Source organism: Cervus canadensis, chromosome 13 (assembly GCF_019320065.1).
Source record: "Cervus canadensis isolate Bull #8, Minnesota chromosome 13, ASM1932006v1, whole genome shotgun sequence".
Taxonomy (NCBI): domain Eukaryota; kingdom Metazoa; phylum Chordata; class Mammalia; order Artiodactyla; family Cervidae; genus Cervus; species Cervus canadensis.
In genome coordinates, this window is record NC_057398.1 from 23,475,142 (window position 1) to 23,763,499 (window position 288,358).

General features: G+C 43.5%; 6 protein-coding genes across 20 annotated transcripts in view; 3 read left to right on the forward strand and 3 right to left on the reverse strand.

Moving 5' to 3' along the window:
* Positions 1 to 1,292: 1,292 nt before the first annotated feature.
* KIAA0040 (KIAA0040 ortholog) lies at positions 1,293 to 41,231 on the forward strand. Of its 5 annotated transcripts, XM_043485189.1 has the most exons (5): positions 1,293 to 1,756; positions 9,876 to 9,929; positions 19,272 to 19,351; positions 37,389 to 37,518; positions 37,764 to 41,231. In XM_043485189.1, exon 5 carries the CDS (start codon positions 37,896 to 37,898, stop codon positions 38,193 to 38,195), a length of 300 nt encoding a protein of 99 aa, XP_043341124.1. In that variant the 5' UTR covers positions 1,293 to 1,756; positions 9,876 to 9,929; positions 19,272 to 19,351; positions 37,389 to 37,518; positions 37,764 to 37,895; the 3' UTR covers positions 38,196 to 41,231. The 5 variants fall into 5 exon arrangements, with proteins under 5 accessions (XP_043341124.1, XP_043341122.1, XP_043341123.1 ...); XM_043485187.1 differs by lacking the exon at positions 37,389 to 37,518; XM_043485188.1 differs by lacking the exon at positions 9,876 to 9,929.
* Positions 41,232 to 51,673: 10,442 nt separating this feature from the next.
* Positions 51,674 to 132,261, reverse strand: TNN (tenascin N). Of its 5 annotated transcripts, XM_043486159.1 has the most exons (20): positions 132,106 to 132,261; positions 120,415 to 120,852; positions 118,595 to 118,969; positions 117,178 to 117,441; positions 112,526 to 112,711; positions 111,133 to 111,222; positions 91,196 to 91,459; positions 86,965 to 87,228; positions 86,044 to 86,307; positions 82,733 to 82,996; positions 80,749 to 81,012; positions 79,057 to 79,320; positions 74,702 to 74,965; positions 71,858 to 71,988; positions 70,721 to 70,853; positions 69,689 to 69,840; positions 63,937 to 64,033; positions 62,851 to 63,018; positions 55,614 to 55,777; positions 51,674 to 52,856 (listed from the first exon to the last, which is right to left on the reverse strand). In XM_043486159.1, the coding sequence occupies exons 2-20, from the start codon at positions 120,815 to 120,817 to the stop codon at positions 52,716 to 52,718; spliced, it is 4,152 nt and encodes a 1,383-aa protein (XP_043342094.1). In that variant the 5' UTR covers positions 120,818 to 120,852; positions 132,106 to 132,261; the 3' UTR covers positions 51,674 to 52,715. The 5 variants fall into 5 exon arrangements, with proteins under 5 accessions (XP_043342094.1, XP_043342097.1, XP_043342096.1 ...); XM_043486162.1 differs by lacking the exon at positions 86,044 to 86,307; XM_043486161.1 differs by lacking the exon at positions 80,749 to 81,012.
* A 42,688-nt stretch (positions 132,262 to 174,949) lies between these two features.
* On the forward strand, positions 174,950 to 191,278 carry MRPS14 (mitochondrial ribosomal protein S14). The gene is made up of 3 exons (XM_043485897.1): positions 174,950 to 175,091; positions 189,299 to 189,457; positions 190,923 to 191,278. Exons 1-3 carry the CDS (start codon positions 175,047 to 175,049, stop codon positions 191,103 to 191,105), a joined length of 387 nt encoding a protein of 128 aa, XP_043341832.1. The 5' UTR covers positions 174,950 to 175,046; the 3' UTR covers positions 191,106 to 191,278.
* A 7,152-nt stretch (positions 191,279 to 198,430) lies between these two features.
* Positions 198,431 to 209,606, reverse strand: LOC122451792 (calcyclin binding protein). Its single transcript, XM_043484716.1, has 6 exons — positions 209,468 to 209,606; positions 205,153 to 205,372; positions 202,176 to 202,272; positions 201,845 to 201,944; positions 200,475 to 200,572; positions 198,431 to 198,997 (listed from the first exon to the last, which is right to left on the reverse strand). The coding sequence occupies exons 1-6, from the start codon at positions 209,486 to 209,488 to the stop codon at positions 198,841 to 198,843; spliced, it is 693 nt and encodes a 230-aa protein (XP_043340651.1). The 5' UTR covers positions 209,489 to 209,606; the 3' UTR covers positions 198,431 to 198,840.
* Positions 209,425 to 215,356, forward strand: LOC122451794. The gene is made up of 2 exons (XM_043484717.1): positions 209,425 to 210,417; positions 214,281 to 215,356. Exon 1 carries the CDS (start codon positions 209,449 to 209,451, stop codon positions 209,776 to 209,778), a length of 330 nt encoding a protein of 109 aa, XP_043340652.1. The 5' UTR covers positions 209,425 to 209,448; the 3' UTR covers positions 209,779 to 210,417; positions 214,281 to 215,356.
* The window catches only part of RABGAP1L (RAB GTPase activating protein 1 like), a 669,536-nt gene continuing 596,102 nt past the window's right edge, over positions 214,925 to 288,358 (reverse strand). For 4 of the 7 annotated variants that reach the window (XM_043484703.1, XM_043484704.1, XM_043484711.1 and 1 more), the window contains 7 exons: positions 251,038 to 251,130; positions 240,224 to 240,334; positions 229,806 to 229,910; positions 227,420 to 227,503; positions 223,980 to 224,051; positions 221,469 to 221,666; positions 214,925 to 220,032 (listed from right to left, as the gene is read on the reverse strand). In XM_043484703.1, the coding sequence (XP_043340638.1) occupies positions 219,880 to 220,032; positions 221,469 to 221,666; positions 223,980 to 224,051; positions 227,420 to 227,503; positions 229,806 to 229,910; positions 240,224 to 240,334; positions 251,038 to 251,130 (816 nt within the window). In that variant the 3' untranslated portion in view covers positions 214,925 to 219,879. Of the gene's footprint in view, positions 220,033 to 221,468; positions 221,667 to 223,979; positions 224,052 to 227,419; positions 227,504 to 229,805; positions 229,911 to 240,223; positions 240,335 to 244,543; positions 250,007 to 250,544; positions 250,854 to 251,037; positions 251,131 to 288,358 lie in introns of those variants that run through there. The other 3 variants (XM_043484705.1, XM_043484714.1, XM_043484713.1) reach the window with 2 other exon arrangements.

Here is a 288,358-nt window from a genome sequence, read left to right on the forward strand (position 1 = left end):
CCCATTCCTTGCTCAGGGCCCTGTTAGACTCTGGCTTTCAGCTCAAGAGTGTCAGAGGAACCAGATCTATTAATACATAGGTAGACAGCTATAGGCTCAGTGAGGTTACAGAGTGAGTGTTTCCCACCTTGGTTAGCACGTCTGCTAAGAGAAGCTCCTCATCCTGACCCTTCTAAGCAATCTCTCCAGCCCAATCATCCAATCTCTGCTGGCCCTACCTGACCACCTGTCAGCCCACCTGCTTCTGGAATCCACCTTCCCCCTCTTCTTGTTCAAATCCAGACTGAGTTTTCTCCACCTGTGTTTCTGGCAAGGAGGTCTTATCTAATTTCCTTCCACTGGAGGAAAACTTTTCTTTCTCTCTCTTTGCTTAATGATCCTTGGCATTTCTGATGGGAGCACTGGGTTTTCTCTTTGGTCTTCCAACTCAGAGCCATTTGGTTTCTCCAGCGCTAACAGAAACAGATCTCTTATTCCTCCGTGGAAACAGCTGGCAGCACTAGTCATGTTTAACACCCACCCGCAGAGGACAAAGGACACCGGCACTCAAGCACAGGAGGTGGAGGGCAAGACACGGCTCAGCACCCGGCACTTGGGCACCTGGCAGAAAGAGTCAAGAGGGCAGCAGCTCAGGTCCATGACATGGAAGGACCCTTGGACACTCCAGGGCCAGGCTTCCCACACACACAGCACCTGGGAAACACTGAGCTCCCTGCCCTGAGTCATCAGAAACTTTGGGTCTGGAGTCCTTCCCACGCGGTGGGCAGCTCTTTCATTTTCTAGCTTCCCAGGTGCTGGACACCTGACCCACTAGATCCAAAGAAAGAGTGGATGAGGGCAATACTGAGGAGAGGGGAAGCAACTCTGAAACCTCTGTGAAGGCATTTCCCCCTCCATCTCTGCTTCTGACAGCTCCTACAGGAGCACACACTTTCTCATCGCCTTCAGCGAACAGTGCAAAGCCTTCTCCATGGTGTTGCGTGCGCCCCACCAAACACACAGCCCTGATCAGGTGAGCCCTGCACTGCCCTCTGTCCAGTGAAGGCACGAGAACCATCACCCAGTCTGCCCCCATGGGCTCCCTCTCCAACACCTCCCGCCGCCTCTCCAAGAAGGCTGCTCCATTAGGAAGGGCTGGGCTGTTTTCACTTAAGCCCACTTTCCCTCCCGGAGAGGTCTCAGGTCTCTGGGAACTTTGTTGCGTCCCTGAAAGCACTGAGGGACTGGTTGGCTCCGCAGGCAGGCAGGGGAGCGGCTGTGTCCTGCAGGAGGCGTGTTCCGGGACACGACACGCAAGGGCGGGGCGGGGACGGGGTAGCCGGCGGGAAGCCCTGGCAGGAGGGTGCGTCCCGGCCCGTGTGCGCCCAAGGCCAAGGGCACCCCGTTCTCCGCGGGCCCGGGCCCGGGGTGGAGAGTGTGGGCCGAGCCCAAGACGCGCGAGGGGCAACGAGTCTGATTCAGGAAGTCGAGCCTCTGACATCAGGGGCAGGACGACGAAGTGGAGTGAAACCTCAAAAATGCGAAGCCTGCGCCCGCGGGAGGGCAGGGGACATAGAGGGCGCCTTTCTCGCCACCGGCGGCAGGTACGCGCGGCGCAGGGCGGCCCCCGCTGACCCGCCCCTCCGGGCCAGGACCGCGCGGAACCGGCAGGGGCTTCCGAGGAGACACCCGGCACCTCGGCCGCCTTCGCTGGGGCGGCACCCGGCGGATCCCCGGGCGACCGCGCCTGCAGGAAGGCCTCCGGTGGGACTCAAAGGTGAGTCTCAAGAGTTTGTGTGGTTGTCTGTGTGCGTGTGTGTTTAAATACATTTTAAGGTGCCTTCCGTTGGTAAGGGGACTTCCCACTCCCTCTTGCCTCTAGAAGGATGAGTCCAACCCCAGAGATCAGTGAAATCTGAAGATCGTTTCCAAACAGCCTCTTGCCCCTCACTTCCAGCGTTCCCCCCGCTTTGCAAGGATTCTCAGCAGCCTTACATCTGCTTCTGGGCTAAGTCCACATGGGTTCCCAGCCGCGTCTGGGGTGGAGTTCTCAGACTCTAGTTGACAACAGCTGCCGGCAGGAGCGGCTTGAAAGGGACAGAGGGACATTCAGTTTGCTGTAGGAACAAGTCAAGACCTGAGACCCTCCAAAAAGCATTCCAGGCTCCAAGGTTTCTAAATTGTTCTAGGCAAGCCGAATTTTCAAAAGGGGTCTAAGAAACTGGCCACAAGGAAAAAACGGCCTGGAGCCAGGGCTGGAATGGGAGCCTTTCTGCTATTTCCTGAGCCTCAGGGGATTTGCTGTGACCCAGACTTCTGCCTAACTTCTCTGCCTCTCTCAAGGGTCCCACTCCTACTTCCCTCCCCCCACGTGACGGTAGAATGGAGGACACAATGAGACCTGTTTCCCTAGTGTTTTGAATAACTTCACAGGAATACATTATGTAATAGAGTTAAATAAACTATAGACATTAGCTTGTGGGAGCACCAGTCTTGCCCAACCGAAAGGGAAACCGAAGCAGACAGGCACGGCTTTAATTTCTCAGAGAACACTGGCAGTCCACTTGCTGCAAGAATTCTGTTGAATGAGGAAGGGTGTTACCCTTGAGCGTCTGAGAAGCACTTTTCTCCCAAAGCTGTTGCATTTAATTCACTCAACTCAAGTGCATAAGAACCTGAAGGTAATCTGAAGGGACCCTCATTCTGAAGTCCCGCTGGGTAAGGGAAGAGCCTTGATTTATATGGAGCAGGACTTGAGGATGGCACTGATGCTAGGCTGTTCCTAACCTCGGTACAAATGGTTTCCAAGTTCCGCCTAGAGAATTCAGCAAGGATGTCACCGTCAACCTCCTGGCCTGATGTGTCTACCTGTTGCCCAGTGCCAGGCTGGGGAGGCAGATGTATTGAAAAATCTGATCAAGTCTTTCATTTTATCTGAGATTCTGGCTCCCCATCCCCAGTCCGGATATAATTTTAAGAAAAAAATGCATTGAAAGCCAAATGTTTCTCCAGCCTTCAAACTTTGTTAACATTTAACCCATGGAATGGGCTTCCCTGGTGGCTCATGCATGTGTGTATGTACATGCTAAGTTGCTTTGACTCTTTACAACCCCATGGACTGTAGCCCACCAGGCTCCTGGAGTGGGTTGCCATTTCCTACTGCAGGGGATCTTCCTAACCCAGAGATCGAACCTGCATCTCTCACGTCTCACGTCTCCTTGTTAGGTGGGTTCTTTACCGTTAGCGCCACCCAGGAAGCCCCTCCCTGGTAGCCCAGTGGTGAAGAATGCACTTGCCAATGCGGGAGACAGGGGTTCACTCCCTGAGTCAGGAAGATCCCCTGGAGAAGGAAATGGCAACCCACCCCAGTATTCTCAACTGGGAAATCCCATGGACAGAGGAGCCTGGCAGGCTATAGTCCATGGGGTCGCAGAAGAGTTGGACATGACTTAGAGACTAAACAACAACAAACCTGTGGAATAGAGAAAGGATGTTTTCCACCCTGTCCCCTGAATACTAACTGGGGAACTGCAGGTAATGCAGATTACACTACTATGCAAGGAATGATGAGCTCTTTCCTGTGGCAGTGGGAATTCATTTTTTAAGCAGGGAAAGAGTATGGTCAGATCTGTGTTTGGAGAGAGAACTAATGGCCAGATGGAAGCCGGGTTGGAGAGATAAGGAACAGAGATCAGGAGGACCTCAGCTAAGAGAACAGCAGAGGGAACTGAGAAAAGGGGTTTGGACTTTTGGTAATTTAGGAAGTAGAGTCAGAGGTACCTGGAGACCAAGTGAATGTGGCTTAGGAGGAATGAATGGAATGGAGGATTATAAGGTGTTGAGCTGGGGATGGGAAGATGCATTGTGATGCTTGTAATGAAAACCACATGAACTGGAGGAGGAGTGGACTTAGGAAGCAGAGTTTGGGAGAAAACGATGAACACTTCAGACACATTTAAGTTGGGTGTACTCAGGAGATGCCTGGGTGGAGATATATGAGAGGTAGTGGGTACACAGGTCTGGAACCCAAGGAGACGTGGAGGTTGCTCCAGTGCGACTATCTCAGATGCTGTGCAGAAAAGCAGTGTTGAAGGAAACTAAAGAGGACTGTATTACACTGTCAATGAGATCGCTTGACCCTGAAGGGTCTTGGATTGGTCAGTAATGGCCTACAGATCTTATTTTCATATCACATACTGACTTCCATATGACTCCCATGAGACGCCCATGGTTTCCCCCAGCTGTCTTGCAGGATGATACCTAAAATGTTGGTGAGAACCCTGGGTTAACGACACACAGGTGGTGAGGATGCATTTAACCAATAAGCAAATCCCCAGGAATTACTCCCCAACATGAGAAGTGAATACTTTAGTTGAATTGTAAGATCTGCAGATCTCCCCAGAACTCATACCCCAAGTCAAGGCATGGCATCTGTGTGGGAGAGTCCTACCTTCATTAAAACAAGAAGGACAACTTCCTCAGATGAATTCTAAACCTCTGTAGAGTGGTCCTTTAGGTCTGGCTGCCAATGCCCAGATCAGGATTTTATGTGACCTGGTAGGGAAGAAAAAATCACCTTGAACTTGGAACTAGACAGACATGGGTTCAATTCTTGCCTTGACCACTTATTAGCTGCCCTTGCACAAGTCTTTGAATCTCTCAGCTTCATTTCCTTTACATTTAAAATGGGGATAATTATGTCTCACCAGGGCAATGGTTAGAATCAGAATCAAATTGAAAAAGAAAGTACATTTAATGTGCTATATAAATTGTACAGTTCTATAAAAATGTAAGGGGGTTTTATTATTATTACTAATCTTTCCCCTTGAAGTCACCAAATCAGATGGGCCATGTAAGTGTAGGATTTGGGCAGCATCGTAGGTCCAGACGTGCAGCTTTTTAACTGCATATAATATTTGAAGGCTGTAATTATAGACGTCTCCTTCCGTCAGAGCAATGACGGGTATCTGCTTCGCTTTTTACTCCTTACTTAATGTGATCAAAGATCAAAGAAGTGAATGGTCTCCTAAAGCGAATGCAGATTGTATACTGACCAGGAGCTCCTGGGAGCTCACAGGGATAAAGCAGCCAGGATTCCACTTACTAAGCCACAGACCAACCCCATTTGCAGCTGAGGCCACCCAAAGGGGACACTTTTTTTTCTGTAATCCTCATCAGTGTGCTAGTTGAACCAGCAGTAGTCCTGAATCCGAGCATCTTTCAATGGCTTAGATGTCTCTGTGGTTTTCCTGTCTCCCAGCCAGAAAAGCCTAACATATTCCAACCTAGTGAAGCTCAAGTTTTAGGCCAACATTAGAACTTTCAAATAAACAGACTTCTGATAGGGGCTGGTTGTTGAATGAAGAAAAGGAAGTAACCACAGACTCAGAGACTTCAAATGGAAAAACACTTTAGAGATGAGCCAGCCCCTCCCCCTCACTTCACAGATGAGCAAACTAAGGCTCAGAGAGGGAAGTGTGTGCTGGGGTCAACAGCTGGTTAATGGGGGAACCAATATCCAAGTCCTCGAACAGCGAACACTCCCTGGGGTTTCTACCACCTGGACCTTCTGTGCCTCACACACGGGGGCACAGGCAGGCACTGAGAGGCTGGCAGAGGGGAGAAGTGGAAAGACTGTATTTAAAGGCTGCATCTTCCCCACAGTGGCCCCTGGGGGGTAACCCAGGGGGTAACCAGGAGCAGCCCCTCCTTTAAGGGACTTCTCAGGTGGTGCTAGTGGTAACAAACCCACCTGCCAATGCAGGTTAGACATAAGAGATGCGGGTTTAATCCCTGGGTCAGGAAGACCCCCTGGAGGAGAGCATGGCACCCCACTCCAGCATTCTTGCCTGGGTCTCACAGAGTTGGACATCTGAAGCGACCTAGCGCGCGTGCGCACACACACACACACACACACACACTCCTCTATGGCAGTCTCTCTGCCACACCCAAGCCTTCTGCTTCATCAGTGTCAAGCCTCAAACTGTTCTTAATTCCCAGAGAGTCCCTTGAGAAGGGATACAATACTAGCTGCCTTAATGAACTAAAATCTGGTTTTCTGGGGGTTTGTTTTGTTTTGTTTTCTTAACCTTTTTTTTAAATTAGAGGATAACTGCTTTGCAACGTTGTGTTGGGTTCTGCCATACGACAATGCAAATCAGCCCTAAGTGTATATCCCCTCCTTCTTGAGCCTCTGTCCCACCCACCCCACCCCATCCCTCACACAGGTCCCAGGTTGAGCTCCCTGTGTTACATAGCAGTTTCCTGGATCTGTTTTACACATGGTAGTGTATATATGTCAGTGTTACTCTCAATGCATCCCACCCTCTCCTTCCCCCACTGTGTCCACAAGTCTGTTCTCTACGTCTGTATCTCTATCCTTGCCCTGTAAATAGGCCCATCAGTACCATTTTTCTAGATTCCATATACATGCCTTAATAGACGATATTTGTTTTTTTCTTTCTGACTTACTTCACTCTGTATAACAGACTCTAAGTTCATCCACCTCAATTCAACTGACTCACATTCACTCCTTTTTATGTCTGAGTAATATTCCATTGTATATATGTACAACAGCTTCATTATCCCTTCCTCTGTTGATGAACATCTAGGTTCCTTCCATGTCCTGGCTATTATATATAGTGCTCCAATAAACATTGGGGTACATATGTCTTTTTGAATTACTAAAACCTATTTATTAGTGTTTCATGAAACTTGTCATGAAGACTATTTCCAGACAAGTGGGTCTGGAAATACACATGGGTATTTCATTTTTGGGTCATCATTACACGTCAAAATGATAGTCAACTCACTGTTCAGTGGAAAGGCTGTAAGTGAATCACAGGAACTCATGAGACTCATCACAGGCACAGAAGAGACACAACAGTGGCAGACAGACTTTCTCCCTCTCTAAGCACTGGGAGGAAAATCTGCAGCACAGTTTTGGATAGACAATGCCCAGGGCTACCGAGCAGCTCAGGTTTCTGACATGTCCCCCGCATCAGCCTGAGCCATCTGAACAGAGCACCACCTGGGGATGTGCGTGGGAGACCAGGCGAGCGTAGCTGAGCTCCCAAACAAACTCCACCCAAACACAGGATTCCTTTCTGAGGGTAACTCCCAAGGGACTGTGGCAGTTCCGACCCGAATCCTGGCCCTGGGAAGAGGCTTCCTCCCACGCTTGTAAGCAAACTGCTCCATGGAATTTGTTGCTAAGAAATGAAAGGAAACCTAATCACAGCCATGTTTCTTGATCAGACCTGAAGATTTGTAAGTCATTGCAGACTCTCAACCGTCTCTCTCTTTTTAACAAAGAGCAAGCCTTGCTCTCAACTGTCTGTAACTCGTTCCTCTTGGGATGTTTTTCAGCAGACTTTTATTCGTCTTAAATATGACCCTGATTTCAAGCTGGATAACCTTAAGGAAAGCCCATCCACAACTTCGTTTAGTTTTCCAGGCAAGGTAGAAAAGACAATTGGCAGGAGAGAGGGGGAAAATTTAATAGCAATAAGGATATAAAATCGCTCAGTCGTGTCCAATTCTTTGTGACCACGTGGACTATACAGTTCATGGAATTCTCCAGGCCAGAATACTGGAGTGGGGAGCCTTTCCCTTCTCCAGGGGATCTTCCCAACCCAGGGATTGAACTCAGGTTTCCCACATTGCACCAGCAGATTTTTCACCAGCTGAGTCACCAGGGAAGCCCTCAGCAACATGGATAGTTGTACATAATAATATTAATACTTTTAGTCTTCTATTGTCCTTTTCAGGACAAAAGTTGGGGGTACATAGGTTTAGAGATGGGTGTGGAGGCAAGGGTTTGGGGGCGGAGAAATAGGCAGGGGAAACTGGGACATTCAATTAGCTTTAGCGTCATGGGAGCAGAATGGCATGCAGTGCACATGCTGGGTCTTAACCTAAATGAGATGTGACTGTGGCCACCTTAAATAAGAAAAGAGGAAAGCTGCACATGAGCCTGGAGCCTCTGAGATCCTGAGGCTGCGTCTTTTCAAAATTTCTAATCCTAGGTCCCTCTGCAACTCCACCAAAGGGTCAAAGCACCAGCTTTCAAAAGCCCCTCTGCTGTAAAGACTCCACAGCAGCTCAGGGCCCCAGGAGCCTCTCAGGCACACTGGCCCAAAATCCCCCAGGAACTAACGCTGGGGTCACAGTGACTTAGGTCTGCAGTGTGCATGCTAGGCTCTCCATAGCTATTGGTTGAATCATGGTGCTAAGACTTTGAGGCACACAAAAGTGACAGCCGCTGCTCCCTCCCACCACCCCCACCAGGCTGCTCTACCAGCACATCCAGCATTTCATGGTTGTTTCTGTTCTGCTGAGGAGAAGCAGTGGGGCTGGAAGAGAACATGCCACTGTCAGGGCCAGCCCTGCAGACGCACCCCATCTGTCAGGCTCCTTTCTGATTCCTGACTGATGGCTCCCACCCACCCCTCCCTCACTCCACCTTCCAGTCTGACCTGAAACATCTCCTGCCCAAGGCCCACAGTCTGCCCAGCAGCAGTTGCCAGCGCAGTGATGGCCATGGCCTAGATGAAAACCTCCAGACTCATTACGTGGGTGACCCACCCTATCCCATAATGAGGCCTCCCAGGGAGAGGGGAGCACACAGACGCAGCACACCACCCAGACATGACCTGCTTGCTCAGAGTGCTCCTGGTTTCCAGAAGAGAAACTCAGACCCTTCCCTGCAGGATGTTTGGCCCAACGCCTTCTCTGGCTCAAGAGAAAAGCAATGATGTGCCGGGTGCCTTAGGACACTCACTGCTTTCCAACTACTGTGTTCGTGTAGTTTTGCATGGAGATATTATTGACCCCTCTAAAGAAAGAGCTGATTTTTACTGTGTTTTCAGTGGATAGATGGCACAGGTTTCCACAGCGAGGTGTGGAAAGAATATCTGAGATGTTCAGATAGAAATACTGCATTTCCCCCACCCTGTCTGGGACAAGAGGAAGGGACCCAGTCACAGGGCATGTGACACATGGGGAAGAAGGTCTGATGCTCCTGACTGACATTTTCCAGGAATGTTTTAAAAATAAATATTATTCATTCAAGAAGGAATACTTCAACCACTGAGGTATGTGGTCATTCAGTATTTGGTACTGGAGGGAATGAATAAATACACACTAAAAAGATAATCAAATCAACAATGTTATACTTCTTAAAACTTAATAATGGAAACTGTACCATTGTTTTCCATTTATCATCTATCAGCTTTCAAGAAATTTTGTATTATCTCCTCCCATATTTTTTATGGAAGTGAAATTCACATTACAGAAAATTAATCATTTTAATGTGAACAATTCAGTGGCATTTAGTACATTCACAAAAGGGATTGATTGAAAGTTTTAGTTGCTCAGTCGTGTCTGACTCTTGTGATCCCATGGACTGTAGCCCAGCAGGCTCCACTGTCCATGGAATTTTCCTGGCAAGAATACTGAAGTAGGTTGCCATTTCCTTCTCCAGGGGATCTTCCTGACCCAGGGATTGAACCTGGGTCTCCTGCATTGCTGGAGGATTCTTTACCATCTGAGCCACAAGGGAAGCCCATAGTACATTCACAATGTTGTATAAATAGTATCACCACCTCTAGTTCTAAAATATTTTCATCATTGCAAAATAAACCCCCAGATCCATTAAGCAGTTACCCCTTATTGTTCCCTTTTCCCAGCTCCAGGCAATCTGCATTTATGGATTTATCTATTCTGATATTTCCTATAAATGTATGCCCTTTTGTATCTGGCTTCTTTCATTTAGCTTAATGCTTTCAAGGTTCATTCACGTTTTAGCCTTTACTGGTGTTTCGTGCTTTTTGTGGCTGAATAATTATTCATTCTGTGATTTACTATAATTTGTTTAACTGTTCATCTGTTGATAGATGCTTGGGTTGTTTCTACCTTTTGGCTATTGTGAACAGTGCTGTTATGAACATGTAAGTACAAAGATTTGTTTGAGTACCTATTTTCAATTGTTCTGGGTAGATACCTAGGAGTAGAATTTTTAGATCATAGGGTAACTCTATGTGTAACTTTTTGAGGAACCATCAAACTGTATTCTCCAACATTTTAATCAGCAGATGTAAGTTCACTTCCTTTCTTGAGGATAAGAGGCATATGAAGTGACATGCTTTCCCACGCCTGGTCCCTTATTTGTTGTCTTTGAGCTTATCCTTTAAGGAAAGATACTAAACTCTGCTTCTTGTTGTCCTAGAGATGTGGAGTTATTTGGATGCTTGAGATAGAAAATATTTGGGGGACTTCCCTGGTGGTGCAGTGAATAAGAATCCACCTGCCAATGCAAGAGACGTAGGTACGATTCCAAGTCCAGGAAGATCCCACATGCCGCAGAGCAGCTAAGCCTGTGCACCACAACTCCTGAGCCTGTGCTCTAGGGCCCACGCACTGCAACTGCTGAGCCCACACACACAACTGTAGCGGTCTGTACATTCTAGGGCCCATGAGCCACAGCTAATGAGCCGCTGTGCCACAAGTACTGAAGCCCATATGCCCAGAGCCTGTGCTCTGCAACAGGAGAAACTGCTGCAGTGAGAAGCCTGTGCACCACAGCTAGAGGGTAGCCCCCACTCTCTGCAACTAGAGAAAGCCCACACGCAGCAGTGAAAACCCAGCAGAGTCAAAAAATAAATAAATGATAAATAAAGAAAATATTTGGGTAAACTACAAATCCTTCTTGGTGCAGTTAAGTAGTAGGCAATAGGTAACACCAGCAGTATTTCTGGAGGACTGTTGATGTGCCACGCATTGCATTAAGAAAGTCATACCCTTGCTCTCATTTAACCCTCGTAGTTCAACTATGATACCTATCTGCCATAGGAGGAAAACTGAAGTCTCTACCAAGAGTTAAGTTCTCTTCCTCTGGCTCCAAAGTGTTATTGATAAGCCTCTCCTACAAAGAAACTGCAACTGCCACCAATGATGAATCAGAAGCTGTTCTGTTACGGTCCACTTTGGCAGATGGATAAAGACACAGTTATAATAGTGTGACCAGTGCTTTTATAGGTGTGACAATAGTGAAGAAGTACACTTAGCCCAGCTCTTAGGTGACAGACTTACCAGAGGAGACAAAATCTAAGTTCCTGTTATTATTTCATTTATAAATAAATGAGCTTTTGTGCCACTTAGTGAGGCTGGACCCTCCCCCATCCTCCTTTGGCACCACCAGGTCATCATTCCTTGTGCCCAGTGTCTGGCATGCAGTAGCTGCTCATTAAACATACGTTAATAAACACATGTCTATCCTAAAGGAGATCAGTCCTGGGTGTTCATTGGACAAACTGATGCTGAAGCTGAAACTCCAATACTTTGGCCACCTCATACAAAGAGTTGACTCATTGGAAAAGACCCTGATGCTGGGAGGGCATGGGGGCAGGAGGAGAAGGGGACGACAGAGGATAAGATGGCTGGATGGCATCACTGACTCGATGGGCATGAGTCTGAGTAAACTCCAGGAGTTGGTGATGGACAGGGAGGCCTGGCGTGCTGCAACTCATGGGGTCGCAGAGTCGGACACGACTGAGCGACTGAACTGAACTGAACTGAATAAACACATGTGCTTCTGCAGATGGAACTTCCAGGCCCTGTCATACTGCTACAGGACTGCAATGCCTGAGACTCAACTCCTTTGCTTTCCTAAAACAGCTGGGGCGTCCCTGGTGGCTCAGTGGTAAAGAATCCACCTGCCCATGCAGAAGACACGGCTTCCATCCCCAGTATGGAAAGATGCCACATTCTGCAGGGCAACTAAGCCTGTGAACCACAACTACTTAGCCTGAGCTCTAGAGCCTGTGCTCCACGACATGAGAAGCCACCACAGTGAGAAGCCCACACACCGCCACCAGAGAGCGGTCCCCACTTGCCACAACTAGAGAACAGGCTGAGCAGCAACGAAGACCCAGTACAGCCAAAAATAAATAAATAAATAAGCAGCTGTGGCCCAGGTATGAGGGAAAGGAAATGAGGAAAGGCCTAGAACAACTTTGTTCTCTCAGTCTGAAAACATGAGGAGACAAGAGAAGGCAGGGAGCGGGGTGGGGAGAGGGGTGAGGCTGTGAAGATACCTCCCCTTGCCCAGGTGAGGAGTCTGTAGAAGTGCCTGGGGTCCTGGAGCAGACACGGAATGAACTGCTAAACCACTTTTCCGAAACTCTAAGTTCTCCACTTCATCTCAGGGTTGAGTTGTTGCATCAAGACTTCCAAGCTCATGGCTATCCCATATCTGAGGCAGTTCACCTCGGCCTGCAGGGACAAGAAGCAGCAGCCTGGTGGAAAGATCTCGATTCTCCCCAGGGGATAATTCTCACTCCTCTTTCCCAGGGGTTTTCGGTGAGATTCGGCCATCACTTACCTTCCCTGGTTCACATTCAGCTCCTCTCTACAAAAAGAGAGCCCTGCTGGCCTTGCTTTAGAAGGCAGAAGCTGTCCCAGCCTGGCTCTGGCTGCACCTTACTTATGCTGGGTCGCGCTGGGTCTTCGTTGGTGTACGGGCTTTCTCTTGTGGTGGTGAGAAGAGGCTATTCTTCATTGCAGTGTGTGAACTTCTCATTGCTGTGGCTTCTTTTGCTGTGGAGCCTGGGCTCCAAGTGCACAGACTTCAGTAGTTGCAGCTCATAGGCTCTAGGGCATGGGCTCAGTAGTTGTGATGCATGGGCTTAGTTGCCCTGGACCAGATCTTCCCAGACTAGGGATCGATCCTGTGTCCCCTGCACTGGCAGGCAGATTTCTTAACCACTGGACCACCAGGAAGTCCCTCTGGCTTCATTTTTTTCTCATCACATTTCTTAAGTGTCTTTGTGTCTGCTGGACACTATCCTGGAGGCCGTGGGGGAATTTAAAAACCAAAACCAGGCACAGGTCCCACCTGCAGAGGCCTACTGCCTATTCCTAGGAAGCTGCCCAGCCCAGCCGCAGTCATGCCCCCTCATCTAGAGGTGGAAGAAACAGCCTTCCCCACCACCCCCGCCACCGGAATTAGAGCCTGTCCTGGGATCTCTGCTTGCAGGTGCCACCGTTTCTTTGCCCACCACCCAGGCTCTGGACTGTGCCACTCGTGGCATCCCCAACATCTGCTTCACCCTGCTTGGCTGGTTCTCCAGGCTCTGACCAACTTACCTAAGTCATAAGCTGCTACTCTGGGTACCTAACCCCAACTGTGAAAGCAAGGCCTTCTTGTTCTGCACAGGCCCCAGTCCTGGTCCCCTCCACTGCTGTAGCCCTACCCTGTTATAGCACCTGGGACCTGGCCATGCAGAGGCCACTGCAAAGCTTGTGGAGATATAAGGGCTCAGGTTCCCAGGGATGACTGTGGGCACCCTGACCTGGAGGAGGTAACACACAGCCCCTCACAGACACTCTCAACTCTCCCATCCCATAACCACTCAGTCGGTTCACTAACCAATGGACAAGCATTTATTAAGCATCTACTATTTGCCAACACTGAAGTAGGCATGGGGGGATTCCTAGAGGAGAAAGCTCTCAAATAGTCTACAATCAAGTGGAAAAGCAGATACGAACAGCATCTGTACCACAAGTATACAATAGGAAGACTACATAAGTATCCCACAGTATCTTACATGCATTGTCAGGGAGGTAGGTAGGAGAGATGGACAGAAACGTTCAATTGTGATGATCTCTTTGTAACCGTGATTCCAGAAAAAGTCCCCAGGTCACTAAATTATCCTTTCTCTTACCCTGTCTGCTGAGGGCTGTTCAGTACACATAGGTCAGAGTTTGCTCTAGTTTTATAGGCCAGAGCCTTCCTCGTGGGCTCTGCCTGGGACACCCAAAGGCATCTTGCCATACTACACATGGGAGTCATCAATCACTGTGGTCCCTACTGCATCCTTGAACTCCCCACTGCTGGATTACAGCAGGGGTCACAAGCTCAACACCCATGGGGCCTGACAGATAAAACTAACATGTATGGAATGTGGGCCAGGTGCTGCCTTAACCACATGACAAAGATGATTCAACTCATCTGATTTCCATAACAATTCAATGGCAGAGGGTCTATTCTGATTATTATTTTATAGCTGAGGGACAGAGGGGTAGAGAGACTATCCTAGGTTGGACAGCTAGTGAATGGAGGAGGGCAAGCAGCCTTTGACCCAAGCTAGTCCACCTGAGAGAGTAACACAGGTAGTGTGGGAATCCCTACAGGACTCGCTGGAAGCTGTGCCTCAACCAACCTCTTTTCACTGATCACATCTACCTTACAGGCTTCCAGCTTGCAGCCTGTGATTTCGAGTTGCCCTTCTTACACAAAAAACTCATTTGGTTTCCACCAACCTTGGGATAAATGTTAATAGTACTATTACATGGGTAGGCTAACTGAGTGTCTGTGTGTGTGTGTGTGTGTGTGTGTGTGTGTGTGAAAGAGTTGTTGTTGTTTAATTGCTCAGTCGTGTCCAACTCTTCGACCCCATGGACTGTAGCCCAACAGGCTCCATGGGATTTCCCAGCAAGAATAATGGAGTGGGTTGCCATTTGGAGCAATCTCTTTGATCTTGGGCCAGTTGGAACTGGCTTTGGTTACCCTCATGGCCCCAGATTGGAATTCGGGATTATCACACATTTAAGAATATACAAAGGAATAAAGCATGTTTGGAGTTGAGAGGGAAGGAGGCAGAAAACTGACTAGCCACTCAGATTTTCTCACGCAATAATCTGCTTTCACGGTTAAACATGAAAAACAACCCCTGGGTAGGTCCTTGGCCCAGGGCATCATCTTGTTACTCCTGCTCTGTCCTTGGACATTCAAGTCAGAATAAGGAAGGAGGTGAGGAGGGAGAGCAAGTCTCCCAGTAGCATCTCTTCTCAGGCCACAGCCTTTAGGAACCCTCACCTTGGGCCAAGCTGTTGCCTGGAATACCATGGATTAGAGCAGCTGGCTGGGAGAGTGAGCTGTTTGTTGCCATGGTAACAATGGCAGATTCAAACTCTCCAGATCTGGGCCCGGTGCCTGGGCCACCTTGATTGGCTTCTTTCTCTGAGCCAGCTGTGCTTTCTTGAACAGCCTGGAATCCCTTCATTCTCATCCTCACTGCATTTAATCATCCCATTCTCCCGGCAGGTGCCATTTCAAATCCCACCCTCCTCGAAGCCTTGCCTAGATTCCCTCATTGGAATGAACAGCTTCCTTCGTGCTGCTCCCATAACCATTTGCTTGCATTTCCCTTGGGACATGTAACTAGTCATGCTTCACTGTTCCCCTGTGCTCATCCATTTCCCAAGCGAAAAATAAATCCCTTGATTCACAGTCTGTGTCTTTAGTTTGGAATCCCTTACCCAGGTGGCTGGCAGCAAGTTTCACATCTTGTTAGGCAGCATTAGCTGGGAGAGCCTTACAGAAAAGAAGCTCCTTGTGCGCACAGTAGGTTCTCAACGGAAGTGCATTGTATTGAACTGTGTGTTGTAGAGAGGGGAAAGGGCAGTTCCTTGGCCTCCTTGGACTCAATTGTGTCAACAACCCAGGCTCAGGGAAGGAAGAAAAAAGCCAGCCAAAGGAGTTCCTCTTTCTGAGGAAAAAAAACAAGAACTTTTTGCAGTAATACCAGTGAGGTACCGAGACACTGAATGCAACACACACTCTCGCTACTCAATTGACTTGGCGTCTGAGAATTACCAAATGGAATGTTAGCAATTCATGACAGCAAAATGTGTCAGGAACACAGCCAACCGGGGCTTTCCAAAAGCATGGCAATAGCCTCACTCTCATGTGATATAATTATAATATTCAATATGGCACCCTGTGAGGCAAAGGCCCATATCCATTTGAGGCCAGCGATCTTTGGAAGGCAGGTCTCACTGCTGTCATTTCTGTTTCTTGGCACTGACAGCCTCACTGGAGATTCAAAAGTATCCAGTCACGGAAAGAGGCCTGCAGAGTGTGCCTGCAGTCTGGAATGCCCCCTGGCTATCTGGCATCTGAGCACATTCTGAGCCCAGGCTGAATGAATTCTCCAAACCCAGAATACTGAAATTCCAATTGGTAGATTTTTTTTTCTTTTCCTGAGTATCTTCTGTGTGGCCACAATGCTGGGTACGAACCCATAAACCAGTGTGGCATAGTGGAATGAGCCCTGGATATTTAGGGGCAGAAGAGCTGCCACATCTGCCATGATTGGCTGTGAGACCTTGGGCAACTCATTGCAGTGAACCTCAGTTTCCTCATCTATAAATATGGTCATTCACTAATTCAACAAGTATTTTCCAAGAACAAAACAGGTGCAAATATTTTCCAAGAACAAACATGTCCCATCAAATATTTTTCCAAGAACAGAACAGGTGGGAGTACATTCTGTCTAGAAAGGAAGCAAGATGATTAAATAAACAGTGACTCTAAAGTGGGTCATAGGCTGTGGTGACGGTATAGAGACAGTGTCGGGGTACAGGACAGAGGCTCTAATGAGGTCGTGGAAGGTTTCCCAAGGGGGTGCTATTTTAGCTGAGACTAAATGCATAGAGACCAGGAGATTGCAGAGTACTGGTTGAGGTGGGATTGGGGGAGAGTTGGGGGCATTTGAGATAAAGAAGCTCTCGAGGCCCCAAAGCAGGAAGGACCACATATCTCAGGGAGTCTGAGAAATGGAGGGTTTTATAAACTGGAAGACTGACTGGTTGCCATTGTTGGTTCCTCTCCTGTAGCTTTTTGGGAGTTAATACAATAAGGAGAGTATCACGCTGGGAAATGGAAAAACTAGAACCTGGTCTGCCCTTGGCCACTGACCAGCTTAGCAATTTTAAACAAATTTTGAACACCCATTTCTGTTCTTTAGTTTATTCATCTGTGAAATAGGGCAAGAAATCCCTTCCCTTCTCACATTACAGTGGATTTAATGAAGAAATGTTTGCAGAAGAGAAGCTGTTAAAAAATTAAAATGAGTTATAAGTGCAGGGTCTTTGCTAGTACTTTCCCCAGTCATAAATAAATTCAAACCCATTCAGGCATCAGTTTTAAGACTGGAGAAGTGATTGCACCATGGTTACCGCCTCCCTTCCCAAGGGATCAGGAAATAAATCACAGTTTCTTTCTGATTGGTTTGGTGATATTTCATTTCAGTTCATAATCGGATTTTGTCTAAGGGAGAAAGTACGCTATTAATAAAAGTGTTTTGTTTTTTTTTTAATTGTAATATTTGTGATTACCAAGCCTGGCTGGTTAGGTCAGACTACCCATGAGCCCTGGAGAAGGCAATGGCATCCCACTCCAGTACTCTTGCCTGGAAAATTCCATGGACGGAGGAGCCTGGTAGACTGCAGTCCATGGGTCGCTAAGAGTCAGACACAACTGAGCAACTTCCCTTTCACTTTTCACTTTCATGCATTGGAGAAGGAAATGGCAACCCACTCCAGTGTTCTTGCCTGGAAAATCCCAGGGATGGCAGAGCCTGGTGGGCTGCCGTCTATGGGGTTACACAGAGTCGGACATAGTTGAAGCAACTTAGCAGCAGCAGCAGTCCATGAGCCCAGGGTGGCCCTTAATCCTGCTCTGGCCAAGGCATACTTTGAATTACCAGAGGGATCAGGTAAGAGAATGAAACATTGACACTGCTGCATCTCTCCTGCTCACCAACATTCAGGACTTTGTTGTTACACCAAACCTATGCTGAGCCTTCCAAGCCCCCTGAAATCTCACCCACCTTCCTCAGGAGGTTTCTTCACTGCCTTCCCAGTCCCAAACTCTGTACGTGCTGGCCTCTGGACCCCAGCTCTTGCTTTCCCATCTTATTCAGCTCAGCCTAGCTTCCCTTCTCTCACTTAAAGTCCAACCCTCGATGTGATCACGCCCAGTATAGGAGCCCCGCACAACCTCCATCTCCTCCAGGTTGCCTCTCCCTTAAAACCTAAGCCAACAGCCATCACTCTCCTTTCTAACTGTGCATGCATTTTGGCACTTCCTGATATTTATCTTAGCCTTTAATAGCTTGTATTATTTTTGAAAACTAAACTGTAAAGCACATTATCAGTTTATAAAGACTCTCATGCATATTTAACTTGACTTTCACAACAACACTGGATGGTGAGTGGAGTCAGTGGAGTTATTACCTTCCCATCTGAGAGATGGGGAACCTGAGGCTTGGGGTTCAGGGACCTGCACTGTCGCCGGGCAGGACTTACCGTGTTCTAAGTCTCATGAAGAAACTCTTCTAACTCTGCTCATTGTTATGTGGCAGCCTGGATGGGAGGGGAGTTTGGGAGAGAATAGAGACATGTGTATGTATGTCTGAGTCGCTGTGCTATTCACCTGAAACGATCACAGCTGTTAATTGGCTATACCCCAATACAAAATAAAAAGGTTTTTTTTTAAAAAAAGAAATCCTAGGCTGGGAACCAGATCATACAGTTCTCTTTTCCCCCTCAGCACCATGTTGATCACACAGCAGATACTTAACTAACATTTCTTAGAATGAAATCCATATGCAACTACCAGAAAAATAATTGGAATGGCATATTTCATTGATGCAAATCATCACTATTAGTACTATTAGCCTCCTCATGGATCAACAACAGGATGCTTGAGAATTGTTTTTATTTTAGTGACCCAGTAAACAACTTCGGGGAGGCTCTCACATGTTCTATACAAACCTCCCTAACCCGCGCCCCCGCCACCGGCGGTCAGTCAGAGGGCAGCCACCCCTGCAGTTTCTGCTCCTTCTGCTCACACCAAGCAGCCTGGCCCCACCGACTCTTGCTTCCTGCAAAGGATGGAATGTGCTTATCAGAACCTGCCTGGCAGGGTGGACATGCTTGACCAGCCCTTGGAAATCTGGGGTCATTTGGGCACACAGAGGATCCAGGCTGCCTAGCACCGTGGCACTGCGAGGGGAAAGAGGAGCCTCACTGGTTGGGGTAGGGTCGGGATGGGGTCCACCCATCCACCCATTCGGGGTTGGAGGCAGGAAGACCTCCCAGCATGGCAGCCAGTTTTCCAAGAACCTCAGGCCACTGTGATGACCTGGCAGAACTGAGGGATGATGGCTGCTGCCCTGTCCCTACATCGGCCCGGAGTAACGCCAGTCGTGACTCTTAAGAACTTGTGCAGTTCCTGACAGCCGAGGTGCACATTCACACGCCCTGCTGCTCTGACACAAGGACCAGGCAGGTGCCCACTTCCAGTTGGTGGTTGACTTTGGAAAGTGCCTGCGTACAGTCAGGCCTTCAGAACTGTATCAGTAGCCTGCCTCCCTCCCAGCCCCATGCCCGCTGCCCTTCTGCAGTGGTGAACCATGCTATCACTTTCTTGTGTCTCTTCCCAGATTTCCCCCATTTGGGAGATAAAGAAATTGAGGCCCCAAGTGACTGAATGAGCTTCCTGAGGACGCACGTTAAGTCACAGGTAAGAATTTGAACTGGCTTCTCATACCACCACGAACTTCCCCTATGTTCCCAAGCTATCTTTTAGCCAAGAATTCAGCTTGTATGAAAATCTTCAAGAGTATAAACAAATAAAACCACATATTATTCAAAGCCAGGCCTGGGGATCTGGAGCCTCATAGACTGTCTACTGAGGAGCAGAGCTGCCTACCCCTCTCAGGGCACTCACTTCCAGGCCCTTCTCTGGCTGCTCCAAGCCAACTCCCATCTCTGGGACCCTCTCCTGCCTTCCAGCTAGCAGGGGCAGGACTACACATCATGACCATTTTGCCCTATCAAAATGCTCTCACTCAATGTCCTATTTCTTCAAGATACTGATACTTTGAGGGTTGGTCTGATAAAATAAATATACATACATACATTGGGCTGATAAAATATACATACATACATACATACATACGTAGGGCTGCTAAGGAAAGATAAAGCTTAAGGCTGGTGTAGAGCCAGGTCAGAGTCAGAGTTCTCTGGCGTCTCCCACCATCTCCCCCACCTCCCATTGACCCCATATGCTTTCCAGAGTGTCTTCCATAATATTTTGAGGTCTCCAGGCAAGGATGGAGCAGAGGTGGTGGCTAGGGAGGACAGGATAGGGCTGAGGGAAGAGTGTGTGTGTGTGTGTGTGTGTGTGTGTGTGTGTGTGTGTGTGTGTGTGTGTGTGTGTGTGTGTGTGCGTGCGTGCGTGCGTGCGTGCGTGCGTGCGTGTGTGAAAGAGGGTACTGAGGCAAAAAAGGGGGTGTTACTTGCCTGGGTGGGTGCTCCATCAATGTTTTAGCACATTCATATATGTCTTCTACGTTCACCAACAGTCACTTATCAAAATGGTAAAAATACATCTATATCCACACTCGATGTTGGGGGTACAGATGTAAATGCATACAGACAGGAAGTGAAGATTCATCCAGCAGTAACATCGACTCCTCCGCACTACATGCCCTCTGTGGCCCAAAGTCTGACGAACCCGAACTGTTTCCACACTGTGCATTCCACAGGGGTGAGTTAAGACTGGAAGGAGAATATTTCTGCTCACTCCCTCTATGACTTGGCCTTTACATTTTAAGCCTTAATATTACAGTAAGGTAGCTTTCAGCTTTTAATTGCCCTGAACTTTTGTTAACATTAAATGAAGGGAGGAAATGGAAAGGAAAATAAAATTGTATCTGTATTGCTTCTGAGTTGCATAATTGTATATTTTTGCCACCCCATTAGTTTTCAACTATTCCAGCCTCTAAACCTCTCCCCCGCCACCACTGAGGAAAATAAATAAGTCAGTCATTCAGCTATTGCTGCAAAGTTTGCCAGACTCTGAGTTCTCTAATATTAAAGAGAGTGATGCAACTTTAAATTCAGAGTCTATTTTTTAATTACCACCTGTGGGAGACCCTGAATCACACAAGTGCTTTGCTGTCTTCTTGCTTTTTCTAAAAACATTCCTTCCCTCTAAGCAGATATGACGTTAAACATCAGTTATTGGAGTCAGCCACAGACTGTGTCCCCTTTATTTGGGGACCAGAGAAGGCACTGCCCCTCCCCAACCGCTTCTAACTCCAAGATGACCTCAGAGCCTCAGCTCACACTTTCCAAAAATAAAACTGTACCTCGGCACTTTACCACACCCAGCAAGATTGGCTCCAAAATTTTTTACCAAATAGTTTGGAAGAGTGAAAATAAGAGCAGTATAACCCAGGTATGTCACTGTAACCATGGCTACAGGTTTTATTAGCACTAATACGAGGATGTGGTCAGATTGGATATATACAGACGGCAAACACAAGCCTGAGTGGTGTCAGAGTGTGTGCCCATAAATTCTCCAAATTGGAAACGTGGCCCTTAATGACTATGATTCATAAAGGACCTGGGGCAGGCAGGGGTGAGGATGGAGGGAAGGTGAGGGCGTTGAGGGAGGAGAAGGTTTAGGTTGGAGGGCTGCATCAAGAAGGGAGTCAGTAACTAAAATTACTTCTAATTTTAGCTGTAATTCAACTTTTGAATACAATCCTCTAACATGCCCCTACCTTGCATTTAGACTATGTTCTTTGATGTACCTTGTCGTTAGTTCAAAAGTCTTGACAGATATCTGAGATGGCTAATAGCTGTAGTTCTCAGATGAAAAGGGGGCTCAGAAAGCTTAACTGATTTGCCCAAGGTCAGAAGCTTGGAGGACAAGTGAACCCAGAACTAGAACTGGTTCCTCTTAATATTCTTTCCACCGCACCCGTCTGCCAGCCTTTATATTCTGCTTGGGACATTTGGATATGTATTCATTCCTCTTGCAAACATCCCTCATCCTTATCATTTGTTTAATTAGCCAGAAACCAAGATCAATCCATCAAACTGGAGGTGACAGCTGGAAAGTAAGGCTTGCCTTTTGTCCTCATCTCTTTTTCAAGCCCCCTGCCTGGCTTCCAGCTATACAGATGACAGCACAAAGAATAGGCACTGTAGTCCCTATTCCAGAGGGAGTGTGTGGTATTGGGATTACAAAGTTTAATATGCCTCCAGGGACCAGGTAGGTGTCAGGACCGGGTGAAGCCAGCAGAGTGGGACTGGGGTACAGGTTAGGGGAACATCGGTCCTTCTAATGCTCCAGCAGATATGGGAGGTTAGTGTAGCCCAATTTTAGGACTCACTAAAGAATGAGAATTGTATATGAAATCAGAGGAGGAAAAAATAAAGTAAAATAGAAGTGCCTAAGGATTGGATATAGCTCCTGGGCTGTCAGTGAGCACTCTAGGGAGTTTTATGAGTTTAGGTCCCCAGCATCAACGGTCATGTGTGACGTATTGCACTTCTCTTATATTTCTGGTCCTATTAAAATGTGAGCCCCTTAGGGTCACAGGAGGTGTCTTAGTTCATCAAGGGTGTGTCCACAGAGTGTGGCACACATGCCAGGCTTTCAAATACTTGACAAGTGAATGATTGGTGAATACCCCTTCATCCTAGAAGAGAGGGTCCAGAGACTGAAGTCCTCAGCATCTGGAGAATGGCAGTTCTAGAGCATAACATTTACAGCAGGGTCTTCTGCACTTTAGTAGCTCCTTTGTTGTTCAGTTGCTCGGTCATGTCCAGCTCTTTGTGACCCCATGAACTACAAGTTTTGTCTGTTCACAGGAAAAGTGATCAAACTGCACACCAGACTTCCCTGTCCTTCACCATCTCCTGGAGTTTGCTCAAACTCATGTCCATTGAGTCCGTGATGCCATCCAACCATCTCATCCTCTTTTGCCCCCTTTCCCTCTCACCCTCAGTTTTTCCCAGTATCAGGGTCTTTTCCAGTGAGTCAGCTCTTCCCATCAGGTGGCCAAAGTACTGGAACATCAGCTTCAGCATCAGTCCTTCCAATGAATATTCAGGGTTGATTACCTTTAGGGTTGACTGGTTTGATCTCCTTGAAGTCCAAGGGACTCTCAAGAGTCTACTCCAGCAACACAGTTCAAAAGCATCAGTTCTTCAGCGATCAGCCTTTTTATGGTCCAGCTCTCACATCCATACATAACTACATGTCGTCTGGCTAACACGAAGCGGTTGGAGGGCATGTCCCTGCTAGTCAGGGCCTGACAAAACGTGCTCCATTGGAGAAGGGTATGGCAAACCACTTCAGTATTATTGCCTCAAGAACCCCATGAACACAGTGAAAAGTAGCTCCATGGCCTTGGGCAAATTAGTCTCTGATAGCCTCGGTTTCCTTATCTGTATAATGGGGATTTAAAAGACTCACCTCCTGCATTCTTGAACGAGGTCATGTCTGTTGAGCCTTGATTACACACACAGAGTTGGACATTTAGTAAGAACACAACCAATGGTGGCTTTTGGATTCAACAGATCATTCTCTGTTCCTGTGAAAGGTGATAAGACATTATGCCAACCCTCTGTTTTTGAGGCTTTGGCCTCTGAGGTCTCTGTGTTAAAAGAGGATAGTCAAAGGAAAACAAGTGAGCATTCTAGCTGAAATGAAGAGGAGAAAGTTGATCGTGATGGACAAGACAAGGTAGCCCTAAGAAACTAGATCCTGGATGTCAGGAGGGCCGAGAGAGGGGTGGCAGCTGAGAATGAATGGAAATAAAATTAATGAGAGAGCAGGGGAAAGGCAAATGAGTCTGCCATGATTCGTAGGATCAGCTAACTCACTTCTTAAACCAGTTCACAGTAAAAGTGATCAAACCCTGCAAAAACTATGAATTCTGTAATGAATGGCTGCTTTTACCTTTCATGCAATGAGTAGTATAATAAATAGATGGCTATATGGCTTTCAAGGCAATTTTAAGGCACCCACTGTGTGAAGTGTACTTAGGCAACATGCTCTACACACATTATCTTTATACATATCATTCATTCACTCACTCATTCATTCATTCATCCATTCAACAAATACTGCCAGCCCACTTTCTGCTAGGCACTCTGTGGGGTATAAGGAGTAAAAAAATGTAGTACAGTGGAAAAACACCTCGCCTTCTGAGAAATGTGCTAATAGCTAATATCTGTGTTTACAGAAGAGAAAACCTAAACTCAAAGTGCTTAAGTGGATGTTGCCCAGACTCCAAGCCAGTGTTAGTGAGGAGAAGAAAACTCAAGTTTCCTTGATGATCTAGGGACATAAATATGAGGAAGTTTATAACTTGCTAACAAGCTGGGGATATTATACTCAATCATATTTAGTACTGTTGGAACTTTCAGAGTATCAGAGAGACACGATTTTTAGTGTTTATTCCTAAGAGTGACTGAAAATGACTAATTATTGTCAGAGTCTATGACATGCATCCTTGGGAGACAATGTAATTAAGGAAGGGAAGAGAGAAAGGAAAGGAAGAGAGAGGGAGAAAGAGTAAAGGAGAATAAAGTGGCTAGAGATTTTAGGCCATCCATAACAGAAAGTCAAAGAAAGCCCAGATGAAAACCCTTTTAAACTCTTTTCATTGTCCTTAAATTATTATCTGATTATTTTCCTTGCTTCATCTTTGAGCAGAGAGAAGGTGTCTTTTTCCTCTGCTCTATTTCCTAGCATAGCTTAATTAATACTTGATTGATTGAAAGATCGACTCATTTGAACCTGGAGTGAAATGGAGCTTTTTAATTTTCTTTTCTGCTGAACCTGAAATAGAGCATATAGTAATTAGGGAAGGATCCCTTGTTATCAGAAAGTCACAGCCACGATGAGCAATTTGTAACCGAGCAAAAGGAAGGTAGATGATTATTTGGGACCTGATAAAGCCTACTCCCCACTCCCTACTGCTTTCAGTGATATGGGAGTTTCTTGATCTTTATTTCCTCCTTGAAAGAGTTTCTTGGCTAGGGATCTGTCTGGACAGTGGGCTAAATGGTGGGTAATTGTCATCAGAGTCTGACCACAGATGTGACTGATGGCCTCTTTTCTATGCCTTTCATTACCCTGGCTCTCACCCCCCAAAACCTGGATTGACTAATTTACATTTTTTTAAAGATCTCTTGAGTTAATCAGCATTTCATTTATTCATTCATTCATTCAGGGACATGTTCAACTCTGGGCATCTAAACAGAATAAAACAGGCAAGGACCCAGTTCTCACTGAACTCGTTTAGCAGAGCAGGCAGACAGTCCATAAATGCATACGCCACAGTGACAAGAGCAATGCATGTGAATGAGAAATTTTAGAGTAGGAAGAACTACTAGGGCTGTAAGACAGGATGGTGTGGTAGAGATTCACCGGGGGCTTGGCTTCTCCGATGACTTGGTTAAGCAAGGCTTCCTGTTGAGCTAACATCTGAGGTTACAGTAAGTAGAAATGCCTTTGTGTGGAGCTTCTGCATGTTATGAAGTGGTCGATCACACTAAGATCTCAGAGAAGATGTACTGAAGGGATTAACAAGTTCCTGCAGGGTGGACAACTCTGAAGTAGGTGTGTCCAGGGCATGGTGAGTGAGGAGGTGGGTACAGGACAAGATTAGAGACGGAGGCAGGGCCAGCTGATGGAGGCATGTCTGGGGTACGGCAAGGAGTTTCGATTTGACTCCACAGGCATTGGGAAGCCATGGTGGGTGGGGGCAATGTGATCTGGCTCATGTGGGGAGAAGAGGCCATAAACAGGGAAGAGTAGAACCAGAGAGAATGGTTAGGAAGCTGAGCAGTAAGGGGTGATGGTGACCTAGCCATGACGTGGCGAGACGTGGACACATGTAGGATATATTTTAGAGAGAGAGGCCATGGGAGTGCTGAGGGGTGGGAGTGCTGTGCAGTCAGGGGGCGTACCTGAGTCTCCTGGGCCTACTGTGATGAAGCACCACAGGCTGGGCACTTTAAACAGCCCAAGTGAGTTGCCTCACGGTTCTGGGGGCTAGAAATCTGAGATCAAGGTGTTGGCAGGGCTGGGTCCTTCTGAAAGCCATGAAGAGAGGATCTGTTCCAGGCCCCTCTCCTTGGCTTGTCAATGGCCAGCTTCTCTCAGTGCTCCTTCACGCTGTCTTCCCTCTATGCAAGTTGACCTCTGTGTCCAAATTTCCCCTTTTCATAAGGAAACCAGTCATATTGGATTATAGACCCAATTTATGCCAGTATGATTCATCTTAACTAATTTATTGATATATCTCCAAAAATGCTGTGTCCAGTTAAGGTCATATTTTGAAATAGTGGTTAGGTCTTCAACATAGACATATACTATATATGTGTGTGTGTATATAATTTTTTGTGCTGTTCTGTCTTTTAATTTTTCAAAGAAGACAAGTAATTACAATATAATCAGACAAGGGCTGTGATGGTAGGTCATTAGAGTAGTAGGTAGTGGAGTCTGGAAGGACAAGGAGTTCCCCTGTGAATGTACCGAGGGGAGAGGTGAGAAGCCACGCCAGGCAGGTGGATCAGAGCACATGGCAGCGCAAGACAGCAGGATGCTTGGGAGAACCTGAGGGAATGTGGCAATAGGGGTGGTGGGGGAGACGAGGCTGGGATGGGAGCAGGAACTACCAGCTCACAAGCGCTTTGTTCCCCTTGCTAAGGAGTCAGGATGATGGTACAAGTGACGAAGAGCCAAAGGCGGACTGAGCAGGGGGGCATGACCCCACTCTAATTTTAGGAGATGAGCTGAAGAAAGGAAAAACTAGAGACTGGTCTGAGGGCTCGGACAAATGCGATGACAAGGCAGGTGAAGAGGAGGGCGCCTCTGCTCCTCCAGATCCTTTCTCTGCTCCTCCACCCTCTGCCTTCTATGCTCATGCCACCAGAACTCCCTGGTCACCTTTGGTGCTCCCAGGCTCCAATTCCCTCCTAGACTGTGCAAAGCTCTTCCCCATGTCCAGGCCTTCACCCTGCTGTTCCCACCTGTACACAGGTAGACCCTTGTCATCCCTCAGACCTCAGCTCAAAGTCACCTCCTCAGAGGCCATGCTGACTGTGTCCTTTATAGCATCAATAGCATCTCTTGGTTTCCGTGTTTGTGTACCTGTTTACTGTCCACCTTCTCTCTGCAGAAAACAAGTCACTTTACCATATCTGCATCATTCCTGACTACATCGGCGTGCAGTGCCTAGGGCAGTGTTGACACATACTAGGAATGCAGAAGGAAGAAGGGGGGGCAACAGAAAGACAGTCTGGTTTGGGGGAAGGACAGAGGCTCATGTCACACTCTGCCCAGGGATATGAGGTCCCCAGAGATGGTATCCCCATCCTCATATTCTGTATTTTAATTCTGAATTGGTTGCTTTGAAAAAGAATGATGAATGGAATGGAGTTAAGAGCCCCCTTACTACAGGAAAACTAGAGGAAGGAGGAAAAAATGCCTTTCATTTTTTATTTTTTTTTTAGGTTCTATTTTTTTTTCTTTTTTTTCTTTTATTTTTTTTTAATTAGTTGGAGGCTAATTACTTCACAACATTTCAGTGGGTTTTGTCATACATTGACATGAATCAGCCATGGAGTTACATGTATTCCCCATCCCGAACCCCCCTCCCACCTCCCTCTCCACCTGATCCCTCTGGGTCTTCCCAGTGCACCAGGCCCGAGCACTTGTCTCATGCATCCCACCTGGGCTGGTGATCTGTTTCACCATAGATAATATACATGCTGTTTTTTTGAAACATCCCACCCTCACCTTCTCCCACAGAATTCAAAAGTCTGTTCTGTGTCTGTGTCAAAAGTTCTGTTCTGTTCTGTGTCAAAAGTTCTGTACTTCTGTGTCTCATTTTCTGTTTTGCATATAGGGTTATCATTACCATCTTTCTAAATTCCATATATATGTGTTAGTATGCTGTAATGTTCTTTATCTTTCTGGCTTACTTCACTCTATATAATGGGCTCCAGTTTCAACCATCTCATTAGAACTGATTCAAATGAATTCTTTTTAACAGCTGGGTAATATTCCATGGTGTATATGTACCACAGCTTCCTTATCCATTCGTCTGCTGATGGGCATCTAGGTTGCTTCCATGTCCTGGCTATTATAAACGAAAAAATGCCTTTTAAAGGAGAGCTCAAAAAGGGTGGCACCCAGGCAAGTAGAGATTGGGTATGAGGCTCACACACTCTCCCATGAAAGGGTAGCTTTCAAATAATAACACAGTAAGAGGACATAATGGGACTTCCCTGGTGGTTTGGTGGTAAAGAATCTACCTGCCAATGCAGGAGATGTGGATTTCATCTCTGGGTCGGGAAGATCTCCTAGAGAAGGAAATGGCAACCCACTCCTGTATTCTTGCCTGGAGAATCCCAGGGACAGAGAAGCCTGGTGGGCTACAGTCACTATCGTCGCAAAGGAGTCAAACACAACTTAGTGACTAAACAACAACAATAGCAACAAAGAATCAAAGTCATGGCTCCAGAACCACTCCAAACTCTAAAAAGGTAAACAAAATGAGCATCAGCTGAGGAGTCAGGGGTGTTTCTTCCGCTGGCCTATTCATTTGGGGTCAGATAATAAGGGCACTCGTGTCTGTTGCCAGGCGTGGTACCAAGAGGTTTTACATTTACTGACTCACTTGTTTTCACAACAGCCTATTATTATCAGCTTCATTTTACTATGAAGAAAGTGAGCCCCAGAGAGAGAGGCTGAGTAACCTGCCCAATGGGATAGACAGTGAGTAGCAGTCAGGATTCCAACCGAGGCTACTTGGTCCCGTAACCTGCACTCTCGAGCACTTAGCTAAATCCCTCTTGGGTAGAAGCTGCACTACAAGAGAACTGTTAAATGGGTCACATATTTGTTATAATCATTACCAATGTTAGCTTTTTGTTACCTGTATGAGTCAGGATGGGTTAATTGCTATAGCAAATAATTCTTAAATCTCAGTGGCTTCTCCGCACAAAGGTTTCTTTCTCTTCCACTGTTCGCTGTAGTCAGCAAGGTGCTCTGCTAGCAGCCATTCAGGAACATCTCCCACCTCTTCTGTCCCAGGGGCCCTGGAGTCCTTCCCTGGGCCCTGTGCGCTGGCCAGCCAGTGAGCAAGCAGAGAGATACTGTGAAGGACCTCAAGAGAGACTTCAGGACCCAGGTCCACACTCTCTTGTCCAGAACTCAGTCACACATCCCCAGAGGTGTCAGGGGGCTGAGAGGCATAGGCTGTCCTGAGCCCAGGATGAGGACATGATGTCCGTCTTGTCAACTGCTGTCTCAGTCTTACCTGTAAGGACCTCTGTACGGGATACCTGACTGGGGTGGGGGGTCATGCTGGGAGTCAGAAGACATTGGTTCTGGTCCTGACCTTACCAATTGTCAACTGTCTGACCTCCAGCAAGACACAGCCTCTTCGAGCCCAGATTCCTCTTCACTAAAGTGAAGGAACTCAACCACATGACCCATCTCTGGATTCTTCCGACTCAGGATGTCTGTCTGACAAAGCATCACTTCATTATTTTTAATAACCATAGTGCCTTAATCATTTCTGTATTGATGACCTATTTGTGCTTTTGTTCAAAATTGCAACCATAACATTGATTCTGAAGGAAAATACTATCAATTTTCCTCTAGTACTCAATATCCATTTCCACACCATATATGCATACTCTGCAGGGCGGAGGAAGAGGCTCCAACCTGGACTAGTTACTTAAAGCAATTAATTAAATTGGGGGAAATACAGATCTCTATTTCATCATGCCTTGAGCCAGGTTTAAGTCATAAATTCACATTCCACTAGCAGATTATTTTCTGGGATCTGACACTTTTTGTACAAAACAGTACTTACATCTATTAGAGGGCATCTGAGCATGCCAGGTTAGCAAGGTGAGAACCGTGAAGAAAATATATACCCAGAGCGGCAGAGCTAATAACTGCTGACTGAGATTCTAGCCGTGCCCTCACTACCAGAGAGCCTTGGTTTCTGAAGTGTGTGATGTTGTCATAACCAAAGGGATTCTACAAGGACTGCAGGGTGGATCTGAGAGCTGGGCAAGGTTTGGGCAGGCAGAGTGCAGAGCCCTGGGGCTGAATAAGATGCTTTACACCCCCAGGAGAGATGGTGAGAGTCTTAGAGCCTGTTGGATGGGATTCCTATTTTAGAAAAAAAAAAAAAAAAAATATATATATATATATAGCAGAGTTGGATACCAGAGAGGAGACTAGGGTTAGAAGACGAGGAGCAGAGCACAGCCCAGAGACAGTCCTCATGTTCCTCGGCCTGACAGTTCCACTACTGCATCGGCTGAAGAACGCCCAAGTCAGGCCACGTGTCCCGCCCGCCATCACCACCCTCAGCCTCGTCCGGGTGTCATTTCCCCTGATCAGTTATAATCATCTCCTCCTGCTCCCATTCTCGACAATCTGTTCTCTCACCCCATTGACAGTGTTCTTTATAAAACACAGGTCTAGCCTATTCCCTCCTTGCTTGAAACTCCATGGCCCTTTCGCACACACCAGCCACCGACACGGCTTAGCCAGCCCAACGGGTGCAGGGCCACCTGGCTCAAGGGCTTCCCATCACCCCCCATCACCCTCCACACACACTGCTGCTACATCCAGCCACACTGTCCTTTCAAGTCCTTTTCAGGAAAAGCAACGGGTCCAACTGTTCATCTGCAAAACCAAAGCACAGTGAGTGAACACATTATTTCCTGTGTTTCCAGACCTTGGGGAGGGGGGACACTTTATCGAGTGTTAACAATTGAACTCGTTGCTTGAAATTTAGAGGCACTTCATCTGAAAAGGTATTGGAGAGTTGAAGATAAACACACCACACATATTACTTGACAGTGCTTTAGATAAGTTTAGTCTAAGTTTTGAGACTTCTCAGACACCTTGACCACATGATTGTTGTGGTTTTCTTGTCACTCAGACCTTAGCAAAGCCATCCTTGCTCAGCGCCTGCCCCAGCCTCCCTGATGGGCATCACTCATTTTCTCAGCATCCCAGACTTCTCCTTTGTAGCACTTTCTATGTTACACTTGCACACCAGTCTTCGGGCTTCTTTGCTTCCCGCATTGGACTTTGAGGGAAGTCCAATGAGAGGGACAAGGACTGATCCTGCCTATTTCCTGGATACCCAGGACTCAGCCCAGTTACTGGCATGTAGTAGGTGCTACCTAAGTAGTCACAGAAGGGAGGGGCAGATGCCATCCTGACTGTCATTTCCTTTGCATCTCTTTCCCTCAATCCCCTCCAGGCCAGCAGGCTTACTCCTTCCCCAGTGCTTCTCTCATGCCTTAACACAGAGCTTGACCACAGGACTCATCACGTTGTGCTTCTGCTATTTCTGTTTCTCCTCCTTACAAGACAGGAAGGAGGTCAGGGTCTGAGTGCACAGGGTCAGACACAGTGGGTGTTCCGTGAATGTCTATTACATTGAACTTTGACCTCTAAAATCACTAAGTACGGTGACTACAGCCAGGAAATAAAAGACATTTGCTCCTTGGAAGAAAAGCTATGACCAACCTAGACAGCATATTCAAAAGCAGACATCACTTTACCAACAAAGGTCCATCTAGTCAAAGCAATGGTTTTTCCTGTGGTCATGTATGGATGTGAGAGTTGGACTATAAAGAAAACTGAGTCCCGAAGAATTGATATTTTTGAACTGTGGTGTGGAAGAAGACTCTTGAGAGTCCCTTGGATAGCAAGGAGATCCAACCAGTCCATCCTAAAGGTTATCAACCCTGAATGTTCATTGGAAGGACTGATGCTGAAGCTGAAACTCCAATACTTTGGCCACCTGATGGGAAGAGCTGATTCACTGGAAAAGACCCTGATGCTGGGAAAGATTGAGGGCAAGAAGAGAAGGCAGCGACAGAGGATAAGATGGTTGGATGGCATCACTGACTCAATGGACATGAGCAAACTCAGGGAGAGAGTGAAGGACAGGGAAGCCTGGCTTGCTGCAGTCCATGGGGTTGCAAAGAGTCGGATGTGAGTTGGTGAATGAACAACAATGATGACCTCTAGGAAAGCAGCTCTGGCCCAGGTGCCCTGACTACACAAGAGCAAGAAGTGACACCCAAAGAGGTTGCCCATAGCAGGCCTCAGGTCTGCTGCATATGAAGATGAACCTCTTCCCCACCTCTCCTTGCCCACAATCCATCCATTCTCTCATTCAGCATATAGCTCCTGAGAGTATAGAAAAGGGTCATCAGCTCAGCCTGCTCATTCAGCAGTTTTTGAACCTGATAACTGTCCAGAAACACTTGGGTTGTTTGTTACAAACAAATTTCTGGGCATTTCTTAGACCTACTGAATCAGAGTCTCCAGGAGTGTAATTCGGGCACTTGCATCTTTAACCCCCTTGATGATTCTCAGCCAGCCATCGTGGCCAGAGTCAGAGACTGGAGAGGAGACTAGGGCTGCCCTCCTGAGATCCTGCTGTCACCTGAGATCCATGGGTGAGGACATAACGCAAACACAGTGATCACTGCAACACAAGGTATGGGCTCAATGAAACATGCGAGGAAAGGCCCAAGGCAAGGTCTCTGCCCCTTTGCCCCCAAGTTACAATGATGAGATGGCCCCCACACATACTCAGGAGTCTGCAGCTGCAGCAGGGGAATCTTTTAAGGTTCTGAGACAGACCTGACCCTCCTGCTTCACCCTACCTGTTATAAGACGGCCAATGGAAAGCACTCTGGAGAAGGTCTCAGGGATTTTAGTTGGATGCCATTATGATCCTTATCATTAACATTTCTAGAAAGCATTTGCTACTCAACAGACCCTATTCTCCAGCTTTACATGTATTATTTCACCTAATAGAAATAACAAGAGGCTGGTGCAAAGGAGAATGCCCTGCCCCTTTCTTGGGGAGTTCCAGAAGAAACAGAAGTCTGTGGGCCAGCCTTGGACATGACTCTGGAGCAGCTCTTGGATGGCAGGGATGGACCAGTCATCCCTGTGGCAGGAGCCATCCCTGTACATTTCCAGGGGTTCTGAAGTCTGAGGAGAGGCTGGGGCCTGCAGGGGACTAGGTGCTCTCCCCAGGCCTCATTTTATGAGCTCAACAGTCCTCCAGACACTACCAGATATTCCCCAATGACCAGTCTCCATTCCTGTTGCTGAAAGCCAGAGTCTAGAATTACAGCCACAGAACTGCTGACCAGCCCTAAGCAGGGAGGTCACTGTAACGCCCTTTTCATTTGAATGGAGTAGGGGTCCATGGTTCTTTGGCCATGAAGATTGGGCTAGAGGTGAGAGACGGGGAAGAAAAATCTCAGGGCTAGAATTAGTCCATTGTTATCTGGAGTTCACTCACTACTTTGTAGATTATGTTTCATAGTGTTGTACAGTTTACAAAATGCATTAAACACATTGAGCTCTTAATCTTCACAACCCATTACAAGGGAAGCTTATTAACTGCATTTTGTAGCTAGTGTTTGGTAACTGGCCAAGGTCACAAGAGTTAACCCAGGACTCAAACCCCCAGGTCTTCTGGCTCCAGGATCTCTGTTCTCCACCAATACCTCACATGCAGGCAGACAGAAGCTTGTGGGAAGAATGAATGAATGACTCTCTCCCAGCTAAATACTAAGGAGGATATAGAGATGAATACTACTTGGTTTCAGGAAAACTGAAAGGAACTTGTCCCCTCTTCTCTCTCCTCACACCCACCCCCACAACCACAATCAAGTTTGGTTAGCACCTATTGTCGGTTTTACAAGAAGAGATGAATTATTTTTCAGTGTCAGCAACACTTGAGAGCTGACAAAAGGATGGGGTCCCCCAGAGGGCGTTTCTAGGCCTAAGTGTGGCTCCTTTTGCAAAAACATTCCACAGAAGCTCTGACTTTTTTAATTCATACCACCAAGGAGATATTTGATTGTTTCCTGGAAATGCTAATAATGCAAAGCTCATAAATACTAATGAAATGCTATAGATTAGCAGAGTTCAGCAAGTAACCTGAGGGGTGGGGGTTGCCTAGAAGAGAATTCTTAGGTTAAAAAATATAAAGAATACCTTTTAATCGAATGTTCCCCAGACAGGGTTCCCGAGTGTTAATGAATATTCTCTTTGGCCATATGGAGAGAAGACTCAAATAAGTACCTTTAGGAATCCAGGAGCTAATTATTGACTTCGCTTTTGCTTGAAAAGAAATCTGTTTATTCACATGGCTATTTTAGGTGCCATGGGATGGATAAGTTTGAGCCAAAGTTGGGAGGGGTGGGAGGACCTGGAATGTTGAAATAAAGACATAATTCAAAGGCATGCTCTTATTTCATCCAACTAAGCAACCTAAACTCGAATCTGCTGCTGCTGCTTATCTATTGACATGATCCCTCGATGATAGTAAGTCCCGTGGAATGTATGAGGCTCCATGATATCAAAAACTATATCTTTGTCATTCATTCCTGACCTCAATACCAAACAGTTTGTGGTACATATCAGGTGCTCAATAAATGTTTGCTAAATGGCTGAAGTGCTCTCTTAAAACATCTTCCAGAGCTTTCCAGACCCTCTTATCTTTCCCTGAAGGGCAGCTCTGATCACAACATCTTCCTATTATGTGCTCAGTCATGTCTGACTCTTTGTGACTGCAAGGGCCATAGCCCACCAGGGCTGGGATTCTGGCTGAAGCCCGCCAGGGCTCTGACCATGGGATTCTCCAGGCAAGAGTACTGGAGTGGGTTGCCATTTCCTTCTCCAGGGGTTCTTCCCAACCCAGAGATCGAACTGGTATCTCTTGCATCTCCTAAAATTGGCAGGAGGATTCTTTACCACTGGCGTCACCTGGGAAGCCCGTTATGGAGCCCCTCCCCGCAAAGAAACACACTCTGTGAAGGTCCTCTCTAACCTGGCCACAGCCTACAGTCCTTCACTCTCCCACCCTGAGTTCCAAGCTCGTCAGAAGGTCCCCTAGTCTCCTACTGATGTTCTAGAAGTTTCTCTGCCTGGGATCTTTGACATCTTTTTCACACGTCTGTCAAGAGCCTACTTGTCTCTCAAGGGCAAGTGGCTCTACTTTCATGAATACTGTCCTACTGTTCTCCAGGAGCTCCACAACCTTCTCTCTCTGACCGAACCCAGAGTGCGCCCTGATTCACATAGGCTCCCCACAGAGACCAGCACATGAAAGCTTGTCAGTAAGTGTGGTCTGCTGCTGTCTAATTTGAATCACAGAATTGCAGTGCAAGGAGCCTTTGGTTCTCAAAACCGTATGTGCAGGAAGGATCAGCTTAGAGAAAGGCACCCAAAGTCTTCCTACGACAGAAGAGAAAAATCCCTCTGGGCCAAAAAAACAGGGCCATACAAGGCTGAGGTCAAAGCAAAGATTATGGCAAAAGGAGGAGAGTCCAGAGGAGAGTGAGGGGTGTGAGGAGGAATAGGTGGGGGGCTGGCCCCGCTGAGGGGTCTGGAGAGACCAAGCATGGTTTTCCTCTGTAAAGAACCTGGGCACTTGTTGGCGTGTGGGCAGATCCATGGCATGTGATGTTTCAGACGCTGGAGGGGCTCAGGCAAAGCCTCCAGCGAGGACACATAACTTCTCAGGGCGCTCGTCTTTGTTGCACGTTGAGTTTAAGTTCAGATGCCAGTATGCTTTCTATAAACCTCCCCTTGGGCAGGACTGGATTTTTATCATATGTATCTTCATGCATCTGTGAGGTATCTGACAATGGGAAATAAATCTCTTTGTAGTCTCTTTCTACAGCAGACCGGGATAAATGTTTCAGTCGATCTGGGGGATGGCAGAGGATTCTATAAACCCTGGGCTACTTGCCAAAAATGGGTTAATTCCACATGAAGAAATCGGAGGCCCAGAGCAACACTATGAATGGCTCAGCCCCTGGGGATCTGGAGCCAAGCTTCGCAGAATCCTCAGGGCCAGCTCTGCTACTCACACACTGTGTGACCTGTGCCTGCATCTCTTTAGCTGTAGGATGGGAAGAATAACTGTACCTACTGCATAAGCTTGTGATAAAGTCCAAATGAGTCAACAGGCGCAAGGTACTTAGAACAGTGCCCAGCATGTAATAAGTGCCATCTTTTAAAAAATAATTATTTAATATGTATATATTTACTCGGCTGTATCAGGTCTTATTGCACCATGTGGGATCTTTCGTTGTAGTGCGTGGACTCAAGAGTGTGTGGACTCCAGAGTGCATGGGTTTAGTTGCCCTGCAGCATATGGTATCTTAAGGTTCCCAGACCAGGGATTAAAGTCATGTCCCCTGCATTGCAAGATGGATTCTTAACCACTGGACCACCAGGGGAGTCCCAAGAGTGCCACCTTATAGCATGATGTCAGGCTCCTTGGGCCCAATGGCACAGAAGCAGGTGCCAATTTATATGACTACATAAACTGTATAATTGATGTTATGAAGGGGTGGGGCTACATGCCTGCAGACCAGGATGGAGATCCTGGGTGGGGCTTGAATGGACACGTGGGCACTGGGTACCTGGGACACCAAGAGTGCATGTTGTCCAAGGAATTAGACCTCCAAGCACAACTGCTGGGACAGCGTGTGTAACACACCACCCAGATGTGTAACACACGCACTTATGCTCCAGTGCAGGACAACCCAATGAAGCCTGAATTTCAGAATGACTCTGGACCTAGGTCCCCCCTAGTGCGTCCCTCCACTCACGATGCACCATCCTGTTCCTCACTTAAAAGATATAATTCACATGAAGGTGGCTTAGAAAAATATCGAGTAAAATATAAAGTAACGTTACTATCCTTAGTTCTTCTGCTTGCCCGGCAGCCTTGGGTGAGTGCTGGACCCATTGTTCAGACGTCTGGGTGTTCATCACAGCTTTGTGTGTGATGAGAAACACACATGTGCTTGTGTGTCACCTCACCGACCGGTCACCTCACCACTCTGGGCCTCAGATTCTGCATCTTTAAATGAGACAGCTGGTCAGGATGATTTCTAAGCTCTCCAGCCTGAAAATCAATGACTTTTCGATCTTCGGCTCCTGGACAATGTTTAGTGCCAAGAGATCTCTTAAATTCCTTTGACTCATGCCTGTCCTCTGAGTCTTGTTTAGACCCAAGAAACTGTGGATTCCAGAACTGAAGGTGCCTCTAAGATCTTACACTTGGGAGCTGAGGCCTGAGATATATGTGGTGAGTTGGAGAAGGTACCATAGGAAGAGGGATCACTCTGGACAAGCAAGCAGAACTGCCCAGCTGCAAGCTTGGGCTCAGGATAGGAGGAGAGAGGCAGCCAGGGACCCCCTCCCAGTTTCCAGGCACCATCACCGATCAGCCTGCAAAACTCTTTTCACTGCAAAGAGAGGGAACAGGCCGGGGAGGAGACTTGGGAATACTTGGTTGGAGGACAGGGAGAAGAGACAAGGGTAATGAGAGAGAGAAAGGTAGAAACAGAAAGACCTGTTTTCCCAGCCACAGCACGATGAGTCCTTGCCAGGTCTGAAAGTGGAATGTAAGGAGGGAGGAGTCACGGGGCCAGGAAGAAAGCATGAAGGGACCCTGAGAAAAGCAGGAGTGAAACAGGATGGGGACTGATGACCTCTTAGCCTGGGGAGGCCCAGGGCCCCCATGACAGCCAGCAAGGCTTGGACATTCCATCTTGTGCTTAAGCTTTCATTAGTGTTAAAAATGACAAGTTGTGTTCATGGAAGGTCAGATATGGAGCTGTCCTGTGGCGAGTGTGTGTTCATCATTTATCAGGTAGGCTGAAATGAAGAAAGGTGGAGAACTACTCCTGTAGAGGGTCCGGAGAGCCAACCCCCTAACCAGAACACTGTGGGATGCACACACTGATTTATCTAACCATCATGGAGGACTACCTACGTGCCAGGTCTGACATCTTATTAACTGTCATATCCTAAGCCCCATATAGTGTGTACATAGCGAGAATTAGTTAATACATAACTGACTAAATGCATGCATTTATCTTGTTTATTGAGTCTCAATACAATTTCAGTGAACTCTGGAACTCTTTGATTTCCTCCCATTTCCTGAGCCTAAAATCAATGATGTTATTAAAAATTATAGACCGTCCCCTCCTCATCTCTCTTAAATGATCTGCTGTTCTCTCTTTAGGTGCTATCTGTGATCTACCCAAACCCAGAGCTGGAAGAGGACTAAGTTCAAAGTGGACAAGCCTGCATCTTCTCACATCCTGCCCTTGTGGGTGAGCTAAGGGGCTCCTCTGGCCCAGTCTAGCCAGGCACCATGGAGAAAATCAGCATGTTCTTCAGTGCCATCTGGGACATCATCTCCACCAAACACCAGGAGGGCCTCTTCAACAGCATCTGCCTAGGCATCCTCCTGGGGCTGCCCCTCCTGGTGATCATCACCTTCCTCTTCATCTGCTGTCACTGCTGCTGGAACCGGCCAGCTGCACATGGCCGACAGCCAGAGCAAACCAAGGGGAAGAAGAAGAAGAAAAAGAAGGCGGCTGAAGAAGACCTCTGGATCTCTGCCCAGCCCAAGCTTCTCCAGATGGAAAAGAGGCCATCCCTGCCTGTTTAGCTAGGCAGAGGGCAGCGGTGTCCTGCCTTGGGAGCTCAGCTGCCTTCCAACCACACCCAACATGGGGAGCAGAAATCCCTGCAGTGATGCACTCATGTTCACAGAGGAACTACCCAACCAAGGAGCAACCCTCAGACTAAGTGTCCCCCGGGGCAGGCCTTCCCAGGGAGCACGTGGACAAGTCTTGGGCGCTTTCTCAGCATCTATGTGTCCAATAGCAATGCTCTTTACTGCAGACTCAGGCATGCCTTCCACCCATCTCTGGCACATTCCGTATGCAAAAGCACAAGGAACATTTATTCATACTTCTTGACATATCTCCCAAATGCACACATGCACAATACCACAGGTACCCAGGCAAGTATATTCTGTTCATCAACTGGTCACTGAATGTCTACTTTGCACAAGTCCCTAAAGGAGGCAGTTCATTGTCTGCTCTTGGAAAAACATCTCATAGGAAGGCCTGGCAGATCCAGGCCCACATGCACAATTATATAACAAGAGAGGCCTATGTGCTGTCAGTGCCATACACCACTCAGGTTAGAGACGAATGCTCTTCTGTTCCTGTCCCTACATAACCTTTTACTGGAAATCTTCATATCTGGACACTCCAGCCATCTGGTATACCCCCATTGCCATATATTGATACAGACACACCAAGTTCCTGTGCTTCTGGCCTCTCACCTGGGAGGAAAAGTTGAAAAATCAAAAGCTATCATCTTACAACTCATCACCACTGATGGGTGTTTAATGGCATCCAAGACTTCTCTTTGAGATGCTACCCCCAGCAAGCCTTCCTTCTCCAAGCAAGAACAAATGGCTTCTGGCCATCTTCATGGCCAGGTTTATGCTGTCCACTTCAGTGGACTGCCATTGTGTACCTGTGCAATGTAAGTTTCACAGATGGAAATGGGATGCTACCCCTGAGCTAGGGCTCTCCTATGAACCCAGAGGTTTTCAGCAGGGAAGAAATTAAGACAATCACTGGTACAGTATCACAGAGGGCACACTGGAAACAATTACTTAAGGGTATCATGGAGGCATGGCATGTTGCAGATGGGGTGCAGAAGTTACAGAGGTTAAATGAAAGTAGGACAAAGCTATTTAGAGATTTATTAATATTTATCTTGAAGCTCAGGCTAGTGCTTTGCACACAGTTGGTACTCACAACTGTCTGTGGATGCTGTCAGATACGTGATGCTATTAAGGGTAAACTTGTAATACCTCACCAAGTCCCCAAGTGACCTTCTCTTCCAAGTGAGCCCATTAATTGCTGCAACAGGTGGAAGTTGGGTATTTAATTCTGAATAAGGAGGATGCATGCAGGGCCAAGGTTTGGGTTGACAAGTGTGCCCTGAGATCCATAAGGACATGTAAGCTGGGTCCATGGTTAGCTGAGCAGAGCATCTCCCCATATTCTGGGCTGAGTCTGGGAGGCTGAATTAATCCACTCACAGGGTGAACTGGGTGGTGTGTTGATTGTCTGTGACCATAGCACAAAGATGGATAATTCCCCACGTGGGAGCAGGTTGTGCTGTCAAAGTTCATTTGCACATCTGCAGGGTAGCTCTCTTGAAATATTTTCCGACTGAAGCTGTTCTAAATGATGGTGAAATTGCAATTTCATTAATAATATAGCTAAGCTATGATATTTATAGAAGCAAAAGCTAAATTCTCTAACATTGTTTCATGGAAAATATCCTCTGCTCACTTGGGGCAGCTGGTAGACACCCGCCTTTCAGGCAAAGTGCAGGTCTAGTCCTGTGGAGGTAAGGTGCCTGCTGGCAACTGTTGCACCAAGATCTTCTAACGGAATACCCTGTTAAACATATTGCAGGCCTGCTTTTATTTTAAAACCAGCCCTGTTCCCCCTTCTTGCCCTAAATGGGCCTAAATACCCCAGGCACTCAGGCCCCTCAGGCATCAACCTCTTTGACCAGAGAAAGAAGCACCCTCTGATGCTCTGTCCCCTTGTCCTGGAACATCTGGCCATCCCCTTTACCTCCCAGAATGACTTCTCATCTCCCCACACCTCCCACTGCCCAGCAGGCTGAGTTGCTTATTCTGTCTCCAACTCTCAGCAACCCCTCAAATGGGGGACTTGGGGGAGATGTAGAGGCTGACGGCTGAAACTGGTGTCAGATACAATCTAGGAGAGCCGATCGCTGGGATCACAGAACCACACAAGTACCATAGTTGTCATGGCAACCAGCTGCTAGCCTGAATTAAGACAGCAGTCTGTCGTCATCACCCACGATAAGGCCTCTATCTCCAGGTGCAGTGCCCCACCATCTCCTATCTGAATGTATCTGCTCCACCTCCAGGTGTGAACACCCAGAAACACACTTCTCGGTTGCTTCCATAACCCAGGTTTGGAAAGCCAAATGCTTGAAAGAGGCATCTCTTCTTTCCCATCCAGCCTCCTCAACAACCTTCACTGGAGTACCCAGAACAGTGCCCAGTGAGTGAGAGGCCCTCAGACTTTGCTGAATAAGTGTGTGTGTCAAAGAAGCAAAAAGCAATTATTGGAGTCCACTGCCTTTCCTTCCCACTTCATTGTCATCCTCCTCTGTTTTCTTCTCCCATTCCCCTCTCTGTCTCGAGGCACCACCCTGGCTCCATCCCTCTCTATCTTCACTCCTCCTTCCCACCCTCTGTCCCAGAACCACCACTGGCAGCCAGGGGTCCCTTAGGACTGGAGCCACCTTGTGGGGGTGGGAATAGGCTAACAGAGGACAAAAGGGATGGCAAAGAAGAGGCCTCCTAAACCAGCCCAGGCCTGGAGGAGGAGCCCCCAGGCCCAGGACTTCTGAACAATCAGAAGAGGTCTTTCTCCCAAGTGTTCAATGGATTCGCTTTGGGTTTCTTGGGGGGCGGCGGGAGGAGGGGAAGATATACAGAAAGGGCAGTCACTTTTTCAAGAAGAATATAAATGGTCCACGTTGTATAGCATTTGTCAGTGTCTTTTTTTTTCCTGGAAAATTTAAATGCACCAAGAGAAGATTTTATTTAAATAAAATACTTTGAAACTAAAAAGCCATGTGTAACCTCCTTACTTATGGAAATCAGTTAGTTATTTTCTTGACATTAGAGACTACCCTCTCCCAGAGTTCAACCAGAATGATGGATGGGGTGACTCCTTCTGGGACGCCAAAGGCCCAGCCATCCCCGGGCACTATCTTCCCTCTACCAGCAGAGTCAGAGGTCCGAGGAAGAGGGGTGAACTCACACCCCACTGCCTGCAGAGCAGACACCTTGGAAACTAGGCACCCTCAGAGATGCCAGATGCAGAAAAACACACTCATGTTCCTTGGCAACACTTAGAGAACTTTCCCATCAATGAGGTCAATCAATGTCCTCTTAAAGGTAAAAGGGGAAAATAGCAAAAACTAAGTAAAAATAGACTCCTGAGTTAAATCTGGTGCTGGGAAGAGGAGAGATCAAAAGTTTCTACAGTAGCAGCAAGGGAGATAGATAGGTAGGTATCTATAGATAGGTAGATAAATAGATCATAGTAGGTAGACTTTATACATAAAGAGATAGACAGACATGTGTATGAATGAATAAATGTGTATCTTTTTTTCGAGTTGGCCATAGCCTTGCATTGGTTAAGAAATGCAATGAGGACTTCCCTGGTGGTACAGTGGATAAGAATCCACTTGCCAATGCAGGGGGCACAGGTTCGATCCCCGGTCCAGGAAGATTCCACATGCCAAGGAGCAACTAAGGCCATGCACCACAACTATTGAAGTCTGCGTGCCCCAACTACTGAGCCCATGTACTACAACTACTGAAGCTCACAGGCCTAGAGCCCGTGCTCCACAACAAGAGAAGCCACTGCAGTGAGAGGACTGTGCACCGCAACTAGAGAGTAGCCCTTGCTCTCCGTAACTAGAGAAAGCGGATGCGCAGCTACGAAGACCCAGTGCAACAAAAAATTAACACATAAGATGTGATTAACATTTTAAAAAATGTAACGAGTTAAATGTTCCTGATTCCTCCCTTGATGATGCTAAGCCATCATTAGTACAAAAACCATCTAGAGCAGCGCTATCCAACAGAACTAGGAATAATGAAAATGTCCACTCCCTGCCCAATATAGTACCATTAGCAGTATACAGCTATTTAAATTAATTAAAATTAAATAAAGCTAAAGGTCCAGTAGCTGACTTACATCAGCCACATTTCAGTTGCTCAACAGCTGCCCACAGCTGGTGGCCACCATCCTGGAGAACGTGGGCCTAAAAGCTTGTAGGGGGAGCAGTCAGACACACCAGCAAAACACCATGCTAACTGCACTTCAAGGGCCAGGGCAGGCCTGCATTCATCTTCCCCAAGGCAGGCTGATATCCCTATGAAAAGTGAATGTGTAAGTCACTCAGTCATATCCAACTCTCTGTGGCCCCATGGACTATAGCCTGCCAGGCTCCTCTGTCCATGGGACTTTGTTGTCATTCAGTCGCTCAGTTGTGTCCAACTCTTTGCGATTTTAAAATCGTGGGACTTTACAGGCAAGAATACTGCAGTGGGGAGCCATTCCCTTCTCCAGGGGAACTTCCCGACCCAGGGATCGAACCCAGGTCTCCCACATTGCAGGAATCAATGTGCCTGAATCTCAGATGGCAGAATCTTTACCATCTGAGCCACCAGGGGAGATATTCCTCTAGTTGCAGTCTATTCCTGGGTTTCCTTCCCCATCACACATATTCTACGACCAACTGAGGACAGAGATTCTTCACTCACCTCTCTCTTCTTTCCTCCAGGATTTTGAAAACTTTCCACCATCATGGAGGGAATGTTGCCCAGACCGCATCTGGGGGAGCAGGGGTGGGGGGGGGCGCTGCTGCACCCCTGGGTGGATGCCAGAGCTCAATACCATCAGCTCCACCTGTCCAGGCTCAGCCCTGATGTTTGGGATATGAATGGACATGTGCACAACGCTGTGAACATTCTCAACTCACCAGAACACTCTTCATTGGCCCCTTGCCCTCTGCCCTTAGTACAATTCCTAAATTCAAAGTCACAGGATTACAAGACTGAAAAGAAGAATGCCTTTATCACCACTTGCAGTCTCTGCCAGAGGTTCAAAGGGATGTTTTGAAATACCTGTGACATTTCATTCAGGAATGGCCATGTATGCAGGTATCTATTAATAACTCCCTCTGGAGGCTATCTGTTCCATTTACATTTTTGACTCTAGGATGTGCCAAGCACAGCAGGTGGCCACAATATGAAGGCATTTGGAGGGGCTCACAGCCTGGCTGTGGGAACAGACAAGCAAAGAGACCATTCTGGTACAGTTGGTCACTGCTTTCAAAGAGGGAAGTTTCAAAGCTCATGTCAAGTCAGGTTTGGGGCAGGGGTCACCCAGAAGCTGTCACCCGGAAGAGAGCTAGCTGTAGAGGAGGAAACAGGAAAAAGAGGGCACTGTTTGTATCACCTAAAGCCTGAAGGTTTAGCCTGGTGAGGACCACCGTAAGTGTGGGAGGCAAGGACTGGGTTGTCCCGATTCCGAAGCTAACTCCAGCTCCCACAGTTGTATAATATACATGCAAGACTTAATCTCTGAGTAGAATTAATGCCAGTCAGTATCTATATCAGAGGGATGAGAGGATTAAATGAGATAATGCATACAAACCGTTTAGCACGGAGCCTGGCTTATTGTAAGTGCTCAGTAAATGTTCCTTATTATTAAGGACAGAAGAAAGATCATGAGAGACTTGTGTCCTAGAAGTCAAAGGAAAAGAGACATTCGAGAAGAAAGCCAGAGTCCGCGGAGTCAAATGGTGCAGACAGGTCAAAGGAGATAGGAATTGAAAATAATGGACATTTTCTGTTCCTGTTGGTGTAATAAGTCCCCTCTTTTCACCACATACTGCACTGCTTACAGTATTATCAATACTCCTCGAATTAAGGGCTCCCAATTTATAGGATGTGACCGGTGAACTCCTTAAGGACCTATCCTTCCTGGCGTCAAGCCCCTCTGCCCACAACTAAGCCACCCTAGGGTGACAGCGCCCCTGGTGGCCAGATCAGGAGAGAGTTTGCGTCAACGTGTTTTTCACCTTACAACAGTGCTTCTTTTAGAACATCAATCCAGCTATGTTGCTGATCCTCAGATGAAGTGTGCTAAAGATTCACTGGGTTTCATGGGACAATCACAATGCCACACTCATTTTCTAGATAAGGGATTTTCACAATCTTAATTGCTGTTACAAACTTATTTCTGTGAAGTCTTCCAGACTTTACATCACTGCCTAAGAAAGCTCCCCTAACCACTTAAGTCTTCCCCATCACAAGATCAGACTACACTCTTCCTACCTCCCCAGTTCTCCATTCCATTCTCACCTATATTAGAGTTAGTCTTTATGAGGCCAGAATTGTAACTTATTCAACATGTATCTCCAATACCTAGAGTGGAGATACACTTAGTGCATACTAGATGCTTCATAAATGCACTGATTAAGGGAAAAAAGAAAAAGAATCACTTGGGTTTTTTTTTTTTTTTTTACAAGTGCAGATCCCCACTTCCTCTTTGCCCTTCCGCTGGATTTATTATATCTTGGACCAGATTAGACAACCTGCTCTTCTAACAAGCACACTAGGTAGATGATAGCGGTCTCTGAACCATACCTTGAGAAATATTATCTAGATATTCAGAAACCAAAAGTATTTTATAGTCAAACAAGTTTTCAAAGTGCTACATACCATGTCTTTCCCACTCTTTCTTGGAATCTGCAAGTATCATATTAAAAGCTCTAATGGGTACTAGAATAAAGAAAGGGGTGTGACTCTGCTGAACTCAGAGTTTTCTCAAGCTTATTCGACCATGAAACCTCATCTTTTAGCACATCTGGAGGAGCAAGGGTTCCAAGGAACACCATTTGGGAAACGCTGCTCTGGGGCTGTGCATACCCCCATGCTTCATCTGCTGGTCTTCTACTGCTAACACCTCAATTCATATCATCCCCAAGGAAACCTTTTGTGAAATGTAGACAGATTCTCCTTTCCTTCTACTTAACCTTTCTTTCTCACTCTGCCCTTTCTCTTTCTTCCATCTGTGAGCAAGCCATAATAATCCTATTGGTGCCTATTCACAGCAAATATACCTTAGCGTTGGCTAGAGATACAACTTTATAAAAGAACCCGCCTGCCAATGCAGAAGACAAAAGAGATGCGAGTTCGATCCTGGGTCAGGAGGATCCTCTGGACGAGGAAATGGCAAACCACTCCAGCATCTTGCCTGGAGAATCCCATGAACAGAGGAGCCTGACACTATAGTTCATGGGGTTGCAGATAGTCGGACATGACTGAAGCAACTTGGCACACACCTTTATCAGGAAAAAAAAATCCCAAAACTTTGAGTGACATTATGGAGACGGAAGCTGCAAGGCCTCTATCCTACCAGAGTGCTTTCTATCTCATAAAGGCACTTCCATTACCTCATCTGACTTTTGCAGCAACTGACGTTGTGAGGAAATCATCCCCATTTTATAAAAGATGAAAGTGAGAGGCAGAGAAAGTGAGCAACTTGCCCAAACCTGGACTGGAAACCAGAACCCTCAGACTCCTGTCCTAGGGCCCCTGGGGCACACAGGGCAATGCGGCCCAGTCCACTGATCCGGGCTCCTGAGACTGTTAACTAGCAACAGCACCCCCTAGAGGTCAAAAACTCCAATAACGACTCCAATAACGACTCCAATAAAGGGCTCTGCCCACACGTCTTTAGACACTCTGTAGTATTCTTGCCTTGGAGAAGGAAATGGCAACCCACTCCAGTGTTCTTGCCTGGAGAATCCCAGGGACAGAGGAGCCTGGTGGGCTGCTGTCTCTGGGGTCGCACAGAGTCGGACACGACTGAAGCGACTTAGCAGTAGCAGCAGCAGCAGCATTCTTGCCTGAAGAACCCCACGGACAGAGGAGCCTGGTAGGCTACAGTCCATGGGGTTGCAAAGAGTCTCCTTCAGGTGGTCCACCGTGCAGTGTGAACCCTGAGAGTTCTGTATTTTTTTTTTTTTTAATCCAAGTGCCTGACTTAACCTTGGATTGCAGAAGCACCCACTTCAAAGACCACTATGCGGGATAAACCCACTGCAAACACACACAACTAGATGAAGACCTCGGCCGCCTCCCCTCACCGTGGCACCTTTGTTTCAGAGATCCTGGGTGATTTCAGTAATCAACTACTTGGGCCACTTTTTTTTTTTTTCTTTTCCTGCACTTTAAATTCACCAGGAAAGACTGATCCCTCAAAATCTTAGGCCCCCACCATGGACCCCAATAAAAGCAGAACCCTAAGCTCACTCTCTCTCTTGAGCTGTTTTCTCTCTCCCCCACAACCTCACTATGCAGCCCCAGGCATGAAGTGTAATTGCCAGGTCTTGTAAGAAATAAACCTTTATTTTTTCAAAGTTTCCTAATAGTTATTGCTGAAGGGTGTTTTAAGATAAGAATCACAAAAGCCAGTCCAACCAAAACATTGGTTATTGATAGGTTGAGACCAGCACAGAACACACAGCCAGCCTCACTGGCCTCCTTATCCTTCTCTCATCAAAACTAATTTTCTTCAGTTGCCAAAATAAGTAATTGTTTCATTCCATTTTTTTTTTTTCCTTTTTAAATTTAAATTGCAATACTACAATACCTTTGTTTTCTACTTCGGTCATTTAAAGTGCACTGCAATCTGTATTATAGAATGAACAGGCTTTTCTGGGCTAACCTGAGAACCTTTGTATACCATTGGAATCAGATCTCAACCCATTTCCCATTTCCCCCGTAGAAACGAACACAAGGCCTATTGGGAAGTGGATCAGCTGTGCTTTAGGAACAGCCTAAAACCCCTTCCGGGGCGCCCCCCATCCCCTTGCCGGACCACCAGCCCAGTAGACCAGGTTGGGGGAGACAGTCCCGAGCTCACCAGGCAATCTCTTCAAAAGGGCTCCAGGGGCTTCTAACATGCAACTGGGGCTGAGAACCGCGGCTAAGACGAAAAAGGGGGTGGCAGTGGATTACAGTTACTCAATTACCTGTTTTGTGCGGCAACACTGGCTGCGCAACCACCAAGCGATGGCTGGAAGGTGAGTCGTACCCCACAGGCTGACTCTCCAGATGAATTTACCCGGGAAGGAAGAAACGTGAGGACCCCCAGAACTTCCCTCGCTGTAGGAGAGGAAAGGCGCCAAGTTGAGGCTAGAGGTTCCCGGTAGGACCACACTGCCATCTGCTGGCCTGGCCGGGAACAGCGAGCCCCTGAGCCGGGCCGCGGGCTCCAAACGTATTGATTGATCCGCACTCTTTATTGACAGAAACCTCCGGAACCTCTTCGCTGCCCGGGTGAAGGGCTTAAGAGTATGACCTGGAAATATTTTTAGCGGAAGACTTTCTCCTGTAAATGGCTAGCCGAGAGCATTTCATTATTTATACTTGCTTTTTCACTGCCATGCTGTACCCCCACCCGGGACACTCCACCTGTCCACAGCCTCCCTCTCTTCACACAACACACCTGGTCTTTTCCTTCAGGGCATCCCTTTGATCATAATACCTTGTCTTCTTTCTTTCTTTCTCCCTAGTTCCTTCAGCGTTTTCAGCTTTAATGATCCTTGAATCCCTGAGAATTCCAAGTTAAAAAGCAGATTTTTTTTTTAATTTTTGGTCACACAGCTTGTGGAATCAACCAAGGATTGAACCCAGGTCCTCAGCAATGAAGCACAGAGCCCTAAGCACTGGACTGCCAGGGAATTCCCCAAAACAGAACTCTGGCCTTCATGTGACAAACATAAACGTTGGGCCCCTCTTCCCAGAGGAAGCTACTGTCAAGAACAACCAGTTTTAAACTCTGCCATGAAAGGAGCCCTCTCCTCATTTACCACCCATCCCCCTCAGATCCTGTTAATCCTTCCTTCTATCAATATTACTGATCTGTGCTCTTCTGTTTCCCACCATTTCTGCCTCAAGCCAAGGAAGTCAGTGCCTGCACGCTTAGTCGCTTCAGTCATGTCCAACTCTTTGCTACTCCATGGACTATAACCCACCAGGCTCCTCTGTCCATGGGGATTCTCCAGGCAAGAATACTGGAGTGGGTTGCCATGCCCTTTTCCAGGGAATCTTCTCAACCCAGGGATTGAAACTGCATCTCTTATGTCTCCTGCATTGAAGGCAGATTCTTTACCACTGAGCCCCGTAGGAAGCCCATACCCATCGCCTATTGCAATAACCCTTCACTGTCTGTGACTCTCTACTTCCTTCCACGCCTCCTTCCATTCTCCAACTTCCCTAACGCCCCCAACTTCCTTCCACGCCTCCTTCCATTCTCTATGCTGTCACCAGACTGATGCTTCCAAAATACAAGTCTCACTACAAGTGTCCCTCCAAGGTTTAAACACCCTCAGTGTTCTCCACTGCCCCTCCCAAACTTTTTCATCTTAGCTGTGGTTCTCAGCCCCCTTGCATGTTAGAAGCCCCTGAAGCTTTAGAAAGCACAGCTGCGCAGGACTCAGCTGAGACCCATTGAAGCGGCATCTCTGGGGGTGAAGTAGGGCCTGGTTACGTGACAGCTCCAGCTGATTCTGATGATCAGTGACAGCTGGGACCACGGTGCCAGCTGAGACCACCGTGCTCGCATGGCTGAGAGGAGTTCCTGCCCGTCCCTCCAGTATGGCTCCCCACCCCACCAAGAAACCATCTTCCTCCCTGAAACACACCACACTCCGTCCGATCTCATTTTTGCCATCAGGTAACCTCGTCCTGAGGTGCCCTGCCTGCCCCCAGCCTTTCACCTGTCCCTGGCGAATCCAGATTTGTTCTTCCAGATGCGATGCTGACACCACACCCGCAACACTTTCTGGGGCACCCAGCTCTGCTCACAGCACTCTCTCCGTCGCACTGCCCACTATGTGTCCCCACAGCTGTCCCCACCACCCTGCGGGCAGAGTCTGTGTTCTGCTGATCACTCAGGGCTTTGCTAGCATCTCCCATGGAACAGGAAACCGCTCAGAGACTTTATCAACTGTTTGTGATACTCCGTCCTCACTTTTACCCTGGTGCCTGGCTATGGCCCTGTCCCTTCTATGACAGCTTTTGTTTGTTGCTATTCTTCAGTTGCTCAGTCGTGTCCAAGTCTTTGCGACCCCATGGATTGCAGCACGCCAGGCTCCCTGTCCTGCACTATCTCCCGGAGTTTGTTCAAACTCATGTCCGCTGAGTCGATGATGCCATCCAACCATCTCATCCTCTGTCACCCCTTTCTCCTGCTTTCCATCTTGCCCAGCATCAGGGTCTTTTCCAATGAGTTAGCTCTTTGCATCAAGTGGCCAAAGTATTACAGTTTCATCTTCAGCATCAGTCCTTCCAATGAATATTCAGGGTTGATTTTCTTTAGGATTATTTGATTTGTCCTAACCAGTAAGAATCGTCCCTGAAGCTTCAAAACGCTGATGGCTCATAATCTGACTCTAAGAAAAGTGTCTGACCCTCGAAAATGCAGGTCTACCCAGAAATCTATTCTGGGGCCTATCCTATATTCAGCTACCAGAGCAGGAGCTCCCAGAGTTGGTCACATTAAAATGAGGTTAGGCACAGAGGTTTAGGTCTGGAATGTTCTCCTCAGTCAGACAAACATCTTTGAAAATGAGCTCCCTGCCCCTACCCCCACCGACTTCCTTCCCTGCCCCAGTGGAATCCTTGAGGAGTCAACTGAGGTTTTCTCTGCCTTGTCCTTTCAGGGCAGCAAGAACCCTACAGGTGAAAGAATGCAAGAAACAGCACCAGTTTCCCACAAGTTCTCTGGCTACCATGTCAGATGCCTCCTGAGCAAATAGCCCAGCAGCGAGTGGCCCCCTTTGCCAGAGCTACAGTCATCCGTCCATCAGCAGCCCCAACCCAGAGCTGCCGAGTCAGAGAGGCGGGGGCCCAGCAGTCCTCTTCCCCAGGAGCATCTGAGAAGCCTGATTCAATGTGGGAAGACCACCCACCAGGCACTCCACCCACGCTGTGAATCATCCTGGGGTTTGATCCAATTTGCAGAGGTGGCTTTCCTTTTCCAAAAAGGCTGCACCCACTGGGGTGAGCACAGGGGTCCTGAGTCACCGAGGTGGAGACTCTACCTGCAAACAGGAGATGAGAGGCCTTGGAATTTACAGGCTGTGCAAAGGGACCTTTAAAACCGACAAGGAAATTAGCTCCTGCTCTGGCCCTAAGGTGTGGTGTTGGAGAAGACTCTTGAGAGTCCCTTGGACTGCAAGGAGATCCAACCAGTCCATCCTAAAGGAGATCAGTCCTGGGTGTTTATTGGAAGGACTGATTTTGAAGCTGAAACTTCACTACTTTGGCCACCTGATGCAAAGAGCTAACTCATTTGAAAAGACCCTGATGCTGGGAAAGATTGAGAGCCGGAGGAGAAGCAGATGACAGAGGATGAGATGGTTGGATGGCATCACTGACTCAAAGGACATGGGTTTGGGTGGACTCCAGGAGTTGGTGATGGACAGGGAGGCCTGGCGTGCTACAGTTCATGGGGTCGCAAAGAGTCGGACATGACTGAGCGACTGAACTGAACTGAACTGGCCCTAAGGAAGCTGGATCAAGGCTAAAGACATCTAGTCAGTTTCTACAAATATCTGCTCCTCACAGAGGCTTGTGGAGTCCCCCAGTATTGCCACCAATCTCCACCTCCATCTCTTGATCCTACCTTAATTTTCTTTCATGGCACTTATCACTTCTGGGAATTGTATGGATATCTGTTGTTTATTAATCATCAGCCTCAACCAACAGAATATCAGCACAAGGACAGGAATCTTGCATTTGGCTCACTTCTGGAGTAGCAGGACTTACAGTAGACCAGCATGTAGTAGGGCTTAATCAGTATTTGTTGAATGAATGAAGGAATGAATGCATGACAGCACACACACTCCAGCAGGGCAAGAACGGGCTCGCTCACCTCTGTGAGCTCACCTCACACTGCCTGGTAAGCAGGCAGAGCCTTGAAGTCTCCTTGAATCAATGAACAAGGTGCAAGCTTGTTTTTAAACCCTCAGCCCCAACACCTACACAGTACTTCATCCAGACTGCCCTTTATCAGACTGAGCAGTTACCAGGGCATTGCTCAGTGCATGTGTAAATGGAGCCAAGGGGATGCTGAAAATTTTAAACGTTGACAAACACTATTCCAAAAGGATGGCTTGGCGTTTGGCCAGAGGTTAAAACCTGGAGAACCCGAGGTAATAAAGGACTCCCAATCCTGAAGGAGGATTGCAGCTTGTAGGGCATTTGTCTTCCTCCTCACTCACTCACTTCTCCTGCTTCCAAATACCATTATTTACCATCACAACAGTAAGAGGTCACAGCCAACCAAATTCCATTATAACGCTCAAATTGTACCTTTGCTTGCACTTAGGTTAAATTTAGAATTCAAGTGCACTTACGTGGGGAAAATAACACACAGCAGATTTTTTTTAATCAGTGGTTTATTTTTTTTTTTTTTCTTGAATAGGAATTTGACTTTTTTCAATGGTTACTGACTTTGCTACAGAAAAACCTTCCAAAGTGATAGGAAAATAAGACAAAAGGATCTGACCTTGCCAAGTGTCCATTCAGACAATAAGCATCTGGTACTGAGCACTTTCAGAAAACCCAGGGGTCCAACAGAATAGGTGGTAGGGGAGAGGGGAGGAGGCTGAGGACTTGATGTTATGAAGGAGTGACAAAGAAGAGTCTTTGGGAGGATCCAATTACCAAGAGAGTCAAACTATTCAAGGTTGAAATAAGTGAGAATTTATTCACAACATATGCAGATCTACAAAAGTGATTATGCAGATGGCTGGTAGGGGGCACTTCAAAATAGCAGTAATATGGAAGCTGGAGTTTCCAGCATGCCAGATACCAGTCAGAACTTAGCAATATTCGACTCTCTCTTTGTCTCTTCTAGTTCCCTTGAATAACATCAACAATTTTTTAAAAAGGGGAAGATTTATGCCTTTTCCCCCCAAAATCCAGTGGTAATGGAAGGTAAGTTTCAGGCTACTATCAGCCCCTTGTCATCAAAGAGAAACCCCTCTTTGGTACCTCTTTTTAGACAGAAGATTTGTATTAATAGAACTATGTGTGTATACATATATATATATATATACGTACACCAATTTTGAGATTTCCAATTAGTGAAGTACTAGATGATTCTTCACTTTTTTTTCCCCCAACCCCATATATTTGTTACTGAAGCTAGAACAGTAAACCTTGCAGCTTCAGTCCTGTCTCTCCCATACACACTGTGCAGCTACTTTTGTATGGATTTTCAGGCCCCGATATACGTGGGCAAAATGCAGGTGATAGGGAAGTAAGCTGCATGGCTGAGAGCTGGCTGACATGCTTTGTCCTGCAGGTTATCCAGCCATCTCAGAAGCCAGGGGCCATGAGCCTTCTTCAAACCTCCGTTAGTCAGTCATCACTACCCACCCCACCCCACGCTTACACAGATGGCCCCAACCCTGGGCTGGTCTCCTCTTGTGCCATACGTGCACAAATGGGCCGTTAGAACGTTCTTGAATTTTCTCCCAGCATTCGTTTCTTTCTGCCCAGAACATGCTCCCCGCTGTAGCCGTGAGGTCGGATCTTCAACTCCACAAAAGGAATGGAGAATTCATGTCCCTTCCATGGCTCCCAGTTCACCCCCTATGTTAAATAAAGAAATAAGCCAATGAACAAGCAAGCCAACATCAAGAAGAGGCACTCGGGAGAGGGGAGTGGGTTACCTCACCACAGAGTGCTTCTCTACCAGAGAAACCACTCCCTCCCTACTTTGCGGTTGTTTAGTCGCTCAGTCATGTCCAACTCTCTCACAACCCCATGGACTGCAGTCCACCAGGCTCCTCTCTCCACAGGGTTTCCCAGGCAAGGATACTGGAGTGGGTTGCCATCTCCATCTCCAGGGGATCTTCCCAACCCATGGATCGAACCCAAGCCTCCTGCATTGGCAGGTGGGTTCTTTACTGCTGTGCCACCTGTGAAGCCCACACCTCTCTGCACAAGGGACAGAAAAGGAGACTGGGGTACTTATAAAGGAAGCGAGAGAGGAATCTGGGAGTGTGTGCCCTCTGCTGGGCAGCTGAGGTTAAACAGGCTGAGGACTGGGAAGCCCCCTGGGGTTGGAGGATGGGGGTGTGAGCCCAGCAGGCGGGTGAAGCCAGAGTAGCTGCAAAGACAACACAGGGTCAACCTGGTCAGCAGTGATTAAATTCACAGTGATTTGCCTCACTCTTTTCCTTTACAAAAAATTAAAGACAAAAATAAACACATTAATTGGCCAATTGTGTAAAATCATTTTCAATTTACACTGTACAGATATTAGCTCTGGGGTAACGAATAGCCTGCTGAAAACTAAATTTCGCTTTATGACTTTTGACTGGTGAGCACAATAATATTTAATTCACTTAATAACCTTGCAACCTGGCCAATAAAGAGCCCAAGTGACCAATTTTATGTATTTTAATTTCTGAGGTAAATAATAAACAAGAAGCTAAATGCTGTGCAGACTGTGAAAAGCACATTAACCAGATGAATGTCTTTTATTAGCAAATATGGGGATGGTTTAGGGCACATTGGCTGCTTATTTCAAATATCTGATCTCTGATCACAGCTTCCCTGAGTCAGTCCACATGCAGCCTCCAGGATTCATGGGCCCACCCTCCTTGGCTCCCCTGAGTGCAAATTTCTTCTTCCCTTTGAAAAATAATGTAAGGATGGGGAGTCCCTACTGCCTGGTTAGGACCAACAGAATCAGAATATACCTGGACTTTAGATGTATTAATATTTATAGTCATTTTGCTATAAGGTGAGTTCTGGGGAGAGGTGGCTTCCTGAAGGCTAGGATCAAGACCCAGGGTAGGAAATTAGAAACCCAAGGAGGGGAAATTTCATAGAGTGGGATGAATTAATGATGAGTAGGAACAAAGATGCAATTTTCAAGAAGCTGTGAGGGAGCAAACAGGAGATGCCTAGTAGCTGGCGAGGAGTCAAGATGATGTTCTCGGGGCATGAGAGTTCGAGAAATCACTGGTATGAAAGTTTTAGAGCAAGGGAGGGGTGACGAGCCTGTGTTCACACTCCTGAAGTGGAGAAACTGGTTTAGCACAACGCTCTGAGCAGACTTTGGGTGGCTCTAGGATGAAGTGGATCCAAGGGTGTGTGTGTATGCTAAGTCAGTTCAGTCATTTTCGACTCTATGCGACCCTATGAGTCTTACCTAAAGCAGAAAACTGTGCCCCATGATCAAAGGACAGAGAAAAATAGCTCTGGTGTAACTGGAAGGACTTCCCCGGTGACTCAGATGGTAAAGAATCCACCTGCAATGCAGGAGATCCGGGTTCAACTCCTGGGTCGGGAAGATCCCCTGGGCGAAGGGAATGGCTACCCCCTCTAGTATTCTTGCACGGAGGATTCCATGGACAGAGGAGCCTGGGATCGTGAAGAGTCAGACACAACCGAGCGACTAACACTTAGAATTTTCACTTTTAACTGGAAGAACAACTGGATAGAATTCTGATGTGTCTGTTATGGATAAAATGTTTGTGCCCCTCCCAACACCCAAAAATGTATACATTGAAGCCCTAACCACCAATGTGATGGTATTCACAAGTGGAGGCTTCGGGAGGTAATTAGGGTTAGATGACATCACCCATGGTAGGATCAGTGCTCTTCCAAGAGAAGGACAGACCAGATCTTGCAAGGGAGCAGGCAAGCGGGCTCTGCCTCTGCTGAGTGAGGACATAGTGAAAAGGCGGCCATCCACAAGCCAGAAAGACCTCCCATCAGAAACTGAATCTGCTGGGAACCTGGACTTCCATCCCCCAGAACCATGAGAAATGAATGCCTGCTATTTAAGCCACCCTGTCTCTATTCTTCTCTTACAGCAGTTCAGGCTGATGAAGAGAGTGTCCACATGTGAATCTGTAAAGTAGGATGATGTGTGACGCATACCATCCCTGTTAAGCAGTGGGCGGCCTGAGTCCTCCCTACACTGAGGAAGGCCGCAGCACTGGTGGGAATGTAGAGAGGGGCAGGCTGCTGCAGATGGGCAGAGAGGACCCAGGCCACGGAGCCTGGAGAAGGAGCCCTACTGCCCTGACTGTTGGCCTCAGAAGGAGAGGGGCAGCCACACCAGCTGGAGGGTGTCACTCCGGGAACACAATATGGGTGGAGCTAGTGGTAAGGAACCTGCCTGCCAATGCAGGAGACGAAAGAGATGCGGGTTTGATCCCTGGGTTAGGAAGATCCCCTGGAGAAGGAAATAGCAACCCACTCCAGTGTTCTTACCTGGAGAATTTCATGGACAGAGGAGCCTGGTGGGCCCCCGGGGGTTGCAAAGAGTCAGACACGACTGAGCGACTAACACTTTCACTGGGACAAAAAAGATGTTCACCTGCCACCCACCTCACTATGCTTGGTCTCCCCGTATCTGCCATTGGGGTTGGCCAAGTGGCAGTTCTTGTACCACCAGCCGCCGTGATGCGTCAGGGCACAGTTGCTGAGGGCGATGTCGTTGTCTCGGTCAAAGGTTGTAAACTTCCATCCGTTGTGGTAACTGAGCGCGTCCCCTGCGGGCAGAGGTGACAGAAGTGGGTGGGATCCTCCTCTGGCCTGAGAGATTACTCGGGAGGAAAACCTCCGGGCACGAAAATGCCAGGGGTGCAGTTGGTTATGCCACAAAGAGTCACGCCTTTCTCAAAATCGCCAAGATGAGCACACGATACGAATGAACAGGTTCTCTTTCCTCGCTTGTCACCCAAACTTCAGGCCTGTTTTTCCAATAACTTGAATAGTATTCCACTTAGCGGCTTCACAGTAAAATATCCAAACATCTAAAACCGAACTCCTCGACATTCCTCATAGTACCAGACCAACCTCACACAACTGACCCCCGTCCCACGCCACTGTCTCTGCTTCAGCATCCCCCACATTGGTCCAGACTGGGCACTCCTGAGTCACCTTTGAAAATCCTGTTGCCCCCGCCCCCCACCATGATCCAGCCCTTCCTTCTGCAGATCACTCCAATATACCCTTGTCCCCCACGTCTGCCACCCTGGGCTCTTCTCACCTCTCCAGGCCTGTGTCAACACAACAGGCTTCCCAGTTCTTCCGAAGCTTAATAAGTATCCTTTTTCATCATTTCAGATCTACTTCCTCCCAAGTGGAGTGAATTACTCCTCCTGGCTTTGCAGGCTTGTATCTTGGCTGTATCTTCTGTACAACCTCATAGCCTGCTGTCTGTCCCCAAAGGCGCTGAATGTGTAGGGGGGACGAGTCCATCATCCATGCCTCTGCTTACCTGCTTCTCTCTACCCTTCATCAGTCCAAGTCCTCAGCACTCCTCGAAGGCCAGCTCAATCCCACTCCTGAGGAACAGTCTCCTTCTTAATCCTCCCATGCGCCCACTTAACACACACACACCTGAACTTCGAGAGCCCTTCTGGGCACACAGATACAATTAAGTGCTCATTACAAACTGTCTAGAAACCTGCCTTAATTACTTGACTTGTGTTCTACTATTTCCCCATCACATTTGTCATCCTTTTACAAGTTTACTTTTTAATTCAGCTCATAAACGGCAATAAGGGCTCATATAAATCCCAAGCTTAATCAAGTCTGTTCCTATGATAACAATACTTCCATGTAATCTGATCTCCGAGTTACGGATCACCTCCACATGTGCATTCTCATCTGATGCCCCTGACAAGCCTACAGGGTGGGTCAGGCAGCTCTTAGTCCCATGAGGAAGGAAACTCACAGAGTTTGTTCTAGGGACTTGCCACAGTCTCTCAGTCCACTGGCAGCAGAGCCAGGACTCAAAGTTCCAACCTCAGACCCCAAGCCCGGCGTTCTTTCTGAGCCACCAATTCACCTGCGGTTTGCTTGTTTCAATAGCAGGCTTTGATTATGCCAACAAGAATGAGCTATCTCTGACTATCTATAACAGTGGTTCTCAAAGTTCGGTCCCTGGGCCAGCAGCATCTGCATCACCTGGGAACTTGTTAGAAATGCACGTTCTCAGGCCCACCCCAGTCCTACAGAACCAGAAACTCCAGGGTGGTACCCTGCAGTCTGTGCTTTGACAAGCCCTTCAGATGCCAGCTGAAGCTTGAGAACTTTTGTCCTGCAACCTCATTCATTCATTCATTCATTCAGGAAACATCAGGTACACCTGCCATGGCCCAGGCTCTGGGAATGCAAGCAGTGGTCCTTGCCCTTAGTTGCGGGTAGCTGGGGATAGATACATAAAGAGTTGACAAAACATGGTGGAAAGGGAAGGTCTCAGTTTGTCTTTCTCATTTGGGAGCTCAGACGGTGGCCCTTTCATGTCCACCTTGTTGTTGTTGTTTAGTCGCTAAGTCGTGTCCAACTCTTTTGCAACCCCATGGACAATATGTAGCCGGCCAGGCTCCTCTGTCCATGGGATTCTCCAGGCAAGAGTATTGGAATGGGCTGCCATTTCCTTCCCCAGGGGATCCTCCCAACCCAGGGATCAAACCCATGTCTCTTGCTCTGGTAGGTGGATTCAGTGGGCCACCCGGGGAGCCCTCATGTCCACCTTTGTTGTTGTCCAGTCACTGAGTTGTGTCCATCACTTTGTGAGCACATGGACTGCAGCACATCAGGCTTCCCTGTCCTTCACCATCTCCCGGAGCTTGCTCAAACTCATGTCCATTGAGTTGGTGATGCCATCCAACCATCTCATCCTGTTGTCCCCTTCTCTTCCTCCCTTCAATCATTCCCCTCATCACAGTCTTTTCTGAGACCCAGCAAAACCTCTTCCCCCATTAATTTTCTCCAGTGAAAGAAGAGCAAACTGTCACTTCATTCACAGACATTTCTTCATCTCCTTAGATTTTCTGCAGATAGTTCCCTACAGTTCAAAATACCACACAATGGCTCCCTTAGTAACAATTTTAATGAGCACAGTTTATCTAACTTGCAAGTAAGTTCAAAGAGCTGTTTTCTAAGCACCTGTGCAGAGGCTGTTTCTTAAAGATCTCCTTGTGGCTATCTAACCTTGGGCGCTGGGATAAAGAAAGGTGAAGCAGGTTGTGGTCTGAGTGTGAGACTTCCCCCCACCTCCAATCCATGATGGATTATCTACCTTCTGGCTTCAGAGACCAAAGGCACACTAATGCTCCAAGTGTAGATAGCGAGTACTCTCATAAATCAAAAACTAACTTTTCTTTGGTCATCAGGCCCTGCCCAAGACAGTGTTCTGATGTATTAAGCTTATCTCCTCAAGGAAAATAGAGCAGAAAAGTCAATGGTGGTTATACTCTCTCTCCCTCTCTGGAAGTTTTAGGAGAAAACATTGATGAGAGACAAATGCCCCACTTCTAGTGTAATGGCCTTGGGTGGGAGAGTCAGTGGCAAGCCCGTAAGAGGTCTGAACCCAAGCCCAGGTGGGGCTGCTGACTGGTCAGCACCCATCTCATCAAAATATCTCTTGAGGGGAGGGAAGGGGGTCCCTAGTGGGTCCAGTGGTTAAGAATCCACCTGCCATTGCAAGGGACACAGGTTTGATCCTTGGTCCGGAAAGCCCCCACATGCTGCAGGGCAACTAAGCCTGTGTGCCACAACTACTGAGCCCATGATCCAGAACCCATGCTCTGCAACTCCTGAAGCCCTAGAGCCCATGCTCCACAATGAGAGAAGCCACCGCAATGAGAAGCCTGTGTACCACAACTAAAGAGTAGCCCCCAGGCGCCACAACTAGAGAAAGCCCATGCACAGCAATGAAGATCCAGTACAGCCAAAAATAAATAAAAATAAAATATTTAAAATATAAATATATACATATATAAATCACTCTGGGACCAACTCCCCTCTGCTCGTACCTCCTGAGATAGGAAAGATGAGCCAGGCAGCTAAGCCATGTCAGGCCAGAAGAAGCTGTTAACATCACATCCCCTGTGAATGACACACAGGCACAGGATCATGTGTCTGGACCTTGAACCTCTTCCACTCTGAGACCAAGAACAGGCCCATGAAAGTGTGATTTGTGTCACCTCCAGCTTTCCCTTTTGTTCATGTGTTCAACGATCCTTTCCTTCTTTAAGTGCCAGTACTTAAAAATTCACTTCAAAGCTAAGAAGGCACTGGCCTTTGGGATGGAACAATTTTTCACTGTGGGTATTTGGCAACCCTGGCCCCAGCCGACTGAATGCTGGTGGAGTTCCTCGTCACATTTCTCAGTGTCCGTAGGGGGTGAACCATCCCTTCTTGAGCAGTTCTAAGTCTCTGAAATCAGCTGCAAGTGGCTAGTTAGCCCGCAGAAATCCTTCTGCACCACCCTGAATGTCTGCCTATTTATGTTTTCAATATAATCTCCAAGTTAATGAACAGCAGCATCCTGAAGGTAGAGCTCACACAATGTCCTACCTGTCTCACTCCAAGAATCAGAAAGTCAATTGGCCTGGCATTACCTTGCTGGAATTTCCCTTAAGGAGGAATAATGTGCTGGCTTTTTTACATTAATTTTTATTGGGGTATAGCTGCTTTACGATGTTGTTTTAGCTTCAACTGAGCAGCAAAGTGAATCAGCAACACATATGCTTCAGTCAAGTCAACTCTTTGAGACCCTGTGGGCTGTAGCCCGCCAGGCTCCTCCGTCCATGGGATTCTCCAGGCAAGAATACTGGAGTGGGCTGCCATTTCCTTCTCCAGGGGATCTTCCCAACCCAGGAATCGAACCCGCGTCTCTTATGTCTCCTGCACTGGCAGGCAGGCTCTTTACCACTAGTGCCTCCTGGGAAGCCCGATTTAGCACAATGGCTGCTTTATAAGGTTGTTAGTTTCTCCTGTATAGCAAAGTGAATAGGCTCCACACACACATATATCTGAGTAGGGTTCCCTGAGCTCCACAGCAGGCTTTCCTTAGTTATTTATTTTATACATAGTATCAACAGTGTGAATATGTCCATTCCAATCTCCCAGTTCATCCCAGTCCAATCTCCCCCCCGCTTTGGTGTCCATATATCTGTTCTCTACATCTGTGTCTCTATCTCTATTTTGCAGCTTCTTGATTTGACTTCAGTAGAAGCAAAAGTTGAGGGCCCGCCTGGACAGTCTGAGTAGGAAAAGAATCTAAAACCTTCCTTATCCACCAGAGCTGTACATCTCTAGTTCCAAAAAGAGTGACAACAGGGTTAAAAGCTGCGGAGAGCAGGCCCATGCCTGGAGATATCAAAATGTTCGCTTTCTATCTGAATGCCATGTCCTCTGAACAGTACCTCATCATCTAGGACATAAGTAGCCAGAAGCTTGCTAAATTTCAAAATCCTCCTTGGGGACCAATCAGCACATATAAGGAAAGCTCAAACTCCACTAACCCCACCAGCATAATTCAGAATTTAAGAGTAAGAATGATAGTACACAGGGGAAGATTAGACCACTGCCTAAATGCTGCATGAATTCCAAGTCTCCCAAGGCTTCCTATTAAAAAATACATCCTCCACTGACCAGCACTTGTTGGCCTGCACAACCTTAGAATGGGAATTAGCCCCTAATCACAGTTAAAATGCAAATATAGTCCCCGGGAGGAGAATCACAGTAATTCACAAAGATGTTGACTCCTTTTCACTCATTTTCCCATTAGCATCAGGTCATTTACTGGATTAGGATAGACCTCAGAGAAGGGACATTTGAATACTAGAGGGAGGGGGACTAGGTAGCCTGGGAGGGTAGGCTTGAGTGAGGTCCCCAGCAGAAGGCCCATGAGGGCAGCGGGTTTCAGGGAGAGGTGTGGGCCCACGTGCCGGAGGGAACCAGCCCAATCCCATATCTTACCTGTAGAAGGTGCCACGAGTGGAGTCTCTGAAGACTGGGCTTTTTCAGCCTGAGAAAGGAAGGCTGACTGATCACTGTGGTCAGGACTGAACAGGGTATTGGGAAGAAAAGGGATGGCCAGATATTTAACTATGTGGGCTGAGATAGAACAGGAGGAGGCCCGAGGGGTCTGATGAAATAAAGTTCATATTTTCTGGCAAGATACAGGGCCCATTTGCACCTTGTCCTTCTCCCTTAGTGTGTACCATGCATCTGTATTAACCAGACCTCTTTAGGAAATGATACTCCCTCTTAACATCCTCAAGGAGCCATCATGAATCATGACCTGTGATCCAATACCTTGTATGTGGTGTGGATCTGGACTGTGTAAACTGTCAATGATACATCATTTGACGGACTTATAACCCTCTATCTCAAACACTTATCTAACTGGGCTCTGACCTCTAACAGGAGAGACAGTCCTCTGAATTTTCTGAAAGACTGCCACCCGGGTTATAATCCTCAGGTTGGCTGGAATAAAACTTCCATGTCTTTCTTGTTTTTCACTGACAGGTCTAAGAGAGACTGCAGTGTGCACACCCTTTCCACCTCTGGCTGTAATGCAATCTGATCAGCTACAGTTGGTGAAAGAGGGTGGGAGCCAGTGCACTTACTCCTACGAAAGGGTGTCTTGAAATCCCTCTCATTCGATTAATATCCTTAGAAACCACTAAATGCCCATCTGTGTTTCCCAATTGTATTTTAACTGGCTTTTTTCTATGCCTGACTTCCATGTTTTTTATATCAACCCTGAATATTCACTGGAAGGACTCATGCTGAAGCCGAAGCTTTGGCCACTTGATGCGAAAAGCCGACTCATTGGAAAAGACCCTGATGCTGGGAAAGACTGAGGGCAGGAGGAGAAGGGGACAACAGAGGATGAGATGGTTGGATGGCATCATCAACTCAATAGACATGAGTTTGAGCAAACTCTGGGAGGTAGTAAAGGACAGGGAGCCTGGTGTGACGCAGTCACTGGGGTCCCAAAGAGTTGGAAACGACTGAGCAACTATCACACACACACACATTCCTACATAGCCCCAACAAAGTCAAAAACACGCTAAGTCAAACACTAGACTTACTTGCTAGGGTTTAAAGATGATAAATACAGGTTTAAAGTATAATATTAAAACAAAAACCACGCCTTGCATCTTAAAGAAAATGTTCAGTGTCATAATTCCAGTATTTCATCAGCTGCTTAATTTTGTTCTTTTCCTTTCAAGACTTAACACACCACCAACTGGCTTAAATCCAGTGAGACGCTAATTGAGGCTACCGTTCCCCTCCTTTCAGCTGAACTATTAATTTCTGTGTTGCCATAGTTGTGTGGAGTTAATGAGACTGATTCTTCTTATTGTGTGAATCAGCACTTCCATTCTTCTGTCTTTATTTATGGCAAAGTACCACAATAAATTTAAATAACACACACACACACAGGCACTGCTGTGAAAGAGTGGCAGCCACACTACTGAAGCCGAATGAGAGGTGAGCAGACACCATGAAATCTCTCGGATTGTAGGTTCATCAGCTAATGTACAACAGCCTGATCTGGGGCAGTAGAAGAGGAAGGATTTTACTGGTGGAGGATCAGTGTGTAACATAGAGAAGTCCTGATTTTATGATGGTCAAAGATTGCTTTGACGATTCTGTTTTACCCCCTACAGGGAGCGGGGCCTCAACTGTTCACTGAGGACAATTCACCTTCGTGAAACAATATTCCATCCCCCAGGTCCACGGCAGGTGGCCGACCCATCCTCAAGATGCACCAGGCAGGAGACCCCAGCAGGAAAGACACATTTTGTCTTACCTGCTGTGCCTCTGTATTTCCCGACTGTGAGCCTGTACCGCTCCTTGCTGGAGGCCACCTGGAAGGAGTCGTACACGGCATAGGCAGATTCGTTGGCAGTCTGTAAGTCCACTCTCACCTCATAGCGGGTGGGCGTGCCCATGGTGAGGTTGTGTAGCTTGTCAAGTCCTAAGAACAAGGAATGGAATTCTGGTAACCAATCACCCTGTGTGTGTGAGCACCCACTGTTTGCATCTGAGACTTTCAGTCCCCCAAATGTGTCTTGGCCTTTTCCTCCTGTGATAATGGGGTGGGGGTGCGGGGGTCTTCCCTATACCATCTCTTATGGCAGGCTTGTTTTCTCAACCCATTATGTCTTTGGCACAGTCATGCTTCTGAGCATGGAAACCATGCCCTCTGGGAGGGAGTGGGGGTGGGGGTGGGTAATCATGGGATGAATCTACCCCCACTGATTTCTTCTCTCTCAAGCAGGAGCAGTCCTACTTATCATCCACTTATCTCACCAAGTGGGAGAGGAGATCAACCACTGACTCCAAGGTCACTGATGGGATTTTTGAACCAAGCAAACCACAAAACTCATCTACTCTATCAGATACTGCATATCCACATGATGAGTTTAATTCTTCATTTCCCAACTGGTGCTTCTGGCTATTTCATTCTCCACAAACATCTGCTCCAGAAGAGAGCAGAAGGAAAAGGGAGAAAGCAATGCCACAACGGCTGGCATTCCTCATAGAATTCCAGGGAAACTGTGTGACCACCCAACGAGAGCCCAGAATCCCAATCAATCAATAACTGTTCTCCCTCTGTGGCTTCAGAGAAGTTCATGCTGCAGGTGGATTGTGTGGAGCTCAGATGCAGCATAAAGCCCACGTGTGACAGTCCCACCCTCCCACACACCCAGCGCACACCAGAACCTTCCCAGTGACCCAGCCCCACCAACACCCTGGTGGGCGGCTTCCTCAGTGCCCGCATCACCTGGAGCTCTTCCTGAATGCGAGGAGCTCCCTCAAGCTGCCTGATCAGCTTCTTAGGGAGAAATCTCCCCTCCACACCCCAGCCTTCAGGGATGCTCAAAGATCATACCAAGCCAGAACTCCTTCATGGGGTCCCCGAAGCCTTCCACGTAGGTCCGCCAGCGCTTGAAGAAATCCAGTTGCCCAGTGTTCCGCCTCTGGAAGACCTGAAGAGGGAGACGGGCGTTTCTACCCGACACATGTGGACAGACATGGCTGATGAGAGAGAACAGCATGGCACGCTGAGGGCTGCCCTGAAGATGGACAGAAGCAGCCAGGAGGTGAAACTGACAGAGGTGGTGATGGACTGAAGTGGAACTGGGAGAGAGGAGGACGTCAAGACTGCCTTTCAAGTTCTGGGCTCCCAGTGCTAATGGCAATTCACTCTGCCAATTGCTAAGAAAGGGGCTCTGAGAGAGGACAGTTTCCATGGGGGCAACATCGCTCATTTGGGGAGCTGGTGAGTGTGAGTGGCTTCTGAGGTATCCTGGTGAATGAAGGTGCCATAGGAGCTGCTGAATGTCAGGGCCAGAGCTCTCAGGAGGGGGCCTGGCTGGACTTAGAAGGTGAGCTTGTGTCTGAGATAGTGCTGGCGCTCACCAAGTCCAATTTCGCTCTCCTCTTCTCCAGGACACAAAGAGACTTTTTGTTGTAGCCTTTCTTGCAGTTAAGTTGGAACCATGTGACTTGTTCCGGCTACAGGACTGAAAGCGGGAGCACAGGGTGTGGGGTGGGGGTCTCCCCACTCTCTCCCCCACTGCCCCGGGCCAAGGTGCCATGGTGAAGGCCACCTGTCAGCAGGGCAGAACCATGAGCTGGAATCAGTCTGGATCCCTGAGTCACCACTTAGGAGTGACTGTGCACACGGGAGAGAAAAAAACCTTTTATGGGTTAAATCATTGGAATTAGGTACTAGTTTGCTACCACAGCTTAGCCCATTCCATCCTAACTAACATGGAAAGCCATCAGGACACAGAGAGGGAGATGAAGCCATTGGAAGGATGAGACCAAATCAGGAACTGAAAGGAGCAAGCGGCCTAGAATGAAACCTTGTGGATCCCAAGATATAAGAGCCACACACCGCAAGATGAGTTCATGAAGGAGAAAGAGGAGCAGCTGGTGATGTGAAGGACAACTGGGAAAATGTGGAATCAGAAAGGCCACCAGAGAAAGGTGTGTCCGATGCTGTCAAGTGCTGGTGAGAAGTCAGGGAACGTGAGGCCCAAACCGCCCACAGACTCTGGTGACACGGAAGCCCCGATGACTTGAGCGAAGGCTGTGCTAGTGAGTGATGAGGGCAGAAAGCCAACTGGTTCCAGCTCCAGAGTGATTGAGAAGGGACAACATGGAGACACGGTTGGGGCTGTTTCATGAGAGTATGGGCTGCTTTCTTTTCAAAAATCCCTCCATCTGGGGAAGGGAGGCAGTTCTGGCCAGAATCAGTGGATTCTTTTCTATGCTGCTGCTGCTGCTAAGTCATGTCAGTTGTGTCCAACTCTGTGTGACCCCATAGACAGCAGCCCACCAGGCTCCCGTCCCTGGGATTCTCCAGGCAAGAATACTGGAGTGGGCTGCCATTTCCTTCTGCAGTGCATGAAAGGGAAAAGTGAAAGTGAAGTCGCTCAGTCGTGTCCAACTCTTCGCGACCCCATGGACCATAGCCTACCAGGCTCCTCCGTCCATGGGATTTTCCAGGCAAGAGTACTGGAGTGGGGTGCCATTGCCTTCTCCTCTTTGCTATGAAGTAAACCTAAAAAGCAGCTAAAGGCTAGACACACCTATGTATGCTTTTGCACTTCTAATTCCTCCTGGCCTTGGCAGCCATGCTAGACACCATCCTAGCTAACCCCACACATGAGTCTGGAACTCCCTAAGAAGGGGGTGGCATCTTCCTCTCCACCTACTGTCCTTTGTGCTCCTTCAAAAGCAGAAGCCCCAACACAAAATCCAATCCCCCTCTTTTCCACCATGCTTCACACCACGTGCCTTGAGGTCAACCACTTCATCTGGAATTTGGTGAGGTAGACCTCCTAATATTTGAGCATTCTTGACACATTTTTCTCTGGGAAGAGACAGGGAGGGAGGAGAGAGTGGGTTGCCCACAATAGTGCCCAGAGCTCACCGCCAACTCCTGAAGCATCAGTCTCTGGCTGCTGGCCCGGGAGGCACTGAATGAAGGGTGGGGGTCCTGGCAGGGGTTGGTGACTCAGTCATTTCTGTTCCTGAGCATCAGTCGACTTGTTGTCCAACAGGGTTGGAAGTGGGAAGGAGGGGTCTACCCCAGAGGTACTAGGAGGACTCATGAGACAGGGTGTGTGAAAGGGTAGAGAGCTGTGAGCAGAACTTAGGGATGGTCACAGTGAACAACTGCACTAACACTCACTAAGACTGTTGTTCCCTTTCCCCTCTTCTTACGTGTCCATCTTGTAAAAACATCACCTTCCTTTCCTGGCTTCCTTGATTTCTTTATTCACTTACTGATCTATGTAACAAGTGTTCGTTGAGCACTTTTAAAGGCTGACTCCAGGGCAAGAATATACAATGCCATTTTACAGATGAGAAAGTGTAGAAAAACAAATAGAGTCATGCAGCCAACTATTCAGTGGCTGATGCAAAGATAAAACACTGCCTCATCTTTCCCTGAGGAAGCCTGAAAACATCAGTTGTGTGGAGTCTAGTGTTTAAAAAGCATGCCTTAAGATTCTGAGGCTGTTCATTTCCTATCACGGCACCTGGGACTCCTCCTGGATCATGAGCAATGAAATCCTAGGACATCACCATTTGATTCCATACACACTGCATCAAATTCTATTCCCACTAAAGTAGTTAGTTCCCGTGTAAGGTCAGGCTCAAATCTGATCCCACCCTCCTAGGACAGAGGCTTTACAAAGGCATTCGTTCTCTATCTCCAATCAATCAACATACTGCCAAAGCATTTTTTTGTTTGTTTCTTTGTTTATTTTACTAATGCTTCAGCATGGCTAGGGAAATTGAAAAAAAAAAAAACGTTCTGATGCTCTTTGCAACACTATTTAGACCCAGCTCTACACTTACTAGCTGTCTCCTTGGGCAAGTCAGTTAACCTAGACTAGCCTCGCTTCTCTAAACTATGAGATCAGGATGTTAATAGCCTATTTGTCATTCTCTTAAATCAAGGCTTCAGCATGGTCATGAATCATGATAAATCATAAAGGCCACAGTCCAGCTCATACAGATAAAATAAGTGATTATTATATCTCAGTAAATGTGTTAGCTTGCATTTTATAATGTCAGATTCCAAATGAACTGACCCACGGGGATCATTTGTACATCTTGATCAGGCAGCCTTAATTGACTCACTGAGAATCTAGTCCATTCCCTTCTAGGAGATGAAAATACCTTATATTGAACTATTTGGGATAAGAGAAACCACTTGCCAAATAAATCTCAAAGGAGAAAAAAATCTTTGTCTGATTCTAACAACAGAGCTTCATTGTACTCTAGAACTTTTGGTCCTAAATGACTAAATCAGGAGGAAAAAATTAAAATCTCACTTAAATGCCTGTGGAAAGAGCCTCTCATGTAGTTCTTAGGACTTACAAGATGGGAAACAGAAATGGAAATATTTGAGACACTTAAGTGTTCCTTAATAGTCTCCATTCCAGCTTCCCACCCGTAGCCTCAGTTACCTCAGGGCAGAGTTCTGGCTAACCCAAGTTAATCAAATTGTGTTCTTGCTGCCTGAGTGGAAAAGAATTTCCTTTAAAGGATTTGAGAAGCTCAGTTTATAAGGGTAATATACTATGATCATCTTTCAGTGACAGAAGACTTCTGAATCCCCCAAAACATGGAAATTACTAGTAAAAGATTTGGTGGAGAGGTTTGCAGGACTCCACATATTTTCTGGAGTGTAGTGACTTTGAGGAGAACACTACAGAGTCTCAGTTCATGTAGTATCTTCAGGAACCTGGGTGAGAAAACAAGATTTGGGAGGGGATGGGGCGCTGGCAGTGGTGGGAACCCAGAGTTATTTCTGGAACTGACCTCTGTGTTCTGGCAAAGGTCACTTGCATGGGCAAGATATAAAAGGCAAGCTCCTTAAGGTCAGGGATTTTTGTCTATGTGGCCCACTGCTGGTTCATAAGTATACGAAACATTACCTGACACATAGTAGGTACTCAATAAATATTAGTGAAAAAGAATCATGGATACTCCCAGGCAGACAGACCAGCAGCAGGTCTCTTGCAAAAAATTGCCCTAGACACATATCTCTTTGCCTGTGTGAGGCTGGCTTTCAAAAAGGCCACACCAACAGGGACTTCCTTGGAGGTCCATTGGTCAAGACACTGCACTTCCAAAGCAAGAAGCATGGGTTCCATCCCTTATTGGGGAACTAAGATCCCATATGGCATGCAGCATGCCACCATCCACCCCCGAAAACAAACTAACAAACAACAAAAAGAACCACACGGAACTGTACAGACATCCTGCCGATGGGCAACTACAGGGACAGAGGCAGGGAACTGGCTTCAAGCCTAAAGGGACAGAAGCACAGACGTACAATGGTGCTGACAAGAAGCCGCAGGTGCAGCCCAGAGTCTGGTCAGGTGATGGCCTCCCATGTGACACCCGGTTCCATTATTTTTACAAATCAATCAGGAATATCCCCCATCTGATCCATTTCTGCCTTTCAGCCATCAGATGCAGCTGTGTGGATAATAACTTTTCCTCTTTGCTGCTTATCAGATGGTATCATTTCATCTGTGGCTGCTCGAGTGTCTTTGGTTCCTCAGGCCCCTGAGCGAACGTGTAAATGAACACAGTCTGAGCTCTATGAGATCACGCTTTCTCCTTCCCACAGCAAGTGGTGGAAGCACAGCGGGTAAGGCTGCAGGCTGGTTTGGGGCAGTGAGAGCCTCTCGCTGTTCAGGTACAGGGAGAAGAGGGTGAGGAGAGGTGGGAAGATCAGATTGAAAGTCTCAAAAGCAGCTCATCATATAATTAGATCTGCAGATGCAATCAAAGAAGGTACCATGCGGTTTAATGGCCCACAGAGAATAAAACCTCCACACAGATGTGAGATGATCAGAACATTGCAAGTTTCCCTCTTTCAGGGTTTAGCCTTTCGTATCAAAGTTCCAAAAGCCCTGCTTCTGTACTGTGGAGCCAGGATGCAGAGCTTGGACAACAGGCTCAAAAATTCAGAGGACTGAGCCCCCAAAGAGGCCATGTGTTTCCATCTTGGATGACCTGAGATGACCCATTGGGAAAACCAATGACCCAGGAGGCTGCAGTCCAAGAATCTTGTCCCAACTTTGTTATTAACTAATGTGACCGACTCAGTAGACATGAGTTTGAGCAAACTCCAGAGGATGGTGAAGTACAGGGAAGCCTGGCATGCTGCAATCCACGGGGTCACAAAGAGTCGGACATGACTGATCAACTGAACAACATGTGACTTGGTCAGGGCACTTCTCCTTCTGGGCTTCAATCTACCCATTTATAAAGTATGAGCAATAATCTCTCTCATTCTATAGCTTATATGTGAAGGTCATGTTTATGAGTGTGCTTTGCAGAGAGTAAAAATGTAGGCAACTCATGTAAAGAGGCCATTAGCATTAATAGAAGGTGATAAACCCACAAGCCTTCCCAAACATCAACCTGAATTTAACCAAGCCTGCTCTATCCCAGGAATCAAGTACCTCGGGCCCTGTTCTTACAGTGGGGTGGGATCTCTCTGAAACAGCTGCAAGGCACCAAAGCATCTCTCTCCCATGGAGGAAGAAGAAACAGAGTTCTCTGGGCTGAGAAACAAGAACAGCCCAGGGCTCTGTGTGACTCACAATCCAGCCACCTCCGTCTGTGTCCATGTCACAGTACACCTGCAGGGGCCGGCTGGCATCCCCGTGCAGGTAGATGGTGTAGAGGCCACTGGCGACGTTACTGTTCTGCTGAACCTGACTGCAGTCCGAAGGGTGTGGAAAACGGGCACCAACTGGGAACCAAGCAGAAGGACAGCACTGTCAGGAGAAAGGCAAGGGAGGAGGCGAGTGGGGCTAGTCCCCTATTTTAAGATCAGCTTCCCTGGTGGCTCAGAGGTTAAAGCATCTGCCTGCGTCTGCCTGCAATGCGGGAGACCTGCATTAGATCCCTGGGTCGGGAAGATCCCCTGTAGAAGGAAATGGCAACTCACTCCAGTATTCTTGCCTGGAGAATCCCATGGACAGAGGAGCCTGGTGGGCTATAGTCCATGGGATGGCAAAGAATCAGACACAAGTGAGCGACTTCACTTTCACTTTGTTTAGAAATTATTTTGGAACCTCCTACTACTTTGCATCTTCCAACTCTTCACTTACATCTTACTTTTCTCACTCACCCTGCTTGCTCACATCAAACCCCCCCCAAATGTACTAGTGTGTGCTAAATTGCTTCAGTGTCCAACTCTGCGACCCTATGCTCCACAAGCCGCCAGGCTCCTCTGTCTGTGAGATTCCCCAGGCAAGAATACTGGAGTGGGTTGGCCATGCCCTCCTCCAGGAGATCTTTCCAACCCAGGGATTGAACCCACATCTCTTATGTCTCCTGCATCAGCATTTACCACAGGTGCCACCAAATAAGGTCAAGTTCACATCACTTCCTCCTCTGACCAAACCCCCCTCTTCCCCTCCACCAGACAATACTCCACTTCACTCCCTTCCTTCATCTCTTTACCATGGGATGGATTTCTTCTGAATTCATAACCCCATTTCCACTTCCCCTTGTCTAGAGAAATCCAGAGCCCTGTCGCCACTCGCTTTTCCTTGGACCCATTTTCTGCTTTCTCCCATGCTTGTCCTGCATTGCATTCTCGTTCAGAGTGCGTGAGCTCACATTACCTGTGGAAAGGTTGGTAGATACACTCCTGCTCCGGCGATCACCCTTAAAGGCAACTAAGGAGATAGGGAGGGTGACACCCTGCTCAAGGCCTTGCAACTCAAACCTCTGGTCCCCTCTTCCAAGCTGCACCTCCTACCAAACAAAGAAGACAGTAGACATTCACTTATCACCCACAGCACCCTCGGTGTCAACAGCACTCCCTGGTGCTAATGACAGAAGCTCCTTGGGAGGGTAGAGTTTTGTCTTTTTGAGGTCTCAGTAGTAACCCAGAATGCCAGTAGGTTCCATTTTCTCTTCAGGGCTGTGCCATGGAAATTCAGCACTTCCCAGCAATAGCCGGGAACCACCAGCACCTCAAACTGCCACTGGGGGAGCACCCTCAAGGGGAGCACACATGAGGTCTCCTGCCCTCCAGATACAAGCTGGGCAACCAACAACAGCCACTATTGGCAGCAACAGGCTAGCAACACCAAGCTGAGAAAGTAATGGGCAAAGTGTGCTGGCCACTGATATCTGAGGCAGGGAGATAGCTGGGTTTTCAATAACCTTTCTCCCTATGCTTATAATGGCAGCTTTACCACTGAGATAATGAATAAATCAAGGTGCCCTTCCTTTTTTCCTTCCTCCCTTTTTTTCTTCCTTTTCAAGGAAAGAGAATACCAACTTTCCACTGGGACAAGTCACAAAGATATGCTGGCTTTCTAATTCCAGGTAGGAGGTATAACTCTTGAAATAAGGTTAATCAAATTCATTAAATAAATATTTATCGAACACCAACCATGTGCTAAGTTCCAAGCACTTTAGACACAAGGCGAAGCAAAGCAGACAAAAATCCCCTGTCCTTGTGGAGCTGACATTTATTGGGGAAGTTACACGGGACAGATGTGTGGCCAGTGGATACGTGACAGGCAGCTAGGAAGAAGCAGGCATGAAAGTTAGTCCCATAAAATGAGACCACATGTACACTGTTCACAAATGACCAAGTTTAGCTTTCTCCCTTGCATACAGCAAGTGATCAGTAGGGATCAACACATTCATAAGCAGGTTGCCTTGGGACCAGCTATTGAGCTGGTTGGTCCCAGTGAGTTGCTGTACATGGAGGCTGGGGCAGAAGAGAAAAGACGAATGTCCAGTACCTTGACGGTGCCGTCTGGGAACTGGTAGGTCAGAATATAGCCATCGATGTTGGCAGAGGGGGGTGTCCAGGTCAATACCCCACCAGACTGGGTTACAGCAGAAGGACGAAGGTTTTGGGGAGGGTCAATGTCTGTATATAAAACATCAAGTAGTTATTATTACTGAGGTAATGAGAAGAGGTAATTTTTTAAATTTCCGCTTATATTCTCTCCCTACACATTCCCATTTTCTTCTTCCTATCAAGTAAGTAGCAGCCTCCATTCTTCCTTGCCATAAGGTCTTTAGGATCTGTTTTTCTCAAAGTATAAACCCATGGAGGACAAGAGGGTTAAGGGGTGAGTTTCAGAGGGAGTGAACCTGGGCTCCCACTTCCCCAGCAGATCTGCAGAGAGTGGTGGTGGTGGTTTAGTCACTCAGTCATGTCTGACTCTTGTGGCCCCATAAACTGTAGCCCGCCAGGCTGCTCTGTCCATGGGATGGGACTCTCCAGGCCAGAATACTGGAGTGGGTTGCCATTTCCTTTTCCAGGGGCTCTTCCTGACCCAGGGATCAAGCCCAGGTCTCCTGCATTGCAGGCAGATTCTTTACTGACTGAGCCACCAAGGAAGCCACAGAGAGTGCTGTGTATGAGCAACCTCGATCAGCAAAGTCCTGGAGATGGCAGGGCTCCCGAAGGGGCAAGGAAGGACTAAGACCCAATGCAGCATATATGTGTGTGTGTGTATATATATATATATATATATATGTATATATATATATATATATATGATGTGGTAAAAATGGCACTCTGAATTTGGGAGTAGCAGAGGCAAACAGATCTGAAAGGCCCCTGCATACAGAAACCAGGGACACTCAGTAAACACCTGCCCAGAAAGATGACCAAAATACAAGATGGGACCCCATGCCTGGCCTTGGAAAATCACCTGAGACTTCATACACAGCCCTGAGGAAGAAGCATGACTCTAAATTTCCTGAGATTTCCAACTAAGAAACAGAACGGGAACTTATAATAGAAATTAAGTTGGTACAGAAATATAAAGTTCTGTGTCTTAGGTAACTAAGTGTGCAGCTTTAGATGCATACCCTGTACAAAATGGGGAAGCAGGGGAGATGCTTGTACAAAAGAGGAGAGAAAGGGAGACAGGGTAATAGAGATGGAGGAAAAGCAGAGATGTCTTCTCATTCCCACGCACTTCTCCACTCAAACACCAGAGGGAAAGCGTGGGTGCATGTATGCACTGTAGACCAGGAAGACTACATCTCAGCAAAAATTCTAGTCAACACCACAGTAATTGGTCAGACAGCTCACTTTTTTTTTAAAGCAAACAAAATATGAATGGAAATTTCCATTTTGAAAAATCATCATAGAGGGTGACTTTAATTTAGAAGTTTCCAAAAAAGATGTCTCTAGGCTATTTTCTACCCAGTAGCATTTCAGCAGAGAACTGAAACGCAGTATTTTAATAGAAATCAGGCAGCTGTTGTTTCGAATTAGGATGTTTTGACAAATTTTGAGTTTCTGTAATATCAGCGTGGTGTGGCTTTCTAAAGCATAACATCTGGTCTGGATTTTATTCCATCCATCACGCAGAAAAACTGAATTTCCTAGTTTCAGAATCAAAGGAAAACCTTAACTATGTAAATATCTTGAGCTGGCTTCTGCCACCCCTTTGACTGCCCACCCATCCCCAGGTTATGAACCTGAGATGTCTGTCTTAGTTATTTCTACATTTCTACGAAGTAGAAAGATTAAATATTTTTGTCTTTAAAAATGGGGAGGGGGCTTCTCTGGTGATTCGGTGGTTAAGACTCTGAGCTTCCACTACAGGGGGTGCAGGTTTGATCCCTGGTCAGGGAACTAAGATCTCACACACTGCACAGCGCAGCCAAAAAAAAAAAAATGTTTTTAATGGGGAAAGTGACACAAAGAGAAGATAAAGAAGAAAGAGAGAGAGAGAGGAATGGAGGAAAGAGGAAGAGGGAGGGAGACTGGGGGTGGGGGGAGACGGGGGATGGAGGAAGGGAGGGAGGGGAAGAAGGAAGGAGGAAGATGCTGACTGCCCCAAGACAGAAGTCCTGGGTATCAGGGAGCCTTGGGTGTGGAAAAGAATTTTTCTTTCTACACACCTTTGTTTAGTTTGAAAATTTTCACTATAAGCGCGTATTACTTTTTTATTAAAAACGTCTGTTAACTGTAACTGATAAATATAATGAATACATTCAAGGCACCTCTCATTTCAGTGGCCACACATGGTAATACTGTGGCCACACGGGATGACCAGGCTCTGCCCAGACTGTCTAAAAAGACCCCAGGACATCAGGGTGGGCTGCGTGATCCTGTCAGGTCCCTGTGAGGCCTCATCTCCACAATGCTCAGTGAGACCAGGGGTCTCATCACGCACATAAAATACAGGCAGTCCAGGCCCCTTTACTGGCCAACTGGAGAGGGACAGTGGGAGAAGGAAGATGCTCCACCACTGCCCCCAATGTGGAGATGGAAGCAGAAAAGGCTCCTCGCCTCCCTCTTCCCCAAACTGGAGCTGAGGCCCAGCCAAGTTCTCAGGTCAGGACGGACAGCCTGGGAGCTGGGCTGGGTGAAGGGGGTGTGAGGGAGGCTCCCTTCCACACAGCCACCTGAAAGAGTCACACAGTCTTCCTTCACACCACTTCCTTCCTAAACTGTCTGTCAAGGTATTACTTCAGAAAGGTGAAAAGGGAAGCACTCTGAAGAATGCCCTCAGGGGCAACACTGTGTTCCCTGCCCCTCTCCTCAGACTAGATGTGGAGGAAGGCTATCTCCTGTTAGGTGTGAAGGGCTCCATGTCCCCCACCCCCCACAGTACCTGTCAGGGCCTTGGTGTCAGCCTTCCTGCTCTCCCGGTCCTCCTTCTGGGCCCACACGTGGACCGTGTACTCCACACCTGGCCTCAGGCCCGTCAGGACGGTGCTGCTCTGCTCCTTCCCCACCGGAACCTCGATGGTGTCTCCATCAGCAGAGGTGTAGCGCACCAGGTACCTGTCGATGACGGCCTGCACCGGGTCCCAGGAGACGGTGGCCGTGTTCTCCGTCACCTGATCGTTCACCAGGTTTTTGGGGCTGTCAATTTCTTTTTAAAAAGGAAATGCTGAATTTTACGGCCTAAGGAACACATCACCATTCATGATACTTTTATTAACAATACAATTCCATTGAAAACATTCTTCCAGGGGAAACAAACCACTGGGAAAATGTTATATTAAAACTGAAAGGAATTTGATCTTCTCCAAGTGCATCGACATGGAAACTTTTTGTTCTTCTAGTTCCCATAAAAATAAAAATAAAAATCTCCTGTGCAACAAGACAAGCGACCCAAATGGCAGGTGAAGGGACCTCTTTTGCTATTTCCATGGTATATAGCTATTTCGTTTCACAGAATTTTAGAGCTGAGAAGTTACACCTTTCAAACTTCTTCCCTTTCATAAAAGGAGAGGAGAAGGGAGATCTAGAGAAATGAAAAGACTTGGCCAAGATCCTGCTGTTTTCTTGCATTAAAACTTGGACTCTGGGGACTCCCCTTGTGGTTGAGACTCTGTATTGCCAATTCAGGGGGCATGGGTTTGATCCCTGGTCGGAGAGCTGGGATCCCACATGCTGTGTGGCATGGCCTAAAGATAAACAAACAAAGAAACAAACAAACAAAAAACTAGACAAAAAACCTAGAGCCTCTTCCTCCTGAATTGTGAGCCCTTTCACCTTCTCAAGGACTTTGCTCCCTTTCATCTGCCCTTTCTCACCTGCACCTTCAGTCTCTCCCCGCCTCCCGTCATTCCCAGACAAACAAGCTCTAGGCTCTCCCATCCCTCTGCTCCCCTTAACTGACAGACTTCTCAGGAGAACCCGCCTGTATATCCCACCTCCTGTTCACTCCTCAGCTCAGTGAAGTTTCACATTTCTACAGCACATCACTATAACTGCTGGTCTAGGTCACCAACAACCTCATCTTGCCAAATTCAACGGACACCTGTCATCCTCACCTTGCTCGACCTTTGAGCGGCATTTGGTAGAGCTGAGCCACTGCCCCTGTCTCAAGACACTCTCAGCCCTTGGCTTTCATGACTATACACTCCACTGGGTTTCTCTTAAGTGCCTCCTCCTCTTTGATTTCCATCAGCAACCTGGAAACATAGGGGAACCTGAGGGGCCCTCTCTTCCTCTCTGCCTACAGGTGATCTCAGCCATATCCGCAGCTTTATTAATATTCTAATCATTTACTTAGGGCTGTGTCAGGTCTTAGCCACAGTATGTGGGACCTTCGCTGAAGCAAGCAGGATCTTTTGTTGTGGCACGTGGGTCTTCTAGTTGAGGCACTCAGTAGCTGCCCCCCAGCATGTGAAATCTCAATTCCCTGACTAGGGATCAAACCTGCATCCCCTGCATTGGAAGGTGGATTCTCAACCCTGGACCACCAGGGAAGTCCCTCCACAGCTTTAAACTCCAGCCAGATGCTCACAGATCCCCAGTGCCTATCAATCCTGAGTCCCTGACTTGTATCTACAAGAGCATATCCACCACAGCACCTAGCATGTATTAAACACTCAATAAATACTTGTGGAATCAATAAATAAGTCTCTTAGTTAAGCAAGAAATCCCATGAGTACCTCAAGCTTAAGCATTTAAAAGTCTTAATGTTCCTCCTCAGATCTGTTTATTGCTCAGAAGATGCCCCAAGTCAGAAACAGATGTCATACTTGGTTCCTCACTTTCTTCCTGCTCCACATCTCATCCATCAACAAAAACTGTCACTGATGCCTCCAAAATATGTGCCCTGATGTCCTCCTTTCTCATCCCTATTGCCATCATACTTGTCCATCTCTCCCTACCAACTTGACTAATCTTCCCCCTTCTACTCCTGTCATCTCTCCCATTTATTCTCCTCACTGTGGCCTGAATAACCTTTTAAAAATGAATATTGCCTCATGCCATTCTTCTCCTGATAGAATAGCATGCCCCCTCTTTGAGGTACTGTGTGGTCCTATATGACCTGACCTTTCCCCCTGCCCCCATCATCTCATGCCACTTTCTCTCCCCACCTCTATGCTCCAGCAAAAACAGCCTCCTTTCAAGTTCTTCAACCATCTCATGCTATTCCAAATCAGGGCCACACACTTGTTCTTCCCTCTGCCCAAGATGGCTAGTTTTCCCCAACCCCTCTTCTGCCCTTCCTCTACAAGCACGCTGCCCAAGAGATCTCTCTGCAATGATGGGAATAGTCTAGAATCTATACGTTAGTCACATGTGGCTACTGACCATTGGAAATGTGGCTAGTGCAACTGAGGAAATCATTTTTAAATTCAATTCAGTTCAGTTCAATTGTTCAGTCGTGTCCGACTCTTTGCGACCCCATGGACTGCAGCACACCAGGCTTTCCTGTCCATCACCAACTCCCGGAGCCTGCTCAAACTCATGTCCATTGAGTCAGTGAAACCATCCAACCATCTCATCCTCTGTCGTCCCCTTCTCCTGCCGCCTTCAATCTTTCCCAGCATCAGGGTCTTTTCCAACAAGTCAATTCTTCACATCAGGTGGCCAAAGTATTGAAGTTTCAGCTTCAACATCAGTCCTTCCAATGAATATTCAGGACTGACTTCCTTTAGGATTGATTGATCTCTTCGCAGTCCAAGGGACTCTCAAGAGTCTTCTCCAACACCACAGTTCAAAAGCATCAATTCTTCAGCGCTCAGCTTTCTTTATGGTCCAACTCTCACATCCATACATGACTACTGGAAAAACCTTAGCTTTGACTAGATGGACCTTTGTCAGCGAAATAATGTCTCTGCTTTCCAATATGCTGTCTAGGTTGGTCACAGCTTTTCTTTCAAGGAGAAAGTAATTTTTAAATTACTGTTAATTAATTAAAATTTAAATAGCCACATGTTGCTAGTGGCCACTGTACTGGATGGCACAATATAACAGAACTGTAAGCTGGACACATGGCCACCAAGCTAAAGACTCCATTTCCCAGCTCTCCTTGTGGTGAGGGACACTGTATCTTGGGTCTAGCCGGGGAAATGTGAGGAGTGACATGTGCAGGGCAGGCATCTCTTCCCTTTCCCATGCCCCTTTCCACTGGCTGGAGTGAGGATGGGTAATGACCATGTATTGGATTGGCCAAGAAGTTCATTTGGGTTTTTCTGGGAAAACTCCCTGGGAATGGCTGAGCAACAATACGGAAGGAGCCTGGGTATCCTGAACCACGGAGCTATCATATCAGCCTTGGCACCTTACACTCTGACCATTCCACAAGAGAGAAGTAAGCTTCCTTCTTGTTTAAGTCACTGTTACTTGGTTGTTTCTGTCAATCTGCATCTTTTTTTAAATTTTTTAATTGGAGGATAATTGCTTCACAATGTTGCATTGGTTTCTGCAGGACATCAACATGAATCAGCCATAGGTATACATATGTTCCCTCCCTCTTGAACCTTCCTTCCTCTTCCCATCCCATCCCACCCCTCTAGGTTGCCACAGTGTACCAGGTTGAGCTTCCTGTGTTATCTACTACTCCCCCATTTCATCCCTGCCCTGTTATTCTCTACACCTATACCATGTTCATCCCCTTCATAAAACTTATAATTTATAGTTATAAATGCATTTGCTTGTTGACTATCTGTCTTTCCCACTGGACTTCAAGACAGTAGGAATCATATATATTTTGTTCACTGCTATATCCCAGGCCTGGCACTTAGAAAATGTTCATTAAAATTTAGCTGCATGTTGAAATGAACACTGAACTTCAACTGCCAAAAGTTCCTTTAATCTAAACACCACCTATTAAGTAAAAAATAAAATCAAATAGCTTGCTACAAAACAGTACTTTAATGCAGTGGTTTTAAGAATTTTATATTGGCTCTATCTTATTCCCTATAATTTCCTATAGCTGAGAAGCATCGTCATTAAAAACACAGGCTTTGAAAAACAGTTTAAGACATTCATGGGATTGCTCAGTACGGAGCCCATTATTATGCTTTGTTATTTCTTTAGGTGAATGGAGTTTGTTGTTGTTGTTTTTTCTTTCTTTTTCTTTTTTTTTTCTGTAAACTCCTAAAATAATCCACAGTCCCTGAGGACATGGGCCACAAAAGCAGCATTGCCCTAATTCAGCAGCAGTAGATCGGCCCACAGTGAAAAACCCTAGTTTGCTTTTCTTGTCCCTCCTGTTACCTGTAGCTGCCTTAGTGTCGGCCTTCCTGCTCTCCCGGTCCTCCTTCTGGGCCCACACATGGACTGTGTACTCCACGCCTGGCCTCAGACCCGTCAGGACGGTGCTGCTCTGCTCCTTCCCCACCGGAACCTCTCTGGTGTCTCCGTCAGCAGAGGTGTAGCGCACCAGGTACCTGTCGATGACGGCCTGCACCGGGTCCCAGGAGACGGTGGCCGTGTTCTCTGTCACCTGCTTGGTCACCAGGTTTTTGGGGCTGTCAATGTCTGAAAAGAAAATAACAATCAATATGCATAATTAATAGGCCACAGAGTGCAGAAAATCACAGCCACCTTGCTTGGGATGACACCCTTTCATGTTTTGCGGGGTTTCCATCTTGCATGCTCTAACTGCATCATGGATATACGTCTTCTCTCCCCATAAAGACTTTGACTCCTCAAGGAGAAAGCACAGTAGACCGAAACCTGAGCGTCTATACTACTACCTCTACCAAGAGTTTAGCAAGACAAATTTCTTTATTTATTCAATAAGCATATGTCAAATGCCCACTATATACAAGGCTTGGGACTAGACAGTTTGCAGGGTTCAGTTGAAGAAGACATGGTCTCTGCTCACAAGCAGCTAAAAATTTTGTTTCTAGCATCATGTCAACAAAGACCTCTTAGTTCATATAAGATGATTCTACCAGCTCGATGCAAATATAAGCCCCCAGAGGAAGCGAGCTATATTCTACTCCCATGGGGTTCCCACTGCCTAGAGGGAACAGGGCCCATGGAAAATGCTCAATATATGTTGTTAAATGAATCAGCAAAATTAAAATCCAGTTTTAATATGCTTTAGCACATCATAGATTCACTTGTAATGCTGATTTGCTGGCTAAATCACAGTACAGAAATATAATCATACATGTCTTTCACAATAAGGTAAGAATACAACCTAGAAGTTATACCTGAAAATAACACAATATTGTAAATCAACTATAGAAAGTCCAGATATAAACCCACGCACATGTGTGCATGTGCTAAGTCACTTCAGCCATGTCTGACTCTGCGACCCCATGGACTGTAGCCCACGAGGCTCCTCTGTCCATGGGATCCTCCAGGCAAGAATACTGGAGTGGCTTGCCTTGCCATTCTACAGGGGGTCTTCCCTACCCAAGGGTCGAACCTGTGGCTCCTGCATTGCGGGTGGGTTCTTTACCACGGAGCCAACCGGGAAGCCAGAACATAACATAGAAATTACCCTTATCCTCAAATGACTCATTATAGTAAAGCAAACCACGTACAGCTACTCACTTTGGTAGATGTAAAGTCTACTTTTTGAAGTTGAGTTTTGAACACATAACAGTTAATATTCATGGCATTTGATTTTCATTTTCTGTTTCCAATCACAAACTCAACAGGAGAGCCTCAATACTGAACAGAAGACTCACACACTCAGAAGAAGCACTGGCAGGACCTGACCATCAGTCATGGCAGACTTGTAGCTTGGAGGCTGCCAAGTGGCCCTGACTTGTAAAGAAACCAGCTAAAGGGAAATGAGAGATGGAATATGCAGTACATTATGATGGAACACCATCCTGCTCTTCCATAAATCATCAGCTCTGCCAGTTTTCAGTTCAGGAAGCCAAAACTAGATGAGGCATAGCCTTAGCATGACAGGCCTTACATTCCCGAAGAACAGTGCGCTGTTACCTGTAGGGGCCTTGGTGTCGGCCTTCCTGCTCTCCCGGTCCCCCTTCTGGGCCCACACGTGGACCGTGTACTCCACGCCTGGCCTCAGGCCCGTCAGGATGGTGCTGCTCTGCTCCTTCCCCACCGGAATCTCCCTGGCGTCTCCGTCAGCAGAGGTGTAGCGCACCAGGTACCTGTCGATGACGGCCTGCACCGGGTCCCAGGAGATGGTGGCCGTGTTCTCCGTCACCTGCTCAGTCACCAGGTTTTGGGGGCTGTCAATGTCTGAAAGGTAAAGTACACTATTAGCAAGCACCAGAGAGTGAGACCATGTTCCTTGGGGTGAGGCAATCTCCATTGTTATGGTTTTCCTGTCTCCTATGTGGATTTTAAGTTGTTTCATGGACATAGGTCTTCTCACCACTCTTGGATCCTCAAGGAGGCGGCATAGGATAGCAGAATGGGCACTGGATCCAGAGTCAGAAGAGCTCCATTCCAATCCCAGCCAGAGAGGCAGAGCAGAGGACCATGAGGAGCGGCCATGGGCTGGAGCCAGCAGACCTGGGCTCTAGGTCCAGCTCAGTCATCAGCCAGCAGCGGCCCTGCACAACTCTGCCACCTCTGGCTGGGTCTCCATCCCTCATTTGTAAAATGTGGGCCTTGCCAAATAGATTTTAAGGTACCATAATATTCCATGAATATTCCATGAATCATCAGCTAACTTTGTGGCTTGTCAAAATCATTTATGTCTCTGTATTTGAGGTTTCTCAACTGTAAAATGGGGATATTGATTCCTGCTCTACCCATCTCAATGAATTCCTCTGAGTACCAATGAAATGAAGACTATAATTCTCATTCATTGCTGGTAGGAATGTAAAATAATGCCACTGCTCTGGAAACAATTTGGCAGCTCCTCAAACAGTTAAACATAGAGTTACCATATGACCCAGGAATTCCACTCCCAGGTATATAGCCAAATGAACTGACAACACATGCCCACACAAAAATTCATTCATAAATGCTCACAGCATCATTATTCACCATAGCCCCAAAGTGGAAACAACCCAAATGCTCATCAGCTGACAAATGGATAAACAAAATGAATTAGATCCATATAACGAAATATTATTTGGCAATAAAATGTATGAACACAAGCTATAACATGGATGAACCTTGAAAATATTATGCTTAGTGAATGAAGTCAGCCAGAAAAGGCCACATATTCTATGAATCTATTTATATGAAATGTACAGAATAAGGAAATCTCTACAGACAGAAAGTATGTAGTTTCCTAAGGGTGGAGGAAGCAGTGCTGGGGAATAACTGCTAATGTCTGGGGTTTGTTTTAGGAGTGATGAAAATTTTCTGAATTAGACAGTGGTGATGGCTGCACAATTCTGCATATACTAAAAACCACTGAATCACACACACTATAAAAAGGTGGATTTTATAGTATGTAAATTATAACTGAATAAGTCTGGACTTAAAAAATGAGAAACAGAGATGAGAAAGAGCTTTAAAAATTATGAACCATTACTGTTTAAAAGTGCAACCTTAGGATCCTCAGAATGGAGTACACAGCAATCAAAAGAGAATTGATCCACTAAGAAAGCAATAAGACTTCCTTGTCCTGAAGAGATTACAGCACAAGTCATTTTCCTAAAGTACATGTGAGCCTAACATGTGGCTTATTTCTTTCCTTTCAAGAAGGAATATTTAATGATTGATCACAAAGTAAATACACAGTTGGAAGGACAGTGGATGGATAAAACCAATCACCATTTATCTTTGCAAGATCAAAGTATGAGGCCAAATGTGAGCCCCTTATTTTGATGTAATGTGTAAAAAGGAAGTGAGGGATGGTGTGTGCTTTGGCAGAAGTCTACTCTCCTGCTCTTCCAGAAAACATCAATTCTGCCACTGTCAGTTTAGGAATACAAAACTTGACCAGCCATTGACTTTAGCATCTCAGGGCTTACATTTCTAAAGAGCAATGCTCCCTTACCTGTCGGGGCCTTGGTGTCAGCCTTCCTGCTCTCCTGGTCCCCCTTCTGGGCCCACACGTGGACTGTGTACTCCACGCCTGGCCTCAGGCCCGTCAGGACGGTGCTGCTCTGCTCCTTCCCCACCGGAACCTCTCTGGTGTCTCCATCAGCAGAGGTGTAGCGCACCAGGTACCTGTCGATGACGGCCTGCACCGGGTCCCAGGAGACGGTGGCCGTGTTCTCCGTCACCTGCTCAGTCACCAGGTTTTTGGGGCTGTCAATGTCTGAAAGGAAGATGCTAATCAATAAACACCATTCACAGAGTGAGATCTTGGGGCCATGTTGCTTGGGGTGGGATAGTTTCCCATTCTCATAATTTTCCTATCTCATAACAGTTTTCAGTTGTTTCACAGACATAGATCTCTTTATACATCCAGACTTGAGGATTTTCGAGGAGGAAGCACAGAACAGCAGAATGAGCAGTAGACCCAGTCAGGAGAGCTGTGACCCTGGACAACCTGGCTGTCTCTGGCTGGGCCTCAGTTTCGTGATCTGTAAATCTTGCCTTCAGGTTGGATGGACTCAGGTTCCTTTGAGCCCTACTGGTCCATGCATGCATCTAATCTCATAAATTATTAACTTGCTTTGTGACCCTTGGCAAGTCACTTCACTTCTCTGCATCTGTAACATGGGGGTGTTCAATAGTTATTGTACATCTCTCCAGGGTAGCTCTGAAAACCAAGACCAACAAATGTCATGTAGAAAGGGGCCTTGAATATATTATGGTTATCAGTGTTTACAGGAAAAAAAAGGCACAGGGAGATAACATGAGTACATATTCTGTAGAGCTGGGTATCATAGGACTTAATAACGTGCCCTTTATGACAGTTTCTGGCACAGAGTGCATGTCCAGTGACCACAAGCTATTTTAAATGATAGCAGTTTGTTGATATTTTATGAATGTACAAGATTATATTCCTCCATACTACACATAGGTAATGTATTCAAAAATGTATTCACCAAGAGAACAACACCACTCCTCTGTTCCAAATACAGGCATACCTAGTTTTATTGTGCTTCTCTTTATTGTGCATCATAGATATTACACTTTTCACAAATTGAAAGTCTGTGGCAATCCTGCACACAGCAAGTTTATTGGCACCATTTTGCATTTGCCAACAGCATTTGCTGACTCTATGTCTCTGTGCCACATTTTAGTAATTCTCATAATATTTCAAACTTTTTCATTCTTATTATATTGGTTTTGGTGATCTGTGATGAGTGATCTTCAATGGCACTACAATTTGCTGAAGGCTCACATATGATGAGCATTTTTAGCAAAAAAGTATTTTTAATTAAAGTATATACATTTTTGAGGCACTATGCTATCGTACATTTCACAGACTACAGTGCAGTGTAAATGTAACTTTTATATGCACTGGGAAGCAAAAAATTCATGTGACTTTCTTTATTCTGATGTTCACTTTATTGCAGTAATGTGGAAACAAACACAATATTTTAGAGATATGCCTATAGTTGATTGCAAAAGCCATTACCCTAAGGTCTTATCATAGACTGACAATCATATGTTCAAGTGGGACCACTCTTATCTCGGCTTAGGCTTGACCCCAAGAAAATCAGTATCTACATTCCAACCTGAGGGCCCAAAGCCAAGGTGGGTGCAACAGTTTTGTGGCCTTTGATTGATCAGCCAACTACAGACTATGAATGAGGTTGGAGAGCACAAAGAGGTGGGACTTAGAGAGTGGATTTCTTCGAAAAGAGTTACATGGACAGTCCCACGGGTGAGGGCCAAGCCTCAAGTAAGCAGTTGCAATAGGATCCCTTACTGACCTGCACAGGTATACTCTAGAGCAAAAGTTCTCAACCAGGGGTGATCAGCAATGTCTCGGTTCAGTGTGGGATAGGGAGGCTCCTGGCCCCAAATGGGTGGAGGTCAGCGATGTTGCTAAACATGCTACAGTGCACAAGACAGACCCCTGCAACCAAGAATTATCAATAGCGCCCAGGTTGAGAAAACATGACCAAAGCATGGGGAACATCATGGGCTGGTATCTGACCTGTGCACAGAATATTTGAGATGTGAAAAAATGGCTGGTTGCCTTGCTGCAAAGAAAGGAGACACTGCAGCATTGGGAAAACAACAACAACAACAACATATATCTGGTTGCGTGGGCAAAGGGTGCATGTGTGTTCCACATGGACCAGAAGTGGACCAAGGCAAGGATAGCCCACCCAGGATTACTATAGAAGCTATCAAAGGGAATCACCCAGAGGCATGAAGAGACCCCACCAGAAGGGCAGTGGTGGGCACCCCCAGATGGATGAGCAGAGGAAGAGGAGTGGGAGACCAGTAAGAGAGGTACAGGTGTCCACAGATCACTCCAGGGAAAGAGCCGAGGGAAGAGGACAGACGAGCTGTCTCTGAAGAGCCCAAGGAAGTGTTCCATGAAGGAAAGGTTTTAATCCTTGTTGGGCACCATGGCAGACTCAAGCCAGCTGGGACTGTTACTGTCAAGTGAGATCTCTCATCTCTCCTCCTGCTGACCCCTTAACTCCCACACACTAAACATTAATGGGTCAGAAAGTCTAGCCAGCACTCTGGAAGAACAGTGCTTGAAGAACGGAGGAGAAATATAAGAGAAGCCAAGCACGCCCCTTTCTGTGACAGGCAGTCCGCCCATAAATGGCCCAAGCTGATGGAGAAGAGCAGGTTTAACTTTCAGTAAAGTATGTACAATTACTTGGATGCAGACATCTTAATTACTAAAATGAAACATATTGGGGGCTTAAAGTGATCTAGACATTTGCTTATTTTGAACTAATAAATACACCATCATTTCTGCCAAAAATGCTCATCCAAAGGGCAGAAACAAAAATAAGCACCATGGAAAGGCTTTAAACTGGTGAGGAAGGAAGAAATTTGGTTTTGGATGAACCCATCCCTCAGCATGATCATTATTTGTGCTTTCTTTATATTAATTCCTTATGAAGGGGAAGGCTTTGGGTTTGTTAACAACAAACCAATGTTAAGGCTTTGTTAACAACAAAGCAAGCTCACAGACAGAGAACAAAGGATCATGAGCAGGAATGTCAATGTTGAAAGCCTAAACTTTGGTCTTTAACCAAGCAGGACAAGCTACACATTCTAAGAGAAGCCACGCCATGGAAGAAAGAGGTACACAATTCTCTATGCGAGGATACCAGCCTACTCATCCTTAAGCCTCTCTTTCTGTTAAGGTGAGAGAAGAAAACCAACCTAGACAGACCATGAGCTTAGCGGAGACAGTGACGATACATGCTCCATTACCTGTAGGGGCCTTGGTGTCGGCCTTCCTGCTCTCCTGGTCCCCCTTCTGGGCCCACACGTGGACCGTGTACTCCACGCCTGGCCTCAGGCCCGTCAGGACAGTGCTGCTCTGCTCCTTCCCTACCGGAACCTCCCTGCTGTCTCCGTCAGCAGAGGTGTAGTGCACCAGGTACCTGTCGATGACGGCCTGCACCGGGTCCCAGGAGACGGTGGCCGTGTTCTCCGTCACCTGCTCGGTCACCAGGTTTTGGGGGCTGTCAATTTCTTTAAGAAAACATTTGGGAAAGACTAAGCCTTGAAGCAACATAAGAGATACTCATCACCCCATCACAGAGATTTTTTATCTCCTAGAGCCCTCTTAGCACAAGACAATGGCTTTCCCATCCCGGATTCCCTGGTGGGAGTCAAGGGAGAAAGTAGCCCTTAATTCTCCACATCAAAGGACTGCTCATTATAAAGCTAACATACTTCCTTAGCTTCCAACTCTCTAAAATGTGAGAGGAACAATGTCTTCTTAGCAACATTATGGCAAATCAAAACAATCCATTAAGTATCTGGCATGATTTCAGGGTATCTAATTTACCATTTTATCAGGGGCTACTTCCCAAGCAATCATTCTAGAAGTACTATCATAATCATTGCAATGACCAGATCCTATCAGTATCTTGACGGAGTCTGCTAAAAACACAGCCACTGCACAACTTTCCTTCTGTCTTCCAGTCGGTTGAGGGGCTCCATGAGTAGCTGTCACTGTCAGGAAGGGCAGCACGATGAGATCACCACTAGAACTCACTGTCTTCTTTGAGCCTTCAGTCTCTTCTTTGCAAAGTCTCTCAACTCAAGACACATCTTTGCCTACCATGCACACCCAAATCCACACCCTCAAACTTCAATCCGCATTGACCATCTTTCTCTTATTACCTGTTGGGGCCTTGGTGTCAGCCTTCCTGCTCTCCCGGTTCCCCTTCTCAGCCCACACGTGGACTGTGTACTCCACGCCTGGCCTCAGGCCCATCAGGACGGTGCTGGTCTGCTCCTTCCCCACCAGAACCTCCCTGCTGTCTCCATCAGCAGAGGTGTAGCGCACCAGGTACCTGTCGATGTCAGCCTGCACCGGGTCCCAGGAGACGGTGGCCGTGTTCTCCGTCACCTGATTAGTCACCAGGTTCTGGGGGCTGTCAATTTCTTTAAGAGATGAAAAAGTGTGCCATTTGCCAACTCGCTAATTTGTGAAAGGCCAGCATACAAACAACCAAAATGATGACCTCAACAAATTTCAGAGTGTGTTAAATGCCAATAGTTGGGATAACTTAAGGGTTTAATTAAGCAAGTGGTCTGAAATTTCCCAGAAAGAGCCATTTGCATTTAATGAAAAGTAAGGTTTACAGACAAAGCCTATATTGAGTTTCAACTCTATAAACTTTTCTCTACAAGTTGCCTTTGGAGAGAAAGAATTCGTCTTCATATACACATTTCTCCATTACCCTGGATTTATCTTTTAGTTCCTGACTCCTTATACTGGAAAGCAGTTATACTTCAATAAATCTTTGCATCAGATCTAATATTTTCTTTTGGAAGAAAAATATCTAATAAGTAGAAGCTGTCAGTTCTTTCCATATAAAACATTATGTCTGAGGCCAGAGAACTGGGAGACTTTTAAAGTGAATGTATTTGATGTCTAGGCGGATAAAAATAATCCTACTTGTCTGAGCTTCTATGCAGTTAAACTGAGTTGAAACCTGGGTTCCACTATTTCCTGGTTGCCAACTTAGAACAAACTGTACAACTTAAGTCTTGGTCTCCTTATCTCTACAAAGAAGGAAATATCAGTACCTACCTCTGTATTATGATGAATGGTAAATGAGATATTGCATAGTAAATCTTAAATATGAGCTCTTTGCTATTATGAATGTCACTTAAGGTACGAAATATCACTTTCTCCTCAAAACATAAACCCTTAAAAAGTCAAAAATCTACGGAATCGGGTGTAATGATTAGCATGCCTTTACTCTCCTGTTTCAAAGACCACCTCCTTGAAAGGCTGAGCTTTCTGTGACAACAGCTTTATTTCAGACCTGCACACCATGACATGCCAGTGGGGCCAGGCCAGCTCGGTGGGATACGCAGACAAGGGGGAACATGCCAGAAGCAGCACAGGGGCTCGGAATGTACCAGCAGCTGACATGAAAGGACAGACAATTTATCCTGGGATTCTGAGCTGGCTTCTCTGTCCCAGCCTTATCTTTCCACACTCCACCCCTCTCACAGACCTACCCACCATAAACACCACTAAAGATAACATTACCAAGATAAGCTGATGTTAAGACATGACAGAAACCCAGCCTTTAAGATATTCCCACACCTGTATTGTTCAGTCGCTCAGTCGTGTCTGGCTCTTGGGGACCCCATGGACTGCAGCACGCCAGGCTCCCGTCCTCCGCTGCATGTGCTGCTCCCACTGTGAACAGCCGCCCACCCTTCTAGACTCTTCAGGTGGCACCTCCTCCTGAGGGCTGCCATGACCCCTCCCACCCCTAACTTTTTTCAGATTCCCATAGTTTCAGGGTTAACACAACATAAGTCACTGCACTTTATCTTTTTCACTTCTCTTGTCTACCCAGAGGACTGTGAACAGCATATGAGCGCAAACCACGTCTTTTACCTTTGGACCCCCGGAGCCCGGCTCTGTGCCTGACACCCCCAGCAGTACCACACCAGTGGTGGCCTCTAATCTGTGGTACTTATTCACACCACCCTCACCTGTGAGCAGGGAAACCTCTTCTTTATTACAACCTTCACTGTCTTAAAAAAAGTTGACCTAGGGACTTCCCTGGTGGTCCAGTGGTTAAGAATCCACCTGCCAATGCAGGGGACATGGGTTCAATCCTTGCTCTGGGGAGATCCCACATGCTGCAGGGAAACGAAGCCTGTGCACCACAACTCCTTGAGCCCATGAGCCTAGAGCCTGAGCTCCTCAACCAGAGAGGTCACCTCAACGAGAAGCCCGTGCACCACAACTAGAGTAGCCCCTCTGGCCCCACTCGCCACAACTAGAGAAAACCCATGCACAGCAAGGAAGATCCAGCACTGTCAAAAATAAATAATAAATAAATGTTTTCTTAAAAGGTTGACCCACACATTCTATTCACAACACCCAAAACCCTGGTAAATGGAAGGCCAGGTGTAATATAACCCAGGATCTGGTAATCTACAGTCAGTCCAGCGGCCAAATCTGACCCACTGCCTAATTACATAAATCAAGTGTTATTAGAACACAGTCATGCCAGTTCATCTCCACACTGTCTATGGCTGTTTTCTCATTTCAGTGGCAGAGTTGAGTAGCTGCACCAGAGACTGTGTGGTCCCCAAAGCTGAAAATATTTACTATCTGGCCTTCTGCAGAAGGTTTTCTGACCCTGACTTTAAACAAATATAGATCTCACCACCCTTACTGCCAACTGCTTCTTCCCCAGGAGGAGACAAAAACCACATGGCCTCAGGAGGCTATGGACCATGAAATGCTTCCAGGTCAAATGCAGACTAACATTTCTGGGCACTGAATGTTTCTGTCTTCTCAAAATGTATATGTCGACGATCTAACCCCTCATTTGATGGTATTTCGAGGAGGGACCCTTGGGAGGGAATGAGCTTTAGACAGAATCATAAGGATGGGGCACCCACGGTGGGATTAATGTCTTTCTGAGAAAAAGAGACCAGAATCTCTCCTCTCCAGCATGTAAAGAAGAAGGAAGCATCTGTAAGTCGAGAAGAGGGCCCTCACCAATAAATGAATCAACTGGCACCCAGATCATGGGAATTTCCAGGCTCCAGAACCAAAGGAAATAAGGTTCTGTTGTTTAAGCCAACCAGCCCATGGTGTTTTGCTATAGCAGCCTGAACAGACTAAGACACATTTCAAGAAAGAAGCACGACTATGATTTATGTAGCATTCTCTATGTCAGGTAGGGGCTTCCCTTGTAGCTCAATTGGTAAAGAATCTGCCTGCAATGCAGGAGACCTGGGTTCAATTTCTGGATCAGGAAGATCCCCTAGAGAAGGAAATGGCAACCCACTCCATTATTCTTGCCTGGAGAATCCCATGAACAGAGGAGCCTGGAGGGCTACAGTCCATGCAGTCCCAAAGAGTCGGACACAACTTAGCAACTAAACCACCACCACCTCTATGTCAGGTACTTACATGGATTAATTCATGCAATCCTCACATTAACCCAGTGATGTAGACAGTCACATGCCCCATTTAATAGAGAAGAATCTGAGGAACGGAAGTGAAATAACTTGCCCCAAATCACTCAGCTAATAAATGGTAGAGCTGAGATTAAAACTTGGAGAGTCAAGCTTCTGAAACCATATTCCTAACTGATTATCAGCTTCTCTAAGCATCTTGACACTAAGAGACTGTCCAAAACAGAAGTTTATCAATAGGTGAATACTTTTCTAGGATTCCTGTCACATGTGTGGGACGTCAGTGGACTCCAGGATTAGGCTTCTCTGAATTCAAAGTCGGAGCCAGAGGAGGGTTTAAGCAGAAGGAATGTCTGGGATATACATTCCTATGCAGCCTCGGGACACCTGCAGGCCCCAGCCAAGCAGAATGACGGGATGGAGTAAGGAAGCCCTTACAGTTTCTGAAAGCATAAAGCTAGAATTGGTACATTTGGTAAATGTTGACTCAGGAGGCAAACCGTTTTCATGGTCTGAAAGAGAGCTCCAGATTACATACACAGTGCCCGTGCAGTCACTGCAAGCTGAGATAAGCATTCAAATTCACTGTCAGCCAAATGTTTTGAGTTTTCACATCAAAAAAAAAAAAAAAAATGAAAATTAGAAAGTATTCCTCTGCTCTGAGGGAGTTGCACGTGGAATTTCAACCCATGTAAGTATGACCCTCTGATTCAAATTAAAAGGATGGTCTCTTTTGTTTGAGGTTAAAAGGGGGGGAAAAAATTCATAATTATGCAATTTAAAATTGCTTTGGCAACCCCCTGCCCCACACCTGCAAACAAAAGAGCTGGTGCTAGGTGGGATTCGGTCTCCTAATTCAAGAATCAATCTTCTCCCTGCCATGAGGAAGTCTGTTTGTTTAGAGATGGGAGAGAATAAGAATGAGAGACGACTCCCCTTCTCCTGTTACCTGTGAGGGCCGTGGTGTCCGCCTTCTTGCTCTCCTGGCTGCCCCTCTCAGCCCACACGTAGACTTCATAGGCCTCCCCTGGCTTCAGACCTGTCAGGACAGTGCTGTTCTGCTCCCCGGGCACCGCGGTGTCCTTCGTCTCCCCGTCAGCGGAGATGTAGCGCACCATGTACTTATCAATGACCGCCCGGACTGGGTCCCAGGAGACCGCCACTGTGTCTTCTGTCACTCGGCCAGTGACCACGTTGGTTGGACTATCGATATCTTCAAAAACATAACACAAGAAAGAAAACTTAGAGGAGACCTCTAGCTGGTCAAGGTCACAAATGTTTCAAGATTGCATTCTTCTGGGTGCAAGACTCTCCATCATCTATGACAGGGGACAGCTGACCTCTGCTTGAACCCTAAGCTGAAAAAAGTCTTCCTGATGGACGTCCACTTTCAGACCACTGAACACATTAGAGAAAGTTCTTCCAAGTGTGGCCACCTGAAGTGGCTATTCCTTCAAGTATGTCTACCCTTGGTGGGCATGTAGAACACATCTAATTCCTCTTCCCAGAGACCATTCAGCAGACCCCATAGACTGTAGCCTGCCAGGCTCCTCTGTCCATGGGGATTCTCCAGGCAAGAATACTGGAGTGGATTGCCATGCCCTCCTCCAGGGGATCTTCCCAACTCAGGGTCTCCAGCACTTCAGGTGGATTCTTTACCATCGGAGTCACCAGGGAGGCCGGGTCTCTTTCTGCTGCTGCTGCTGCTGCTAAGTCACTTCAGTCGTGTCCGACTCTGTGCGACCCCACAGACGTCAGCCCACCAGGCTCCCCTGTCCCTGGGATTCTCCAGGCAAGAACACTGGAGTGTGTTGCCATTTCCTTCTCCAATGCAGGAAAGTGAAAAGTGAAAGTGAAGTCGCTCAGTCGGGTCCGATTCTTAGCAACCCCATGGACCGCAGCCTACCAAGCTCCTCTGTCCATGGGATTTTCCAGGCAAGAGTACTGGAGTGGGGTGCCATTGCCTTCTCCAGGTCTCTTCCTACTTCTCCCCTAATCGAAACAGTTTCACCTCTCTAAGTTATGCACTTGTCAATTAAAATCTATTATATCATATTATAAACTTATATTACCAACTTCCCACTTAATTTCTAGACTTGGCATTTACATCTAGACATGTTCTTGTCTTTCCCTTTTCATAGAAAAATTCCCAGAACTCAGTTCATTCATTCAACAATTCACTGAGCATCCATTCCATACCATGGAATGTAATGGCTCTCAGGAATCACCAATTAACAGGACAGTCAAAAATCCCTCTTCATGTAGACTTCATATTCTAGAAGGACTAACCCAGAATGAAATGTCAGACACTTTACCCTCAATAACAGCCTCAGCCCAGAGCCTCAGAAAATTCCTGTTTTTTTTTCATACTTGTCCCAGTTACCCCAGGGGTTTTCAACCTTTGTCAACCAAGGACACCTACTAAGTACCACCACCAGAGGGTCTACTTCAGAAGGTCTGAGATATACCCTGACATCTCTATTTAAAAAACAGATACGCAAAACTGCACAGGTGATTCTGATGTACATCAAAGGTTGAGGACCTCCACATTAAACCACATCTTCCCAATTTTTGCATATCATACATGTCCTGGACCCACCATTTATCCCCATTATATCTCATCTTACAGATTCCATTTATAATTTAGTCTTTCATCCAAGATGCCCACTTTCCTTTCAAGGTTTTTACCATTTGCAAACTTAATAAGTGATTCATCTGAGTGCACCCATCAAGGTCACTGATAAAGATGCTTGCCCCAAGACCCTGCCTTACATATAGATTGGTATCCTTCTGGGTGAAGACACACAGAAAGGATATCTAAGCACTTTTCTTCTTCCTCATCCTGCTCTAGTTCTCTTGGCCAAGGATTTTCCAGCAGAGAAGTTACAACTTTACATAGCTCTGTACTTTGACATCAGCTACAATGCACTTTTCTTGAGCACAGTGGCTGTGTTTTGTGTGCAAGGAAATGAAATACGTTCTATCACCAGAGACAGTGCATATTTTATGTAATAAATCAACTGCCATTTATTGACCACATATTAAGTGCCAGGTGCTTTTAATTCATGACTTTATCAGACCTCATAGTAACAACATAAGGCATATACCAGGTTCTCCATGTACTAGTTTGCAAAATTAATAACGGTTACCATTTTGAGATCACTAATTAAATGCAAGACTCAGAGAGATTAGATAAATTGCCCAAACTACACAGACAGTAAATGGTAGACCCTGACTCCTTCTGTAAACAATCACTGAGTGTCTGCTTGGAGCCAGAGACTCAGCAGTGTTATGAGTTAAATTGTGTCACCTGATCAAAAAGATAAGTCTAGGTACTAAACCCCAGCACCTCAAAATGTGACCTTATTTAGAGGGCTAGAGATACAGGGTTAAAATGAGGTCATTAGGGTAGTGCAACCGATCCTTATAAAAGGGGGAAATTTGGACACAGACACATACAAATGGAAGACAAGATGAAGACACTCAAGGAGGAGACAGGCATGTGAATGTGCATCCCAGTGTTCACCGCAGCACTGCTCACGACAGCTAAGACATGGAAGCAGCCTAAAGGCCCATCAACAGAGGAACGGGGAAAGAAGATATATATTAATATGTATCCACACACACACACGACGGAACACGACTCGGCCATTAAAAAGAATGAAATAATGCCAGTTGCAGCAACATGGATGAACCTAGAGAATGACTTCTCAGTAAGTCAGAGAAAGAGAAATAGCATATGATATCCCTTATATAATGGAATCTTTAAAAGTTGTGATACAGATGAACTTATTTACAAAACAAAAACAGATTCCCAGACTTAGAAAGCAAACTTATGGTTGCCAGAGGGGTGGTTGGGGGGAATGGATGGTTAGGGAGTTTGGGATGGACATGGACACAACTGCTATATTTAAAATGGATAACCAACAAGGACCTACTGTATAGTACAAGGAACTCTGCTCAATGTCATGTGGCAGCCTGAACGGGAAGAGAGTTTGGGGGAGAATGGATACATGTATGTGTACAGCTGAGTCCCTCTGCTGTCCCCCTGAAACTATCACAATATTGTTGATAGGCTATACTCCAATACAAACAAAAAAGTTAAAACAAAACAAAACAAAACACAAAGGATTACCAACAAACCCCAGAGGCTGGAAGGGACAAGAAAGGATCCTCCCCTTGAGCTGTCAGAGAGAATGTGGCCCTGCTGACACCTTGATTTCAGACTTCCAGCCTCCACAACCTTGAGAGCCTCCACAGCCAACTTCCACACTCAATTTCTGCTTTAAGCCACCCAGTTTTTGATACTTGGTTATAGCATCCCTGGGAAACTAATATAAGCAATAAAGAGAATAAAGACCCCCTACTAGGGAGCTTACATTCTCTTGGAAGAGCCAGACAATAAACAAGTAGGGATAGTGTTAAGAAGCCCGACAGGGCAAGGTAAAGGAATTAGAAAGTGAGAGAAAAAAGATACTTGGGATTTTAGAAGGAAGGCCAGTGAGAAGGTAACATCTGAGCAAAGAGCAGAGTGAAATGAATTTGGCCATGGACAATCTGGGGGACCTCATTCCAGGCAAAGGTAGCAGCAAGTTCAAAGGCCCTGATCCATGTATTCGGGAAACAGCAGTAGGCCAGGGCATCAGGACAGAGTAGGTGAGGCGGTTGAGTGGCTGAAGGTGAGGCCAGTGAGGCAAGGAGGCAAGGGGATGCCTTTGAAAGTCATTGTAACAACTTGGCTTTTGCACAGAATAAGATGAGAAGCTTCTGGGGGTGGCAGAGAAGGGTGGTGGTTCACAGAATGGTATGCTCTGACATGTTATAAAAGGACCCCTCTGGCTGCTGGAGAGAGTACAGACTGTCGCAGGTCAAGAGCAGAAGGCCCCTAGGAGGCCGCTACAACAGTTTGTGTGTGAGATAACAGGAACATGGACAACTGTGGCAGATGAAAGAGGGCTGGGGAGACTGCAAAGACAGTGTCCGCTCGGGAATTTGATGTGGACTATAATGACTTGTAGGTTTGGGTCTTGAGCAATTTGCAGAAAGTGGCGTCATTTACAGAGATGGGGAGATCTTTGGTACTGATATTACAACAAGTGCTAAAGGAACTTCTCTAGGCAGGAAACACAAGAGATGGGGAGATATGAGAGACGGTAGAGTCTCCAGAAGAGGCCAGGGAGAGGAATGGGACCAAGGGTTTGCTTGTGGACTTATTAACTGGTAACTGGCAGAGTGAAGATTTGAACCCAGTCCCATCTACCTAAGACTACAAATTTCCACCTTATATCACTACCATTGGCCTCTTCTTCTTCTTTTAGTATTTAGTTGTTTAGCTGCATCCAGCCTTAGTTGTAGCACACAGGGCCTTCGTGGTGTTATGCGGGATTTCAGGCAGACTCTCTAGTTGTGGCACAGGCTCAATAGTTGCACACGCAGGCTTAGTTGCTCTGCAGCAAGTGAAGTCTTAGCTCCCCCACCAGGGATTGAACCCATGTCCCTGGCATTGCAAGACCAATTCTTAACTGCTGGACCACCAGATAAAGGCTCCCATCAGCTTCTTCTTATGGAACTATGACTACTACTAAGAATGTGAAAAAAGTGAAAGTGTTGGTCGTTCAGTTGTATCCAACTCTTTACAACTCCAGGGACCATAGCCCACCAGGCTCCTCTGTCCATGGGATTCTCCAGGCAAGAATACTGGAGTTGCCATTCCCTTCTCCAGGAGATCTTTCCAACCGAGGAATTGAACCCGGGTCTCCCACACTGTAGGCAGATTCTTTACCATCTGAGCCACCAGGGAAGCCCACTACTAAAATGATAATAATCAGTTGCAAAGAAAATAAAGTATGATCTGAAAATTTCTTGCGACCTGAAATCCAGCAGCATTGGTGGACTGGAACTTGGAGGGGCAACTAGAAAGAGGACATGGTCCCAGACTGTCACCTCTGAGAGACAGGGGCTGGGTGTACCTCACACCCACTGCCAGAGTGGGCCTCTTAGGATGAAAGGGCAGTGCATTCAGGACTCAGACATCAGAAGGGCCTCATCCTGGGCCTCCAGAGCTTGAGCAGGCTCTACAAGGATGCTCAGGAGAAAGTGTGTACCCCGAGGGAGAGGGCTCCCTCCTCACCCCATTGCCCCTTTCTGTGCAAAGCACGATTCTGCACATGCCAGGGAGGGAATGAAGAGAGCCTCCAATGGTGATATGTCACTTTGGGGAAATCAGTGCTCAACTGGGAGTGGGGACACATTGACTGGCAAAGTGAGGATGGGGAACGCCCAGAGACTCCTGCTTCTTGAAGTCCCTGGCCCCCGTCCTCTCCCACATCTGTGCAACCCCCAGGCCTCTCACCACCTCTCCCTGCCCTAGATCAGTGCTTGTCACTATGGCTACAGGACCCTCAGCCGAGGCCCATGGCTTTGTAGGGCGACAACTGCCTGCATATGCAGCCCTGTCAAGATCCATCATATCCGCAGGGCTGGATGGAGGAAGCCTTATGCTATTACAATCGGGCTTGATAGAGTAATGTATGAAAAGCACCTGGCATATAGTATGTGGTCAAGCAATGGCGCCTGGTTTTTTCAATACATTATAGTTTTACAGGTTATTTGCAAAAAGTGAGCTTATGTAACACACCTCTTCTTAGAGAAAAAAAGCACATAAGGAATGAGCATGAGACAAGGGGCTACCTCTGGGATTACACAACAATTTAGCTCTGTGGCAGCCACTACAGTACTCTAATATCTGGGAAGCAGAGATCAGAAAGATTAAGAGAATGACCCTTAAAGAAGAAACTGAATGTTTACATATATCCGATCATTTTTGGATTTCCTTCCTATCTAGATCACCACAGAGCATCAAGGAGGTTCTCACTAGTTTACTATTTTATACATAGTGGTGTACATTATATATGTCAATCCCAACCTCCCAATTCATCCCACCTCCTCTTTCCCCTCTTGGTGTCCATACACTTGTTCTCAACAATTGTGTCTCTATTTCTGCTTTGCAAATAGGTTCATCTGTACCATTTTGCGTATGTATAACTGATTCACTTTGCTATACAGCAGAAACTAATACAATATTGTAAAGCAACTATACTCTGATAAAATTTTTTTAACATAAACAGTAATGAGGGCAGGCTTGCCTTTACATATAATAAAATTATGATAAGTCCAAAAAAAAAAGAAAGAAAGATGAAGGAAGTCTTCTTCTAAAAAAAGAAAGAAAAAGAAACTGAATATTGTCTTTCCATCACTGCCTGTGGACTAAGGACAGTTCTAAAGAGACGTGTTAGACTGCATCTGTCCCACTTGGGTGAACAGGGCTAAGCTACCACCAACGATTATGGGAATCGATCCAGGGAAGCACAGATTTCTGGCACAAGGCCTGATTTTGACACACAGCCCTGAGGCTCCTCATCCACCCCCAACAGTCCCAGAACCCCCAGGAACAGAGATGAACCAGGAAAAAGCCATCTCGGTTATGAAGAGTGAGAGGGTAGGAGGCAAAATAGAATCATAGCATGTCAGGGTTACAGAGACCTCACTCAGAGAGGACATGTGACTTCTCCAAACTCATAAAGTCAGTGAGGGGCCGGGCCAGCCTGGAACTTGGGACTCCCCTCCCCCTTTCTCTCAACTCCCTAACAACAGCAACAACAACTTAAGTGTTTAAGGGGCTCCTTAAAGAGCTGCTCCTCTCCTTGATAAATTTCAGGATGGGAATCGGATGCCAAGATACAGATGTAGGAGGAAAGCCTCAGTGATAGGATCCCCCACAATGCATGACATCACTGGAGGGAGCCAGCTTAGCAGCACCAAGACCTCCCTCTCTGCCAAGAAGGAATATGGGGATCATAAACAGTCTTTTCCATGGAACAAAGCCTTTTAGTAGCCTGCTACAGCTGACCAAATCCGAGATGAGTCACAGCCCCGGCTCAACTGGGAGATGGGCCCTCCTGCCCTGGCCCCAGCTTCCTCCTCAGGTTGCAAACTCCCACCTGCTGGACACTAGCAGCCCTGGTTGGACCTTCCTCAGGGCCATGGGAGGTGAGGGACATCTAAGACAAGAGTCATGAGGCTTGATAGGAGAGATTCACTTTTGAGTGCATGTATTAGGTGGCGCCAATGGTAAAGAACCTGCCTGCCAGTGCAGGAAACATAAGGGATGCAGGTTTGATTCTTAGGTCGAGAAGATCCCCTGGAGGAGGGCATGGCAACCCATTCCAGTATTCTTGCCTGGAGAATCCCATGGACAGAGGAGCTTGGCAGGCTATGGCCCACAGGGTCACAAAGAGTCGGACACGACTGCAGCGACTTAGCACACACACACTCAAATAAAGGTGAGCCCCATTTCAGAGAGATCTACAAAACTGGGGATACAGAAAAGGCTGATAAGGAGTTCTAAGCACATGAGGACAGGTTACTCTGCTTTATTACAAGATTCCCCCACAGGGTTGGGTAGGGTTACAGCTCTCCTGGGTCTATGCTGACACGCTCAACAGCACAGGTCCACATTCCAACCCATGGCCCCGGGATTAGGGACAGCCTTCTCCATTCACAACAGCCACATATGAGTCACCTAGCTGGCATAGTGGAAAACGGCAGTCAGGGCCTAAAATCTATGGGGACATGGGCTTGAGGGCAGGGACGGGGGACAGGGCCTATACTACTGTTCTGAAGGTAAGTTCACTGAAGAGATCTGTATAGTACCTCTTCAGTATAGAACTATGGTAGCTATGTTTTCTTAGGTCTCCTCTACTGCTGTTCATTGTGGCAATAAAATTATTCAAAAGATATCATACGTAGAGAATGTGTTCACAGAGATCGATCCATCTTCCTGCTCTCCTCCTCTAGCTTTGCCTCTGGAAAGCAACCCTAAACTCAAATGTCATTCACTAGTTTACTCTGAATCTCCTAAACTTTGTAGGCCTCAACATTCTCATCTGTAAAATGGGAATAACAATGCTTGCAATGTTAGTAGAAGGACCAAAGATAATGCTCATGAAGCTCCTCGGTACCTAGAACACAGTGGGGCCTCAAAGACTAGAGATTCTCATTATTTTTCAGCTACAGGGTGTAGGTGTGGGGTGGTTGTGAGAGACAGGAGTTCTGAATGATACAGGAGCTCATCTTGAAACAAAAAGGAGCTAGAGAAGGAAAGTTTTAGGGGCTGGGCCATTTCAAATGAAGCACTGTGTTTGGGAAGCAATAACAAGTGAAAAGGATAGTAAGAGTTGCCAAAACTTATTTCATAGCATAGTCTCAGGAGAAAAGTTCTGAGAAAATTGCTAACAAGTGAATATGCTACATCGTATGTTCTAATGTGCCTGGGAACACATGAGATTATGAAAAAGCAAGTGGTCCTTTGTTTCAGACTCACTATGGAAAGGCATGTATTACAGACGTTATTACACAATCATAAACATAAAAAAAGTAAGAGAAGGAATTTGAAACTCATGTAGTCCAACTTCCCATGTTACAGATGGAGCGTCACCTCCCAGTGAGGGGCCTGCCTCTCTGGTCATCTGAAGTGATGCAGCTGTGAGGGTCTGATGGGGGAGTTTGGGAACACTTCTCCCTGGAGACTCTGGCCTGACTGATGTGTGCTTCTCCAGAAGCTGACCCGGTCCTGAGGTTTTTAGAAGTGCTTTTCAGGGCACTTTGAGCATGTTAACAGGGTAAGATGTTCAGTCAACACTTTCTCTTCTGTGGTATGAGTTCCACTAAGTGATTTGTTAAATGGAAAACATCTAAACTGTGCCAGTTCCACCCTGCACATGCATATGCCGTTCTTATATTCCAGTGTGTTTTTCCATCTCATGGAATGCACAACATCTGGAGAAAAGAGATTCTTCCCCTCCCTCTTACATTAACTAACAGTCTAGCCAGGTGTGAGAGTGTTTCCGGACCTTAGAGATTATTGTGTCTATTTTTGTCATGTTAATAAGGCACATAATACAAATGTATTTGCAATCCAATAAAATATCCCATCCTGCTTTTAGAATATAATAAGCAATAAAAATATCTCTTGAATGCTCATGTTCTAGCTAGGATAATACACTTGAAAGTTTAACTGGCAATTCAAGGCCATTTGTAATTAAATGCTCTAGAAATTCAGGGGCAAAGATGGTTGCCATTTAACATGGTCCTAGGCAGCCTCAGTGGAGCAGCCAGTGTAGGGGCTGACCCTGGAGGGATGTGTGATGTTACTGCTGTGAGCCCTTGAAAGGCAGGGACCAGGGCTCATCATCTATGTCTCTAAAGGAAACGTGTCTCTAGGACCCATGATACTTGGCAATTAATGCTTATTGAGCTGACTTAATTGACAGCTAGAGGTAACAGTGGAGAATTTTCCAGGCAGGGGTGACAACATGAGCAAACCCACGAGGTATAGAGAAGCCTTCTGTGTTAGGGAACCCCAAGAAGAGTCCAGTTGCAGGAAGGCTTCCTGGTGGGAAATTCTGAGCATGACAATGGCCCAGGTTGCATGGGCCCACAGAAGCCAAGATAAAAGGACTCTATCTTACCCAAGACAATGAGAAGTCACAGAATTTTTTTAGTCAGGGAGTAGAGTATGAAAATTAACCAGAAATTCCCTGGTGGCTCTGATGGTAAAGAATCTGCCTGCAGTGCCAGAGACCCAGGTTTGATCTCTGGGTCGCGATGATCCCTTGGAGAAGGGAAAGACAACCTGAAAGGTCGGGGCATGCCCCCGGGAAAGTGCTACAAGGCAAATTCCGGAGGCTGGCTAAACTTTCAGGGGCTGGCCCCCTGCAGCCTGGTCCAATCAGGTACCAACACAGCCCTCGGACACTGACCACCGCTGTAGCCCGCGCTTTCTTCCTTATATGAAAAGACCTGGCCTGGACGCCCTGCCCGGACTATAAAACCCCTCCCCACCCCTCATACCTTGCAGACTCCCTTTGTCTCCTCACTCACCAGCCCCCTGGGAGTTCTGCCCGAGAGCGAGAGCGACGCTTAATAAAAAGGCCTTTACCACCGGTCCTTAGAGGCGGCTTTTTCTTTCTCCCGCGGCGTTTTCTAACATCTGGCGCCCAACGTGGGGCTCGGGTTGAGGGGCCCCCGGCACTCGCCGTTGGGGCCCCCCCTCGAGCTCCACCGCCGCGGTAGCCCCGGACCCAGGCGGCTGACCAACCCCCCGGACGGCAGGATACGGGGTAAGTCCCTTCGGCTTTGGGGCCTGCCTTCCCTGGCGACCACCTCCTAGGGCTCCGTAACCAGTGCGCACTTACTGGGCCCTCCCGGTCACCAGCCGGTGGGGAGACGTCCCCAGCGGCTGAGTAGACCTCCGGCTTCGGCCTCCGGCTTCGGCCTCCGGCTCTGGCCTCCGGCTCCGGCCTTCCCGGTCACCAGCTGGTGGGGAGACGTCCCCAGCGGCTGAGTAGACCTCCGGCTTCGGCCTTTCCAGGTCCCTGCGGCCGTGAGGAAGACGTTCCCCACGACTACACGGACCTCCGGCTCCCCTCAACTCGTCCGAAGACGTTCGGACAGCGGGGGTTGCCTCCACGCCCCGTGGTCGCCATGGGATCGACAGCCTCCAAACCCGATCCCCAATACTCCACCCCCTTAGAGTGCCTGCTAGCTAACCTGCGGACTCTAGGGCTAAAGAGAGATATCCGTCCCAAGCAGCTCACTTTTCTGTGCTCACAGGCCTGGCCTCAGTATTCCCTAGATAATGGCTCACAATGGCCAGCCACAGGGACACTAGACTTTGACGTCCTCCGTGATTTGGATAATTACTGCCGGAGAACGGGAAAATGGTCTGAGGTCCCCTATGTTCAGGCCTTTTGGGCTTTGCGCTCTCGCCCCACCCTGTGCACTACCTGTGCTCCTAGCCAGATCCTACTCACCATGGCCCCCCCCCGACTCCACCCTCCCGAGCTAAGCCAACCCCTCCCGCTTCTGAGTCCTCTGCTTTCTCTGTTCCCCCAGAAGATCTGGTGGCCCCCCCTCCCTACGCCTCTCCCACGGCCCCCTCCCCTTCCTCTCCGGTTCCTATTCCCTCCCCTTCCACTCCGGCCCCTCCTACCTCTTCCCCCTCCTCTCCGGCCCCTCCTAACCCCTCCCCCTCTAACCCTACTCCGGCCTCTTTTGCTCCTGTTCCCGCCCCTGAGGCTTCACCGCCGGCCCCAGATTCTCCGGCCATTAGCCCTATCTTGTATCCTCCTCTTCCCCCCGTCACTCCCTTCTCGTCTCCGGTTAGCTCCCACACTCGCTCCCATAGCAACCCTCCAGGGGCCTCCCCGCCCCCTCCCCCAGCCCCGCTACTCCCTCTGCGGCAAGTGGCCGGAGCTGAGGGTCTAGCCCAGGTCCACGTCCCCTTCTCTCTCCAGGACTTAGCACAGATTGAGGCCAAGCTGGGATCCTTTTCCTCCAACCCCACTCAGTACATTAAGCAGTTTACTGGTCTGACCCGCGCCTATGCCTTAACATGGCAGGACATATATGTCATCCTGGGATCTACCACCACCCCCGAGGAGAGGCAGGCCATTTGGATGGCAGCCAGGGCTAAGGCCGACCAGCGGCATAGTGCCAACCCCTCCCCCGAGCGCCCCCCGGGAGCTCAGGCAGTTCCTGACACCGACCCTGATTGGAACTACCAGGAAGGGGGTGGCGGCCAGCTGCGGGTACGCTATATGATAGAGTGTCTCCTTGATGGGATGGAAACGTCCTCTCATAAAGTGGTAAACCTCCTCAAACTAGATGAGGTGACTCAGGGGCCCGATGAAAACCCAGCCATGTTTCTTAATCGGCTGACTGAGGCCCTTGTTCAATACACCAGACTGTCCCCTGAGTCCCCCATGGGGGCAGCTACCTTGGCCAATCGTTTTATCTCCCAATCCGCACCTGACATCCGAAAAAAACTGGCCAAGGCTGAGGATGGCCCTCAGACCCCTATTCGAGACCTGGTAAAAATGGCCTTTAAAGTTTATAACGCCCGTGAAGAAACTGCTGAGGCCAGCCGAAAGGCAAGGCTCAAACAAAAGGCCGAATTTCAGGCAAGCCTCCTAAACCAGCAAACCCAGGCCTTGGTAGCAGCCCTCCGGCCGGCGGCGAGCTCAGGGCCCCAAAACCCCCCTCCGGGGGCCTGCTTCAAGTGCGGCCAAGAAGGACACTGGGCCAAGATGTGCCCCAATCCGCGGCCTCCTTCCAAGCCATGCCCGTTGTGCAAACAACGAGGACACTGGGCTAGTGACTGTCCCCGGGCCTCTCGGGCTCCGACCTTTAGGGGCCGGAGACCAGAGCGCCCCAGGGAGACCTCCTGCCCTCCTCCGGCCTCGGAAGTGCTGAGCTTCAATGATGACTGATGCCGCCCAGACTCGGGGACCCCAATAACCCAAGCCGAGCCTAGGGTAACGCTCCAGGTAGCGGGTAAGTCCATCAACTTTCTAGGTGATACGGGGGCTACCTATTCGGTCCTTTCCTCTTTCGGGGGCACTTTACGTCCTTCCCAGGTTTCGGTTATGGGCATTGACGGCCAACCCTCGTGTCCACTCCAAACCCAACCACTGTTCTGCCAATTAGATTCCTGCCTATTTACCCACTCCTTTTTAGTCATCCCCTCCTGCCCTACTCCTCTCTTGGGAAGAGATATACTCGCTAAGCTGAAGGCCACTCTTCACCTGACTCCAGGATCGGCTCCCACGTCAGGGGCCTTCCTAATGTTACTTGTTGACCCCCCAACCTCTTCTGTTAATCCTGAGGTCTGGGACACCCGAGTCCCGGTGGTGGCTCGGCACCACCCTCCAGTCCTCATCCGGCTAAGAGACCCCACCTGCTTCCCAGCCAGGCCCCAGTTTCCTTTGTCTACTCATAACCTCAGGGGACTAAAGCCCATCATCGACCGTCTCAGAGGACAGGGTCTTTTGATCCCCACGACTTCCCCCTGTAACACACCCATCCTTCCTGTTCGAAAGGCTTCAGGAGACTACCGGCTAGTGCAGGATCTCCGCCTGATCAACGCGGCGGTGGTCCCTGCCCATCCACTTGTCCCTAACCCCTACACTCTCCTTTCTTCCATACCTCCCAAAACCTCTCATTTTACCGTCATTGACCTCAAAGATGCCTTTTTTACCATCCCACTCCACCCCGACTGCCAATTCCTCTTTGCTTTTACCTGGACTGACCCCGACACTCAGCTTACCACCCAGCTCACATGGACTGTACTCCCTCAGGGGTTCAGAGACAGTCCCCATTACTTCGGACAGGCTCTGTCCCGAGACCTGGCCAGATGCTCGCTCCGCCCTAGCACCCTCCTCCAATATGTAGACGACCTGCTCCTTTGCAGCCCCTCAGAAAAAACCTCCCGACAACATTCTGCAACTCTTCTTAATTTCCTTGGCTCCCAGGGTTACAGAGCCTCACAATCCAAGGCCCAACTGACTCAGACTTCTGTTGTCTATCTAGGCCTCAAAATCACCCCTACCACTAAGGCCCTGACGGCAGATCGGTGTAGCCTCCTCAGGTCCATCTGTCCTCCGGCCAACGGAGACCAGATATTGTCCTTCCTAGGACTGATGGGGTTCTTCCGACACTGGGTCCCAAACTACGCCACCCTGGCCAAACCCCTATATGCCGCTGCTAAAGAGACTCCCACAGGACCACTGTCTTCCCCCACTGAAGTGACTAAGGCCTTCCACACTTTACGCTCAACCCTATTGGCTGCACCCCCTCTCTTTCTCCCAAATCCCAACTATCCACACCATCTATACACTGATGAAAAGGGAGGGATAGCCTTTGGAGCCCTGGTGCAACCGATTGGCCCCGAACTGCTGCCTGTTGCTTACATATCCAAACAACTTGACCCCACAGCCAGGGGATGGTTCCCCTGCCTGCGGGCACTAGCGGCAGCAGCAACATTGTACGCTGATGCTAAAAAGCTGATTCATGGTCAGCCCCTGACCATCTTCTCACCTCATCGCCTTGGCGATCTTTTAGCCTCTAGATTTCTCTCTGACCTCAGCGAATCCAGGCTCCAGCAGTTTCACCTGGTATTTTTGGACAATCCGCAAGTTTCCGTGAGTCGTTCTCCACAATTAAACCCGCTTTCTTCGTTGCCCTCCCTCCCCCTCTCCTCAGAACCCCCAGCCCACTTATGCTCAGAGGTCCTTGAGTCCCTTATGCAACCACCTCACAACCTGTTTTCCGAACCTCTACCAGATCCAGAGCTAACTTTGTTCGTCGATGGGAGCTCAAAGCGAGATCCTGATGGAAACCGAAGGGCGGCTTATGCTGTGGTAACCACCCGAGAAGTCCTGGAGGCTCAGCCCTTGCCACCCGGGACGACCTCTCAAAAGGCTGAACTAACAGCCCTAACTAGAGCCTTACACCTAGCAAAAGGAAAAAGGGCCAATATTTACACAGACTCCAAATATGCCTTCTTGATTGCCCATTCTCACGCGGCAATCTGGAAAGAGCGGGGCTTCCTGACCACTAAAGGATCCCCCATCTGTAATGCCCCCCACATTATTCGACTGTTAGATGCCTTATCTCTGCCCAAAGAGGTCGCTATCATACACTGCAAGGGACACCAAAATACTCATGACAGTGTCGCTCTGGGTAATAATATGGCAGATCAAGTGGCTCGACAAATCACCTTACAACAAGCCCCCGAGCCCTTGCTGACTTTGAGATCCACCCTCAACCCAGATTATTCCAGCGAAGAAGCCAGAGCCTTGCTGGCACAGGAAGGGGCCCAGAGGCACCCGTCGGGATGGATACTACTCCATAATAAACCGGTGCTTCCTGAGCGCCAGGCTAAGGCCATAATATCCCAAATCCACAATACCCTCCACATCGGGCCAAGGGCTCTCTTTTCCTTTCTCAGCCCTGTCTTTTCTCCCCTACATCTCAGACAGACCATATATGCGGTCCACCGCTCCTGCCTAACCTGTGCTTCCACCTCTCCTCAAGGAGGACTCGGGACCCCCACAGGAGACTCACCAGCTAAGGGGACATATGCCCGGGCAGGATTGGCAGATAGACTTCACCCACATGCCCAGACATCGAACCTACCGCTATCTGCTGGTCTTGGTGGATACCTTTTCAGGATGGGTCGAGGCCTTCCCCACCGCCCGAGAGACGGCAGCGGCGGTGACAGAAGTCTTGACGACCCATCTCATTCCCAGATTTGGGTTGCCAAACTCCCTCCAGTCTGACAATGGGCCTGCATTTATCTCACAGATCTCCCAGCAGGTGGCTACGGCTCTGGGCATCGACTGGCATCTCCACATCCCCTATCGGCCCCAATCGTCAGGCAAAGTAGAACGGGTGAACGGCATCATCAAGACGCACCTGACCAAGCTTGCCTCAGAACTGCGGCTGTCTTGGGTCGACCTCCTTCCTCTGGCGCTCACTCGCATTCGCACCACACCACACTCCAAAACAGGTTTGACCCCTTTTGAACTGCTCTACGGCAGGCCCTATCTCCTGACTCACCTCCCAGAGGGAGAGGCTCCCCCACTTGCGGGGTACCTCCCCCTCTTCTCCCTCCTACGATCCTTGCTGAGAGAACACGCAAACTGGGTCCTGCCACAACCGACAGACGACGAGGGGCCAACTCAGCCTCTGGCCCCGGGAGATCAGGTACTGCTAAAAACCTTGAGTCCCCGCCTGCTACAACCTCGCTGGACGGGGCCCCATACTGTAATCCTCACCACTCCCACGGCAGCCAAACTGCTGGGACACGAGCCCTGGTATCACCTGACCCGGCTCAAACGAGCTCCCCCGGGTCTCCCAGAGACAGGGGCGGCCCCGGCCCAGGCCCCTCCTCCCAATTACTCCTACCACTCCACCCTCACGGGGCCGACCAAACTGACCATCACCCGAACCCCTCTGTCGTCAATCCCAAAATAATTGGGGGACCACATCCTGATATCCGATGCTGACCTGGCATCACCCACTGTGGCTGCTAACAATCACAGCTCTGGCCATACTTTTTGCCATTAGATTAGCGGCCGCGGCCCCCCGCAATTGGTCCTCCATTCTTCGACTGTCCCTGGCCCTCACATACCTAGCCATCTGCTTCCTACTCCTGGGGTGCTATTCCCTTGGGACACCCTGACCTGGTTACCGGCTCCATCCCTACGAGACCCACGAGGCTGGTTGTCCGCCACACCCCCTTCACCCCAACCTCAGAACAATGCGGGACTCTCTACTCTGGGTTACTCTGGGGGTACTGGGGGTCCTGGAAAAAGGGGGGCACACCTACCAAAACCCCCACCAGCCTTTTCAAGTCACATGGATCTTAAAAAATGGAGAGACCTACGAAGAGCTAAACCGGACCACAGCCACCCAACCGAAAGATAAGTGGTGGCCGGACTTATATTTTAACCTTACAAAATTAATCGAACAATCAGGATACTCCAAGTGTAGGGTCAGGTCTCTCGGGTTTTATGCCTGCCCGGGACATCAGCGAGAAAACATAAAAACCTGTGGGGGAATGGTGAGCCGCTACTGTAAATCCTGGGGCTGTGTTACTTCCAATGATGGGTATCGGAAGTGGTCGGTGACCAGGCCAGACCTGATCAATATGTCCTTCACGGGTCCTCTTCCAAAATCAGATTGGCAGGGACGACCCTCCAACCCAGGGCAATGCAGCGACCAGATCCGACTATCATTCACACAGCAGGGACGGACTGAAAATAGATGGATTTCCGGGCTGTCCTGGGGGGTAGTGATATATGATACCTATGGTACGGGAAGCAATAGTGCAACATTGTATGTTCAGCAAGTCCTACAACCCGCCCAGACCCAAGTTATGGGGCCCAACCAGATTATTACACCCCCCCGCCCCTCACCACAAGGGACAAATGCCGCAAATGTTGTGACCTCGCCTACCCCTACCCCCTCTCTTCAGCTAACCCAGACAGACCCACCAGAAACCCAAGAACCCCTGTGGGCCTTGATCAAAGAAACCTACGGGGCCCTTAACCACTCCAATCCTAATGCGACTCAATCCTGCTGGCTTTGTTACACCTCACACCCACCTTACTACGAGGCCGTGGGTTTAAATGCCACCTACAACTTATCCACTCTCTCTAACCCACCACAGTGCTCTTGGGGAGACCGCAAGGTGGGCCTTACCATGAAACAAGTATGGGGTTCGGGGACCTGCTTAGGCACGGTTCCTACAGATAAACAAACCCTGTGTGCCCAGACTGACAATGACACCAACTTCACCGATAAGACCTACGTCATTCCCGAAATCGGGGGGTGGTGGATATGCTCACGGACTGGGCTGACGCCCTGTCTCCATTTGGCTGTCTTCGACCAGAGCAGAGAATTCTGTGTCATGGTAGTAGTAGTACCCAAGATTACATACCACCCAGAGGAGGTCCTCTACAACTTTTGGGACCAAGATACCCCAGCTCCCAGACATAAGAGGGAGCCCGTTACAGCTATTACTCTAGCAACACTGTTCGCCCTGGGGGCGGCCGGAACGGGCACGGGCATTGCTTCCCTGACTACACAACATCAGGGCCTAATCACCCTGAGAGTCGCCATTGATGAAGACATTGCACGAATAGAAAAGTCTATGATGGCCTTGGAAAAATCCCTAACCTCTTTGTCAGAAGTGGTGTTACAGAACAGACGAGGCCTAGACCTGATTTTTTTACAACAAGGGGGCCTCTGTGCAGCCCTCAAAGAAGAGTGTTGCTTTTACGCAGACCATACAGGGGTAGTGAGAGAGTCCATGGCCAAAGTAAGAGAAGGACTAGAGCGCAGAAAGAGGGAACGGGAAGCCCAGCAAGGTTGGTTCGAATCATGGTTCCAAAACTCCCCCTGGCTGACCACCCTGCTCTCGACCTTAATGGGACCACTCATAATCCTCTTGTTGCTCTTAACTTTCGGGCCCTGTCTCTTAAATAAGCTCTTGGCCTTCGTCAAACAGCGGCTCAACACGGTTCAGCTGATGGTATTGCGACAGCAGTACCAAGGGCTTCCAACGGACACTCTGTGACAAAATTAACGGCAGACGCTCCCTGTCATCCCGGCCACACCCTACCCCTCGCCGCCCCGTTCAGCAGGAAGAAGCCAGAGAGAACCGGCGCCCCTTGTCCTATAACTAAAAGGCCGGGATGAAAGGTCGGGGCATGCCCCCGGGAAAGTGCTACAAGGCAAATTCCGGAGGCTGGCTAAACTTTCAGGGGCTGGCCCCCTGCAGCCTGGTCCAATCAGGTACCAACACAGAGCCCTCGGACACTGACCACCGCTGTAGCCCGCGCTTTCTTCCTTATATGAAAAGACCTGGCCTGGACGCCCTGCCCGGACTATAAAACCCCTCCCCACCCCTCATACCTTGCAGACTCCCTTTGTCTCCTCACTCACCAGCCCCCCGGGAGTTCTGCCCGAGAGCGAGAGCGACGCTTAATAAAAAGGCCTTTACCACCGGTCCTTAGAGGCGGCTTTTTCTTTCTCCCGCGGCGTTTTCTAACACAACCCACTCCAGTATTCATATCTGGAGAATTCCATGGACAGAGGAGCCTGGTGGGCTAAAGTCCATGGGGTCACAAAAGACATGACTGAATGACAGAAACTTTCAATTTCACAATGACCAGAGAAATAAAAGTAGGTAGCCTTTTAGTTTTGCATCCACCAAAGCAGACATCCTGGGTTCCAGTCCCAGCCCTGTCACTTCCAAGCTGGGCAATCTTGAGCTTAATTTCTCTAAGCCTCAGCTGTCTCATATGTGACTTAGAAATAATAATAAGACCTACCACACAGAATTATGATCAGAGCTAAATGAGATAATTCACGAGCAGTGCAGTTAGTACAATGCCTGGGGCATGGTAAGCTCTCAATTAATTCACAGCTAAAGAAAATGCCTCTCAAAGCAAGCAAAGACCTGCCATTTTCCAACTCACTGATGGTGATTCACTAGTCCACCGTTCATGCGGGCTGCACAGTATACACTGTATGGTTAAAACACTAATGTATATTTTATCCTTTATGATTGCCCAACTATATAATTCTTTCACATTCCAGCTATGCAATCTGTTAGGCAGCTGAAACAGTGAATTCAATTCTTGCACCATCTCACCCTTATTCTCACCACCCCAACCAGCTGCTGCCAGGACTGAATTGAAAAGAACTACAAAACTTTTCAAGCAAGTCTCCAAATTCAAATATCCCTTCTTTGCTGGCTCCAAGGATTAGCCTTTACCCAGCGGCATCAAGCTCACAGCCTCCCAACGTGACTTGGCAGGAGCACAGAGTGGCTCACAATTCAATACGGGCTCAAGCACTGTCTAAAAACTAAAAATTACATAGGACATCTTGCATATAAAACTACCATGATTTCAAATTCTTTTCTGATTAATAAATTACAAACTTACTGTCAAATATTACTGATTCATAACAACATTTGTCATATATTTTCTTAATCCACAGATGCTAAATCTAGTGCTACTCCCCTGCGAAAGTCTTTAATATCTCTTGACATTTTAAAGCAAACTCCCTGAGTGTGTTTGTCATGAAAAAACACCGAAATGACAAGAAAAAAGTTATAAATCACCTGTCTTGGGTACTGTGGAGCTGTGTGCCTAAGTCCAAGATAATAAATGCCTTGGAAAGAACCCAGTGATTGAAGTTATTAAAATAAGCAGAAAGGTGTTGGAAACAGCCTATCCCCTTGACTCCAAGATCCAGGTGGAGATTTTCAACAGCAAGAAAAATGTGAGATAGAAGAAGTTTGCTTCCTCTCTCCTGCCCCGCACCCCTCCCCCAGAGATGTCAGTATACAGAGAGACTGGCTGTCTCTATGCACGGCAGTACAGAGTTTTTATCCAAAGAGGAGTCAGCCAAGAATATAGCAGAATGCAAGCAAAGGATGCATTCACCGTGCCTCCACGTGGTTCTTACCTGTCCTGCCATTCAGAAGAATCGGCTTGCCCTCGAGGTCTCCCCTCATAGGGATGACTGTGATCTTATATTCCGTCCCCGGCTGCAGACCTGGAAACAAGGAGTCAATGCTGGGTTGCGTAGGGGCTCTGGACCCTGGAGCCCCTGCACTGCTCTTCTGGGGATTTGGAAGGGCAAGGAGTGGGGCTGTGGGTCTCCCCTCAAGACTACATTCTACCTAAGGCAGCTGAAGAGCTGCAGGACCAGTGGAACATGAGGCATCACTGAGGAGCTTACGGGCCAGAATGGACGAGATGAATCTGATGAGGCTCTGGTTTCTTCCTTGGGCCATTAAGCACATATTTCCCAATTGTATTTATAGCCCCAATGTTTTTCTGCTCCCGACAATCATTTTCCCTCAAACGTTCCTTTCCTTCCCATTGTAATAATTCACTTAACTTGTTCCTCTTTATTTTCTTTTTCGCCTTCATTTTACTTGGCCTTTTCTGTTTCTGTTTTGTTCTTAACTTTTGTGGTTTCTCTGTAGCCACCTGAATGCTTGTTCCTTATTGCACAAAATTTCAGACTTTGGTGACAAAATGCAGGCAAATGGTAGCATGTATGAGGCACACTCCACAAAACATTGAGAACCCCAAGATGACCACTAAAGACAGAAATCAGAGGGTGGAGGGCAGGACAAAGCCCCAGAGGAGGATGTACCAAGGAGCTGGTAAGCCTCAGGGCCCCTCACTTGCACCAGCCCCTTCCAAGGCCATGTGCTTGGGCATTGATGCTTATGTGTTACTTTTCTTAAAGAGGGTCCTGAAAACTGTGCAAGCATCAGGTGCCACAAAACATTACCCAGCCCTGCATGGCCCCATTGTGTTTGCAGCCATCTGATTTCCAGTCTTCCAGTGTTTGCTCAGTCACCTGGGATGAGGAATGCCCCACTCCTGGCCACCTAGCTCAACTCCTTCCACATCCACATTATGGCGTTGAACAAACCAACTTCAACCAATTTCTCAATGTCTCTCTCTCTCTCCCATGCCACATACACACACACACATATACACACACACTCAGTTCTTCCAAAAAGAAAGTCTGTCTGCCATCAAATCCCCTCTGAGACGCAGAGGCTTCCAGAAGGTTAGCTGACTTGGAAGAACATTTCAGATGTATAATCTGCTACCCAGGTGCTTCGAGATCCTGGAGTCAGCCCTGGGATGCTGGAGCAGAATCAGGCCCCTCAGAGTGGGCTGACCTCTGTGAGCTTGGAGTCAGGGTTCAGGTGATTCTCAAGGCCTCAGAATCCTCTGCGCACAGCTGACAGCTGTAGCTGCTGGTCCCCGCGGCTCACACAGCCCCCACCTCTGCATCCACGCCGAGCATCTCGCATCCCAGTGCTGGCTCTTACCTGTGATGTCGTATTGGCTCTTGGGGTCACCGCTCTTGGGCACGGTGACCTCGGCCACCTCGTGCCCTGTCAGCGGGCCATACTGCAACTTGTAATAGTCCACCTCGGTCGGGGGGTTCTCCCATTCCACGTCAAGGGAGTTCTCCGTCTCATCCGTCACCCAGGCAGTGCCAGGCACAGCAAGATCTAGTGCAGGGGTCAGGCAGGGCAAGAGAAAGCGGTGAAGACGAGGGCCCCCCGTCTGTAACAGGCTGCTGGCTACCAGGTCAGCTCCCATTCTTGACACTCTGAATGCAGGCTGCAGCCCCAGGACGTGTCCTTAAAATGTGTCCCAGAACTGCCAAAGCAGCATGTAACTGTTGGTTTTCACACTGTCCATGGAGGACACACTGTCTTCCAGGAAAACTTCTTCCCTATCCCAGCCCATCAAATGCCAAGCAACCCTCCCTGTCCATGTTGCCATGGCCAAGCTCTGAACCTCAACTCTTGAGGCCAACTGTCAACACACTCGGCTTTGGGGGCAAGTCACACTGCTCTGAACTGAACATTCACCCTTTAGCTCTTCAGAGACGCAGCCCCATGACAAGGCTCTCAAGGCCTCTCCATGTAGAGTTTGGGAAATATATTTCAAATTTTCTGGAATGCAACACTGGTGATAAAACCTGCTCCTTCCTCAGTCTCCCAAATTACAGTTGCTTCCCCTTCTCTCAAATTCTCCTGTAAGATTTACCCCTAGGCAAAAGTGTAAAGTAGCAGAATTTTAACTTGGTTCTTTGAAGGATTCTTCCTGCACTTTCTACCAAATTTTACCTGATACCTGATATCCTCAGATACCTGATACCTGATATTCTCAGCTGCTCTAACTATTGATCCTGTGAAGGAAGAAAGTTACTGTGCATACTTCTTCATGCTCTACTGGCTGAGTCGGTAAAGAATCCACCTGCAAGGCAGGAGTTCAGTCGTTAAGTTGTGTCCAACTCTTTGAAACCCCATGGACTGTAGCCCATCAGGCTCCTCTGTCCATGGGATTTTCCAGGCAAGAATACTGGAGTGGATGGCCATTTCCTTCTCCAATGCAACACAGAAGACTGGAGTTCAATCCCTGAGTCAGGAAGATCCCCTGGAGAAGGAAATGGGACAGCCACTCCAGTATTCTTGCCTGGGAAATTCCATGGACAGAGGAGCTAAGCAAGTTACAGTCCATGGGGTTGCAAGAGTTGGACATGATTGAGCAACTAAACCATACCACTGCCACATGAAGTATTAATGGCTAAATGTTCACCCATCCACTCAGAAGAAAATGAAAATATGATGCCTGTTACCAAGGAACGGATTGCTGGTGTGGCTCTGTGGGAAGGACTTTTGGGTGCTGGTGTTAGAGAGGAGTCTGGGGTCTCTGGGAGTGCTTGAATTCCAATGGCCGCCTCCCAGGCCAGTGTCGCCTGGCCTGAAGTTTGGAACAGGAAAGACAAGCCCCAGACTCTCAGCCTCGCCCCCTTCCTCACCTCCTGCGCCTTGGTTCTGAAGGTGTTCCCACCAGGCTGACTGACCCTTTGTCAAGGACACAGAACAGAGAATTTGTGCATCAGTCAAGGGGCGAACTCTCAAGGCCTGTGGCTCTGAATGTTTCTGAATCTCTCTGTTATGGATATAGAGTTTCACGGAGCCTTTTGCCTGAAGCACTCCCTCCCAAGCTCTGCCTTTCACCTGCGAGCCTCCAGGTTCTTCCCTCAAAGATGGCAGTTCCTTGAGGAAACAGGTCAAGAGGTGAATAATGAAAATGACTCGAGGGTTACAGAAGGGGCACGACATGGCTCACAAGTGAAAAAGCAGGAACTTCATGGAAAATGCACAAGGTGAGCACGGGGATAAGTGTCTCTCAGGCTGAGGTCCCCTGGAGGAACAAATCAGAAAGGGTTTCACTTGAATTGGGTTAGACGACTTTGCAGTCTTTGCAGTCCTCTTTGCAGGATTTTACAAGTCCCCAGGGCAAGAAGCCAGGAGTGACTGCTAAGACTTTCAGAACAGATGTCTCTGCTCTTCATTGAGAGACTGTGGGCACTGTCCTGGCTGAAGACAGGGACAGTCAGACAAAAACAAAAAGAGAAAAAGCAGCAGGGCTGGGGGGTGGGGGGGCGGGTGGCGGGCAGAGCCTGATTCTCACAGGAGAGAGATGTTCTCCCATTGAACATACACAATTTCACAGGGACTTCCCTGGTGGCTCAGTGGGTAAGACTCTGTGCTCCCAATGCAGGGGCCCAGGTTCCATCCCTTGTCAGGAAACTAGATCCCACATGCATGCCACAGTAAAGATCCTTACTGCCACAACCAAGACCGGGAGCAGCCTAAATAAATAAATACAATCTCACAGGACATCAGCAGCAGAAAAATCAAGATGAAACAAGACCATTCCAAGATCATGTCTGCACACAGGCAAAACATGAACCAAACATCATCCAAATCACAAAAATGACTAAACATCCTCCCTCCTGACTAATATGAGTGACTATTCCCCCTCCCTTTTTTAAACCAATGACAGCTTTAGCCTCCCTCTAGTCTGCCCTCTTTCTAGATAAGATTCACTAAGATAACAATCACAGGATTATCCCCAGTTCATGACAGTATGCAATAGAAAGTAAATCCCTGCTTCCCTAACCCTTCTCTCAGATCACCTAACATAAGTCCAAATCCTACACCAGACCCCTCAAACACTGTCTTCCTGAGACACCCATGGTCCCCCATTGTGTGAGCTCCCATGAGGCAACAATCAATAAACCCAACTTGTTCAACTACAGGGGTGTTTTGAGAGGTCTTTGGCTAGAGGGCATTGACAATAGCAGTCACAAACTGTTCTCCCAAAGAGGATAAGTCCTTCACATTCTTTCAAGCACTGAGCTACTCCTACCCTTTTCTATTCTTACTACTAAAATGAACAGGCAGCCAGATACTTCTGCAAAGACACTGCATTCCCAAGGCCCATCTTGGGGTCTCCCTGGCCTTTCCTTGAGAGTTTAGGAGAAAACGGAGGCAGCTCATTTTTATCACACCTAGAATAGTGACTTTTTGTTTTTTTAAAGTCACTCAGTCATGTCCGACTCTTTGCAACCCCATGGACTGTGGACTCTAGACTCCATGGAATTCTCCAGGCCAGAATACTGGAGTGGGTAGCCTTTCCCTTCTCCAGGGGATCTTCCCAACCCAGGGATCAAACCCAGGTCTCCCACATTGCAGGCAGATTCTTTACCAGTTGAGCCACAAGGGAATCCCAGAACAGTGCCTGGCAATGTTCAGATAAATGTTCAAGTAAATGTTCAATAAAGTATGTTGAGAAAAGGAATGAATTTGAATCACTTGAACAGCTAGGTTTCTCTGAACCCTTGAAGATCTAGACTGTCTCAGGTACTTTCATAGGAATGAATAATTTCTAAAGAATAAGCAGTGATGCTTGTCCTTCCAAACATCTTGGTAGCATTTAGTGGTGCCATAGAGACTCTGTCCTTCCAGATCCATCTGCCTTCCTGTTCTGTATCCCAGATTATGACCTCTGAAATGTGTTAGCTGGGTTCCCTGGCCCTCTGGTTTCTGGTCAGGTGCAGCCAGTGAGACTAGAAGACCAGAGGGCAGGAGAGAGAGTTTGAGCAACTGTTCTCCTTCACTGCCTCCTGATGAGAACACAGTGACTGCCTGCATTCCTCTACCAAAGGCACTTCATCAGGCAGCCATCTCCCAAAGCTCTTTCCGGGTCCCAGTACCAACTTCCATCCCCTGCCCCTTCAGACTGGGGTAGATCCCCACTGACACTAGTCCTGAGTATTTCATCATCCAAACCCTATCTATACCTTTATAAATAACCTCTTCACTAAACTTTCTAAGCTGCCCCGTTTGTTCCCTTTCTTTCCTGCTGAGATGAATCTAACTGATACAGGTGGCTTCAGCAGACCCCCAATCATACCAACTTGACCTTGTTCAGAGGCTCAGTGAGAGCATGAGGATGCAGGTGTCCTCTCCATGGCTGCTTGTACATGGGTGCCAGGGCAACCAGAAAAGACTCTTGAGAGTCCCTTGGACAGCAAGGAGATCAAGTCAGTCAGTCCTAAAGCAAATCAACCCTGAATATTTGTTGGAAGGGCTGAGGCTGAAGCTGAAGTTCCAATACTCTGATAGGAAAAGCCACCTGATAGGAAAAGCTGACTCACTGGAAAAGACCCTGACACTGGGAAAGATTGAGGGCAGGAAAAGAGGACAACAGAGGATGAGACGGTTGGATGGCATCATCGATGCAATGGACATGAATTTGAGCAAACTCTGGGAGATGGTGAAGGACAGCGAAGCCTGGTGTGCTGCAGTCCATGGGGCTACAAAGAGTCAGACTCAACTGAATGACTGATGAATAACAATCTCAGGAAATAGAGAAGACCCTGTAATTCCCAATCCAGCAGGCTCCATCACTGGCTTGGAGGACCCAATAATCAAGGAGCAGAGAGAGGGGAATAAGAATGGAGACTTTTCTTCAGAACCTAGGATTGCAGCAGCTGTGTTTTTCAAACCCCAAACCAGAGCAATGGCCTGAGTAGTAGAAGGGTACTTGTGGGGACAATGGAAGAAGATGTATAGAGCAGGACCTCTCTGGGGAAACCTGGCTCCTTTCTCACCTGTGGTGGCCAGTAGATGCTGTGGGCTACTGGAAATCTCTTTCTTCACATTGCGCAGGGTCACGATGTACTTGGTTCCAGGCAGCAAACCAAGGATCTCGTAGCTGTGCTGCTCCTTGGGCACTCTGACATGCTTCACGGAGAGCTCCTTCCCCAGTGGGTAGTAGCTGAGGAGGTAGTGGTCCACCTGGCTGGTGGGCTCCCAGCTGACCAGCAGGGAATCCTCTGTGCTCTTGAGCAGCTGCAGTCCCTGGGGGGCAACCACTGCACACAGAACAAGAACAGGGGTGGAGACAGTGAGGGAACAGGGCTGGGGATCCAGAGCCAAAACGTATTCCTTGAGCACCTACTTTATATTGGGTTGGCCAAATCATAGTGTATGGAAAACCCCGAGTGAACTTTTTGGCCAGCCCACTGCTTAACGCTATGATGGTGGGTGGGGAGGATACACAGCCTGTGTAAGGCACCACGGTGGATCCCCCCCCCCCAGAAGTTATTATCTGGTTAGGAGTTAATATTGACCCCCCCATGTCTCCAGTGATGCTCCAAGTCTTAGTTCAAAACCGTCCAACCTATGCCTTTAATAGGAGTTAACATTAATCTTTACATGGTCCAGAGATGAGAAAGCAAGCTACAAAAAAAAAAAAAGAGAGAGAGAACCAGCTGGGACCAAGATGGTGAATCTAACTTCCAACAGACCCTGAGTCTCACTCTACCCAGATTTTCTATAGTGGCATATTAAATGACATGCCTACCAGCAGCATTGACTGGGACATTAGGAGTCAAAAAAATGATGAAAAGAGAGTGGCACCCCACTCCTTTGAAAAAGCACTGCTCCTTCTCAGGTAGTCTAATGCACACACCTCCCCAGCATTAACCTTACTCCTCCTTCCTTTGTTTTTACTCTTTAAAATTAAATCTCTCTTGCTAGCTGGGCCAGTAGATCTGTGCACTTCTTCCACCACTGAATAAAGCTTGTGCTGTAGGGATCTCAGCTTAAGTTTTATTATTGGCAGCTAGAACTGCAACCCTTCCCCGGCCAGGCACAGAGCCTCAGCAGGGTCAGGGCCTGAGCTGGGTCTACAAGACTTCATTCAGTAGCACCTACACACACACACACACACACACACACTAGACCTCCTAAGACTACTGGTCCTCAAACCAGTGGTATCAGCATCACCTTGGAACTTGTTAGAAATGCAAGTTCTTAGGGCCCTACCTCAGACCTGCTGAATCAGAACCTCTGAGAGGGACCCAGGAATCTGTATTTTCACATGCTTTCCAGGGGATTCTGGTGTAGGCTAATAAAGGTGGGGTGCCCTACTTAGGACAAAATGTACACTGACGGTTAAAGGGCGCCTGGACCATGGGGGCCGGGTCAGAAGAGAGGCGGGCCCAGGCGCATCTCCGCTCTCACCCCGGGCGCAGTCGAGGCCGGTGAAGCCCTCCTCGCAGTAACACTCGCCGGTGTCGCAGAAGCCGTGGCCGCTGCAGTCGCCGGGGCAGCGCCGCTCGCTGCAGTCCTCCGACGTGAAGTCCTCGTGGCACTGGCAGACGCCACGCACGCATGTGCCGTGCCCGCTGCAGTTCTCGGGGCAGGCGGGGTAGGCGCAGTCGGCGCCCACGTAGGGCGGCTCGCACACGCAGCTGCCGTTCACGCAGCGCCCGTGGCCGCTGCAGGCGCCGGGGCAGGCGAGCCGCTCGCAGTCGGCGCCCTCCCAGCCATGCTCGCAGTGGCAGCTGCACGTGTCCAGGGAGAAGGTCCCGTGGCCGCTGCAGTGGCGGCTGAGACCTGCCCGAGAGGGAGGGGAACAGTCAGCGGAGGCTGGAGGGCTTGTGAATGGGGACTCTCCATCCTTGAGGACCCTGAAAGCAGAGGATTTCAGGATTCTGCAAGACTCCTTCTGTAGAGGAGGGTAGGGTCTATAGGGAAGACTAGGAGCCTGCCCTTTCCACCGTGGGTCAGACTCGAACCTGCGAAATCTATACTTTATGCCTGAAAAGTCACAGGGGCCACACTAACCTTTCCCTTTCCATCCCAAGCGCTCCTGTGACTTCACTTGGTTCCCCCACCACCTCCTGGTAAATGATGCTAATTATTTAGTACCTTTCTATGAAAGCGCCTTAAATGTTCCAACCTGGGTATCAGTGGGCCAGCTTATTCTAAGGGGCAGAGCTCCTGGGGTGGGAGGAGAGAGTTAGGCTGGGTGGGAGTTTGTCTTGATTGGAGGAGCTCAACCTAGCAAGTCTGAGTCCTTAGGAAATGAGCTGAAGTTGAAGCCTGAAAGGTGGACCTGCAGAAGCTATAAAACAGCCCAGGTCTCATTATGGGGATAACAGATGGGAGAAGGGTTAACCAGGCTCCCTTCTCTAATCCCAGACAGCAAGAGGCAGTTGGAGGATGGGTCAGTCCTCTTGGTCTGCTCACCAGCCCCAGCTCCTGATTTCCAGAACACCCTCTTTCCTTCCTAAAAATGTTTGACCTTCAGGCTGCTCAGGGGCAGTTTCATGCTCTTTAATTGCCATTTTATTCCCGCGCAGCGTCCTCCGTGTCTAGTTCTGCATCTGGCCTATATGAGGCGCTCTTAATGGTAGCAATTTCTTCTAGCATTAAAATGTATGCCGAAGTATCACCAGTTATTACTCTTTGGATAATAATATGGGCAGTTTATGTTGAAAAAAAAATGTGGTGATGGAGGTGCTCACTATTTGTAAAGTCAAATTGTAGTACTTTATTACTAACAAAAGAATTAACAGTCTGCTAAATAATAGGCCAAAAAATCTGTATATCATCTCTAGTTCTCAGAACTTAGACTAGCTGATAGAATTATTCTCAGCATACAGTGAGGAAACTTAAGAAATTTGCCCAAAGTCACATACTAAAGAATGGCAGAACTGAGATTTGTACCCAATCCTGTCTAGCTCCAAGCCACCGACCTTTTTTCCTCTCCAACCTATCGCTTTCTCTTATAAAACGAAGGAGAGATTGGATCCGCAGATAAAACTGCGCCCAGAAGCATTCTCTTCTGGAAGCACTGACCCAAGAGTCCAGGCTCACTTTAAGAGTTGCTGGTCCCTCCCTGCTCAGGCTTGAAGATAACCCCTAGAGCTAGTACCAGTGATGACATCCCCCTTAGAGAAAACCCAGAGTGAGAGGCAGGGTGCTCACGAGCCTGGTAGAACACCTGAAGGTGCTCATTCAGTGTTTGTTGAATGGTTACCAGGTAGTGTGCTCACCAGCTGCTCCCGGGCAGCAGCGCTCGGCGCTGCACCGCTCCTTCACCTCCGCCATCTCCTCCTCCAGCTTCTTCACCCGGGCCAGGAGGTCCCGCACGCTGCCTGCCAGCTCACAGTCCTGTGGCGTCTGCAGGCGGATGTTGTGCCTGAAGACAATATTCTGTTCCTCGATCTCCTCTGGGGCCAGGAGCGAGGTTCCATCACCACGAAGGGGCTGGGGGTCAGCCTCCACCTGGACCAAGGCAGACTTGGGCACGTCGATCTTGTAGGTGTGGCTGACAGTGACCTGCTGCTCCTTCTCGCTGCATCCAGAAGACTCGAGAGTGGCTGGGGCTGAGGCCACCAAGAGCACATAGCCCAGCAGGAGCCCCAGGGGGAAGCAGAACCTCCCCTGGAGACCCATCCTTGGAGAGACAGGGAACCGATGCTCCTGGAAGCCTGCATTCAGAAGAACATGCAAAAGAAAGCCAGGGATATCTGCTGATGGAAATTGGCCTTTTTAATGGTTTCTAAGGGTCCACGGGATGCTGAGAAACCAGCAGAAAGATTTCATCCTCTATCTCCTGAGGGCTCGAATTAGATTATTTTTTTTGTTCCTTCTTCACACATTGCACATTCCTGCCTCCTGCTTTGCTGACACTGTTCCTACTCCCTGGGAGGCCTTCCTGTTCATTTCTAATTCTGTATTTCACCTGCACTTTAGTAATAACAAGAATGACTTCTTGTAGTCAGGGCATACTTTGTGCCAAGCTTTGCTCGCCCTAATCCATCCTGACAACACTAACAATTGTGGCTGTACGTGGAGCACAAGTTATGTGCCAGGCACTGTTCTAAACATTCTACATTTATTATCATTCAATCGTCACAACAACTCTTCATGGAATATGTGGTTATCTCCATTTTAGAGATAGGGAAACTGAGGCATAGCTACCTCAAATGACTTGCCCACAGGCACACATGGCTGAGAGTGGCAGAATGTGAACCCGAGAAATCTGACACCAGAGTCTGTTCTGGTACCGCGTCATCATGCTGCCTCGTGAAGATGAGGAGGCAGAGGCTCATGGGATAGAGTGTGTTGACCTGGGTACCACGGCCAGAAAGGGCAGAACCTGTTCTCAGCCCCCCAGGCCAGTGTCTCACTCACCACCTCTGCCCACAAACAAGCAAGAGAGCAGAATTTCTAATCAAAAATAACCTCTCCACAAAGTCTTCTCTCAAACCCCCTCCCTCACCTCAGCTGGAAATTAGCTCTCCTTCTGCTGAGCATTCAGAGCAGTATATGGGTCCCTCTGAGCATCTCTTAGCAGTGGTTCTTGTCTTGTAATTACTCTTGGATGCAACTTGTGTCCACACAAGACCATAAGCCTTTTAAGGTCAGGACCCAAAGCCAAGTCCTCTTGGGGACCGCCCCCAAGACAGGAGCACAGAGCCCCGCATGCTGAGGGTTTCAGTCAGCCTCCAACTCCTCTGGTGCTCAGGTGGTTAGTAAGTCAGGCCACCTGGACCAGAGCTGGCTGTTATGTTCCACCACCTCTGCCGCCCACAGACGGTGCAGACCCCTGGCACCATCTGTGCTCAGGAGGACCCCATCTCTCCTGGGGCCCCTGGCCCCCATCTGGGATGGCACATTCTTGATCACTAACAAGCTGAGTCAGGGCAGATGCCAGGGACCTGGCTTGCACCTCATGTTGATTTGCAGGTACTGTCACCAACCAGTATGCCTGTCAGTCAAGCTGTCATCCAGAAACCAGTCTGCAGAGCTGCCTCCTGACAATGGACTCCTGTGACCAACTCCAGACTCACAAGCATTTGTACTAGAGACTGGAGAAATCAGGAAGCCTAGTCCTTTCCCTGGCTGTGTCCCAGGCAAGCTCAGGGTCTCCCTCTATGTGTGCGAGGCAGCTCCTATGTACTGAAAGGACAAATGGGGCAGGTCCTAGGTGTCTATCCCTGCGAGTTCAGTTCAGTTCAGTCGCTCGGTCACGTCTGACTCTTTGCGACCCTATGGACTGCAGCACTCCAGGCTTCCCTGTCCATCACCAACTGAGCTTTAGCCTCCTCAGTTGTCAAGTGGGAATAGCAGTGGCTGCTTGACTGCATTGTGTGTGGAAGGCACTCAGCACCATGCCAGGCACATGTGTGCATGCTCAGTCACGTCAGCTGTGTCTGACTCTTCGTGACCCTACTGAGAGAGCCAACTCCTAGGTAGGCTGATAAGAAGTCTGGGGGTCCCCAAGGAGGAGAAAGGGGTCTGGAGTTCTCAAGGAGGAGAAAAGGACAAACTGTTTTTCTTTAAGCGCAGAACTGATGATTGCACAACAAAACAACTCATCTTGCTCAAGGATATGTTTTGCCTTAAATTCTGTATATAACAATGTATCCTGCTTGAGGAAATGTGTCTCCTTCTTGAGAACCTTTTGGCAAATCCTGTCATCTTAAAATATATATTGTGGGAGTGGGTCTAGCAAGACCTTTACAACCTTGTGACATTCTTTTGATTTATTGTAATAACAATTAAAAAGTACATCATCACTCACTTGCTAAGACTAGCAAGTGGGCACTCTCCGTCCCCCTTCTGAGGTCTATGTCAGAAGCTTTCTCTGCCCCTTTTTATACTTTAATAAAATTCTGCTACACAAAAGCTCTTGAGTGATCAAGCCTGGTCCTTGGTCCCGAAGCTAAATCTTCTTCAGAGATCATGAATCTGACATCATTCACCATAAGCTATCGCTATGGACTATAGCCCACCAGGCTCCCCTGTCCATAGGGTTTCCCAGGCAAGAATACTGGAGTGTGTTGCCATTCCCTCCTCTAGGGAATCTTCCAGACTTAGAGATTGAACCCATGTCTCCTGGGTAGCAGGGGGATTCTTTACCCACTGAGCCACCTGAAAGCCCTGCCAAGCACATAGTAAGGCCTCAATAATTATTTTGAGGTTTTAATTTTAATCAGCTACTCAGTATGACTTCCTTTTTTCTCTTATCTCTTTTATTGGGAAGGGTGACATTGAAAAGAATATACAACATAAATTGAATAGTTCTAATGAACAATTATGGGCTTCCCAGTGGCTCAGTGGTAAAGAATCCACCTGCCAATGCAGGAGACACAGGAGACCCAGGTTTGATCCCTGGGTTGGGAAGATCTCCTGGAGGAGGAAACAGCAACCCACTCCAGTATTCTTCCCTGGAGAATACTATGGACAGAGGAGTCTGACAGGCTACAGTCCTTGTGGTTGCATAGAGTCAGACACGAGTTAGCGACTGAACACACACACACAATGAACTGTTTTAAAGGTAACAGTCATGGAACCACCATCCAAATTAAGAACTAGAATACTGTGGACCTGGAAGATATTATGCTTAGTGAAATGTCAAACAGGGAAAAATAAATACTCTACTTTTTCACTAATATGTGGAATCTTAAAAATAAATGAGTAAATAAAAGAGAAACAGACACAGATAGAGAAAATTAGTGGTTATCAAAGAGGAATGAAGTGGGGGAGAGCAAATGAAGTGAAGTGGATTAAGAGGTACATACTACTAGATGTAAAATAAATGTTACAAGGATATAAGTACAGCAGAGCAAATATAGTCACTATTTTACAACTTATAATGTATGAGATGTAACCTGTGAAATATAAAATTACTACATTGTACACCTGAAACTAATGTAATGTTGTTGTCAATTAAAAATTTTTTAGAAGAACTAGAATACTGCTAGTGAAAGTGAAACTGTTAGTCACTCAGTCGTGTCCAACTCTTTGTGACCCCAGGGACTGTAGCCCGCCAGGCTCCTCTGTCCATGGGATTCTCCAGGCAACAATACTGGAGTGGGTTGCCATTTCCTTATCCAGGGGATCTTCCTGATCCAGGGATCGAGCCCAGGTCTCCCACATTGCAGGCAGATTCTTTACTGTCTGAGCCTCCAGGGAAGCCCTGAGCCACTAGGGAAGCTGCTAGAATCCTAGAAACCCCCACGTGTCCTATCTGATGCTGCCTCTCCTCCACATCAGTAGTTGAAACCAGCAGAACGCCATCAAAAGAATTGACCTGGGCAGACTATTTCTGGGCAGAAAAAAGGGAAACTCCCTAGTCATTAAGCCAAATTCTAGTACTGTGTAAAATCTTTAATTCTTAATAGTCACCATTTATTTCATATCAGAAAGTGGAGGAAATAAATGCTGAAGGACCCTGGCAGAACTGTTATTTAAAAAATAATAACATTACAACATTAAATGTTATTTGTCAAGTTGTTGCTACGTGCAAGGCATTGACCAGATGCATTAATCCTCATGTAAGATTGGTGTTGTTCTCCTTACCCTGGGTGAAGAACCAGGTGTTGAGAGTCAGCTCACTCACCAGGAGCTGCTCAACTAGTAGGCAACACAGACAGGATTCTCATTTCGGTGCATCTGATTGCAAGCCTGTGCTTGTTCTTCACTGATGTGACAAATAATGGGTGAGTTCAGTATACAACATTTCTATGCAATCCCCTCCTTTGGACAAATATCCTATATGTTGTACCCAAAGGTTGTACCACCATTGTGAACTAATCAGAACAGCCCCAAAGGAAAGCTCTTCTTCATGTTACCCCTTTGCTACACTCACTCCATCTTGGCTCTTTCTATTAATATTATCCAAAGCATGTATTATTAATAATAGTAATAGCATACCTCTTCTGAGCACTTACTACATTCCCGGAACTGGACCCAAAAGCTTGCAGAGGTAATGGACTGGTCAGTAAGATATTTCTTGTCGTCAACTGATTTAGACAGTTGGTTAATAAGTCCCCACACATTTTAGAGAAAGCTGTTCTTCTGGAGGGTTTCTGGGGATGGGGAATTTGAGGTGAATAAGAGGTGAATACAGTGCCTGCCCCTTGCCTGGGGGAATTCAGAGATGGGAGTTTACCTGGAACAGGCTGCATAGCAGACACTGGAGGGAAGCCACAGTGGGAGGGCTTGCACCCAAGAGTTTGGGGAGACAAGGTATGTAAGTCCGTCCACAGGTGAAGTTCATGCCACAAAAAATGATGCAGCGGGGGCCAGAGTTGAGATGCACCCCGCCCCAGCTCACTCCAGGGGGCGAACTACCAGAGGAGGTGCTCAGAGGGTAGAATGGGGATGGTCTGAAGAAAAGAGGGGGCAGATGGAACCCGCTCTGGGAGCAGCTGCCTTAACAAGGCATCTGATAACCAGAGGGAACTATAACAGCCCTTGCTTAATGAACTGCCTTTTCCCTTCTCTTCTGACCCCCTACCCTGCCTCAGTGAGCAATGTGCCAGCTGGAAAGGGGGAGAGGCAAGAAGGAAAGCAACTTACCAGGCCAACCGTGACCCCCCCGCCCCCACCCGCTCACTCATCTTTGGATTCCAACATCACCCTAAACTGAGTAAAGAGAAAAGATGCAGCCTGGGTGGGAGACCGAGACTCTGATATGGGAATGGACCTGCCTTTCACAAAAGGGGTTCTCTTGCAACCCCCAAAATGACCAGCAGAGCCCTGGAATCTGCTGGAGAGCTTTGTCAGAAGATGGAGAAGGTGAGGAGCACCGGTAGAGTGACTTGGAAGGTAGGTGTAGGATAAAAATGATCGTATTTCATCGTTACTGTCTTCCAAAGTTCAGTTGCATGATAAATCAGTCACACAGACATTCTCTGCTTACTTCCCTAGGATGAGGCTCACAGGCAACAAGCAATGTGCCCCTGATTGTGCAAGGAGACTGCAAGATCATAGATTGGAACCCAGGCGCAGTGTCCACCAACTGAGCCACTAACTCCTGGGCACTCTGCCGTCACCAGTTACCACACAGATGGATCTGAAAAAGCACTTTCTAGGTACGGGCTGCACACAAGTTTCCACTGTCAAATCTCCGCTTCCCGGGCAACAACAGAGCTAAAAAGGCAGGCTTCAGACCTCTCTGCCCACTGCTGTTATCCAACGCCTCCCCCCAACCCCCAGCCCATGGCTTGCTATTCTCCAAAATATAAATGGAGTGCAGATGGTTTTCTGAAGTTCTGAACAAATGCAAAGCAATCCATGGACTCGTCATAAACCACAGCGGGACTGGGCATAGGCCAGTCTCACGGTGTTTGTCTTTGAAGCCTGGAGTAGGAGAAACCCCAGAAGCCCTTGTAGGAGTGTTCACTGTCACCCATCCCTCTGAGTTGTAGCAAGATGTCCTTGCTAATTACAGCCTCTTGGATGCCACACATTGAGGTCAGATTTTCCTAGCGGGGGTATTTCTCGAAACATGATGAGAATAGGGGAGTCCTCAACCTAGCTCTTCTGTCAAGGGTAATGGGTGGGAGGAGATGCCTTCTGGCTCTCTTTCCCACACGTGGCAGGAGGCTTAGGGAAAGAAAGGGATGACTTCACCCACTCTTTCATGAACGGTGACCACAGACAGAGCTCTGTGAGGATGGGGAGGAGACAGGGAGGGCAGTACACGTCACCCAGAAAAATGCAGGGCAAGTTTCTGAATGGGGATGATTATCCTGTTGAGGAACAGTTTTCCGTGGAGAGAAGAGTAACTGCCGTAGGAATATATTGGCAAAGGGTATAGGAGCGCCGGGAAAACGCGCACAGGAAACCAGGCATCCTGGAGAATCAGTTTCATTGATTGACGTGCGTGCAGCGCATGCTAAGTCGCTTCAGTCATGTCCAACTCTTTGCAAATCTATGGACTGTAGCCCGCCAGGCTCCTCTGTCCACAGGGATTCTCCAGGCAAGAATACTGGAGTGAGTAGCTCCAGGGGAAATGTTTCCCAACCCAAGGATCGAACCCAAGTCTCTTGCATCTCCTGCATTGGCAGGCAGGTTTGTTACCACTAGTGCCACCTGGGAAGCCCTTCATTGACTGAACCTTTACTTAATTCTGTCTTCAGGAGGGGCAGTGGGTGATGGGGAGAAATAGGAGCAGCGTGCATTAAAACTCAGGACAAATGCTGCCTCCTATTGCTGTTCTGAGAAAGGCTCTTTGAGGTGTATCCTGCTGACCCTGAACTGGATGGATGGTGCCCCTAGTTTGGCCCTGAAGCTGAGCTGATGTCACTGGGCTCTACGTTTATGCTTTATTTCATTCTCTTTTGGCAGGCACATCTACCCCCGTGGCTTTCATTTCCAACTAAACACTGAGAGCTCCCCAATCTGTATGTGAGTTCCTAGCCCAGACATCCCTGTAAGCTCAGGGATGACAGTGGCCCTGACTGTGTTAAACCTCCCCATACTCACAGCCTTACAGCACAGTCCTGGCCAAAGTAATATTTTGTGTAAATAAGAATAGCCACTGGGTTTTTGTTGGTGTGTTTTTGCTTGTGTTTTTATTAGATGATGGGTACTGTGCCACACGCTTAATAATGAGACAGCATTCTCATTTAATCCTCAAAATCCTGGTAGTCAGTTGATGTCATTCTTTGTTACAGGTGCTCAGAGAGGTTAAGTAAGTTGCCTAAGGACACACAGCTAATAAGAAGCAAGTGTAATAGTTGCTCAGTCGTGTCTGACTCTAGCGACACCATGGACTGTAGCCCACCAGGCTCCTCTGTCCATGGGATTTCCCAGGCAAGAAGACTGAAGTGGGTTGCCATTTCCTTCTCCAGGGGATCTTCCCAACCCAGGAATTGAACCCAGGTCTTCTGCATTGTAGGTGGATTCTTTACCATCTGAGCTATGAAGTATATCCCAAGCTGGAATCAAGACCAGGTCTGTCACTCCCTATATCCGTGTTCTTCATTTCTCTGCTATAATTATTGCATCAAATGGGAAAAAAATCCAATAAGATTACGACATGTGAAAAAGAGACCAAATGTCCGCCTTCCTGAAATGTTTAAGAGAGGGATTCTCCAAAATAAAGGAAGCCCAAGGCATACTGAGTGCTCAGTTAAACACAAACTTTTTCTGAGCAGTACCAAGGATAAACCCCTGGAAAGATAAATTATTGTTTGTCCCATAAAGAGGTTAAATTCTGGTCAGTTATCTTGAGAGGCTAGAAAGCTCTCTTCCTAGGAAACACAGAGCAGACCAAGACATCTGTTGTAGGGGTAATTACCAACCAAGTCTTTGGCCAGAGGAGCAGGATGGACTCTGATCCCAGAGGGTCCTCTCCAGTCCTAGGGCTGGTGGTATTTATGTCACTTCATTTTCTCCAAAGAAGGGCAGGAATAAAATATACTACTTACATCAAAGAGAGTAACAGCCAATTTCTTAGCTACCATTACAGATCTATTTAAATTTAGGGCTTTCTCTGATTCCCTTATTACCTCATCTTGCCCTTACAGTTAACCACAGCAAATAAGAGCACTGCTTTGGGTTTTAGAAAAACTGTACTATCTTGGGTTTCAGGGTGGAATCACTTTAAAAGATATTCTGTCCCCAAATGAAAGGGTGAACATCACTGAGCTAGGAAGGAAAGTGAAGGAGGTGGGCAGCTAGGGATGTGGTGATGTCACAAATGTTCCCTGGAAAATTTACTCCTCCCCCAAACTCCCTCTGGCATATTCACCAGTGATCTACAGTCTGCACCCTGAGTGACTCCAGGGTCTTTTAACTCAAACACAGTCTAGGAGAGCAAGTTCTCATGCAACTGAGTACTTGCCATGGCTCAACTCACCCTGGCCTGGAAATCTTAAGTAAGGAGTTTCACCTCTGTATCTTTTTCTCCTGCAGGTTGCAAACACCTGTGATACACAAGGCCTTCCCTGGTGGCTCAATCATAAAGAATTCTCCTGCCAAAGCAGGAGATGTGGGTTCACTTCCTGGGTCAGGAAGATCCCCTAGAGAAGAAAATGACAAGACACTTCAGTATTCTTGCCTGGGAAATCCCATGGACAGAGGAGCCTGGTGGGCTGCGATCCATGGGGTTGCAAAAGAGTCGGACACAACTTAGTGACTAAACAACAACAACAAATGATGCACAAGGTCATACTGTTTCTGTCTGGGTCACTCTTTAGACAAACCAAGTATATATGGGCACTTTCATTTCCAGTCTTTGTGACGTTGGACTCTGCACAGGCATTCTCTATAGGACATGAGTCAGCAAGTTGTGAGTGAGGATAAAAAATTGATTTTATGTGATAAGGCTTAATATGGTCACATTTCAGACCTCAGTTCCCCCAATTCAACCACTCTGCTAGCTCAGTGGAATACACCTAGTGAGGGGCCAAGAAATCCTTGTGAAGACCTCACATTACCATGCAATACCCCTTCTCACAAAGAACTCTATCAAGTCTGCCCATGTGCCATAGGCTGGAAAAGATAAAGGATGGCATTCCTGACCCAGCCTCAGCACTCAATCACTTTTTCTTGGATTGCTCGTGTGATTGTTTTGTTCTATCAACTGAATCTCTCTTTAACATTTTTTTTTATTTGATTGCATCAGGTCTTAGGGCACTCAAGATATTCATGCATCATAAATCTTTCACTGTGGTGCATAGGCTCAGTAGTTGTGGCACACAGACTTAGTTGCCCCAAGGCATGTAGAATCTCAGTTCCCTGACCAGGGATTAAACCTATGTCCTGTGCATTACAAGGCATATTCTTAAACTCTGGACCACCAGGGAAGTCTCTATCAATTGAATCTTAATCCACCTTGCAAAGGCTCACATGGGTGATGAGAAAGTGGCTACCATTTCCTAAGCACTTATTATGTGCCAGCCTCTATACTAAGAATGTTTAGAAGCTCTAGCAAAGATATTTATTTATCCCCCAGGAAGGTCACCAAAAAAAAAAAAAGACCTTCATTTTGCTTTCAAGGGAATGCACAGGCTCATGCATGAGGAGAAGACAAAATGGGCACAAGGGCAAAAATTCAGAGACCTCGAACCACATCAACCCAAGCACCCAGGATCCAGAATGACTAAATATTACCTTATACAAAATTAACCTTATTCCCTGTGGTCCTGAGGGGTGTCTGATGAGAAACTATACTTGCAGCTGGATGACAATGAAAAGAGGCACATTATAAAAAAGTTGCAATTCCTTTCTTTAGTTTAGCATGTGGTTTTCCACATATTGAAATAACTTGAAAGCTCCAGCCATCTATCAAAGAGGAGAGGCTTTTCCTTGTTAATTTCCGAGGACTTGCACTGCTCCACCTACACTCACTGGATCTCTTTGAGACCAACAGCACATATTCAGATGGTGGCTGGTTGACATTAACAGTGAGTCTACTGTGCTGAAACCCAGCAAAGCCCCTGAGATCTCAGCTCTGAGATCTTAGCTTCATCAGCTCGCATTCTGGCCGCTCCAGATACTGCTACAGAACCTCAACCATGATCTCATGTCTGTATCCAGAGCTTATAGGAGCCAAGGCTCTGGAATGAGCACTGGGTGGACACGAGTTTCCACTGGGTCTGGGCACGATTTCCTCTGGCATCTTCTTGGGAACAGACCTCAGTCTACCCTTCATTTCAAACCACAGACGAGGACTGGGATGGAAACCAGAAGCCACAAGATGATTTCAAGTCATGCTGTCCTATTTTCTCTCTTCCAGGAGTCAACTGCAGCCCACAGACTTGGGGACATTGTAGGATTCAGAATTGCATAAAAGAATGTCAGGTGGTTTTTTCCCTCCTCCCTGGGAAAATAACACTGATACTAGTACTCTTTATTCCTTCCTAAGTTCCTTCTCCCAACACTCTCACCTTGATTCTGAGTCTCCAACAAATGCCCAAATGCCAAAAATCACTGATTTTTTTCCGTGTAGACTCTGTGCTCAGCCAGCCGCCAATCTATAGTCTTGGCTGAGCAGTGTCACCCGATACCTTAGTAATACTTCAGCTTCTCCAAGAACCAGTGGACTTTGGGCACTGTGGTTAACCTATGTCCAGATTTGGGCAGTTTCTCATTTTTATATTAGGACTTGTTCTTTTCTTAATGCTTATATAGGCAACTCAGTTTTGTGCTTTTAAGTGATTGTTCTCACTCATTCTTTCTCTCTCCTTCTCCTAGCTCTCTCCCAAACATAAAAATAGATAAATAGATACATAAATGAAAACATCTCCAAAAACTAACCCACCGTATTATTCCTTGAACGGTTTCAAAATGTTTCCTTTGTGGCATTATGAGGGTAATAGCATGAAGCTTTTGAGAAAAGACATTGTCCTCTTACAATAAGAATCAAAACAGATCAAATTAAATATTTGAATAAACTTCAAAGCTCTTCAAGTTTATTCACAGACATCATCTTTACTGGAATATACAAAATCCAGAAAAGAAAAAAGTTATAATAGTTTCCTGATCACAACTAAAATGAAAGCTCCATTTTAGAATTTTTAAAAGTGAGATATAGCAGATAAACAACAAAAACAGAGAAGTCTTTGCCATTGTAAAGCCAGCAAAAAAATAGAGATGAGAACATGCTAGACTTAAAAGAAACATTTAATATAAAATCTATTATTCCACGTGGAAATTTCCCTACAATACAGACTGCATCTGGCCAGGTAAGAAGATTGTGCTTAGCTCAGTTGGGGAATCAAGTATACTATTGGTTAGGGACATGTTACTCAGGTCCTGGGAAATATTATTAGGAAATAGTATTTCCTAATTGGAAATAATATCACTTCATGGAGTTAACAGGAGACTAATTACTCTGCCTGGATATTTAGGATCGGGAAGTGAAGCCTGTGAGTTTATTCGCACCTGGCCACCATCCTCCCCCCACAGGTAGAATCTTCAGAGATTGGTGCTCTTACCTTGGAGGCTGTTGGGTACCACTTCCAATACTTCTGCTACCTGGAAGCCTGGCCTCTGGGGCTGCAGACCTTGGTGCTTGTCTATCCCTCGTTGTCTAATTCCCTCAGCTGTCCTCTCTGGGTTTAAATCCCATCCAGGCCAGGGGAGGAGCCAAGAGGGACTCTGGAGTGTTCCCCTCTCTTCCCAGCAAAAATTCAGTTAAGAGATAATGAACAACTCTTTCTTATTCTAAGTAGGAAAGGAAAAAATATATTCGAAATTTCCCCCCTTTGTTTTTACTTCAGTTACACAGCAGCTAAAAATACTGGAGGCTGTTTCCATTTAAGTAGGTCCAGAATAAGGTTATTAAAAGAGTTTGCATGTCTCCTGGCCAAGAGCGGGGTCTCAGGGTTTGAAAGTGTGTTCAGCAAGTCTCTCTTTTTTGGCTGTTTCAGGCACTCTGGGATTTATTGCCTACCATTTTTAAAATAGGAAAAGACCTCAAGCATAGAAAGAAGCAAGCGGAGACCTCAGGGACAGAGCCTCTGTGTCTCCCTCCCCCTCTCCCTCCATCAGCTCACAGCCGGGAGTGGTGGGCTTCTGAGGACACCTGAGAGCAATAGCAAACCCAGAGGGTCTATTTCACAGCCCGTTCTGACCCCCAGCCCTTCCCAGAGGCCTCCCACTTACCAGCACAGAAGACCCCTGTCACCAGGAAGGCACAGGGGTGCCCTTTCATCTACCCTTCCCCTTTTGCCATCGGATGGCCAGGCCTTTACCCTTTCTATGAACCAGCTGTTCCAATAGGTCACAGCCCTACCCTCCACCCCTCTCCTGCCCTGCTTGAGGTGGATTCTGGAGCACAGATCTACAACACAATGGAACAGCCCACAAGTTTTAGTTCAGCTCCGTAGTCATCAAATGTTGTTGGAGAGAGAGCAGGAGAAGGAAGAGGACAGAAGAGATGTGAGATCAAGGAGCTGCTCCCAGAAGTGTGAAGGTGCGTCCAGAGGCAGACTGAGTGTATCTGAAGCTTGTGTCTGCTACTGGCAGATGAACTTTGACTTAACCTCTTCCTGCCTCTGCTTATTTATCTCTAAAAAATAATAATGTGATTATGGTGAAGATTAAATAAGTTGATACATGTAAAGAATTTTGACTAATCCCAGGGACACAATGATGGTTCAATAACTGTTAGCTTCAGGGGAGGGGGGGGAAGGGATAAATTAGGAATTTGTGATTAACAGATACATGCAACTATTTACTAAATAGATAAACAACAAGGACCTACTACATAGCACAGGAACTGTATTCAAAATCTTGTAATAACCTATGATGGAAAAGAACCTGAAAAACAATATGTGTGTGTGTGTGTGTGTGTGTGTGTGTGTATTTTTGACTAACCTGAAGAGGGAGGAAAAACAATCAAAGGAGAGGAGTCAGGTCCCACATGGGATCAACGCTGCACAAAGAGAAGGAAACTGTCATAAGATGTAAGACACAGAGCAATAGAGTTCAGAGGAAACAAGAATCCAGAACCAGGTCTAAGACCCTAACTATGAGCCAGAAGCACTTTCACCCTGTCCACGACAGGATGGACAGAATCAGTCATGAGAACAGGGGCGGGGTTTCCCACAGATTGTCAGATGGAGGTTGGAGCTGATTTTATTTAACTCTCTAAGAAAGGTGACTTCAGTTCGCACTCAAGTTATAGGATTTCTTCTCAGTAGCCCTCATTTCAAGATCCGTAGTGCTGGTTGATTTCTCTATGTGTTTATGTGGAGACTCCTTAATTTCAATACGAGCTCCTGGAGAATAAGGACTTAGTTTTCTTCTTTTCCCCTCACTACCTATGGTATTGCCAAGTATATAATGCATTACTTTAAATTTTCCAGCATGACAGATATATTCCTCAAGATGCCCAAGGACAAAGCAAATTCCCCAAACCTATTCAGGCCTAATGAATGGTGGAAGGCACTCTTTTGTCTGCCTCCCCAACAGCCTTGCCCTTCCTCTTGCCCATGAGAACCCCAATTTTACTTAAATAGCCACTTGCCTTCTCCTGATCTTGGGCTTCAGGGGTGTATAGGCCCATTCCATGCTGGTGGGTTCTGATTTATCTAAACTAACCAGGGTAATCCCACGGTCCTTACTACTGACTGATTCAGACAAGAACATGCAGTGCTTTAGGGATCAGTGAATTGTAAGGAGAGGCTACTGACGGGACTTCAAGGAAAGGTCCTAACTAAAAATAAATAAATAAATGACCCAGAGAGGAGACACACATTGTCACATCTTTATATAAAGCCTGAGACTGTGTCAGACACCTTGCAACCAAATGTAAGGAGTCTTAGCCAAAGACAAAAAAAATGTATCAGGGATGGCCAAACAGAAAGATGGCAGGAATCTGGGTTTTTTAATGACATTACTAAGCTGCTGAATTAATTGCCCCTCAAGTTTTTCTTTAGGCCTCCCAGGTGGTTCAGTGGGTAAAGAACCCACCTGCCAATGCAAGAGATGCAAGAGACACTGGCTCAGTCCCTGAATCTGGAAGATCCCCTGGAGAAGGAAATGGCAACCCACTCCAGTATTCTTGCCTGGAAAATCCCATGGGCAGAGAAGCCTGGGGGCTATCATCCGTGGGGTCGGAAAGAGCCAGATGCAACATAGCATGCAAGTTTTCTACTTCAGCACTTTCTTGAGTCAGGATTTTGCTTCTTAGAATTGAGAGCATTCCACAAGATTCTACATTGCTCTGTTAATTTCTTGATAGAAAAGTGATTTATTGACATCCCACTAAAAACATAAAAGAGAGAGATATAGAAAACAATAGGAAGAAATCATCACAGCCAGGGACATGCCATAACTTAGAGACAGATAAGTCAGTTTCCAAAGCTTTCTGTTCCCTGAGCAGCACTGCATGGCCTTCAGATTGGGATTCCATTGCAGATTTTAAATTCTTTTTTTTTTTAATATTTTAAAATCTCTATTGGGACTTCCCTTGTTGTTCAGCTGGTAAAGAATCCGCCTACAATTTTCAATCACTGGGTTGGGAAGACCCCCTGGAGAAGGGAAAGGCTACCCACTCCTTGGCTTGGAGAATTCCATGGACTGTATAGACCATGGAGTCGCAAAGAGTCAGATGTGACTGAGTGACTTTCACTTCACACCATATATTTAAATTTATAGACCACAGTCTTGTCTAACTCAATGAAATTATGAACCATGCCTTGTAGGGCCTCTCAAGACAGACAGGTCATGGTGGAGAGTTCTGACAAATTGTGGTCCACTGGAGAAGAGAATGGCAAATCATTTCAGTATTCTTGCCTTGAGAACCCCATGAACTGTATGAAATGACAAAAAGATGAACTCTGAAAGATGAACTCCCCAGGTCAGTAGGTACCCAGTATGCTACTGGAGATCAGTGAAGAACTAACTCCAGAAAGAATAGACAGACTCAAAGCAAAAACAACACCCAGTTGTGGATGTGATTGGTGATGGGAGAAAAGTCAGATGCTGTAAAGAACAATGTTGCATAGGAACCTGGAAGGTTAGGTCCATGAATCAAGGCAAACTGGAAGTGGTCAAATAGGAAATGGCAAGAGTGAACATCGGCATTTTAGGAATCAGTGAACCAAAATGGACTGGAATCGGTGAATTTAACTCAGATGACCATTATATTTACTACTGTGGGCAAGAATCCCTTAGAAGAAATGAAGTAACCATCATAGTCAACAAAAGAGTCCGATACGCATATTTGGATGCAATCTCAAAACATGACAGAATGATCTCTGTTCATTTTGAAGGCAAACCATTCAATATCACAGTAATCCAAGTTATGCCCTGACCAGTAATGCTGAAGAAGCTGACACTGAACGGCTCTACGAAGACCTACAAGACCTTCTAGAATGAACACCCAAAAACGATGTCCTTTTCATTATAAGGGACTAGAATGCAAATGTAGGAAGTCAAGAGACACCTGGAGTAACAGGCAAATTTGGCCTTGGAGTACAGAATGAGGCAGGGCAAAGGCTAATAGAGTTTTGCCAAGAGAACGCACTGGTCATAGCAAACACCCTCTTCCAACAACACAAGAGAAGACTCTATACATGGACATCACCAGATGGTCAATACCAAAATCAGATTGATTATATTCTTTGCAGCCAAAGATGGAGAAGCTCTATACAGTCAGCAAATACAAAACCAGGAGTGGACTGTGGCTCAGATCATGAACTCCTTATTGCTAAATTCAGACTTAAATTGAAGAAAGTAGGGAAAACCACTAGACCATTCAGGTATGACCTAAATCAAATTCCTTATGATTATACGGAGGAAGTGACAAATAGATTCAGTGGAGTAGATCTGATAGACAGAGTGCCTGAAGAACTATGGACGGAGGCTCATGACATTGTACAGGAGGCAGTGATCAAGACCATCCACAAGAAAAAGAAATGCAAAAAGGCAAAATGGTTGTCTGAGGAGACCTTACAAATAGCTGACAAAAGAAGAGACGCTAAAGGCAAGGAGAAAAGGAAAGATATACCCATCTGAATGCAGAGTTCCAAAGAATAGCAAAGAGAGATAAGAAAGCCTTCCTCAGTGATCATTGCAAAGAAATAGAGGAATACAATAGAATGGGAAAGACTAGAGATCTCTCAAGAAAATTAGAGATACCAAGGAAACATTTCATGCAAAGATGGGCACAATAAAGAACAGAAATGGTATGGACCTAACAGAAGCAGAAGACATTAAGAAGAGTTGGCAAGAATTCACAGAAGAACTATACAAAAAATATCTTCATGACCCAATAGCCACGATGGTATGATCACTCACTTAGAGCCAGACATCCCGGAATGCAAAGTCAAGCAGGTCTTAGGAACCATCACTCTCAACAAAGCTAGTGGAGATGATAGAATTCCAGTTGAGTTTTTCAAATCGTAAGAGATGATGCTGTGAAAGCGCTGCACTCAATATGCCAGCAAATTTGGAAAACTCAGCAGTCACCACAGGACTGGAAAAGGTCAGTTTTCATTCCAATCCCAAAGAAGGGCAATGCCAAAGAATGTTCAAACTACCACACAAGTGCACTCATCTCACACACTAGCAAAGTAGTGCTAAAAAGTCTCCAAGCCAGGCTTCAACAGTACGTGAACCGTGAACTTCCAGATGTTCAAGCTGGATTTAGGAAAGGCAGAGGAACCATAGATCAAATTGCCAACATCTGCTGGATCATCATAAAAACACGAGTTCCAGAAAAACATCTATTTCTGCTTTATTGACTAGGCCAAAGCCTTTGACTCTGTGGATCACAACAAACTGTGGAAAATTCTTCAAGAGATGGGAATACCAGACCACCTGACCTGCTTCCTGAGAAATCTGTATGCAGGTCAAGAAGCAACAATTAGAACTGGACATGAAAAAAAATAAAATAAAATAAAATAAAAACTGAAGTAGAAAAAATGCTTATTTAAAAAAAAAAAAAAGAACTGGACATGGAACAATAGACTGGTTCCTAATCGGGAAAGGAGTATGTCAAGGTTATATATATTGTCACCCTGCTTATTTAACTTACATGCAGAGTACATCATGAGAAATGCTGGGCTGGATAAAGCACAAGCTGGAATCAAGATTGCCGGGAGAAATATCAATGACCTCAGATATGCAGATGACACCACCTTTGTGGCAGAAAGCAAAAAAGAGCTAAAGAGCCTCTTGATGAAAGTGAAAGAGGAGAGCGAAAAAGTTGACTTAAAGCTCAACATTCAGAAAACTAAGATCACGGCAACCAGTCCCATCACTTCATGGCAAATAGATGGGGAAATAATGGAGACAGTGAGAGACTTTACTTTTTTGGACTCCAAAATCACTGAAGATGGTGACTGCAGCCATGAAATTAAAGGGTGCTTGCTCCTTGGAAGAAAAGCTATGACCAACCTAGACAGCATATTAAAAAGCAGAGACATTACTTTGCCAACAAAAGTCTGTCCAGTCAAAGCTATAATTTTTCCAGTAGTCATGTACGGATGTGAGAGTTGGACTATAAAGCAAGTTGAGCGCCAAGGAATTGATGCTTTTGAACTGTGGTGTTGGAGAAGACTCTAGAGAGTTCCTTGGATTTCAAGGAGATCAAACCAATCAATCCTAAAGGAAATCAGTACTAAATATTCATTGGAAGGACTGATGTTGAAGCTGAAACTCCAATACTTTGGCCACCAGCTGTGAAGAACTGACTCATTGGAAAAGACCCTGATGCTGGGAAAGATTGAAGGCAGGAGGAGAAGGGGACGACAGAGGATGAGATGGTTGGATGGCATCCCTGGCTCAATGGACATGAGTTTGAGTAAGCTCTGGGAGTCGGTGATAGACTGGGAGGTCTGGCGTGTTGTAGTCCATGGGGTCGCAAAGAGTCGGCACACTCAGACACGACTGAGCGACTGAACTGAACTGAATATTTATTGACGTTGTTACAGTATTGCTTCCATTTTATGTTTTGATTTTGGGGCACAACGCATATGGGATCTTAGTTCTCTCGCCAGGCATCGAACCCAAACTCCCTGCATTGAAAGGCAAAGTCTTAACCACTGGCCCACCAGGGAAGTCCCTACATGGCCATAGATTCTCTGCAGCTCCTCCCTGCACGGGACTGAATTGATGTCCCCACTACCCAAGCCTGGCTTACATTTGTGATTTCTTTGCCTGAAAGACTGAGGCTCAGTGTCACTATGAACCTGAGCTTGAGCCTCCAGTGGCCGTGAAGCTTCTACTCTCACCATCTTGGAAAACAAATGCCTTCTAATGATGAAGGAGCACAGGAAAAAGAGGCCTCTTCAGCCTCGCTGAAGCCGCAGACCTTTGAATGAGCCCAGCCAATACTACGTGAGCCATCCTGGCCCCAGTCTACTCCAAACTGAATTATCTCCCAGTCTACTCCAACCCACAGAATTATGAGCAAATAAGTCATTATTTTAAGTCACTGTATTTTGGAGAGGTTTGCTATGCAACAGTGGAAAAATCATATGGAGCCTACACCCAAACTAGGGGAATAGTTTAACTTGAAACTAATTTCAACCCATTATTCTGTCCAAATAAGTGTAACCCATCCCAGAACAACCTGGAAAAAAAAAAAGTTGCTTGTTCAAATGGTGGTTCAACCAACATGTTATTATATCATCTTCTTTTATTTAAGAAAGATGTAGGAAAAAGCATTCCAACTGCAGTCATATCCAATTTTATTTGTCCTAAGAAATCACCCAAAACCCAGAACACCAATGTGCTGGCTCTGGCGGAACCCGAATCACTTGTGTCTAGCTTGGAGACCTGGAGCTGGTTTTAGCTGATCTGGGTCTGGTTTGAGCTGGTTGGAAGATATGTCTTGGTATCTTTAATTAAGATTCTGCTGAATCTAAAGGAACTAAAACACAAACTGAACAGACCTCCACTGTCAAGATCTTGTCTCAGCTCACTTGCTCACTGTGTCTCTGCTCTAAGTTTTTATCTATTCTATACCCACAGGGACCCATTCCCTTTGTGGTAGACTCTGATTTCAAATTCTAATAGTGTTTATGGGGATATGGCATCTTTGATTTTTAAATGCACATGTGCTTGCAAAATAAACAGAATCTGGCATTCAGCAAACAGGAGGGTTTATTACTCCCTTCAAGGCAATAGGAGACCTTGATTCTTCTTTCATCAATATTTTCTTCTTTGGGTCAATATTCTGTGATGTCTATCTCAGTAGAAGTCAATATCTTCTTATTAATTTCTTTTCACTATAACATTTGTAATGAGCCAATGACCTGAAATGTGTGGGGTCAGAAAGCTAGATTTGTAGCTGCTGCTGCTGCTGCTGAGTCGCTTCAGTCGTGTCTGACTCATAGCAAGGGACCTGGAACCTTGAAGGGGATGGCAGTAAGGTCTTTATGAGGCTCTTCATGCATCCCTTGCCCATAGATCACTGTTTTGTAGATATCATTACTATTTTCACTTTAAACATAACATAATTATAGACTAACTAGAACATGCATAAAAATGTAAAGAAGAAAATTAACTGTAATTTAATTACTGTAATTTTCACAACCAGAGATAACAACTGATTTTTTTTCTACTGCTACTGCTAAGTCACTTCAGATGTATACATATATGAAGAAATGTCTATATCTACACCCATGGATAAAAAAGATTAAACAATTAAGATTACATTATATACTTTTTTGCTCAAATTTATATATTAAATTTTTTCCCAATTTTTTAATGTACTTTCAAGGACCTGCTTTTTATGCTGCATAGTATTCTAATATATACATCTAATACATGGGGGAAAGGACTGATTACAAAGGGAAACAAAGACATGGGGGGCAGTAATGAAAATGTTCTATACTTTGGCTGGTGGTTGTCAAAGGACTATATAGATTTGTCAATATTCATTGAATCATATTCTTTAAAAGGATCAATTTTAATGTATATTAATTGTATCTCAATAAACCCAAGGGAGGGGAAAGAATTAGCTAAAGAACCACCTCAAAATATGAAGCAGCTCTGCCCAGATCTTTGTCTACTGTGTAAATTGTCTTGACAGCACATGGGAATAACCAGGGAGTTTTTAATAAAATAAAATGCCAGGGGTGTTGGGGAGGGAAACCAGAGACTCTGATTTAGTTGGCCATGGGTTGGGCCAATGAATTATATTTTCTGAAAGTTCCAATGGTGACTCCAAAATATGCAGCCAAGGTTGAGAACCACTGGTCTACACAGGAACTCATTTAGACCAAAGAGGCAGAAGGAGATAAAATGGAATGTATATATTTCAGAATAATAAAAGAATTTTAGAAATTTTTCAAAATAAACATTTATTAGCCCACTGATGTTTTGGTCTGATTTCATGCCCCTCCCCCCAAGGCCTGAGGTAGTCCTATAAATATTCTTGTTGTAATGTAACTCAAATACTATAGAATTTGTTCTTTTAAAGTATACAATTCAGTGGTTCTTAACGTATTCATCAGACTGTGTAATCATTACCAGTATTTACTTTGAGAACATTTTCTTCAACCTAAAAACAAACCCCCAATAGTCACTTCTCATTTCTCCTTCCCCAAGCCTGTGACAACCACTAGTCTACCTGCAGTCTCACTGATTTCATCTGTTCTAGACATTTCAAATAAATGAAATCATACAATATATGAACTTTGTGACTCATTTCTTTCACTTACCATAGTGTTTTTAAAGTTCATCTATGATATAGCATGTATCAGTACTTCATTCCTTTTCCTGGCCAAATAATATTCCATCACATGGATATACCAAATTTGTTTATCCATTCATCCATTGATGGAAACTTGAGTCATGTCCACATTTTGCCTATAATGAATATTACTACTGTGAACATTTGTGCACCAGTTTTTATGAAGATATATGTTTTCATTTCTCTTGGTATTTACCTAGGTATGAAATTGATTTCTGGGCCATATGGTAACTTTATTATGTTAAACTTTTTGAGGAACTGTCAAATGATTTCCAAAGTGCCTATACCATTTTACTAGCTGTGTATGAGTTCCAGTTTCTCCGTGTCCTCTCCAACACTTGTTTGTTGTCTATCTTTCTTAATTATAGTCATCCTAGTGTGTGTGATGACTGGTGCATGAGTGGTTCAGTGGTAGAATTCTCACCTGCCACATGGGAGGCCCAGATTCAATTTCCAGTCCATGCAGCCACAGCATCCCCTTTGGGGCTTCCCTGATAGCTAAGCTGGTAAAGAATCCACCTGCAATGCAGGAGACCCTGGTACTATTCCTGGGTTGGGAAGATCCACTGGAGAAGGGATAGGCTACTCACTCCAGCATTCTTGGGCTTCCCTGGTAGCTCAGCTGATAAAGAATCTGCCTGCAATGTGGGAGACTGGGGTTTGATCCCTGGGCTGGGAAGATCACCTGGAGAATGGAATGGCCACCCACTCCAGTATTCTGGCCTGGAGAATTTAATGGACTGTATAATCAATGGGGTTGCAGAGTCAAACATGACTGAGCAACTTTCACTTTCAGTGTGTGTGAAGTAATATTTTGAGGTTTTGATTTGTATTTTATCAATAATTAATAATGTTGAGCATTTTTTTAATCTGCTTATTGGCCACTTGTATATCTTCTTTGGAGAAATGTCTATTCAAATCCTTCACCCATCTTTAAATTGAATTATTCATTTTTTATTGTTGCATTGGAAGGGTTCATTATATATTCTGGACATTAGACCCTCAATAAATATATTATTTGCAAATATTTTCTTCTATTCTTTGGATTGTCTTTTCACTTTCTTGATAGTGTACTTTGAAGCACAAAAATTTTTAATTTTGATGAAGTCAATTTATTGTTTTTTTCTTTCGTTGCTGATGCTTTAGGTATCATATATAAGAAACCATTGACTAATCTCAGATCATGAGATTTACAAGTTTTCATCTAAGTTTTTTATAGTTTAGGCTCTTATATCTAAGTCAATGATCCATTTTGAGTTAACTTCAGTATATGCTGGGAGGTAAGGGTCCAACTTTATTCTTTTGCATGTGGATATTTAGTTGTCTTAATACCATTTATTAGAAAGATGGTTTTCCCCGAATAAATTATCTTGGTACCCGTATTAAAAAATGATAGTCATGTATTTTTTGAGTTTTACCTCTGCTCACCTGGAAGAAATTTATATATTCTGTCAGTTCATCAGAAGCTCTTAGCCCAATTGTCCACATCCACACGTCACTGGGCCCAGTGCCCAATAGTTGTGACTTTCAAGTGCCAGTTCCCACTGGGTCCTTAACAAATACTTTTTTATAAACCTAAGGTTAATCAATTGCATAAACAGAGCATAATTTATTTCTGATCAAGTTGATTGGTCTGATTCAAATGGCTTTCTCCAATCAGCCAGAAGGACCAAACTAACTTGTAGAAGTCAACAGTCTTAGATTCGGAGCAGTGAAAGAATCTTTGGGATGACAGTTGCCTATCAAGTGGGACTATGATTTTGTCTGTTCCTCTCTCCTGTGTGACTCATGGTTAAATCCTGATTTATTCCAAGATAACCATAGTGATTTTCAGTCTCTATGGAATAGGTTGATTTAGGAAAAAATATTTGATCCACTTCTGTCAAATGGGGCTTCTGAAAAAATTTTCGCTTGTGAAGAGAATGGGTCCTTCTCCTTCCCTTGGCTGTGGCCCTGCTTGCCTGGAATGTGGCAGCCATCTTACAACTATGAGAGAGCTAAACGGGACAAAGTATGACAGAGCAGAACTGTGAGCGGAATCTGAGTCTTTAATGACATTTCTTGAACCCCTGAGCCCACCCGGGAGCTTTCCTACCCTGGGACTTCTCTTGATCCGAGACAATATATTTCTTCATTGTTTTAAGCAATGGGGTCAGGGTGCTTTGTTACTTGTATTCAGATCATTCTAACCAACACAGACCTCATGACTTTTTACAGAAAATGCCCTTAAACTGCAGAACTTTAAGGGAACTATAAAACTGAGCACAGTGACCCAGGGACTTGACATCCTCCAAGGGGAGTTCCCAAACTCAGCCTCATATGAGCTTCCTTGAGATCTACAAGGAGACCTACTCTCTAGGCTAACGATGATGGAAAAATTATGGTACAAAGGTTGAACTTCATCCCAGCACTGAGTCCCTGGCTTCCTCAGGGAGGGCAGCTCACCTCTACTGCTTTACTGAAAAAGGAATAGAATTTGGGTATTAATGTATTTAATATATCCTTAGCCTCTAAAACTGTTGGTTATAAAGGACGTGGGCTTCCCTGGTAGCTCTGTGGTAAAGAACCTGCCTGCCAATGCAGGAGACGTGTGTTCAATCCCTGGTTCGGGAAAATCCCATGGACAGAGGATGCTAACAGGCTATAGTTCATGGGGATGCAAAAGAGTCGGACATTAAGGAGAAGCTAAACAACAACAGAGGGAGTGCTTTTACATTCTAAGTGGAATAATGAAATCTCAACATCTTTGGATTGGGAAGGCGACAGGAGAAGCCATACATACGGAGACTCTTCCCTGACAGTAGTCCTCCTCCAGCCAGGGCTGCTTGCCACCCTAATAGGAAGGAAATTTCAGTTGTATATTGAAACCAGCACGTACAGGATTTGAGAGCTTCCTAACTCTTCCCAGGTCCACACTCAGGGACGTCACATTGGTAGCTTAAAAATCACTGAATATTTATAGCCTGGAAATCAGCAAGGACCTTTCTCTTTCTGGAAAATCAAGTGTTCAATGTTACCAGCACACCACTGGAAATTCCTCTCTTGGTCCTCCAGGGGCTTGGAGATTCCTTTATACAACCAAGGTATCGTAATATCTCCCAAACTTCATGACTATAAATCAAAGAAGAGAAAGACCCCACTGTCCCTCCCTGAAGATGACTAACTGCTGAAATATGATAGGAAAATTCAATCAGTTGCTCTACAAACTGAGTCATAGCCTCCTATCTCAAATTTTCCTTCTAAGGCCAGGCTGTTCAGACTTTCGTTTTATGGTTTTTGTTTTTATTTTTAACACAACTTTGATTCTCCTTAATAGTCTAATTGCCAGCATTTTCATTTATGTTTTTTTTTAAATTGCTGTTCTCTCAGAGTGTAGGTTTACAGTAAGGCTGCTGTGTGGTAGCTATTCCATTGCAAGCAAGGGCAAAGCCACAGCTAATGATAAGGTCTTACTGTGGAACTGCTGAGGTCACCCATTTGAGCCCATCTGTGGTCTCTGGGAGATGAGTCTATGCGTGGCTCCCTGGTGACTGAGGGTACCTCTGTAGACTTATCCCTCTGGCCACCTCTCCTCCCATCTCCTTCCATCTCTGTTATCCCATATCCATCCCCAGCCAGGCTCTATAAGGCTCTTCTTTCTCCCACTTTCTTTCCAATTACAGGTTTGGGAAAGTGGGCAAAATTCGTTGTCAACACAAGTCATCCCCACTGGAGCCTAAAGTTGAAGATAATTTGTTTTGAATTATGGGATATTTCAGATATACAGAAAGGTATAGAGTATTATGTATGTTAGTCACTCAGTAGTGTCTGACTCTTTGCAACCCCATGGACTGTATCCCGCTATGCTCCTCTGTCCATGGAATTCTCCAGGCAAGAATATTGGAGTGGGTTGCCATTCCTTTCTCCAGAAGAGTATTGTAAGCACTCTTAAACTTCTACCCAGCTTATGAAATAAAGCTATATAAACACTGTTAAAGTGTCTGCATGTGCCTCTCTGATCATATTGCCCTATCTCCAAGAAAGAAACACCTTCCTGAAATTGAGACAATTATTCCAGTGCCTGTCTTTATACTTTCACTATACATGTCTATATGTAAGCCTAAAAACAGTATACAAAATTGGTTTGTGTTCTTTTAAGCTTTATGCAAATGGTATCATATCTATTATATGTCTCTTTCTGAAACTTGCTTTATATCTATTATGATTTTATCCATGTTTGTATTAATTTTTTATTTTTCCTGTGCCACACATCTTGTAGGATCTCAGTTCCCCAACCAGGGATTGAACCTGGGCCATGGCAATGAAAGCACTGAATACTAACCACTAGACCATCAGGGAACTCTCTGTATTATTTTTCTATTGCTGTGTAACAAACTACCCCAAATGTAATAGCTTAAAACAGCACTCATTATCTCATAGTTTCTATGGACTCGGAGTCCAGACATAGCTTAACTGGGTCCTCTGCTCAGGGTTCCATGAGGCTGCAGTTAAGGTGTTGACTATGCTGCATTCTCATGTGAAGGCCTGACTGGGGAAGAATCTGCTTCTAAGCTCATTCTGTTTTTGGCATAATTCTTTTCCTTGAGTTCGTGTGGTTGAGAGCCCTGGATTTTTTAGAGGACATCCACCTCCCTGCCATGTGGCCCTCTCCCTGGCAGGTCACCTTACAGCAGCTGGCTTCTTTACAAGGTCAGCAAATCTCTCACTCTACTCTGCTAAAATGGAATCTTATAATGTGTAAGATTTCTCTTGTTGATTTTGCCATAGTGCATTGATTGGAATCAAGGTACAGGTTCTGCCTGCCTTCCAGGGGAGGGGGCTACACAAAGATGTGGACACCAGTACTTGGGGATTATTGGGACCTAGTCTGCCTAGGATCTATCTGCCACAATGTTGATACATGTTACTCTGGTCCACTTATTTCTGTTGTTGCCTGCATCATATGAATACACAATAAAAATCTACCCATTTTGCTGTTAATGATTAGATGATTAGAGGTAATTCCAATTACTTGCAGTTATAAATAATGCTATGCTTAATAATCCTTAAAGGTCTCTTCTGTACATGGGAAAAGGTTTTAGACCTGGAAGCACATGTCTTCAACTTTACTGAATATGGCTAAATTATTCTCTGGAATAGTTATACCTATTTCTATTCTACCCAGGAGTATATGACTCTCCTACTCTTGAAGTAGAATTACTTTAATTTTTTACATTATGGGCAACCTGGCATGAGTGAAATAGTGTCTGCTGGATCTATTTATTATTTTCCTAATCAATACTAAGGTTGAGTAGTTTTTTCTGGTTTTTTTCTTTTTTTTTTTTTTTCCGGTTGTTGTTTGTTTCTGCTTCTGGGAACTGTCCTGGATTTTGTGTATTTTCTTATTGATTTGTAGACCTTTATGTATCCTAGATCTTAATTCTTGGCATTATTGCACTAATGCTATTTTCTTCTTATTTGTGCTTCTCTTTTAACTATTTTTCCTGGTATTTTTATGTGCAGAAGTTTTTCATTTTAATTTGTTCAAATTTATCAGCCTTTCCCTTTATGATTTGTTGTTTTAATGACTTATTTAAGAACTATTTCCCTATCTTGAGGTAAATAGATAGGCACCTATATTTTCCTATAAAGGTATCAAAGTTTTGCTTAACACATTTAGATTTATATCCGTAGTATACCCAGAATTTATTTTTTTCCCAGGGTAAAAGAAAAAATCCAATTTTATTTTCTTTTACTATGTAAATACCTAGTTGTTTTAACATCATTTATTTAATAGGCCACATTAGCCCTTCTAATATCTATGTCAACTCTAATTTATCAAGGTCTCATGTGTGTGGGTTTGCTTCTCAGTTCTCTGTTCTGTTTCCTTGATTTATTTGTTTATTCCTATACCAATATTCTCTGCCTTAATTATTATAATTTTATGTTTTAATATCCAATCAGACATTCCCTACCATATCATTCTTCTCTTCAAAAAAAAAATTTTTAGTCTATATAAGACCTTTGTTGTTTCATATAAACTTAGATTCAGAAGGTCAAGTTCCATGAAAAGGCTTGCTGGGATTTGATTGGGGTAGTCTTCAATTTGTAGATTGATTTAAAGAAAGTAATAAGCTGAAAATTTTCCTTTTAAATTTTATATGTTGAATTGTTTACACACAGTACCTCCAATGTGTATTTGGAGATAGATTCTTTAAAGAGGTAAAGTTAAATATAGGTAGGTCATAGGTAGACCCTAACCCAAAATGACTGGTATCCTTCTAAGAAGAGGAGATTATGACACAGACATCATGACCATATGAAGACACAGAGAAAAAATGACCATCTGCTAACCCAGGAGAGAGGTCTCAGAAGAAACCAGGCCTGTTGACAACTTGATCTGTTCTAGTCTCCAGAACTATAAAAAAAAAAAAAATTCTGTTGTTTAAGCCACCCAGTCTATTCTATTGTTATAGTAACCTTAACAAACTAATACAGGGAATTTTGAAAGAATCACCACCCTGAGTTTTCCTGTCTACAGAGATAAGCCCTCTCACCATTTATTTGGATCTTCCTTAAGAAAGTTTTACAATTTTCTCCATAGTGATCTTATAGATCTTTTATTAGATTCACTCTAAGGTAGTTCATATTTTTTTTATTCTCTCTTAATTCCAGTAGTTTTTCCATAGATTTTTACAGGTTTATGTAAATATTCTTATCATGTATTAATAAATAATAACCATTTAACGTCCTTCTTTCCTGCCCTTATAATTTTTTATATCACTGAACAGAAGCACTGAAAGCTGGCATCCTTGTGTTGATTTTGATCTTCAAGGTGTTGCTTCTCCAATTGCAAGGATACACTGAACATTTTTATGCAGGAGTTTTGCTACCCGACATCCTGTAACAGAAGCTTGATAAATCCCTCTCCTGCCCCCTCTTTCTCTAGCCCCTTCTCACTCTTCTTCCTTCAGTACAACCTATCTGTTCTGAGCTTTGTGTCTTAAAAATAAAGTGAAGTGTGGAGATTCACACTGAGATGCTGACGGCTGATTATCCATCGGATGGCACATTCACATTTTAAGACAAAAGTCTAGGTCCAAGGAACAAATGTGACTGTTGGGGCCTGAGTGTTCATCTTCTCAGATCCTGACAGTCATGGCAAACACAGCCCCCTTTACAGCTTCCTTTTAAGAATACCACTTCTCAGACCTCCCTGGTGGTACAGTGGATAGGAACCCGCCTGCCAATGCAGAGGACACGGGTCTGATCCCTGATCCAGGAAGATTCCACAAGCCTCGGAGCAACTGAGCCTATTTGCCACAACTACTGAGGCCCACACCCTTGAGCCCATGCTCCCCAACAAGAGAAGCCACAGGAATGAGAAGCGTGTGCACCACGACCAAGAGTAGCCCCAGCTCGCCGCAACTAGAGAAAGCCGGTGAAGCAATGACGACCCAGTGCGACCCAAAATAAAATAAATAAGTAAGTAATTTTTAAAAATACCACTTCTCTCTGGGCATCCAGATTCATACTAACTCAGATGAAACCAGGAGAAATCCCAAAGGATGAGGACTTGCTGTGTCCCCTTATTTTAATCAAACTACCCAGGTTCACACTCCACTTGCTTAAATGGTCTTGGGCAAAGCACTTCCTCTCTCCTGCCCCAATTGTTTGACTTCTCAGATGGGAATCACAATAGCACTTCATCACACTTACCTAGTAAGTCGCTTCGGTGGTGTCCGACTCTGTGCAACCCCATGGACTGCAGCCCGCCAGGCTCCTCTGTTCATGGGATTCTCCAGGCAAGAATACTTGAGTGGGTTGTGGTGCCCTCCTCCAGGGGATCTTCCCAACCCAGGATCAAACCTGCATCTATTATGTCAAAACTGACAGGTGGGTTTTTTACCACTAGCACCACCTGAAAAATCCCTAGCACCTTCTCACAATGGGGGGGGGGGGGGCGGGAGTAAATGAATCATTGATGTAACTTATTGGGAATAGTGCCTAGCATATAGTAAACACTCAATAAACACTAGCTAAGCCAAGGGGACAGCCACCTTTGCACTGCCATTCAGTTGCTTAGTGGGTTTGTTTTTTTTTCTTTTTCCATAAAAATCTCAAAATATGGTGTTTAAGTGTTACCCTATCCCCTGTGTTCCACCCTGTGGCGTGGCACAGAACACAACTCTAGTTCACTTGTTAAAGTTTATCCAACCCTGCCTGGTAGCAACTACATTACTACTCTCCTTGCCTTTTCTTCTAGTATTTAGGGTTGAATGCCACTGGCTTTCAAGCTAGCTTTCCACAATGAATGAAATACTAAGCAAGAAGCAAGCAATCCCGGAAGGACCAAACCAAACCTGACCATAGAGATGCTGGCTCACTGGCAGAACTCTGGACAGAGCCGGTTTGCAGCCGCATCTCCAAGAAACTCAAGTGCTGTGCTGGGGGTTAGTAGGGCTGGTAAGCTTGATGACATTCATGCCAAGGTCACAGGGAGTGGGGGTGGGAATAGTGAGTGACAGGCCTCATTTCTTTTCAGTAATGCCCATTAATCAAAGAAAATGTCACATATCGAGATATAGGGAAGTCCTTCTGGCTTACACGTGAGTTAACTTGAAGTTTACACTAACTAAAACAGCCTGTTTGCGGCCTATGAAACATACATCTGCCTTAATTACTAAAGAAAAGGGCACATTCACCAGGAATAAAGAATGTCTGCTAAAAATCCAGATTAAATGCCCCTCTTCCTGATGCTGCTCCTCCTTCAATGATAAGACGTCCCTCGCAGGCACCAAGGCCATACTGTACGTGCTGGCATGTTTTTCTGAAATCTGGAAGAAATGTGTCCCTGACTTTAATATTCTTAGCCCTGCCAAGACATAAAGCTGTGCTGAATGGGGAGGGAGGTGGGAGGGGGGTTCAGGATGGGGAACACATGTACACCCATGGCTGATCCATGTCAATGTATGGCAAAAACCACTACAATATTGTAAAGTAATCAGCCTCCAGCTAAAATTAATTAATTAAAAAAAAAAAAAAGCTGTCCTGAAAACCCTGCTTCTGGTATTTGGGCTGGTCCTCAAATACCAAAAAGTTTGGTTCAAATGAATTCTTTTTCTATTCTTACTACTGACTGCTTATTGATTATTTTTGTCGACACCATTAAGCAATCAGATTGCTAGACTGTAAGTTCAAGAAGGGCAAATAGCTGCTGCTCTAGTACCATGCCTGATACATACAGGCACTTAAGAGATAGACACAAGCTTGTTTAAATTTTCCCCTGCATGTGCCCCACAGTTAGGCCTAATGCAGGCCCTAGACATGCAATGGATAGTTAATAAATATTGGTGGGTACTTCACGCAGTGGCAACGTGCTACAACGTGAGGTGTTAGCCTCAGGGAGCTGAGTCATCTGTCTTATAACACATTTTTGTTACATGTTTAACGTGTGCATGTGTTTAAGTGCAATGTGTGTTCATCAATCAGTCATGTCTGACTCTTTGTGACTCCAGGGACTGCAGCCCACCAGGCTCTTCTGTCCTTGGAATTTCCCAGGCAAGAGTACTGGAGTGGGTTGCCATTTCCTTCTCCAATGTTTAAGTGCACACACCCTCAATTAGTTGCTATAAAGGAGAAAGTTAAATCACTAAACAAATGCAACTGTGTCCACTAAATAAGATGTTTTGCATCCAATGATGAAGGATCGGGTGTTACGGTCATTCTCAGCGGTAGCCAGCATGTATTGAGGAACTAAGCCAGGTCCCACACTGAGCAGGTTAGGAGAATAAGAAGGGACACTGTACTGTGACTCACAGGGGAGTTCAGTGAGGCTTTGGTCAGAAAAACAGAAGCCCAAGCACAGAAGGTGAGGGGAAGGGGCAAAAGAGTAAAGGCCAGCTCTCACCTTTGCTTCCATCCTTTAGAAAATCAGGAGCTTACAGGACCTTGGGAAACCACCACTGATGATCCCAGCGGCCTCCAGTACCAAGGGAAAAAAATTTCAGGAAGGGTACTACTCAGCCACTGGGAAATTTTCAGGGGAAGCATCATTGCTTTCACATAGGAAGCGAAAAGGTGCTTCCACAGAGAAGCAATTAAAAACACATCTGCCTCTCTTTCTCATGCCAGATCTCAGAGGAATGCCTCTCATTGGTGAAATCCAATGGAAACAGAGGAAGTAAAGGACTCTGGGGAGTGTGGTTCTCAGGCTTCCAACCCCTAAGATAAGGGTGGAGTATAGAAGGGGTGGAATGATGCTGAGGTGTCAACAACTTTGCCATGAAAGGCTTCTAAGGTAAATCAAAGCAGTTAACCTGTGCTAAGGACCTAAGATACTCCAATACTTTGGCCACCTGATGCAAACAGCTGACTCATTGGAAAAGACCCTGATGCTGGGAAACATTGAAGGCAAAAGGAGAAGAGGGTGGCAGAGGATGAGATGGTTGGATAGCATCACTGACTCAATGGATGTGAACTTGGGCAAACTCTGAGAGACAGTGAGAGACAGGGAGGCCTGGTGTGTTTCTGTCCATGGGGTCACAAAGAGTCAGACACTGCTTAGCGACAACTGAACGACACAACAACAAGGACCTGAGAAGCAACACCATCTGTGCTTACAGGCAAGCTTTGTCATTAACAGGTACAAACTGCTATGTATGAAATAAATAAGCTACAAGGATTATTATACAATGCACAGAATATAGCCAATACTTTAGAAACTAATATAATATTCTAATATAATACAGAGGTAAATCAACGACAACTCAATAAAAATGATAAATTTTTGAAAAAAAGATAAGGATTAACCTTTGAAGAAGGCTTTGGATAGAGTCAAACCCCAAGACAAGACTTCATCAAACAGGTAATGAAAAAGAGGAAGAGAATGCGGACGTGAGTAGGCATATTTTTATTTACTCACTGACTCATGCATTTAGTCATCCACTCAGCAAATATTTATTATAAGCATTGGGCTAGGCCCTTGAGCTTCTAGACAGTGAGGAGCCACTGATTGTTCCTAAGACAGGAAATAATATGATGAAATTTTTAGTGTAAGATCATTCTGAAAATGCATATGTGCAAAAACACAGCTGAAAGGAAATGCACTGCAGTGTAATCACTGCTCATCTTTGGATGGTGAGATTGTGAATAAACATTATTTTCTTTTCTAAATCTTTCAGTATTTTCCAAATATCTCACAATCAATGTGTACAACTTTTTATCAGAAAAACATTTTGAGAAAGAAGAGATCAAGCTGGTAACAATGTGGAAGAAATTCATCACACGTTTGTCATCTGATGTTTTTCTCATGGATACACTTCCTTTGCTCTTGCTTTCTTCCTCTTCACCTGGTTGCTGCCTCATCACTCTTTAGTTTTCAGTTGAAACTGTTTTTCACTGAAAAGACTTGCCTGCCCCCTAAGGCTAGGTTAGGTGTGCATGTTTGACACTCTCAGCCCCTGGGAGTGTCTCCCACCACTTGATATACCTACACGTGTGGGCTTGATGTTCATCTTTCTCACCAGAATGTAAACCCCATAGGGCATGCATCATACTCACCTTGTCCACAGCTGCTTCCCAAGCACGTTGGTCACTCCGTAAATGTTGCTGGAATGATCAGCTCTATCTATAAAGGATGTAAGACTGGAGATAGGCAGATTAGTAAGGAGGTGATTGTGATAATTGACAAGGATAAACAGTGCCTAAACTAAAGAGAGGAGAGAGTGATGAAGAGGAAGAAGGGAAGAACTAGCCCATGATGCTGTTAAAGTGTCAAATCTGGAGAACCTAATGACTTCCTTTTGGATTCATTCAACAAGAAGCAATAGTTTGGGGACTATTTTGGAGGTAGGATTTATAAGGCTCACTGATAATTAAATGTGAGTATGATGGAAAGAGAACTACCAAGAAGGTCTCAAGAGTTCTGGTCTTGAGCAGTTGGATGTATGATGATACAGTTTCCTGAGATGGAAAAGGCATTTGATGGGGGAAGCATTAAAACTTCCAATTTTGGGTGAAAAGTAAGGATAGGGAAGATGGACGGGGAATTGCTGATCTTAGCTAGGGAATTATTCTCTTAGGCAGGAGATACAGAAGGTGAATCAAGCTTGTGGAGAAATGCTAATTAGGTTTTGGATATGTTGAGTTTGAGGTGTTCATTGAGATAGCCAAGCTATCTAATGAGATTATGAAGAAGTGAAGTGAAGTGAAGTCGCTCAGTCATGTCCAACTCTTTGTGGCCCCATGGACTGTAGCCTACCAGGATCCTCAGTCCATGGGATTTTCCAGGCAAGAATACTGGAGTGGGTTGCCATTTCCTTCTCCAGGGGATCTTCCCGACCCAGGGATTGAACCCTGGTCTCCTGCATTGTAGGCAGACGGTTTACGTCTGAGCTACCTAGGAAGCCCTAATGAGATTATAGGGGTCTAGAATTTATGAAGGGCTTCCCTGGTGGCTCAGAGGGTAAAGCGTCAGCCTGCAATGTGGGAGACTCGAGTTCGATCCCTGGGTCGGGAAGATCCCCTGGAGAAGGAAATGGCAACCCACTACAGTACTCTTGCCTAGAAAACCCCATGGACAGAGAAGCCTGGTAGGCTACAGCCCATGGGGTCACAAAGAGTCAGACACGACTGACCGACTTCAATTCATGAGCAGATCCTGGACAAAGACAGACATGCAGACTTAGCGGTTATAGTTGAACCCATCAGGTAAATGAGAACATGCATACAGTGAGAAGGGCAGAAAAATATCAACATCAAAACCCTTGAGAAACTGATATTTATAGAGGAAGAAATGCCCTAAGAGGAGATTGAGAGGGATTCAGAGGAGTAAGAATATCAGATTACATGAAACAAGGAGTGCCATTTTGATCGAAGCAAGAGTTCAGACAAAGAAGTAGTACACTTGAGTGGTAAGTAGGGGCCAGATTTTGGAGGTCCCTGAATACAAGGCAAAGAAGTTGATTCTTCATCCAGAACCTTTGTGATCCATGGTGACGACAATGTATATGTTCTGGGTGTACTTGACTGAGCCTCCTAGCCCTGTAGGGAAATTGAGAAACACTGGTGGGTCAAGGGTCCAAAATCTTGATCCATACAGTCGACTTGGAGATAGAAAGTAGAGAGGGGTCCATTAACAATATATTTCTTATCAAACTCTATGTCATCTAACTCAAGTCACCACTGACTTGAATAAGCTGAAGAGTAAAACCCAGACTTCCAAAAACCATCATTATTTTTGCTTGGTTCTTATAGCAAGGCCCTCAGCAAAGATGAAGGACAAAAAATATCCCCCAGGAATTCTTCTGGTCTAGCCAACTCCAAAGCCAACCACAGCTCATCCAATAGCCTCTGTGATGAACCTCTTTGGCGCCACATGGGCCATGTGTTAGTTTATGTTCCAGAAAGAGGCATTAGACAAGTGCAGAAAAATGTGTGTCCTCATTTCCATTATAATGTCCAGAAGAAGAAGAAGATGGCCTGAGGCAAGGGGAAGACAAGCACCATGACTCTTCTAAACCCTGGCAGCTGTACCTTCTACCACACCACTGCAGCTTGGGGAGAGGGTGAAAGCTAAGCTTCAGAAACAATCACCAACTAAGGACCTGACTAAACACAACCAAAGAGGGAGAGGGAGGTGAGCTGGATCTTTGCAAAAGGCACTGGGGTGCATGGTGAGTCTGTGAACCTGAATGTTCAGGAAGGTTCCTGGGTGGATGCCTTGGTGGGCAGCATGTATTAGGGAGCATGCATGTCACAGGAGCATGCACCTCTCTGTGTGGATTGGAAAAATGAACAGCAATTCAGACAAAAGGAAAGAGTATCAATGATGGTAAGTAACTGGCAGTGTGTTTGTGAACGTCTGCAGGAGACTGAACTTGACATAAACACTTTGCAGACACACATTGTGCGGTTGCTTTCAGAAAGCCCCAAGGTTCCAGCCGCTGACAGAAGCCAGAGGCTGCAGAGACTTGACTGGAAGATGAGCTGGACAGGACGGATGCCCTTGGGGAAATGGGCTGGCCCTGAGAACTCTGTACTCCAGGGCCTGGTTGGGGAGAATAGGGAAAAGAGCAAAGCAAGCCCAGTTGAATGGGAGGTTCTTTGATCCAATCTTTTGATCAGCTCTCCCCCAGTCCCAGTTTCATGTCTAGGGGAAGAGGAGTGAAAAGGCAGAGAAATCTTTTAAGGAGAGAGGCCATCTCTGAAGGGTGCAAAAGCCAGAGTCTAAGTAGCTGATGTTCTGAAGCACAAGGAGCTTGTGGCTGATCCCTCTAAGTGTCCTCAAGATGCGCCCTGTGGAGGCAAAATAAATAAAGTACAAATAAGCAAATGGGACCCAATCCACCTTAGAAACTCTGCACAGGAAAGGAAACCATCAACAAAACAAAGGTGGGAGAAAATATTTTCAAACAACGCAACCAACAAGGGGTTAATATCCAAACATGCACACAGCTCATAAAACTCAATCGCAAAAGACAACCCAGTCAAAAAGTAGGCAGAAGACCTAAACAGACATTTCTCTAAGGAAGACGTGCAGATGGCCAAGAGGCACATGAAAAGATGTAAAAGATGTTCCACCATGCTATTAGAGAAATGAAAATCAAAACTGCAATGAGGTACCACCTCACACCAGTCAGAATGGCCATCAACAAAAAGTCTACAAACAATAAATGCTGGAGAGGGTGTGGAGAAAGGGGAACCCTCATGCACTGTTGGTGAGAATCTAAATTGGTGCAGCCACCATGGAGAACAGTATGGAGGTTCCCTAAAAAGCTAAAAAATAGAGCCACCTTATGATCCAGCAATCCCACTTCTGGATATATATCCCCCCAAAAATAAAATGAATTCAAAAAAATACATGCACCCCAAAGTTCATAGCAGTACTATTTATAACAGCCAAGACATGGAAACAACCCAAGCCCCATCAACAGAAGATTGACTTAAGAAGATGTGGTATATATATAGAATATTGTGAAACATAATAGTGGAATATTGCTCAGTCATAAAAAGAAAGAAACACTGCCATTTGCAGCAACATGGATGGACCTAGAGAATTTTATACTTAGGGAAGTAAGTCAGACAAAGACCAAATAGTATATGATATCACTTATATGTGGAATCTAAAAATAATATAACTGAAAACTACTATACACAAAATAGATAAGCAACAAGGATTTACTGTAGTGTAAGATATTGAACTATATTCAGTATCTTGCAATAACCTATAATGCAATATAATCTGAAAAAAAAGTCTGTAATTGAATCACTTTGTTGTATACCTGAAACTAACACAATATTGTAAATCAACCATACTTCAATTTTTAAAAAATTGAGAAGATGTGCCTTGTTGGAGAAGACAGACCGCTCCTTACTCTTGGTTTAGTAGACGCGAAAAAGTAAAAGTATTAGTCACTCAGTTGTGTCCGACTCTTTACAAGCCCATGGACCATAGCCTGCCAGACTCCTCGGTCCATGGAATTCTCCAGAGAAGAATGCTGGAGTGGGTAGCCATTTCCTTCTCCAGGGATCTCCCCAACCCGAGGACTGAACCCCAGTCTCCAGCACTGCAGGTATTCCTTACCATCTGAGCCACCAGGGAAGCTCTTGGCTCAGTGGTGAGGCCCAATGTGTCCAGTGAAATTGAGGAGGCAAAAAAGACGGAAAATCACAGATAAAGAGGAACCAAGAAGGGATCAAGAATAATAATTGGGCTTAAAAGTGAGGTCTAGGACTAAGGGTATGATGTCAAAGCTGGGGTAAAAGAGAAAGACATGCACCAAAGAGACAATCTCTGCTAGTTCCACCCAGTCCTGTCCCGTCCAGCAAACACACAGAGCACCATGCATCCTAAGGTTCTTGCACTCACGGAGCTCACAGTATTCCAGACAAACAGGCTCCTAAAGGTCTGCTAACACAGTGAATGCTATAGGTCCAGGGTGCTAGGAACCCACAGAGGAGCAGCCCTAATCCTGCCTGGGGTCCCCAGCAAAGCCTTCTGAAGAAGACAAGTATAGGCGCTTTGAACGCAGAAATAACATTGTGTGTACACATGCGTGTGTGTGTTCCCACATGTGCACACATGTACATGTGCATAATCTATATTCCCCAAGGTCCTGTAGAGCATTTGCATATGACTGATAATAAAAAAGGCTGTAACATGAACACAAGGATTAGTTACTTTTTATATTTGTACCTTTCTAACTATTCCTTTGCTTTCTTCTTTTTCTTTGCCTTTGCTGGCAATGCCCAGAGAGTTTCATTTTGAGGTAAGGTCCAATAAACTGGATGTCAATCAGATACAGAAATTGCCATCTTATGACATGAGGCAGTATTGGAGGGGAGGATGCTGTGGCCAACAGTAAGAAGGGAAATCATCGTTATCATAATCATCATAGAGCATTTACTGAACACAAAGATCCAGCTGCTATTGTAAGGGTTTTAAGTATGAAGTGTGCTAAATCGTTTCATCCTCAATAACCCAAAGAGGTGGGTATTGTTAGAAGTGAGGACTTCAGTCGACACACAGAGAGGTCACATACCCTGGGCAAGGTCCCAAAGAGAGTAGATGGTGGAGTCAATGCCATCTGGTTCCAAGCCTGCAGCTTCTACTGCATCCCACCCTCAGGACCAAAACCTAAAGGCAAAAGAATCTTGAGCTTGCCCCAGTGTACAGGGCTGAGTTGCCTAATTATTTACAAAAATTTTAAAGCTATCTGATATCCACCAGTTCATCCTCCCTACGTCCTTCTGTTTCCCTGTAGAAATTAGAAGGTCCTAAATTCAAGGAACTTTATAGATGATCACTTTTCTCTGAGCATTTATTCCAGTGGTAAAAATAAAATAAGCCATAGAAAACAAGATAATATTAGAATCACAAAGCACATCATTCTCTCAATCAGATAATAGTGATGAGCCAAGGGCCTACTGCTTTCTGGCAGTAGAGGCTCAGCAGGGCCTGGAGACCAGGATAAAGGACCACCAGGGTAGGACTGGCTTTCCTGCCCTCAGGTCAGTGTTCATGCTTTAGTTTCACCATCTGAAAAATGGAGCTGATGATCTCTGGGCCTCATTAGAGCACTGCAAGATGAAAAAAAATTCATGTCTGTATCTGAGAAGTCTGAATCTCTTCAGAGAAAACAATTATCACCAAGATTAATTAACCTAAATATGACAATGACTAGTTGGTGCTCATCCTCTTTAATTGTTCCTCCGTATTAAAAGGAACATTAAAACCCAACCTATTACAATTGAGGGGTGAAGGAAAACTAGACAAAACAAAAAGAAGAAGGAGAATCCTATAAAAAGCTTCTGTCACCACGGCTATCCCACAGAGACAACTGTATTCTACAGTGAGGTGGCCACGTGTGCAGGCCTGTTCTTCCATCGTCATTACATCAGCTTTTCCTACTGGGTTGTCACTCCCCTTCATGCTGCAAATGCCCCTCCTCTTCCAGAAGCAGACCCTGTGGTTACTGGAAGTATGAGGCTGAGGTTTTGTACTGAATCCCAGATCACATCAGAACAGGAGACACTCGGCCTGAATCAGACCTCAAAGACAGACTTCAAATATATGAGAGGACAAGTCTACTCTCTGCTGATTAACAAAGTCTGAAAGAATATACCGAATATAACCTGAACTCAATTCATTCAAATATTTATTGAATGCATACTATGTGCTAGGTATTGTTCTAGAAGGTGGGGATATAGAATTGAATGAAACAGACTCATCACCATCACTGGCCTCTGGAGTTTACATTTCTAGAGGGAAGGACAGACTAGCTCTCCCTGTAGTAGACAGGAATCAATATTAATAAAGTACAACCTTGTGGTTCTAGGAAAGAAGTAAATGAATGGATGGCAGTTTATGTTCTTCATATGGGCTTCCCTAGTAGTTCAGATGGTAAAGAGTCTGCCTACAAGGCAGGAGACCTGGGTTCAATCCCTGGGTCAGGAAGATTCCCTGGAGAAGGGAAAGGCAACCCACTCTAGTATTCTTGCCTGGAGAATCCCATGGACAGAGGCGCCTGGCAGGCTACAATCCATGGGGTCGCAAAGAGTCAGACACGACTGAACAAATAAGCACACACGTGTTCTTCATGTGTTTTTTAGGGAATATACACTACATTTCCCAAGTGGCTTGTAGCTTCCCTGGTTGCTCAGAGGTAAAGAATCTGCCTGCAATGCAGGAACTGCAGAGATGGAAATTCAATCCCTGGCTTGGGAAGAGTCCATGGAGGAGGAAATGACAACCCGCTCTAGTATTCTTGCCTGGAAGATCACAACGGACAGAGGAGCCTGATGGGCTACGGTCCACGGGGTCGCAGAGAGTGGAACACTACTGAAGTGACTAGGCATGCACAGTACGTTTCTCAGTGCTGTGTAGGATACTACTGACCCCACAGCTTGAATCCAATGGACGTGTGGTAATTTAGATAATTACCATTGTACTTTTTTTCCTCTCTTCTTTTCCCTGAGCAGAGAAATCAAGGATGCTTCATCACCATGAATTATACCTAAGAAAGAAAAACAAAACCCTAAGTAAAACCCTGAAAGCAGATGTCCAGCAAGTCAAACTCAATCCAGTAAATTTTATATTTAGTAGAGGGCTTCCCTGGGAGCTCCCTTGTGACTCCCCTTGTGGTTCAGGGCTTCCCTTGTGGCTCAACTGGTAAAGAATCCACCTGCAATGGGGGAGACCTGGGTTTGATCCCTGGGTTGGGAAGATCCCCTGGAGAAGGGAAAGGCTACCCATTCCAGTATTCTGGCCTGGAGAATTCCATGGACTGTATAGGCCATGGGGTTGCAAAGAGTTGGGCACTACTGAGCGACTTTCACTCACTTCACTCACTTCCCTGGTAGCTCAGCTGGTAAAGAATCTGCCTGCAATACGTGAGGCCTGGGTTTGATCCCTGGGTTGGGAAGAGCCCTTGGAGGAGGGCATGACAACCCACTCCAGTATTCTTGCCTGGAGAATCCCTGTGGACAGAGGAGCCTGGTGGGCTACAGTCCATGGGGTCACACAGTCAGGCACGACTGAGCCACTAAGCCTAGGACAGCACATATGTTAATCCCGATCTCCCAATTTATCCCTCCCCTCGCCCTCTCCCCCCGGTCATGGTCCTCTTGATCATCAAGCTGATTCTGTTGCTCACTCCTGCCTCTCCAGCGGTGGGGGTGCCTCCTTCTCTTCCTATCAGAGGGAAGTCTACACTTATACTATGAGGTTTTGGATCCAACTCAGGGACTTCCAAGATGCTATCCGTCCAGCGGCTTGTGGCCCCGGCTAAAGCAAAATGTTCCATGTGGTTTCAGGGAAAAGGTCACACCCGTTTTCATTTGCAATGTTCTTTGTAGAGTTTGAGTTGGAGGAATAAACAGCTGATAGGAAAGCAGCTTCTTTTTTTCATATTGTTTCCTCTTTTTCTTTTTTCCCCCTTTCTTCTCTTCCTAGGTTTTCTAAATTTCAGATCCGGATGAAAAGGCTAAATACTAGCAATTTAGCTGAAATACATTGCTTTTATTAGCTATAGGGACAAAAATACCAAAGAATCAGAAGTTAATGAGCTTTCAAGGGTAGAAAACCTCTGCAAATCACAAGGAGAGTCCTGTTGATGCCAGCAACAAGGCAGAGGTCCCCTTTTTTGGAGAAGATGCATGGTACGACCCTGCAGACGGCCCAGCAGCCCCAGAGTGGAAGTGTGTATTATGTGCTCATGTCCCTGGTCTGTGCTGAGGCCTGTGAAGAAGCAAGAGGAGAGCACCATCACTTCATATCCCTGTAAAGTACACTTTACATGTCTGTCCAACAGCCCTCTCCATGGCTTTCTCCCAGAAACCCATAATCCTTAAGTTTTTCCCCACCCCCTACCTCCAGGCTAACATGGTTAGACTAAGAAAAATGTTCCTGGATATGCTTGTTTTCTGCTGAGTTTATTAGTTGTCAGGCAAACCGGGTGAATTTAAACTTTGTCTTGATTTATTTTAGAAACGGAAATTACAAAACAGAAACAGACTCACAGACATGGAAAACAAACTTATGGTTACCAAATGGGAAGGGGAGAGAGATAAATGAGAAGTTTGGGATTAACAGATATACACTACTATATGTAGAATAGGTTAAAAACAACAACAACAAGGTCCTACTATATAGCACAGGAAATTGTATTGAATATCTTGTAGTAACCTATAACGGAAAAGAATCTGAAAAGAATAATATAACTGGAATATATATGCATATATATATATATTCAGCCCATGGCTACAGTCCATGGGGCCACACAGAGTCGGACATGACTGAGTGACTTTCACGTTCACTTTCTTTCTTTCATGTGGGATCTAGAAAATAGTACTGATGAACCTATTTATAGGGAAGAAATGGAGGTGCAGTTGTAGAGAAAAGGCCTACGGACACAGTGGGGGACAGAGAGAGTAGGATGAATTGAGAAAGTAGCATCGACTTATACATCCATCATGCGTCAAATGGATAACTTGTGGGAAGCTGCTAACAGGGAGCCCAGCCTTGTACTCTGGGATGACCTGGAAGGGAGGGATGGGAGTGGGAAGGGCGGCTCATGAGGGAGGGAATATAAGTAATTATGACTGATTTGTATTGTTGTACGGTAGAAACCAACACAAGTCTATAAAGCAATTATCTCCCAATTTAAAAAAAAATGACATAGGAAATAGACTTATGGACCTTGATGGAGGGGAGGAAGAAGAGGGTGAGATGAATGGAGACAGTAGCAAGGAAGCAGATACACTATTATATGTAAAATAGATAGCCAATGGAAATTTGTTGCCTAGACTTAGGGAACTCAAACCAGGGCTCTGTAACAACCTAGAGGGATGGGAAGGGATGGGGGCTGGAACGGAGGTTCAGCAGGGAAGGGATGTATATCTGTGGCTAATTCATGTTGATGTATGGCAGAAACCAAAGCAATATTGTAAAGCAATTATCCTTCAATTAAAAATAAATTTTTTTTAAAAAGTGATTTTTTAAAAGTCATGAAAAAAATTTAAAAGTAGAGGAAAATAATACAAATTAATAACTGTATTAATTATGTTAATAATATACATAGTATATTTATGTATTATAGATATTTATAGTATTTGTATTTTTCATATATATATATATTTTGACAGCTGGGGGAAATATGTCAACCAAGTACATTACTGGAAGAGCTGTATATGAGTATATCAGTCCCACCCTCCCTAACCTTGACTTTACCCCAAGAGGAATTCTAGTAAACATGTGTTTACTTTTGGATATCTCTTTAGAAATTCAGGATGGGTGAATATTGCGCGCACATATTATGAGTCGCTGGAGTCAGATAGGAAAAGAGGAACTTGGAAATGAGACTGGAAAGAGCATTAACAGCAGACCTGCTGCAATGGCATCTTGACAAAGTTGGTGTGTGTAGTGGGTTGAAATAGACTTATGGACCTGGATGGAGGGGAGGAAGAAGAGGGTGAGATGAATGGAGAGAGTAGCAAGGAAGCAGATACACTATTATATTAAAATAGATAGCCAATGGAAATTTTTTGCCTGACTTCGGGAACTCAACCCACCCACCCCGCCCCCAATATTCATGTGAATCCACAACCCCAGAATGTGACTATATTTGAAAATAGGGTCTCTGCAGATGTTATTAAGGTAAGACTGAGATGAGATCATCCAAATGGCACACATTCAAATGAAAATGTTCTTATAAGAGGCAGAAAAGAATGCAAAGACAGAGCGAGGAGGACCAGGGGGAGTCAGGAGCCCCTGGTTGGAATATCCCAGGAGTTGGAATAATGATGCCACAAGCCAAGGAAGGCCAGGAAATACCAGAAGCTGGAAGAGGAAGGAGCCTCCTCTAGGGTCTTTGGAGGGAGTGGGACCCCCTGACATTTGATTTTGGACTTCTGGCCTCCAGACCCTAGGAGAATAAGTTTCTATTGTTTCAAGTCATCCAGTCTGGGGCAATTTGTTCTGGCAGCCACAGGAAATGAATACAATGAGGAAAAGTAAACCACGTCCTTAGAATGGGGAGTTAGCTAGAGAGAAAAGAGGTGGGTAGCTAAAATAGAACGAGGACTCGGCAGTAGTTTCCTCTGCACACAGATACTAAGGCCATGACTGGGATTATAAATCCTGGGAGCTGGATGGACGGATTGGCAGTGACCTGCTGAGCTGTGCCTCATTGGTTAAATGAGATTATCGGAAACCATTACTTTCTAAAGCACCAACTTACTTGACATCTCTGGATCATAGTAGAATTAAAGGAAAGCAGTACAGCTGCGGGCCAGGCAGCCAGGCTTGGCAAAATGAGGGGGCCGGAATCAGGTCATCACCTCCTCAGGCAGTGCCAACTTGCACACCATACCTAGCCTGCCGGCAGAACAAGAGAGATGAAAAATCAGCATTTCCAAGTCCCCAGTATCAGGAAGATACTGAATATGTGGCTGGAAAATGAGACTCAGAAAAGAAAAACCTCTTTGAATGCATATTACCTGCAACAAGTCAATACAAATACGCAAGCATCTCCTTGGAACTGCTGGGAAGAGAATGGAACACGTTTTTGTGAGTTGGGGATGGTAAGTCGAAATTGAGGACCATATCCGCTGCTACCAATTTAAAATGTACAAGATATTAATCACATCACCTTCATTTAGAGACCAGTCTTTATGATTAATGTAAAAATAAAAAGAATACATTTTCCCCCACTCAGAACCTGGTTGATACACAAGATCTCAAGTTCTACAAATGCACATTTTCCTATCTCCCTAGCAAAGTTCCAGCAGTGGTTTTGGCCTGGTGAAAAAGTATTTTCAGTCTCCTCCACTGGGGTGGCTTAGCCAAAAACCTTTTCGTGGGATTGTGTTGACACATGACAGATTCGATGCTAACCCCAGTAACTTGAAGCATCTCTCCCCACCCACCCATCTTTTCACCTGCTCCTCACCTCCTTGGATGACAGAAACTATGGTGTATGTGGTGTTCAATTAAGCATTTGGTGAACTAAATTGAACTGGGTGGAAAGGCTGCCTGAAATAAAATCTTTTCGAGAAAGGGCCACCAAGGGGAACCTCGGAAAGGGGATTATCCATTGTGGTTAGAGGTGCCTGGGGTGGGGAGGGGGGCGGTGGTGATGGAAAGGGCGCTGCAGAGGGCTGGACTTTATTTTGCAACAGAAGGCAAGCTACCAAAAGTGAGTTGTAATGTGTTAGAAAGTTTACTCTGGCAGCAGAAAAGCATGGAGGTTTGGGGGTGGGGGGTGGGGGGGTGGAATGTCGACTGAAAAATACAATCACGATCTGAAAGTAGAGAATTATATGCTAGGAATGTTTAGGACTCCAAGGCCAGAAGACAGCATATCAGTAGCTCTGAGAAATCTGCTCCAAGGAGGTAGGAGGGGAAGTCAGGCTACATACCAGTTTGCAACACAGGCAACAGGCAATCTGAATATCAAAGATCAGATATCAAATTAAGGAATTCAGCATTCTGTGTATGGGAAGATGCAAGCCTCTGGGCTCCGTGAATTCATTCCTTTCATATGTATCTCAGCTATCTGGAGCCAATCCTGTTTCCTTGTTCACCTTAAGGAGTGGCCCAGGTGGCAGATGGCTGCTTCTTGCACTCCCCCAACTCCTCAGCAATCACCATGGGGTGTGGCAGCTCTGGATGGATCTGTTTTGGGAGCCGTCATTCACTTTCGGAGGCCAGAAATTGCTGATGGCTGTGACATTTCTTGTTTATTGATATGGCAGGAGATATTTTCATTTTACCAGAAGGAAATGGTTTTTTTTTTTTTTTAAAAAAAAAAAAAAGGAAGCAAAAAGAGCAGTTATGAATCCACTTACCAGTTCAGGTGGAGATAAAGAGGATCTGACCAAGAGGAGCGGGAGTAGGAAAGGAGAAAATAAAAGAATGATTAGCAGAATTACTGCCAGTAGTTTCCTGGCAGTCCAGTGGTTAAGACTCAGCACTTCCACTGCAAGGGGTGTGGGTTCAATCCCCAGTCGGGAGACTTAAGATCCCACATGCCACATAGTGAGGCAAAAACTAATAATAATAATAATTAGATAATAAATAAAAATGAAAAAGTAGAATCAACAAGATTTGAATGATCTGTTGGATGGGATATTTTTGTCTTAGCCTGAGTTCCCCCTACTCCCCCACCACCTGCAAAAGCAGGCTCTTCAATAGAGGTTTACATGCAAGTAGTTGATTTGGGTAGCAACCCTGGTGAGCAGGAATGAGGAGTGAGGAGGGTGAACAAGAAAGAGGGAAAAGGCAGCACAAAGATGCATCACCACGTTACTGACAGGACTTTCCTATTGCTTATACCTTCCAGGAGTCACACGAAGCGTGTTCTTCAGTCTTCTGTCACCTGTTGGTTCCCGGAGTCCCACAAGCATCCACTGTCCTGCAGCTGGTGGCCGTGCTCACTGAGAGCTGAGCTCTCCCCTGGCTCCTCCAGCGTCCGGGGTCAACCTCAGAGACGCTGAAGAAGGAATTCATAGGGCCTGGACTCCATCTCAGGCCTCTCCAATGGACTCTGAGCTCTGTGCTTAGCGCCTGTGGGAATGACAATGGAAGGATAAGACCCCCTCTGGGCAGGGGAATCTTGAAGATCACATCCAGGTTAAGAGAAAACAGACACTAATCACCCCTGCCTCCGGACAGTATCTATCCGGATGTAACCACAGGCTTATCGGGTATTAACTGGTTGGAATATAACCGCGGGCTTATTGATTATTAACTGTTTGAACACATAACACGTGAATGATGGGGTTATTGTGATTGTATTTACCCTTCCTTTGTAAGCCTCAAGGGATTTGGGCTGGTGGGTTTGGACACGTATACATGGGGTATAAAAGATTTTCACAAATGCTGGTCCGGGTCCTTGGCTAAGAGGAGACTCTGCCTTGGGCCCGCCGGTGTAATAAACTGCACTCCACTATCTGCATTGTCCTTCTGAGTGAGTTTGTTTCCCGGAAAGCGTGGCTATAACAACGCCCCAGGCCAAGAGGTGAGAGGTGCCTGAGCCAAGCTGAGCCAGGTGCTGCCTGACCGCTCCTGAGCTCCACTTTACATCTCACTAAGTTTAACTGCAGCTCTTTCCTCCTTTACGAACAAGGGGCCGTACATTTTTATTTTTCACTGAGCCCTACAAATCATGTGGCCAGTCCAGCTGTTGAGCCCTACAGAAGAGGCAGGTGTTAGTCGCTCAGTCATGTCCGGCTCTTTGCGACTCCATGGACGGTAGCCCACCAGGCTCCTCTGTCCATGGAATTTTCCAGGCACGCATACTGGAATGGGTAGCCATTCCCTTCTCCAAGGGATCTTCCCAACCCTGGGATCAAACTCAAGAGGCAAACTCAATTGCAAACGATCTGATGATAGGCAACAGGTCCTCATTGTATTTGGAGAACAGTGGCGGGGGTGTGTGTGTGTGTGTGTGTGTGTGTGTGTGTGTGTGTGTGTGTGTGTGTGTGTGTGTGTGTGTGTGTGTGTGTGTGTGTGTGTGTGTGTGTGTGTGTGTGTGTGTGTGTGTGTGTGTGTGTGTGTCCCATTTGCTGGCGGGCCTTGGCGCTCCAACGTGCCTTTACCGCCACCTTGTGTTCAATCCCGTGCATAGCATGCAGCTCCCGCAGGCAGAGCTGCAAGCAACTGAAGCGCTCGGGCCACTGCACTCCACAGCCAAGCTGGTGCGTTCAGCTGGTGGTGTCTAATAAAGCTAGACTATCCATACACACCATATCAGAGCCTGGGTTGAAAACGGTTGTGTGTGTCTGTGTGTCTGTGTGTGCCTTTCTCTCTTCAACCTCCAACCCTTTCTTTTTTTTCACCCCCACTTTCTTCCTCTTTGTTGCTCCTCTTGCCCTTCCCTATACACGGACCACTGAAAGCCCAAGAAGCCTGATTCTTTTGAGTCAAACCACATCCAGCTTTCCCCATGGCGGAGGTCGGGCCCTGGAGGCCGCTCCAGGAGAGCATCGCGAATGGGAAGCACTGCGGGGTTCATGAAGCAGGAAGAGTGTTCAGCTCCTAGGAAGTTGCCGAGTCAGCCTGTGCCAGACAAGGTCCCGAGGCACAGGCAGACACCAAGGTCAATATTCTGACTCTGCAACTCCCAAGGCTACAGTCAAGTTAAGCCTGTTATTTACCAATTACAAAACAATAAAAAGGAATACTTGGGGCTTCCTTGGTGGCTCAGTGGTAAAGAATCCGCCTGCCAATGATCCCTGGGTCGGAAGACCCCCTGTGGAAGGAACTGGCAACCCACTCCAGTATTCTTGCCTGGGAAATCCCACTGGACAGAGGAGCCTGACAGGCTACAGTCCATGGGGCCACAAAGAGTCAGACATGACTTAGAAACTAAACAACAAAAAGAATAATTGAATAATCCTTGCCTCCCGCCAAAAAAAAAAAACCAAAAAACAGAAAGGCAAAGGAAATGATCAGTCCCATATTAGGTACAGACTAAATGCCAAAGGAACAACCTATGTGAGGGTCGACACTAAGGAGTCGGAGAAATGAAGGCCAAAGGCACAGTGAATGACTGAATGACTGGAACTAAATAGGAAAGAGTGGGGCATCCCTGGATTCTTACTCTGCCTGTCCCCAAGGGTTCGCACGGGCTATCCCCTAATTAAGACCAGATCATGGCCTTTCCCTCTGAGAAATACATTTTTCAAATATTTTGGGTGAAATAATAGAGGCATGAAAAACAAGGACAGGTTGATATTTTTAAATCAACTTCAACATTTCTGTGTATATCATAAGGAAATTGAAAAAACATTTCAAACATAAATATAACCAGTAATCTAGTCACTCACCTATTAGTGTTAGTATTCAAGTGTATTTCCTTCTTCACCTTTCTTTGATCTAGCTGTATATCTGTGTATCTAATCTATAAACATGCCTATATCTTTGAATATATATCTAAAATTTTGGAACCCATCAGATTTTTTAAAACTAGAATTATAACATGTTATTTCTTAGTTCATTTAACTCTCCCCCTACTGTTAGACTTTTAAGTTATTTATTTGTCCTTATTATAAATAACCCCAGGGTATGTGTCTTTGTATATAAATTTTAGAGTTACTCAGTATGTCTTTGGGACACATTCCTAAAAGTGGTACAACTGGGTCAATATAACAACTTTGAATAGGCTCTTGCTAAATTATTTTGTAGAGAAGTTAAACCAATTTATATTTCTACTACTAGGATATGAAATTCCCCTATACCCATAACAACACTGAACTTTTTTTTAACCTTTGTTAATTTGCGAGATTGAATTGTCATTGTTTTAATTTGCATTCTCTTGGAAACTAATGAGGATGGATACTTGTTATTAGACATTTGGAGAATTGTCTACTGAGATTTAAGTTCAAAAATATGTTCACCTGTCTTTTCTTCTATTTTAAGGCTTTGTTAGCATTTAACTCTTTATCTAAAATTTAATCTGATAAATGGTAAGTGGTAAAGATATAATTAAAACAGTTTTTCCCAGGTGTTCTTTAACAGTTTTTCCATCATCACTTGTTCAGTGATTTTTATGTTTCCCTTAATATATAAAAAATTGTAATTATACTGGGGTTTCTTTCTGACCTATCTAAGCTAGTTTATTTACCTGTCTGTTGATTTTGGCATCAGTATCACACTAGTTCAATCACAATGGCTTTATAATACATGGCATTTTAATATCTGGTAGAGCAAGACTATTCATTATTTTCCCTCTTTGAAAATTTCATAGCTTTCTAACCTCCTTCCAACCCCACTTGGTCTTTTATATAAATTTTAGTATTAAGAAAATTTGCATTGAGGGCTTGGATTGAAATGCCACAAAATCTGTTCTTTAACCAACTGATAAGTTTATAAGTAAGGATCCCATGACAGTACTCCAGGCTTTGTCCCTGAACTGCTACTTCCCCATTGCTGAGTGAGGATTAAAGTCATCGACCGTGGCCTGGGACTAGCTCCATGAGCTCAGCAAGTCGTCTAAGCTCTCTGTGCCTCAATCTCATCATATATACAATGATTTTTGTCATTTTACAGAATCAAACATCAACTAGCACAGTCTCTCACAAACAAACCTCAAAACATTTAACAATTAAATGTTAATCTTTTTACTCCAAAAGTAATTTTTAAGTCTTCTCTAAAGGAAAGATTATATGGAAAAAAACAAAGGCAATAAAACTGGCAACAGTGGGTATCTTCAACTACATCTAAGTTTATCATGCTGAATTGCATCAGAAGGACAGGGATTTTTTTTCTGTCATCCTACCTCACACACATACACCATAGTACATGATAGACATTTAATACATGTTTGTTGAATGAACGCTGTGAAAAGAAGTGAAAGGCAAAGGAGAAAAGGAAAGATATACCCATGTGAATGCAGAGGTCCAAAGAATAGCAAGGAGAGATAAGAAAGCCTTCCTCAGTGGTCAATGCAAAGAAATAGAGGAAAACAATAGAATGGGAGACTAGAGATCTCTTCAAGAAAATTAGATATACCAAGGGAGCATTTCATTCAAACATAGGCACAATAAAGGACAGAAATGGTATGGACCTAACGGAAGCAGAAGATATTAAGAAGAGGTGGCAAGAATACACAGAAGAACTATACAAAAAAGACCTTCACGACCCAGATAATCATGATGGTATGATCACTCACCTAGAGCCAGACATCCTGGAATGGGAAGTCAAGTGGGCCTTAGGAAACATCACTATGAACAAAGCTAGTGGAGGTGATGGAATTCCAGTTGAGTTAATTCAAATCTTAAAAGATGATGCTGTGAAAGTGCTGCACTCAATATGCCAGCAACTTTGGAAAACTCAGCAGTGGCCACAGGACTGGAAAAGGTCAGTTTTCATTCCAATCCCAAAGAAAGGCAATGCCAAAGAATGCTCAAATTATCACACAATTGCATTAATCTCACACGCTAGTTAAGTAATGCTCAAAATTCTCCAAGCCAGACTTCAACAGTATGTGAACCGTGAACTTCCAGTTGTTCAAGCTGGATTTAGGAAAGGCAGAGGAACCAGAGATCAAATTGCCAACATCCACTGGATCATTGAAAAAGTACAAGAGTTTCAGAAAAACATCTATTTCTGCTTTATTGCCTATGCCAAAGCCTTTGACTGTGTGGATCACAACAAACTGGAAAATTCTTAAAGAGATGGGAATACCAGACCACCTGACCTGTCTCTTGAGAAATCTGTATGCAGATCAGGAAGCAACAGTTAGAACTGGACATGGAACAATAGACTGGTTTCAAATAGGGAAAAGAGTACATCAAGGCTGTATATTGTCATCCTGCTTTTTTAACTTATATGCAGAGTACATCATGAGAAATGCTGGGCTGGATGAAGCACAAACTGGATTCAAGATTTCCAGGAGAAATATCAATAACCTCAGATATGCAGATGACACCACCCTTCTGGCAGAAAGCAAAGAAGAACTAAAGAGCCTCTTGATGAAAGTGAAAGAGGGGAGTGAAAAAGTTGGCTTAAAACTCAACATTCAGAAAACTAAGATCATGCCATCTGGTCCCATCACTTCATGGCAAATAGATGGAGAAACAGTGGAAACAGTGACAGACTTTATTTTGGGGGGCTCCAAAATCACTGCAGATGGTGAATGCAGCCATGAAATTAAAAGACGCTTACTCCTTGAAGAAAAGCTATGACCAACCTAGACAGCACATTAAAAAGCAGACACATTACTTTGCCAACAAAGGCCCGTCTAGTCAAAGCTATGGTTTTTCCAGTGGTCATGTATGGATGTGAGAGCTGGACTATAAAGAAAGCTGAGTGCTGAAGAATTGATGCTTTTGAACTGTGGTGTTGGAGAAGACTCTTGAGTCCCTTGGACTGCAAGGGGATCCAACCAGTCCATCCTAAAGTGTTGGGAGCCACCGGGATGCACCCAGTCCGTGACAAGGTCATGGGACGAGAAAGGAACCTGCAAGGCAGCTCTTCCTCACATGGGGCTGCCCCGGGGACCCAATATGTCCCCTCCAGAGCCGCCGGGACAAGAAAGGAACCTGCAAGGCAGCTCTTCCCCTCGAGGTTGTCCCAGGGGCCCGGTATGTCCCTTTCTTCCTTCTGTCTTACTGTTGTTGGGCTTTCTATTAATTTTTGGAAATGATAATATATAGTAATAAGGCCTCGCTGGAAAAGTCCAAGCCTTTTTGGAAATGCTTAAGATTGCTCTGGCTCAGGACACGACCATAAACATCAAGTCATAAAAGAAAAGGCCACAGGTATAGTTTGGCTGCTTGTTTAAAAGAATATAATGTTCCAGAATAGAAAAGAGTAGAGGTATTTAGATTTAGAAATAGATATACTGCTTTAGTTTACTTTCTCCTTGGTTGAAAGGGTTTTCACTATTGCTATTTCCTTGCTGCTATTTGTTTATTGTTTCCCTTTCTTTAAACAACATGGGATATTATGGGTATTTTTGTAAAATTAGAAAATGGGGTATATAGGATTTTGATAGAAGATTTATATTAACCAGCTTTACTGCCATTATTTTACTATTAATAGAGGTGTTTTGCTATTTTAGAGGTGTTTTTGCTGTTTAATAGTTAATCGTTGTAAATTGAGATTTTGGAGTTTCAGGTAAAGAAAAATATCAGGTTTTTCTCATGGTACTATTTTCAGAAATGTCAAACATGTTACTGTAACCCTTCCCATGTATTGTTTTATTGTTCAAAGAATTTACACTATACCTGAGATTTGTGAAACATTGTTTTTGTTAGAGTAAGAATGTTAGGCCATTGAGGCAAGAAGATTATGTACGGGACATTTAAGTATAAACCCTGTAATCAGAAATGTTCTAGATGAATGCTTAGGGGAAAAACACGGGAAAAAAAAATATTGATGGAATCATAAACCAATATCTGATGTAATATGTGGTGACTTAAGGGGGAGGTAACATTCATTCTATAAAAACTGAGCTATCCTAAAAATAAAAAAAAAAGCTACCTCTTCTACGCAACGTCTGTGTGTGTGTCTGTCTGTCTTCTTCCTCGCCCACGCCACTCATCCCTTGGGTACTCCTGGTCCTGCCGGGGCTGGACTGTGGGACTAAAGGAAATCAGTCCTGAATATACATTGGATGGACTGACGCTGAAGCTGAAACTCCAATACTTTGACCACTTGATGCAAAGAACTGAGTCATTGGAAAAGACCTTGATGCTGAGAAAGAATGAGGGTGGGAGAAGGGGACGACAGAGGATGAGATGGTTGGATGGCATCACCGACTCAATGGACATGAGTTTGAGTAGGCTCTGGGAGTTGGTGATGGACAGGGAGGCCTGGCGTGCTGCAGTCCATGGAGTCACAAAGATCAGAGACAACTGAGCAACTGAACTGAAGGAATAAATGAATGAATGATGATGGTTCTCCTGATCTTAGAATTCCAGAACAGTAAGGTCAACAGCCATCCCCACTTTTGTCAAACAGCCAGGGAGAATCGCTTTAAACTCTTCTAAGGAAAAACAGGCTAATAACACACTAATACTCTTTAAGATATCATTCAGTTCAGTTCAGTTCAGTCGCTCACTCCTGTCTGACTCTCTGCCACCCCATGGACTGCTGCACGTCGGGCCTCCCTGTCCATCACCAACAGGGTGCAGGGGGAATGGGAAGTTACTGATTAATGGGTACAGAGTTTTGGTGGGGGAAGATAAAAATATTCTGGAGATCTTCGGTGATGAATGTTTGTACAATGACATGAATGTACTTGATGCCATTGAACTGTACATGTAAAAATAGTTAAGACGGTAAATTTTATGCTATGTATATTTTATCACAATTTTTTAAAAGTTACAAAGCTGTTTAAAGATGCTGTCCGAACTAATTTTACAGAAAGAAAGCAAAAGACTGCTGCATATAAAGTTGGCTCACCTATTTTGTTAGCCGATCGTGTTACTATTTCTGCAACATCACTGAGTCCAAGTTCATACTGCTAACCACACAACAGGCCAATAAATCAAGAGATAAGTTACTTGGACAAGGAACTGCGACCTTATTCAGAAAGTTGGCAGACAGAGAATATGGAAACTAGTGTCCCAAAGAACTATCTTCCTGAAGTTACAATTTAGGCTTCTTTTATACTAAAACAGGAGGGAGTAGTCTTGGCTCTAGCCACTCCAGAGTGGCTGTGTTAATTTCTTCCTTCCTTCAGTCATTTACAGATGGGCCTGATCAGGATGTTTCCTGTGAACTAAATAAATTCTTTTAAACTTAATTCTCATTATCCAGAAGACAGGGTTCCCAGAAATATGCCTGTATGCTTAGTTATGCAGTCCTGGCCAACTCTGTGCAATCCCATGGACTGTAGCCCTCCAGGTTCCTCTGTCCATAGGATATTTCTTCCAGGCAAGAATACTGGAATGGGTTGTCATTTCCTCCTTTACGGGATCTTCCCAACCCAAGGATGGAACACAAGTCTCCTGCACTGGCAGGCAGGTTATTTACAGCTAAGCCATCAGGAAAGTTTCACAGAAACGTGCCATTATGTATAATTTAAGATTAACTTGTAATAGAATACAAAGGTTCTTCCATATTACAATTGCAGAAGATAACCCTCAGCTGTGGGGAGAGAAAAGAAAGGTTATCAAATGCGCTAGAGTTAGTACTAGATGCCTGCTTGACCCTGGTCCCGGAATTCTCTGATTCTACCCTAATAGGAGCTCATGCTGGTCTTCCCTGCCAGCTGGCCTCAGTCAATCCCTCCCCAGATCATAAGCCATGTTCCAAAAAACTTGAACCTCTAAAGAAAGGAGTCTGCACTCAACTTCCCTTTCCAGAAGACTCCTGTCCAATAATGTAGAGGTAAATGGCACACAGGGACATCGATTCATAAATCAACGCCATCTATTAACATACTAGCTTTGCCAAGCGAACACATACTTACTCCTTGATACTCGTCTAGGAGGACAGTAGGTGGCTGGTACTTGCCTCACTTGCTATACAAAGGAGCCCCACAAAAGGTTCATTCCAGACCCAAGGACTTTTGTTATAAACATACACTGAAAGTTCCTTGTACTACAGACTGAAAACAGCAGTTTTAACAAAATGGCAAAGCTCCGCGCTACCCACCCCCTGCTCCGGGAAAAAATTTTTAAAAATGATTTAAGCGTTTTTCACCTAAAGTTTTAATACACAATATACATATTTTAAAATATATATAAGTCCTAGACATATTCATGGAATTACAGCATTGCCATTAACAACATGATGATATGACCACTATAGCTGAGAGAAAAGAGAGATCTGCAAAATTTACACGAGGAAGGAAGAACCGGACAGAGGATGAACTGGCCGTAACTGTGGGCTTCTAGCAAGTAGCATCCTAAACTAACGGAGGATACAGGAGAAGCAGGTCGAGCGACAATTTAGAGAAAGAGACATCGGTGACAATGAACAGATAAGAAAGGGTGAAGAAAAGGAGGTGAATGAGGACAAAGGTTAAGAGGTTGCGTAAGCCGCTCAAGAAGGGAAGAACAGGTGAAGAGCGTCACAGTCCACTATCAGTATCACAGCTCCGCTTCCAGATTGTTATTTTGCCCAAATTCCGTTGAATACCGCGAGAACGCTAATCTAATTAACTATCCCCGCCTTCCCGAACGCTAAAGACCCGCCCCCTGCGGCCCAGGTCCCGCCCCTCGTGTCCTCGCTGTTGGCGTCAGTGTTAATAAAGTTGCAGCGGTTTGACATTTGCGGTCGACAAGATGGCTGCCTCCATGCTCGGCTCTCTGCTGCGGATCGTCCGGCAGGTCTGGCTCGCGCCGTTATACCCTCCTTCCCTTCTCCTCTGAACTTCCAAACACACAGGTCCTCCCTCCACTGTTCTGTCACCAGGAGCGCCCAGTGCAGACCTGTTCCAGGGTTCTCTCTCTGTCCGCTTCCCTCCTCCGGCTTGATTCCGGCGAGGGCCGAGCTGCAAATGTAAATTTGTAAACTTAGAGCTTTTTTGGAAACATAGAGCTTAGGGTTATTTGTAAACTTAGAGCTGACTGGTGTTGAAAGCCTGCAGACTGCCTCCAATTTACTAGTGTAGGTGGAGACAGAAGGTGTCTGAAGAATGAGGTCCCCCAAACCTCCCAATGTTAAAAAAGAGAAGCCTAGCAAAAGAGACTTGAACAGAGCGAGGGAGGAGAGCGTGGTGGCCTGGAAGCACTTCAGGAGCAGCGAGTGGGGAACTCTGGTTAAAATCAATTAAAAGAAGGGCTGAGAATTGCCTGTTGGGTTTGCGTGCGTGCCTGCTCAGTAGCTTCCGATTCTTTGCGACCCCATAGACTGTAGCTCGCCGGACTCCTCTGTCCATGGTATTCTCCAGGCAAGAATACTGTAGTGGGTTGCCGCGCCCTCCTCCAGGAGATCTTCCTGACCCAGGGATCAAACTGGCGTCTCTTGGGACTCCTTCATTGGCAGGCGGATTCTTTACCACTGCGGCACCTGGTAGCCCCTCTGTTAGGGTTAGCAGCATGGAAATTGTTGGAACCTGCATCATAGCAGTTTCGATGGTGTGGTGGGGGTGAAAGTATTAGAGACAGAATAGGAGGAAAGAAATACATTGTATCTTTCCTACAAACTACAAACACAGACTACAAACGTAGACTAACCTTTGAAGACGTTTTGCTGCAAAAAGGAACAGAAAATTGGGTCAATAGCTGAAGAGGAGGTGGGTTAAGAGTGGGTGTTTTGTGGTGTTTTTTATTTTTAATGTGACAGAAGTCAGTGCGTGTTTCTGTGTCAAAGGGAAAGATTCTGTAGAGGGGGTAAAATAGATAATGTAGGAGAGGGAAGAATTGCTGAAGCTGTAACTTGTGCAGGCAAGAGGTGGTGAGTTTAGTGTTAGATTATTTGGTCTTCAGAACATGAACAGTTAATCTGTAATGGTGTTGTCCAATAGAAATAAAATACCAACCACATTTGTAACTTACAATTTTCGAGTAGCCAGATGAAATTAATTTTAATCAAATTAATTTTAAAGCAGATGAAATTAATTTTATTAAAATATTTTAAATACGTTTATAGAAAATATTGTATTTCAACATGTAATCTCTAAATATGATGTGTGAGATCTTACATTCTTTTTTTCATGCTAAATCTTCAAAATCAGGTTTATATTTTACACTTAGAGTACATCTTAGTTTGGATTCTAAACGTTCCACGATTAAGATGGAAAATGTAGTCCTATCAAAACTAAAATTTTTTAATGTTTGCCTTGCTTATGTTTAGATTTTTTTTAATTAAAATTAAATAAAATTTAGAATTACATTCCTCTAGTTACTTTTCAAGGGCTCACTAGTCATGTGTGGTTAGTGGCTACTGTATTGGACAGAGCAGATAGTTAATAGGAAGAGGGAATGTAGTGCATATGATTGCAGATGTTTTTTAAAAAATTTATTTTGTTGAAGTAGAGTTGATTTACAATGTTATGTTAATTTATGCTGTGCAGCAAAATGATTCAGTTGTACATATTTTTTCATATTATTTTCCATTATGGTTTATTACAGGATATTGAATTTAGTTCCCTATGCTATACAGTAGGACCTTGTTGTTTTTCCATTCTATATATAATAGTTTGCATCTGCTAATCCCAAAGGCCTTATCCAGCCCTTCCCCACGCCCCCTCCCCCTTGGCAACCACAAGCCTGTTCTATATATCTGATTATAGGTGCTTTTGATTTCATAATTGAAGAGAAAGTGAAGTCATCAGCTAAACATGGGGATGTGGGAGCAGGTGTCAGGGATTTAAAGAAAGAAGAGATGGTGTAAAATGGTCAAGAGTAGATCAGAAGAATAGTGGCAAGAATTAGAGCCAATAAGGTGAAGTGAAAGAGGGATCAGGGAGTTGAGGGTGTATGGAAGACAATATTGTGTTTATAGACCATGGAATTCAGGTGGCTCAGACTGTAAAGAATCCGTCTGCAATGTGGGAGACCTGGGTTTGATCCCTGGGTTGGGAAGATCCCCTGGAGGAGGGCATGGCAACCCATTCCAGTATTCTTGCCTGGAGAATCCCCATGGACAGAGGAGCCTGGCTGGCTACAGTCCATGGGGCAGCAAAGAGTCGGACACGACTGAACGACTAAGCACACAGGAGATAGGAAATCAAAAGCTGAGAGACAGGTGAAAAGCTGGTAGGAGCAACGGATTAAAAGTTCCAGAGGGGCTGTTATTAGGGCGTTAGAAGAAACATGCTAGAAAGAAGTGATAGAGTATGAGATACACACAATTGGATGATAGAAAACTTTCACCCACTGGGAATAAAAGACCTCCGGCATGGAAGTGAATAGGAAAAGAAGAGTGGAGGACAAAATGAATGGAGGAAAAGAGTTCGAGGAATGGAGAGATCAGGATATAATTTCACTTGTGTTGAGATCACCAGGAATTAAGACAGGAGGAGTGACAGCCAGGATTGACAGTGAAAAATGAAAGGGAGTGGTGGGGGCTGTGGTAGATGACTGCAGTGGTGGAAGAATAACCCAGCGGCACGTGAGTCACAGCTTCCTTTCAGGAAGGAGGGACAGTCTGGAAGCTGCAGTAAAGAGCAAGAAAGCTTCCTCCCAGTTGTGGGAGAAAAAGAGCTATAGGGAAAACTATTGAGCAAACATCTGGAGGAGTTGTTAAGAGCAGTTGAGGATTTAGAAGATATTGATGATGGTAGACCATGAGTTGAAGACAATCCAATGGAATAGTTTTAGGAGATGAAGAGGGGTGAGAGAGAGGGGTAGGTTAGGATGTGTACAGAACAGAATGGAAGCAATCTTAACATGTAAAGCACTGTTATAAACTGGTAAGAAAATACAATATAACAGAAATGTGGGCAGAGGAGATGTAAGAGACCAGTAAGTGTGTATTTTAAAAGTGTATTGCCTAAAGGCAATAATCAGAGAAAAAAGTTGCACAGAAAGAATAAAAAGTTCTTTGTTTTTTCTTAAATAAATAGAAACATGTTAGGAGACGGTAGAGAGAACATTATTTAGCAATAGTCTGGAAAAGAATTGAAGGCGAAAATATTTAATTTTGCTTTCTAATTCTCTCTTACTTTCAGTTTCATAGGTAACAGCAGACATTGCATTGCCCCTTCAGAATTGTTTCTTTCAGCCAGAATGACCTCCTTGGACCTTACCACTCGATCTTGTCCATTTCCTCATTTGGTTTGGAAAAACTTCACCTTCTCTCCCTTCCCCCGCTTCCTAACTGTATCAGAATTCTGTCAGGCCTTCAAAGCCTTGCCTAAGCCCTCTTTCCATGACGCGTATTTCCAGCCACTGTGACCATGGTACTCATTTGAGTCAGTCGTGAATGAAATTTCAATATCGATTTGATACATGCTGTCTTATTTCCAGGAGATGATTTTAGAGTTGTCGTATTTCCCCTTGAGACTTTGAAGCATTGAAGGCAGTTTATGTTTTGTTGATAGGTTGAAAAAAAAAATTATCTTTCTAGTCTAGTAGTCTCATTTTCAGCTTTATATTCTGTATCATGCTGTACATGTATTTCTAAAACGGCGGTTATAAGAGGCCATCATCATTCCCCATAGCTGTAATGTAATGAACATAATAAAGTATCTGCTCTGGTTTGGGAAAGACTTGAGTTTCTAATGGCCTATACTCTGCGTGTACCGTTAGAAGTGTTGGCTCTCACCATGTAAACATGTGACAATGAGGAACCCTCTGTCTTGTTACTGGACAACTCACGCTAAGAAATGAGTTCTGAGTGACAATTTCAAAGTACCCATTGACCCAGCAGTTCTGCTTCCAGGAATTTATCCTACTGATATATACAAATATATATGAAATGATTTACATAAGACATTATTCATTGCAGCATTGTTTATAATGATAACTGGTGAGGTATGGTCTAGTTATCCACCAGTAGGTCACAGGATAATAAATCATGATGCATCTGTGGGGAGGAAGAAAGTTCTCAGCTGGAGCCCTTGTGTCAATAGCAAGAGAAAAGCATACAAATTTGTAAGTTTTACCCAACACAGGAGTTTTCATAAGGAAAGCCGAACCAAAGGAGTTAAACCTAAGTGGGTTTTGTGCGAGGGTTAATGAAGCCTGGTAAGTCATGGGAAAATGTGGTAAGACTAAAGGCATGAGCTATGTGTAGAAAACTAGAGGAAAGTTAGCGTGGCCTGTTATTCAGATTCTTCTCAGTGTTCCTCAGGCTTCAGAGATAAGGATGCTTCTTTTATACCCTGGGTATACAGAGGAACCCTCTCGTGAGGGTCTTGTGACCTGTTTCAGGGGAAGGGTCAGAAAGTCCTTCATGCACCTGCTGTTTCTCAGATTCCTTTTGCTTGAAATAAACAGTATACCAAAGGAGCCCTATTTTGAGATAGTGTCTCCTGAACCTGGTCACTTCCATATAGTGGAATATTATGCAACCTAAAACAATATGGAAGCTTTTAAACATGGATATAGAAAGAGCTCTAAAATCTATTGTTAAATGGGGAAAAAAAATGGGTAGGGAAAGAAACATGGGAGAGGGAGTGTGTATGTGTATTTTATAGGCAAAAATCTCTGGAAGGCTACAGAAAAGAAATTAGTAACTGGTTACCTCTGGGATAGGGGTATGGTCACTGGGCAGGTAAGGGATGATGTGGGAGGATGAATCCACTTTGTGTCTTTTTTTTATTATTATTTTTTATTATTTTTTTTATTGAACTGTAGTTGATTTACAGTATTGCTTATATTTGGTGTTGTGTGTGTGTTCCTTTTCTTAATTCTTTTCCATTATAGGTTATTACAAGATACTGAATATAGTTGCCTGTGCTATACTCTAAATTCTTATTATTTTATACATGCTAATGTGTATCTGTTAATCCCACACTCCTAATTTATCTCTTCTTCCTCCCTTCCACTCTGATGATCATAAGTTTGTTTTCTGTATCTGTGAGTCCACTTCTATTTTGTAAATAAGTTCATTTGTATCATTTAAAAAAAATTCCATATGTAAGTGATATCATGAGTCTTTGATTTTTTTCCTTAAAATGATGATCTCTAGATCCATCCATGTTGCTGCAAATGGCCTTATTTCATCTTTTATGGCTGAGTAATATCCCATTGTGTGTGTGTGTACACCCCACATCTTTATTATCCATCTGTGAGGGACACTCAGGCTGCTTCCATATCTTGGATATTGTAAATAGCGCTGCTGTAAACATTGTGGTGCATGTATCTTTTTGATTTAGAGCTTTTTCCGGATGCATGCCCAGGAGTGGAACTGCTGGATTATATGGTGACTCTTTCTAGTTTTAAGGAATGTTTTCCATAGTGGCTGTACCAATTTGCATTCCGACCAACAAAGGAGGAGAGTTCCCTTTCCTCCACACCCTCTCCAACAATTGTTATTTGTAGACTTTTTGATAGTGGCCATGTTGACCTGTATAAAGCGATACCTCACTGTCGTTTTGATTTTCATTTCTCTAAGAATTAGCGACATTGAATATCTTTACATGGACAGAGGAGCCTGGCTGGCCATGGTCCATGGCATCGCAGAGAGTCAGACATGACTGAAGTGACTCAGCACGCACGCACATGTACCTGTTAGCCATCTGTATGTCTTTGGAGAAATGTCTATTTAGGTTTTCTGCTCATTTTTTAATTAGATTAAAAATTTTTTTATTGGAGTGTAATTGATTGACAGTGTTGTGATAGTTTCTGCTGGACAGCAAAGTGAATCAGTTGTGCATATACATATGTCCAGTCTTTTTTAGGTTCTTTTCCCATATAGGTCCTTCCAGAGTATTGAGCAGAGTTCCCTGTGCTATGCAGTAGGTCTTTATTAATTATGTATTTTGTATATAGTTATGTATATGTGTCAGTTCCAGTCTTCCAATTTATCCCTTCCCTCCACCCCCCCAAACCGTAAGATTTCTTTCTACATGTGACTGTTGTATAAATAAGTTTATACGATATTTTTAGATTCCACATATAAGTGGTATCACAGGATGTTTGTCCTTCTCTGTCTAACTCACTTCACTGAGTATGACAGCCTCTGGGTCCATCCATGTCTCTGCAGTTGGCAGTATTTCATTCTTTTTTATGGCTGAGTAATATTACATCATACATACATACACATATATGTACCACAACGTCTTTATCCATTCCCTTGTTGATGGACATTTAGGTTGCTTCCATATCCTGGCTATTGTAAATAGTGCTGCAGTGAACATTGGAGTGCATGTATCTTTCTGAATTATGGTTTTCTTCAGGTATATGCCCTGGAGTGGAATTGCTGGATCGTATTGCTGGTAATTCTGTTTTTAGATTTTTAAGGAAACTGCATGCTGTTCTCCATAGTGGCTATACCAGTTTACATTCTGACCCAGCAGTATAGGAGGGTTCCCTTTTCTCCACATTCTCTCCAGCATTTACTATTTGTAGGCTTCTTGATGATGGCCATCCTGACTGGTATCAGGTGATAACTCATTGTAGTTTTGATTTGCCTTTCTCTGAGAATTAATCATGTTGAGCTTTTTGTGTGCTTTTTGGCCATCTGTATGTCTTCTCTGGAGAAATGTATATTTAAATCTTTTGCCCATTTTTTAATTGGGTTGTTAGTTTTTATGTTAGTGAGCTGTGTGTGCTGTTTGTATATTTTGGAAATCAAGCCCTTGTCAGTACCATCGCTTGTGAATGTTTTCTCCCCGCCCATGAGTTGTCTTTCTGTTTATAGGTTTCCTTTGTTGTGCAAAACTTTATAAGTTTGACTTGGTCCCAGTTGTTTAGTTTTGTTTTTATTTCCATTATTCTAGGAGATGGGCCCAAAAACATATTGCTGCAATTTATGTCAGAGACAATTTATGTCAAAGACTGTTCTGCCTATATCTTCCTCTAGGAAAATGTAGCAGTGCAGCTTTTCCTGGGACCATTTCCTGGAGAGATTGTCTTTTCTCCATTGTATATTCTTTGTTTGTCCTAGATGAATTCACCCTAGTGCAGGGGTTTATTGCTGGACTTACAGTCCTGTTCCATTAATCTGTTTTTGTGCCAGGACCATATTCTATTGATTACTGTAGCTTTGCAGTATTGTCAGCAGCCAGGGAGTCTGATTTCATCTATCTCCATTTTTCTTTGTCAAGATCACTTTGGCTATTCAGGGTCTTTTATAATTCCAAACAAATAAAAGATTTGTTTTAGTTTGTGAAAAATACCACTCATAATTTGATAGGGATTGCATTGAGTCTATAGATTGCCCTGGATAGTATTAGTAATTTTCACAATAAAATTGTTAATTTTCACAATATTGATTCTTCCAATCCAAGAACATGGTATATTTTTCCATGTGTTGTGCCATCTTCAGTTTCATCAAGGTCTTACAGTTTTTGAAGTACGGGTTTTTGCCTCTTTTGGTAGGTTTTATTCTTGTTTAGTTGTGTTTTTTTAGTTTATTTAGTTTATTCTTGCTAAGTTGTGTCCAACTCTTTTGAGACCCCATGGACTATAGCCCACCAGGCCCCTCTGTCCATGGGATTTCCCAGGCAAGAATACTGGAGTGGAAAAAAAAAAAAGAATACTGGAGTGGGATGCCATTTCCTTCTCCAGAGGATCTTCCTGATGGTGGGATTGAACCCATGTCTCCTGCATTGGCAGGTAGGTTCTTTACCACTGAGCCACCAGGGAAGCCCTCAGCAGATTTGAAGTGAACTGAAAGGGGCTCAGTTGTGTCTGGCTCTTTGTGAACTATACAGTCCATGGACTTCTCCAGGCCAGAATACTGGGGTGGATAGCCTGTCCCTTCAGTGCATCTTCCCAACCCAGGGATCAAACCCAGGTCTCTCGCATTGCAGGCAGAGTCTTTACTATCTGAGCCACAAGGGTGGTATTTTATTCTTTTTGATGCAATGATAAATAGGGTTGTTTTCTTAATTCTCTTTCAGATTTTTTGTAGTTAGTGTAGAGAAATGCAACAGATTTCTGTGTATTAATTTTCTATCCTGCAACTTTATCAAGTTCATTGATGAGCCTCAGTAGCTTTCTAGTGGCATCTTTATGATTTTCTATGTGTAGTATCATGTCTTCTGTAAACAGTGGCAGTTTTACTTCTTCCTTTCTGATTTGGATTCCTTTTTTTCTTTTCTGATTTGGCTAGGACTTTAAAATTTTTATTGACTATTTCTGATCTTAGAGGAAATGTTTTCAGCTTTTCACCATTGAGTATGATGATGTTAGCTGTGGTTTTATTGCACTGAAATGTGTTTTCTCTGTGCTCACTTTCTGGAGAATTTTTATCATAAATGGATGTTGAATTTCTTTTTCTTATTTAAAAATTATTTGTTTTTAACTAGAGGGTAATACTTTACAGTGTTCTGTGGGTTTCTGCCATTCGTCAACATGAATCAGCTGTGGGTGCACATACGTCCCCTCCCTCTTGAACCTCCCTCCCACTCTAGGTTGTCTCCGTGCACAGGTTGAGCTCCCTGCATCATATAGCAAATTGCCCCTGGCTATCTGTTTTACATATGGCAATATATATGTTTCAGTGCTACTGTCTGAATTCGTCCCACCTTCTCCTTTCCACGCTGTGTCTGCAAGTCTGTTCTCTGTGTTGCTTCTCTATTGCTACCTACAAACAGGGTCATCAGTACCATTTTTCTAGATTCCACATATATATGTGTTAATATACAGTATTAATATTCTGACTTACAGGCTCTAAGTTCATCCACCTCACTTGAACTGACTCAAATTCAATCCTTTTGTGGCTGAGTAATATTCTGTTGTATATATGAACCACAACTTCTTTATCCATTCATCTGTCAGTGGACATGTAGGTTGCTGCCGTGTTCTGGTTATTGAAAATAGTGCAGGAGTGAACATTGGGATACATGTGTCTTTTAGAATTGTGGTTTTCTCAGGGTATATGCCCAATAGTGGGATTGCTGGGTCATATGGTAGTTTAGTTTTTAAAGAAATCTCCATATTGTTCTCCACAGTGGCTATATTAATTTACATTCCGACCATCAGTGCAAGAGGGTTTCCTTTTCTCCACATCCTCTCTAGCATTTATTGTTCATAGATTTTTTGATGGTGGCCGTTCTGACTAGTGTGAGGTAGTACCTCATTGTAGTTTGATTTGCATTTCTCTAATAATAAGCAATGTTGAACATTTTTTTTTCATGTGTTTATTAGCTATCTGTATATCTTCTTTGAGAAATGTTTGTTTAGGTCTTCTGCCCATTTTTTGATTGGGTTCTTTGTTTTTCTGATATTGAGCTGCATGAGCTGCTTGTATATTTTGGAAATGAATCCTTTGTCAGTTGCTTCATTTGCAATTATTTTCTCCCATTCTAAGGGTTGTCTTTTCACCTTGTTTATGGTTTCCTTTGCTGTGCAAAAATTTTTAAGTTTAATTAGATCCTGTTTGTGTATTTTTGTTTTTATTTCCACTACTCTAGGAGGTGGGTCATAGAGAATCTTGTTGTGATTTATGTCAAAGAGTATTCTGCCTGTGTTTTCCTCTAGGAGGTTTGTAGTTTCTGGTCTTACATTTAGGTCTTTAATCCATTTTGAGTTTCTCTTTGTGTACAGTATTAAGAAGTGTTCTAATTTCATTCTTCTACATATAGCTGTCCAGTTTTCACAGCACCAGTTATTGAAGAGATTATCTTTTCTTCATTATATAGTTTTGCCTCCTTTGTCAAAAACAAGGTGCCCATAGGTACATGAGTTTATTTCTGGGCTTTTTATTTTGTTCAATTAGACTATATTTCTGTTTTTGTGCCAGTACCATACTATCTTGATGACTGTAGCTTTGTAGTATAATCTGAAGTCAGGAAAGTTAATTCCTCTAACTCCATTCTTCTTTCTTATGATTGCTTTGAGTATTTGGGGTCTTCTGTGTTTCCATACGAATTGTGAAGTTTTTTGCTCTAGTTCTGTGAAAAATGCCATTGGTAATTTGATAGGAATTGCATTGAATCTGTAGATTGTTTTGGGTAGTATAGTCATTTTCAGTGTTTATTCTTCTAATCTAGGAACATGGTATATCTCTCCATCTGTTTATGTCATCTTTGATTTCTTTCATCCATATCTGATAGTTCTCTGAGTACAGGTCTTTTGTCTCCTTAAATAGGTTTATTGCTAGGTATTTTATTTTCCTATTGCAATGGCGAATGGGATTAATTCCTTAATTTCTCTTTCTGATTATTCATTGCTAGTGTATAGTAATGCAAGGGATTTCTGTGTATTGATTTTGCAGCCTGCAACTTTGCTAAAATTACTGATTAGCTCTTGTAATTTTCTGATAATATCTTTAGAGTTTTCTATGTGTAGTATTGTGTTATCTGCGAACAGTGAAAGTTTTACTTATTTTCCAGTCTGGATTCTTTTTATTTTTCTTCTCTGATTGCCATGGCCAGCATTTCCAAAACTATGTTGAGTAATAGTGGCAAGAGTGGGCACACTTGTCTTATTACTTATCTTAGAGGAAATACTTTGTTTTTCACCATTGAGAATGTTTGCTGTGGGTTTATCATATATGGCCTTTATTATGTTGAGGTAGGTTCCTTCTGTGTCCATTTTCTGAAGAGTTTTTGTCATAAATTGGTGCTGAATTTTGTTAAAAGCTTTCTCTGTATCTATTGAGATTTTCATATGATTTTTATCTTTTAATAATGTGGTATATCATATTGATTGACTTGTGTATATTGAAGAATCCGTGCATCCTTGGATAAACCCAACTTGATCCTTAATGTGTTGTTGGCTTCTGTTTGCTAGAATTTTGTTGAGAATTTTTGCATCCATGTTCATCAGTGATACTGGCCTGTGATTTTCTTTTTTTGTGATGTCTTTATCTGGTTTTGGTATCAGGGTGATGGTGGCCTCATTGAATAAGTTCAGAAATGTTCTTTCCTCTGCAATTGTTTGGAATAGTTTCAGAAGGATTGGTGTTAACTCACCTCTGAATGTTTGGTAGAATTCTTCTGTGAAGCCATCAGTTCCTAGACTTTTCTTATTGGCAGTTTTTAAATAATTGGTTTTATTTCAGTATTAGTAATTTTCTGTTTCCTCCTGGTTCAGTCTTGCGAGATTATACCATTCAAAGAATTTGTCCATTTCAATTAGGTTACACATTTTATTGGGACATTGTTGCTCATACTAGTCTATTATGATCCTTTGTATTTCTGTGGTGTCGGTTGTAACTTTTCCTTTTTCATTTATGATTTTACTGATTTTGGCTCTCTCCCTTTTTTTCTTGATGAGTCTGAAGATTTGTAAATTTTGTTTATCTTAAAAAAAAAAAACAAAACCTGCTTTTACTTTCATTGCTCTTTTTTATTGTTTAGTCTCTTAATTCGTTTGTGCCCTGACTTTTATGATTTCTTCTACTAAGTTTGATTTTTATTTCTTCTTCTTTCGCTGGTTGCTTTAGGTGTAATGTTAGGTTGTTTATTTAAGATTTTCTTGTTTCCTGGGATAAACTTGTATCACTATTAACTTCCCTCTTAGAAGTGCTTTTGCTATATCTCATTTTCATTTGTCTCCAGATATTTTCTGATTTCTTCTTTGACTTCTTCAGTGATTCTTTGATTGTCTAATAGCATATTGTTTTATCTCAGTGTGTGTGTGTGTGTGTGTGTTTCCATTTACTTGATTTCTAGCTTCATAGCCTCATGATAGAAGATGCTTGATATGATTTCAGTTTTCTCAAACTGACCACCGTCTGCTCTGTGCCCCTGCATGGGATCTATCCAGGAGGATGTTCCAAGTGCACTTGTCAAGGATGTGTATTCTGTTTTGGGCTTGAATGCTCTATAAATATCAGGTCTGATGTGTCATTTAAGGCCTGTGTTTCGTTATTTATTTTCTGTCTGGATGGTCTATCCAGACAGATATTTGTGGGGTGTTATAAGTGGGGTGTTATACCCCATTGATATAAGTGGGGTGTTAGTGTCCCTCACTATTATTTTGTTACTGTCAATTTCTCCTTTTATGTTTTTTAACATTTGGCTTATCTATTGAGGTGCTTCTATGTTGGGTCAATATATATTTATAGTTGTTATATATTATTCTTGGATTGATCCCTTGATCATTATATAGTGTCCTTTGTCTCTTATAGCCATCTTTAATAAGTATATTTTATCTGATGTGAGTATTGCTATTCCAGCTTTTATTTGATTTCCCCTTGCATGAAATGCATTTTTCCATCCTGTCTCTTTCATTCTGTATTTCTTGAGAAGTGGGTCTCTCATCAACAGCATATTTATGGATCTTCTTTTTATATTCATTCAACCAATCTATGTCTTTTGGTTGGAGTATTTAATCTGTTTACATTTATGGTAATTGTCGATATATATATTCTTACTGCCATTTTGTTTACTGTGTTGGATTTGTTTTTGTAGGTCTTTTTTCTCCCTTTACTCTTTTGTTCTCTTGTGATTTGATGACTGTCTTTAGTGTTATATTTGGATTCCATTTTCTTTTTTGTATGTATATTATAGACTTCTGGTTTGCTGCAATTACCATGAGGTTTTATATTGGAATGTGTATTTATACGTACTTGTTGTAAGTTGACCTCTTATTTTCTAATGCATTTTAGGTACTCTGCATTTGTACTCTCTTCCCCTCATGATTACTATTCTTTATTTTATATTTTACATCTAGTTTTGTGTAACCCTTAACTGCTTGTTGTGGATACAAATGGTTTTACTACTTTTGTCTTTTAACCTCCCTACTAGCTTTATGCATGGATGATTTCCTACGTTTATTGTACGTTTACCTTTACCAGTGAGTGTTTCCATTTTGTCATTTTCTTGTTTCTAGTTGTGTCCTTTTCTTTTCTGCCTCTTGAAGTTTCTTTAGCAGTTGTTATAAAGCTGGTTTTGTGGTGCTGATTTTCTTAGCTCTTGCTTGTCTATAAAGCTTTTGATTTCTCCATCAAATCTGAATGAGACCCTTGCTGAGTACAGTATTCTTGGTTTTAGGTTTTTCTCTTTCATCACTTTAAGTACATCATGCACATTCTCCTGGCCTGCAGTTTGTGCTGAAAAATCAGTTGGTAGTTTAATGGGAATTCCCTTACAAGTCATTTGTTGCTTTTCCCTTTTAAGTCTGTCCTTACCTTTAATTTTTGTCATTTTGATTACAATGTGTTACGGTATATTTCCTTTGTGAATTAATCCTGTATGGGACTCTCTCTGCTTTTTGTACTTGGGTGTCTGTTTCCCTTCCCAAATCACAGATGTTTTCAGCTATTGTTTCTTCAAATATTTTCTCAGACCCTTTCTCACTGGGATCCCTATAATGTGAATGTTAGCATGCTTCCTGTTATCCCAGGGGTCCCTTAATCTGGCCTCATTTCTTTTCATTCTTTTTTCTGTTACATGGCAGTGATTTCCACTCCTGTGTCTTCCAGTTTACTGATCCATTCTTCTGAATCATTGAGTCCACTACTGATTCCTTCTATAGTGTCCTTCATTTCAGTTATTGCATTCTTTAATTCTGTTTCATTGTTCTTTGTATTTTCTAATTCTTTTTTGAAAGTTTATAATTTCTTGCTCTCTGCATCTGTGCTCCTGCCGAGTCCTTTGATTGTCTTTACGATCATTACTCTGAACTGTTTCTTGGGTAGATTGCCTACCTCCACGTCACTTAGTTGTTCTTATGAGGTTTTATCTTGTTCCTTCGTCTCAAATATATTCCTGTGTCACCTCATTTTATCTCAAGTGCTGTTTGTATTTTATGTATGTGGTAGGTTGGTTACGTTTCTTGACTTTGGAGAAGTGTTCCTCTGTAAGACATCTTTTGCATCCCAGCAGTGCTCACCCAACAATGGCCAGGGGCCAGGTAGTCCCAGGGTAGTGTCTGGCCTGAATTTGCAGATTATTCTGTGGGTTGCGGAACAGTAATTTTCTTTCTTTGAGGGGCTGGTGCTTGTCCCCTGGTGGGTGGAGTTGGGTTTTGATCCTCTGGCAGATCCTGGGTCTGACTCTCCTTCACTTATTCCTTTTCTCCTTTAGATGGTTCCTTCATCAGCTTCAGGCCAAGTTCGAAGTTACTATGTCAATTGGAGAATGTTGCGTGATGTAAAGAGAAGAAAAATGGCCTACGAGTATGCAGATGAGAGGCTACGGATCAATTCTCTCAGGAAGAATACTATTCTTCCAAAAAACCTTCAGGTTAGCTAATTAGGATGAGTATCTGCCAGAAAATCATTAACTCAAATCACTTCATACTGTTTGTTGTAACTTAGTATACTTTGTGAAGACTAGAATCTAGCTTTCCTGGTCAACATAAACACCATTGAAACTTTTGATTAGTTTCAAATGAAAAAATTATTCATTCTTAACTAGCCTTTCAGCCATTTCATTAGGTGATACTTAAAAGGTACTGAGGCATGGTGACCACACAGAAATTGGATAGTTATTTTGACCCATGGTGTCTCTCTAGTTCATCCCAGTCTTTCAGCGTGCCCAGCATATGACCTACACTATTCCTTATCGAAGGCCATCCCTAAGCCTGTTTCTGAATTCCTTTACCCATGAGGTGGCCTTCATATAGGTTTGACTTCTTGTCATACTGTTTAACTTGAAAAAGAGAATGTCAGCTCAGGCTTCCTGAAGCATAAGTCCTGTACCAAATTGTTAGCATAAAATACCTGCATTCAAGAGTCTTATCAGAGACTATAACTCATACTCAAGGCCATGAAACTTATCAAAAGCTCAGAGTAAAAATTATTTCATTCATTTAAATTTGAAGAATAATATACAGGCTCTTCATTATCATGGATTCTTTTTAAATCTTATCTAAATTCGGCCAGATAAGCAGAAAATGGAGTGCCTTGGACCACTGTGTTACAGCTTTTATTGTAATGGCATTAAGCTACTCGCCTATATTTAGGCAGTAATAAGTGGCTCCTGAGAAACAAAGCTTAAGATGTTAGGGAGGACAAATTTATGAAGACCTCCATGAAGAGTCTCCAGTTTGAGAACCATCAATAGATGTGCAGAGCCTCTGTGAATCCTGGGAACTTATATGGCTGTTTGTTGCCTGCCAACTGGCTTACAAGGTGAATTTCTGTCCCAGTGCTAATCAATTTACAGGCTCTCACAGAATGCTCTTTTGTTTCATTTTCCCTTTGCCTAGTTTCCTCGTTTGCTATACATATCGATTTTCTCAGTGAAGCTGGGACAGTCATTTGGGGAGACAACAGAAGTGCATGCATGTATTTTCCAAAAGAGAAATGAGAATGTTATCCTTGAGGTCAGGGACCGAAAGGAGGGAGAGGGAAGGCTTGGGTACTGATACTGTTTCTTAGGCTAGTTGCTGGTTACACAGCTGTTTTCTATTGCTGAAAACTTTTTGAGCTTTACACTTAAGAGTTTGTGGATTCTTGATTTTGTTTGTTAGGTTTCAATTTAATTTTGAAAAATTACATTGCGAGTATGTCAAACAATTCTGTCATTTTTCTTTTTGGCCTGTTTCTACTCAGTAAAATTCATCATAGTATCCAGGGTTGTTTTGCCGAACTTGGTTGCATTGATGAATCTAGCCTTTTGTGTTCTCTTCCTCTGAGCATTGACTCATCATCTAGAATTAGTAAATGCATGTGATCTGTGTGAATAATGTTGTGACTTCCCTTAGGAGGTGGCTGATGAAGAAATCGCTGCCCTTCCCCGGGATAGCTGCCCCGTTAGAATCAGAAATCGATGTGTTATGACGTCCCGCCCACGGGGTGTAAAGCGGCGCTGGAGGCTCAGCCGTATCGTCTTCCGTCACTTAGCTGATCACGGGCAGCTGTCTGGGGTCCAGCGAGCAATGTGGTGATCATCTCCAGAAGCTACTGACCTTGCAGGAAAACCATTGAGGCAAGAAGAGACTTTTCTAATAGATAAAAACCTGGTTTTTATTTGAGTGTTCTGTCAGTGAATAATATTTTTCTAAATATATTGTTCCCAAGCATAGTGCAAAGAGTAATTAAAAAAAAGCTTGTGAAAATATGTTCTGTATGGTTGTCTTTTCCTTCAAGTTCAATCTTTTAGCAACATGTAAGTGTTCCTGTATTTTTTTAAAGAGTGTTACTTCATCCAGCAGTATTATCTTGCTTGTTGACATGTAGCTCATGTGTGGCAATTATTAATCCTGGGCTGGCTACCCAGATCTGCACAGCTCACTTTTAGTTGGTTGTGAAGACGGACAGTACATTGGAAGGTAAATGTGATGTTCTGGATTATCTAACTAATCTTTGTGTGATGGCTGAACCAATAGAGAATCACTACTTGTTTTCTTGCTCCATCTTCAAGGCCTGAAAACCTATCCCAGGAGGAAAAGTCCTGCTGGAATGGTATGTATTTGCTGTATTCATATTTATTTCATCTGTAACAGAAATGAATAAAGGGAGAAAAACTTGTCTTGTGCAGTAACTTGATGATGTCATCAGCCCAGTGATAAAATATCCACGGGGTAGTACGGAAGCACCTACCTAACATCCGTCTAGAAGATGTTCCTGGAACTGACACCTGAACTTAAATCAGGAGGCAAGGGATGAGACTGTCTGCAAAGACAACAGTGAAAGCAAAGGCATCAAACAGTGAAACTGCGGTCACTTCAACGTATCAGAACTAAGAAGCACACAACAAAGGCTGTATCAAGGAAGACATGTGTGAAGGAGCTAAGACTTAAATACCAGCTGTCAGAGTTTTAAGCAAAGGAATGACATGATAGTTTGCCCTACATATAAATAACAGCTGTGTGGTGGATAGCCGTGAAAGGAAAAGACTACAAGCAAGATAAACAGCTAGGAGGATATCTTAATTGTTCAGGATGACAAGGGCCTGAACTAAGGTAGTGGTATTAGCAAAGTAGAAAAGGGGACGTTTTTTATTTGGCTGCACCCTCTTCCAAGAACACAAGAGAAGACTCTACACATGGACATCACCAGATGGTCGATAGCAAAATCAGACTGATTATGTTCTTTGCAGCCAAAGATGTAGAAGTTCTATACAGTTAACAAAAACAAGACCTGGAGCTGACTGTGGCTCAGATCATGAACTCCTTATTGCCAAATTCAGACTTAAATTGAAGAAAGTAGGGAAAACCACTAAACCATTCAGGTATGACCTAAATTAAATCCCTTACAATTATACAGTGGAAGTGATAAATAGATTCAAGGGATTAGATCCGACAGAGTGCCTGAAGAACCATGGATGGAGGTTTATGACATTATACAGGAGGCAGTGATCAAGACCATCCACAAGAAAAAGAAATGCAAAAAGGCAAAATGGTTGTCTGAGTAGGCCTTACAAATAGCTGAGAAAAGAAGAGAAGCGAAAGGCAAAGGAAAAAAGGAAAGATACACCTATTTGAATGCAGAGTTCCAAAGAATAGCAAGTAGAGACAAGAAAGCCTTCCTCAGTGATCAATACAAAGTAATAGAGGAAAACAATAGAATGGGAAAGACTAGAGATCTCTTCAAGAAAATTAGAGATACCAAGGGAACATCTTAGGCAAAGATGGGCTCAGTAAAGGACAGAAATGGTATGGACCTAACAGAAGCAGAAGATATTAAGAAGAGGTGGCAAGAATACAGAAGAACTATACAAAAAAGACCTTCACGACCCAGATAACAACGATGGTGTGATCACTCACCTAGAGCCACTCACCTAGATCCTGGAATGCTAAGTCAAGTGGACCTTAGGAACCATCACCATGAACAAAGCTAGTGGAGGTGATGGAATTCCAGTTGAACTATTTCAAATACTAAAAGATGATGCTTTGAAAGTGCTGCACTCAATATGCCAGCAAATTTGGAAAACTCAGCAGTGGCCACAGGACTGGAAAAGGTGAGTTTTCATTCCATTCCCAAAGAAGGGCAATGCCAAAGAATGTTCAAACTACCACGCAATTGAAATTGTCTCACACGCTAGCAAAGTAATGCTCAAAATTCTCCAAGCCAGGCTTCAGTAGTATGTGAACCGTGAACTTCCAGATGTTCAAGCTGGATTTAGGAAAGGCAAAGGAACCATAGATCAAATTGCCAGTGATCCACTGGATCATTGAAAAGGCAAGAGAATTTCAGAGAAACTTCTGCTTTATTGATTACACCAAAGTCTTTGACTGTAGATAACAACAAACTGGAAAATTCTTAAAGAGATGGGAATACTAGACCACCTTATCTGCCTCCTGAGAAATCTGTATGCAGATCAGGAAGCAACAGTTAGAACTGGACATGGAACAACAGACTGGTTCCAAATTGGGAAAGGAGTACGTCAAGGCTGTATTTTGTCACCCTGCTCATTTAACTTATATGCAGAATATATCGTGTGAAATGGCTGGGCTGGACAAAGCACAAGCTGGAATCAAGGTTTCCGGGAGAAATATCAATAACCTCAGATAGGCAGATGACACCACCCTTATGGCAGAAAGTGAAGAAACTGAGGAGCTTCTTGATAAAAGTGAAAGAGGAGGGTGCAAAAGCTGGCTTAAAACTCAACATTAAAAACTATTATCGTAGCATCTGGTCCCATCACTTCATGGTAAATAGATGGGGAAACAATGGAAACAGTGACAGACTATTTGGGGGGGCTCCAAAATCACTGCAGATGGTGACTGTAGCCATGAAATTAAAATACGCTTGCTCCTTGGAAGAAAAGCTATGATCAACCTAGACAGCATATTCAAAAGCAGAGACATTACTTTGTCAACAAAGGTCCGTTAAGTCAAGGCTATGGTTTTTCCAGTAGTCATGTATTGATGTGGAAGTTGGACTATAAAGAAAGCTGAATGCCAAAGAATTGATGTATTTGAACTGTGATGTTGGAGAAGACTCTTGAGAGTCCCTTCGACTGCAAAAAGATCAAATCATCAATCCTAAAGGAAGTCAGTCTGAATGTTCATTGGAAGGACTGACAGTCGTTGAAGCTGAAACTGCAATACTTTGGTCACCTGATGCGAAGAACTGAGTCACTGGAAAAGACCCTGATGCTGGGAAGGACTGAAGGCAGGAGGAGAAGGGGATGACAGAGGATGAGATGGTTGGATGGCATCACCGACTTGATGGACATGGATTTGAGCAAGCTCCAGGAATTGATGCTGGTCGGGGAAGCCTGGAGTGCTGCAGTTCATGGGGTCGCAAAGAGTTGGACACGACTGAGTGACTTTACTGACTGATTACAGATCATAACTAGAACATTAAAGTTGCTGATTTCTGGAATATCATTGACAACCTACCTTTTCCTTTGAATCAGGGATCAAGTACTGTTCACATTTTTGGGGGTGGGGGGTGGGAAGCCATCTCCTACTCCTTTTTCTTCATGTAATTCATTTGTTGGAGGAGCCAGGTTATTGGTCCTGTAGAATGTCAACATTTGGCTGTTTGCCTCTTTATGTGTCCTTTAACTTGGTCCTCTATTCCTATAAAGTAGTATTTACATCCAGTGGCTTGACCAGATTCAGGTTTAATATTTTAGGAATGGATGCTGTGTATCCTGTTCCATTACATCAGAAGGCTCATATCTGGTTGTCTAGCTTTTGCTCTAGTCATTTGTCTGCAGAGCAAACTAGCATGCCATTCCTTTGCTTAAAACCGACAGCTGGTGTTTCAGTGTGAGCTCCTTCACACATGTGATGCCTTCCTTGATACGGCCTTTGCCTTGTGCTTCGTCGTTCTGATGCGTTGAAGTGACTTCAGTTTCACTGTTTGATGCCGTTGCTTCCACTGTTTTCTTTGCCAGCAGTCTCATCCCTTGTCTCCTGATTCAAGTTCAGTGGATTCAGGAGGGGTCAGCTTCACCCCTGCATTTGAAGTTCCCCATTTATTAGCCTGTCACCTAATGATTTTAGCATTTCACTGATGGTTGTTACCCTGACCTCTGTTTCAATGAATGGTGATTTTCTAAATTCCATGACTTTTTCTGCATTAGCTGGAATTTTTCTGTAAGGAACTTAATTTTATTTTCCTGAAATAAGACTCTTAAAGACTGGATATACATACATGATTTTCTATTAGTTTTTAGAGTAAGTTGGTGCTATAGCAACTTCCAAAGGTAACATGATTTTTCACTATCATTATGATAGTGACAGTTTTACACTTTCTGTGTATTTGTTTCAGTCCCCTCCATACATGATTTTGATGCTCAAAATAATCCTTTCACTCTTGGGTCCTGTAACCTGTTAATTTGGTACAGGGTATTTGATAGTTCCTTTGCTTTCTGGCATAAGATAACCCAGGCTTACCTTGTCTATTTCCTGCCTCATACTTTTTTTTAAGGGTCCATTTTTCAGTAGGAAATGTTGGTAGAGACTATATGTGAGCCCTTAGGGTGCTGCTCATTGCTATTGAATTCTGAATTATCAGTGCTTTTAGGCCCTTTTGGTGGCAATTGCTAGGAGATGTGTACTTTTATACTGTTGAGTTTATACTGATTTTATACTGTAAAAAATCTTAAATTCCTAATGACATCTAATTAGTACTGTCATTACATAATACGTAAATATGGTTTCAATGTACTACTAATTTTACTACTAATAGTAATGATTGCATTATGACTTGTGTGGGGTTTTTTTGTCCCTAGAAAATGGACAAAACACTGTATTCTAAGGTCACTTGAAAGTAGTATAACACTACATATTTTGTTTGCAAACGTTAGGGTTTTTCTTTCTTTTTAAAAATATTGAAGTATAGTTGACTTACAGTGTTGTTAACTTCAGTGTACAGCAAAGTGATTCACATAAATACGTATTCCTTTCCAGATTTTTTTCCATTATAGATTAATTGAGAGACACTGAATATTTTGTGTATGTGAGGAAGTGTTTCTAACTTCATGGATTTACATGCAACTGTTCAGCTTTCCCAACACCACTTGCAGAAGAGGCTTTTTCTCCATTATATAGTCTTGCCTCCTTTATTGAAGATAACTGACCACGGGTCTGTGGGTTTATTTTTGGCCTTTCCGTTCCCTTGAACTGATCCATGTCTGTTTTTGTGCCAACACCATACTATTTTGCCTAGTGTAGCTTTGTAGTATTGTCTGAAGTCTAGGAGGGTTATGCCTCCAGCTTTTTTTTTTCCTCCCAAGGATTGCATTGATAGTTCTGGATCTTCTGTGGTTCTATGTAAGTTTTAGGATTACTTGTTCTAGTTCTGTGAAATATGTCACAGGTACATTGATTGCATTACACCTGTAGATTGCTTTGGGTAGCATGGCCATTGTAACTAATTCTTCTAATCCAACAACGTGGCATTTCTGTTTCTTTGAATCACCTTCTATATCCTTTATCAGTTTATTATAGTTTTCAGCGTGTATTTCACTTTCTTGATTAGATTCATTCCTGAAGTGAAAATCGCTCAGTCCTGTCCAACTCTTTGCGACCCCATGGACCATACAGTCCGTGGAATTCTCCAAGCCAGAGTACTGCCTTCACCAGGCAATCTTTCCAACTGGAGATCAAACCAAGTCTCTTGCATTGCAGGCTCTTTACCAGCTGAGCCACCAAGTTCATTCCTAAGGTACTTTGTTTTGATCATGATTTTTTTTAATTGAAATGTAGTTGATTTATTCAATAATGTTTCACGTGTACCACAGTGATTCAGCTATACACACACACATATATATATGTATTTTTTCAGATTCTTTTCTATGATAGGTTTTTGTAAACTACTGTACAATTCCCTTCACTTGGGCTAGGAAGTGCTGAGAGGTGGCATGACTCCGTGCTGATCTCTTTCTTCCCTGCCTGCCACAACCTGGGTGTTGCACCCTCCTCTGAGCCTCTGAGGCTCTTTCCCAGCTGACCTTTCAGCTGGTGAAGGATCCCAGGGTGAGCAAACTGGTCACAGCTCAGGGGCACAGTTCTCACCCAGATTCTTGTTTCATCCTACCCAGCTACGTGGTGATATTTCTTGCCACTTTGGTTCTATGAGATCTTTTGCCAGTGTTCAGCGGGCATTTGGTGAGAATTATTCTTTAGGTGGGTGTGTTTTTGCTGTATTTGTATGAGGTGAGTTCCACATACTTTTATTCTGCCATCTTGATCTGTCCCCAGGTTTTTAGGTTTTAAATTCTTAAATTTCAGGTGGTCAAAACAATGGAAAAAAGTACATTCACAGGATTGCTCCCATCCCATCTGTTTTCTTTCCCTATTGGTGGCCATTTTTATTAAAGTTTTTTCTTCCATTGTCTATTTACATGCAAATATATATATTATGTATTCACATTTCTCACCTTTGCCGACAGTAAGGTAGGTTTAACAGAAACAACATTCTGCACTTTGCTTTTCCACTTACTGTATCCTGGTTGATCACTGTATATCAGTATATAGAAACAATCTTCATTTTTTGGTGCATATCAGTACTTTCTGTGTAGATGTTTCAAAGTACTAGTTTACTCATCCACTCCCCTATGCATTGACATTTGGGTATCTCTCTGATCTTGTGTATACCTCAGTATCACTCCAAATTTTTGCCAGGGTTATCTTTGGGAAAGGGCCTAGTAGAATTGAGAGGGATACATACATATATAATTCTGGTAAATACCACCAAGTATTCCTCTATACAAGTTTTAAGTTTCTCAACCTCTTTATTCCATTACCATGTATGTATTGCCCCATACTGTAACAGCATGTTTTAGACGGTTTTAAAATTATTCCTCTTCTGAACAAGGTATTTTTGTATGTTAAAGGTCACTTACATTCCTTTTTACAAGGAAATGTTAATAATTTTAGAATTCTTTCAATGTTTTTGGTTATTGTGGGGGTTCTGCATCTTGCTCTTGTCATTTTAGGAGGAATAATAACCTTTTAAATAAACAATACCCCTAAAAACCTGACATTTCTGACATACTCTTGGACAGAACAGCTTTACTAACTTTACTGAGCATAAAATACATGGATTTTCACATTTATTGTTGCTTTACGGTTACTGTTTTGATAAGACATCTATCTGATCCATAGCAAAACTTCCTTGTTAGTACCATACAAATGTGTTTGTCTATTATGTTTAGATTTAGTTCTAATTTATTCATAAATGTATTTAAGCCTAGAGAAAAATATTTGTGATTAGCTTATTAGGCCATGGTGATACATGCATTACTTAAGCTGTGGGAGGAAAGCGATCAACCTCTATAACCACCTTAAAACACAGGTACAAATTTGCATTTTATGTAAAAATTCAGGCTTTATTTCTACTTATTCTTACACTGGTGGGAGCTGATGTCAGGAACTGAAAGGCAAGCACGAACTTTGTTTTCTACCTCTTAGCTGAACAATAATACACACAATGTGGCATTTTCATTAGGCAAGACTTGCTTTTTTACATTTCACACCAGAATACATTACTCTTCTTGAATAAAATGACCTGGTTACTAAAGAAACCATCCGTGTAGGAAGTGTTTAATAAGCGAATTCTATTTAAATAAATCCCCCAGCAGGAAGTGGAGAATTCATTGCCTTTACTTAGGAGAAGGCTGTGTAAGTAGTAATATGTCAGATTTGTGCAGCTCAGCAACATTTCCTTATTGGAAACATCATTTTTCCACATCACAGTTCCCGAAAAGACTTTAAAGTCTCAGAAGTCTGTATCTCCTTTGGCTTGCTTTTCTCTTGATTCCACCCAGGCTTTATTAATGGTTCGCTTCATATCATCATCTCCATCTTCATAAATTTTCTTTAGAACATTCATTAATCCCTCACTAGGATCTGTTTCAGTGTCATAGGAGGGCTTTCTATTAAAAAAAAAAAATACACTATGAAGAGTGGAGGAATATATATATAATTATGATATTTTATACCTTATGATTACTATGTACAGAAAGACCAATGAGGCTGTAGGAAGTACATGAGATAAGAGTCAGATAGAATCCTCAAAGAAAGAATCAAAACATGCACAAATGTATCTAAGACAATATACACCCATACTTAGCTCATCAAGAATGGTCATCAAAAATGGTTAAGGGGTTGTTATCTTGGGACCCTGGCATTTTAGGTGAGTTTTAGCAGGAAAGGTAAGTAAATAATCATTTACCTTTCTGAACTGTTTTAATGTTTTAACCATGTTTCCTCATGTAATTTGAAATTTTCATTGAGAGAAAAATAAACATACACTGTAACACATAAGACACATACTGAAGCACATATATATTTTAATTAGAAAAGCCTTCCTCTTAAGACTGAATTACAGGCGTCTTGAGCTTGGTGGTATAAAAGCACACTTCTAGTTCAATCAGTGTGCAACCTGGGCCCATTAACTTTTCCACTCACCTCATTAAATGCCAGATTCTTGGGATACAGTAAGACAGGTTCCTATATTCAGGTGATCCATTCTAGATTTAAAAGCAATTCCACGGATAATGCCTAACCTTAGCCAACCACAACTGAAATGCCCAGTGGCTATGGGAAGGGGGAGTGAGAGATGTGGATGGTTAATTGACTCAATGTAGTACATTACCCCTGCAGGAGAACAAGAGGAATGTTTGACCTAGAATGGAAGTAGCTCTGAATAAACATTTTTTTCAGAATAGCCATTACTAAGTAGGATAAAAATATTCTCTTTTTCACTCTATACCAGTGATGGTGGTGGTGGTTTAGTCACTAAGTCGTGTCTGATTCTTGCAACCCCATGGACTGTAGCCCACCAGGTTCCTCTGTTCATGGAATTTTCCAGGCAAGAATACTGGAGTGGATTGCCATTTCCTTCTCCAAGGGGATCTTCCCAACCCAGGAATCAAACCCAGGTCTCTTGCATTGCAGGCAGATTCTTTACCAACTGAACTACGAGGGATGCCCACCAGTGATAGTGAAATTCTAATTATATAGCAGAAACTTGTGGAACTCAAAAACTGTATATGGGTATCTGGGCTACTCTGTAACTACTGAAGTGCAATCTCCCAGAATGAGCAGAGTTATCTGTATAGAAGCACCACAGCCCAGGGGTAAGAGCTGGCACAAAACCACCAACCACAAGTACAAAGACCTCCTTCAGAAGCAACCTGCCAGACGCATGCCCTCTTCTGGTGCCCTCTGACAAGCTGAAGCAGACGTGAGATAACTGGGTTTGTTAGTCAGAGGACATTAGAAGGTAAGGGGTCAAATTATATAGACTATAATACAAATATAATATAAATTACAGACTATTATCAATGAAAATCTATAATCCTAGCAAAAAATACATTATAATTCTCAAAGAAATGAAAATAGACTCACTCTTTCTCTTTGCATTCTTTTTCAACCTGAGTCAGGTAGTCCCACCGTGTGTTTTCTGCTTTCTTTCTACATAAGATAAGAACTGTATCTGTCTTGACCTAGGAAAAAAGTAGAAAACAGGTACAACTTAGAACACATGGTGATAAGCATGAATATTTAGAATATAATTATTTACTCAATTACTTGAGTTACTGTTATGTACAGGACCTGTTTAGGTGTTAGTAATAGTTTTATAAATAGGCTGGAGTCTGAAGACTCATGGAGAAATGAAATAATACACAAGTAAAACTGGAATACCTTCAAATAGTAGGTGCTATCAAAATAAAGAGGGTATTAACGGGACTGGGGGAGATTAAAGAGGGTATTAGTGGGAACTAAGGAAGGAACTTTACTCAGAAAGCCTTTCAGAGGTGAAATGAGCTGTGGCCCAAGATCTAGCAAAAGAGGGCCTTCCAGGTAGTTGACACAGCAAGGAGAAAGGTTCCAAGAAGGGATGATGTTGGTCTATTTGAAAATGAGGAGGAATGCTGGACTTTGATGACTGAAGGACAGAATAATATGTAACAGCAGTCAGAGTCATGCAGAAAATCCTATCAGGCAGTACTGGTTAAGGAGCGTGGAAGGTGAGTATGCAAAAAGAGCAAGAATATACGACCCTTTCAACAAATAGTCATACGACTGTAGGAGTTCTCTGAGTACTACCTTCAACTATGCCATTAGTGGACAAAGAAAGGAGCAGTGAGTCATAAGCTAATCATTAAACTATATTCTAATATTACCTTTCAGCTGCTACATAACTATATAAACACAGCAGAATGGCACATCTATATACCAGAGGCATTAAACTTCGTTTATTTAAATTAGGTAGAGAAGAGAGATTATGTGAATCAGTGAAAAATATTTTCAAAGATACTTTATTTTAATTTTGTGAAACAAATTTTATTGCCACTGTACAAATGAGAAAACTGAGGTACAAAGTGATGAAGTGAGCTGCCAAAGGTCACAATAAGTGATAAACCTGGCATTAAAACCCAAGTCTCATTCTTAACTATTTTGTTTGTTCAATACTCTCCTGATTCTAATGCAGTATTCTTATAATCTACTTTTCTAGAGCAGGAGCTGGCAAACTTTTTCTGTGAGGAGCTACTAGATAAGTTTAACATTTAAGGCTTTGTGGGCCACATGGTGTGCTGTAGCTACTGAACCTTGCCATTGTAGTACAAAGGCAGCCACGGACAACACGTACACAGGTGAGCATGGGTACGGCCAAATAAAACTTTACTTAAAACACAAGCAGCAGGGTAAGTTAATTCCAGTTCGTCTTCATTTCATAAGATTTCACAATATTATGACCAAAAATGTAAACTTACCTTTTTTGAACTGCCTTCCACAGAGATGGGTTTCAAGAGATTGTTCACAATCATGGAGTAACTCTTTCCATTTAGGTTCTTTACCAAAAGATCAAATGACCTACAACACAATAGTGAGTACATTATCTTTCTGGTTCTATAAAAGGTGATAATCAGTTCCTGTGGGAAAAAAGCCACAGTTCTATTTCAGGATGTGCATTTGGCCATCTCAGAGCAGAAGACTCAACTTTTAAAGCAGATGTAAAGGATAATTAATACTCAAGCAGAACTTTAGAAACTGCAAAGGAAAGGACCCATTATAAAGCAATCTTCTCCACTGTTGAGAACTCACCTCTCTGTGAAATTCACCTGCACACTCTCAGCAGGCACTTGATGAACTCCAGGTAAGGTGATGTAGATTTTCACAAACTTATCTGACTGGTCCCATCCTGGTAACAATAACAACAGAAAACAAGAGGAGTAAAGCCTGATACTATCTCTGGAACAGCAAATGCATATAGCTCATAAAAAAAAATTCAGATAAAAATCTACTAATAGAAACATGAAATAAAAATTTAGAGATTTTTTTAGATGGAAAAATTGAGCTTCAAAGCAGCTAAGTAATCGACCCAAAGTTAGGCACCTAGCTAGTGATACATAACACGGACTCAAATCCAGATTTACTTGAACACAAAACCCGTGTTTTTTATTCCTTCGAATAAGGAATAGGATAGTTTAACTATCTAATTTATTTAACTTATTTAACTATCTAGTTCATTTAACTATCTAATAAAACGTATTTACATTCCTAAAGAACAGCTCATTTCCCTGTTTTATGGAAATAATTTTGTTCTAAGTATTGATAATCTCCACTAAGCTAGATGGCTAAACATCAGTTTTGTCTAATCAGTATTATCTAATTCCATAATCATATCCACTTCTCTAAGCAGTTCAACAAATGCAATCCTAGCTTCCTCAATCCCTTTCCCTGATAATTTAGAGTCAAATTTAGAGTCAAATTCATCCAAATACACCAAATTTGACTAACCTAACATCTAAAATACGTTATTTCAGTATATATTATCAAACTATTTAGTCTCTAACCTAGATGAATTGTTTACAGAAAACACACAAATATCACATAAAAAGCATGTTACATAACAAAATGTATTTTAATGTATTTATTGTATACTATATATATGACATTTTCTTACCTGGTCCAGTAGAATAGAAATGCAGTGTTTTTAAAAAAAAAAAAAAATGTGCTAGAGGGTTCTGGAGAACTTCATTTAGTTTGTTCCCAGCCATTCAACCCATCCTCCACACCGACAACAATTTCTCCCTAAACACAAACCTAGATTCCTAGTTAAGATGCCATAACCCTACCACCTTCAGGCCAGTTTTTTATAGTCAAAGAAGTACTTAGCATATTTCCAACAGTACTGCAGCACATCACTTAAACTGCTTTTTGCTATGACAATACTCAAAACACATGATGACCTTCATATCTCTTTATGTCCTTTGCTCATAGAATTCTCTTTTCTTCACAACTGCTGAACCCACCTTTTAAACTGAGATATTTCTTCTAATTCTCCCTGACTCTTACCTTCCAGCAGAGTTATTTTATCAGTTATAGTCTCATAATACTTTAAAGCTTTATTCGGTTAAGCAAGTATTTATTAAGTACTTACTATGTGCTAGGTATTGAGAGCACAAAGTAAAAAAGATTATCCCTGCCTTCGTGAGAGCTCATCTGTATTGCTTCCAAAATAAAGCCTACAGTCAACTGAGGAAAAATGGTATTATGATGTTGTTATGGTACCAGGTGTATGTCTATGTCCCAAACACACCATAAGCAGGGACTGGGTCTTGCTCACTGTTGTGTATTCACAAGTCCAAGTACAATACAAGGTATTAGATGCTCAGAAATGTTTTTTGAATTTAATTGGATTCCCTTCCACAGTTAATATGGGTGGTTGTTTGGCAAAGTGAAATAGGAAACAGGAAGACAAAAAGCTGTCCACATATATGAAACTAGTCTTCATCAAAAAATCTACAAACAACAAATGCTGGAGAAGGTAAGGAGAAAGGGGAACCCTCCTACACTGTTGGTGGGAATGTAGTTGGTGTAGTCGCAATGGAGAACAGTCTGGAGGTTCCTTAAAGTAAAAACAGAATTACCAAATGATCCAGCAATCTCACTTCTGGGCATACACCAGAAAACTGTAATTCAAAAGATACATGCATCCCAATGTTCACTGATGCACTGTTTATAACAGCCAGGACATGGAAGGAACCTAGATATCCATCTAGAGGAATGAATCAAGAAGAGTGGTACATATATACAATGGAATATTACTCAGCATAAAAAGGAAAAAAATTGTGCCATTTGCAGAGATGTGAATGGACCAAGAGATTGCCTTAGAGTGAAGTGAGTCAGCAAGAGAAAAACGGTATAGGTGAACTTATCTGCAAAGTAAAAATAAGACACACAAATATAGAGAACAAACACGGATACCAGGGGTGAATGGGGGGGTTGTGGGATGGACTGGGATTTACATATACACACTGCTGTGTACAAAACAGATAAACTAATAAGAACTGACTGTATAGTACAGGGAACTCGACTCAGTGCTCTGTGGTGACCTAAATGGGAAGGAAATCCAAAAAGAGGAGACGTAAGTACACCCAGAGCCGATTCACGGTGCTGTACAACAGAAACTACCACAACACTGTAAGGCAGCGATACTCCAGTAAAAGATACACATGAAAACTCAGCAAATCTAAAGAGAAGTGTATACACACACACGGGAGTTTTTTAAATACATAGCAAGCTAACATATATCAATATATCACATTACTATTACCAATGAGTTGGAAATACTGAATGCTTACAATTTTATGGTAAAATAAACAAGTACTGAATAATGCTTACTTCAGTTTAAAACTGTACATGTGTTTTATTGGGACATGCAATATATCCCTTATAAAATATTGTATTCTAAACAGTATTATGGTTATTACTGGAGAATCTCTGGGTGGTAGAATTACTATTATTTTCTCCTTCATGTTTTTTTCTATTATCCAAATTTTCTTTGATGAATACATACAGACACAAAGCTGAGTCCATATACATTGAATATATCTCAGAATAGGTTCCTTTCTAATCTCTTAAAAACCATCTTATTAAATAAGAGCTGACGGGTCCTCTATTTCGAATCACCAAAAACACTCAAAACTTTTCAAAAATGATTTTGTTAGTCTCTACTGAAGAACGGGCCTCCTCAGAGGCAGAAAGAGCTGGATGTGATGTGAGGAACAAGCCATACCATAATTACTGATTTTCACTGTATATCCTGTTGTAATAGGAGCAACCACAGCAGCTGGCTTCTCATTTTCTGTAAGTTCTGCTTTCCTCTGTGATTTCTGCTGCATCTTATTCTTCATTTCTGTCTCAATCTTGGATTTTTCAGCTGTCAAGGCATCACGTACTCTTTTCCTAGTGGCTTTTTCCAGCAGCACCTTCACCTCTTCTAGATCTTTCTGAAGCTGTGTTAAAATAAAAGATAAATTAGATATGATAAACAAGATAATCTGATATTATGCATATTGATCACTTCAACTCACTGAACTATAAGAGCTAAGAATAAGACAGAGGGTCACTTAAATTTTCCAGGATTGGTAGCAACTAGGAGTCTTTCCTCCAGCCTACTGAATTATAAATAACTCAAGCTCCCTTTCTTTTAAAAAGGAAAACTTGGAATGAACAATAGGTAATCAAGCCAAATTTTTCCAGTTTGGTAGACTGTTTGCTATCTGCCTTTGTTTTAAAAAATTTTGTTCAGATACGTTTGTGATTTATAAATATTTTCTGATAAGATGAATAAATTCAATAAAAAGGGATTCATGGATTTCATTGTAACATGCCGTCCTGTCATCAGATATTAGGAATTTTTTAAATATTAAAATAAATGAGTACATGATAAGCATGGTGAAATGGTACAGCTACTTGACTGAGGTAATCCTCTACTTTCCAATAACGATTGGTCCTCAATGATCTTCCCACCCCAAATAGTATAAATAGAAAAGTTTACTATTTTAAGACCAAAGATAAAAAAAAGATATATTTCTTCTAATTAGTTGCCTGATTCTAAAGCTCCTGGTTAATTTTACCATCAGAAGTCTGGGACTTGGTTGCACAGTAGAGGGGAAAAACCTGGGCAAACAATCCAACACACTCCTGGATCACTGAAAATGCCACCTGTTTTTTCTTCTCACAGCAATACATGGCCTACCCAAGTCTATTTCTATTTCTTTCTAGAGAGAGACCAAGACACTGTTAAAAAATTAATGGGCTTAAAAACTTTTTCCCACTTATCCTTTGACCTACTGCAAATGCACAAGATCTTTATAAACAAGGGATTCATTTTTGTCAAAATGATTTTACATTCTCACTTGATACTAGCAATTTGACAGGAAGACTGACATTATAGCCAGGATCATGTAAGGTTCAATGTAAAAATATTTAAATGCTTGATAACTTGGTATAATATCCAAAGTACAGCTTGAAAGTGTTTCTTAGGAGTCTTAGAAAATGCAAAGACTTTTTGCATTTTTCTGTATGAATGCCTTTTACCTCAGGTCTTTTATCTCATTTAACTCAGATGCCCTTGTTTCACCTATCTGTAACTGCTAACTTGGTATAAAAAGTTCAACTGTGCCCAGTCTCCTGTCCAAATTCTATCCCTGCCTCCCAAAACTCATGTTACTAAGACAAAAATTGCAAACTCATCTTTTAAGCATAGTACCAAGTTCCTTTTAGTTCAAATCAATCTTTTCTGTTATCATGGTTTTAAAAATTCACATCATAATAGCAAGATGACAAAAAAATTAAAATGCACGATGAGTATATTCTGTTTTCAGAATAAGGACTTAACAAATGAAAATGTATAGTCTAAACAAAAGAGGTTTTACGTCTTGACTGAAATAAGAATCCTTCTTCCAGGAGAAAAAGAAACTGAGAATTATGCAAGAGATCCCTAAACCCTCTCTACAGCCAGTCTAACTCTATAGTACTACAAAAATAAGATATGCACTCAAAGTCTGAAGCAACTTACAGCAGGTCTGTTGAAGGCAATTCCTCAGTTCTCTGTTATTTGCAGACATCTGACCAATAAAACTGATCCCTTGGGACTTTTCCTGTACACATACCTTAGGTACAGCATTTCTTACCTAATTTGTCTAAGTATTCATTTGTTTTCCTTACGCAAAACCACATCTCCCTTTTATCCCTCTTCATAAACGTAGTCTTTTATTTCCAGATTCTTCACCAGGAAGCGTTAAAACCAAAGTGCCTCAAAACAGGCAAAGGATTTGCGCAGACATTTCTTCAAAGATACACAAATGGCCACCAAGCGCAGAAAAGGATGCTTAACATCATTAAGCAAACATAGTAAATCCACTTCACATCCACTAGGATGACTAACAACAAACTCCAGCAAACAAGTGTTGTTGAGGATGTGCAGAAATTGAAACCTCCATACACTGTTTGTGGCAATGTAAAATGGTGCACTTTGGAAAGGAGTTCAGCAGTTTCTTAGTTACCACACGACCCTACAATTCCACTCCCAGATATATACCTAGAGATTTGAAAACCATATATCCACATAAAAAGCTGTACACAAGTATTCAGGGCAACAACGTTCTAGGGGCCCAGAGAGTGAAATCATCCAAGTGTCTATCAATTTATGAATAAAGAAAATGTGGTATATCCAAACAAAAGAATACTATTCAGCCATATAAAGAAATACATGCTTCACCAAGGAATGAACTTGAAAACAATATGCTAAGTAAAAGAAGCCAAAAAGCAAACGGTCATATATTGTAACATTCCACTTACATGAAATGCTTACAATAGGCAAATCCATAGACACAACCAGACTGCTGGGAGCTGGCGGGGAGTAATGGGAAGTGACGGCTTAATGGCTGCTTGATAGATTTCTCTGAGGGTTGAAAAATTATACAGTGTTGATGACTGCACAACACAGTGAACATACTAAAAAGCACTGCCCTGTACACTTGAAAATGGTTAAAACCTGTGAGTTTTATCTCAAACAAAACCAAAAATCCAAAGTGTCCCTAAATGTATACACTGCAATTAGAAAGCTCCCTACTTTGAAGATGACTAATACTGAACTATCCATATGTACGACTGTAAAGCCACTTCCTTATGGACCATAAAGAAGGCTGAGCACCGAAGCCTGTTGCGTTCCAAGGGTGGTGGTGGAGAAGAATGTTGAGTCCCTTGGACTGCAAGATCAAACCAGTCCATCCTAAAGAAAATCAATCCTGAATATTCATTGGAAGGACTGATGCTTAAGTTCCAATACTTTGGCTACCTGATGTGAAGAACTGACTCATTGGAAAAGACCCTGATGCTGGGAAAGATTGAGGGTAAGGAAAAGGGGACAACAGAAGACAAGATGGTTGGATGGCATCACCGACTCGATGGACATGAGTCTGAGCAAGCTCCAGCCAGGAGTTGGTGATGGACAGGGAAGCCTGGCATGCTGCAGTCCATGGGGTCCCAAAGAGTCGGACACGACTGAGCGACTGAACAACAAAAAAGCCACTTCAGATACACTTTCCTCCGGGCACATGGTACCATCAGGCCTATATTTAACACATAACAAACTTGTGGCAAGTTATCTAGAATAACACACACATGCGCGTTTTCTTCATTTAAAGCAAATTTTCAGAATCACTTAAGTCAAGTGTGAGATTTCCCAGTCTTGCTCATATTAATCAGAAGATTTCCAAAGAACAAATCTAGTCAGTGGATACTCAATACTTTACCGTAAATAACAGTATTGACATCTTGAGTCAGTAAAAGAGCAATGCAAGTGTGATTCCCATTCTGTAACGGCGCAGTCACCAAAAAACCTGCCTCTGTTCAGTTTACACGGCTTAAAAGAGAAAAAGCTATTTACCACTACCAAGTTTCAACTAACTTTCCAGTTTATTTATTTTTTAAAACACCTATAGCAGATTGCTGTTTTGCCAAGCTATAAATGTTTTGAACATTTATAGCTCTTGGTCTTTACGACTCCATGAAATGGATACTACTGTGGCCCACAGAAGCACCATAACTTGTCCAAAGTGTGTGCAGAGAAAACATGACTAAGACATTTAAGTGCTAGGACCGAAATTTTCCCATTTCCAACCGCCCTCTACCATGGAACAACAGTTTTTGCAATCAGCCGTAATTTAACCAAGCTTCACGTCCTCAGGCTAGTGTAACGCGAGCGGAGGAGCCTGAGAATAACGTGAAGGTGACCAGCCCTCAGGCCCACCACCGCACATACCTGCCACCGGGAACCTCAACACATCTCCCGCTCACCCACACCGAGCCGGGGAGGCGTCGGAAGGCAACTTTCCGGGGGCAAGCGGAGGCCCCGAGGCCTGCAGCAGCCGGGTCGGCACCGAGGCCGCTTCGGTTGGGCGGGAACCCGAGGACGCAGGCGGGCGGCCCGACTGGCAGGTGCCGCCGGCGGCCGAAGGGCAGCTTGGCACGGGAAACGGGCGGGAGACGGAGCGGAAAGGAGCAGCAAGGCCGAGGGAGGAAAATGGGGCCGAACTCCTTACCTCCTCCAAAGCTGAAGACATGGTCGGGTTGCTTCAGGCAAGGCCCGGGCTGCAGCGGCGTAGGACGGAGAACGGGAAACGCCGCACCGAGCGCTCTCACCGCGAGCGCAGACAACACCGGCACGAGTAGCGGCGGACGCAGCTTGCGAGCACACCTGACCCTGCGCGAGATTTCGGCCCGCCTCCCGCACGCGGCGCCTCTGGAACCTTCGCGAGTCCTTCGCCACCGCCCAACCAGCCTCAAGCACCGCCTGCCGGGCTCGGCCCCGCCTCGCCTCTCCTGGCCCCGCCCCACCCATCTCGTCTCTTAGCAACACTCAATTCTCGCGATCAAACCGGCAGTTCGAGAAGAGTAATGCCTCCACCGGATCCAGCCCGGGAAACTCTACTGAGTATACTTTGACCCCGTTTGTCCCGCCCGCGCAGTCGCCGCTCCGAACTGCTGCCTTCCGTATGGTAATAACCATAACCCAACCCCGGAAATCTGCGGGGTCCAAACCGGAAATTGACAACAGAGTCGGTTGTTTCCGTGCGCTCTAGGACCCGGGGCCATCGAGGCGGCCATCTTGTGTAAGACTAATTTGTGAACTTGTACGAGGCCAAAAAAAAAGGGGAGGAAAGGAAACCTATTTATGTTAAAGTGAGAAGGAACAAGAACGTTAACTGCAGAGTCCTGAAGAGAATAGTTTAATTTTCACTAGGTTCTGGTGCTCTGGAGACTTCACGACTTAGCGTGTACAACGTGGTTACGTCATCACAGACCGCGAGAGGATGTGGAGTTGCATTGGCCACGTGACAGGACCCTTTAGCTCGTCGGGGCAAGTAATATAGCTGCACCTGGAGACGTCACGATTTAGCGTGTACGACGTGGTGACGTCACTACGGACCAGGGGAGGAGGAGGAGGAGGAGGGGTTGCACGTGACCCGGACCCGCGGTCGCGGCTCGGAGAGTAAGGGTAGTAATAAATGGGTGTCTCCGTGGGCCCCACGTTTGCGGTCTCGCAACCCACTCCAGTATTCTTCCCTGGAAAACCCCGTGCACAGAGGAGCTTGGCGGGCTATAATAGTTAATGGGGTTGCAAAGAGTCGGACGTGACTGAGCGACTCTCTCTCTTTTTTTACCCCTTCCCTCCGTACACCGTGGAAGCGCTTCCGTGGAGCCCTCACCGACCATTCTGCGAATCTCTAGTTGTCACCCAGGTTTGGAGTCGGTTTTAGTGAGCCTGTAGACCACAGATAGCGACTGAACAACATCGACTGTAGAAAATGTGAGCCAAGCTTTTCTGGGGATGCGTTCTGCTCTTGTTCTAGCTCCCGTTCTCTCTCTTCCTAAGACCCTTAACTCTTTTCAGATTATTTTAGCTTTTGGCAGCCCGTCGAAAGCATAAACAATAACCCCTGAGAAGTCAAATAGCCCGCATTCAGTTTTAAAGTCGTCCGAGGTAGAGCTTAGAAACAGCAAGTCAAAGGAGGAAAAAGGGAGTATAAACAGCAGGCGGACCGTTATCATGGTCAAGAATGTGAAGGGCAGTACAAAAACAAACTACAGGTATGCACAACGTGCACGAATTTCAAACCTGGTTAAAGGTAAAGAAGCCAGGAGGAAGTCCTATCGTTTGGTTCCCTTTAAACGAAGTCTAAAACTGCGAGACATTAAAAATCCGGTTAGTCTTTCTTTAAGCGGGAGAGACAGTGACAGAAAGGAACCACAAGGGGGCTTTTGCGGTTCAAACAGTATTTTGTTTTCTTGCTGTGGATGCTGGTTACAGATGTGTTCACATTGTAGAAATTTCATTGAACTGTAATTTGCGTTTTCTTTTGTGTGTTCTAATGAGCTGTAGCCCGCAAGGCTCCCCTAACCGTGGAATTCTCCACGCGAGAATACTGGAATAGATTGCTATTCCCTTCTCCGGGGGATCTTCCCCAACCAGGGATGGAACCCCAGGGTCTGCTGCATTCCAGGCAGATTCTTTACTGTTTGATCCACTAGGAAAGCCATATAGTTAACTAAAAGCTATATTTAAGTAGGCCCAGGAGGGAATTTTCCCTGAATGATAGAAATGTTACACTGATACATGCCATTGTCAGAATTCATAGAACTAACTCCTAAGATCTGTGGGTTTGTTTGTTTGTTTGTTTTAGTTACATCTCAAGTTTAAAAAAAAAAAAAAGCGTCTAGGGAATTCCTTAGTGCCCAATAGTTAGGACTTGTCTTTCACTGCTGAGGCCTGGGTTCAGTCCCTGGTCAGGGAACTAAGATCCCACAAGCCCTGAAGCACAGCCAAAACAAAAAAGTCTAACTGGAAACTTGGAATTCTTTAGGTACTTAATTAAATAGGAATAAATATCCCATTTCACTGTGTGAGAAACTGACCTAACTCAGTGATTTTTAAATTTGCTCGATTATACACTTGGGGCAAATTCTCCCACCAGATAGCCTAAGGTCACAGTTTTAAATACCACCAGTTACCAGTGACTCGAAAATCTCTGCTCAGTTGCACCACTCCTCTGAGCTCCAGGCTCTGCCTCTGCTTGGATGTCTGATGAGCACATCAAATTCAGCTTATCTGAAAAACAAACCAACCAGGAAAAGAAAAAAAAAAACACCTCCGGATTTCTCATCCTCACACCCCAGATCAGCTTTTCCAGTTATTCTCCTCTCTGTGAAGGTCACCTCATTCTCTTTGTGGCTCAGACCAAGGAGTCATACTTGAGTCTTCAGTTTCAGTCCTACATCCCTTCCTCTGCCAAGTCCTGGTGGCTTTCAAAGTATGTTGAGAATAAAACCACTTCTCACAACCTCCACTGCTACCACCCAAGACCAAGGCATGAGTATTTTGTCTGGACTGTTAGCCTCTTAGCTGGCTTCTCTGCTTTCCCACTGGGCCTTTACAGTTAGTTTTCCAGAGTAGCCAAGGTAATCTTTTTCAAACGAATAGAATCCAAACTCCTTACACAACCTGGACTGTCCTACATGATCTTAAATTTCACCTTTGCGATCCCTTATCTGCCGGAACTCATCTCTCACCGGCCTCCCCTCTCCCTGACGACAACACTGGCAGTTTTGTCACTCCTTGAATCCACTGAGTTTGTTCTCACCTCCAGGTCTGTGCTCTGTGCTTTCTTTCAGTCTGGAATGGTTTTCCTCCAGATCATCACATAGCTTTTTCTGTCAGCGCTTAAAAACACCTTAGAATTTCCCATTTTTAACAGAAATTCAATGCTGCTTCTCTCCAGTTGTATCCTATAATTGTCCTTCCATGTATGATGTAGAAGCAAACTGACTCCTTGCACTCCTTCCATCAGGAGTTACTGGGTACATCAGATTCCCAAATCAAGGGGAAAAAAGTGAAGAACGTTGTATCCTGAGATAAAAGCAGACCACCATCGACACACACATCAGGGTCACGGTATCTAGTTCTAGTCCTGCAAATAAACTCGAGAACCTGAGCCTTTCCTCTGAAATTAAGACTCCCTAAAATCAAACGCTTTGTCTCTGATTTTTGCAATGCTGATGTCTAAAAATATGGATCGTAGTGTGAGAACCATGAACAAACTAATTATAGACTCTATCCTTGGAAATTGTGTAGTTTCTTCCTATAAATTCTTGTAATTTCTGTTTGGCAAGCTTGTTCTTCTAAAGCCTGAACTTCCTCACAAACTTATTTTGCAATTAAACTTTCAAAAGATTTTATTCTGGACTTCCCTAGTGGTACAGCAGTTAAGACTTTGCCTTCCAATGCAGTGGGTGCAGGTTCAGTCCCTGGTAGGGGGAACTAAGATCCCAGGCCTCACAGCTGAAAAACAAAACATAAAACAGAAGCAGTATTGTAACAGATTCAATAAAGACTTTAAAAATGGTCCACATCAAAAAAATCTTAAAAAGATTTTGCTCTGAGTGTCCCTTTGACAGTGCTCAAAAGTTTTGTTAAAAGCATAATTTCAAAAAGGTGAAATTGATTCTCATGCAAATAAAAAATGAATATTAACAAATACTTTATACAACTCATTGCATAAACCAGTGAGGGAACCAGTACCTTGTTAAAACTGTCAAAAAGTGCATTTGCACAGCTAGGTATTTATAGACAATTTAGCAATGGAATATTAGTGTAAGGTTGTAAAGTTGGACACAAACTACTTACTGTCCTACAGAGTAGAACTATATCTAACTTGGAGTCATCTATTCCACTGGAAAGAAAATGGGATTTGCGTCCCTCCTGGACAAAAACCTACAGGTTAACAGGTAACTTCACAAAGCCTAGGACCTTTAATCAATAATGAACAGCGAGTTCCACTTACTTTTCATGACAGGACCATTCATGACCTTGTAACTGCCAAGCTCAGTAGATATTTTCAGGATAATTTGATGGTTTTACTTTTTATATAAAATTTCTCATTGTTTTAATTGCTACATGGGCCAAACAAAAGATGTCTGTAGTCAGGGTTTGGGGCACAAACTAATTTCACAATCTCTGATTAATATTTTTTAAATACATGAATTCTAAGAGGAGCTGACTAATCTGGCTTTAAGTCTCTCAGTCGTGTCCAACTCTTTGCAACCCCATGGACTGTAGCCTACCAGGCTCCTCCATCCATGGAATTTTCCATGCAAGAGTATTGGAGTGGGTTGCCATTTCCTTCTCCAGGGGATCTTCCCCACCCAGGGATCGAACCCGGGTCTCCCGCATTGCAGGCAGAGGCTTTACCATGAGCCACCAGTGAAGCCCCTCATTTGGCTCCAGGGACACCCAGAACAAAATGCAAATTAGAACCCAGTGCAAATCGCAATTTCTGTACCCTGCCTCCACTTCAGGAGAGCCTATGGAGTTTTCAGAGTTCTGCCTGAATTACATGATGTCATGCACTGGATTGTTCCCTGAAAGATGAGCAGCAGCCACCCAATCCAATATTAGCCAATCAGATTGTTGCAAGATTTTGAATTGGGACACTGAGATGCCAGTCCATCTCTGCTGGTCAGTTGAAGACGGCATATAAACCTGGAGGTTACACACTTTGAAGCAGAGGGGGCCTCTTTTCAGAGACAGCAGCAGCAGCAAAGCATCACCTGTCAAGACAAGCAGAAGAGTGATTATGAGAACAATTGTTCACATTCCAGCCCCTTGTCCCTGTGCCTCTTCAGGCCCAACAGTTTGGCCTTTGGTATGATGAGCTAAATAAATTTCTTCCCTTTTAATGAACTACCTTATTATTACTAGGTTAGCTTGAGAGAGTTTGTTCCTTGCAACCAAGGAATCCTTACAGAGAGGCACACAGGGCACTTGGCTGTGCCTCTGCACAGGGTGTCGTCTTGCAGGGAATCGCCCAGAGCAAACTCCTGTTTATTTCTCCTTGCTACAAGGACTAGAGTCTAGTACCAGATAAGAAGCTTTTCACCAACGCCAGGTTCAGATGATTCAGAATAAAGTCAGCTAGAAAAAAAATCAAAAAAGACATAGATGGATTTTAGAACAAATGTTTATTACTGCTTAATGGGGCCAAAGGGGCAACACAAAGCATTGAGAACATCACTGGCTCACAAAAACAGTCACCTTGCTACCTTCTCGGTTGCATTTGTTTATTTCACAAGGCTTCATTCACACATGAAAACAAGATATTAATCCAATTCAAGTTCATAACAATTATAAAAGTAAACATTTGTTGGGACAATGTACAATAAATTGCACTTTTCTTAACAAGCATTACATTTACATTTATAGAGTGTACTATACATAATACATGGAATAATGGAAACATCTAATTGGTCAGTTGATAGAGGAGAGAGGCTGCTCACTAATTTCTTTCGTAGTCAATTAGCACTGTTTGAGCTAATCAACTCCTTTATTCTGGAACCTGTTTTCATTGGAGAAGCCATGGGCAAAATCATAGAATTCGTAAAAACAGATGGCATAGAATTTCTACTACCTCCTCAGCAAGGGAAAGGTAGGAGTTGAAAGAAATGAAGTGAGGCTGACTGAGAAACTTTCTTTCTTATTTGAATTAAGGATCCATACATTATGCAGAATACCAAAAATAGAGAAACTGATGCAAAGGCTATTACGATCTTGGATTCTGGGACCAATTCCAGGCTTTATTCTTGTGCTTTCATGACACCAGAGTCTTGACGAATTTATGTCCTTGTCATTCAGTTTCCTATATTTTATTCCATATATAATATATAGTTATTAAAAGTTACATTTCAACAGAAAAGATTTTACATGTTAATTTATTGCCAATGAAAAAGGAAAGTAACTTAAAATATTCATTTTCTACTCAATGATTCTTTTTTTAAAAAGTTTCCAGAATACCACTAATGAAAAACCAGGGGTGGAGGCAGGGAGAGTGGGACACGTTGATGAAGATGTTTTTATAGCAGGGAGCAAACACACTAGTAGCTAAGCTTGACATGTAGTCTTTTAGATGGGAGCTAAGACAGGAATGTCTGACAGCTGACTAGTCACTAAGCTACTCATAAACATCCACTTTTCTCCTTACAACTCAAGATGATCATTTCCTATCGAGGTGCAGCCCACATGCAAGTTTTCATTTTGGTAGCTCTTGAAAGATAAGACAATCCCTAAGGGCTCTGCTGTGTTACATGGAAGCCACTATGAGACAGGAAGATGTTCTGGAGCAGTTCCAGTTCAATGTGACCATCAGCATGGCAACTAGAGGGCAAGAGTTTTTTATCTGGTAGTAGGAAACACAGGCCGCCGAGCTGGGTGTGGCCTTCTGTATCCGATCACCATGTGCATATTCAGTTGAATGGTACCAGGGTATACCAAAGAGGCAGGGATAAGCCGTATAAAATTATACCAATCACCAATCACACACACACAAATCTCACAGCATTCAAATCAAACAATAGTTTGTTCATGCTCTCGTTTACCTATACTTGAAGCAAGAGGAGAAGAATTTTTTTTTAAGAGTAAGTTATACAACAGAATTATCTTACTAAGTAAAAGTGTTCTGTGCCAGAGAGAGAAAATACTCACTTTTTAAAAGCTTCTTTTTCCCTAATACAATCATGAAATTGGACAACCACCTTACCAGAATAATTAGTAGACTGATCTCAACTAAAGTAAAAGAAAACTCAATCCCTTACATTAGTTACAAGTGTGATTCTTATCCTCAGAAATGAATCCATTCCTTTAAGGATCTCTCATCTCTTGTGCCTTAAATTGTGTATTTTCTTGTTTCTCTCACTTCAGCTAGGAAATGAAGCTACTAGTTATCAACTGCAAAGTATTTTAGGAAAATGGAGTAAGGGTTTGAGAAACATAAATGTTAATACATAGTATAAGAGGACGCAAGTTTCAAAAACAATGAAACCAGATAAATACTATTAAACATCCCAACATCAGTACAAAGATTGCATTTCTACTTTATTATGGAAATTTTAAGAAAGCCAATGAAGAACAAACCACCAACTAAATAGTTGGGAGAGGGATGGAGAATTATTGGTTGCATGGAAAGGTAGGCCATAGGCCTATGTGACATTCCTATTAGTGTTTCTGATAGGCACTCATATACAGAACATTAGGTAACTGAGAATTTCTTTGCATTAAATTATATGAAACTAAATATAACCAAATTGTGCCATGGCTCAGGATGTGGGAAGCTAGAAAACATATGCAGTGAAAAATTCAACTTCGTTTCTTTCAGCTCTAAGGAATGTGTTAAGATTCTCAAGATATAAAAGCTAATGACTGAATTATCAAATTGAACTTCATTCTCTTATATTGAAGAATTTAATGAAAGGAGAACTCTTCACTTTTCAGAATGCTGCAAGTGTTGGATTTTTGGAGGAATGTTATACAAGATGAAAAACATTCTGAAATATTTGAAATTTTCCTGGATATTTGAGCTGGTCAACCTCTTTCTAAAATCAAAAGAAGAGTATGAATTCTCAAATATACTTCAAGATAAAACTAGCAGATACTTAATGCTGGAATGCATGAAACAATATATGTTGAAAGGCATGTGGTCTGGGATAGTGCTATTGTAACATTGTATGAATAATATCATATACCAACTTTTGAATTTTCTTTCTTTCTGTATTTGCTATTGCTACTCACCCACAGGCATTGTAGTGAGGGACAGTTTAGACTATGATACTAATACACATATCCAAGTATGATGTGGAACTGGAGGAGGAAAAAAAAAAATCTATAGATGGCCATTATAATCTGTTAAAAGAGTTAAAATGCAACAGATTAAATGTTTACAATGTTTGTACCTGGTGATTTTGTTTAAAGAAGCAAATGTTAGGGGCTAAAAAACTGAGCCAGGTCTACAGGTAAGAACTGAACCTACAGCTAGTTCTCTCTCAACTACCCTTTTAAGGAAAAGTATGCAACTGAGGCATTCTGTGCAATGTAAAAAGAGCTCTGTACAGTAGAATTACGAGATTCACAAAACACAAAAGAACATCCTTAATTTAGCTAGCCATCTGATAAGGCAACTTGTACAAGGCTTCTTGGGATCAAAGCATAAAGTACCAGAAAAGCTAACAAATTTTACTAAATGATTTACAAAAACAAGTACCAAGATGCAATTTTCTAGCCATTATATTTTACAAAAAAAAAATATTAACTTTTCTAAACCACCACATAGGGAATGTTAAAGTCAACACATACTCAGAATGCTGAGTTATTTTCCTTTGGGGTGAAAGGAAATGAAAACTATGATGAAAGATGTCAGGACGGAAAAAAAAAAAAAAGGAATTCTGTAAGAAAAGTATTATTTGATGAGTGTAATGAAGGATAACAAACCACCACATCAATTTTATGGGCTATAGATGATACAAACACTTACCGATGAGGGGAACTTCACTTTTTAGAGTTTAATGATTATTTTAGAGGAGAGGATCCACCATGAGTAACTTGTAGTGCATGCTCCTGGACTTGAGATGGCTCTTAACATGATTTTTACTTCCAAGAGTGTGTTACTTTTAACTGCAACATATGGCACAGATGAGAGTCACTCTGCCACTACAGGGTTTAAGATCCTCTGCAAAGAATATGTTCAACAGTGAAGCCAAGGATGAGCATCAATAAATGTTACTGTACACAGACGACAGTAGTTTGGTTGACGTAAAAGGACCGAAGGCCTCCAAAACAGCTTAAAAAATGGGAAAATTTGTTTCTCCCTTACCAAAGGATTTCCTGCAAAGACTATTTATAAAGACATGTTAAATATAATTGAAAAAAATATTTCCATCAACTTTTACACAATAGCTTTGCCTTTCCATGAGATAAGTATATCTATAAAGGTTTTATATGCAATTGAAAATGTTACAAATGCATTTGCATCTCTTCATCTAGGGGTACCAAGGGCACATTCTTAGGAAGCTACAGAACTCAGAAAAAGGGGCCTAATATTAAATTAAGGTGATATGAAGCTGACCTCTATTTCCCATTTCATAACTTTAACAAAGTTAGAGTATATTAGTGTTTCCTTCACAAAGTATATGTCAACATTAAACAAATACTCTGTCCCTGGTTCTACATTCCATTCTAAGCACAGTAACTGTTCCTGGGCCTTTTCAGGCTTCTCTGGTAAAGGTCTCCTAAAGATGAAACTTGTAATATCCACTTCTGACTTCACATTTGCCAGAAGGCACAACTGTATTCTTACTTAGGAACTTGTGATTCTCCTGTGGAATTCTGAAAAGGACCTGTTAGGAGACCAGGACCAAAGTGATTTATTTTATCCTGCATTTATAAAAACCTCAGTTCTTTTTTATCTAGTGTGTGTTCTCAATAGCCTATCTTATTCCATGGTTCTTGGCACTTTATTTTTATTTTCTGTGGGGTACATCTGGAAATTAACTAATTCTCTTTGGGAACTGTCCGACCCCAGACCTGTTCTTTCCTTCGGATAGGTTTATCGCTGTCCAGGGAATCACTTTCAAGAGGAAACCTGACGGTCATGGCTGGCCCCACAGTGTGCTTTATCTGAGTAAGTCCTGAAAAGTTACGAGGTTTTGGTTTCAATCTTTTTTTTTTTTTGCTGTGACAAATATCTTCCTATCAATTCAACCTTGGAATAAAAGACATCTCCATTTTCATGTAAGATAAAAATAATTATGAATAATTAGTTCTAAATAAAAAGCATTTAGCTCTGAATTACTTATTTCCAACCAGACATCAGGCATATAAAATAATGTGTAATAATACTATGATGGATCGGAACATGGCCTTCCATGAAGCACAAACACAGGTATTCAACATAAATCAGGTTAATTTAAGTAACACCCCTTTGAAAAGTGTCATTCGAGAAAGATTGAGAGCTACTGAAAGATCCTGGCTTGCTTTCTGGCCTCCTTCCCTTCCTTTCAAAGGGACACCAGGACTCTTCCTGGGTTTCCGTCGCTTTGATCGTTGTGCTCCTGTGCTTGGGTGAGGCTGGAACTATGTGCTCTCCTTGGGGGGCTGGGTGGCCTGTGGCGGCTGCAGCGGCTGCGTGCCCGTGGCCGTTTTGATAGAGTTCAGGGTTTTGCTAAACCAAGAGTTTTTTGCAGCTTGGATTTCATTCATAAGGGCTCCTCTCTGATGTTCAAGTTCCTAATTAAAGAAAGAAAGTTATCTGAGTTATATAAATGTTTTCTCTCCACCAAAAATAAAATCAAGAGTGCAGCTTTTTGGAATCCACATAGCCGTAGTTTTCATCCTACACACCCAGGTGAGATTTAGTTGGCTTCTGAATGCAAGAAAAAAAAAAATGTAGAGCTAAAAGAGTTACCACTAAAACCCAGAATCTGTGCTTTCTCTGATCCGTGACAGGAAACCTCATTTTACCCTTTCCTCCCCCTTACAATTTAGGTCCAATTTAGGCTGCAACCTGAGAGAAGATGTTTAAAACCACAGGTAAACATAAGCATATGGATGGAAAGAAGTTTTACTGATAGTGTGAGCATGAATGAGTTCTGGGTCCCAACACACAGCCTTGGCCCTGAGAATGTACAAGGTCTGGTGCAGAAAGTTCAGGATCATTAGCGTGGTGCAGTGGAGGCCATGGCAGGACACAGTGAGGGTGAGGATCACTGGTAGAAGGAAATGGGAACAGTCCATCAGAAGCCAGGACTGTTTTCCTAATTCTGATATCCTCCAAAGTGGAACGAGATTATGGGGAAAGGGATTCGGCAAAATCAGGTAAAGATGAAAAGGGACTCCAAAGAAAAGAATGGCCGTCAGCCAACATTCAACTGTTAGGGCGAGGAGAGCAGGAGGGGTGTGGCTTTTCAACTCTAAGCATCAGCTAAGTGACCAAGTTCAATGCGAAAGGACCATGGCAAAAAAATTCTCAGGTTAAACTAAAAAGGCATATGCTTAAGTTCCCATGGGGGGGGGGGGGTGTGGGGGTGTGGGCGTGTGTGTGGTGTGGTGTGAAATTTAATTATTAAAAATTTATTTAAAACTGTGTTTATTTTTGGTGTGTGTGTGTGTGTGTGTATGTGTGGTGTGAAATTTAATTATTAAAAATTTATTTAAAACTATGTGTTTATTTTTGTTTCGTTGCTCAGTTGTGTCCGACTCTCTGCAGCCCCACAGACAGCTGCATGCCAAGCTTCCCTGTCCTTCACTATCTCCTAGAGTTTGCTCAAACTCATATCCATTGAGTTGGTGATGCCATCCAACCATCTCGTCCTCTGTCGTCCCCTTCTTCTCCTGCCCTCAATCTTTCCCAGCATCAGGGTATTTTCCAATGAGTTGGCTCTTTGCATCAGGTGGCCCAAGTATTAGAGCTTCAGTTTCAGCATCAGTCCTTCCAATGAATATTCAGGGTTGATTTCCTTTAGGATTGATTGGTTTATATCAGTGTTTAAAAGTGACGTAAAATACAACTCATTACTGGGCAGAAAATGTATTCATCATATACGGTATGAATTGTGAAACATTTCCATGATTCTAAGCTTGATGGGTATATTCTACAGTCCTAGAATATCCTGGGCCACTGACTTTAATTTTTCTTCTTATCAGTCTTTTATCAAATCACCAACCTGGATTTTACACTTGGCCTCCACCAGCTGCAGTTTGGTCTGTGCCAATTCCAGCTCCATCTCCCTCAGCTGCTTCTTAAGAGAGTCCTTCTCGTCATCCGATTCCATCCCCTGGTCCTCTCTGCTTATGGCCGCTACTTTCAAAGCACCCTCCTTGCTGAAAATGTCACTGCAGTGTTTACATGCCATCATTTTACCCTGAAATACCCAAAAGAGATAACCAGTATCAAACCATATTTCATAGCATATATCATGTCCTGAGACACTGTGATACGGTATTTCTTTAGACACTGCTTCTGGTCATCAAATGAAGGCCCATTTATGAAAGTATTTTTCTTGGGCTATGACCAAAATGGTTATAATCAGCACAAAACCCAACTGTCGAAGATAGGAGCTACTTTTTCTTCAAGTGTCTATAGAAAAAGTCTGGAGATAGGAAGTGTTATAGCATTTTCTTGAATGTGTTCTAGAAATTTTATTCTACCATTATCCTTACTGGATGCCAAGCCCATGGCATATACTCTACGTGCATTAATTACCTCATTTAACCCTAGAGCTACCATATGACTAGGTACTATTATCATCCCCATCTACAAATGAAGAAGCTTAAAGAGTACAAGTAAACTTGCCTGTGGTAGACAAGGAAGGTCATTATGAGTAACCTAAGTCTACCCTAGCAACAAACAAGTATTGGGTTGGCCAAAAAGTTCGTTTGGGTTATTCCATAAGATGGTATAGAAGTACCCAAATGAATTTTTTGGCCAACTCAAGATATGTCCTCTTGTTCAACTTTAAGGAAAGATGGTCATTATTGTTTAAGGGATAAAAGTCATCGGGTTACATGCCTGGATTGTCAATCAAGCAGAGAGCACTGAACACTAGCAACAACAGAACTGCTGTTTTCTTAAAATATCTTCAAAAAATTTAGAGATAAGGGATATTATAGAACATTTCTATTTTGATGCCCTACTGTTACAAGCTCAGCATGTCCCTTGCCATAACCATGCTCCTCTCTTCACACACACACAAAGTAACCATGCTCACACTTCTGTGTCACCGTGCATGACCCCACCATGTAGGCCTAAAGGCTTTGGTATCATCTTTTCATTAGCTGCTTCTTCATTCCACTGGTCTTTAAATTCTTTCTCTGGTATGTCCAAGCATGTCTCCCAGGCCCAAAGCCCCAAAAGTCACCTTCCCAGAGCAAGGTTCAGATTTTTCAGTTCTCATGTCTCAGATTTTCAGGCTATAACTTATAAAATATGTATTCTTTGAGCATTTATTGTGTGCCAAGTTCTAGACTAAGCACTTTATATACATCATCTTATTTAATCTTCAAAATGACCTTATGAGGTAGGTAATACCTCTAGTTTATGGAGCACAAAATAAAGCTGTTCTTAGCTGCTCAGTCGTAGCCGACTCTTTGCAACCACAAGGACTGTAGCCCACCAGGCTCCTCTGTCCATGGGGATTCTCCACGCAAGAGTGCTGGAGTGGGTTGCCATGCCCTCCTCCAGGGGATCTTCGTAACCAGGGATCAAACCCACATCTCCTGCGTTGTAGGTGGATTCTTTACTGTCTGAGTTGAGGTTAAAAAACTTGTCAAGCTGTTAAATGACATGCGAAAGTGCCTAGAATGCATTTGCTTACTAGTGCTGTATAAACCTGAATATATTCAAATTGAATTGCATCAGGTTTCTCTAACACTGTCCCAAGAGTGGGCTGTGCCAACGCTGCTGCTTAAAGAATACCAATCCACTTGGTTTATTCCCGGTTCTGTAGAATAAGCTATCGCTTTTTTCAAATAGAAAAGAAACACAAGTAGTTCTACCACGAGGGGGCAGCATATAAATAAGTGTGACTCTGTGACCCCATGGACTGTAGCCCACCAGGCTCCTCTGTCCATGGAATTCTCCAGGCAAGAGTCCTGGAGTGGGCTGCCATTCCCTTCCCCAAGGGAATCTTCCTGACCCAGGGATTAGAACTCGGGTCTCCTGCATTGCAGGCAGATTCTTCACTGTCTGAGCCACCAGGGAAGCCCTATAAATGTTTCAGGTTTTCCTTACATCTCTAAAGTACTGGTGGAAGAATCCACCTCCGGCTGAGGTGTCTCCTGTTTAACAGAGTGATGGGATGGTCCTGCTGGGCCACACACTGAAGTCACATCAATCCAGGCACAGTTGGGATGCCGGCTTCAGAGGGCTCCCAGGTTGCCAACACGCAAGAGAGCTCAGGGGCCTCGTGTGCCAAGGCTGAAATCTAGCCTCTTTTCCTGTTACTGTCTCTGACAGCCCACAAGGATTATGGGCTTTCGGCTGGCCCACATCCCAGTCCAAAGGTGAATCCTATTCTCCATAATTCCTAAACCCTTTGTAACAAAGGTGGGGTGGGGACTGTATTTAGAGGCTGTCCTGCCTGTGGTGTGTCATCATATACTGGGATCAGGCGCTCACTTAAGATGACGTGAACTGGGAAGACACTGCATCACAGAACCGTCTCATTCTTCCTCACCTTTACCACTTCCAGCTCCTCCTTGCTGGCTGCTTGCTGTTTCTCCAGTCGGGTACTCAACTGGGAACAGATCTAAGAGAAAGAAAAGAGCTGCTTTATTAGAAAGTAGAACAACTCATGTAGCATGTGCACATAGCTGTTTATTCACTCTAGCATCTCTGACACTAGAAGAAATTTTGCAAATTTGCCAGTCATTCCCACAATGAGCAGCAGAAAGCCTAAGCCTCTTCTGTGTGTAAAGCACATTTCTATCTCAGTCAGTAGAAAAAACACAGGGGATAAGTTTGATTTATGTCTGTCACTAGTTTTCATGACTGGTTCCAGAGAATTCCTGTCCTCACTTTGGAATCAATCTGTGGAATCTTGCTGACTGTCTACTTTGGGCAAGGTACTATCCTAGGAATCTGATGAAAAGAATTCTGAATCAAAGATGTCTCCTTTCTGCTGCAACACAAAGAGTTTCTGTTTTCAATCACAAAAGTTTCTTTAGGAAGTGGCAGAGTGAATTTTTTAAAAGTTAAAATGAACAGAAAGTAATAGAGATTTAAAACTTGAAACAAGAGGTTTGGCAACATAGCATAAAATGAAATGCCTGGAAGTCTAGCTCTATGACTTCCTAGCACGGTGTCCTTGGGTATATTCACTCATCTTTCTAAGCCTCAGTTTCTTCATGACTGAAAAGTACTGTGCTGTGATAATTACTGGGAAAGAAAATGTACATAAAGGGTTTAGTATAGGACCATTAAATAACATCTCATTATTCTGATTCTGAAACAAGGTGCAAACAAGCACAGGGAACAGAGAGAAATAAGTGCTTTCAAAGTCCACCAAATTATAAATGTGTGTGTGTGCATGCATGTGTGCGCGTGTGTGTACGTGTATATACACTGAGAGACTGGGCACAGAGATACATATATATATCATGTCTGACTCTTTGTGGCCCCATGGACTGTAGCCTGCCAGGCTCCTCTGTCCATGGAATTTTCCAGGCAAGAATACTGAAGTGGGTTCCTCCTCCAGGGGATCTGCCCGATCCAGGGATTGAACTTGTGTCTCTTGCATCTCCTGCATTGACAGGTGGATTCTTTATCACTGTGCCACCTACAAAGCCCTATATATACTATATATATACATATAAAACTGGAAGGTCAAGTCTTACTAAGCCTGAGTGAAGTAAGAATCTTTTATTTTGGAAAAAAAAATGGAATAAAACATTTAGGGGATGTCAATTTTTCAAATGCAATCTGGACTAAACACATAAAAGGTCTACCTCTATTATCAAAACAGACACTTTAAAAAATCCAAGTCTATAGTTTCAGAGATCAGAACTTGTTGAGTTCAGTCTCTAGTTTCTCCAGATCCAGGCCTGGAAACAATACGTAGGACTGTGCTGGCTGACGTTAAAAGGAAGCAATCTCTCTGGCAATTCTGGAAAACCATAAACCATTTTAAATAAGCCCAAACCTTCTGAAATATAGCCAATAGTAGCCAATTCCAACTACAGAATGCATTTGGATTATATGTTTAATTATCTTCAAAGAGATGGGTCTGTTGCTTGAAGTGCTTGCCAGATAACATTCAAGAATCGTCCCAAGGACTGCTCTTTGAAAAGTGCTGCATATGGAGGCCACCTATGGCCTAATGTGATGGAAAAAATGCATCTGCAGTGATGACAAGCACGTGGTCTTTGATGATCCTCGTACTGCTTAATGTCTAACCAGTCCTTCTCCTAGTTATCCAAATTCAACATTTCCTTATTAACTCTCCTGTATTTCTTGTTTCTCCATTGTCACTGCTATTTATTGTGGTTCAGGACCCTGTCTTGTCTCAGCTGGCCTCTTACTGCTCTGTGCCTTTCTTTGCCTGTCCATCTCTCCACTTGTCTCCACATCTCTCCCTGTGACCGAGTAATACCAGTTCCATGTTCCCAGTCATGCCACTGTCCTGCTACAAACAGAATGAAATCCAAACTCCTCAGCCTGTCCCTGAAGACCTTTCTTGACCTTGGCTCCAACTCATCTTTGCTTTTCTTGCCTACTTGAAACTCTTGCTAAACAAAACTGTCACTAATCAACCTCCCATGCCTTTGCACATGCTTTTTCCACCTTGCCAACACTTCCAGCCTTTCCTTCTCCATCTCCAGATGCCTGAGCCTCACCTTATCTTTGAAGCACAACCCAAATCACTCCCTTCTCCAGGAAGGGATTCCTCATCTCCCACACGTAATTCCCTCTCCTCTTAATTATGGCCAAGTTTTACCTATTACAAGATTAGCTTCCAGAGGAGAAAAACTGGATCAATTTCTCTTTTATTCCTCTAAAGTATCAAACCTCACATGCAGCAGGCATTAAATAAACATATTTTGATTATATATATGTATAGATAAATAAGCATATAAACAGATTATAAAACAGAGTAAGATAGATTTGAAGCCTTAGTTCTAAGGAATCTTCCACGAAAGGGAAGAATCCTTGTGGAAAGATAGTCATAACAACAAATGAACTAGTTTTCCTCCAAAAGCATGAACAATGTGACTGACATTTTTATTTACGTATCAATAGCAACAAAGCATACTCAGTGTATCAAGTGATTCTTTCTAGTTGGAAAGATTAAGGAAGGTTTGTTTTCTTTGTGTTTTTCTGCACTTCCGCAAGGGACATACATTTTATTTACAAGCAAAAAACCACTTTTTAAAAAAGTAAGACTTAGACTTCCAACTCTTTTGTGAAACAGGAGACCCTAGGGAAATTTCTGGGTAAGTAGGTGGCATATGGTGCCTTAATAATTTGAGAAAGCTGAACTTGAACAGTCTAGTCAGGGTCTTATGACAACAAGCGGATTCCTGGCTGTGCCCCAGCCTAACCAGCAGGGACCACTGGAGCCGGAATGGAGGCTTTCTGAGACCCTGTCTGGTGATGAGACCAGAAACATCCTCAAGGAGACCAGCCCCCCCGCAACCATTAAAACATCATTTTAAGGTTCACAAGAGGTTTCCTGCTAGGCACTAGCCTCTGTTGGGAAAGGCCACACAGGCATGTGCGGACAAGAGCTCCCGTGTTCTCTACTGTGACAGCAAAGGACGTGCAGATCTCCGAGCTGTACAAATGCTAAATTCTAGTGCTTGGCAAATGTGATCTATTGGAAATTAGCTTCTGAGTAAGGCAGAGACAGGATCCCAATGGCAATAAGATTTCTCATTCCTCTAAATCTATCAAACATTGAAAACAACCAACAGATTGTTTTGCTCAATTAAACTTCCCATGTTATCAGCAAGCATGTCTAACCACTGTCTGTTTCAGAGGAGAAAATGAGCCAACAAATATAATCCGTGCAGTGCAGCAACTATTCTGGAAACTCTAAAAACAAACAAACAAAATTTCCTCAAAGATAAGAGCGAAACAAATACTTCTACAGTGATGAAGCCCACGGGGGCACATTACCTGTTTATACTCGGCAATGATAGCTGTAGTCTTCTTGATTTCATATTCCGCCTTCTCTAGCTGTTTCCTGAAGACTTCTTTTAGCTATAAAGAGTAAGAATGAGAAACATCAAGACTCAGTCAAAATCTTTACACATTTCCACCAATGTCCATATTCAAGTCTGCCTGATTCCAAGTCAACAACGATGTAAACAACTGTTGAATAAGGGTCCATTCAGAAGCTATCTTTATTCTCATGAGTCTAAAACAAAAAGCATCAAGGCAAACACTGCATGTGCTCTCGATGCTCTAACACAGACTACTGAAAAAACACTTCAGGCCTTCTTTCTCATCTCATATCGACTCTGTTGTTCCCTCTCTGGAGGAAGGAACAAGAGGCTTTTGGGACTGGAGTCAGAAATAGAGGTGCGGACTAAAGAAACACTGACTTTAGACGTTAAAGTGACACATGATGCAGTACTTGTTACAGTCACAGAAATACTAAATTATGAATGCTGAACCTGAAACCACAGTTATTTCTGTAGCTTGGCAGCTCAAGAAGAAGGTTAGAGCAATGAAAAGGTTTAGATGTTACCAGATAAAAGGGAAAGAATTCAATTCTCCCAAGATGACCAAACGAAACCCAACCCTGGTTAATCTACAAGTACACAATCAGAAAACAATTGATGAATTTTGCTTTGCAGCATCCCAAAATATGAATGGAGGATACTTGGTACTTCCAAATTCACAAGTTATTGAAATTGATAGCTGCACTTCTCATTAGAAGATTTGGGAGTTGCTTCATATTTGCTACATTCTAAAATTTTAAGAGCATTTGTAGGTTATACCGATTCAAACTTATTTGTTTTTATTGGTCTCTGTTCTTTATCTTCCATAATTCAAGGACATCAACCATGCCCTTTGTCCCTTCTGCCATAAGGCTCCACTGACTCAGGGTCAACTTAGGTAGCTGAGAGGCTTTGAGTAAGTTCACTCAGTTTCTCTAAGTTGTAGTTAACTCATTTGACAAATGAGAATAATCTCTATCTCACAAGGGAACCATAATTAAAATAGGATACACACACACACACACAAAGGGAAAATCATGGATTAAATTCCTTTGTTAATAGCTTTATTCTTTACCTAAAGTACTGAAGTGGGCCCTCAAAAAGCAGGAAATAAAAGAGTAAAACCCATCAAAATGCCAAGATCAAACCAGATAATCAGCCCCTGAATATTTTTGATTACATTAAAAAAATTCCTGGTCCACTGTAATTGCCAAAACATTTCATTATTTAGGGAAGAAAAATGAAAATCATGGAATACTTTTTATAAATTCCAGAAGATGCTAAATAACACATCCTTTCATTAGTAACTTTACTGGAACTTTTGCTGGTTGCTTGGAAGGAGGTCTTTGAAATGCTTTGTGTTCTGTTTTATATTTAGTATTATTGATGTCTCCGAATGAGATTCATTAAAATAATTGAGCTAATCGTGCCTGGCTGGGACAGAGATGGAGACCACTGGTGAAGCAGCCTGCTCTTCCTTAGGGAAGCCGGAAGCTCTGACTCCAGCTGTCACGGTCACCTCTGGGGCTCCTTGGCAATGGCATGTCTTCCAGCTGATCACCCTCACCACTCACATGAAGACAGGAGGGAGCTAACTTCAAGGCTGGTTCCCAAAGGGTTTCTTTCTATTCCCTCAGAGAATACCATTTGAGAGTTCTGCCAGGAACAGAAATGTTGGTGCTCCTTCTTCAAAGCCATCAATCCAGAAAATGAAGCGTGACTGATGGAGGCAAATCTCAGCAGAGATCTCTGTAGGCATCTGGCTTAACGATCCTCATAAATGACTTCAGAGAAGTCAGTCATCTTGGAGATGCGACACGAAATTTACAGATTTGTCACAGCTCTTGGGTCATAATTCCAAGTTCTTAAACTTCGAGAAGACTTCACGCTCTTGCTAGACATCTCAGTGAAGGCAAATTCCTGAAAGCTGTTCCAGGGTGGAAATGCTGCCACCTCTCCTAACACCCTTCAGGAGAAATGACTCAGTGCTACTCACATGTACCGCTTTAGCACCAGCCTTGATTGAGAACAAATTTAACTTTACTTCCTATTTAACTGATGCTGGGAAAGATTGAAGGCAGGAGGAGAAGGGGACGACAGAGGATGAGATGGTTGGATGGCATCACCGACTCAATGGACATGAGTTTGAGCAAGCTCTGAGAGGTGGTGAAGGACAGGGAAGCCTGAAGTGCTGCAGTCCATGGGGTCACAAAGAGCTGGACACGACTGAGAGACTGAACAACAACAACAACTTTACTTCTTGTTTATAGTGTTAATCAAGCCCAGGAACCAATGCACCTGTGTGAAGACCAGTTACCCATCCCCCGCATGCCTGTTACCTGAGCCGTCTCTTCCTCCTGCTTCCTCTTCTCTTCTTCGGTCTCCACCAGCCTCTGTTTGGTCAAGAGAAGCTCCTTATTCAGCACATCTGCCTTGTCTTCTGCCTGCAAATCAGAGCACATTAGTCATGAGGAAGGTGAAGAAATCATGTACATACTTTATGGGGCAACACCCCCGGAAGCCTTTCTTCCCCTCTGGCTCACCCAGGGGTGGGGGGTGGAGGCGGTTGCTTTCAATGAATGCCAACTAGCTACGGCATGCTCAGCACACGTTATCTCTAATCCTCAGAGCAAAATTTATTTTCCAGCTAATGATAGCAAGATTTGAAGAGATCAAATAACCAGACTGGGACACACATCTAAGATCAGAGTCACAGTCTGAATTCGGATGTGAATGGCATGGAAGGGCATGCTCCTTCTAAGTGTTTCTTCCACATTTTCAGCAGCCACAACAGCATAGACTCTGAGGCTATGGTAGGACGGGATGAAGGGCTGGAGCCTCCCTGGGAAGCTTCTACCTGGTGATGTGTGGGGCGGAGCCAGAGAGGAGGAGGAACAGACAGGCTGACCCGCGAACCACAGCTCGGTGAGCAAGTTTAAAGATCAGCTGAGGGAACCTGGCCCTCCAGGCTACTCACAACAGCAGGGAGTACAGTAAGGAGAAATGAAGACCAAAAACCCGTAACAGGAACAGCCCAGAGGCAAACTGAAGTAAGGACCAGGAATCCAGGCACACAAGACCGTATTTCTAGAACAGCCAAGAAAACTCAGAGAGGGTGCTCTGCTCTTAATTTGGATACAGAGCCAAAATTCACCATGAAAGCAGTGTGTGTGTGTACATTTAACTTAGTTAACGTGTGTCTGCCTGCTTTACACATTAGGGCCCTTACCTCACCCTTTAGGTCTTGGCTTCAAGCTCACTTCTGCAGCACAGGGTGGCCTCAGCCCTGTCCCACTCAGCCCATCCGAATCGGTTCCCCACCCTCATCTAAACTTGTATTCCCCCTGGTAGCACTTGCCCCGATCTAGAGTGATAAACTGTGTGTGTGATGTGTGTGTCTTGCCCACTTGGCTGCAAGCTCTAGGAGGCAGGAACCCTCTTTCCTGCGCTCATCACTACACCCCCAGCACCAAGCCCAGGACCGGAACAGAGCTCATGCTCTGTAAGTGATTACTGAGTGAATGGACGTGGTTCTCTGAGTTATCAGAGAAGCAGGCTTGGGGAAGGGGGCCACAGGATGAGTTCAGCAGAGAAAACGACAGACACTGAATACAGGCAGCTCTTTGAAGAAGCCATCCCTGGCTGACAGCAGCAAAACGCTGTCGAAGTCATTGTGAAAACTGGCCAGGTGGCCCTCTGTCTGTGTTTCGCCGCATCTCCCACATGTCCAGATGGCCGGGCCAGCACAGTCTGCTGGGTCCTGGCAGAGAAACTACCTTCCAGCTTCTCGGCTCTGTCTTCCAGTTCCTGATGTCCCCATAGCCCAGGGCTCAGAGCTGTTTTCAGATAACTTGGAACTGCCGGGTAGTTAAAGTGAAAAATTCCTTCTGAAGACTCTGATATTTGTTCTGATACATTAGATTTCAGGAAGAACATCTACACGGCAAAAAACACATCCTAAAAGGAGAGGTGGGCCTCAAAAAAAGCAACATATATACTACAAGTTAAGTTTTAATAAATGGTAAGATACTAGATGATTGATACTGACTATGGACACTCAAAATTGAGAATTCTAGAGCTGCAAACCTGATGACAAGTGACCCACAAAGTGGGAGATGCTCCCCAAAGTCTCTAATGAAGGGTCTCCCAGTGGCAAATCAAGAGCTTGCATTGGTGGATGTGCCTCTAATTCCCCGAGAGTTTGGTTCAACTATCCTTCAGTTGTTCCACTATGGCATTAGCCTTTGAAAATATTTTTACGTAAAAAAAATTCAATTTTCTAGTGAAAAAAAAAAGAGGTCCTGATGGCTTCAGTGTTTAAGTGAAAGTGTTAGTGGCTCAGTTGTGCCCAACTCTTTGCAACCCCATGAACTCCAGCCCACCAAGCTCCTCTGTCCATGGGAATTCTCCAGGCAAGGATACTGGAGTGGGTTGCTATTTCCTTCTTCAGGGGATCTCACTGACCCAGGGATCGAACCCAGGTCTCCCACACTGCAGGCAGGTTCTTTACCGTCTGAGCCACCCGGGAAGCAAAAATCTTATCAGATCTGTCTCCCTAGAATGGCTGCCCACTGGTTAAGGTTCTACGCCAGAATTTCTGAGTGACAGCCTTGCTAATAAAGACGACTGCACTTTAACTTCCTCTTACTGTACCCCCAGCAGGTTACATTTTGTAAAGAGAATGGTCCTTTTAATAGCACATATCATGACACTCTGAAACAAATGTTTTCTAAGTTTGGTTTCTCGAAGGAAGATTCACTCAAACTGTGAGCCTTCTGTAAACCTCTGAAGAGTCGATGCTATCCTAACATTTAGCACCAAGCTTCTGAAATTCCTCAGCATATCTAAATATTTACAATTTTGGAAAGTTGGTTCTATAAGAAAAGGGAAAAAAAATCCACTTCCTTGAGGAAATTTTTAATAAACACTTAGATACGTATGATGAGAAGGTCTATCATTTTTATGTACACATAAAATGTACACTGCTGCACGTTCTTCACGAGGCCAAGGTCAGGTGACCTCACTCTATTTCTGTTCTCAGATCTGACATCTGTAGGAGTTGCTCTGGGTCCCACATGGGAAAAGTCCCTGGAAGCTGCATCCAGAATTTCTCCTTCAAGCTTGACAGTGAAGTAGGGGTGATTCTGCTCATCAAAATACAACCAGATCTGAATTAACGTCCTCCTCCTTCTAAAAACAGTCTTCTGAGTCTCTGTACAGCCAACCTCTATACCCTGCTTAAGTAGAAACCATCTTTTAACTTTAAAGGCATCTCCAGGAACAGAATACTAAACAGACAGATATTCAAATTCTATCTTTGTGCCCGAATGATAAAACCTTCACCACAGTTTGATAAGACTGAGTGGACACTTGTCATTATCATCTTCTAATCACGGACCAACATCTCATAATGCCTTATTGATATGAAACCTTCTGAAAGTGTTAGTCTCTCGGTTGTGTCCGACTATTTGTGTCTCCATGAACTACAGCCTGCCACGCTCCTCTGTCCATGGGATTCTCCAGGCAGGAATACTGGAATGGGTTGCCATGCCCTCCTCCAGGGAATCTTTCCAGCCCAGGGACCAAACCCAGGTCTCCTGCATTGCAGGCAGATTATTTACCATGTAAGCCTTCTAATTGTTATCTAACTTCTATGATATATAATATGCAGGTCAGGAAGCAACAGTTAGAACTGGACATGAAACAGCAGGCTGGTTCCAAATCGGGAAAGCAGTACATCAAGGCTGTATATTGTCACTCTGCTTATTTAACTTATATGCAGAGTACATCATGAAAAACGCTGGGCTGGATGAAGCACAAGCTGGAGTCAAGGGTGCTGGAAGAAATATCAATAACCTCAGGTATGCAGATGACACCACCCTTACGGCAGAAAGTGAAGAAGAACCAAAGAGCCTCTTGATGAAAATGAAAGAGGAGAGCGAAGAAGTTGTCTTAAAACCCAACATTCAGAAAACTAAGATCATGGCATCCAGTCCCATCACTTCATGGCAAACAGACAGGGAAAGAATGGAAACAGCAACAGACTTTATTTTCTAGGGCTCCAAAATCACTGCAGATGGTGACTATAGCCATGAAATTAAAAGACACTTGCTCCTTGGAAGAAAAGTTATGACCAACCTAGACAGCATATTCAAAAGCAGAGACATTACTTTGTCAACAAAGGTCCATCTAGTCAAAGCTATAGTTTTTCCAGTAGTCATGTATGGATGTGAGAGTTGGACCATAAAGAAAGTTGAGCACTGAAGAATTGATGCTTTTGAACTATGGCATTAGAGAAGACTCTTTAGAGTCCCTTGGATTGCAAGGAGGTCAAACAAGTCAGTCCTAAAGGAAATCAGTCCTGAATATTCAATGGAGGGACTGATGCGGAAGCTGAAACTCCAATACTTTGGTCACCTGATGCAAAGAACTGACTCATTTGAAAAGACCCTGATGCTGGGAAAGATTGAAGGCAGGAGGAGAAGGTGACGACAGAGGATGAGAGGGTTAGATGGCATCACCGACTCAATGCACATGAGTTTGAGTCAAGTCCGGGAGTTGGTGATGGACAGGGAGGCCTGTAGTTCACGGGGTTGCAGAATTGGACATGACCTGAGCGACTGATCTGAACTGAATTGATGACATATAAATGAGAGACACAGGCACTTGATCTGTGATTACAACATGAACCAACTTCTCAGAAGGCTCCGCTCTAACATTAGGGATGGGGCTCTTTCAAAAATGATTTCTCAAAGGACTAACCAAGGCAACTGTTTAGTTGAAAACAGAACAAAAGAATGTGTCACTTGTGACAGGCAGTGTCTGATTCAACACAAACTCCCTGTGGTCAGAAGGGACCTGGGCCCAGTCTGCACTGGGAAAGCACTGGTTGTGTCTCTTGTTTTTGTTCCTCTGGAACAGAAAGAACAGGAAGGGCCTGAGGGCAGGTAACCAAAACTGAACTGGAGATGCATCTTTTTTTCATTTCTGATCACTGAGAAGTCCTTACTGAAGTCCTTACCCCAGAGGGTCGGGGACAAGTTGTCAAAAGAGAAGGCTCTGTCAGAGAGAAACATGAAGAGCTGCTGGTGCCCAGGGAGCCTGAAGCCAGCTCTAAAATGACATGGGTAGGAAAGAATGTGTTTTTTTTTGTACCTGATTACCTATTTAGTGTTTATTTGGTTTTCATATTGTCTCAAATACAATCTGCTTTCATGCTTGCTTAATGTTTGCCAATGTTCTGCTATCTGAATTAAGAGATTTGATTTTGATTAAGCTGGGAATGAAAAAGCACTGGGCAAACTGGGTAAAGGCAGGCAAAGCCTCAAGCTAATGCCCTTCCTCGAAGTCTGGAGGGGCCAGGTACCTAAACTGCAGGGACAGCTTTTCGATATAAACCCCACTCGGGCAGAAACTGCAAGATCAGATTTTAGGAGGAGATAGCAAGTTTTGAATTAGCAATTCAATGGCATAGCAATTTCATTCTTTCATCTAGATAATAAGCTTCAAAAGGCAGAGGGGCCAGGTCTTTACTGTTTTAAAAAGAGAATGACAGGCATGAGGGGGGGAAATAAAGAGAAGGAATAAATGAAGGAATCTTTTCTTTTGGGACTGATCTAGTAGCTCCATGAGATACCTAGGTACTCAATAATTATTTCAGGAGGACTCTAGCAACTTTTCCAGACTAATCTACAAAATAAATTTATTGGAGGTGGAGAAATAATTTTTAAAATAATACATTTTTCTGATCATAAATGTTATAAGGCATGTTATTACTTAACCAAGGGTAAAAATATTAGTCGTGCTCAACTCTTTGCAACCACATGGGCTGTAGCCTGACAATCTTCTTTGTCCATGGGATTGTCCAAACAAGAATATTGGAGTGGGTTGCCATTTCCTTCTCCAGGGGATCTTCCTGACCCAGGGATTGAACCCGGGTCTCCCACATTTCAGGCAGATTCTTTACTGTCTGAGCCACCAGGGAAGCCTCTAACCAAATGCACTTAAGTAATTTAAGGTCTTCTTAGAAAAGATAAATAATTGAAAAAAGTATAAAGATGAAGATAAAAATTAGACTTACTCTTATCACCCAGAGATATCTAATAGGAACATTTTTTAGAGTTTTCAAAAATTAATTTGTTCTTTATTTTGATTTTTGGGTGCCTTGGGTCTTTATTGCTGCACTTAGGTGTGTTGCAATGAAAAGGGAAAAAAGAAGAATGAGTTTTACTTTCCTTTCCTGAGAACAAAGAAGATGGAGAGAACAGTGAGCAGGCCTAATCACTCCTAGTTTTTCTCTTAACAGGTCCTAATTTGTAGCTGTAACTAAGCTTGCTTTTCTGCCCGCTAGCTCTGCGTGAGCTGCCTCTGCACCTACTATCCTTTAACTCTATGCTAATTAATCCTGTATCTGGTGCTCACTTCACTTTACAGCACTCTCTTTACAGAGCACTCCATAGTTTTTTCTCTTTTTACATTATAGAAAGAAGGCCACAGTACAATACACAAAAGACAACAGGGTCAACTACTAGGCTATGGGACTGCCAGAACCAATTAACAGGCTGAGGGAGTCTGCAACTGTTTTTGAAACAATGCAAGAGGAAGAATACAGTATCTTTACACCTTTGTTCCTCATCACTAACCCCTGAGGGCAAGCCCTCATCTGTAGAATCCTCTGGATGCCTCATGGGCTTTCCTGGTAGCTCAGGTGGTAAAGAATCCACCCCCAACGCGCAAGACCTGGGTTCGACTGACCTGGGTTCGACTGACCTGGGTTCCATCCCTGGTTTGGGAAGGTCCCCTGGAGGAGGGTATGGCAACCCACTCCAGTATTCTTGCCTGGAGAATCCCCAACAACAGAGGAGCCTGGCAGGCTAGTCCATGTGGTCGAGAAGAGTCGGACAAGACTGAGTGACTAGGCAGAGCACAGATTCCTCATGGAAGTGGGGCACAATTTTCGAGGCATGTGCTTGCTGTGCCCCTTCTGCCAGCTGAGGATTAAATTCACCTTTCTAGTTCCCCCAGACTCTTGTCTCTGTATTTTTTATTAGGCCTCGGTAGTTTGTGGTGGCATCAGGCTTTTCTCTAGCTGTGGTGAGCGGGGAGGCTCCTCTTCTTTGCAGTGCCTGGGCTTCTCATTGTGGTCGCTTCTCTTATTGCAGAGCACGGGCTCTAGATGTGAGGGCTTCAACAGTAGCAGCACACGGGCTCAGCAGCTGCGGCTCGCGGGCCCCTACGGCACGGGTTCCGTGGTTGTGACACACAGGCTTAGCTGTTCCTCGGCACGTGCAGTTTTCCCGGACCAGAGGTCAAATCTGTGTTCCCTGAATTGGCATGTGGATTCTCATCTACCGCGCCACCAGGTGAGTTCCTCCCGTAGCAACAGTTTGATGTATTTCTATTTTCTTGTCGGCCTTTCTCCTGTCACAAGGTAGATTCCAGCCTCCTTTCTTTTCCTCCAGGATGGCCCCGGGTGAGCATATATCCCTTGCAATTTAGATGTAAACATTATACACAGATAAATTTACTTTTTAAAAAATATTATTATATCATTATCTTCTCATTGTTTTTAAAAATTTATTCCAAAAAGATATCTTACAGATGTGCCTTCATCCTTTCTACTGGACATATACCTTATTTCATTTTTTTATTCTTGTAAGTAACACTGCAGTAAACAACTTTGCATGTATATTTTCATGCAAGTCTCTATTTTTTGGAAGGAAAGTTATGACCAACCTAGATAGCATATTAGAAAGCAGAGACATTACTTTGCCAACAAAGGTCCGTCTGTTCAAGGCTATGGTTTTTCCAGTGGTCATGTATGGATGTGAGAGTTGTCTGTGAAGAAAGCGGAGTGCCGAAAAATTGATGCTTTTGAACTGTGGTGTTGGAGAAGCCTCTTGAGAGTCCCTTGGACTGCAAGGAGATCCAACCAGTCCATCCTAAAGGAGATCAGTCCTGGGTGTTCATTGGAAGGACTGACGCTGAAGCTGAAACTCCAATACTTTGGCCACCTCATGCGAAGAGTTGACTCATTGGAAAAGATCCTGATGCTGGGAGGGATTGGGGGCAGGAGGAGAAGGGGATGACAGAGGATGAGATGGCTGGATGGTATCACCGACTAAATGGACATGAGTTTGAGTAAACTCCGGGAGTTGGTGATAGACAGGGAGGCCTGGCATGCTGCAATTCATGCGGTTGCAAAGAGTTGGACACGACTGAGCGACTGAACTGAACTATTTTTTAAAGGATAGCTTTTCAAGTAATGGTAGATATGCCAGTTGCCTCATTTATAAAATGGAAGATTAAAATACCTGCTTAATGGAGTCATTAGGAAAATTAAATGAGATGATGCTTATAAACTGCTAAATAAAGTGCTTGGTGAATAGTAGGAATTCAGTAAATATTTAATTTCACTATTGTTCTACCTTTTAAAGGCTAAACATATAACAAATACATTTCACACAAAACTTTCAATTTACAACTCTAACTCATTTCATTGCATCCCAATTAAGTCTAACTTCTTAAAACTTTTTTTCCTTTTAGATTTATTGAGATAGAGGTGACATATAGCACTGTGTAAGTTTAAGGTGTACAAAAAAATGACCGAATTACATACATTGTGGAACAATTACCACAACAGATTTAGTGTAAAACTTTTTCACTCAGCTAGCCATCTTAAGAAAACTATTAATGGCTAAAATATTCAAAATGGCAGAATCAAGTGTCAGTCAAGGTCATCTGGAAAGTTAATATGGAGCAAAAAATTTCATTATAGTACTGAGTCACTACAATGGTCTTACTTCTGACAGAAGTAAAACAGTCAAGGTCATGCTGGGTCAATGGCCCTGTTGAATGGGACCCTTCTGCCTTCTTTGGTTCTGACTCTCTTAGTCACACATTTTTCATTTTGCCTCTAACAGCTTGCAAATGGGCTGGCTGATGCAATTTGTGATCAAAAGGGCAATTCCCACCCCCATAGGGCTGCTGCTTCCACCTTCTATTTCCTGTCCCAAGCAGCACAGTTTCTGTTTTATTTTGAAACTCCAGTTAGCGTTGACTCCTTCAGCTTTCTCCTCTCCCCTTTCAGCACTTTTCTTAACAAACAGTGGTTTTTATCTCCCATCTTACTGTGGTCAATCCTAAAGGAAACAAACCCTGAATACTCATTGGCAGGACTGATGCTAAAGCTGAAGCTCCAATACTTTGGCCACCTGATTCAAAGAGCTGACTCAATGGAGAAGACTCTAAGGCTGGCAAAGATTGAAGGTAGGAAGAGAAGGGGGCAGCAGGGAATGCCATGGTTAGATAGCATTACTGACCCAGTGGACATGTGTTTGACCAAACTCCAGGAAACAGTGAAGGACAGGGAGGCCTGGTGTGCTACAGTCTATGGGGTCACAAAGAGTTGGACACAACTTTGCAACTGAACAATAGCAACAACACAAACAACAACTTACTGTGGTTAAAACTTCTGAGCTGCAAAATTAGCTGTTTATATGGGAAAAGGAGTTGTGGCAGGGACCGTTTTTAAACATTAAAAAAAAAAAAACCTTCCATTTTAAACATCCAATCATATTTATATTACCAATGGATCTGCATTTTAAATATTGCCAAGGCATACTTAGAGTACAGGTAAAGCCTTTTTTTTAAACAGATTCAGCCAGTCTAAGTTTCAACTTTTTTGACCCTGCGCCATTGGGAATACTCACATTTTAAAAGTTAGAAAATAGTATGATGATTTTAAAACTGTGCAAGATTCCTTCTATATTGCCAATTATTTCCAAAGACACTAGCAACGGAAAAACAGTAAGTCCTAAAGCTATGAGTACTGTTGGAAAGGACGAGGAAGTTAAAGAATTTAAGGGCTTCCTAGCAACAGCTAATGTTTATTGAACACATACTACTGTAGTGCTTTACTTCATTTAATTCTCACATCTTCCCTATGAGGGAAACACTGTTTGAAACCTACAGGCAAGTTAAGGATGGCCCTGGGTCATGTGTTTAGTAAGTGGTGATGCCAGGATTGACACCCAGGCAGTCCTGGCTCTCTGCCCCTAGGATGCCTGTCAGTCCACCAATACACATATCTCAATGTACAAGCTTCATATAAAATCCTCACATTTACTATAGATGAGAAATCTTGGAGCAAAATGTATAGTAACTATAAAATGTTAGAGTGGCATTAATATACTCCTGGTGACTGATATTTTCAGGTAATGATGCTGTAAGTCCTTGGTTTAGGAAAAGAGATTAAGAGGGCATCCCTGCTGGCTCAGTGGTGAAGAAGGCAAGAGACGTGGGTTCAATCCCTGGGTCAGGAAGATCCCCCAGAGAAGGAAATGGCAACCCACTCTGGTATTCTTACCTGGGAAATCCCATGGACCGAAGAGCCTGGCAGGCTACAGTCCATGGGGTTGTGAAAGAGTCGGACACCACTTAGTGACTAAAACAAGAGATTAAGAGGAGAGACACCAGAGAAGCTTAGAGCTTTTTTTTTTTTTTTAAGTATCTTACACACGCTGTTTGGAAATGACTGAAACCCCAAAGGCTTGTGTTTTTCACCATCTCCAAGGAGCACAACAGTCCCCTCCCACCTGCCACTCTCTCGCGTGCCGCCCACCCATTCACCCGTCAAGCAGCTGACTCAGCATCAAGCAGAGAGCAAGCCCTGGTGGGACTGCTCTGAGAGCAACTTGGTCCTTGCCCTGGAGGACGTCACCACAGTCTTATTTCTACCTCATGAAACCAGGCTTACCTGATCCAAATCATTCCGCAGAGCAATCTTGCTGGTTACTAGTTCGTGAGCAAGGTCGTCATTCTCCTGTTCCAGCCTCATGCTGGCCTCCTGTAATCTCCGGTTCTCCCTCTGCAGAAAAAGAGCAATAGCCAGAGGTGGGCATTAGTGCCTGGACGTACTATCAGACACCGATGGAGCTGGTGAGGAAAGACAAGCGACAAAAACAGCAAAGTGAACTTTTGGAAGTGTCAGAAGGAGAAGGCGCGAGTGGCACAGGAAGGCAGGACTGCTGTCTGGGAAACAACGGTGGGTTAAGCGAGCGGTGCAGCTGCAGAACTCTACCCGGTGAAACTACAACCCCGTCAGCCCCCCAGACAGGGCTGCATCATGAAAACCATGCCACGGAAAGCAAACTTTCCAAAGCCACCCCCAATCCTGTGAGATTTTCATAGAGACCCAGAACGCAGACACAGGCAAGTCTTTGCTGGAAACATGCACGTTAATCCCACCCTGGACCACAAAGGAAACTGCACGACAGTAGGGATGAAATTGCGAAAACCGCTAGGCATTTCTCTGAAATGTTTTTCCCATTTCAGGGTTTAAATTAATTGAGTATATTTAAGATACACAGTTTGGTCTGTTTTGCTATCAACTGATATTTTCATTCTTTTTGGATATGAAGGCATTTACTTTTTTGAAGGCCAATTTCTTTGTTGGTATGAGCAACAGTCCTTATGATAACGTCTCAGAGTTTGTTATGCTTTTTAAAAAAAAAAAAACACAAAACTTCAAATTAAAAGATTCTGGGTAAAATAAATGGCTGAGTTGGTTTTTTTTCCCCTTGAACTCCCAGAAAAAAATGTGAAACAGCTCTATGATGAAAGAAGCAAGTCACTCATTCTTATGAAGCATGGACTCCCCTTAACCAGTCATTATAAACTGTGTACATTCACTCTATTTTCCCAAGAGCAATTTAGTGTCCTCCATTTCAAAGTATCAAAAGTGCTGTCTTTGCTATTGTTAGCAGTTACAGATGATTCAAAAGAGAGCTGACAGGAAAGACATCAATGTGATGAGACCTTCCTGTTTTTCAGATTTACACTCCCAACAGTGTTTTCTGCAAGCGCGGCAAAAACTCAAGACAAAGCAGTGTTGCGCAACCAGAAGACGAATCTACGCCTTCTCTACGCCCTGGAAGGCAGTGTATCAGACTGGAGTGAGGGGCAGAGGGGTAGAGCAGAGGGAGGGGCAGGGAGTGAATTTTATCTTCTATAGAACAACCTGGACTTGAAAAGAGGAAAACCTAACTTCTTTCTTTTTGTCTTTTAGAAACGGGCTAAGAAACAGATGGTAAGGGCAAAGCCTGAGACTCTTTATGGAGGCAGAAGATCCAAAAACAGGGCCAGCAGAGAAGCCAAAGAACAAACTTGCACGTTGACTGCACTCAGGCAACAGGGCCCACTTCTATCTTTTCCTTTGGAAAACACAGACTGGGATAGTCGGGAACAGTCAAAACATTTTTGAAAAAGAGAGCTACTGAAAAAGAAAACAATCCCAATCGAGTGTTAACACATAAGTAAAAAATATCTAATGACAGGAGAAATCTGCATGCTATCTTTGTATGTATTAATGTGCTGTTTAGTCGCTAAGTGGTGTCTGGCTCTTTTGTGACCCCATGGACTGTAGCCCGCCAGGCTCCTCTGTCCATGGGATTTCCCAGGCAAGAATACTGGAGTAGGTTGCCATTTCCTTCTCCAGGGGATCCTCCCAACCCAGGGATCGAACCCGCTTCTCCTGCATTGGCAGGCGGACTCTTTACCACTGGCCCACTGGGGTAGCCTGTATGTTATCTTATGAGGAAAAAAATAGACAAGTAACTAGAAAATCCCATTTTTATAATAACACAAATAATATTAACTGTGGATAGTGGATTATTATTATTGTTGTCTTTTTTTTTAATGTTTCCAAGTTGTCTACAATAAATTTGTAATACATGTGTTTAAAAAGTTGTTAAAAAATAAAAAGTAATTCAGAATATCAATTTCATTGGAGAGGATAAAATGCCAGAACAAGAACTTTTTAAAAGTTTACTCCTAATAGAAGCTATGTGAAACTATAATGGGTGCACCTCTGTGACTAAGATACAATGGAATCCCTCAAAACTGCCACCTTTCCAGGAACCCTTCCCCAAGATATATTCCTGGAAAGATAGTGTACATATTTGTATGGGAAAATTATACCCATCAAATACTGTTTGGGTCTACCCTTGAATCTTTTAGTCTGTGCTGAAGTCATCCAAATTCTAGCAGGGGATAGAGATTAGTCTCTCATTCTGATCTATCAAACTATGACCCCTTTTTGTGGGTACAACTTACATACTGGGTGGAAACTTAGATTAAAAAAATATCATTCAGAAACTTTTCCAATAAACTCCCTCCTTGTCAGAAAGCAGCAGCAATATCCAGCACAATTTCATCATAACATATTTCACAAGGCAGAATGCTTCAGGCCGGGAAGAGATTTTTCTCATTTCTTGATAAATCCCTTCAAAAGAGACCACGGTAAGATGACTTGAATACCTATTCCCAAGTGTCCTATTTCTCCTGAAGTTGCACTTGGAGGTCTCCAAGGCACAAAGAGCTCCCTCAACTATTTATTTACATTGCATTAATTTGGCACAAGTGGAAATGTTGCAGCTACCAGTTTTTCACGTTACAGTGTCAAAGGCTTAGAACCAAGTTAAAACAACCTCCAGGTAAGGGGCTTCCCTCATAGCTCAGTTGGTAAAGAATCCGCCTGCAATGCAGGAGACCCCGGTTTGATTCCTGGGGTGGGAAGATCTCCTGGAGCAGGGATAGGCTACCCATTCCAGTATTCTTGGGCTTCCCTTGTGGCTCAGCTGGTAAAGAATCCACCCGCAATGCAGGAGACCTGGGTTTGATTCCTGGATTGGGAAGATCCCTTGGAGAAGGAAAAGGCTATGGAGAATTCTATGGACTAGTCCATGGAGTCACAAAGAGTCGGACACGACTGAGCGACTTTCAGTTTCACTTCACATGAAAGGCATACAACACTAGTGGACACACACTTTGTTCAAAGAACTTAAAAAACACACCAGGTAGCTATTTCACTATTGATTAGAAATAAATGTCTGATGGGTTATGCTATATAAGAAAGAGGTATGAGCGCAGCTGAAACTTGACCGGCCATTTCCTATTACCATGATTGTCACCACTCGAACCTTTGACACAATGCCCAGGGAGTGGGATGGAAAGAGGAAGATCTGGGAGAAATTATGGGTGTCTGAGGGTCTGTTAGGCTTTCCAGGTGGCTCTGCGGTAAAGAATTTGCCTGCCAAAGTGGGAGATGTGTGTTCAATCCCTGGGTCAGAAAGATCCCCCAGAGGAGGAAATGGTAACCCTCTCCAGCAGTGTTGTCTGGATAATCCCACGGACAGAGAACGTGGTGGGCTACAGCTGGCTCCTGGGGTTGCAGAGTTGGACACGACTGAGCACACACACACACGGGGGTCCCTAAAAAGCAAAATAGCCTAGGGGGCAAGCCTACTGGCTTTTGCTCTAGCAAGAAGCTTCAGTTCAGTGTCTGCAAAGCAAGCAGCACGGTGGGGAGTGTGGACTCCTGTTCTGCACTCACAGACACGTGGGGAAGCAAGCTCTGGGGCCAAAAATGCAGTATCGTCCTCCAAAGTATGAACCTGGGGGTGGTCAGATGGAGACTTTCCGTGAAGAAGAACCTGCCCACACTTACCACGGGGTAAAGAGAGATGACATGACTTGGCTGTCTCTTCCAGCCTTTCTGAGGAGTCAAAACTGTTTTTAGAACTGACTGATTCAAGAAACAGTTTGCCTTTATACTAAAGAAGATAGGTTAGCTTTGGGAAAGGTAGTAATCTTGCCTGGTTCATTCTGAAATGTTGGCAAGGGTGTCCACCAGAGAAAGACTGAAGTGGCCCCCTAACCTCAGCCAGGGCAGAAATGCTCACACGCCACACGTCTGCCCGAGCAGATGTGCTGACCGCTCAGAGCCCATAGACAACACAGGCAAATTGCTTCCCTTGCCTTTCGGAAAAGACTACAGGAGACAAGGCTTACATAACCCTGCAAATTTACATCACACTCTTGGAAACCTCCTCCATGTCACACAGTTAACAACATGTGCACAAAAAGCAGAGAGCAACTTTTCTCCTTAGTTTCGTCCCCCCTGCATAGGAGATGTGTAACCAGGAAAGTTGGATTAGTATCTTGGGGGAGGAGGATACTGCATTTTTCGGAGAGACAGACGCTGATGTTACAGACACACACAGACAAAAAAACTTACCTCCTCAAAAGTCACAGACCAACTATCGTTTTCAATCATAGGTACAAAGACAATTGAAAAAAAAAAAAAGAATATCCAATGAAATTGCACACCTACTAATACAATTAGGAAATGGTGATAACAAAAAACAGACACTTGGTAATGCTATTTTGCTCTGTTGTTTTTCCTTAGAGTGTCATTTACTCTATGCTCTCTCCAGGACAGCTAACGTTTGATGGAAGAAATTATACTTGAGGCAGCCAATGGGAGCGAAGAGTGATACACTAAGCTCCTCCCTCTCCACACTGCTATTTGCAGTCCGCACGACTGATGCAAACGCTGTCTGTGGAACTATTTGCAACTAGGGTGTGAGTTGTTTACACTGTGTTGTTAAGAACTGGGCGGAAGGAACTTCCTTCAATGATAAAGCCAGAAAGCTTGCAAAATATTTCATCTTCAGGCATGACAAAGCCAGCAACCTTGCAAAATATTTCATCTTCAGGCAATGGAATTATATTGTTGGTCAGGGAAATGAGAAAGAAAAACGAAGGTCCCAGGTCTCCTTCGTGTCTGGGGATTGGAGTTTGGGTGAAGCAGTATAATGAATGGTGAAAGTGATTTTTTCCAAGATGAGAAACCAGAGAAATGTGAACTGGCAATCAGAAGAAAATAAACTCAGCCTTAAAGGAAAAAATGATGGAGAAGGAGGCGGCTTTATAAACTCTAGCTCAGTATTTTGGGTGTGCTTGCTGTCTGCTGCTATAATGAATTCTTGGCACATGCTTTTAAAGACATTCCAGGGTCCAGAGAAAATGTTTTCCTAAAAGACTCAGGGCAATTTTATTAGCAACAACACACTCAACTCTCACCTTTCTTCTTCTGGGTGCCTCTTTCAAAAGCCTTGATAGTCATCATATTCAAATTTCATCAGTTTTTTTGACATTTAAAGACAAATGCCTACAGACAAAAATGTTTAAATGTCTACATTGTAGATGAGATTTGAGAAAGCAAATCTGGATATCTGAAATCATTTCATCCTCTTCCTTCACCCAACACAGCCAGTTTTATCTTTCTGGTGGAAATTTAAACAATTTTAAATGTCAAACTAAAGAGAAAATCTTGTCAGTAGTAACTAACTGGCAGTTGGCAAACCAGACTGAATTTCTTTTAGCATTTAAGAACCATCTTAGATTATACTCTAGCACAGGGGTCAGCAAACTTTTAATGTAAACGCCCAGACAGTAAATATTTCAGGCTTTGTAGGCCATATGGTCTTTGTTGCAGCTACTCAACTCTGCCATTGTTGTGTAAAAACAGTGATAGATAATAAGCATGTGGCTGTGTTCCAATAAAACTTTATTTACAAAAACAGGCAGTGGGCCATATTTGGCCCACGGGCCATATGGTTTATAAATCTCTCTACTACTCTAGCGTATACATCAAATTTTTAAAAAGCAAATGGGTTACAGATGATGTAGAAACAGGAGTGTGATGTAATTTTCCAGTCATCCTCCTCTAACAGGAAACAAGACGTACTAAAAATTGAAGAAAAATTTTGGAGCATTAATTCTAAAGACCATTGATAAACATACTGAGAAATTCTTAATATGCATAACCTTTGTATCTCCCCTGAGTGTTAAGTATAACTCAATCAGCAGACAAGCATCATCAGAAACCACCTGCTCCTTCTTAGCTAAGTGGCTCCAGAAGCATCAAGAGAGCCTAGGTTTGCCTTCTCCACCATCCTACAGCAGTGAGTACATGAGTTAGCCAAGAGCAAAAAGAAAAAGAACGGCAGCCGTCTGAGGTTTATAGTTAAGTTGTCACAGATAGATAGAAACCATCCTCTTGATTATCACTATTCATTAAAAGCATGTGATTTCATAACAAATATTTCCAAAAGCCAGTAACATCTCTGTGATGTGAAAAATAATAAAATATGTTTATTTTCATTGGATGAAAAACATTTTTCAAAGACGGATTCACTTCTCTTAACTTCTATGAGTAAGGAAGGGTCCAATACGAAAACAAAACAAAACAAAATGGGGCAGGGGTGAGGATCATTTTTTTCCAGATATGATTAGTATAATTTAAACTTTAGCATAATTTAAAAACAAAATATGATCACTGTTGTAAATTATTTCCTTAGATATGTAAGGATAGCAAATAATACAAATACAAATTAAGCTTTATTTAGAAAACCTTGTTTGTACTATTTATAATTAAACAGCTTAATTTTAAATTACATGCAGGGACAACTGCTCTACAAAAATTAGTATGGGCAAGTAAAACCTTCTGTGAAATTACAGGAGTCATTTTCTTTCTGTTTGAATTACATTTTAGTTAAAAAAGAAAAAAAAAGTACTATGTCTAACCTCAAGAAAGAAGTTAAACATTCTAAATTTAATTATACTGAATATAGATAAGATCCTTCAATTAGAAACTATGTATTTATAATACTGTCTCCCAAAACCCAAGAGGGTTTTAAACATTCCTGATTCTTTCTAGGATTTGCCCAACCAGAATAGGTAATAATATAACCTTCATTACACTTTGGGAAATTCACTGAATTTAATTAATTAACTGTGCTTTTTGAAGGCTTAACTCACATTTGTACAAGTAGTTCTTTCTTTAATTAAACAAGAAAAGCATATCATCTTCTAAAGACAGATGAAGGCTGTAGTTCTCTAAAATTGCCATTAATGATTACATCATTAGAAAACTAACTTCCCTCAAATGAAAACAGTTCATCATCTTAAAATAAAAAACAATATTTAAACTTCTGAACTTGATAACCACCTATTAGGTGCTTGGCTACTAATTTTTAAAATGACTAAAACAGCTGTACATATCCATGAATGTTTGTTTTCTGGGGATTGTATAAATCCCCAGATGAAAGTATACATGATGTATTTCTACAGACAACTCTTTACCTTGTATTTCGCTTAATCTGAAATTTATAAATATGCAAACCAAAACATCAGAGCAAATAAAAATCACTACACAAATCCGGCCAGGTCAAACTTAAGAAGGATAATAAAAGAGGCTTATAATAAATACTGTACATTCTTCTTCCAATAAAGTTTCCTTTCTGTATCTTGGAATCTAGTCATGAAGATAAAACAGAAAGAGTAACCAGAGGCTGTAAGCAGTCATTACAGAGCTCACTGAGTTTCAAATACAAACTTATTCCAAGACCAGGTAGCACAGGCACTGTGCATATGTATGCATTACCTATTTATAGGTTTTGTCTATGTGCATACATATATGTATATAAACATACACACATACACATAAAGATGAATTCATCACCCACTTTTGTTGGCTGGCCTTTCCCTTATAAATATGAGGACATACAGGATCTACAGTCATCGATTAACTCTGACAGGAGACCTCCCTCCTTTAAGCATGGTTCCTGCACAGGTACCTCTGGTATGACTGAGGTTTATGAAAAAAACATGGCAGGCAGATGTTAATTCTCTTGGGACATTTAGCTTGGCAGGTCTTTTTTGGCGGGGGGGACATAATTCACATTATCAAAAATTCATCTTTCTAAAATGTACAATTCAGTGGTTTTTCTACATTCTCAAAGTTGTACAACTGTCACCATTATCAAATTCCAGAACATTTGCATTATGCTTAGGGTTCCAAAATTTAAATTTATACCGATGCCATTTCATCAAGTGTTAGGTACAGGTGAGTATGCTGACATAACCTCAAGAGTAGACATTTTCATATGTCATAAAAATAGACACAAAACACATGTTTAGATAGACACAGCAAGAATGTGAGTGCTGCAAGTTATCTCTACTTTGTTGGAGCTTTAAATCCATGTCTGGTTTCCCTGAAACAGCCCTTTCAGTACCCCAGCATGCCCAAGAGAAACAGTATCAAGCTGAAAAAAAATCTCTTGGAATATCATAAGGTATGACATTTCTGGGTCTTTGTTTTTAATTGATACAACCTTCTTAATTCTCTTGAATTAAGCTAGGAGGCAAACTAGGGGGTAAACAAGGCATTTTAAACACTACAGATCCTAACTGTTGAGGAGGGATTGTTAGTGAACTGTGTAAGTTCTGACTCAATGCCTTCAAAGATCTTCCCCAAGTTATTCTTGAGAATTTTCATATCTAGGTTCCCAGTTCCTGGACATGAACAATGAATTGTAAAGTGCTTATGCCCAGGGCATAGATCTTACTCTTGACAGGATTAAATTTATAAGATGCTAAAATGTATTTTCTAAGATACTTTCCTAAGTTAATGAATAAAACTGTAATTAGTTTCTTAAACTAGATATTGACTATCTGAAAGAACAAATCTCCTGATGGGTGAACACCATGTGCTCCACTCTCACTTTGAAAATGTAATTATAACGTGAGGACCGTAACTTTACCAGGTTTATCTCCAGTACAAATTTTTAGACATTATTAAAAGGGTATAGGAATATTAGCTGAATGATGCATTAGCAAGCTATTATAATAACACAAAAAAACCTATAGAGGATATCTTATATACATAAATAGAGCATTTAAGCTGAAAAGTAGTACCTTTGTTCAAAACAAATGGCAAAAATAAGTTTAATTCTACTTTGACTTCTCAGTAAAAATTGTACACATCAATAGTATATGTGTGATAGTCACTTTTTAAGAAAATAATAATAATAGCATTGTACTATTCACTTATATGTACCTGCTTTGACATAAAAAGGATATAAGAAACAATAACAAGTTCAGTTCCAGACTGAATTTGAATACACAATTTTAGTCTTTCATTTCCCTGTCTTCTATTTAAAGAACCCTTCCCAGACTTCACTCAGAATGATGGCAGCAATAAGAAAATCAGAATGATGCAAGCAGCAGGAGAGTTTCATTTTGGATTCTTAAAAATATTTTATAATTACTACTTCAAAGCTTTCTACAGCAGCATGCTACATAAGCTACATTAAAATTGGTTTTATTGAGCGGTGGAAATTAGCTTCCAACTATGAGTACTTTATATGGTAATAGTTATCTGCATAGCAGTATGTGGGAATTCTACTGTCAGCTAGTTTAATAAACAAAGGGAGAAACATACTTATGTTAGATTATTAGGTTAACAATACTTGGGAGAAATAGGAGAAAGAGAAGTGAGGGACTGGTGGGGCAGACACAAATTAAGGGGATATTATTCTAGTAATAATTGGGTAATTTGAGGCAGCAGGCCTAATAAGGCTAATAACAACCATTTACTGAACACCAACTATGTGCTGGGTACTTTGCATACAACGTACCTCATCTTCGCAACAATTCTTCAAGGAAACGTGTATGCTACTCATTTTACAGATGCAGAAGAGGTCCAATAATTAGTCTAAGATGCTGAACAGTGGCATAGAGGTTAAAACCCTCAACTTGGACTCCAAATCCTGTCTTCTTTTTCAGAAATTCACGTTTTGAACTCAGATCTGACTACAGAATCCATACTGCCTTCCACCACTCCTCTATGTCAATGTTCCATGCTATTCAATTCAGCAACAGAAACAAGACAGACTGCGTGGCTGCAGTGGCCGGTGGCCAGCTCTCTGACGACATAAAGGCCACTCCAGCTACAGAAGTGGAAGGCATCTCACAGTGAGTGGTTTAATTAACAATGTCATCACAGTACTTTTTTTGGCAAGTTGTTTCAGCATTGCTGGGACTCAGTGTATGAATACAGTATTCTCTTATCCTAATGTACTGGTGTGGAGAGGGAATCATTATACGTCTGTAGGAATCTGAAGAATTAAAACATGCTGAAGAGAGACACTAATATTTCAGTCAGAAAAAAGTAAGGTTGGGGTCAGTATTTCCCCAACACTGCTTTATGGAAACTGTTGCTAATTACCATTGAGGACATCACTATAACCAGCCCAACTTTTAAAAAATACTGCAACTAACTGGGATATTAAACTGAATCATTTTCATTTTGGAACTGAACTCTGTAATGAAATGTCACTGTTTTTTATAAATTTGTTCATGGAAATAAATGTTGCAACAAACACCATGACTGTGCTCAATATACCTTTTGTGGTTTTTATTTTTTACTTTTGAATGAGTTTGTATCTTTAACATTGGCTACAAACAGGGATAAGTCTGAAACATTCTTGTACCAGTCTTGGAACAGTTCGCCTTCTAAAAGTCTTTGTGGATGTGACCGTGCACAGCTAAAACCGTACTTTGCCATTTTTCTTTTTTTTTCCTCATTTTTGAAAGTAGTTGATAGCCACTTTCTCTCTTTTCTTTTTCCCTTTCTTTCAGCTTCTTATGAAGACTCCCAGTATAAATGCAACAGGTGAAGTTACCTACAAATATACAAACTGAAAGAAAAGAAATATTATGTTTGGCTACTCAGGAGTCTCCTGAGATGAAAACATACCTGGACATTGAGCAAAGTCAGAGTTAACATCAATCAAGAAGGAATAGGGGGAACGAATGTCTCCCAATTGCGGCTTTAGGGGAAAGAAGACATTGGCTCAGACAGGTGACACGTGTCTCCCATACCTTGTATCTATCCATCGGGTCTTCCTGCTGCAGCTGACTCTCTCGCATTGTCTGATATTCTTTCTCATATTTCTTTAGCTTCTTGGTTGGTACCTGCCGGGTTGAGAGGAAAACCAAGTTAGGAAAAAATCATTTACGAAACCATTTTCTGATGTGTTTCCCAACGAAGTCTCTGGCTTTCTAAAGGAGTACACCTGACTCAATGAAGGGGAGAAATCTAGACTCTCTGGTGGCTCAGATGTTAAAGAATCTGCCTGCAATGTGGGAGACCTGGGTTCCATCCCTGGGTTGGGAAGATCCCTTGGAGAAGGGAATGGCTACTCACTTCAGTGTTCCTGCCTGGAGGATTCAATGGACACAGGAGCCTGGCAGGCTACAGTCCAGAGTCGGACATGACTGAGAGATTAACACTTTCGCTTTTAAAGTTTTTCTGTAAAGGTCCCAATAGCATATATTTTAGGCTATGTGGGCCATACAGTCTAGGTTACAACTCCACTGTTGTTACTATACAAAAACTGCAGATAGGTGATATGCAAACAAATGAGTGTGGTCATGTTCCAACAAAACTTTATTTACCAAAGTGAGCTGTAGTTGGTCCATGTCTGTTCTACAGCATTGCTGGCAAAGCACCCCTTTTCCTTGTTAACGTATTTAACAGTGCTATTACTTCTGTTAGCTGCTTTTCTCAAAGTAAAATTCATTCTTCTGCCGTGTTAAAAATCATAGTTATTATTTTATAAAAAGGCTGAGCAACAAAGAAAAATTTTTAATGGAACCTATATACAGGAGAGAAAGCAGATTCTAGAACAGGTAGGCAAACGATTTCTATTTCATAATGGTTGTCAAGAGAATTAAATGACATAAAGTATCTAAAGCAACGTCTGGTTCATGGGATTTTAAAAACAGTGTTTCTAGAAAATATTATAAAAATTAATCCATTATAATCTGTCATATATTTTATATAACAGACTAAGTCTACTTTTAGGTTATTCTTGAACAATCCAAATTTACAGAATTCCTTTAAACATCAAAATCTCCCCTTAATGTTTAGGTCCTAACATGAAGCTAAAGTTTTAAAAAGAAAACAAGTGTGTTACTTGGCTAAATTCTTGGGGACTCAGTGAAGGCAAGGACCATGTGTTGATGCTCCTCAGCCTCCATCATGACAACCACCAAAGTAACTGGCCCCTAGGAGGCCCTCAACAGATTGCATTTTGTCAAGTTTAAATCCTGGCATTTAGAAAACGTGTGTGTGTGTGTGTGTGTGCGCGTGCGACAGAGAGGATGGAAAGCAGCAGAAGGAAAATAAAATAAACTTATGGTTTCCTGGGGTAAGGATTGTTTCAATTCTCTCGAATCTGGTCAGAGAATTTGTTCAATAAAAAGCAAAGACACTAGGTTATTCTAATTACTTTGTTCTTCCCATCCAAGCACACTGTGAGTACTGGAATTATTTGCTTTTTATCACAACTGGGAAGTTTCACACAGTCCAAGCCCATCAGGTAGTATAAATCATTCAACAATCACACGACGACAATATTCATTTGGCTGACAGGGACTGCCTACCCAGGAAGACAAGATGAAAGGACACTTTCCAGCATGTTAACTGAATTGCAAAACCATTACTGAATACTGGCATAAGAAACTCTAATCTTTACTACCGTCTCCAGAGACCTTCAACACTACACTGTGGCCAACTTGAGCGCAAGGCAGAAAAATGCCACCTGCCAACTGTATGGCCTTAAGATCATTGATGAACAAGGAGGAAAATATAAATGATCACGTACTAACAAAACAGCAACGACATTATATTTCTTGACTTTGAGAAGGACAATTTTATCCAGTTTTCTTTTCTCTGTACTTATCATATACTCTGAAAACCAAAAACAGATTCTCAAGATGAAATGACAGATCACTGGAACTGCAGTCGCCTGAAGCTGGAGAAAAAGGAAGAAGTCCCAGCGTTTTAAGCCACGAGAGGGGTTTCCCCGGTGTCCCTAGGAGGAGGGGTCAAGGCGAGAAGTGAAAGGATTTGTGAGGAGGAGGGAGCCTACTCCAGCAGCCACTTACCCACAAGATGAGAAGGAAGTATTAGACAACATGTAAATATTTTTGTGTAGCTGAATACTGGCACCACTGGGTACCAGACTGAACATCAGTCTTACACGCACGCTAAGTCGCTTCAGTCATGTCTGACTTGTGACTCTATTGGACTGGAGCCCGCCAGGGCCCTCTGTTCATGGGGATTCTCCAGGCAAAAATACTGGAGTGGGTTGGTTGCCATGCCCCGCTCCAGGGGATCTTCCCAACCCAAGGACCCAACCCAAGTCTCTTTTGTCTTCTGCACTGGCCGGTAGGCTCTTTACCACTAGTGCCACCTCGGAAGCCCAGGAACATCAATCTTAGGAGGAAGCATTTTCTACATGGTTCTGAAATGGATTCATTCACCAGTAAGTCAATTACATATTATAAGCTTGTCTCTAGAGAATTTCTTCTAAAACTGTATTTTTTCAATTGAAACTATTTATGACTGAGGGGTTTTTGTTAACACGTAAAAGGGTGTCCTTTTAAAAGTCAACCTTGTTACTTATGTTAAGAGGTTCATTTCAAAGGGAAATATTTTAAAAATGCATTAAACACCCCTCAGTAAGCTAATCCTTTCCCATCTGGCTGAGATTCTAGGATGTTTGGCTTCATCTTGTTCAGGAAAATAGAGCAGGTTCCCAGAACAATATGTTGCTAGGAAACCTTCCAAGCTTATTTATCTTGTGCTGTGGGGTGATATTGAGCATCCACCTGTGATTGGCACAAAGTAAAAGGAAAAAAAGGTGGAGGAGGAAGGAGAGCTGATGTGAAACTCCTGTCGTTTATGAGATAATCAAAGAAAATAGACGGTTGTGGTTTTAAAAACTGTATTTCAGGACAAAATTGATTTTATTTTAGGGAATGTAATATTAAAAAACTTCTTCAGTAAGTAGTTTTAATTAAAAACACAGAAAGTCATTAAGAATTATTAAAATTAAACAACCTATGATCTCAAGAGTAGTATAGGTATATTTTCCCTTAAGTTACATAAATTTAATGTAATTGTGCACTTGAGCAAAGAGATTTAAAGTATAGGAAAGCATGTGTGTAGGTTATATGCAAATACTACACGATTTTGTGTAAGGGACTTGAGTATTCATGGAGTTTGGTATCTATGGGGGGTCCTGGAACTAATTCTCTATGGATACTGAGGAATGACTATAATTACTAATTTGCCTTATTCTTTCTCAAGGTTAATCAAGCTGGCCTCAGTAGGAGATACAGAAAGCAAAGAATGAATAAGAATACAGTAGTTCCCTCTCATCCATATTGGTTGTCAGACTGCAAACAGGACCAAACTCTACGTACACTCTATTTTTTCCTATACATAGGAACAATAACAATAATAATTATAGAACAATCATTACATGCTGTAATAAAAGGGTTACTTGGACACAAGCACTGTGATATCAGACTGCTGATCTGATAACCAAGGCGGCTGTTAAGCGACTCCTGGTGGGAACACAGTGTGGATACGCTGGGCAAGGGGGTGATTCGAATCCTGGGAGGACTCAGCAGGATAGTGGACCCTAATCAGAACAGCTCAAAATTTAAAACTTATGGATTTTTCATTTGTTCATTTCTGGAATTTTCCATTTAGTATTTTAGGATTGCAGCTGATTAGAGTAACTGAAACCTTGGAAAGTGAAACTACAGATAAGGAGTGACTACTGTATGCTCAACATTCTCCATTTCCCATGTTCTCTCTCTCTCCTTTTCATTTAAAGCACTGATGTCCTGTTTTTATATGACTCCGAGAGAAAAAATATATATGTATATACAAGGTTTTGTTGTATATCAATTAATTTTAGGTGAATTTGTCTTAATAATCTTTACTTCAGTAATCATGCCCATCTAGGTTATCACCTCACTTCATATTTTTATTACATTATTTTGAATACCTCTGTCCATGGGATTTCCCAGGCAAGAATACTGGAATGGGTTGCCATTTTTTTCTCCAGGGGATCTTCCTGACCCAAGGACAGAACCTGCATCTCTTGCATTATAGACAGATTCTTTACCACTGAGCCACCTGGGAAGGCCTTTGATCAGTGGTAATTGGCATTAAGAAAACATGAAATGCCTTCACGCCAAATAATTTCCTAATAGTTTTAGAGGTATAATTTAGAAAACTCTATATTAGAAAACTCTATATTTAAAGCCTCCAAACAATTAAGATAAATTTAAAAAATTTTATTTTACAAATAAAATCCAAGCAATACTTGGAGAGTGTTTGCCCAAGACAGGTAACTTGCCCAACATCATACAGCCAATAAATGGAGTCAGCAATGGGATCCTGGCAGTCTGCCTGCACAGTCCGTCTTCTTCGACCACTCGGATCTAGTGCCTGGGACCAGATGATTGAGGCAAAGCTTCTTGAGAAGTTGACGGTCTAGACATAGCGCTAATTATGTGTCTAATTACCATACAGTTTCATAAATCCAACAGCAGATGTTCATAAAGGGTACAAGCATGATTAAGAAGAAATTTGCTGGGGTGGGGGAGAGCACCTCAATAAGGAGGACTTTTCGTTGTGACTGGTTTACGTAAACTTCCTTGCCCAATCAAACATTCCTATACTTCCCTTTGCTAATTTTTAACAAGGGGCCACTCACCTGTAAGAGGCATTTATTTCTGGCTTGATGAATCTTATTTCAAAAATAAATACAAAACTATTTACTGATCTATACAAATGCTGGCAAAGTAAATCACTATGTTTTAAAAAGACTGATAAGATCTAGTTAATACTTTCCTGACTGTCAGAGGTCTGAGTGCCTAAAAAATTAACAGGCCAAAGGTATTAACCATTATGTACTACTGCTCTTACTCATGTCAGATAATTTCTTAAACTAAACATCAATGATTCTAATTTAATATATTAATCACCGGGTAGAGAAAAAAATAAATAAGCAGTATAGCACCACATTTCTTGGTTATAGGGGGTGGGAGGTACTCAGACTGAGAATTTTTAATTGAGTCCCTCCCATCAAAATGTGAACAGAAAGTGGATTACTGGCAACCAAAATTCTAATAGTAAGCTTGCAAAAGCCTAAAGGACTTAGAATGAAATAACTGGGAAGACATCAAGAGGAGAAGACATCTAAGAAGAGGGAGCATGTCCTTTAGGCTTAACTTCACCCTCCTCATGGTGTTCAGCAAAAGAAGCTACCCTGACTCTTTTTGAGTTTTTAGTACTAGGAGGAGGGAAAGAGTTAATTTACACCCCCACCCCAGGGTACGTGGAGAAGATTCTTGAGTGTCCCTTGGACTTCAAGGAGATCCAACCAGCCAATCATAAAGGAAATCAGTCCTAAATATTCATTGGAAGCATGATGATGAAGCTGAAGCTCCAATACTTCAGTCACTAATGCAAAGAACTAACTCATCAGAAAAGACTCTGATGCTGGGAAAGACTGAAGGCAGAAGGGGATGACAGAGGTTGGATGGCATCACCAACTCAAAGGATTTGAGTTTGAGCAAGCTCCGGGAGATGGTGAAGGACAGGGAAGCTTGGTGTGCTGCAGTCCATGAGGTCGCAAAGAGTCGGACACAACTGAGCGACTGTACAACAACTGGGGGAAACCTTCAGAGAACATAAGAGTCATTTTTATTGAGGAATAATTGACAAATGACATTTACTAGTTTCAAGATATATGATTTGATATGTGTACACATTGCAAAATGATCACCAAATTCAGTTTAGTTAACATCTGTCTCTACTGTTACTGCCTCACTTCATCTTGTGATGAGAACTTTTAAGATCTGTTCTCTCAGTAACTTTCAAATATGCAGTACAGTATTATTAACTATGGACACCATGCTGTACGCTACATCCCTGTGACTTACTTATTTACAACTGGAAGTCTGTACCTTTTGACCCCCTTTCACCCATTTCACCACCCCCCTCCACCCCCGCCAAGCCCCGAGTCCCTGGTAACATTAGCTGTATTCCAATACTTAAGGAATACAGTGGTTTAACGGGGTGAGGACAAGAAAAGTATTTATCTCTTGCTGTAATTCTAACGTAACTCCCGATGTTTACAGACATCAAATTACTCAACATACTTTCCCTGAATTCACACATTAGTCTACAATGCTGCACTTTCATTTTGTCAGGTGCGCTCAGTTTCCCCAATTACTCAGGCCTAATGGTGCACACTCCTGTGACAGGTTCCTGTTCTCATTCATGAATAATTGTATGATGTGAGTCACTTTCCGGCATTTGTGGCTTACTCCTGAATGCAGTGTGCTCATCAGAGTATCTATGAAAGCTTCTGAAATATTGATTTCTACTTTCTTTACCATGTTCTAATATAATCTGTCTGGCCCCAGTGCTGTAGCAACTCTAAGAGACACGGCATTTTATAGAAACTGCTTATCTGTTCATTTCTAATTTCTCATCTCCAGGCCTATAAATCTAATCTATTTATATGGAACTATTTATATGGAACTTCTTGGCACTGCGGCTCTAGAGTTTTCCTATCAATAAATAATACCTGGAGGTAATTTCTTTATTATTCATGTTTGACAACTTCCAAATTTATAGTGCCCAGCCCAAGACTTCTACTGAGCTCAATCTACTTAATTCACTGTGAATTTCATGTATATTGGATGTTTCATATTTGAGATGTTTTCAATCAGGAGACACAACCCACCCCCTACACCCCAACTTGCTCTTCCGTGGTTCACCCTCAAAGAGATGCACAGGCCAGAAACCCAGCAGTCACATTTGGGCTGGGTTTACTATGTCCATGCAGTAAGTTGAGCGTACTGAGAAAGACTAAGTGACACGCAGAGGGACCAAAGTAAGGACCAACCCCAAGGCGTGATGCCTTTCTGACACCAAAGGTAAAGCCTTCACTGCAGTATGTTACGTGCCTGTCATCCAGCCGGCACACAGGGCTCTCAAATCCAAGAGCCTTGCTAAGCTTCATCAGTCACCTGCTGCAACTAGCTGAGTGAAGCCACTGCAGGAGGATGGAGATGCTCTATTCTAACAGCTGACTGGGAGACAGTGAACCTAGGCTATGTGCCATCTTAACCAGCACAAAGCAGGAACTCAGAAAACTGCAAACACCTTCACCCTGAACTTTCTGGGCAAGCTAGGAAAAAAAGGGAAGGTCAAATAGACCCTGAGGTGATTGAGCCAGGAGTTTCACTCTGAGAGTAGCCTGCTTAAAATTCCATAAAGTCTCAAGAGGGGGCAGATTGAAATGATATATTTTCCTCCTCTCCCAGCCTTCTGAAAAAAGCACTGAGGCATAAACAACTCAGGAGATTTACAGCTTAAAGCAAATTACCTTAAGGTACTGGAATCAGTCAGAGCTTAGATGGAACATTTTTTGAGGCCTACAGCTTCATTGAGAATGCCCTTCTCTATGTATTGTTCTTATATTTGTTTCTTTCTGCCCCCCCTGCTTCATGTACAGATTTGTAAAAAAGAAAAAAGAAAGAAAAAATGACAGGTTCTTTTTTTCACCCACAAGCAACAGTTCCAACAGGGTTACAACCATTCCTATTAGTTTTTAAGTCTTTTTCTCAGATTTTTTTTTTTTTTTGGTATCTGAAGGAGAAAAAAGACATTCAGCCTATCTCTCTTTAAAGCAATACAAATCCTTATCTCACTATATTGGTTAACTTCAATTTTAGACTGAATTATAGAAATTCTGCTTTCTCTTAGATTTTGGTGAGAAATGTATCACTGAAAATGTTTATTATAACATTTGAAAAACAACCGAACGCTACCCAGTGCTAAAAATTAAGACTGTAAGGTAGTATGTAATACACTAAATCTGGTCACATGTGGAATGGTATTGGTCTGATTCCAGGAAGCAGATTAACCAGCTGTAGTCCCCAAACTGGGCCACAGAAAGCTGATACAGCTATGCATTCAGAGTGAGCTAATTAAGCTTATTTAAAACTAGACAATGAGACAGGAGGGGAAGAATGATAGCAGAGCTATGTAGGACACTGTTCTTTATTACCATCAAACGCTACGTTCACTGGGATAGTGCTGGCCTTTGCACTGCAGATGCTGAGAAACCCGAAGCAGTATTTTTATGTCGTTGCCACTGACAATTAGGTCAGAAGTAAACACAGATTCTTGCTGAAAATATTCACTGTAGGCAGGAGGCCATAGATATTTATGCTACACAAAATTTAATTCAAGACTAATATGCTGGGACTTGCCTGTCAGTCCAGTAGTTAAGACCGCCTTCCAATGCAGGGGTATGGGTTCCTGATCCTATAGCTAAGATCCCACATGCCTCGGGGCCAAAAAAATCAAAACATAAAACTGAAGCAATATTGTAACAAATTCAACAAAAACTTTAAAAAATGGTCCACATTGAAAAAAAAAAAATATATATATATATATGCGCCAAACAGCAGTTGTATAAAAGTCTGAGTATGTCTGTCTTCAGATTCACCTTTACCATACCCTACTATCTGAAAAGCAAAGCAGTGGGAAAGAAAGAGAAATTGGGAACCTTTACTGTATTCACCTACTTTAAAGGCAGTCCCTGGAAGGAAGGAAGTCAAATTGGCCAGAAGTCATCAGCAGGAGTATTCAATGCATGATAATTGCACTGCCATTTTTTTTTCTTTTTGAATTTATTTTTTTATTGAAGGATAATTGCTTTACAGAATTTTGTTGTTTTCTGTCAAACCTCAACATTAATCAGCCATAGGTATACATATATCGCCTCCCTTTTGAACCTCCCTCTCATCTTCCACTGCCATTTTTATATACCAACTGTTTAACATGGGAAGAAAAACTCATCCCTCCTTTGCATTTTTAAAAACCTCCCATTTGCTCACTCCCTCCACAGATAGGTACTGATAACCTACAGTACTGCAGGCAAAGCCAGCCAAGAACAAACGCACAGTGCGGCCTCTCCAGGTGCTCAGGCTGGTGGGGAGAAAGTCTTCAAAGAAATGATCACACAGTTGAAATAAACAGTGCACTTACATAAGGTGAGCGCTTTAGGGAGACGTTAAGGTTGGGAGATAAAAGTGGACAGGATTCTAAACTTTGATTGCTTCTCTGAGGAATGACAACAAAGCTGAAGAGAAGTGAAGAGTTAAGTCAGGGACTTCCCTGGTGGTCCAGTGATTAATAATCTGCTTGCCAATGCAGGGAACACGGGTTCAAGCCCTGGTCCGGGATGCTCCCACATTCCCATGCCACAGAGCAACTAAGCCCATGTGCCCCAACTACTGAAGCCCTCTCGCCCTAGAGCCCCTGCTCACCAACAAGAAACCACCACAGTGAGAAGCCTGGGCACCACAACTAGAGAGTAGCCCCTGCTTGCAGCAACTAGAGAAATCCTGCATCCAGTGAAGCCATAAATAAATAAATAATACAATTAAAAAAAAAAAAAAAGTAAGTCAGCCAGTGAAGAGTAGGAAGGGAGAGTGTTCCCAGCAGAGGGAATGATGGGCACAGGATGGCAAAGAGCATGCTCAGCTATAGAATTTGCCAGGACCAATACAAAATAAAAATCAAGGCCACCTGTTCAAAAAGTGAGAATTTCAAGATGAGAGTAGAGTGTTAAACCAAACGCAGTCGTGCAGGGCACGTGCCCATGCAGCCAGCTGGAGGACTGAAGGCCCGGTGGAGCACAGTGAGAGAAATGGCTAGCTGAGGCTGAAGAGGTATGAGAGGTACACGGGCACCAGCCCAAGGACCAGGGCCCCAGGGACCAACCTCACGGAGCAACCTCCTGTTGTTTCCTGCACAGTCCACAAAGAGTTACTGAAGAGCTGTTGTGAAAGTCAGACTATTATGTAAGCACTCTTCTGGGTGCTAAGAGGAAGACAAAGAAGACAGTCTTTGCTTCTAAGCAGCTTACAAATAATTGCATAATTTAGGGTAGAATGTGGTAAGTTCCACAAGAGACTGTAAGCACCAATTTGTGGGAGACTCAAGGCATGAAGATCCCTCATTTGAGGTACAATGTGTAAACACAGACAGGACTTCAAGTGGACTGAAATTAGCATTCCTCTGCCTTTGGAGCAAAGATTGGGCTGGATCACTTCCTTATATGCCAGGCACTCTACATGTATTAATTTATTTTCGCCTCACATCTGTGAGGTAGGTGCTATTAATTTCCCTCACTTTACAGAGGAGGAAACAAAGAGTCAGGAAGGTTAAATAACTTGCCAGAGGTCACAGAGCTGGCCAGGTGGCTATTCATTCTAATCAGGGCAGTCTGGATCTGAAGTCCTGGCTTTGAACTAGTATATGATGTTATCATTTTACAAACATTTTATTTTGCTTTCCTATATCTATATGTTATTCTTATGCCTTTTTTATTTCTTTTCCCCGGTCTTCTGTTGTCGCTTTATTCTTTTTATGTACTTGATTAGCTATATACAACTGCCTCAAATTGGCTAAGAGATAAAAAACAAGAAAAAATAATTATTCTAAAGATTTTTTCAACTGTATCCTCTAGAGCCAGAGTTGGCAGAAACAGTAACAGGATGGGAACTTCCCTGCTGGTTTAGTGACTAGGACTCTGCACTCCCAATTCACAGTGCCTGGTTTGATCCCTGGTCAGGGAACTAGATTGCATATGCCACAACTAAGATCCAGCACAGCCAAATAAACGAAATAAATAACATTTAAAAAAAAAAAAAGAAAAGAAACATAAGATACATTTAGGTGTGGATTTCTGAAGATGATACAGACAATACTACCTTCCTCTGCTACTGATGACAGTTCCAATGTGTCTTTGTACTGATGGGACAACCAGAGCTGATACAGTTACAGACAAGGACAATTACTACTGACTCCTTGCGGACTCTAAATCTGAATTCGTGGAATTCTGGGAACTCACACATTGGCTCTCAGTGCCTCCATGACCCAAAGTTAGCTCTGTTCCTCAGAGAATTGGGAAGTGCGTGTATGTGCTCATTCATTCAACAAACATCTACTGTGTACAAGGCACTATGCCAGATGCTACATGGGATACAAAGATAGCTATGACATAATCCTTTCATCGAGAAACTTACAATAAAAAAAGAAACTCACAATAATCTACAGAATTTGATTAATGCCATAATTGAAATTTGAGACTCCTGCTGTTGCAGTTTAGAGGAGAATATTTTCACAAATCTACGAGGAAATTAGGACAGACTTTAAAATGGAGCTAGTATGTAAGCAGGCATTGTCCTCGGGGAGGTTTTGTTATTGACCACCTATAGGCATTGGTGGCTATAGGCTATAGGCTATAGGCTTCCCTGGTGGCTCAGATGGTAAAGAATCTGCCTATAAGGCAGGAGACCTGGGTTTGATCCCTGGGTCAGGAAGATCCCCTGGAGAAGGGAATGGCAACCCACTCTAGTATTCTTGCCTGGAGAATTCCATGGACAGAGGATCCTGGTGGGCTATAGTCCATGGCGTCACAAAAAAGCAAGATACAACTGAGCGACTAACACTTTCACTTTTCTTGGTCAGGATTTTTCATCTTCATCAGCATTTTTCTTTTATGGTAGGTATCAATAGCCTCCAAGGACTGGAGATAATCACCGCCACAAGTCTTTTCCCTATTACCTTTCTACCAAGCAGGAAGCATCAGTTGTTAGGTGGTAGTCAACAAGCCCAGCATGTTCGGCTGTAGGTGCCATCCTGCAGGTGTTAGACTGCTAGCTTGCCAGAATCTTACATGCAATCCATACAAGGCCAGAGGGGCCTACATATAGTATTTCTAGCCAACCCAATGAAAAATTATTTGACATTCTTTATGCTAATTAGAAAACCCTCTAATGTAGATTTAAATATAAGTATGTTGAATTTATAGTAGTTTTCTCCTGATTGGGGTCTTTCTAATGCCAACCAACTACCATTCCTATATCAGGGTGCTTCAAATATTAATCAAGTCCAAGGTATAGACTAAAATTAACACATATCACACTGTGTAGGCTGTAGTATCTTCATTTAAATTGCAGAGTCTAACAGTAGGGTAGGACTGTAAGAGCTATAGAGAGGGGTAAGATTAAGGAGGAAACAGCTCACTATGGCTTATTTCTCTCCTCATTCCATAAAGGAAAAAGAAAGAAAGTGCTGTAAGCAAAAGGCATGGAGCTAAAAACACAGGCCTACTAACTGTGCCATGCAGTTATGTTTGTCTGGGTGAGGACCTAGGAGCCTGGTGTATGGTGCCTGCGGAGCAGGCTGGAAAGAATACCCCGGAGCCAGGTCATTAGTAGATCTAGGTCGTTGCCAAATTGATGAAAGTGTGAACTATTTTGGTAGTTGCTAGTTGTGTGACCATATTTTCTGAACTAAAAACTGGGCACGTGGGCTTAGCAGATGTTTGTATCCATTCTGAATATGAGAAGCAATCTGGAATACAAAAGAACATAGAATACTAAATTTAAATTGTTTTGGTAGCTTATAGGACTTAGAAGGTAGAGAAGGTAGAATATTCGATATCAGAACTACCTTTAAAAAAAAAAAAGTCCTGTTCCAGAAATGGTAAGAAGTCAGTGAGGTTTTAAAACAGGGCAACAGAAAGATCATAACTGTGCTAGTAAGAAGGTTCATTGGAAATGGTGTCTATGCTAAACTAGAAAGGGGGATAAAGAAAAGGAGGAAGGTGACAACTGAAAAAATACAAAGTTATGAAAACAGTTCAGGAAAAGCTGTTTGTTAAGATGGTGGCAGTACAGGACTTGCCTGGCGGTCCAATGGTTAGGTCTTCACATTTCCACTGCAGAGGCACTGGGTTTGATCCCTGGTTGGGGAGCTAAGATCCTACAAGCTGCATGGTGCGTCCATAAAATTAATAAATAAAAAATACTAAATTAAAAAAAAAAATAAAAGGAGACAGTAGAAATGCAAAGGAAAGACCATTAAAACCAATAATAGAGAGGACTTAAAAGCAGTCTTCCTTGCTCATTTTGGTCAGGCCAAGAGAACCCGCCCCTCCTAAAACTTCTTTCAAACTAGTCTATACAACTTATTTAACAATCACATATGGCTATAATTAGTTTTTCCTGGGCATGAACTTTCTTAATCCAATTAGGATGCCTTATGGCAAAAAAAAAAAACCCAAACAACTGCCTTATTTAAACTTGGTATCTCCCGCTTTAATTGAAACAAAAAGCTGAATACTCAGTAGATGCTTAACGCAGATTTGTTTGGTTAAGCAGATTCTTCATGTCTCAGGGTTCACAGGGACTGTGTTAAGTAGTAAAAATATTGGAATAAAAAAGAGATAAAGACTGTGCCCATATATTTTCCTTGAGTATGGGTATTATAGGAGACGTGATGACAGAGAGTTGATAAGTGGAAAGACACAGAAATTCACTTAACATAGGATATTTCTGTTACCTAAATGAGAAGACTGTGATAACCAATTAAAAATGGCAGCTTTCCTTGATATGTTTGACAGAGCCAATAATTAGCTCTGCTCTGTGGGGCAATTTCTAAAGTAGTGCATAAGAATGAGACTATTTGAGGAAACTTTTTATGCTATGCAATTGGATGCTGTTTCCTAAATTGAAATTCACTTCAGTAATCTTGGGGGGAAAGGCATTAGTAAAACCATCATTCATACTAAATGCTTAATACAGGTAGGACAGGTATATATATATATATATCTCTGACAGTCAATAAGAGTATGTCTAAGACAATTCTCACTTTGAAAAAAGGTAATATCAAACTAGTTTTCTAAAAGTTAACTAAACGAAATCATTTTAAGCAAGAAAATGGATCAAATAAGAATATGTTTGCAAGTAGGCTTGGATGCACAAGTGGAAGAAAGGTTAAGATTAGTTTTGTATATGCCTTGTTAAAGGTCCGTCCACTGTTTACACATGAATGACTGTTCTCCAAAGCTTGGGGTGGAGTGGCACTTACGCTCTCATTTCCATGGAAATTGTGAGGAGGCAAGAAAAATAATGTATGGGGAAACGTGTAAGTCAGTCCTCACTTCCCTTCCACCCATCCAGCCCTCCTCATTTCCATGGGAACAGGAATTGAAAGACCTCCAGCAGCTGAAAGTGAAAGCTCACTCATAGATTGCAGCTGTTTGAATTTCAGCTGAGCACTGCAAATGACAGTTTATAGCAGCTGTTAAAATTTTTAAATGATGTTTTCCCTAATAAATTCCTCACTATAATAATTTACAAGGGGGAAACTGACTATATAACTAGCATGAGGAAGAACACTCAAAGGGATGTTTTGAGGCTTAGTCTGCTGCTGTCTTTCAAAATTCTAATATCATATATCATTTTAAAACAAATGACTGTAATAGGAAAGGCAGTGAAATGAAGAGTATGTTCATGAAGTCACTGGGATGTCACAAACTTCTTCCAAATGGTGGATGTGGAAAAGGGTAGAGCAACTAATTAAACTCAGGGAGGAGAGAGAAGAGGAGGAGGAGAGAAAAAAGGAGAAGGAGAGGAGGGATCTAATTCAGCTTTTAAAAATGATTATATTTTATTACACAAAATTATGTGAAGATTGTCAGCTATACCTAGAGATGGAACACGGAGTCCAATGATGTTAGTGAGAGATCTTGACTTAGGCATTTGTAAAGAATTCTATAAACAAATAGTACTGTATTCAAATCTCTTTGGTTGGAGTTCAAATGGAGAGGTATACCCATATATACATAGCTGTGTGTGTGGGGTGGGTGTGTGTGTGTGGGGGGGGGTGTGTGTGTGTAGAAATATATTTGCTACTGTGATTGGAAAGGACAAACGAGAACTCACTAAAGGTTGCCCATTTCCTCTCTACTTTCAACGGCTTTAGCATACACATAGAAAGTGACTTATAGATAAAAATCTGTGTTACAAGCTTTTAGCTCAAGGGGAAATAGTCTCTTCAATTCAGATTATTTCAGATTAATGAACACAATCCTTTTAAATATATGTGAAGGCTGACAAAGGAAAAAAAAGAATTTTTTGTTTTACATGTCAGTGACTCAATTTTATCTCTGAGGTACTTTTTCACACTTTATGGAGAGGTTGTTGCTCCCAATTGTTCCCTACAACTTGGCTTCTACTCAGGCAAATATATGAGTAGTATTGTACATGTATTGGGCATGCCTCAGGCAAATACAAAATCTGAACACTGCCTAATACAATTCAACAGAATAGTATCACGAGCATTAGCCAGCAAGGTAAGTAAGTCAGAATATTATATCAGACCTTTGGGGCCTACACTGGGCTTCTTATTCTTACCACAATCTTCAAGGTGATAGTTCCAAAAACAGGATATAAGAATAAACTACAGCAGAGTTCCAAGTTAAGATAACCAACCAGTTTTCACTGCTGATTCACGTAGTCTAATTTCGTTTACATCAAGAAGTACATATTGAGAACCTACTTATCATCTAGCTCCAAGTGCTAGCAACACTAACAGTTATGAATGAGATTGAGTTTCTAACTGCCAAGTATCTATTTTTTAATGAGATATTACTATTTTAAAATGAATCTTATAAAAAAATACATGGAGTTCTCCTTCTCCAGCCCTCATTGCTATAGATCTTGATATTCATGAGGGTTCTCCTGAGACTTTGTGAATGTTACTTATAATGTAACAGATAACATACCCTATAAAATGCAGGTCAGTAGTTGAAAAAATGAAGGTGACCCAAGGTGAATCTATAAATATGGGCCCAAAGTTATTAATAAATTCTAGTACTTTCCAATTCTGCATAAATGCTTTTTCTTTCTCTTTTCATGAGCAAATTTCTACTGGTTAACATAATAGTTAGGATGGTTTTATAAAGCACTTTGATGCTTATATAAAGTATATGGTGATACAGGTTCATAGCATAGATACGACCTACTATTAAATTTGACAAGCTAAGTTAAAGCATGCTTTAACTTAATCCAAATGGCTCTTTTCTTGCTAAAAACCATAATTCCTTTGGCCTTTATGAGACATTAAGTTTCTCAAATTTCCTTTTTCAAAGCTAATGATTTCTTGTGATCCATTTTCAAAAGATTATTTATAAATTCAAATACGTAAGGACAAGCCAAAATTAAGCCAAAGTCCAAATTAAGTGATTTACTTCATCTCTTAGACTTTGTAAGCAGGAGTAGGTATGTATTTATGTATCTATTGTTTCTAGTGCAGAAAAAGTCAAAGGTATTACACCTAGATATTCTCAAAACTTATTCACAAACAGAGAACCCAAAAATATTTACAAAAATTTGTGAGAACAGTAGTAAAGGCCTTCCTTGAGAACAAAGAAAATTAAAAAATCAGAAATATCAATCACCTTTTAAGAAGGGAGTAAGTTTTAATTTAAGGGAACTTTTAATATGAACTGAAAAAAATTTTTACTTCAGGTACTTGTCATAATTATTCCTTTTTGCTGACAGAAAAGCTAAAGGATACAATATCTAGCCCAGGAATCTAAACAAAGAACAGATTCCCTGATAATCCCGTGAGGTGAAGGTCACAACACTGAATCAACCATGCTGTTTTCTAGTTATAAATATTTTTGGTCATTTAAGAAAAAAAAGAGATATTTTCATAGTGATTATACCAATTTAAATTTCCACCAACAGTGCACAAGGTTTGCATAGCATACTTTTGATGACTATAGAAAACATAGCTAGTATAGAAGACATTCATTAATTGTACTTTCTTATATGTGACATTATGTAACTCCATGGCTGATTCATGTCAATGTATGACAAAACCCACTGCAATGTTGTGAAGTAATTAGCCTCCAACTAATAAAAATAAAAAATAAATAAATAAAAAATAAATAAATAAAATAAAACAGAAACAAAACAAAACTGTACCAATTCCACTGCTTTGATCTAACTGTTACCATTGCTGATCCCTGCTTTAACTGTTTCTGTTAGGCTTTAACAGAAAAGGTTTCTAAGCCAAGAAGACAAAGAAAAGTTTAATTCTTCTACAACTTTATAATTTTCCCTAGGGGACAGGGCTTTCCACAGACTGTGAGTTGATATGGATAGATATTCCAGTCTGACCCTGATGCAAGACCAGGAGTGTTCAGATGGCTCTAAAACCCTAAAAAAGGTCCCCAGGCACACGTGACAACCAGGGAATCTTCATTATTCAAGAGACAACCTCAATGAAGACTGGAATACCGAGTAGAAACATGTGTCTTCTCCAGGACAGTGGGTTTCAAACACAAGTATGCATCAGAGTCTCCTGGAGGGCATGTTAAAGCACACATTTCAGGGCCCTATTCCCAGAGCCTCTGATTCATCAAGTCGGAGGTAAGGCCTGAAATTGCGCATCCCTAACAAGTTGCCAGGTGATGCTGATGGACCTAGTCTAGAGAATACACTTGGAGAACCTCTGCTCTAGTTTCTGTTCATTAGGGTACATCCTTGTGTACTCATCAGTCACCCAATCTCCTTTTGTAGCCAACCCATGAAAACAGAGTGCAGGATGGCCTTCTCCAGGGCCCAAAAAAGTGAGGAGGGTAACCATGCAAGGGGATGGCCTTGTGTGGGACATCAGAGCCCAAGAAAGGTAAGGAGGGCATTTACACAGAGAGGCAGCCTAGCTGCAACCCAAGTGGAAGACATCCATAAGAGAGGTACAACCCGACATGGGGAGTTAGAGCTCCAGCGGAATGAAGAAGGCAGCCACACAATGTGGGTTCAGCAGGGGCAGCAGAAATAACAGCCTTGTGCATACAAAGGGACTGATGGAACAAGTTAAGGATTCAGGTTGCTTGATGTCGAAGAAAGTCGTTATAACAATGGTAAGAACCCCTATGTTCTTAGCAGCCCTATCCACAATAGCCAAGACATGGAAACACCCTAAATGTCCATCAACAGGTGAATGGATAAAGCAGATCTGGTACATATATACAATGGAATATTACTCAACCATAAAGAGAATGAAATAATCTCATTTGCAGCAACATGGATGCAACTAGAGATTATCACACTAAGCGAAGTAAGTCAGAAAGAGAAATATCATTCTGCTTGTAAGTGGAATCTAAAATATGACACAAATGAACACTCACAGACATAGAGAACAGACTGGTGGTTGCCAAAGATGAGAGGGCTGAGTGAGGGATGGGGAAGGAGGCTGGAGTTAGCAGATGTAAGCTTCTATATATAGAATATACAGCAAGGTCCTACTGTATAGCACAGAGAATTAAATTCAATACACTGAGATAAACTATAATGGAAAATAACATACAAAAAGAATGTACATATATATATATGTATAACTGAATCACTTTTGCAATACAACAGAAATTAACATACTATAAATAAACTGTATTTCAATAAAAACATTTCATAAAAATATTAATGAAAAAAGAACTAGAATGAACCCTGTTCAGTTCAGTTAAGTCGCTCAGTCGTGTCCGACTCTTTGTGACCCCATGAACCGCAGCATGCCAGGCCTCCCTGTCCACCACCAACTCCCGGAGTCCACTCAAACCCATTGGTTTCAAAGTGGAGGTAATGATGCAAAGTCAGAGTTTTCACGTGTGTGTGTGTGCATGTGTAGTGTGTATTCCCTAGCTCCATCTGCTCAGGGGGCCTAGAAGCAATGCCATCTCCCTGGTGGTGTACCTCTATTGCAGAGATCTTGGTTTCTAAATATCACTCTCTACTAAAGCGAACGAGGGCTTCTTAAATACCTGATTTCAAGGGCAGGGGCAGGAAAGCACAAATAGAGCCTGGAATATCTTGCTGTTCCAAAACCAAGTTTTCCTCAGAGAAAAATGGGAACATGTCACAGGACACAGACATCATCTTGGAGGAGCTCCTAATGGTCCCAAAAGGGATATTTGAGCATTAAAATGAATAGTTACAGGAACAAAATAACAGGAAATCACAAGTCTCTATAGATGTGAATTACATTATTTAAATTATTTTGATTAGGAAAGGGCTATTTATATCATTTAAAAGCCTTCTCCACAAAAACCTTATTAGTTACGTAGGAGAAAAGAACTTCACATGGAGAATCTGGTAGGAACCACCATTAGTCAAATGAGCAAAGTGAAAATCACCAGTAAATGGACAAATCAAAATCATGCTCCAGGGACTTCCTTGGTGGTCCAGTAGTTAAGAATCTGCCTTCCAATGCAGGGGATGCAGCTTCGATCCTGGTCAGGGAAAAACATCTCACATACCACTGGGCAACTAAGCCCATGTGCTGTAACTACTGAGCCCTCTCTGCCACAACCACAGAGAAGCCTGTGTGCTGCAATGAATGATTCCATGTACTAAAAATAAATGCATATTTTAAAAAATTATGCTCCATCTGATAGAACAGACACAATGAGGAAAAAAAAATATCATATCTAGGGTAGTCTGGTCAAAATGTACACCCTAAATCTAATCATGAGGCACCATCAGAACCATTAGACAAACTCAAGTTGAGAGACATTCTACTGAATAACTTAGCTTGTAATCTTCAAAAGTATCAAGGTTACAAATGTCAAAGAAAGACCGAACAGCTGACTGAAGGTGTCTAAAGACAGAAGCTGAACACAGTGCCTGGCTCAGAGTTTATCTTTTAAAAAAATTTTTTAATTAAGTGAATAATTTGAAATATTAAAGAAAAGGATGGACTTTCCAGACTTGTTCTGATGTAATCCTACTTGGAGAAAGGAGAAGCACCAGACGATTTCTCTGGGTCCTTTATAGTTTACCAGTTCTATCTGGTTTACTATCTTCCTGCTCATCTATCATTCAGAACACAGTGGATAGTAGAATTTGAGCATGGGTAGCTCAGAACTGCACTGGACAGGCAAATAACCACATACCAAAGGAACATGATCCGTCGTAAGGAAAGCTGAAGTGAAGTGAAGAAGTGAAAGTTGCTTGGTTGTGTCCAACTCTTTGCGACACCACGGACTATACAGTCCATGGAATTCTGCAGGCCAGAATACTGGAGTGGGTAGCCATTCCCTTCTTCAGGGGGTCTTCCCAACCCAGGGATTGAACCCAGGTCTCCAGCATTGCAGGCGGATTCTTTACCGTCTGAGCCACCATGGAGGCCAAGGAAAGCAGCTTTATTAAAAGCAGCAAGAAGCTTATATTAAAATCTTAATTTAACACTAAGTAGGCAAATCTCAAAAGCCTACATACATCCAGACACAAAATGGGAGGCAGACAGTGTCTTCAACAGAAGAGGCCATCACATGTAGCCTTTCACATGGCATTTCTGCCACTTGGTTGTATGCTCAACCAGAAAGTGATGAGAACCAATGTATTATCATAGATTTTTTAAGTTAAATATCACCAAAACCTTCTGTTATAAAACAGGAGTCATCTTTTGGCTTCTTACAGTGCCAGGGGACTGTTACGCAAGTAGTAAATGGGCGTCTAAAGTTACTACCCATTTATTTTACAACTTGAGATGGCTAGTTTACCAATTAATCAGAATCTTTAGCATATTGAGGCAAAGAGCAGTGCAGAGATATATATGTTATATGGATACGAAAATTCCCTGCCATCCTCCTTCCCCCTTAAATACTCCAATTGGCTGAGATAACTAATTCTGGTTCAGCATAGCTGAGTAAAACACACGACAATAGCTGTCCTCCCTAATCTCTCTCTTTTTTTAAAAGATATATCTTGCCAGGGCTGAAGCAAGCTTTGATTTGGCTCAAAGCACTGGCTTCTATTAGGCTTCAAAAGCCTCACAAAGAAAATCCCTGAAAGAGGATCAGTGAAAAAAGCATTAACTGTTTGAAGCCATAAGAAATGACTTCCCTTATTCAAAGCATTCGAAGCTAGGCTTAGAACTAGAGTATTAAAATATCAATCTTAACATTAGCACTGGGGCTTCTGCATTTTATTCTTTAAATATAATGCAAAAGACATCCCATCAGCTTTCTTCTTAAAAAGAAATGGGAAATGTTCATCGCATAAGAAAATACTGAGTTTCACTGGACACATATATTCATTCCCACTACTCAGAGTCTGACCTGGAGGAGGTACATGTATATTGTGAAGTACCCTGACAATAAATAAAATTAGGTATTAAGAGCATTCATATTGCTTATTTTATCTCTCTCCTTTAAGAGAGGGGATGATGAAGGTATGATTTTTCAAAATGTTTCCAGCGAAACTCAAACGGGAACAACAACAAAACCTCACTGAAATTGAGGGTCTACAAAAAGAAACTATTCCCCATTTGATAAACTGAAACAGATAAATTCCTTTACTTGAGACTTTGGTGGTTTCATATTCACCTGGACTTCAAAAACATATCATCAGATTACCGTTAAATTTAGCAGGAATGCTTATCAATATTTGGTTACAATTTTAAAGCTCTTGTCTTTTAAGATGTATGTTTAAATACTGATGAATGAAATAATATATCTGAAATTTTTAATACCCCAGCAAAAAATGTTGAGGAGAAAAGAAATAAAGAAAAGTGGGAGACTGATGGTTACTGAAGCTGGGTGATGATACATGAATATTAATGGTTCTCTTCTCTCCAGTTTTGTGTGTGTTTAATAATTTCCATAATACAAATTAATATATATGCAAAACAAGCAGACTCGGGCATAAAAAACAAACTCGTGCTTACCAGCGGGGAGAGGGGAAGAAGGAGGGACCAATTAGGGGTATGGGATTAAGAGACACAAACTATTAGGTATGAAATATGTAACTAACAAGGATATACTGTATAGCACAAGAAATTATAGCCATTATCTTGTAATAACTTTTAATGTCATATAATCTATGAAAATACTGAATCACTATGCTGTACACCTCAAACTAAAATTGTAAATCAACTATTCTTCAAAAAAAACTTGTGAACAACAACAAAAAGTTTCCATAATAAAAAGATATTTTAATGCATCCATTATTAAAGCTCTTGTGTATAATTATGGCAATGACACAATGAATTCCGATCTGGATTTAAGTCCTTTCCATTTAAAACACTGGTTCAGAAATCTGATTCTATCCTTGATGTTCTAATCACTTAAAGTTACAATGAGAGATTTAAAAAAAATTTTTTTAATATAAAAACACTTTGTATTGGGGTATAAGAAGTAAGAAGTGAAGTCATTCAGTCGTGTCTGACTCTTTGCGACCCCATGGACTATAGCTCACCTGCTGCTCTATCCATGGAATTCTCGAGGTAAGAATACTGAAGTGGGTTGCCATTCCCTTCTCTAGCGGATCTTCCCTCAGGGAAGACTCAGGGATTGAACCTGGGTCTCCTGTACTGCAGGCAGATTCTTTACTGTCCTAGCCACCAGGGAAGCCTTATTTAACAGCTGTAGGTAGCCCCAAATATAGCATAGCCCATTTTCCTCCACATTTAGATATACCATGGGGCACACGTTTAATAAAAGTTAGACAGAAAAGATTTATAAAGTAACTTTGTCCTATTTTCCAGAGCGCATGTTGTAAATGACACCATTATAAATGGATTCCATTCTATTTCAAATTCTGAATCATAGTTCTTTGAGACACATTTTTTCTTATCTCCATCTCAACATGGAAAATGAAGAAAATAAGTACCAAGTAAGTCATCATTTGACGAGGACAAAATCAAGCTCATTAAACTTTTGCTTTATCATCAGTAGGAATTTACATTTCTAATTTCTAATCTGACCAAAGTACAAAAACTTAGTCATATTTTTCTTAACAAGTCTGAGGAACAGAATCTTTCTTCAATACTGACAGTGGGGAACAGGAAGAGCAGTAAGTAAAAGAGGAAAGTGGTTTCTCCGACTATTTCTTCCCAGCACTCCATCCTCAATCACTTCCATTTACGCTCTTGCTCGCCAAACACAACTGTTAAAAACCCACTGAGCAGCAAACTTCCTTACAAGGTAGGGGTCACAGTGGAAAAATGAGGAAAGTAGTAGGATAACTATGCAAAAGCACTGCTATATTTGTTTGTTTACAAGTTTGTATCCCCTACCAAACTTAGAAAAGGCAGAAGAACCACAGATCAAATTGCCAACATCCACTGAATCATCGAAAAAGCAAGCAAATTCCAGAAAGACATCTACTTCTGTTTTACTGACTACACCAAAGCCTTTGACTGTGTGGATCACAACAAACTGTGGAAAACTCTTAAAGGAATGGGGATACCAGAGCACCATACCTGCCTCCTGAGAAATCTGTATGCAGGTCAAGAAGCAACAGTTAGAACCTGACATGGAACAACAGACTGGTTCCAAATCTGGAAAGAAGTATGTCAAGGCTGTATACTGTCACCCTGCTTATTTAACTTATATTTCATGTAAAATGCCGGGGTGGATGAAGCACAAGCTGGAATCAAGAATTGCAGGGAGAAATATCAATAACCTCAGATACACAGATGATACCACTCTTATGGCAGAAAGTGAAGAAGAGCTAAAGAGCCTCTTGATGAAAGTGAAAGAGGAGAGTAAAAAAATTGGCCTAAAACTCAACATTCAGAAAACTAAGAACATGGCATCTGGTCCCATCACTTCATGGCAAATAGAAGGGGGAATAATGGAAACAGTGACAGACTTTATTTTGGAGGGCTCCAAAATCACTGCAGATGGTGACTGCAGCCATGAAATTAAAAGACACTTGCTGCTTGAAAGAAAAGCTATGACCAACCTAGACAGCATATTCAAAAGCAGAGACATTACTTTGCCAACAAAGGTCCATCTAGTCAAAGCTATGGTTTTTCCAGTAGTCATGAATGGATGTGAGAGTTAGACTAAAAGAAAGCTGAGCCCTGAAGAACTGATGCTTTTGAACTGTGGTGTTGGAAAAGACTCTTGAGAGTCCCTTGGTCTGCAAGGAGGTCCAACCAGTCAACCCTAAAGGAATCAGTCCTGAATATTCACTGGAAGGACTAATGTTGAAGCTGAAACTCCAATACTTTGGCCACCTGATGTGAAGAGGTGACTCATGTGAAAAGACCCTGATGCTGGGAAAGATTGAAGGTGGGAGGAAAAGCGGATGACAGAGGATGAGATGGTTGGATGGCATCACCGACTCAATGGACATGGGTTTGGGTAGACTCCAGGAGTTGGTGATGGACAGGGAGGCCTGGCATGCTGCAGTCCATGGAATCGCAAAGAGTCGGACACGACTGAGAGACTGAACTGAACTGAGTTTTGACAAGTTTGCTAAGGAAATGCAATAGTTTTTTCAACAAATGGTGCTGAGACAATGGATATCCCTATGTTGAAAAAAGAATGTATGTAAACTCTTATCTCACAACATACCTCCTTGCCCCCGCAAAACAAAAGAAAAATAGAACACAGACCTAAATATGAGAGCAAAAACTAAAATATTTCGAAGAAAACCTAGGAAAAAAATCTTCGTATTAGATTAGGCAAAGATTTTAAAGATATGATACCCAAAGCATAATCTATAAAACAAAATAATGGTAATATAAAAACTCTTGCTCTTCAAAAGACATCATTGAGAAAGCAAAAAGGAAAAGTCATAGATTGTGAGAATATATATATAAATCATATATCTGATAAAGCACATACCCAGAACATATAAAGAACTCTCACAACTCAACAAGACAAAAAAACCTAATTAATTAAAAAACGTGCAAAATTTTTTAAGTCACTTTATCAAAGAAGAAATACAAATGGCTAATAAGGACATGAAAAGATGCTCAACATAATTAGGAAAATGTAAACAAAAACTTCCAATGAACTACTATTACATACCCACTGGAATAGTCTATAATGAAAAAGACTAACAATATTAAATGCTATTGAAGAAATGGAGAAATTAGAATCCTCAGAAACTACTGGTGGGAATGTAAAATGTTAAGAGTCACTTTGGAAAATGGTTTGGCAGTTTATTTAAAAATGAGACACAGGCTTACTACACAACTCAGCAACTGCTCCTAGGCACCCACAGAAGACAAATGAAAACCTATGTTCACACAAAAAGTTGTATACGGATGTTCATAGGAATGTTACTCACAGTAGCTAAAAACTGAAGCCAGTAAAAAAAGTCAACCAACTAGTACACAACTAGTTTACCATCCAACTATGAGTAAAACAAAATATGGGATACACATACAATGGAATACTGTTATACAACAAAGGGAACAAATGACTGATGTATACAGTAGCAGAGATGAACTTCAAAATCATCAGGCTAAGTGAAAGACACAAGGTAAAAAGCTATCAATTGTTTAATTCCATTGATATAAAATTAACAGAATGTAAATCCATAAATATAGAAAGTAGATTCCAAATTACCATGTCTGGGGATGAGACAGGGATTGACTGCAAATGATGATGAAGGTAATTTCTGGGGTGACAAGAATATTCTAAAACTTGATGTGGTGACAGATGCACAAACCTATAAATAATTACCCTTCCTGAGTTTCAACTGGGCTCCCATCTACAGATTATCTCTTTCAGATTCTTTTCCCATATAGACTATTACAGAATACTGAGTAGAATTCCCTGTGCTATACAGTAGGTCCTTGTTAATCATCTTTTCTATATATAAAAGAAAAGAAATATGCATATGCATTACTGAGTCACTTTGCTCTACACATGAAACTAACACAACATTGTAAATCAACTATACTCCAATATAAGATAAAAAAATTTTTCTAAGAGAGAGAGAGAGCCAAGAAAAAGAAAAAGATTATCTTTCCCAGCCTTTCCCAGCTTGAGAGGCCATATGACTAACTCTGGCTGTAAGCAAAGGTGATGCACGCCATTTTGTACTGATGCTCTTAAAAGGTAAGGGGCTTGTCCCCCACTTCCTTTCTCCAGGAGATCTTCCCAACCCAGGTCTCAAACCCAGGTCTCCCACATTGCAGGTGGATTCTTTACTGTCTGAGCCACTAGAGAAGCCCACAAATACTGGAGTGGGTAGCCTATCCAGTCTCCAGGGCATCTTTCTGGATTGACCCAGGAATTGAACCAGGGTCTCCTGCGTTGCAGGTGGATTCTTTCCCAGCTGAGCTACCAGAGAAGCCCTGGCAGCTTTCCTTTCTCCTTTGGCCATGAGACGGCAATGACCCTAACAACTCCTTAGTTCCTACTTCCATCATGTAAGTAGCTTGTGAGGATGGCAGAGCTACCTATGTCCTTCTAGCCTTGGATCTCACCATCATGAACTGTATGTGAGAAAACCACTGGATTTTTAGGATACTACCATTACATTTTAGAAAATGAAGACTGGAATTCACCACTCAACATTTGTTAACTGTGAAATATCTTAGGCAACAGCTATCTTTATGAACTGTTTGCATGTCAGCAGTAAGAACATTCTTATCTAATTACAGAAAAATGTATGCAACAAATTCTGTTTCCAACTGTAGATAAACATGGTGGGAAATCTATCCTGGATACTAGTATATATCTGAAGGATATGTGTTGAAAGAACATTCCAGAAAGTCATGAAAGCTTTGTAACTTGCTTCTGTCTTTTAGGTGTCAACATTTATTTTTTGAAACAAGGAATCACTAGTCTTTCACTTCATATAGTCACTGGCATTTAAATAGAACCAAAGAAAAATTTGTCTTTTTTCTTTTCCCTGTAGTTTTCCAATAAAACTTTAAGATAAATATTACAAAAAGAAACCTTTTGCAAACAGTTCATTTGCAGAAAGAGGCTAGGTATTTTCTTACCTGCCACCTGACTTAAAATGCTGATAGGTAATCAACTAGGAGAGAGCTGAAATTGAGAGGCAGTTATTACCCCTACAGAAGTTAATAAGCTTTGTAGAATTTTCACAAAGTGAGGGTTTGGTAAACATATTTACATTATCAGGAAGATTATAGCACAAAAATAGCTATGTTCTTCAGGCAAGACAGAAGCTGCCTGTTCTAACTGACATTCCACAGGGACAAACCTTTTATTTCTAGAAACACAATGTTTAGTGTTGCTATCTTACTCACATGGCAATGATGAGCATGTCAAAACCTGTGGGGAAACAATCAAAATTCTTATAGCTAAATGACTTCATCACATGGCTCTTATGAACAAGCATGCAGAGTGGACTATGAGTAGACACCTCTACTTAGAGCCAAGGTAGAATCTGTGCCATATATAACAGACACCTAAGAGTTCATAAATTAAACTTTCAATTATTGTGCTATTTACTGCGTATACCAGATAACAATGCAAATGACAGCAGTAAGGAGTTGCTGCCATTAGAAAGGCACATATTTATTTTCACTGTTTTCTAGGTTTAAAAACTTGAAAATATACAGGCTATGAACGTCTGAGATAAATTTGATTGTTAAAGGATTCCTTTCTTGAAAATCTAGAAGAGAATGAATTCACAGTTAATTTTAACTACCTGACATGACTTATCTTTTAGATTGATACACATTTCCATAATAAACTTATCTGACTAGACACAGCTGGCACTGTCAAAAACAGATTCAGTTTGTGTCCAACTCATCTTTACTTATCTATACTTTGCTTTTAAGACATTTCTAGATGTGGGTGTGTTCTTTTCTGAAGACACTGAAAATTCTTGAGATCAAAGACCACATATTTGGCTTTTAGGTATTTCCTGTAATAAGGCATGGTACACACCCTTGCCACTTACAAATGCACAGCTCCAGCTTGTATAAGGATAAAACAAGTATCCAGTCCTTTGGGCTACTATTCCAAGACAATGGATGTGCGCTAGTCTGTTCATATTCTCTTGCCTGGCCCACTGTTGTGAGATAAATTTGAGAGGCTACCGGCAGAGAAAAGTGCTCCCCTGGCAATTCAGTTGGTAAAAAATCTGCTCGCAGTGTAGGAGACCTGGGTTTGATCCCTGGGTCGGGAAGATCCCCTGGAGAAGGAAATGACAACCGACTCCAGTATTCTTGCCTGGAAAATCCAATGGACAGAAGAGCCTAGCGGGCTACAGTCCATGGAGTCAGACGTGGCTGAGCACCTAAACCACCACCGGCAGAGAAAAGCAGTAAAACCTATAGAACAGAACACAAGCATCTGTCTCGTGTGGATGCGGAACACATGGCTTATATGTCATTAACACCTGCCAGCCATGGACAATGCCATCAATCGGTTTTTTATGTTTTTATTTTATCAAACAATGAGTCTGTGAAAACATAAATGCTTATTACCCAGCTCAATTTATACTTTAATTCAGAAGTAAAAATACTTTGTTCGGAAGTAAAAATCAAATCTTATCTTGTCACTCATTTGACTGCAAAACAAACTCAGGTCTGCCAAGGGTAGGAGCTACTGTGAATAACAATTCCAGAAACAGAGCAATAAAAGTACATTCCCTAACTGACCAGGGCTTGTTGTATTACTCTGAGTCTAGTCAGCATTAATTAACACAGAAGCTCCAGGGAGAAAACTGGGATATCTGGAATAAAACCCATCCTAGTTCTGGAGGAGTTTAAAAATCACTATCTCCAGAGTCACCGCTATCTCCTTTCTACACCATCAAGGCAAGTAGAGTCTAATACCTGGGAGCAGTAAGGATCTTTCTGTTTAGTCATGTGTCTCTATATTCAGCAGTTGAAAAGAATCATAGCAGTAACAAGGGAGCTTTGATTTTTATAACAATAAGTAATCATTCAATCACATAATAGGAGTATTTGAATGAGCTATTTTCAACATCTTGAAATCTAATAAGACAGATGATGTCATTACTAAGCAGATAATATGCTCACAAAATTTACTGCTAGTCTTACAAGCACATTCCCAGATTCTGTAAGCATTAAGTTAAAAATCTCAAAACATCCTTCATAAGTAAATTGGAACCTTTTCACAGAAAGATAAAGCTTAGAGAAAGAAACAAAACAACTCATACAAATTTTCATTCAGTTTAGATACTATGTTATTCTGCATGACTCAGTGGGTAAAGAATCTGCTTGCAAGGCAGGAAACACAGGAGATGCAAGTTCAATCTCTGGGTCAGGAAGATCCCTTGGAGTGGGAAATGGCAATCCACTCCAGTATTCTTGCCTGGAAAATTCCATGGAGAGAGGAGTCTGGTGGGCTACAGTCCATGGGGTCACAAAGAATTGGATATGACTGAGCAACAACTATGTATATCTATATATGCTATTCTGCACATATTCACATAAACAGTTTGCACTCTTATTAAATTACATAAAAGTTCACTCTCTTAAACAGATGTTTTTATGAATTTTATGATGTTTTATGTCAAGAAACTCAGCAGTGGCCACAGGACTGGAAAAGGTCAGTATTCATTCCAATCCCAAAGAAAGGCAATGCCAAAGAATGCTCAAACTACCGCACAACTGCACTCATCTCACATGCTAGAAAGTGATGCTCAAAATCCTCCAAGCCAGGCTTCAGCAATATGTGAACCGTGAACTTCCAGATGTTCAAGCAGGTTTTCAAAAAAGGCAGAGGAACCAGAGATCAAATTGTCAACATCTGCTGGATCATTGAAAAAGCAAGAGAGTTCCAGAAAAACATCTATTTCTGCTTTATTGACTATGCCAAAGACTTTGTGTGGATCATAAAAAATTGTGAACAATTCTGAAAGAGATGGGAATACCAGGCCACCTGACCTGCCTCTTGAGAAACCTGTATACAGGTCAGGAAGCAACAGTTAGAACTGGACATGGAACAATAGACTGGTTCCAAATAGGAAAAGGAGTACGTCAAGGCTGTATATTGTCACCCTGCTTATTTAACTTATATGCAGAGTACATCATGAGAAACGCTGGTCTGGAAGAAGCACAGGCTGGAATCAAAATTGCCTGGAGAAGTATCAATAAGCTCAGATATGCAGATGACACCACCCTTATGGCAGAAAGTGTAGAAGAACTAAAGAGCCTCCTGATGAAAGTGAAAGAGGAGAGTGAAAAAGTTGGCTTAAAGCTCAACATTCAGAAAACTAAGATCATGGCATCCAGTTTCATCACTTCATGGCAAATAGATGGGGAAACAGTGGAAACAGTGGCTGACTTTATTTTTCTGGGCTCCAAAATCACTGCGGATGGTGACTGCAGCCATGAAGTTAAAAGATACCTACTCCCTGGAAGGAAAATTATGACCAACCTAGACAGCATATTAAAAAGCAAGGACGTTACTTTGCTAACAAACGTCTATCTAGTCAAGGCTATGGTTTTTCCAGTAGTTATGTATGGATGTGAGAGTTGGACTATAAAGAAAGCTGAGCGCAGAAGAATTGATGGTTTTGAACTGTGGTGTTGGAGAAGACTCTTGAGAGTCCCTTGGACTGCAAGGAGATCCAACCAGTCAACCCTAAAGGAGATCAGTCCTGGGTGTTCATTGGAAGGACTGATGCTGAAGCTGAAACTCAATATTTTGGCCACCTGATGCGGAGAGCTGACTCATGTGAAAAGACCCTGATGCTGGGAAAGATTGAGGGCAGGAGGAGAAGGGGATGACAGAGGATGAGATGGTTGGATGGCATCACCGACACAATGGACATGGGTTTGGGTGGACTCCGGGAGTTGGTGATGGACAGGGAGGCCTAGCGTGCTGCAGTTCATGGGGTCGCAAAGAGTTGTACATGACTGAGCGACTGAACTGAACTGAAAAATATCTTTGACACAAACCAAAAAAAGTAAATTGGACTTCATCAACATTAAAAATTTTATGCAAAGAACATGAAGAAAGTCAAAAGACAATCTACAGAATGAGAAAAAATATTTTTGAATCATATATCTAATAAGAGTTTGATATCCTGTATATATAAAGAACTCTTACAATTCCACCAAACAATGCAGTTATTATTTTCTTGGGCTCCAAAATTACTGCAGATGGTGACTGTAGCCATGAAATTAAAAGACGCTTACTCCTTGGAAGGAAAGTGATGACCAAACTTGGACAGCATATTAAAAAGCAGAGACATTACTTTGTCAACAAAGGCTAGTCAAGTCAAGGCTATGGTTTTTCCAGTAGTCATGTATGGATGTGAGAGTTGAACTATAAAGAAAGCTGAGCACTGAAGAATTGATGCTTCTGAACTGTGGTGCTGGAGAAGACTCTTGAGAGTCCCTTGGACTGCAAGGAGATCCAACCAGTTCATCCTAAAGGAGATCAGTCCTGGGTGTTCATTGGAAGGACTGATGCTGAAGCTGAAACTCCAATACTTTGGCCACCTGATGCGAACAGCTGACTCATTTGAAAAGACCCTGATGCTGGGAGGGATTGGGGGCAGGAGGAGAAGGGGATGACAGGATGAGATGGTTGGATGGCATAACCAACTCAATGGACATGGGTTTGGGTAAACTCCAGGAGTTGGTGATTGATAGAGAGGTCTGGTGTGCTACAGTTCATGGGGTTACAAAGAGTCGGACATGACTGAGCAACTGAACTGAACTGATTCAGTTAAAAATGGGCAAAGGAGTTGAGTAGTCATTTCTCCAGAGACATTTCTCCAGATAAATAAATGGCTAATAAGCATGAATGAGAAATACTCAACATCATTAGTCATCAGAAAGAAATGCAAATTAGAACCACAACGAGATAACCAGTTCACATCCATGAGGATGGCTAGAATAAAAACAAAAACAAAAAGTCAGAAAAGTGTTAAGAATGTTACTGAGGCAGTAGAGAAATTAGAACTTTCCTAAGCTGCTGGTAGGAATGCAAAGTCGTTCAGCCCCCATGGAAAGCACCATGGTGGTTCCTCTGTAGGATAATTCTACATTTAACTTGAAAGTGAAAATAAAAGTCACTCAGTTGTGTCCAACTCTTTGCGAGTCCATGGAATTTTCCAGGCCAGAATACTGGAGTGGGTAGCCATTCCCTTCTCCAGAGGATCTTCCCAACCCAGGGATTGAACCCAGGTCTCCTGCATTGCAGGTGGATTCTTTACCAGCTGAGCCACAAGGGAAACCCAGGAATACTGGAGTGGGTAGCCTATCCCTTTTCCAACGAATCTTCTCAATCCAGGAATCGAACGGAGGTCTCCTGCATTGCAGGTGGATTCTTTACCAACTGAAGCAATTTCACTCCTAGGTATATACTGAAAAGAATAAAAAACAAGGACTCAAACAGACACTTGTACAGCCATGTTCACTGTAGCATTATTCACAACAGCCAAAATAAGGGAACAATCCACATGTCCACCAACAGATGAACAGAGAAACAAAATGTGCTCATACAGTATATACATACAACAGGATGTCTTCAGTTATAAAAAGGAATGAAGTTCTAATATCATACAGCATGGATGAACTGCAAAAACATTACAGTAAGTAAAATAAGCCAGACAGGAGGACAAATATTCTATGATTCCACTTGTATGAAATACCTAGAATAGGCATTTCACTGAGACACAAAGTAGATGAGAGGTGACGAGGGGTTAGGAGAAAGGAGGGCAATAGGGAAGAACGGCTTGATGAACAGATTTCTGTAATCAGGGGGGGAGGTGGGTGAAACTGCTTTAGAAATAAATAGTGGTGAATATAACCAATGCCACAACTGTACACCAAAAAATGACATACCTAAAAATTAGTTTAAAACTTCCAGCATTTCTTCAAAGTCGAGACACGTAGTAGCTTAAATTACTTTTCTTTCTTAGTCAAGTATTAAATTATTCAAGTCAGTTATGTGTTCCTCAAAATATGTAAAAAATTAAGATTCCAAAATAAAACCCTTGATTATGGAGTCAAAGTTCATATAATTTAACTTCCTAGCTGATGTTGGGATGTCCTCAGTATTATCTCTAAGTGACTATATACTGCTTAAACATATGTAGCACTTTACTGGAACACTTACAGGCATTCAGAAGAACTTACTAACCTTCCAGTGAAAGTTCTAATTGTTAGTTTTGTTTTTCCCACTTATGAGTTGAAATCTGTATCTCTAGCAGCCTATACTCATTAACCATGATTCTGCCTTTTATTCCAACTTCCACACAATAGTCCTTCAGAAATCTGAAGACTATTATTGGACCTCCAATGTTCTGCTATCCCAGCAACGGAATTGCCCTTTTGATAAGATTTGAAACCAGCCTATCCAGGAGATGGTGAGGGACAGGGAGGCCTGGCATGCTGCAGTCCATGTGGTTGCAAGGAGTCAGACATGGCTGGACAACTGAACAACGACAACAATACCAGCCTGTACCTTTCATTCTAGCTATATTCCAAGTATTTTATTTTATTTTTTTTTATTCCAAGTATTTTAGAATCACTATATCCATCACTATTATTTCCTTCTCATTATTTTCCACATTTAAAATTTTTTCCATAATACATCTATATTACCTTTCTGATGACAAAATTCTACTTTAGGGGAAAAAAAACCCACCACATCAGAGGAATCATTAGAGTACTTTCTGTACTCTAAAATACTAAAATATGCTCCATAACAAAACTTATATTCCAAACTGAAAGGAAGAAAAATAGAATCAGAGCAGAACAGATGAAAAATGCTGTGTTACTTCTTCCTAGACACTATACTTTCAGAAGATTTACATGCACATTAGAGATCTTTGATCTGAAATGGTTAACCCAAGACTCTCACTCTAAAGATGAGAAAATCAGAAGCAGAAAGGTCAAATGCATTGCCATGTTTAAATCATTAGCTTAGTGTTTCTGACAGTGCCATAAAATTAAGATCTTCCCTGCTTAAAACCTTGAAACAGCATTACATCGCCCTGTGCATGAAGTCCAATTTCCTTAACATGGCTATTAAAGCCCACTCTCTTCTCTAGCCTAACTTCAAGCCATTCTTTGCTTCCCTTAGCCAATACTCTCTGCTCCATTTCTTTACATTTTCCTGCTCACTCATGAAACTTAGAATACACTTTCTGCTCTTATTAGAACACCCGACCCCTTCCCCTCATTCTCTTTGGTTAACTAAATCCTCCTTGTCCCTCAGGTCCCCTGACCCCTAACTTAGATCAGTTCGCCCTCTGTGTTCCCACAGAGCCTAATCCCTCTGATTTGGACTAGATCTCCCTAAAAATTCCCTTAGGACTCAGGTCTTCCTCTCTCTTCATAAAATTCATAATTCTTTTTGTGATTGTTTAACATCTATTTTGCCAATTAGACTGTAAATCCTGTGGAGGTAGGAACCCCACTTACCTTGCTCTCTTCTGTAAGCGTAGCACTAACTCCACTAACATTACTGGGTGCAAAGTACATAGCTAATAAAAATTTAGTTTTATTAATACTAAGACTTAAGTTTACTTTTAATGGCTAAAAACATCTATAAAATGCTATTAATGCTATACTACACACAATTCTTCTGGATTTGAATCCCACATATTACTCTTTGCCCTACTAAGTTTCATGGACACACTGTTCCAGCTACTTTTCTGGGTCCTGAATCTGTCAGCCAAAATGCTAGCTATCCACGCTGGGCCCTCTATACATTTGATACACAAGCTACCAAAAAATAGATTGCCTTTGTATAATTAAGTACCCTTCATTTAAGATAAATGAAGCTGGTGGCTCAGACGGTAAAGCGTCTGCTTGCAATGTGGGAGACCCGGGTTCGATCCCTGGGTCAGGAAGATCCCCTGGAGAAGGAAATGGCAACCCACTCCAGTACTCTTGCCTGGAAAATTCCATGGATGGAGGAGCCTGGTGGGCTACAATCCATGGGGTCGCAAAGAGTCAGACACGACTGAGCAACTTCACTTCACTTAAGATAATTTTTAGTATAAGTCATTTTTGTACCTGTCCAATCTTCTTCTAAAGTGCCAGTTTCTGGACTATCAAAGTTTTTTTTTTCCATTACAACAGTAAGTTCACAGACATATTTGAATAAATAGACTGAAAAGTGAGATTCAAGTAAGACGGCAGCAGTTCCACATTCAAACAATAACTTCCTTGTTAGCATATGCCTTCTACACAATTAGGGAAATTCAAAACAGACAAAACTATTAACTGCTTTACTTATTCATTGTAAGCATGCCTGCTAACGGAAGAATCTTTTCATGTATAGAACTCCGAGTCAAACATGGAGCTTTTAGAATTTAGGTAAGCATGCTTTTGAACTGTGGTGCTGGAGAAGACTCTTGAGAGTCTCTTGGACTGCAAAGAGATCCAACCAGTCCATCCTAAAGGAGATCAGTCCTGGGTGTTCATTGGTAGGACTGATGTTGAAGCTGAAACTCCAATACTTTGGCCACCTGATGCAAAGAGCTGACTCATTGGAAAAGACTCTGATGCTGGGAAAGATTGAGGGCGGGAGGAGAAGAGGATGACAGAGGATGAGATGGTTGGATGGCATCACCGACACAGCAGACATGGGTTTGGGTGGACTCCAGGAGTTGGTGATGGACAGGGAGGCCTGGCGTGCTGCAGTTCATGAGGTCGCAAAGAGTCAGACACAACTGAACTGAACTGAAGCATGTTTACCTTAATATCCACACACCCGAAAGACAGTAAATAACAGGGCCGATCGCTGTTAGAGCAATCATTCACCTTCAAGAAATTAAACAAACTCTAATTATAGATTTAACGTCTAACTTACCATCTTCCTTAGAAACTGTTTAGGTGTAGAAAAGTTCAGGATTCTGATAATCAAAGGGATATATAATCTCAAGGTTATACAATAACTTATATAATAACTATAAGTATAGTATTATACTTATAGTATAATAACTAATGAGTGAGAACCAAGCATAATGCCATGTATTTTGTTTTGTTTTGAACACAAATAAAACATTTTATCTTTTTTTTTTAATGCCATGCATTTTGAATAATGATTAAGAACACTGTCCCGGAGCCAGGGAGCCTGCGTTCAAATTCTGACTTTGCTACTTTCTTGCAGTGTATCCTTGAGCTATCTTCTGAACCCCTGCTTCAGCCTGACCATCTGTAAAATAAGCCTAAAGTTTTGTTGTGAAGGTTAAATGACTTAAAAAAAAGAATAATTAGTTAATTGAATTAAATAAAGTTTAAAAATAATGTGATTCTTTTTATTGTATCATTTTATCACTATTAAGATGAAACCCAGGATATATGTATACCTATGCTGAAGCTAAAACTCCAATACTTTGGCCACCTGATGTGAAGAGTTGACTCACTGGAAAAGACCCTGATGCTGGGAGGGATTGAGGGCAGGGGAAGAAGGGGACGACAGAGGATGAGATGGCTGGATGGCATCACCGACTCAATGGACATTAGTTTGAGTAAACTCCAGGAGTTGGTGATGGATAGGGAGGCCTGGAGTGCTGCAATTCATGGGGACGCAAAGAGTCAGACATGAATGAGCGACTGAACTGAACTGATGGCTGACTCATGTTGAGGTTTGACAGAGAACAAAACTCTGTAAAGCAATTATCTGTCAATTAAAAATAAACAAATAATAAAAGAAGATGAAATATAATACCATGGAACTTGTTATAATACTATAGAACTTGTGGACCCCGAGCCTTACGTTCCTTATTATGTCAATCCCCTTTCATCTTAATTTGTGAGTCTACTAATTTTCTATTCTTACTCTAAGTCTCCTAACATGAAATCAGTGCATAGTCAATAAAGGAAATTAATTCTTTCCCTTTGTAAGGGTACCGAAGACAAGTACCTTACTGTCCTACAAAAAATTCTCTAAAGCTAGGGAAGACCGAGGATCTACACAAGCAGCTGGGCTCTAGAGGTGCTTAGAGAAAGGTGGACCAGTCCAACAGCAGCAGTGCTGTGGTCACCCAGTCCATGTCACACTCGTCCTGCACGGCTGGGCCCTGGCTCCTGCAGCCAGAAGCAAGCTGAAACCTATGGGTTTGGTCTAAATAGGTCACTGGTGAGTGAAATTTTTCAGTATGAATTCACAGTCATTTTATATCATGTTTAATATATTAAAAAAAAAAAACTTCTACATAGTTTGAAAGATTGAGTAGGCTGAATGCCTTCATTTCACTCCAGATGGAATTAGTACCTTTATTTTACATAGTTCTTATTTCTGTTTTTCCCTTGAAGATTGCTTAGGGGAGACGTGGTAATTTACTGTGGGATATCAATATCACTAGAAATTTGTATATCCTTTAAATATTTTCAGTATTCTTAATTCTGGAAAATTCACAGGACAGTTTCTCTTGTTTCTAATTAACAGAAATGAATAGTTTTCATTTAGTTATTCCAATTACTTATTTGCTCAATTTTGTAGAATATCTACCATGTTTTGACTTGGTAGGGTTTGAAAAAATGTCCTTGTGTCTTGGCAAGTGTCTGTTAACAAATGATCTCTTTTCTCCCCTGGGTCCAGTGTCAACCGCCTTGCATCAAATGCAGTGTGCTAAATTCCATTTCCATCAATGATTACAGAAGAGTACCCACTTCCTGAAGAAATAGGTAAAAGTCCTTTGTAGGAGAAAAAGGAACTCGTGAGTCCAGCCAACTCAGTCGTGGCCATCTTGGTTAGAGACAAAATATATTCTGGTGTACTGC

Bases quoted from the DNA above. Each gene is read 5' to 3' on its own strand.
- LOC122451792 (XM_043484716.1), bottom strand. From the start codon at position 209,488: ATGTCTTCAGCTTTGGAGGAG. The intron at 200,573-201,844 runs GTAAGTTTACAT...CTTTTTTCCTAG, and splicing joins TGGAAGGCAGTTCAAAAAAG to GTCAAGACAGATACAGTTCT. The intron at 198,998-200,474 runs GTGAGTCTATTT...TTTTTTTAATAG, and splicing joins AAAGAATGCAAAGAGAAAGA to AAAGCCCTCCTATGACACTG.
- MRPS14 (XM_043485897.1), top strand. From the start codon at position 175,047: ATGGCTGCCTCCATGCTCGGCTCTCTGCTGCGGATCGTCCGGCAG. The intron at 175,092-189,298 runs GTCTGGCTCGCG...TTTCTCCTTTAG, and splicing joins TGCTGCGGATCGTCCGGCAG to ATGGTTCCTTCATCAGCTTC. The intron at 189,458-190,922 runs GTTAGCTAATTA...GACTTCCCTTAG, and splicing joins TTCTTCCAAAAAACCTTCAG to GAGGTGGCTGATGAAGAAAT.
- LOC122451794 (XM_043484717.1), top strand. From the start codon at position 209,449: ATGGGGCCGAACTCCTTACCTCCTCCAAAGCTGAAGACATGGTCGGGT.
- TNN (XM_043486159.1), bottom strand. From the start codon at position 120,817: ATGGGTCTCCAGGGGAGGTTCTGCTTCCCCCTGGGGCTCCTGCTGGGC. The intron at 118,970-120,414 runs GTGAGCACACTA...CCTCTCGGGCAG, and splicing joins CTGCTGCCCGGGAGCAGCTG to GTCTCAGCCGCCACTGCAGC. The intron at 74,966-79,056 runs GTAACAGGAGGG...CTTTTTAAAAAG, and splicing joins CGACACTAAGGCAGCTACAG to AAATTGACAGCCCCAAAAAC.
- KIAA0040 (XM_043485189.1), top strand. From the start codon at position 37,896: ATGGAGAAAATCAGCATGTTCTTCAGTGCCATCTGGGACATCATCTCC.